Genomic DNA, 227435 nt, shown 5'->3' with positions numbered 1-227435 from the left:
TGTTTGCAGGCAGCCACCCACTTCTGGGGGGTAACGAGGTTTAACGGAGTGAATGCAGACCTTTCCATTCCAGTTGGTTTCAGTGCAGAGAAAGATCCTACATTTGATTTTTTAGTACAACTGTAGGCTACAATACCATGCACGGAGCAGGGTAGAAAAGGTTACAGGGTTTGGAAATATCTCTGATGTAACTTGCTCATAGTGTGAAACAGCATCATCCTTCAAATCTCTTCGATAAGCAGAGCTGTGGCTGCTTCCTTCAGCTCTAGCTCTGCTTACAAAATGGCCCACTGGCAAACTCAAGAAAATAAACTACAACAGGCATGAAACTCACTCTTTTGGAAGGTACTGCGGAGAAACAGCAGTACATTTCTAAATCTAGGTCGCTGGAGTGGCAAAAAAAATGTGGTGGGGAGGAGAGACGACTGCTCAAAAAGAAACGAAAATGAGGAGTGAGGGCAGGTCATACAGGACGAGGTTGATGACTCTAACCATGCTTCAAGGGTCTCATGCCAATTTACATTGCCCTGCTGATGCTATGCAAAAAGCCTAACTGTAGTTGCAAGTCAGGTTACAAACTTTCAGCGCCATTCATCTTTTGCATCAGAAGTACTTGGAGCACAACAGCAGTAAATTAGTGCCAGCTCTCCTGCTGAGATAATTCAAAGTATCTTTCCCTACCCAGCAGGGCCTGATTTTTCATGTCGATTACATATTGTGATTAATATGGAGGCATTTGCTCATTTAACAGGGGAAAAAACCCCAAAACCCTAAAATCCACACCAAATAGGGCTTTTTGGGGGACAACTTGCCTTGTTTATTCTTCTCCACTCAGCAAACCATTAATTTCAATGAAGAACTGCAGCCGGTGATGGGCAACGATACAAAGAGATTGATAGATCAACCCTATTTCACCCTCACATACCTATTGGGGTACATGTACATTTTGAGATGAGGCTTCTTGATCACCTCGGTGCTTGATATTGTCCCTACCTCCCACACCACTGATTAGTGTCACTCACTGAATGAGCAGAGAGGGCGCGGAGGCAGATTCTGCCAGCAGTAAGAAACTTACTTCAAATAAAACCTGTGAAATACAGCCTAAGATTCATGTCATGTAGGTGGAGGGGGGAGGAGAGGAAAACATCTTTCCCTTGAAGGACTCATGGCTGCTTTTATGTCTTGTAAAAAAGAAATGGTCTAGTTTACTAGAGGGGAAGAGAGAAGGTAGGTTGATTTTAGGAGCACTATGTGATGTCTTGGCAACGAAATGGTTCAGGGTCAGGGAGGGGGGAATATACTTGGAAATTATGCTACTTGCGAGGTCTCTGTGAAGGCAGGTGTTCAATACCCATCTGCCAGAGATGGCTAGATTGTCTTTATGGGATTAGCTCCACATGGCAGGAGCCCAAGAGACTCTGCGGTATGATACAGAGGTATGGGAAGGAAGGGGAGGGAGGTGGGAGACTGGTTTTCATGTCTGCACATTGACAGCCAACATCTCAGAAGCTCAATGCAGAAGGCTTTTGCTAAAGGTTGGTCTAAGGAGACGTGACATGCAGTAGGTAGAAATGGTGCTGAGCTGCAAAGATCTGAACTGGAATCTCTCCAAAGCCTGAGCATGCCTGGGAACTGGAGCTGTTGTCACCATCCTGTGAAAGGGTTCATTTGGATGTTATGGAGTTGGGAGGGGAGCTGAGAGGGTCCCAAATGACATCTGGTTGAAGATGAAGAACAAGAACTTATGCCTCAGACTGGGGTATGGCAGAAATATCTGTGTTGCTTAGTGGTTATTCAGTGCACCTGCAGTCAGGACTTTTGGAGCAAGAGGAGGGAAAGTCCTGTCAGCGATGGGACAGAGACTCAACTGTATGGTATCAGTTCCACCTTCTGCAAAACTAGGCTATATAATATTGCTGAGATAGACACTGTGAAGCTTAAGAATGCTTGCAAAAGGGTACAGGGAAGCTCAAATACCCATCCCAAGAGATACCTGGAAGTCAAACAACAATGCATATGCCTAGTGCTGAGCACCCACCACTTCCACTGGTGGCAGTGAGATCACAGTGGAGGAAGGGGATGGGGGAGACTTGCAATCTTGCTGGATAGGGCTTTTAAATGAGACATATCATCAGAGTCTCACAAGCTTTGACATCTACTGGATGAGGAACCTGGACAGGTCAATTTTACTGTGGGAAGGGAAGAGTTAAGGAGAGAGGATGTAAAAGGAGGTGGAGGGCTGGCAGAGAGCTCTTAAGGATTGGGGTAGATGCTCCTGCAGTCTTTGGGGGGGGAGGACACCAAAGTACTGGGGGCAGTAGCTGCTCTTCCTTGCATTAGTCATCACACCACCCCCCCACCCCCCCCCCAAAGGCTGTCAGGAGCCCCAGCCAGCCTCAAGGGTCCTGGTGGAGGTGAGGTCAGCTGCAGGAAGAGGGCTGCCTTATGTCTATCCAGTAGACTGCTGGTCAAGGCAGCTGCCTGTCCTGCCTATAGAGAGATCCACCTCACCTTGCCTTTCCTGTAAGGCCTGTAAAAAGCAACAGATGCCATGCTATACGAGCCCTTTGCAGCACCTAGCACATGGGAACCCACCCCCTCCTTGGGGCTCTAACTACAACCCACAAAGCCATTGCTACCATTAAAAGGCCATTATCAGATTACATACAATTAGGGATTATAACACAGCTTGGTTCTGCACCCTCTGAAACGGCTGACAAAGCCCAGCTAGGGCAGGAGTCCTTTTTAAGGCAGTGAGATGGGGTTCTCCACGTGACATTCACACTTTGACGAACTGATCATTTCACTGTCAAACAAAAACCATATGGCTGGATTCCATACACAAATGACTCCATCCAGAAATAGATGTCCAATTAAGGGAAAATATTTTTCCAAAAATCATTTTGTTTCCTATAGTTTATAAGCTTTTTTTTTTTTTAAATTAACTTTTCATGTCAGTCAGTTTGGGATTGGTTTATTTTTAAGAGTTAGTAAACTCCTATACACCAAACCCCCTATGTAGAAAGAACAGTCTCTGCTATTTGTTTTTGGTTTTTTTAATAGCAGAACAGCTATCACATTTTCCACTCCATCTTTTGCCCCAAAGCCTTTTATGCCATTGTAATTCAATGGATCTAAGATCTGTTTTTAAGGGAAGCTGCAGAGGCTCAGAAGACCTCAAAAACAGGCCCTGCAAGCTTTCCAGGGCTGTTAAGCATGACAAAGAGAGGTGAAAAGTTTTAAGATGAGAAGAGATTAGTGCAATGATCTAATTTACACCCCTAAGAAAGTATATCCAACAGTCCTGGCATCAAAAAAATGACCTCTAATGAGGAAAAAAGGCTGAGAGTTCACAGAGCAGATCCTTCTTCCCAGCAGAGATCCCTGCACCCCTCACACATAATCATTCCTTGGAGGTACTGAAGATAACAGGGCACATGGAGAGATGAAGGCAAAGCTGCTTGGAGCGGGTGCATGCTGGGCAGGTCTGGTTGCTTGGGGTGTTTGGGCACCGCATCTTTCTTCTGGGCTTGTCTATCTTCAGTGGCTCAGGATTACCGTTCTTCAGTGAGTGCTGGAGTCGGGTGGAGGTGAGGGTCCCCGTCCTTCCCAGGCCTCTGGCGAAAACTGAAAATCCTGCCAGAGAAGTGTGCTTTGCAGGAGTGCCGGGCTGGAGAGAGCAGTGCTGGACTAGCGTTGTCCAGCTGTTTTGGCACCAGGTTTCACCAGGATTTCAACCCTCTTATGCTTCTTTGTTCTTCATCCCCCAACGCATGGGCCTTTGGTACAGGGCAATCACAAACACAGGGGAGGCCAGCGGCGCACGCGGAGGTACCTGCAAGGACCAGAGGATGGGAAGGAGGAGAGGGGAGATTCAGTTCACCTTCACCGCGCTTAGTACGGATTTGAGCCGCTCTGGATATCAGTGTGCAATCGGGGGCCTGCCAGCCCTCACTGTGGGTGCTCTCCCGCGGCCGTCCAGGGGACCACCTTGCGACTGCTGCGAGAGAGGTAAGGGAAAAGCACTTTTCCAGTAACTGCAGAAATATTTAGGAGTCTGCAAACTGGTGGGAAACCATTACCCTGAAGTCAACCAGCCTCCTAAAATCCTTGCTGGGCTCCTGTTTCGCCAGAGCTGCTCCGCGGGGGTTGCATGCAGGAGAGGGGCTCCAGCGGCGCGCCGCGGCTGCGGGGAAGCGCGGGCAGCGGAGGGACGGGGCAGCGCTCTTCCCGGCCGGGGCCCGCCCCGAGGGCTCCTCTCGCACACCTCCTGCTGGCAGCTGGGATCGCACCACAGCTCCCTCACCCAGAGTCCGCTGCATAGCTCCCCAGGCTGACTCTGGGGAGGGGGGGGGGCGTGGGGGGAGAGAGGCTTAAAAAAGAAAGAGGAGGACAAAAACCCCACAAAACACTGCAGCAGCAGCCGCGCCTCGTACCCGCGGCCGCCATGGCGTCTCGCCGGGGCGGTTGGGGTGGGGGCACGAGGCGCCAGGGCGCCACCGTGTGGCACCTGCCCCGCCAGTGACAGTCCACCGAGGCGGGGGACCGGCCGCCGCCCTCCCGGCCCCCAGGCGGGGCCCGCGCACTCCTTCCCCCGCTCCCCGGCCGGTGGCCGTGCACCTCGGTGCGAGGCGGGCGGGTGGGGCCAGGCTCCAACGCCGTCCTCCCCCCAGGGTGCAACCAAAACGCAAATGTCTGCACTGAGGGACTGGATTATTTGTGGGGGGAGTTGAAAGGCTTAGTGAAGGACTTTTCCTCTTTTTAGCAACGGCAAAAAAGTTGTCGTGACCCCGGTGACGCTGGGTTGAAAGTGGTCCCCTGTAATAAAGCACCTCAAGACCGCACGTAACTCGGGGCGCGGAGGTGCCTTCCTCCCATCCGCCCCGAGCCCGGGGAGCACAGCTGTGCAAACGCGGCGGCTCCTGGGGTGGCCCCACCGCTGGCTCTGCTCCCCAGGACCGCGTTTCTCCCCGCCGAGGCCAAGCACGACGTGCAGCTCCCAGTGGCCTGGCTTTCCCAGTGGACCAGGGAGGAATTTTCTGACAAAAATGGTTCAAATGAGCAAATGTCGGTTTGTTAAACCTCATGCTTTTCAAGGAAAGCCGCTTTAACCGCTGCGAAGCCTGGTGGTGTGCTGGTAGCTGAAAGCCTGAGTAGCTGCTCCTTTGCCATGTGTGCCAGGCGGGCAAATTCTCTACTGGGAAATTAGATCGGGGTGAGGTCTGCGTCTACGGGCAGCTTGCCTTGGCAGCATTGCAGGAAGGTTCCCATGGCCCAGCATGGAAATTCTGGTCAAAGCAAGAGGGAAGGCAAAATAAAAGTCCCGGAGAGCAGCGGTCAGGCAGATATTGTCCTCTGTGCTCAACTCAGAGTGCTCAGACAACATTCAGAGAAACAGTGAGGATCCCAAAGTTCAGGAAGAGAAGATGATGAAAATGAGTTCTCAAGCTTTATTCTAAGCAAAGTCCCTAAGTGCAGCAGCAGAACTGAAGAAAAGTTCTAGTACCCTCATCGCTGAATGAATTGTTCTTAACCTTCTTAGTCATTAGATTCAATGCAATGAGTCAAGGCTGAGAGATTAAGGCCACCTGCATTTGAAAATTTCTCTTCCTAGCGAGTGGTTTAATGCTGTTTGGCTTGACTGCAAATTTGGCAATCCAACCCATCATATCTACTGAGTGGAGGGAAGTCTGTTGTGACAGCATTGACCACAACATTGTACATATAACTCAGCACCCATCACAAGGCACTCGTGTTTGCCCTGGCATCTTTGGTGTACCTTATGAATGCCGTTATCTTCTTTGAATTTTTTTCCTGGTTCTTTTCTTCAAAGGTGATAATGTATTCAAGCCAGATTTGGCAAAGGAATTTCTTGTGTACTCTGAAATAAACATGAGAGAGGTAAAGACCTATGGAAAATAAACTCTTCCATACACTTTTCTTTCATCTGATCTCCTTAGAAGTTTGTTTCAAATTCTTTAGGGAAGGCAAGTTTCCTCCTGCCAATAGGTTTCGCAGGTGGTGCTACTGTTTCTGCCAAAGAAAAGGCTGCCATATGACATGGCATCGGTTGTGGTATCCACTAGAGAAAGCATCTGTCCTTCTTTTGCCTCTCTTTCCCCATCACAAATTCACATAAAAAATTTTCCTTAAAATCTGAAAGAATGAAGGGAATTGCAGCATTTACTCCAGAATTCCCCAGAGAGGAAGCCTTTGAACTTTCTATTTATTTCTGTTCTTTATGACATCAGTGCAAATGTGCCCTTCACAAGTCCTGGTAAGATCCTTTATAGGAACTCTTGTGCTCTGTGTGCTGCATAGTGATACACAAACACACATATACACTCTGGCAAAGTGCTTTGTGTGTTGCGTAGTGATACGCAGACATGCATACACACTGTGGCATAGCTAGATATGAACTTCATGTTTTGGAATATCACATCTCTTTGTTTCTTTTCCTGTACCTTGAAATTGTCACATCCCGTAGTCACGCACATGTTTTGAAAACATAAGGAGCTGTTCCATGCCTCCTGCTTTGTCTGCATCCAGTGCTCTGTCCTCTTTGGGTTAACTCAAACAACAGTCACCGGAAGTGCTATAGTGGCTCTTCTGATCTTAAATTAGAAAAATAGGTTTGCTTTTTTCTTTAGAAAGTAGTAGAGATCTTCTGTAACATCTGAGGTCATCTTGTCTGTCCTTCAGTACAGCACGGCTAAATAATTTCCCTCCATAAACTTTGAGTTGAGCTCATAATTGAGCTAATGTTCAGTGTGTCATACTTTTTTTATCAGCAACTGAATTCAGTTTTGTTGCAATCTATCTTCATCTCCCTTCCTTGGCTGCTCTGTAACCAAGCCAAGCTGCATCTTATCCTGACACTTTCTACTTGCTTGAATCACTCTTTGAAGTCCTTTGTGTCGTGGTCCCTATCCCTACAGATACAGTGCATTGTCTTTCATGACCATTCAAAGGAGTTGTGGGGAGAGCAGGTAGATCCATTTGAGTGTATTTTGTGTCTGACTGGTGTTGCTTCTGTACAGTTTAAAGATGTGTTGAGTGTATGAGGTCATGTAATGAAATAATGACACATTACCTTATGCAACAGGACGTAGCATTTGGAAGCAAATGAGCCAAAGTCTGTCTTTTGTTGAAGTGAATGGCCTTTTGTGGAGCAGGTTACACCTAGAAGAGAAACAGCAGGATTCAACAACTGCATTTCAGGCAGGCTACGCTTACACGCAGCTTTTCTTGAGGAACATTAGAAGTTGCTCTACAAAACTGCACATGGTCTTCTGTAACAGTTAGGTCAGTGCAAAGGTGAACCTCCAGCAGAGAGTGGGCAGATGGCTTGAGGAATCACAGTCCAGCTCATCTCATTTTTTTCACATTTGTGTGGAGTGAAGCCCCTGTAACATTACTAGCAGATTGCTTTTACCTTATCGGGAAATGGTCATGGTGCAACCCTCACTGGCAAGAGCAAGCCTGCTCAGCAAGGTTGTCTAGGTCTCTGTGGAACAGGGACTATTCATCTTCGGTGTCTTGTGCTTTGTCCAAACACACTGTCAACCTTCCACCAATTATAATAAAGGTAATTCCTCAAACAGATCGAAACCCCTTCGTTGAGAAAGGATGTTTTTTTCTTTCCTGTTCAGACAATTGATGTCTTGTGGAAGGCTAGGAAAGATGCTGTATAATGAAATTATGAAGCCAGTCATCTGAATGTGGAACTGACATAGTTCATTGCTATGTCTGTGGTCAAGAAGAAGGTTGAACCTGAAGATGCAAATGTCCGTCCCCTCAACCCATTTCTCATTCCAGTGTCTAACCAGATGTCCAACATCTGGCTAGATGTTGCTGTGTGAGCAGCTGTCTCACACCTGGGACATTGGGCAGTAACAGTTATCTGAGTGGGAGAAGGAGTCTGAACCAGGAGTCCCAGCTTAATAGCTGTCTTGGTTTGAAAAGAACTTTAGGATTTACTGGGGGATTGGGAGGAAGAAGTCCCTTGTACTTGGGTTAAACAGTATCTCCTCCAGTAATGTGGGTGACAACATCCCAAGGAAATAAAGAGGAGAAAGATGAACTAGAACTAGTCACTGCTAGTTAAAGCCCTTTATTTATTTATTTATTTATTTATTTATTTTTATTATTTTTATTTTTTCTTGCTCAGTTCCCCAGAGGACTGCTGCCTGAGTCAGCTGTGCTGTGGCACCAGGTATGACTCAAACTGCCACTAGACTAATGTTTAGTACATCATTCGTAATCTTTCTCTGCAGCCTGGGTGGGCAAATATGTTTCCCATTCCTGTCTCTGCCACAGGCCAAATCCCAATTATTCAGGCCAAATCCCAATTATTCAGACATACTTCAGGAAAAACAAACAAACAAACAAGTGAAATCATGACAACTAGTTTAGGCTGTACTGGGGGTTTGCATTAATTACTCCATAAAAAGGAATTTTCTTAAGATACAACTGTCTGCAACTCAAGGAGTGGAGCAAAACTTAGTATCATGTGATCTCAGCCTTCCCCTCTGAGCCCCTCATGATGTTCACCATTCGTTTGTGACTGCATGATCCCCTCTACCACTACCACTAACTAGCTAGGCATGATAGGTACCATGGCTGTAAGGGAAAAACTGTCTTGAGTAGTGTAGGTGGCTCTTTAGTCAGGTTATGTCATACTGACAGGAGCTCATGTCTCCTGAATTAGCCTCACAAAGCTTGGTAAAATGCAGAAGAAGTCCTTTTGGACTAGCAAAACCCAGATACAGAATCTACTCTGAGAGAAAAAGTAGTTAATATTTTTCCTGTAGGCCACACCTCTTCCAAACAAAAAACCCCCTGCTATTGTTTTGCATAAAGTAGGAGCTTAAAAACTTGAGTCTCAGCCCCTTTTTTTTTTTCTTTTTTAAATGTAAAGTGCATTCATGAGGTGAATGTGCCTTTTGGGAACTTCTTCTGAGCAAGCATAAATTTTATTTGTTCTTATAACTGCCATGTCAGTATATGGCCTACAGGAATAAGACTGCAGCCATGATGCTACAGTACTTTATAGTACTGTGTATGGTACTTAAATACTTTATTTCTTATTTCCTGTTTGAGGGTGAGATCATTTCATTCATTCAGGCACTGATGAGATGCACAGAGTGGAAAAGCAGAATGACAAGCCAGTAGGGAGAGGAGGCATAGAATCATAGAATGGTTTGGATTGGAAGGGACCTTTAAAGATCCAACCCCCTTGACATGTGCAGGGACATCTTCCACTAGATCAGGTTGTTCAAAACCCTGTCCAACCTGATCTTGAACACTTCCAATGATGGGGCATCCACAACTTCTCTGGGAAACCTGTTCCAGTGTCTCACTACCCTCATAGTAAAGAATTTCCTCCTTATACCTAATCTCAATCTGCCCTCTTTCGGTTTAAAACCACCGCTTCTTGTCCTGTCACTACAAGCCTGGCAAAAAGTCCCATCTTTTTTATAAGATCCATTTATATACTGAAAGGCCACAATAAGGTCTTGCTGGAGCCTTCTTTTCTCCAAGCTAAACAACCCCAACTCGCTCCGCCTTTCTTCACAGGAGAATTGTTCCAGCCCTCTGATTGTTTTCGTGGCCCTCCTCTGGACTCTAACAAGTCCATGTCTTTCTTTTATTGGGGACCCCAGAGCTGGATGCACTACTACAGGTGGGGTCTCACCTCCTTTGACCTGCTGGTCATTTTTCTTTTGATGCAGCCCAGGCTTTCTGGGCTGCAAGCGGACATTGCTGACTTATATAAAATTTTTCGTCCACCAGAATCCCCAAGCCCTTCTCTGCAGTGCAGCTCTCAATCAGTTCATCATCCAGTCTGTACTGATATTGGGGATTGCCCTGACCCAGGTACTGGATCTTGCACTTGGCCTTGTTGAACTTTGTGAGGTTCACATGGGCCCACTTCTTAAGCCTTCAAGGTCCCTCTGGATGTTACGCCTTCCCACTAGTGTAACAACTGTACCACTCAGCTTGGTGTCATCCACAAACTTGCTGAGGGTGCACTCAAACCCACTATCTATGCCATTAATATTAAATAGTATTAAATAGTATTGGTCCCAGTATGGACCCTTGAGGGACACCACTTGTTGCATGGTCAAGACACATCACAAGGACACCACTCTGCCTCCACAGAGTGCTTACCTAGTGCCACTTTTGCTCTTTTCTCCATTTGCTCCAGTCTCACCCCAATGAGAACAACCTAACAGGGAAAATCTCTGATGAATATGAGCCTTGGTTTACATAGGAATTTGTAGCCAGACTTTTACTATCCAGAATTCTTAATAGCCCTCCATGGTACCTCACCAGGTTATTGTCCAAGCAGAGAAACCCTGTACTTGGCCAGCTCCGACACCACTCAATCTAGTGCAGAGGATGAGTGTTAAATAACATTGTTGGTAATGAAAAAAAACTGGAAACATCTCAGCAGTTTCTCCTAAGAAAGGATCTGGCTGAGCCCCTCTGGTTTCCTCCAACACTTACCCACCCATGCAGCTTTAAAGTTCATGTTTACAGATCACCTGCTGATTTGAGAATGAGTTTGCTGCTGTTAACTTAGGACTGAGGCTGGCAGTCATGACACATGGATTTAGCCATGACATTTTTGAGGATGCAGAGCTAGGCCACGAGAACAGCGATGTCTCCTCCTCCTTGAATGCCCTCTAAGGGGGAGAAATGAAAGAAAGTAAATATGAAGCAGGGAATATAAATTGCAGCACGACTTCCCCAGGAAACCTAGCCTCCTTCCAAATCCCAAACTATTAAAGAAGGAACCAAAGCCCATCTTCACATGGCAGGAGTTGGGTAACTGTTGCTGACTGGCATGGAGCCCAGCCTTTGAGCAGCAACATGACAATTCATTTTGACTCACTTCCATGGATATCTGCTACTACTACATTTGCTGCAGTGAATTGCAGTTTGAAGGCTTAGCACTTTAAATAACTATTGCCACAAAAGGCACTAATAAAAGGGACTCATTCGGCAGCTGATGAATGGGTGCAGAGCTGGTTTCCAAGTTTCTACTGCATCATGAGCAGAATGAAATGAGTAGTCCCAAGCCTGTGGCAAAAAATTTGCTGTATGAATCCAGCTCTTCGAAAGGCCTCACACCCACTGAAATCAATGAGTGTTGAGAGGCTGTGTACCTTTGGAGCTCCAGAACAAAACATTTAGTTCTGTGTACTAACTATAGGCTTTGTGTTGTACATACATACACACACACCCTCCCACACACTCTATCATCACAGACTTAATTGTTAGCTAAGCACTCCCAACAGGACTGAAATTAAATGCCCAAAGAAGGGTTATTCCTTAAATTTATTTCTGAGATGCTCTGCCCTCAAGATACAAGAGATGCAGCTTCTCTCTCTCTCTCTCTCAATATATACTCTCAAGTATGCATTATCTCTTATCTCACCAACACCAGTCCTTGAAAGGATGATGTACTCTGCAGCACTTACTTAGTCTGTTTTGGTCTATTTCTAATGTTGAGAGGTTCTAACACACTTTTCTTCACAGATTCAATTAACTCCCTTACTTGTGAGGTTGAGAGACAGGAGATTTGTTCATCTCCAACCTGACTGTAGGTGGAAAAGAAAAAGCATTGCTTCCATTTCCATCTTTTTTTCCCCACTTTATGTTGCCAGAAGGATTGTGTATTGGGTTTGCAAGGCAAGCTTTATGTAGCAGGGGGAGCTACAAGGATGGCTTCTGTGAAAAGCTGCTAGAAGCTTTCCCTATGTCCAATAGAGCCAATGCCAGCCAGCTCCAAGGGACCCAGAGCTGGCCAAGGCCAAGCCAATCAGCAACGGTGGTAGCGTCTCTGGGATAACATATTTAAGAAAGGGGAAAACCAACTGCGCAACGGCAGCCAGAGAAGAGAGGAGTGAGAATATGCAGATATCCACCTGCAGCCCATGGAGGACCCCACGCGGAGCAGGTGGATGCCTGAAAGAGGCTGTGACCCCATGGGAAGCCCGTGCTGGAGCAGGCTCCTGGCAGGACCTGTGGACCTGTGGAAAGAGAAGCCTACGCTGGATGGGTTTGCTGTCAGGACTTGTGACCCCCCAGGAGACCCACGCTGGAGCAGTCTGTTCCTGAAGGACTGCACCCTGTGGAAGGGACCCACGCTGGAGCAGTTCGTGAAGAACTGCAGCCCGCGGGAAGGACCCACATTGGAGAAGTTCGTGGAGAACTGTCTCCCGTGGGAGGGACCCCACGCTGGAGCAGGGGAAGAGTGTGAGGAGGAAGGAGCGTCAGAAACAACGTGTGATGAACTGACTGCAACGCCCATTCCCCGTCGCCCTGTGCCACTCGGGAGGAGGAGGTAGAGAAAATCGGGAGTGAAGTTGAGCCCAGGAACAAGGGAGGGGTGAGGGGAAGGTGTTTTTAAGATTTGGTTTTATTTCTCATTATCTTACTCTGATTTTGTTTGATTGGCAATAAATTCAACTAATTTCCCCAAGTCGAGTCGGTTTTGCCCGTGACGGTAATGGTGAGGCATCTCCCTGTCCTTATCTCGACCCACAAGCCTTTCATTATATTTTCTCTCCCCTGTCCAGCTGAGGAAAGGAAGTGACAGAGAGGCTTTGGTGGGCACCTGGCATCCAGCCAGGGTCAACCCACCACAGATTGGTACTGACGACTTCTCAGTTATGAGCTACTATGTGTATGAACACAGACGTGATGAAGTTAGGAGACGAAATGTTTCTCAACCATCATACATGAGATCTGTAAATTCCTTCCAGTCAGGCACAGCTGCAAGCTATCCTCAAAACAGAGCAATAAGGAAAGAAAACCCTCTTTCTCCTGTTGCACTAACTCTCTTCCATAGAGAATTGTGAGTGCGGGTAGATCCAGATGTTACTGTCAATGAGTTCAGAGGGGAAGTTGCAAGCATAGCTCACACGAAAAAAAAATCCAAACTCTCTGAACACCATATAGCAGGCTCTCACATAGCCTGTTGTTCCCTAACAGATCCTTTGTGCTTTGCAGTATGTTAGTTAATGCTAGGCACTGAAATCTTTTCTCCCTCCTCTCTCCATTTTACTTTTCAAAGAGACTCTCTTTGGGAAGGAGTGGTCCCGATCAAGACAGTAACAGCCTCAAAGGTGTGTGAAGGCTTTTAGACAGCCCTGGTTGCTGGAGTAGAATATGAAGGCTGAGCTACTTGCCTAGGACTCCAGCACACCGCTAGAGGATTTGGTGGTTCAAAAAATTTTCAGACAGCCATGTCTTGAGTGGGGAGGGCTATCTAAGTACAGACAGTATGAAACCCAGCTCTGCTTTTTATCTTCTTTTAAAGCCTACTCCTTTAGAGCCTAGGCACCCAAGTCAGGCAGGGATTAGGCACCCAAGTCAGGCAGGGATTTATCACCCAAACCTGGTCTTCTGAAGGCAAGTCCTTTCCAAACTGGACTGCAAGGCACAGCTCATTTTTAAAAGACCAGAGGAGTATGAGCTGAGTGATCTACATGATAACAGGCATGCACATGAACCTTGTTCAGTAACCACACTGTTGGATCAAAGCGGCTGGAACTGCATTTTTTGGAGGTCAGATGTAGACAAAGTATGACTGGTTTCTGCCAGATTAGGCAGAGGAAGGTCACTTCTGAGGATTATGAATTAATTTCGGCAGATGAACACTGGTTGGCTTAGACCCACCCAAGCTGGTGGAAGATCAGGGCATAGCAGAGGCAGAATGTTAGAAATCAAGGAGGGGGGTTACAGATGAAAATGTAAGCATATAAAGTATTACGCAGGAGGATTTGAGGTTCATACACTTGGATTTAGGGACCTCACTTCCGCCAGTAACCTGTTTTAGATGTTTACATCCTTTATTATCTCAGTCTAGCATCTTTTTCTTTGGAAGTGAGAAAAGTGATACCATAGTTCATTAATCTCTAGAGCACTTCATTCCAAGTACAGCCCGAATGTCTTTACGCTGCTTTGCTTTGTATGCAGCATCTGTAGTCTATCTGAGTATTTACACCACACCACTGTTTCAACTGAACATCTACATACAGGGTGTCCTTTGACAGCTGCTGAAATGCAACCACATCAAAGCAAGAACTGCTTACTGGCAAATGGCACAACTTCACATGTCTTCCTACACAAGAAGCTCACAATTATCCTCTGTCATGCAATCTGCAGCCTGGCCTAGTGGACAGCTGAATGACTGAAACTTGAAACAATGGATGTGCTGGTGCCTGGCTCTGCCTCAGTTTACCCTCTGTAAAATGGGGCGAATTGCACAGCACTGCAGATGGAAAGCACAGATGGGTCTCTTAACTAAGGTCTAGGGTAAAAACAGTATAGAAAATAAATCAGGCATATTGTAGGAAGGATGCTGTTTCAGATAGTGCATTTTATAGACTGAGAGTTTTAAAATGGATGAAACAGAGTTCTTAATTACCATGGAACATCAGAAGAGAGCTTGTCCCAGATGACACTCACAGTCAACAAGTTTCTGATCTAAAACAGACAAGGAAGCTACAGCACAGCTGAACTAGAAAAACCATAGTAGGAAATATGTTAAACATTATTTTCTGATCATTCTTGTTGTTATGAGTTAGCAATTTGTGACTGTTACAAAGAACTCCATTTCAGGACAGAAGATTTTGACTGGAAAAAAAAAATTGATGACTTTATGCACTGAGGGATCATTTCAGCTGTAGAAGGAACACAGCAAAAGACATAGGAACAGCAGCTTAAATGTGGCATGCTGAAATTAGCTGGGGGATTAGCTGGTTTAACAATATGTGCTATTACCAAGGCAAAACAAAACGCACAAAGAGTTTCTTTCTCATGATTTATGAGCCAGCTTTGTGAAAGCAACATATCCATAGTGCTAGCACCATGAGAAAACTCCAAGTCCATGCACCATGAGAAAACTCCAAGTCCATCTTTCTTTCCATACAAAGGCACACAGATTACCAGCTTGTGTTAGGAAACTCCCTCCATCGCGTTACAGCAGAGTGATTGTCAGAATGATGCTGTTGCTCTTCAGAAGGCACTGATAGCAGTAAATAGCCTTTGCGGGGAGGCAGTTGTGCCTCCATTTCCCACCTGCATTTCGTTTTTCATTCTTCCTTACCAACCCCACAGATCCATCTGCCCTCAGAGCGGGGTAACTGCAAGTGTGGCACATGGCAGGCCCTGCCTGCTTTTCCTCCATCTCTGTACAGCTTGTCTGAGCATATCTGGTACAAACCCTTTGCTCAGCACTGCCTCTCACACAGACTCTGCAGGGACACAGTATGGCTGGTTTAGGCAAAGCTCTGTTGTTTTTTTTCTCCTTTCTCCCCAACCAACTCACAGTTAATCCATGACATACTACATACCTCAAAGGGCACCAGACTATTCATCCAGCTGAGAGGTGAGTGAAAAAATACAGACCCACTTTGACACCGTATCAGCTAACTCTCCAGATAACCCAAAAGCTCACCAAGAGCCAAGAGGACAAGCCTGCTGTCATGCAAGCCCTGGGCAGAGCAATCCCAGGTCTTAGTGAGTGTATAAGCACCAGGAATTTTCCACCCCTTTGAGAGTTTGGATGCTGGAATTTAACTTGAAGAAGGAAACAGATAGACATGTTGGGGGAGGACAGAAGATGATAGAAAAACTTCAGTGAATAAAAGCACCATTACTTATATACACTAGGACACAACAGGAGAGCCACAAGTTAAGCATGGAGACATAGAGAATTAAGTGCTAATAACCACAAGGTCTTCCACTCAATGCTATTATGTCACTGGAACATTTGAACCTGCTTTAAGGGCAACCTAAAATAAGATCAGGCACCCAGCAGCTGCATTCATACCAAGCTTTCCTTGCAGAGGAGAAATGGGCATAATTTTCTTCAAGCTCTAATCCAGACTTAAGGCTGCAGCCGAGATATACATGCCAGTGTTAGCTTTAAAGTAGCCGTCTTGGATAATAGCTACAGCCCCCTTCTCAGCTCTACAACCTGGGTAAATTCACAAATTCCTACACAAAGGTATCATCTGTGTTGCACTCATTTTTAATACCTGAGGTAGTTAACTGGAAAACTGTTTTGGGATCATGTCTACTGCTGGATTGCAGGGTAGCCATACCAGCAGCAGCCTCCTTTCACCAGCTCTGGGCAAATCCAGTAAACCAGCCCTACAGCCCCATGACATGTATATGAGCCAGTGCCTTAAATAAAGTGGAATAGCCTCACATCTAGGCTGTCCCCACTGACCTTGCAATATTTGCATTTGCATGGGCATAACCCATTCGGCCAGCTGAACTGCTGTTTCTCTCAGTATGAGGTACTTTTCTTGGGACATGGTGGGAGGGACCAAGACTCCAATACCCGCTTCCTCCCGGATACACATTGCCTTGTCCATTGAGCTGCTAGCCACACTGGCATGCCCTGTGCCAGGCCGTGCCTTGCCCAACAGAGCCCGAGAGCTGCCTCTGCCATAGCTTAACACAAGTGGCTTCTAAAGGGCTGGGGTGTAAGATGGAGGCAGCCTATTCTGTTTGTACATTTACAAGGGATGAAAGCCAAACTGGGAAAGGACTTCGGTACAGCGCAGCCAAGTGACTATAAAGTACTGCTTTAAAAAGCCACAAGGTCACCTTTACTGACATTTGGATAAGGATTTTATAGAAGTCACAGGACTTGGGGATGGGCTTGTTGTGCCTACAATCACTGGGGAGGGAGGGATTTATGTGCTCGTCAGGAAGGCTGCATTGTTGTGACTCTTTCATGTTCATAAATGCTCATGTATTAGCCTGTTGGATAAAAGAAGCTGATTGGGATTTCTCTTCTCATTTAATGTAGTTCCAGGTGGCTTCCTTGATTCTGCCAGCACACTTTCATGAAATTTAACACTCCACTACTTACCAGTACTCTCCAGGTGCCATGTCCTTGCACAGTCTGTCTTCTCGCTTGGTTAGACCTCAGCAAAACTTGGTTTCATGGCCACACTTCATTTAAGCACAATGTGAGAACTAATACATATCATCCTCTCAAATGAAGAACCAGCACACAAGCACACAGGAATCTGAAGGATTAGGACAGAGGGGCTTTGCTGATGTGGTGTGTTGGGGAACGTGGTGCTTGTGTATAGATTTCCATACGTGCTTGCATGCTTAGTCTGAGAAGCAGCGCAGATGGTGATTGTTAAGCCCTGTGCAGCCTGAACAAGCAATGATGCAGCCTTGAGCAAATCTGAGAGGAATAAGCCCAGTAAAGTGGAGAACATGCTCTGATGACATGCAACTTTTAGAAAAAAACTTATGGGCAAGCAAGTCTACATCAAAGAAAAACATGGCTCCACCACTGGTTTCTTTTCCTCAGTGGCATAACATACAGGACAGGTTTTGGCCAGCTGGCAGAAAACACAGGGATCATGACAAAAATAATCCTCGTCTGGAAACGTGGTATAGGTGAGCATTTGAGTCTCCTTATTAAACTACAGTGCCATATAAATACTACATTCTTTAGGCACTGTCTGTGCTTCAATACCCAGAAAGCAGACTTATCTGTTCAGTGACTATGATGTGGATTGGAAATGTCCCAGCCCTTTCCTCACATTAGCCCTGTAGGGAGATGCAAACATGAACAATGCGACAAACTTCATGCTAATATGTACTAAATACTTAACGTAATTAGTCACTGGAGCCCCATCCCTTTCTCCCATGGAGGTGACCAAGAGACAGATCACAGGATTAATAGTATGGTCCCGAGGACTTGCTCCTTGATGCCACTTGACGTTGGCAGGTGTATTGGAGCCGAGCAGGGTCAGCAGGCAGAAGTAAAGACAAGGGGGACAGGCAGTGCAGCCTGCAGTATTGTTGCACCCTGGATGGGGCTGACTGGCTCATTTGCACAGTGCCTGGGAAGCAAGGCCCTTCTCCCTGCATCTGAGATCCTGATGAGTCTCCAGTTTCTGACACCGAAGCCCAAGAGAATGCAGACAGGTCACTGGCTCGGTGCCATGGGGAGCTCTGCCATGCAATGGAAACGGCAGCACTGGGAAAAGAATAGTATGTCAAGTGCAAAGCAGCAAGGATGTTTTTCAACCTAAGGGCAGATGCAGGTGTATAACCCATTTGCATAAAAGAAATTGCAGAAGTGCATAGAAAGCATAGGACAGTCATAAGTCTGACCTGTCTGTAGTCAGTGTGTATGTGCTGGAGCAAGGAGGCTGGCAACAACACTATCCACATCCCCAGTGACCAGGAACATGTATGTGACACCAAATGGTGCTAACGGGGAGGGGGGCTGGGCACAAGACCCTGGGACCCATCTTCCTTATGTAAAGCTATTCCTGGAAAAGAGGCAGGAACATTTCTGGGATTACGCTGATATGGTTTATCTCCACTTAGGGACTTCATCCCATACATGAACCAGAAAAGCTACATGTGCTAGTAGCACAGTGGAAAGGGTGGTTACAACACAGATACTGAATCAGTATAGCATGGAGCTGAAAAACCCTTTCTCCATCATCCCCTTTCCTCTAGGAAACTTCCCTTGTCCCTAAAGCAGGGGCTGTTGCAGGAGCTTTATAGACCCACTGTGTGGGAATTGTGTATATTGCTACACTATGTCAGGACTGCAGCCAAGGGCATACTCAGTACCCAGAGTAGCAAAGATGCAGACATGTGGATTTCACCACAAGCATCCCAACCCACTGAACCTGCTGGAGATAGCTCCACTGTTATTGGTATCTGAACTTGCTCGTTCATCTCAGCTTGCATATCTTCACTGGGCCGTAGGCACAACCAGAAAACCTACATCAGGCCCCACATCTGACCAGCACAGGTTTAAGTGTGGTCCCTACTGCACTGACACAGGAGGGTAAGGCAGGCAGAGTGAAGGGTCAGTGCTCCCAGTGGACCAACATTTATTCCAGGTAACTAATAACCAGTAGCTAGGCACAACATATATACAAACCCTCCCTCCTCCACCACATTGCTCTGCATAAAAATATCTAGAGACGACTCCAGTCTCACTCAGACTGACAGAGGCAGCTGCCATAGCAGAGCTCTTAATCCTAAAGCAGAGCCTGTTGTCACTGGCAGGAAATCTTATTGTGTTGGACAGGCAATCCTAGACCTTAATTAAATAGGTTGCCCTCCCCGCAAAAGCCAGCCAGACTAGACTGGAGTCAGATGAAGCAAGTTGCTTAAGCCAGGGACCACCTTGCTGTAACTTCATCTGGGTGACAGCATATGCTTTTGTGACCCTCTCTGAAAGGCTGAAACCCCAAGCAAGCTCCCAGAGGTTAAGTCAGGATTTGTAAAGAGCAAGAAATCAGAGATGGTCTGCTCTGGGAAGGAATTCATTCCTTCTCCTTTCAGAGACTGAAACGTTGTGGCCTTTGCCCTGACCAAAGACACAGCAGATCACACTGGTTCAGGACTGATTTTTAAGGGAGCTGGTGGCTTCTCCTCTGTCTCCATTGCATACAGTGTAGCAGGGGGTGCTTTGAACCAGACCTTGCTGGTAGCTCCTAATACTGAGCACCTCATTTTTCTTTCTCAAGCTTGCCTTCACACTATCTGTGAGATAAGGCGCATTCCTTTCTCCGTACCAGAAAAGAGCAGCCATGTTGACTCCACACATTTCCCTTAGCCAGGACCCAGCTGCTTGCCTCTGTGCCAAGATGTGACCCTGCCATGAATGCTCTCGACCCTGTGCAAATATACAGAAAGACAGCACGCTGCTCATCCACCTTGCTTTCTGCATGGAGACAGCTTGAGTGCATATGCCAGACAAGACTGCAGCACCCTACTGCTGAGGCCCTGAGCTGGGTGATGGGGATGGAGGAAGAGGAGGGAATGAGAACCCCCATGCTCACTGTGGGATACAACTGCCCCTCTGACTAGGTTCAGCCAGAGAAACCGCACAATTCCCAAAGAGTCAGCTAGTCTGCTGTGAACCTGGGTGTCAGGTCAAAGCTTTGCACTCAAAACCACTTTTCAGGCTCCAACCGTTTCTGACTAGCCCTTGGGCAGCCTTAGGCACAATGTGGCCCTCAGCCTCTCCCCCACTTCAGTAAAATCAGGTCACTCGTACCTCACCGTAGTACCAGGATAGGGAGAGGGCAATGGGCAGAGGTAGGCACCTTGCTGCTCCGTGTCTGTCTCGTAAGCCTCACTCTGGGACATCCATTTATGTTTGTATACACAGTGCAGTATGCACCGCAGAGACACCCCAACAAAACTGCAAAATGGTATGGAGACCGCAGCTTGGGTCTTAACAGCATACGCTGCCGTTGCAACCTTCCTCCTGGGCTAAGCAGCCCTGCTTTCCATTGCCTGGAGGGAGCAACACACTGTGCTGCTGCTGGGACCTGAGGCTGCTTGCATGTGCGACCTCCCCATAAAAAAGCAAAAGGCCTTCCCTCACCATGTCCCCCCATGTGCAGCAGTGGCCATGGCCTTTAGTCAGGGAGCATTTCTCTCAGCTCCAGCTGAGTCTAGGCTGCCGTTTTGTGTTGTCAAGTCCAGTAACCAGGTCATGACTTCATGGTGACATCTGAGTGCCCTGAGTCCCCCGGCTCAGACAGATGCCATATGCTGCTCAAGTCACAGACTGGCACCACAGGTTGCGGTGCAGCTGGATATGTATTCAAAACATCTTTCCACTTTCTCCCTCTCTCCCACTTCTCAGTGGAGTGCCTGTAAAGCCAGAAGCAAACACATGACACTGGTGCAGGAATTTTTATTTTCTGAGAAACACATACTTTACTTCTCAGTGCAACAGAACTTAGTTTTGCTAACATGAGTTTAGCAACTAATGCAAGTTTCCAAGCTGGCAGACCCTAGAGACTGACTGGCTGCATTCACCCCCACAAAGCAAGGTAATACTGTGCTGGAAGCTGTCCACAGCAACCTGCTAACAGTCTCACCTGTGGGAGGAATGGGACTCTGTGCCTCTGCTTCCCATCCTGACATCCCTTTCATACCATTTGAGTCATCCCTTCACCTTCTCATTCACCACACTCTTCAACACTCCCCTTGTTCTTCCACATCCTTTCATCTCTGGCCATGCCCCTCGGATGAGACTGGGTTTTGGGGAGGGGGAAAGAAGAAGAGGATAGGGATAGGCAGAAGCTCACAGGTAACCGCTTACATTATTTTTCCTACGAAAGCACATTATTTCTCTTGTATACATGAAGCCAGGAAACAACGGTTTATCACGGATATCACTCTGAGTGCCTCTACGCTGCCTGGAGTGACTCTTGGCCTCTCATCAAAGCTTTCCCACACATCTTGGATGGCTAATTGTGAGATGTCCAAAACAGTGCTGGGGAAGCTAGTCTAAGATGCATGGCCAGGCCTCCATTGTGGTGTCCCTCTGTGCGTATGTGCTAACCCTGGAAACCGAACTCCTTGTACTTGCTGGCCATATCATTTCGGAACAGCTCCAGGGCCTTCTTCATTGCAGCCTGGGAATCAGCCCCAAAGTCTGCAGAGTGTTTTGCGGCAATGACCTTGATGATGGATTCAGAAATGAACTGTGAGGAAGGAAAGAGAGAGAGAGAAAGAAAAACAGAGGGAACAGTCAAGGTTTATTTTCAGAAAAGCCAGTCTAAGAAATAGGTTGCAGAGCCTGGAAATATCTCCAAGCTAATTCAGTAGCCCTTCCTACAGTCTCCAGAGAGAGAGTGAGGTTTGGCTTGCAAGGAGCCTGGGCTGGCAGAAGAACTGGGCTCTATTCCTAGCTCTGACGCTGATCTGGTTCATGAACTTGAGTAGATCATGGCCCTTCCCACTCTCTGTCTGCCTTGTCCATTAAGGTTCAAAATTCATGCCCTGTGTTTGTACAACACTTAGTTTTATGGGTCTTGGTCTCCAATGGATCCTCCAGAGCTTATTCTAAAATTGTACGTCCCTTGTGTCCACCCACTGACAGTTCTTATGTAATGTAGTTTCCCAGGCATGCAGAGGCTGCATGGGCTGGTTTATTATTGTCAAGGGTTGCTCAGACTGCATGTAGTGTTTGGAATGGGAAGTCTAAACTTGGATATTCACATACCATTCGCATACCATGAGCCCTTTCTGTGTCTCCTCCTGCCTGTACACAGAGACCTCAGGCTTGAGGGAGAGCTCACTGAAGTCCAACTGGCCATCAGTAAATAAAAGCACAACTCTCATGTAGCTGTCTTGTACCGATTCACTACACATCAGACGCCAAGATTCCCTGCCCTTTTCCATACCTCCAGATATTTGACAGGGATTTTGTGCTTGGTCGCATGGGTTTGAGCCAGGGGCTTCAACTCTGACTCATGATTACCCTTCTGCTTCAGAATTTTGCCCAGTTGGGTAAGGACGGTACACCCATGTTTCTTCAGATCTTCAGAGCCCTTCATCTGATCAGGGGTCTTCAGGCCTTTGAACTTTTCAAAGCGATCCAGTGTCTCAGGGTGGTCCTGAAAGAGTCTGTGGACAAAAGTAGAGGGACTTGTGAGACTTGAGAAAGCTGTCATCCAGACCAGAGCTGAGGTCCAGCTGCTCCAGGTATTTCAGAGTATATAGACAGGCAAAGGTGTGATAACCTGCTTCCTTCCCTGAAGAAAGCTCTTAGCTAGTCCCTGCTAGTAGAGGCTACTTTAACCTGGGAACTCTGACACCTTAGATCCTTTCCAAATTACCACCATTCACAATCACTCCTTTTAGCATGTATATAAGCCAGGGAAGCCTCTGACCCTACTCTGAATCTGGTTTAAGTGGTTTTCATTGTTCCTCTGGTAGGTTGTTCCACAACCTGATGGTGCTCTGTGTGCAGAAGTTTCTTTTCTATTTATTTTGTACAGACTGTTTTTTATCATTAACAAATTATAAAAAGCCTCTTGTCTTTGGAGAGCAAAAGCTCCTGACATACCTTCCTTTGAGTATTGTAACTACGTTAATCCTATCCTCTTACACATGTCCTAACATGATCACCACTGTCTTTTTCCATTCCCTCTGGTTGTGACAGAGACACTGCCCTAAAAATGTCCAACTAGAGCGACAGAGCAAGTGTCCATATTTTTTTTATATAGCTCTGCTGACTCTTTGGCACCAGTCCCCTGGGTTATGTCAACTGTATTAAAATAAATACAAGAGCCATGGTACTGAGAGGTAAGTTCTTGCATTCATCTGAAGGAAAAACAAAACCAAACAAAACCACCTGTCTTCATTGACTTATTCTTGCTGAGGAGCCAACCTGTAGACCCCTGGCTCTCACCAGGACCCTCTTCCCAGCCCATCTCTGCATTGACCAGGAAAGGAGAGTTCTAGAGGCTTCTCATACACAAAAAAGGGAGCAGCCCCCAGCTTCAGGTCCCTCACATCTGGGTCTCAGGAGTTCTTGAACATCAGCTGGATGGGAGAGCTTACTGTGCCCACACCCCACCCCCCCCCCATGATTGCAGACACAGAGGAATTTGGTTCCTGCCCTTTTTTCCCACCCCCCAGCTCAGCCCAGCTGCCAGCAGTGTGGTTCCTCCATTGGGAACCGCAGCACCTCAGACAATCCTTGGGAGCAAGTGGGTAACAAGAGTGCGAGGCCTTCAGGCATGCTGGTGCCATGCCATGCAGTGCTATACATAAACACTCTGATCCCGAAATGGAAATGAAATCAAGACGGTGGAAGGGTGGCTAAAAGCCAGGCTAGCGTTGTCCCCCCTGCTTCCTGCCTGCTGCATTTCCTAGGAGATAGGATGCAGACACAACTGGCAACCAAACTATTAGGAAATGTCACTGTTTTCCATACCAGAGTCCTAGAGTCGGGGTGAAAAGGGGACGCTGCCTGTCTTGGTTATTAGGAGCAGTCTAATAATTAGGTGTTGAGAGACATCAGCTCCCTTGCATAAGCTTATTTTCAGGTATTATACCCTCTGACAGGCATAATCCAAGTAGTTGAAGCACCAGCAAAAGCAATGGCTGTGTGTACAGCCAAGGCCCTACGGCTCACATCCATGAAGCGGCTCACCCAAGTTACCTGCAGCAGTGTCTGGCACTCCAGCCCAGGACCTCAGCCACAAAACCAGCCTCCCTCCCACAGTACAGTGGTTGCACTCTTGCTCTGCCCTCAGAAGGGTGCTGGTGCTGGGACTACTTGGGGCTTGCATCCCATCTAGAACTGGACATTCCTCTTAAGTATGTTGCCATGAGAGCCAGACTGTCTGCTGTATGATGTAAGTGTAGGTTAAACTACACTAACAAATACCTCAAGCACATGGAAAATACAAGCTGTTCTGCACCAAAAAGATTCTGTAAATGAGTGACCAGTCTTTGCTGGCATTTCATTTCAAAGGTCTCCAAAGGATTTCTGTACTGTACCAGGTGCTGAGTACACCACCATTGGCCTGTCCTTTTTTCCTGTATCTTTCCATGACACAGGTAGTGTCTCACCCAGAGAGGTGAAAAAACCTTGCACCTTAAAATGGGATGGAGTTATTTCTAAAAATTTCCCTCCATCGTGTCTGGCTATGGCTGAATCATGTCTGCCAAAGACGATATACCACCAAGAGTCTTGAAAATTCTTCTGAGGACTATTTTTTTGTTTCCTTTGGAAAACATACAGTTGAATCAGTATTTTGTAAGTGTATTCCCAGGATATGACATCTACCTAAGAAGTCTTTAACAATGCACATGCGGACACATTTCTAAACTAAGAGCTGCTGGGCTTCCCCTGCCTCTCTTCTCCCTCAGAAACACCTTGAAGGAACAAGAAATGACCTGGGTTGGCTGGGGAGGACAAAGTCACAGGGGAAAGGGGTGTCATCTGTTTATTTAATGCCATGCTTTGCCCTGCGATATCTGTAAGAAAAATGGTATTACTTTTTCAGTTGGAAACTGCTTTCAGTGTCTTGCAGCACTTCCAGAGCCAAAGTAGCCATCTCACACAGATGGACTGGTGGGGAGGGCTTGGGTTCCTGCTACCCTTCCAGCATGCCTGCTCTGGACCGCATGAGGGCAAAGCCATCTCATTGCCACCCGGCTGCACCCATCCCTCCCTCCCCTTCAAACAGGAGCTGAATTAGGCCATGATGAAGAAGGCAAATAAAACAGTTCCCTGCTTTGGCTCATCTTTGAAAAAGCTTTGAATGGACAGTGGATTTGCCCAGTGGTGTGGGCTCCTTCCTTTAGGCATGTTTAAGTTAGGAACCCCTCCTGGAGTGAGTGCCCCATCCCCACTGCTCTCCTCAGCATCCATACTCTTCCAGCACATTGTACAGAGCACAGGCTGAGGGGGAGATCTGGAGAGTCTCCTCCAAGTCTCCAGCCCTTCTGGTCTTTAAGGACAGGCTGGAATCCAATGCCCACCTGATGTCGTTTCCCACTCTGCAGCCCTGAGATCCATTCCAGACTGCATTTCTGTGACTTATTGCCGGTGTTCAGGGTGTTCCCCACTTGGGGGGCCGGGACCACAAGGACAGCATGGGGGCAGGGGTCCTCTCAGATGGAGACCTAGCAAGCACTCCCACTCTGACACCAGAATCGTGGAGGAGGGAAGCAGGGGGAAGGATGTGCCTAATTTCACACCCAGACCTCAAATCCATCATCAGGAAGTGGACAAGTGTTAACCACCCAGACTTCTGGCCAAAAAGCAGGAAGGGCAGGGCCCTGCCAGGTGAGACTAATGTGGGGAGAGGGAAACACTCAGGTACTTCACAGGTAATTTTACTGAAATCATAGATTCCGAGAAAATTGTCACAGAGGTGATTTTCCTCTCCTCTCCTTCCCTGCCTCCCCACATCTTTGCTGCAGAGCATCTGAAGGCCCAGGACACACAATTCACTCCAGCATTTCTCACCGCGGTGCTTGGGCAATCAGGATCCGAAGCAGAGCTTTGCCAGCAGAGGCAGACGGAGTGACAAAGTCCCACCATCTTTTGAAAGCAGCACTGGCCTGCTCCTGCACCCATAGATAGATGGAGAGACAGAAGCACAGCCACTTTACACAGCAAGTAATTTTTAACCCAGAAACTATAGCAATGGAAAAACCACCACCCTACAACAAAGAAATGAAGTAAACACTGCCAAACAAGAGCCCCCATACTAAACATACACCTTCCTTGGTCTCTCATCAAAAGCTCTCAGCTCTACTCTCAGCAAGATGCTTCTTGCCTACCTCATTAAAACTTCATGCCCGTGGCCAGTGAGGTCAGACTCCACCTTTCCCCAGATGGTCAGGACCTGCTGCCATTCCTGATCACTGAGCCCCATGGTTCACTGAAGGCAGGTCCCGAGTGCTCCCCGCAGCCGTTTGCCTTTCCCCAAAGGGTGGCTGGAGAGCTCACCCGTGGGATTTATAGCCCCTGCTCACAGACCTACACCTGTCAATCGTCAGCTGGACGTCTTGCTCTCTTTCAGGCTTGTCTAACCTAATCAGCCTCCCTATTTTTTCTAGGAAGCTATTTTGAGTCAGGTGCTATTGTGGGTGCCACTGATGGCACCACTTCTACTTTTCCTATTGGACTGGCATGTGTCCCACACTAGGCAGAAAGGGCACCGCCGAAACACCGTGCCAGGAGCCTGTCCCGGGTTCCCAAGGACCCAGAGACAGTGTCAAGCTGTACGGCAGGAGATTTCTGAAGAGCACTGTCATCTGCAAGGCCACCCTGCCTCCCTTGCCCCTGGTCTGCCAAGGGCAGGCAGGAGATGAGGCAGGGATTGCTGGTAGCATCGGCTCCATCTCTCCAAAGGCCTTTTCTTTCCCATGCTGACCTTACTTTCCTTTTCTCCTGGGGTAATGCACACCATTTACTAATAGAGAAGAGCACAGTGTTAGAAGACACATGTCCTTAACAGCTAACCATATCCAAAGTGGCCTGGGCATCTCCCCAGTCTCTGCAGGAGGGAGAAAAGGGATAAAAGCTATATGGCAGCCAGTTACGCCACACCTGCCTGCCAGCATCCTTCTGCCTGCCTCTTTGGGGAACGCTTAGGATTATCTGCTGGCTGAACCTGGATATCGGAGCCAATAGACGTATAGCAGAGCCAGAAGGGTAATTTGCAGCAGGCCAGAAACACAAGGACACAGCAAGGCTTCATTCAACACACGGCCAGCCGGGAGTTAAGGTCTCTGGCTACTTCTGTCAAGCCAAATATCAATGTCAGGAGGAAAAGTCACCAGGTTGACAAACAACATGGGTATGCTTTGGGACACCTCCCAGCCTTTGTCCTCCAGCCTCCATCAGGACTGATAACAGCCTGGCACACCAACGGGGTGATTAATCCCTTCCAGGGAGTGAGTGCAGTCAGAGCATAGTCTGACAACAAAGCCTAGCTAGCGCTGCTGTCCAGAAGCATGCACCTACCTCTGGACGTTTCCTAAGGAGCACACACTACAGGCCTTGGCAGGCACAAAATGTCAGCTGAGGGCTGAAGACACCTGCCTTGGGGCTCAGGAGAACCGCATGCAACCCCACGATCCCCACCACAGGGCTGCAAGACCTGAGGTGCATCGCTGCCTCTGCACCTGTCCGCCCTCTGCAACACAGGAACAGCCTCCCTGCTCCAGCCTTGTGGGGGTAGAGAAGTGTCCACATACAAGGGTTAGCGTGCAGCAAGGAGTACCTAGGCACAGAGCCTCACACCCCTAGAAACACACAGGTTTAAAGGGAATAGCTTGGGTAAGAAGGATGGCAAAAGCCAAATGGAGGTGTTGGCCGATGTCCAAGCCTAGAGGTGATGGAATTTTGGCCGTTACATGTTGCAAGCCTCTGTCAGCCAAGTCAATCTGTGACCCTGCAATCCTCCCCTTCTCTCTCCTCTATGTACCAGTTCGCTTCACATCTAAAAATCCACATCCTAAGCACTTGAAGGCCAAGATTTCATCCTGATTTACCTGCGTAAACACTAGGCTACTACCAATTACCCAAACTAAGCTAAACTGATGGAAGAGAGCTTAGGACGCCTCCAGCTCATTCCTCGCGTTGCTCTCCACAGTGCAGGGCTGAGACGAGAGAGATCCCATACCTGCAGCCTCACTCCCCAAGTACTTATAGCAGTAAACAAGCATTTGCACCATCCCAGGCTCAGCCTCGGGTAGGATCCTGAATACTGACCTTACATGCGTTTCAGACACGACAGAAATGTGCTCCTGGTACACGAGAAGCTGCTGCTTATGCACTGAGCTCTGTCATATTCCCCAAGCTGAAGTTACTCAGTTGCCATAATAAGTTAATTTGAAGTTGGTTGACTTTCTGCTCTCTGTAGCTTTCCCCAGGGCTGTGAAGCCAGCAGTCTCAGTATGGACATTAGTGTTAAATGGTCAGAAGGCTTAAAAAGAGTATGGGATTCCATATTGCTTGTTTTTACAAGTGAAGTAGTAATAAAATGAAATCACAAGCTCTTCTCCCTAGAGCTTAAATAAATAGTCTACAGAAATACTAAAAGCTTTATAGTGCATCAGACCACACCTCAACCCTGCAACTGCGAAACGGACATAACATTTTTGTATCTACAGGCCTCTCCTCGCCCCCTTGGGGCAAAATCTATCACTTGCATAATCCTCCTGATAAACACAAAGTACAGAGAGCCAACATATCGGCCGCCCCCTTTAAAAAGCGCCGGGTGATTGAATAACCTGTTCCAAACAGCGCGGCCACACCATAGCCGAGCTGACACGCGTGGCTGCACGCCTGTCCACGCATAAGGCGCTCTCGCTAAACGAGCATAAACCGCATCCTTAATATTTTTGGCCGCATTTTGGGGTGCATCGCTGGCGTGACGCGAGTGCTGTTGCAAAGCCCCCCGGGGCGGACCGCGACCGCCCGGGGCGGGTACTCGCCCGGGCCCCCCCCCGGCGCGGGCAGGAGGCGCCGCAGCAGCCCGGATCCGTCGGCCGGGGCTTGCTACCATCTAGTGGTCACGGGCGACAGAGCCACGGGGACTGGAGGCCGCGTCCGAGCCCCCACCCGAGATTTGGAGGCTGGGGGAGGTGGCCGACACGTAGCCCTCAAACTTCGGAGGCAGGGGAGTGACCCCAGGACACGCAGGACTGCGGCGTCCCGGTGCCGGGAGCACCGCAGGGCTCTGGCTGCGGTTGGGTGGCAGACAGCAGAACTTTTGTAAAAGGGGCTTGTTTCCAGCACAGGACATAGGGACAGTCTGTTTTCTTCAGAAAGGGCACGTGTTGGGGCAGCAGGGCCCTGGCATGGCCGGGTGGCTTTGCTCCCAGCCTCGCAGCAGGTCGCTGGCACGGGGAGGATGCTGCTCCTTCCCCCCAGCCTTGACCACTGGAGATGGACAGGGTGGTGGGATTGCAGCAGAGGAAGATCCCATGGGACAGCAGCAGAGCCACAGACAAGCCTCAGGGTACTGCTGAAGAGGAAGGCTGTCCTAGGGGCTGCATGGGGCTGGTTTCTACCAAAAAATGTCACCAAAAGGTGCTTAGGAAAGGTCCCCCCCATCTAACAGGCACAGCAGGCAGGGGAAGAGCTGTTTCTGCTGAAACAGTGGATGCAATCTCACTTCTGCATGGCTCCTCCCTCAACGGGTGGCAAACCTTTCTACAGGCATTAACGAATTTAGACCATGCTGCAATCCAGTGAATGGAAAAGCCACTTGTTTTCCCCATTTATGAAGGAACAAAGAAGTTCTACAACTTGAGCCCACAGACAGCACCAGTGAAAGAGCAAGGATTGGATCTTGGGTATGGTTTTAGAAACACCAGCTGTTTGATGGTTATTAATAAGGAGCGCAGACACCTGGGCAGAGCTGGGAGGCATGGTAAGAATCGCACACCAGCCCCAGGGAGGAACCAGCTCCAAGTCTGTTTGGCCACATTAATTTTCTTTTGTTAGAGTATCATCGCTGTTGTGAAGAGAGAAATTCAGCCCTGGCCTGTAAAATGAACATCAGAGAGCCCAGCAGTCCCCCACACTGCCTTGGCAGTTAATATAACAAATTGCCAATGATTTCCAGCCCCATCTTCTCTGCAGCCAGACCTGCTGAAAGTAGGGAAATGTGTACCCAAGAGAGAGGTGCTAGCAGAAATCATAGACATTATTTTCTTTTGAAGTAAGTTTGTGAAATAAACCTTGCAGCAAGGAGGAGAGAGGGACTCTCCCAAACCCAGTCCGTTTTCCTCAAAACGCAACCCAAAACATCTTGTGTTCTTACACAGCAAACAGATTTTTTGACTGAATACTTTTTTCTTTTCAATGAGCCTTTTCCCCCACAATACAATTTAAAAAAACCCTGAGAGCAGCCGAGGGTCCTGTGGCTGGGAGCAGTGGCGGCCCCAGCTCTGCCATGACCCTGGGTTGTATAAAGCATGACATGACGTAAGCGTGGTACACACTGCTCTGCCAGGGGAGCGGTCGGGGGAGGCTGGCGCTCCGAAAAAGCCAGGAATATTATATAACTCCAACTTACATAATTACCTATTGCATAATGTCAGGGAAAAGGCCCTCCATAACACAGATGTGGTTTCTATGGCATTTTGCTGATATGCGGCTGCCTGTAAGAGGTTCATTTGCAGTTTGTTTTAGGAGCCTGCAGCTCAGTCCGTGCAGAGACAGGTGAGACCCCGGGCTCCCAGCAGCATTAGCCAGAGACGTAAGGGCAATAGTAGCGGGATCTTAGAGCCATATCAAGACAAGAGCATTGGGTTTTCTGCAGCTGTGCTGTTGACTTCAGCATTCAGAGGATCAGAAGACTGTCAGATAAGAGCATCATATGAAGCTGCACACATTGCAGAGCCTCCGCTGCTTGTAGGAGACAAGGTAGAGTCTAACTGGTGGTGGCAGTGGCCAAATCCCTTCCAGGCTCACTCCTCTCCTCCCCTCACTCTTAAACACTATTCTTAGCAATGCCCCCAGGCAGGGCTCCTGCACACTGACAGATTTCAGCAGCTGAGAGATGACCTGAGCCGCTTGCCTAAAAGGAAGAAGAAGGATTAGGAGGAGATTTCAGCATCAGGACAAGATTTGGGCTGCGGGTTTGCAGAGCTGTGCTATGTCCTTATCAGTATCTCAGCATGGATTCTTTCAGGGGTTGGACCCTATACCATAGAGTCAGAGGTAGCTTTACCTTCGCTTCAGTGTTCACAGGATCCAGCCTTTGGTGACTATCAGACAGGCAACTGTATGACTCAGTCATTTTCTTTCTCCAGAAGGTGCATAGGATAACGGAGGCATGACCCACAACTCCCATGCAATCATCTAGGCATACATGACACTGCACAGCAGTTGGACAAAACATTTATCTGGGTAAGCAGGACACTTACTGCAGGCCAGTACTAGGATTCAGTGGGAAGACAAGCAGGAAAGCAGCAGGGAAGTCCAGGACCAGAGTATTTAGACTCCAATATAGAAGCTGAGGCTGTCTCCAAGGCTGCATGAGCTCTCTCTGGAGATGCAAACCTCCTCTGAAGGACCGGGAAACGAGAGCACAAAAGGACTGGGGATTTCTGTGGGAAACTGTGAGTGCAGTTAAAGGAAGGAGAAGTGTGATTAGAAAACAACAGGCAGATTTTAAATCCTTGCCTATCCCAGGAGCAAAGGGAGGAAATTATTTTTTGGAGGTAAGAACACAGATTATACCAGTGAGACCCTGGAGATCTCTAGGGGTCAGTGGGAAGACATGAAGAAACTATGGCATACAGCAGTCCCTTCAGGTGGATTAAACTTCATAACACCATAATGGCACACAGGGATTTGTGTACTACTTACTGAAATAATAAAGCAAGAGGGGAATTCCATCCTCATCCCTCACCACCAACAAAATACTGTAGCTAGAGCCCGCCAAGAGACAACAGGCAAAGGCGAGGGCCACAAAAACACACATGGGCAAAAAAAAGTCAAGCAATCAGCATGCATACAGTATTGTATGTCTGCCTGACACCCTGAACTCTGTAGCTCAGAGCTGTGCATAGGAAGCTGTAACAGAGATGCTTGCAGCATGGCGAAGGCTGGGATTTCATGATCAGGTTAGACTGAAATCCAGGCAGCTGGAGGGGGTGTCTGTTCCCACACCATGCCTTATGCCAGACGGGGTCCCCATACCCCTCCTCACGGAGCCTTGGGAATATGGGTGCCAGGGGCACCTTGCAAGGTGCCTTGCCCTGCAAGAGTGCAGGATGCGCTTTAGGTATGGCTGAGTGCTGCTGGAGAGGGGTTCATGCACCTGCAAAGGCAGCAGCAATTGCAGCATGGCCAAGAACAGAGAGAGCGCAGCATTGGAGGTGATAAAGCTGAGCCACTGCGCAAACAAGCACCCTTTCTGCAGCCCACCCTTCCTTGGGACACCTGTACACACGTGCCCAGAGTCTGCAGGGAGGTAGCAGTGCCTGGCTGCTGGTTAAACTCTCTCAACAATGAAAACTTCTTCACATCTGAGCCGCTCCTTGAGGAAGAGGGATTAACCAAGCCACAATGCACAGCGCACAGCTCAGCTGTGGGCTCTCAGACTCCCAAAAAGGGGTGGAAGAGCCCATCACTGCATGGTAAAATTGGGTGATACAGCTGCAAATTGCCTTGCCCAGCCCCAGTAGGCAGACAAGTAGCCCTCAAGGTACCAGCACTTAGTATGAGGCTGTGCATGTTTTTAAGTTGGATTTGGAGACGGTGCCAGCAGAGCCTCCCCCACCCCATGATGCTTCCACAGCTCTTTATGAGGGCTTGAAATGAACTGGATCAAGGAACTGGTCTGGGTTTAAAGTAACCACATTTATCTTTTGGCAAGTTTATTTCAAAGCCAGATCAGTTCTGTGGTCTGGTTTGTCGCATAGCCGGACTGGTACATGATGGCAGGGGGCAAGGGGGAGACAGCTACTTACATAGGCATCGCTTGTTAAAGAAAGACCCATCAAGCCATCCTCCAAACCCCCAGGCAGCACTGTCTAGCCAGTGGCACAGCACACGCAAATTAGGGTTTCCCTCTGCCTGAGTTTCGTGGGGTGAAAGGCAAGGAAACAGACACACTTTTTTATTCCCTTTGCCTGCAAAACGGCCTCTCATCCACAAAGCATGGAGCTTCTGCAAGATAAGAGCCCGTAGGGAAGCCAAGATCTACCCTTTGTTTGTATTGATGTTTACACTTGCCTTTTAATAAGCTCCAACAGGTTCTTGCTTCCAGCTGCAGTTGGCCCTTTTCAAAGTTCACAGTCTCATTTTGCATTATCGTTCCAATGCCAAGCGCTCCCTTAGGGATGAGAGGGACAACCAGGACTTTTTCTCTTTTGAGAAGCAGCACCAATTTAAGCAGTCTCTAATCCAGTAGTGCTTTCTGTGCTCTGCCAGCCTTATGGGGAATACCTGCAGGGAAACTGATCCCTCTGCAAAAAATACTTGGCAAAAAATAAATGTTTTCTTCAAGCAGATCAACACCGGGTGGCAGTGAGCACGCTAAACATAGCGCTGGTGGCCTGGCTGCCCGAGCAGAGCATTTACCACTGAATTTGGGATGGGGTCTCTGTTCTGCATCTCTTCTCCGTTATTGTCATTCTTGCAATTTAATCTCATTTTCATTGCTGTGCTTGCAATCAGATCTTTTGACTTTTCCACTTTAGGGTTCTGCTGGCAAGACAACCACAGTGGTGGGGCTCAATACTGGCTGCAAGATACTGGCCCAAAAAAACAAGTACTGGAAGATCTCACCTACAATGAGAATCCTTGTCCTGCAATTGCTTAGGCAGTGGCACAAGTATAACACAGCATCCCTGCCAAATGCTCAGCCTGGCTAGCCCTCTTGACTCTTTGGGGTCTAGGGTTGCATATACAGATGTCCCAGGCCAGGCACCTTTGGAAAGCTCACCTGTAAGCATCTTATATACACAGGATCTGTGGACAGCTAGAAGCTCATCTAGCCTCTTCCCCCAACAGCATCCAGAGGCAGATGCTCAGGAAAAGTGTAAGAGGCAGGAACAGTCCTACTCCATCACAGCAACTTGAGGCTAAAGGACTTCCCAAGGTTATATTTGCATGCTTGTGTTTAACAGCCTTAGGCAGAATTCTGCATGAGTTTATAATCTTTTAATCCTCTTACACATGCTCCCCAAAATGTATTTCAGACATGGCTGCAGCCTTACTAGGTCAAACTGTTAAAAACAACCTGCTGACTTGGTGACTCTGCAACAGATTAACCAATGCACAAAGACAAAAATATGCTAATCACTTTCTAATCATTCACAAACAGCTTCAAGGCATGCCCATTCAAAAAAAAAAACCTCCAAAAAAGAAGCTCCATTACCCTAGAAGATCTCTGTACTGCGCAGGGCTCCCACCTCTGGCGCCTTTTTAATTGCAAGTTCCCCAGACACCATGTTTTTATTTTTGATCTTCCTCCTTCTGCTAAGCGCCCCAGTGCTGGTGGCTCAGCTGGTCGGGTCCAGCTTGTCTGTGGCAGCATCTGCCTGGACATTGCTTATCTTAGCCTGCGGTCCTTTTATTTCCTTCCCCGTCAGCCGCAGCAGAAATCTCGCCACACATGGTGGCTCTCTGCTCTAAGCGAATCCATGCTCCTTCTCTGGGTTTCGGCATTAATTTTCTATCTGTGACTTTACAGCAAGGGCCAAATTACACTGGATTTATTAACCTCCTGAGAAAAAGGCCAGTGTTTATCTGCTGCTTTTGCAGACCTGCAGCTTATAGAGCTGAGTGAGGTGTGTTGGCCCCTGCAGCAGGACAGACCTGGCCTCATCTGTTTATTGGGGCAGAGTCCAAATCATAAAGAATCAGGCAAGGGACAATGCTGGGACCACAGATCAGACAGTCAGGAGGAGAAATGGGACTGCAGATAGACCAGAAAAAGCAGGTAGACCTTTTGCGGGAAAAAATAGGTATTTCAAAAGTCTCACCCACTGAGCATAACTTGGGCTAAAAGGGAATCTTTGGAGTCAGGGAAGAGTTCAGATGGAAAGTCAGGTGGAAACATGGGCAAATTATTTTGGTGTTTTGTTTTTTTTTTTTTAAAAAAAAAAAAAGACTGACCTGAGCAATGTGAGAGGAGAGCAGGAAAGTTAAGTCCTGGCCAGTCTGACCCACAAGGAGTGAGCATGGGAAGTCATTGATTCAATATCTGCTCCCTTTTCAGGTCTATGGGTCCTGCTTTCGGGTGTTTCACTTTATGGACAGAGATGTGCCTCTTGTCTGCTGAGCGATGAGCCCGATGCCAGGGCACTCCAGCTGCCGGCTCTGCAGATCAGCCTGCTCTCTTGGCCTAATTCACAGGGATATTTAATACTGGAGTTATTATGAACCGTCACATCCAACCACCTCATTACAGCTTACGATAAAACCATCAGAGGTTCAAGGCTGCTAGCAGCACTGGCAGCTGCCAGACACTACACAAAATATAGGGGAATGTCCACAAGAGGGAGAGTTGGTGCCAGCCTCGACGGGGATTTTGTGCAAACAGCACTTCGCTGCCTGGCAATTGGAAGAGAGCAGTTCCCCTTGCTTCACTTCCCCCAGCAGAAATGTTTCCTTCTCCTGGCGATTCCCCTTTCCATGTTATTTTCCTCCTTCTCCAGCCGAATGGTATTTCATCTTATTTGTGTGGGGTATACTGAAAGGCCACACCGTACAGGCACTAGACATGGTGCCATCAGAAAGGCACTGTGATCAAGACGGTTTCTCTGCTCTCGCTACTGCTCTGCTCCCCTTTCCTCCCACTTTTGTTGTGCCGTGCTGGAAGGGCACCCCCCACCAGCCCCAGCACAGGCATCCCCTCCTCTCGCCCAACCCATCCCTCAGAGGTAGCACCCCACATCGGCTCCTCTGGGGAGCCCTGTTAGCCTCCATGGGCACACATACAAAATACCAGTCATTCCTGCTGAGCTCTGTGCTCAGCCTTGACACCCCAGGCCTAAACCAGACCCCACTGGGATAAGGGACTTTCAATCCATTTTCCAAAAATAGTTGATGGCTACCAGTGCAGAGACCGTGGAGGTCTCTGAGCTTCTACAGGACAAAGCTTACTGTGAGGAAGCACCTGAAGACACTGGTGATGTGGAAATGACACAGGATGGGATGGACCGGGAGAGGTAAAGCCGAGAGACCCAATGGCCATAAGAAGTTCCTGCATACACACCGATTTTTCTTCATGGGTCAAGGCCTGTGTATGCAATCACATGCGAAGAGGGTGGGAGCAAGCCCCCAGATCATGAGATGACTAGTGTGAAGTTTCTTGCACCACAGATGATTTTCCAGAAAAAAAAAGAAAACTGGCAGTAAGCTGATGTAGGAAATCAGGTGTCCTGGAAGCTACCTGTATGGTTTAGGGCTGGTGGAGTTTTTGTCGGGTTCATATGTGGTCCATAAACAATTGAGAGATCAGCATCAGCTATATCTAAAGGAAAGCAAAGCAGCAAGTGATCTCCTTCCATAGCTGTCCCTCCCCAGCTGGAGCAGTATTTCCTGCAACCTTCTCTCCATCAGATTTTTTTCCAAATGTTATCCTGGTCAAATATCCACATTTAGGAACATTTTGGGGTCTCAGTTCTTGCAGAATTAGTAGGACAGGTAACTTTCTGTCTTCCCTCATAGTTCTCTACATTTGTTTTTCTCCTATTTTCCTTGCCTTGCCATTTTTTCTCTCGATCTCTCTGGTAATGTCTGGAGCTCTGAGTAAATTAGAGTCAGAGAACAAGGTGAAGCACCAACCCCTCAACCCAATGACCTTCCTCCAGCCCATCCCACCCCAGAGAGATGATCACCAGCCTTGGCTTAGTTTCCACAAGTCAGTTGCGGGTTTGGGGCACCATAAGCTGCTCTGGCAGCAGCTGATCTCTTCCCTACCTCCTTCCAGCCATCCTCACATCCACACAGGGAGGAGGCACGGACCAGTGGTCAACTGTGTGTAATAGGGGTGAGCACCTGCCAGCTGCAGGTCCATGTGCCTCTCCCTTGCCACTGTCCATACACTCTGCACTATACAGCCTTTCCCGGGGTGAATCCTCTACCCTGAACAGTCAGGGCCCCACACCAACCTCAGATGATCTCGCTCTTCCCTTTTCTTCCCTGCTCTCCCCCACCGGGGTTTTGGTGAGACCTTATCCACTCTGCAGCCTCTGCTGTTGGAGGTGCTCCTTGGTGCTGGTGCAGCATGAGCATGATCCCCCATGGGATTTTCCCTCTGGGATCACCCCACCAGCTCCGCAAACAGTATCCTGAACCACCAGGTCCAAAAGCTTTCAAGGTACATTTTGATGAGTTTAGCTAGTGATTTAGTAGAAACTGTAACGAAGCTCATAGCATTCCTCGGGTAGTTTCCTAACCTGAAAGCTTAGAGAAAGGTATCCAGAGGAGATCCATACGAACCGCATTGCCAGGATCACCACAAAAACCCCAAGCCTGGCTCGCAGCACCTTGGCCACCCTCCGGCCACCATTAGCCTCCAACTGCCAGAGCAAGCCTTGCTTGTGCCCAGCTGGCTGCAGCATGGTGGCAGCAGCAGCCAGTGGTGTTTCTGCAAGCACGTAGGAGAACATCAGCGCTCCAGGGGAAAGGAACAAAGCAGGGGAGCTGCTGGCAGAGAGGCGATGCCAAACTGGGCTGCTGGCTCCCTCTGGGGAGAGGGATTTCCAGCCTGAGGAACAAAGCTATGGACGCTTCCTCTGAAGCACATTGCGCCTGCTGGTATTAACATTTCAGGCATTGCATACAAAACTGCCCTGGAAAGAAGCATTGACACACAAGCATATGAGCTCCTAAGTCTGACCACTGGCCAAACAGCTCACCACAGCGGTGAGCGTGGTCTGTAGCCCAGCTGGGGGCATTGGGCAAGCCGGGCAAGGAGAGCTCCACTGTGTCCAAAGCAAAATGATTTGTCAGCACACCCATAGAACCTGCCTTGCAGGACATCCACATCGTTGTGAAAGATGCTGCACGTTGAGAGGGAGGGGGGGAAATGCAAATCTATAGGAAACACTGAGGGAGGAGAGAGAGATGCCAGCTTTATTGTAAGCCAAAGCCTTAATCATTCTGCTCCAAATTATAACTCTAGGACTGGGCGAGCTCATGCACCCAATTAGCCTTTTAGAGAAGCTTATCACCATCCAGTGGGTGCAGAAACCCACTGTGAAGAACCAGCACCTAATCCCAGCTCCTGCAGTTGGTCAGAGCATCTCGTTCAGCATTACCTGCTCATATAGGGTAACCTGAGCAGATATACAATAAGTCAACAGTGTAAGCAGCGGCTTAGCAAATACAACTAACTCCTGTAGGCAGCATATTTTAACTTGGCTTTAGGCATGCTGACAGGAACTAGCATAACCAAAAGCCATCAGAAGTGAGAAGGTGAAGAAGAAAGAGAAGGGCCAGCCCTTGGCAGGGGTGAGGCAGCGAGGTTGTTTACAAAACAGCCAGTGGATATATGTCTTATTTATACAGGAAAAGAAAAATAAAAGCCTCTACTGCTAGTATGAAGTTATCTTATGTTGAGTGGGATCTTTTAATAATATACAATTACTTCATACACATTAAGATAGAAGTAATTAAAAGAAATGTTGTGCTCTGAGACAGTTCCCCTGGCACTGAGTCCAGGTCCACGGGGAAGCTCTCACTTGTAGACACTCCCAAAATCAAATCCCCAAACGTCAGACAATTTTTTTCTAGCAGCTTAACTTCCTGTTGTGTCCTTAGAAGTAATATTTTAGGTTTAAATTTAAACCTTCATCCTCCTTTCTTACCTTTAATTTCTCTCTAGTTTATTATCCACACAGCCATGAGTTTCATCATTCCCTGCCCTTGTTAACATGCAAACAACCGCCAATCTGTGTTATACTGTTCTTCACTGGGCAGGTTTTGAAATCCAGAGGCAACTCCCCGTGCGCATCACCGAGAGCCCAGGTTCACCGGGGCAGGTTCCCCCGCTCCCGATAGGCAGGGCAAGGGAGCCCCTGCTTCTGCAGCGTCAGGCGGGGGGGAGGCAGCCGCGACTCTGGCTGGTGGCTTGCTCCCTGCCCTGGTGCAGGACCTGAAGGTTTGCATTCAGGATTATATTAAGGGTTAGAAGGAGACCTGTCTTGGGACTGGACCTGAGAACAAGATCTCTTATGAAACTGTTTCATCTAAAAGCAAAATTAAACCGCATAGACCCCCGATGCAATACACTGCCAGGATCTCAAGAGGCTTTTGGCTTGCCAGGAACCTAAAAGAAATATTTTCTGCCTGAGTGAAGTTGACATCAACATTTTCTTTTTTTTTTTCCCCCCTATGAACTCACAGGTGAACCAAAAGCTGTGGGTTTGGCCATCTCGGGAGCAAAATTACAATAGCAGCAAATCCTTTTCAAGTGCCTCAGTGAAGTATGAAACTCGCTCCTTCCTTTCTGTTTTTCCCCACGTGTGCATGCATGATCAGCTTCCCTTCATCTCTGCAAGGGCATGACTTTAAGTATTCTTGCAGCAGGAAAACATTAAACCATATTTGGCCCAGACATCCATCATTTTTCATACTTGTGCTGCAGAGATGCCTCCAGTACTGCCACAGCACATGGTGCTGCATTGCACCCACATCAGAGGCGACCCAGACAGCATCTTTGGGCTGGGACATTGATGGCTCTACAAGGACAAGAGCCTTGTAGACAGCGTGAGGAGGTGAGACAGCGCTGAGGAACCCAGCCAGGTGCTGAGAGGTTGGGCTGAAGACCTTTCCCTCACCTCCACGCACAAAGTTGCAGTATCCCCAGCATGTCATGGCTTAGAAACTAATAGAGCAGATTTTCTCAGTGATGAACCCAGGGGAAAAAAGAAAAAGAGGGATATTTTGTGAAGACTAAACACCCACACCAGCTTTGAAGAAACATTTTGCTCTCTAGCTGCATATTCCCATCACACTTAGGCAGCCTAATACTGACTTCCCATTCACACATTTTTTTTAAAAAAAGCATTTGAAACAAAACAATCTAATTACAGAATAAATATTTAGCTTGAAATGAGCAGAGAGGCATTCAAAACCGTTTTCTGACATGACAGATGATCTGAAAGGAGCTGCGCTGTGGGCATTGTATGCCGTTCAAACGCAATTTAAAAAGACATGGCGTAGTAGCAAAAATAGACGTGACCCTAAGCACAAACATGGACATGCAGACAAACGTCTCCTGTAAAATGCCATCTGTGATTTGCATGGCAGCCAAACCGGGCGGCAGTGGAATAGTGTCTCCCACCTCCATGGGCGCTGCCATGATAAACCCGTGTGAACACCATTGCAGCAACACACACATGTTCCCACAGCAGGGCATGCCTGGCTGCTCCAGTTTTGGGACCCCAAACTGGGTCCCAGCCTTTCCTGAAAACCTAAGGGAAATTCCTATCCCATAATGCACATGTCCTGACCTCCAATTCTCGGCATGCTGAGAGACACCCAAAATTACTCTTGCTACCTTTGCCACTTCTAAATTATTGTGACATCCAAATGACAGGTGAGAGCCAGGTAACATGGGAAAAATAACCTTTTCACCTTTAAACACTGAGGAGCTCACGCCCAAGCATTCACACCCTGGAGATGCTGGTGAGCAGGGAGATGCAGGAGCAACAGCAGTCCTTCAGCAGCTCCGGCTCCAGGTCCACATGGCACACCTGGAGATGGGCCCACTCCAAAAATCACTGGCTCAAAGCTCAGTGCTCCTGAAGCAGCCCTGAGCTTGCAGCAGAAGAGTTTGGAGGCATGAACCCAATGTTGGTGAGAGGGGTTGGGAAACAGGAGCTCAAGTGCCACATACCACTCGTGCAGGGGAAAACCTCCTCTGAATGGGCAGACGGACCTATGATGGGTCCCTGCAGGAGCAGAGGGGTACGATCAGACGTGTGTATGGTTCCACATGGGAAACATAGCTACAGGCATGACTTGGTGCTGTCTAGAGAGGAGACGAATGAGAGACCTCTACAGACCCACCTTGCTACCCACACCCCACACATGGGAGAGCAGAAGGGCATTCATGGAGTTAGAGACAGAAGGAAAATCCTAAAGGCAGTAGCTCTGGGATGGGAATACATGAGTGAGCAAACCACACAGGACCACTGAGTTGTTATGTCCACATCCTGGGAAAGATCAGCTGAGCATCACAGCGTCTCCATGAGGTCATCCTGACATCTAATGACCTACACGTTTTGATATCAGAAATATGTAAAATCGCAGCGATGGCAATGAAAACATGAACATTAATGGCTCCTTGCAGAAATGTTCTCTAGAGCATAAATATTAATGAAGCCAACTTCAAGCATGAGGTGCTAGCCCCATTTTTCAGATGGAAGTGATGAGCAGGAGGCACCAAGCGGGCATGTGGGCAGGAGAAGGCGATGCCCCCACCCAGAGGAAGAGGACACAGCCTACGCCCCATCAGTCCTTCCACCCCAGCCTCCAGCCTCCTCCCCTCAGCTGTCACCGAGGCTAACGGCGCCATCCCTGCTCTCCTGTGCCGCAGGTTTGGGATGAAACTTCGCAGAGCTCCTTCCTCCTGATCCCTCCTGGAGGTCCCAGTGCGAGGATACCTCCTCAAGGCTACCCTGCCATGCTCACCAGGCTACGTGGCCCCTGCATCCTTCACTCCTTTGAGAGTCATCCCTTTGACTCTATTTTTAGCATTAGGACCATGCTGGTGTTCTTTGGTCCTCCAGTTTTCCCACCTGGGTGCTTGTTCTGTCTGTATGAAGCAGCTGTAACCAGGCCACCAGCAGGCCAGGTCTGAGCCTGGGTCCTGGGTTTGCTGCTCCTCACTGGTTGGTGACTCTTGCAAGGCCAGAGAAGAGGAGAAGCCAGTCCTGTTCCTGGTGTGACCTCAGAGATGCAGCACAGCTCTAGCTCTGGAAATGGTGCTCCTGCACATGGAGAGCCAGGAGATCCCTGGGATATCAAAGACCCAGGCGCTTTACCATGGTTTTGGGAGGTCTGATAACTCCAAGATCTGGGGCCTCTCCAGACTGTTTGCAGAAACACTAGCCATAGAAAAGAGATGTGAAGAAACCCCAAACCAAACCAAACCAAAAACAAAACCACAAAACCCATACATAGAAGGGGAATAATAACTGTTCTGGGTAGAGAAAACCCAGAAATATCAACGCTGTGACTGTCCTGGCGGGTAAGACACAGCTCCAGGTGTTCAGGGCACGGCTGAGTCCTGCAGACATGTCCAGACAACCCACACACAGAGCAAGTTGAGAAGGGATGGTCTGTGTCCTAGAAGGCAGGCTAGACCTGGCTTTGTTGGTCCTGGGTTCTCCTTTTATCTACATGAACAGACTATTAAAATACTACTCAAAAATCTCCTGCCTTTCTGCTTTTGCTGCCTTGGTCTTCCTGTCTGCTCAAGCCCTGTCACTGCCATGGGTCATTCCTCCAGGCACACTCATGGCGCGCGGTTTCTCTGACTTAGATGATGAAATGGCACTCTTCAAAAGCGCTCCTGTTTTCCCCAAAGCCTGGAGTGAAATTGAGGCCAGAAACATTTCTGGGCACGAAGCGTGGCTCTGGGCATGTTAGGACTTTGTCCCATGGGGATAGTTTGGCTGCTGGAGGGCAGACGTGGAGGGTTTGGAAAGGATAACTCCTGCTCTGCAGCACTCCCCGAGCAGCCACCTACCAAAGAGCCAAGCAGTCGGGCCAGCGTAGCAGAGTTCAAAGCTCAGCACCTGATCATTTGCAGTGCAGAAGAGAGGAGATTCACCCATCACCTCTTCTCTCCCCCTGGCAAGTCGCATTGTATTTTGGGTACAGATGCTCAGACTTGGTGCTGGTAACTGACCTAGAAACATCTGGCCCCAGGAGACCTATGTAGCTGCAGTTGTGGGGAGGGAATGAGGTAGATTATGTGGTGAGCAAAATCTCCAGGGTTGGCTTCAGGGAGGTACCATACCAGGATCCAGCTGTTTTTCAAGATGTGCTTTCTGCACACCTAGACTTGGCCAGGATCTTAGCCTTGGCAGTGCCCATAAGGATGCTCTTCTGTGTCTTGGGGACCTCTCAGTTGTGAGGGTCCCCAGAAAGGGGACATGAAGCCACACAAGGGCACCAGAGAATAAAGTATGTCATGTCTTCCCAAGGAGACGTGAGTATAAACCCACCGTGCATCTGCCCAGCTCCAAGCAGGGCCAGGCGCTGCTGCCTTGCAGGGACAACCTGGCTCTTGGCTCTGCACCACGGCTGCTCAGGACTTGCCCCCAGTGCCATCAGCCGCCGGCAGGGAGAGGGATGCTCAGCCAAGGTGTTTCTCACAGGCCCCCATCATTTTTGTCCAGGTGTTGCGTATCTAGTGGAGAGGCTGGGCGAAAAACAGCCACCAGAGACTTGCAAGCAGGACGTGGGGACATGTGCATCCTGCTCCCCAGGGATAAGCAAGGCTCCAGAGCACCCATTTATTTTTCTACAGGTGAGTTTATCACCCACCTGGTGGGGAAGAGGGTCAGTTGCCTTTTTCCAATAAGAGAAACTGGGGGAGGCTTGCTGCTTACCCCCAGCCACAACTCAAATGCTCCAAATGCTTTTTCTCCCCCCAAGACAATCAACATTTAAATGGATGGGCAAAGAACGAAAAATGGTGAACAAAGCTCTCTGCTTACCGAGTGGTGATTCACCACTGCTGAGAGAAAATCTCCCCAGTTCCCTGCCATGGCGCTGGGTCATACCTGGCCTGCAAGTCATGATGAGTTTTCTGCAGGTGCTGGTATGTCCCACCTGAGGCATCTCTCAGGGGGGCTGGTGGGGCCCTGAGCATGCCAGGGCATTGCTGGGAGCCATCAGACGCTCACCGGTCCCACGACCTGAGCAGCTCCAGCCAGGCGCAAACTCATACATCCCCTCAAGTGAAATTTGGCCTCAGCCTCCTCTCGTTTTTTGTTTTGAGGGCACCGTTCCTCAGTGAAACACAATGTGCCTGAGAGCTTGAAGGCTCCAGGCTTGGCTGGACCAAAATCAGGAGGTGTGGCTTCCCATCCCCAGGGTTATTTATGGTCCCCCTGGGTGCTAGGGCTGCCTTACAGTCACCTCCCACATGCTGCTCCCCAGGGGGATGACCAGAGCAAGCTCCCTTAGCTCAACACGCAGGGGTTTTGCCCAGCTTTGGTGTGAGGATGCTGGCTGACGGTGAATTTCACTGTGCCCCACAGCCTGCGGATAATGGCAGGGACCAGTGACTCACCGGCATTCATGCTGCTCAGCAGAAAGGCCCCTGGTACTTACTTGTGCTGGTAATGGCAGGTCCCGACTCCATATTGCAAGAGGTATTTAATATCACTAACAAGCCTGTGGGAATGGCACGTTTCATGCAACCCTGTGGTTACACCAGGTATTTTTGCTCCTTTCAAGTCAAAGCTATTTGAGAGCCCAGGGCTGAATAGATATTTTGCACAGCCACCCAGTGACCCAAATTGCCGAGCTGGGCTCTGCCTGGCGTCCCCACCAGAGCTAACAACCCTCTCAAACACAGCAGGACCTGGACCTTAACCAGGGATGAGTCAGCTTCACCAGTAGCTGTCCCCTCTGTTGCTTCAGGGGTGAGTCTCACCCAGTTTGACCCTGAGGAGTATGTTAAACTCATCTCTCTGGACCTCTGGCTGCACCAGCTCCTGGCTCAGTGCCAGTCATGCCACGGGCATTAATGGCAAGTGAGGGTAGGTCAGATCCCCTCCTGCACCACGTGCCCCATCGCTGGTCCGCAGAAGAGGAATAAGAGTGTTACTCCCGGGCCACAGCCCTGCAGCCAGCCCAGCCCTCACCCTTCAAGGCAAGCCTGCAAGCTCAGCAGCCACCAGCTTTTCCCCAACCCTGAACTTTTCGTTTTCCCCGAACTTTTCATTCAGTCCCCCATGACGCAGGCGTGGAGCTTCCTACCACCTCTGCAAAGCTTTGCATGGGATGGTGCCGGTTTTCCCTCTTCCTTTCTCACTCCCCAAGCCCCGCGGCTGTGTGGGACTGGTGGAGCAGGCAGCTCACCCTGGTGCCTGCCCACATTCACACCGGGGCGAGCAGAAAGCCCTCCCCAGCCTCATCTCCTGCGCTCAGGGCACCAGCATCTGCAGCCGCCCTTCGCTGCGGGGAGACCTGCCTCCGTGCTCAGCGGGAGCTCCGGGACAGCCAGCGGGTCTCACCCACGCGAGCTGCGCTCAGCCAAAAGCAGGAGCTGTTTCTGGAGATCAGCTTCTCCTGGAGCAGCAGCGGCAGAACCAGGGTGCACTGACCGAAAAAAAGAAAAGCCCTCTTGTTTCGAATGCAAAGCGAGGTTTCCCAGCCTCCTGCTGGGGAGGACGGGCAACATCCTTGCAAGAATGAGAGGACTGCAGCGCTCTGCGGCAACGAGGGCTCCAGATGAGCGCAAAGGCTATTTCAATAAAACTGTAAACACGCCAGATCTGCTGTTGTTGCAGAGCTCCGTGAAATCGGTGATTTCTGAGCGGAGTTCAGCTGGAGAGCGCTGGTGCTATAAAAAGCAAAGTGACTTTGGGCTTTGATGCTTCCTCCTGACACACAAAAAGGTGATTTGTGATTCAAAAGATGAGGAATGTATCATCAAAAGGAGCTGGGACAGAGCTCAGTGTTTACACATGGAAGAACAAGACAGGCACGGAGAGCAGATATATTTATACCCATCCATTACTAAAAGAAGCCAAGTCAACCATACCTTTGTGCTAAAGTTAGAGCACAGCATTCAGCATGTCCTTAAAAAGGCAAGAAAGTTTCCGCAAACTGGGACAGCTGCTCCCGGTGCTGGCTCTGCACATCCCCTCCCCAGTGCGCGCAGGGGCTCCCGGCATCCGCACACTGCACCAGGAAAGGAGCCAAACATGGCGAGGCTTCTCCAAGCGAGAAGGCTGACTCCTAGAATCTGGTCACAGGCTGGTGGCCATGGCACCTCAGGAGCCAAACGGTTCCTGTTCCACCTTCGGAGACCTGCAGAAGTAGCCTGCCTCTTCACAGGAACAAAAATCCTCTGGTTTTGACTTCAGTACCCTCTTTGCTTCCCTGGTCATAGGGCTCACACAGGCCAGGAGCCTTCACCTCTGCTGCAGGAGAAGAGATGAGGGCATGTTGGTCACATCACGCTCTGGCTGACCCCCAATAATGAGGACTTGGTTTGTGGGGCTGTCTCCATCAGCCCGCAGAGGGAAGAGGAGCAGCACCCAAGGGTTACAGGTTTGGGCTGTCACTGATGGGTTGGTGCAGATGGGGAACAGAGAGCACACAGGACAGTAGACTGTTCACCGCCAATGAGGTTAGCAGTAGGGCTGGCCAGGGTGAGTCACTGGAAGCTTCTGGATTAGGATTTGATGTTTAGAAATGCTTCAGAAATAACTAATTGCAACAAGTCCCTTAACCCACAGGTAAGGCTGGACTTGTCTGGCTTTACCTCCCAAGTGCTGGGATGTGTTACAGTGCTGCCAGGTAGAAAAGCCCTAGAAAAGTCAGATCTTTGTTCTTTGCAAGGTGCTTCTAGAAAAGCAATTAATTGTCCTTCTTCTTGACAAATAAACAGGTGAGCTCTTGCAGTTTCCCCTCTCCCCCCCCGACAGCTTCAGCCCTTGAACCACGCTGGAAGCTCTTCACTGAACCGCTCCCGACTGAGCTGGAGACGCAAGAGCCAGCGCTGGACATGCTATGCCAGAAATGATCGTGCTTCAGGCAAACTGAGAGCAACCACAAAAAATACATCTTGTCCGAATCAAACTTAAGTGCATTGTGGTTTTTCTTCTCCACACCCCAGTGAAACAGCCACAAGTGGCAACCAACCCCAGCCTGTGCAGGGAAGGGAACAGGGCTGTGGGCAAGCACAGGAGGCCACAGGCCACCTCTCGCCTCCCAGGACATAATCAAGTTGTTGGCACTCCAGAATGCATTTCACCTCCAAGCTCGTGCTGAAGATGCTACAGTTACATGAACCTGACTGACCTTTGAACAAGTTATGGGACTAGATCACCTCCACACATCTCTTCCAACCCAAATTATTCTGTGACTAAGTTTTGTATAAAGACAGAAAGGAAGCATGCAAATAACCCTCCCTCCCACACCAGCTGCTAAGCTCTCCTATCAGAGGGATGCTCAGGCTACCATCCCTTAAACAGTACAGTCAATAGCAGGCCAGCAACAAAACCCCAAGAACAGGTCAACCCCACCGCAGGCACAGGGATCAGGGCTTCTTCCTGGGCTTTTGGGCTCAAATCTCCTGATGCAGCTTGTCAGTGTCAGACTAAGACACAGCCTTAGCAGTCACACCAGCCTCACCCTTGAGTTCTTCTGCAAATTCAATTTGAAGTCATAAATTATTTCAACATTGATCTAAACAATGCTTTCCAGCAAACATTATCATTTATTGACCGAATCCCCACCACGCAGCTGCCAAACACAGCCGCGTGGCACAGGGATTCGTGCTCAGCGACTGTGTTGGTGGACCTTGGGCTGGCACCAAGCCCCACGGCCCATAGCCCATGTCCAGGTTGTTACCAAACCCCTCTTCCAAGCTACTTCCTGACGTGACGGTGGTACCTGCACTCAGTGGATGCTACCTACACATGCTGAAACGTGCAGTGGCTTGCGATCAGCGATGACTGACTCACGTGATTTGTCTATTATTTATTATAATTACTTACAGCTTATAGAAGGGAACTGTATTAAATCAGCAGCATTCGTTTCCTTAACCAACTTGCAGTCCATTCAAAGAACGATCATCCGTTTCCTTTGATGAGCTCTACTTTTGATAGTCCCCTGTTGAGCAATGCAATAATATTACAATACTTTTAATGACTTATTAGTGAATTCCAGGATCAGCCATTTTATGGCTTTGCCTTGAAATGAAGGTAGGCTGGAAGACCAAGACGGCCTTTGCTTCACTTTTGAAGCATGCCTCTGCACTACCTTTCTCCCAGTGCAGTGGAGCTTTTTTTCAAGACCTCTCCCAGTCTCACCAATCCAGAGTCCTTTAACCAGCTCTTCCACAACCATTATTTAGCCCTAATTTCCAGGCATCTAATTTTAGCAGCTACTGTTGAACATCCTCTCGAGTTATTGTTAGAATGAAATGAGTATCATCTGACAGGAACACATTGCAGCTCCTCAGTAAATACTGGGGAGGAATGCTTAAGGAGCTCACGCGCCTTCCCGCATCACGATCAACAATTCTACCACCCGGGGACACACCTTATCCCATCCCTTTTGTTCCTGGTACCTTGCATTTCCAAAAGCAGTAAAATCCTGTGCCAGCCTCAACCGTACTAGGCATATTTCGCTGTATCGTTTTGCTCAGTTATCAAGTTTCCATAATTACTTGCAAATTGGCCACAGGGATTTATTATTTATTTTTAGGATCATTTCAGCGGAAAAGGCATCTGATTATATGGATATATATTTGCATGACATCTTTCACTTCAGGATCTCTAAGCACTTTGGTGGAATATGAATGAATTTCTGCTTGTCTGCAGTGATACTCCTTTTATAGGCAGGACAACAGGAACAATGATTAAAAGACATGTCCGAACTCCCAGAGGAAATTTATGCTGTGCATAGAAACACCGGCTTCCAGTTGTGTAACTATTAAACCTGTGCTAACACAGACAGCGGGAGGTTGGCTACACAGGCATTAAAGAAAACGCTGATACCGTAATTTGAAATGGTTGTCTCTCCTTCCACACTAACAGGTTCAAACACAGATTAGGCTCGGAGAGAAGGGGAAAAAAAAAAAAAGGCTCCCTATCAAATACCAAACAAATGGCCCTTTTCTGCTAATAAGCAGCAACAGGAAAGGATGGCAGGGAAAGGCGTGGGGTTACAGAGAGCTTGGTGTATGAACAGACAAGGCTGGGATTTTGCTAGCATGACGTGCCAAGGCTTCGCCCTTTATCGCTGTTAAGAAGATCCTATCTCCCAGCTCATTCTTCAAACCAGCCTCCCTTCTTTGCATTTTACCTGCCAGGGAGATGCACCAATGAAATTCTTCCAGATGCACTGAAAAACAGATAATACACAGGAGCCAGCAGACTGGTGTTTCTCTCTTTTATTTAAAAACAGTGCTTCATTACCATTTGCAAAGGGTTAGGAAGGGTTTCCCCCCTTGCTTAGAGTTTATAAAAGCCAGCAACATGATCAATAATTTATACACATGGATAGTAATACAAAAAAAAGGAATAAAAGCTAAAGATCTAACTACTCCGACCTTCACAATTCCAGCTACTTGATAATAATAGGAATAACCCAATGAATACTGTATGGTCTGAAAGCTACTATACAATATGATACTTAACGAGGGAGGGCGGGAAGTTAAGAGGCTGTCACAAAGCCCTGGGATGCAGATACTGCTTCTCCAGAGTCAGCAGGGAAATGGGACCCTGGGCAAGCGGCTCGGGCGTCCTAGGAAACGATCCGGGGGAAAGGAACGCATCCCACTCGGGACGCGTCCTGTTCCCCGGCGGTACCTGGCAATGGGAGGTGCTGGGGAGACCGCGTGAAGGGGCAAGTCCGTCGCTGCCATTGGAGGTGCTGTGGCATCTCAGCCTCGCACTGAAAATCTCCAAGTCTCAAGTAGATCAGCCTGTGAGGTCAGTAAAATACTCCACCAGCTCCATATCGCTCTACAGCCCTGGTTCTCATTTGCTATCAGCCCCAGGTTTTAGCTCCAGCTATTTACAAGCAGGATTTATTGTATAAAAAAAAAAAAAAAACAAACCCAAAACCAAATCATATCCCCTGGGGTAAAAGAGGATTATTTCGTCACTTGATAATGCAGCCAAATCAAGCTGCCAAAACTACAACACGCGCGCACACACAAAATACTGTGAACAGAAAAAATAGAAAAACATGACCAAAACTGAGACTACTTATATAGGAGGCCTGATTTCTGTAAGGAATTCACTCCTCGGGGAAGCAACAAGCCCCTCCACCAGCAGAGAACTGTGAATCTGGCAAGAGATTTATTGACCCACTTCAGAACAACAAAACAAAACAAAACAAAAAAAAAAAAAAAGAAAAACCATTCCTAAGATTAACCGTCATTTTGATGACTGCCAGCCAAATGAGTATTCGGGTGGACGGCTTTAGATGCCAGCAATCTCCTGGCGAAGTCAGGCAAGATTTTTGGCTGATGCGCTCTTGTTCTACCACGAGTCGAGAGGCAGCGTGGGAAGCTTGTCTCCTGCACAAGCCTGGACCGGCTGCAGCCTGCCACCTGGAGAGGACAACCGCTGGCAGTGCTTTCAACCACCAGCACGAAGTTGCCTTCCAGGGTTAGCTGTGGCAACGGAGATGGGACTTGGACATCCCAAGTCCCATTTAGGCTGCTATCGCTGCACGTGCTGCAGAGGGACGGGGGCTATCCTGCCAACTCCTGGCTAGAGCAAAGCGTACTGGGGAGAAACCCCAGAGCCTACTTGAAAAGGGCCCCATTTCACGCTCTGGCAATCAGACTCCTGCTTGCCTTGTTGACTGGAGTTTTCATTGTAGAAGAGAAGTTTACCGGGGTTGGAGGGTGGAGAGGGCAATCAGTAAGGTAGGGGTGGAAGGAAGGGGCTTTTCAGACATTAACATCACCAAAAATAGTGTTTTATGCAACAAAGAATCAAGTCTTACTGGTGTATACTACAAAATGTTTGACATTTTCCAATAGCATGACAAAATAAAAACACAAAGAAGTTTACATTGGATATTCATCTTGTTCACTAGGTTGGATTCCCCCCCCCCATTTTAAAACAGTGCAAACAGGTAACACACTTTAAAAATCACCCCTCTGCACCAAGGAGAGCACTGCCCTGACCCTGCCAGGCTGGAGGGTCACAGGCAGCAGGCCATCTTGCCACACTGCCTGCATGCTTTCCTTTTGGAGCTAGACTCAGCAAAAGCACTCCCCAGAGCTCTTGTTTGGGTTTCCCTTTATTGAATTCCTAAGTGCTCCCCAAACCTCTTCTCTACTTGCCTCCTTCTTCGGGGCCGGGATGGGAAGATACAGAAAGGGATGGGTTGGGGAAAAACGTGGGTAAGAACTGGGAGGCTCTGCTTTGTATTCCCCGATGCTGAAGGTCTGGGTGCTGGAATTGAAACCCTAGCAGCCAGCGTCTCTTTTCGGGCAAGGAAATGGTTTCATTAACCATTTCGCAAGTAGCACTCAAGCCAGCTATGCAGATAACCCTCCTCAGCTCTTGCTGTGCACTTCACATCCACAGATCTCAAAATGGGTGAGAACAGGGGATAAACTTTCACTTCACTTTAGGGATAGAGAAGCAAAGTCTAGAGTAGTGACACAACTGCTCCATGGTGACCCTTGAGGATCACTGACAGAGCCCTGCTCAAAACACAGGTCTCTTGACTCCTGAGCTAGCGCTCTTTCTCGCTGGGCAAGACTGCTCTCTCTCGGGCACTGGAACAGCCAAGCCACCGCTATTTTAAAACATGGCTTTGTCTGTCTGAACTCATGACACAGGATCCACGTAACTGCTTAATCTGGGAAAAGCTGGCTATAGCAGGCTCATACTGAGCTCTCTGTTGTCTCCAGGTCCCGTCATGGCTTTTCTTAGAAAAGCTAACCCACCTACAACAGTGCAGCCTCCCTAGCACGGGGACAGGGACAACAGTTTATTAACGTGCTGAGCATCAATATAACTTATTCCAAGTAGAGAATATGCTATACCAGTAAAAGTCATCTTTGTACCAGCACAACTGTACCCACAAGGAAAGATAGACCAGCACATTAAATAAATCAACTCTTCAATCCAAAATTTTATCAGTATATCATCATGTGCTGGCCAGACCTATTGCAAGACAGTACAAACAGCAACACGTAAAGAAACATATTTTCCTCTGCATCAAGAGGAATCCTGGATGCCACCAGACTAGGTGGTGACAAAGAGCAAGCTATTTGCCAGGCTGCCTGTGCCGTTTCCCTCAGAAAGCCAAGTCCTGCTCTGCGAGGGACCTGTGACTGCAGATCCATCTCGGGAATAGGCACTAGCTGCCATCGGTCAAATAAGCCAGGGCTCAGTTTAGTTAATTAAGTGTAATTCATTTTGCATAGGGAGATATAGGCTTTGTCCTCACTTCTTCAGAAGATGGATATAGCCATGGCTTGGCTACTCTGAATGCATCTCAAGCCAGTTCATAACACATCTGAGTGAAAACAGAGCTGTTGTTTGCCAAGAAGGAAGAAAGGCTGAAGAGCTCTCCCGCCATGGCACAACACTCACTCAGGAAACATTACTGCAAAATTCCAGCTGGCGTGCAAGTTTCTGGGAGGTCTGGTGCTCTGGAGACCTGGAACCAGCAAGCTGCCTCCAGCCCCCAGCCATGCAAGCATCCCAGTATCCCCTCTGCAGCTCACTGCTGAAAGCAGGAAGCTGGGCTATTAGCAAGCTGCCTCAGTGGGCATCTTGCAGTATTAACTACAGAGTCAAGGAGACACAGGCTGGTTAATGCACCGGAGGAGCCTGGCAGGGAGCAATCTGAGCAGGCCGGGCTTGGATACAGGAGGAATCAGGCTGGATAGTCCAGAGCAGGTATTACGCGAAGAATATAGACCACGGGACCATGGCCCCACAAAGGTTGGGCGCTTCTGCACTAAACCCCTCACGCTCCCAATATACTCAGGTGGGCTGAAGCTGCCATGCATAGACTCTGCTCAGAGGCAGAAATGGGGCTGGTCTTCCTACTCCCAGAGAGGCCAAGTGGCAGGGGGGGATTGCAGGCGGCTCTGCCAGGGCAGGGGAGGACACTTGAGGAGGGAGAAGGCAGGTTTTCAGAAGCTGCAGTCAGAACCAGCTGAACTGACACATAGGAAAGGGGCAGAGGTGCAAGCCGCTGCCCCTTGCTGGGCTCCGCAAGCTGCGCTCCTCTTGCTCACAGCCTGCAGACCTGCTGCGTGAGGAACTGCCTGCGGGAAAGGGAAGGGATGGCCTCCCTCAGCCCCTCCACCCACAGGTGGGTAGAACAAGTCCAGTAGAGGCTTTTGCTGCATCTCAGCTCCAGAAGTCCCCTGGCTGCCCTGCGGTGGAAATGGCTCCCCTTTAATATGACTATTTCTACCGCAAGTCCTCCCTCCCCTACCCCAACTCAGACAGTAAAAGCCCCCAAATGCCCCGAGTCCCCCTCATTTCCTAGATTTTGTGAAAGCCCCAACACCCTGTTCCCCCCTCCCCATTTTCAAGCTAACTAAAATATTGATATACAAACAACAAAAAAATTGTCATAACAGCAACAAACCAAACTTTGGCTTGGAAAAAAAAGTTAAAAACCAACAATAAAACCAGAAAAAAAATAAAAGGTGGCCAACAGGCTGGCAGTTTGGTGTCCCCTTTATCTAGCTATTCCTCCAGAGAATCAATAGCTTCAGGGTCTCTAGCTTAACTAATGGCTGCCCCATTCTTCCCATTTGAGGTGCCTCCTCTCTGCTGCGCACAGAGAGGCTACATGTATCACTGGGGAAGAGCAAGAAAATGCGTGGTTGTGCATAGCTGGGCCAGGACACCTCCCCGGGGCTCTGCTTGTTGACATCGCTTAGTGTTAAACGCAGCTTTCCTATTCTGGTATCAGCAGTGGATGGAGAAGCAGGTGTACGGCAGGAATTGGAGAGGCTCCATCAACAAACCCCCACTCCAAGCAGCCCTTCTGGGAGCGGTGGGCTCACCCCAGTACCAGTCAAGGGAGTCGAGGCAGCCTAATAAAACTGCGCTTCTGCATTTCTCTAGCACATGGTTAGAGTCCCTGCCTCTGATCACTGGGAGCACTCCAGGAGCCAGCGGCTGAGTGGGGAGGTCTGGAGAGCAGCAACTCCCCATCACAGCACAGCTCATGCAGTCAGCTAAAAATGCTGACTTTGAAACACAGCGAAATCACTGTACAAAGGGAGATGGTTTTGGGAGTCATGGAGCCCTCCCCTAAATAGTCTCCCTGCTTCCAAATCTTCTAATAAGTAGTGTCTACGTGGACTCAGCAGGCCAGGTGCACAACTTTCTATAAGAGGCTGGGCAAAAAAGACCCAGGGGCTCCAACGCAACTATGTAAGGGCCTGAAATAGCTTGTGGTGGGAAGTTCCTATGAATTCAGACCTTGCATAAACTGCTTCTGCCTCCCCTTAAACTCCTGACCAAAACAAAACTAATTCAGGATCACTTTTAGATACAAAAGTCCCTCTTCCCTCACACAAACCCACATGCTTGCCCCTTGCCTCAAGCAGCTTATATGTGACTTGTTTTTCCTCACTCATGTTATTTGGAACAGATTACTTGCAGAAGCGCCTAAGCAGCTCAGGATGAACAGAAGGAGAGACCTTGCACACTGGACCTCGGAGCGCCCAAGCACAGCACTGATGCACAGTTCTTCAGCTAGCTTTCTTCCTCTTCACCTCTGCAAGTTTAACTGCTTGCTGTCTGCAACGGAGGTACTTTGTGTGATGCTGCATTGCATCTGCCACTCCTCCAGGAAAGAAGAGGAGGAAAGGAACAGCAAGGGAGAAAGATCTTGAAAAGGAGGAAGGAAAACTAAGATAATTACAGCCACCAGCAATGGACAACAATCTGCTAGAATAATTGGGGGGGGGGGGGGGGGGGGGGGGAGGGGAGGGGTGAGATCATCCTCATCAAAAAACTCCTTTCAAAGTCTTGTCCCCAATACAGCAGATAACAGCCAAAGTCTTTGAGCAGGTTGAGGAAATCTTCTTTTGTCAAGCCTAAAATCCTGACACTGCTGAAACTGTCCCAAACCTGTGCAAGTCAGATGGTAATAAAAATGAGGAAAGTCTCTGCATTTCCTCCATTTCCAAATGTAAATGACTATTTCCCACCAGCATTTAGGTCCCAGCCACAGCCAAAGAGCGCTTCCTTCTGCAGACCAGAAACACAGCAGGTGGAGATTTCTCCATCACATCCTCTTGCCTCACAGGCACCAAGCACCAGACCCAGGGAAGTAACTCTGCCTGCGTGTTCCTGATTAATTGCATGATATTGGTTTCTAACAGCTTTCCTTATCACTAATCGCCTTCTCCGTGATTGGTAGGATAAGCTATGCACCAACATACAGACACGGAAATGCATTATTTTTACCACAGTTAAAAAAACCCAAAAAACGAAAACAAAAAAAAAAACACCAAAAAAATGCACAATCTTTGGAACAAAAGAATTAAAGGCAGAAATTTAAAGGAAAAAAAATACATATTCAAAGAACATAGTGAGGTATAAAAAAGTATTTTCTCTTTTGTTTTTTGTTTTTCCTCCTCGTCTTGCTATAGAGTTCCTCTACTAGTAAATATTGCAATAGCCAGGCCTCATGAACTGGGGGGGCTGTCCCACTTGCAGGGGGCTCACGTCACTTCAGTAGGGGGCAAATCGGCTGTAGCCACCTCGGTATAAACTCGCCTGTAGAAATTAAATGAGAGAAAAAGGTTGTTAGGAGGTGAACTGTGAAGAAAGACTCTGGACAGCACCCAAATGCTCTCAGAAGGACTAACTGTCCTGGCACTGACCCGCCACCATTAGCACCTCTAAGAAGCAAGAGAGGGGAACCTTGCCTGCAAAACCAAAGACATGGCTCAGGAGGACATGCTCATGACTAGCCAGCTGGAGGTGAAGTTTGGAAAGTCTTAGTTGAAGGGAGTTCTGTACCAGAGATGGGACTCATGAGTCGTAATCTCTGAGCCAGTTGTCTAGGCTGTCTTTATAGATAGCAGAGACCAGGACTTCCAGGATGCTTTTCACCTCACATTAAGATAAAGGTCTAAAATAGACATGATGACCTGGTATCCTAGAAGTACCTGCTTTTCCTTCATCGACCCTAAAGAATATCCACATGATGAGCTGCGGATCAAACGGAGGTGCTACACTGCAGATGTCTATATTTAGGTATCTTTTTCTCTAAACACATCTGTATTCCAGCCTTTGCAACACCACAGATACTGCACTGGCTAGAAGCAGATGGGCAAGCATGTGTTTTTAGCAAGCTACTCCACTCCCCTCTGATGCCAGCATACCTCGCTCCTGCCCTTGCATAACTACTGCTGGCAGGCAGGACACTGCATCCTTCCACTAGTGGAAGAGGGAACCAAGTGGAGCAGCTTTGCTGCAAGATGTCATGAGAACAATTTACTCCCTTGCTTCCTAGAACTGATTTCTCAACATGCAACACGAGCCTTTAAAGTTAATGAAAATGGCAAGAAAGGGTGTCTTGCATCTCTAACTATTGCTGGTTTTTGCTCTATATATCAACTTGATACACTTCTACTGATTTACCAACAACGTTCTGGCTCCTGACATTTCTGGCCATTCTTTTACCATCTCCTTTGTACTAGCTGATGCGCAAGACCAAGTGATAACTGGTCTCCTAGAACCTGGCTCCGTTCCTAGTGCCCACTCAAACATATGAATGCAGAACAACTGGGAACCCAGCGCTGCAGCTAAGGACCTCCTCAACAAAAAAGTATTTCTAGGTGAAGTTTCATTACCTGATATGCAGTGAACAGCTGTTCCCCATGCTGGAAATGAGAAACAGCACAAGAAAGAAAATACCACTTACCACAGCACCAACTCCGTAGCTAGCGGCAGGGGCAAGGGCATGGTAAGGATCTGCTGTGTACACCCTGCCATAACTGAAGAGAGGGAGAAAACATATTAAAAAAAAAAAAGAGAAAAAGAGTCACTTTGGAGGGGCAGAGAAACAGCTGTCTGACCACAGGCAATGGACGAAGCAGCATGCCCTTCTACACACATGTATGCATACATGCACACACATGCATGCAGGCAGCTCCTCTTCGAAGAGATCCTATGGGCATGCTGCCATGCATCATATGAGATGGGCGAGGGAATGGCCTGCAAGGAGGAATGTGGCAGAAGCCATGAGTTTGACCTGTAGCAAAGAGGTCAGCAGCTTTGAAATGACAGCTAGTGCATCCCTTACCTCGCGTGATGCAATTTGGGAGGAGAGTGACTGCTGGTGCTAGCACAGTGGCACAGTAACAGCTATTAAATGGAAAGCAGTGAGGAATTCTCCAGAATGAGAAGGGAGTATAAACTTTAATGGTCTCGCATGCACTAGGATTAAAACACGGCCTCACTGCACAGAATATGAAAAATATTAAGGCAAGCACTCTGATGATGATAATCTTTTGAATCTATACAGAGCTGCACGTTAAAGCAATTAGAGCACTGTACGAGCTGAGCAATTTTTACTTTATGGATGGGGAGAGAAACGCACCCAGTGATTAAACAACCTGCCCAGAGTCACAGAGCAAGGAGCTGGCAAAGCAAGCCAGGTCTTTTGACTCTGAGGCAGTAACCACACTGCCTCCTTTGTGCAGAGAATCACAAGGACAGGGAAGAGGCCAGGATTTGTGCCAGCTCACATACACCGGAGGGCAATACTGCCCAGGAGCAGAGAGACAAACCGTGCATTCAAGTCTTTCATGTTGGGTTGTGCATGCATGCGTGCATGTGCGAGTGCCAGTAAGACAAAGAAACAGGGGAATAAGTAGAGTACTGTAATGGATCAGTGCTCCTTGAATCCCTGAGCACAGCAAGCTAGCCCCCACGGACACCTCCCCCTTACATACCCATCGCTGTAAGCTGCTGCAGCGGCTGCAGCGGCCGTGGCTGCTGTTGCAGTAGCAGGCTGTGCATATCTGTAGGCTGCATATCCACCCTGCAGGAGAGAAGAGAACTGACTTTACAGATACCTGTCCACCCATGCAGAGCATAAAAAATAAAAATAAAAAAAAGTCACACACATCACAAGGAGAGGAACTGTTTCAAACTGCATCAGCTCCCATGTCATGTCTATCACAAGCATCACCCATTAACTCACGCATATGCCTTTCCTCAGAAGGACCAGGGATACTCTTCCATTACCCCATTTAGCAGAAGAATAAACTAAAGCAAGCCTGAGCATGGTTATATCCCTGCAGGAAATTAAATTTGGCATGGAGGAACTGAAAACCAAAGGAGAGCTGAAATCTTGCATGCAATGTAATTTTTATGTCCCCTTCCTCTTACACTGGGGAAATCAGAGGTAGGCACTTTCTGTGCAGTGTGTATTTTAGAAAGGGGACCATTCAGAGAAATTCCTGCTTTTTTTCCCCTCTATCTCTTTTTCAAGCCTGGGAAACCTAAAAGGCTAGAATTTCATTTGGCCCAGATGTGTAAAAGTACCAATAGCCAGAGAAGCGAAAAAGCAATCAGGAAAAGATGGTCAGAGAGAAGACAGTCCCTGGTGGTCTCGGGGCTGGCAACAAGAAAACTGTCATTGATACCAGCCAGACCGTTCTCCCCTCCCTCCATATAAGAAGGAAACAGGTCAGGGGAAATTATGCCAGAGCAGTCTATATTGCTGCTGCATTTCTGCCCATGCTACACACTTGTAGTAAAGGTCTTTAAAATGCTTACACTGGTAAGAGGTAGTTACTAAAAATGTACTTATGGCTGGGTTGGCAAAATGTGAATCCTGACCCAGAGGAAGACCTGCGAGTCTCCTCCCGTAACTCCCACAAGGAGCTCTTGGGGCAGAGGAAGACCTGGCTCAGACAGGCGGCTCTGCACACCCTGCAGTAATGAAGGACGGATGCCAGCCACCTTTCAGACCAGGGGCAAAGGCTGCATGGCAGGCAGCAAAGAGGGCTCTGAAGCCCAGGTTAGATCTTTCTTTATTGTACACTTCTGAACACATTTTTGTTAACTTGGGGAGGGCAACGGTAAATGAACCATGGCTTTGATTTGCTAGAAACACTATGAGCCATAAATAACATCAGAAAATTCCAGATTGCTTCTGGTGTGGTTTTTTTTTCCCCCTCCAGTTGACATTTCAAGGTCTGAAGGACCAGAAGGCAGACTTAATGCTCTTCACCTCCAGAATCAGCTCAACATACCTCTACCACTTCTCCCCTACACATTGTTTGCATATATGTAACTATGAGTACAAGATCAGCTCTACTACAGGACTGTGTGTTTGCTCAGCAGTGCTCAGTTTTGGGCTGGGTAGGCTTTAAATTAGAAGTAATGATTTTAAATTACTTTTCGTTGCTTTTGTGGGGCCTGCATTAGCCCCACGAAGGCTAACACGCTATCCAAAACACGCCTGGGGACTCTTTCCTACGCCAGAGGAGAGGGACTTACAGCCTCTTCAATCTTCTAGTTAACAGAGGAAAGAGCAACACAAATCTACACCTCTGAAACATCACCACGTTGCCTGAAAGAGATGTTACAATTTTGCCCTTTTAATCTCATCTAGCTGTTTCAATCCCTGCATTTTGGATTGATGGTTTGGGGAGGTTTAACTTGGTTTTGGCATGCAATCATTGCACCACCATTACTCCCACCTCCAAAACGTGACAGAGATGAGAGGAATAAGGTGTAACCTTAGTCCAAATCAAACCTTCATCAACCTCACTAAATTAAGACAAACTTCATACCAATGTCATTGTGGTATTCCCTTAAGTTTATGAGCTTCCTGAACTCTCGATGGGGTCTGTCACTTAGGCATGGCGTATGAGGCATTTTCGTCTGTCACAACTCTCCTCAGAGCAGCCGACTTTAGCATGCACCCAGATTCCCACTCCGCCTCACACTTGCCAGCCACATTTCGGATCAGGAGCCATTTCAAATGTGCCTGGCACATACTCTGAACATGACAGCGAGATGCAGTTTGAAACCAAAAAGGGTTATCATGTAATTCTCTTTTAACTCATGTCTCTCGTAAAGGAAAATGAAACTAAACCAAAACAAAACAAAAAAAAGAAGAAAAGAAAAGAAGGGTTGGAATCAGGTGTGGGAGGGGGAATGGCGTAACATTTATTAATCAAAATTAAAAACTAAGCATGCTGACATCTGGAGCTAGAACAACCAGCAAAGTCACCACGTTCAGACTCATATTGGCTAGTTCTATCCATCCCAGCATTCTCTTGGGACAGCAGTTCGCCCTAGGCTCTACCACAAGCTCAGTGAAGTACACAGCCTCAAGTACTAGAGCGTGCAGCCACAACAACCTGCTATTACGGAAACAGTCAGTCACCACTGGAGTTAACATTCCAACCTTAACGACTCCCGCAGCCTCCCACCCTCACCCCCCGAAATGGCTCCCACCCTAGCCCTGTCCCACACCACAATGTTAATAATTATAACAAGCAATAACCCATCTGTTATATCAGAGAAGGGAACAGAGACTCCACTGAGAGATTTAGAGCGGGATGTTAACATTTCTTCAGTCAACTGCACAACAAACAAAAAAAAAAAACAGGAGAAATAATTCATTGGAGAAATGAAGTTAAGAAATAGCTGACATGTGTATTGCTTTTTAACCATGCACTGATGCAAAATTGAAGCTACTGTTAATTTAAAAAAAAAGAAAAAGTCACAGGATAGAGGTACACACACGCGGGCAGACCCGCTCAGCTCAAAGCAGTCAGCAAATTCTACTGGTGTGTACTTCAAATAAAACCAAAAATGGGGATTATAATGGCCATGGTACGTTCCTGTCATAGGAGCAATGAGTGTGGACAGCTGGGGGATTTCTGACACAGGGATGTATTTAGCATAACCAGCAGGTCCAAATACACAAAAACAGGGTGAAGGAAAGAGGAGGGAAGTTGCGACTATTACTCGGTATTTCGTAAATGCTTTCACCAAGCTCTGGGACCAGTACAGATCAAAGGAGACACTGTGCAAGTTGCCTTACCCAGCTTATGCTCTTGTTCTCCATAACCCAGGACCCACCTATAACTCCATCAATGCATCTAAAGGCCTGCTCGGCTTGTCCAATGCACCAGTTATTTTCTCCTGCTATTCCTGTTCACACACAACTTTACGGATGAGCTCTGCGTACCAGTTAACCTCAGCTATACGGTCCTACCACTCCTAGTGATTTCTGATGCCACTCACTTTGGGTACTCTAGTAAATATAAACCCTAACAGAGTATAGCGTTTTTAACAAACATGAACAATCGTGTTTTCCAATAAAAGAAATAATAACTAAAAAAAAAAAAAAAAGCCCTTGCTAGGTGCACCACACTTCTCCAGTGCCACAGCCAAACTGCAACAGAATTCACCATTGAATGGCATAGTCCCTGAAACCCAGGACAGCCACGTAAACTCCCACTCCATCTATTTAAGTGAAGTGATTCCACAGGGACAGGTTTACCCATGGAGGTTCAGCTTTTAAAATCATTAGCCTCGTCTCAAAAGAAATGAGTGTGACTGAGCTTCTTGTGAAGATATTAAGTCTGAGACTTTTCTGTCAAATGGACAGTTAAACACTGCCTCAACAAGGAAATGGGAACTAAGGAAAAGGCTTATGTGTTTTTACTGGGCAGTAAGTTAACAACCAAAAGTACCGTCTAAATCAAGATTGGTCCTTTCTGGTACAGTCTTTTGGATTGTCTGGAAAGCATGTGAGAGAGATGAACACAACCCTACATGTTGCATATGTTAATTCAAGTTCTCCTTCTCCAGATATCCTGCCAGTGTTGCTGGGGCTGTGCTAAACCCCTTTCCCCATGCGAATGTGTAGCGCTTGAGCCTATAGATCTCAACTGTCAAACAACCGTATTTGCTCAGGTATTCACAAAAGCCCAAATCTAAAATTACTCTTCCGTGATGCTATTGTCCTTGGTTCATCAATGAAGCAAGAATAAATTTTTTTTAAGTTCTTTCTTTAACATTAGATGACAGCTTTTTCAATATTGACATATGTTCTCCAAAATAACACAAACGTGGCAAAAGAACATATACAGGAAGCTGCAATGCCAACTAAAGCAGCGTTCCAATTACTGAGCATGTTAATGTAGATAAATGAGCACTTTAAGACTATACAGTTCAGCTCAAAATAAGTCCACCTTCTCTTCCACTCTTCAGGTCTGTATTAGGTGACCAATCCAATGAGAACATGAGGAGATCCAAAACTACAGCTTACTATGTCAGTGGATCCTATGGTATAAACCTCCCTTTTCTTTTTCCCTTGCTGCCTTAGATGGGCACACAAAGTGCGTTACTGTCCTTCTTTACTCCAAAAAGCCTTTATGCCACTAAGACACGAGCGTTCCCATACCCCTGCAGAAATGTGTAACTCATGGTACCAGTTAGATACATTTGACCACCTGCCAGGTTTAGGCACTGAGCACAATTTCAGAATCTTTTATTTGTTGTATCTCAAATGTGTCTTTCTCCACCCCCAAACTGCCCTACAACAGAAGTTAAGAAGCAGAAAGGGCTAGAACCGTTTCCAGTATTTCTGTATTAGAAGGGTGGCATATGTGCACCAGGAATGAGCATGAATGAATTAAAAGAGGTGACAGGACAACGGTGTCCATTGCAGCAGGTGCTTCTACATGGTAATGGGACAAGCATGACCTTGTTAACCCTTCCACTGAATTTATATTTTTTTTATGTTTTTTCCGAATGAAATGCCACTCGGTGTGAAATCTGGACACACGCCGCCCTGCCATAGCGGGGGCTTGGATCACACATGAGTCTGCGCTGCCCTAAAAAAGCCTCTGTTCCCATCTCTAATGTGGTGCTGGAATGGTTAGTATAATTCAGTTTTTTCCACTGCAATCCACAATCTGATTGGTTGGCAGGTCACACTGGCACTCCTACCTGAGGTATTTTAGCGCTAATGATTGGTTCCTGTAAGACTATTCTATAACAGAACACAGGAAGAGCAGTTCAAAAAAACACAGCTGTGGAAAGAAACAATCATACAAACAGCCCACGGCGGGGCTCACCAGCCTTTTCTTTCCAGTGGATGCAAGCACGCTTTTCACAGGCAGGAGCAGTCTTCGCATGGGTGGGTTTGTTTGGGTTCCCCCCCACCGCCCAGATTGACCCCATTGTAGAAGAAAGATAACCTTTCTTATGATCCGAAATGAAGCCCTCTGCATCCTGGGGCAGGTTGTTTTATGAATTCAGGTGTCTTGCCAGAGTGGGACGCATCCAATAAGAGATGGAATGCCTTCTTCACAGAAGAAATGGCTAGCAGGATGGTTGCCCCAGGAAAGAAAAAAAGGAGTGAGGAAGAGGAGGAGGAGGAAAATGAGAAATTGGTGCATAACATGTATGCAGAAAAAGCAGTCCAAATTCGGGACAGTTCCCCTTCATCTTGCCTACCACTAACCACTACCTGCCAGCTCAGCTCCTTTCCACCGTTCCTTGACACAACCCTACAGACTCAGAAGATCTAAGGGAACCTCAATTTAACTTTCCCCCCAGTCCTAACTGAAGTATCCTCTGCCATCCCTCCCACAATCTGGACAAGCCTTTCACAGCAACCAGAGGGATGTAAGCAGTGCAGTGAAAAGCACAACAAATCAGTGGGACACAGGGACACTAATCATTCCACCTGTGCCAAGCAAATCGTTTGGAAGGGTTACTTCATGTTTGAATTATGGTCACTTTTTCCTGAGATCCACGGGAGGGTTCTGGGCAGCAGTAACATAGGAAAAAGCACCACCATCTACCCTTGATGAGTCCTCTCTTCTATCATCCTGCCTTCTGACAGTGAGACAAAGGCCACCAACAGCAAAATCGTCAGAAGTTCACCTAGCTGTTCTAACCTGACTTGGGGGCTTGGTTTTATGTTACATGATCCTACTGCAACTGCAGCACTGCGTGGTTACCGGGATTCTTCATTACTGAAGTCTCTGTCCTTAGAACATGTTAAGCCTCTCCTCCCCACCTGCAATGGAAGCTCTGAAGGAGCTTTCTCAAAAGAAGTAGGGAGTAACCCTGGCTGGTCTTCCTTTTCAACATGACAGCCTCTTATATGTCATACTCTGAGGGAAGAGGCACTAAGCATTGCTCACTTGCTTGCTTGCTTGCTGTAGCAAAGTCAGTGGTCTGGAAAGCTGGTGTTTTAGGAGTGAGGCGGGAAAACCCAGAACCCTCTGTAGTCCTTGACAGTTTTATAAAGGAACACTTGACTAGGTAGATCAATTTTTAAAGGACTGCGCACACGACAGTATATGTAAGAATGAAGAAATGTACCCAGTATCTCTGTGCTCAGACTGCATGCCTTCCAACGGCTCTAACTGTGTTGGGAAAACTGCCTTTACACGACTTGACCCTCCATGTAAGCCAACAAAATCCAAAAGCTAATTCCATCCTTATCCTGAGTCTAACACCAGGGTCCTCTTTATAAATGTCAGAAGTAGCACCTTCAAAGGAGCAGGGATGTGAAAACCATGCAGACAACCGTGCCGTTACCCAACACGAAACTTCCCCAGCTCCAAAGAGCTATTATCTACACTACCACGAAAGGGATCTCTGCTAGAGCTAGGCAGGCCACAAGTTGCGATGGCAGTAATGGACCTGAACATTTTGGCTTTGAAAGGCATATTCCTACCATAGCTGCTCCACAACAGCTCTCTAAGGGAGAGGAAACCGCTTTTCTCACTGTCCAGTCAGAATCCCTCCATCTATGACTCACCTAAGTATACACAGATGCCCTGGAGATCTGCAATACAGACTGGCTGGGTAGGACAAGAACAATGACAGGACAGTCTCCTGTGGTATCAGAGCTAATTCACAGACAGGAGGCTGCTGCTGACTCTTCTAACCGAACATCTCCACATATTTGTACTTTACAATTCCCCAAAGAGGCGAGAGAATCTAGCCTATTTAGGTACCATTTCTACCAGTAAAATGAGATGTCAGTTTTTACTCTAGCATCTTGGTCTCCATTTTTAATCAGTCCCAGTGTCCCCCCAAAGGGATAATCTCCACATCCCAGTGGCACATGAACATTTTTAAACATACAGCTCACTCAGAGTAGTGTGGGCTGCACAGATTAAACCTGAAAGGGCCCCAAGAGGGGAGAGAAAGGGGAGGGCGGAAGGGGAGAAGGAAAGGGAAGGTCTGAGGCTAAACCAGTCCTGTTATTTTTATTTCCAAATTATGTAAACGAGAGAAGTGTTGAGAGAAATTTTAATTCGCTAATCATCTCTCATGTTGATTAGTAGCAGTGTGCATGTGGGGGACAGGACACCCAGTAAACTGACCCTGGCAATGATCAGGAAACCCAAAGGCTTAGGACTTGCACCCAGGGGCAAGCGCAGTGACAGAGAAGCATGCTTGCATTCCTAAATATATAAATATATATATCCACAAGGAGAAGAAAATTAAAGTAAATGATATTTAAAAAAACCAAACCAAACAAACAAACCAAAAGAAAAAAAAAGAAAAAAAAAAAAGGCTGGCTTGTCAGGGGTTGGGGACAAGAAGGCTCCGGTGTGTGTACTTACATAGAGGTCAGCACCGTAAAATCCGTCCTGGTAAACCACACTGCAGAAAATCCACACAAAAACAAAAAACAAAAAACAAAAAACAAAAGAACAGAAAACACATTCCGGTTATTGAGGACGGCAGCATGCACATGCGTTTTACACAGGCAGGTGATGTATGAATCCACAACCTGGGCTTTTGGCAGGAGCAAATCAGCAAGAGAATGTGGGTGCGCACGCACGCTAGACGGCTCCAAGTCATCTTCCATAGCATGCAAAAGGGGAAGGGGTGGGCAGAGGGGGAGACAGTATGCAAAGGAGAGAGGGAGGGGAATCACCATCTTGTACAATAAAAATAGGCTCAAAAAGATCTCATGTCCTGAAGAAGAGAAACAAGGGTTTAGAAACCTCCACTCTGGTTATTCTCCTGGAATGATTTTAGTTACCCCCTAAACACATGGAAACATTGGCTTCATGAAGTGCGCTTCTGAAATCGAGGAGCCCCCTCAGAAGGCATCCCACATGGGCTGGAGTCCCTTATGTCAGAAGCATGTTTCAGAGAGTTGTGTATGATTACACATTTCGAGCTTCACAGGGCTGCATGACTTTGTTTCTGACATCCATACATCACCTGCTTTTATCCTGCACATTAGACATGCGATAAGATTTGGCTGATCACACAAGCATGCAAAGTATTATTATTGAGCATCTTAAAGAACCAATGCAACACCTCAGGAAAACAAGTCAATCAATTCTGATCAAAGTAAACACAGAGAAATGTAATTAAAAAGAAAAAACCAAAAATACCCACAATGCATTGCTTTCACAAGCAGAGATAATGAGCTAAAAAGGTTAGGTGACTGGTCCAAGGTCCGAGAATTGAAAGGTGCAGTGGGAGTCCCTGGTAGTAACGACCTATTGCGTAGCAGAGAGAAGCAACTGGAAGGGTTTCCATGGGATGGTGCTTTTTCTGCTTTAAGCCATAGTTTTCTTCTCTCAGAACTTCAAGCAGGAAAACTGTTAAACCAGAGCCTGGGGTTCCCAAAGAGCCACTCTTACCCGGAGCATTTGCTAGCGTAAGACTACACAGCTCACTTTGGGGACAGGGGTCAGGGAAGGATGAGGAAGGAAGAGAGGGGATGCCCCCCACCCATTTTAGTTCAGCTGTGTGCTTCATAATGAGGAATTTCCTCCTACTTTGTCCTCTGAATAGCTCCGCACAAACTCGCTCAAGGCTTTAAAAAGCGTTAGCTCCACCATCTGTGATGTTCGTGGATCTGATATGCATGACTTACCAGTAGCATTAAGGAAAAAGAAGGTATGGAACACTAGCTTTTCTTTTGATTATCATTTTTTACTCATCAGATGGAATGTGAAATGCTGCCAAGAGCCTGCCACCCTCAGACACCCACCTATTGTAAGGCGCGCACACACAAAAAAAGCCCCGCAGACCTTGCCAAAATTCTGCATGCTATTACTAAAAAACAAAGTAAAATTTTAAAAAAATCTGTTGCAGTGTTAGCTACTGCTTTAATAATTTAGTCTTGCTGTCTTCCCCAGGAAAAGTAGACTCCATTCCCAATGGACAGGGTTACTACGGTGTCCGAGAGCATTGGGAGCAGATATGAAGATAGAGACCCTTGTTAGAGCAAGAAGGGAGCCACTTCAGCAGGGAGAAGCAGGCCATAAGATGATTTCTGTTGAAGCTAAATTTTTACAACCACATAACAAAGAATTTGGCTCCTGGGGCAGTGACTTACATTGCTGGGTTCTCTATCTAGGACCAGGAGTGTTTTAGCAGTGAAACTCCACCTGCTCCTGCAGGAAAGGCAAACGCATGACAGAGGAAGTGACTGTTGGTTTATGAACAGGTTAGCAGTTTTAACAGTTATTCCAAACACAATCAGTTGGATGAATACAAGCATTACCACATTGGATCAGGCCACTATTCCTGTAACTTAGAATCATGTCAGCAAGAGATGCTAGCATCAGCTCTCCAGAGAAAACTGCAAGGAACACTAATAACAGGTAGGAGTAAGACTTCCTGAGTCCAAACAACAAAGCACACGTCTACCCTCCGTCTCTCCTTCAGTTATGACTTGACTGACACCAACTGCCAGGGCTAAAATTTAGCAAGGTTTATTTATATGCTAGAATATCCGTATCTGTGATTCTTAATGCTAGCAAAAACTGAGAGAATTCCTTCATTTGAGAACCACAGAGACCATTCTGGTTATGTAGACTGACCAGAAGCATAAAGCAGCCCAGCAGCCCATCAAATCTCAGTGGCATCTGCAAAAAGCCCATTAGCTGAGCTAAAACACATCCACGAGAAAAAGAAATATGCTGGTTTTGTATCATATCATTTAGGTGTACCAACAATTGACTTTGTTGTAAAAGGAACCAAAAAACCACTCCAAACCCTCAAAGCTCCCTACTGCCTTATACCTAGTCTGACTTCCATCTACTTTTGGCTTCGAGTCAGTGAATCCTCTATATATTTACACTCCTAGACTAAACTATTCTTTACTATGGCAAGCCTACTCTTCATATAGATACTTAATGACCATGAACCGGTCAATGCCTAACCTATAGTTTGAGAAATAAAATTGATCAAGCTTATTTAGTTTTCAGAGTCTTACAGTAGGCAAGTTTTTTTTCAGACTGACTTAATTCCTACAGTTTTTGGTCTGACGTGTAATTTGTCAGCATTCTTGTTTAGAAAGCATGGCCACTACAAATCAGGGCAATATTCCAGTACAGGTTTTACTCATGCTATATATCAGAGGTTATAATGTCTCCTTACTTCTATTGAATACCACCTCAGTTATAAATTGAATGTTGCATTTGTATCCTGAGGTCAGGCTCAGGTGACTATCTAACATCCTCTCCAATGGTCTGAGCAATTGCTTTCTAAGGTGTGAACAGCCTTCCCTGGATAAAGGTCCACATCCATACGTAAGTATGTACATTTCACATATGCATTAGTAAATCTTAGTCTGAGTTCCTGAAATAAATGTTAAAGCTATTAAGAACAATATGATTTCTTGCACCTTCCTCTGGAGTATCTAGCACTAGACGCTGTCAAAACTTACTCTAACCTGAACAGCCCTCAGGTCTGATCCAGCATGGCAATTCCAACGAGCTTTTATTAATCTACATTCTGTATTTTCTGAATTCTGCTAAGCTCTCAAATGCAGTGATACCATTAAGTTTTGTAACTTAAACACCACTGAGGTTTGTGAAAACCAATTCCTTCTACCAGGTTTGAGTTAACCTGCCGCTTACTTTACTGTCTTCTTCTGCATTACTCACTACATCTTGATCACTCATGTGTTGTTGACTGATCTTACGGTGTCATCTTTCCACTGGCAAGGAAGAAAGCAACTGATGCAGGGTAAGGTGTCAGGAATGTGCGCCTGCCGCCGACTCCATGAAGGTCAACAGTGCCCACATGGAGCAGTGGCTGTCCTACAGGTTACTGCAACATGGAACTGAATAGCAGATTTTGTATTATTCCACGAGGAATCAAATTCCCTCTACAAAGTATCTTTTAGAGAGTCAGACTATATTGACAATAAACACCAGAATTAATTAATTACATCCCAGCACTTGGGACTAGGGACAGTTCTGGGCCATTTGTGAACCTGCCTTGTTTACTGCTGCCCTGCAAGCGTTTACTGGATAGTAGGCTGCCCAAGAAGACATAAGATCAGCCAGCAGCATCAGAAAAACTCAACGTAACATAAGTAAACACAGTCACAAGACAGTGTTTGGAAGGGATAATCATTGGAGCCTGGCCCATATTCCAAATGGAAATAAAACCTTTTATACGGGACTCAGGCTGGATTTATATCAAACACAAGCCTAGAGTCCCTCCCAGTGCGCCACTCGTGACAGCCTCTTGCTAGGAATGCTCCAGACGTTACTCCCAGGGATGAAGGGCACATCCCCCCTCCACAGTGCAAGTATTTCACATTCTGCTAGACAGCAGCACTTGTCTTAGCTTTGCTTCTCTGTTTCACCGTGGAGCATTTTCTAATAAAACCAGACTGGGTAATTTTTAGAGCAACAGACAGATGCGTTGCAGGTCAGAGGCTATGGTTAGAGGATACAGAATATGAACCAGGAGTGGTGGCAAAAAGAGGTGGATCTGAAAACCCAGAAGAAACACTGCTCGTAAGGCCAATGTGTTCAGACAAGAGGTTTCATTTAAAGTCTTCTGGTGAATTAAATACAAACATTGACAGATTTGCCGGAGAGCAAAGCTAGACAGATACATGACCACTGCACCTTGCTTCCTTAAGCTCCACTTTAAATATCAAACTGGACTCTAAAAAGAAAGGGCCACAGTAGCTCTCACCACTTAATCTCCTACAGAAGATATTGCAAGCTTATCCAGCATATATCAGGCCAGCTCCTTGCACTGATGTGTGTGGCTTCCACCTCCCTTTTTAATAAAAGATTTACAATTTATTATCTTCCCTTTTGGGGCTAGTCTAAAGGAAAAAAGGGTCAGTCCACTTCTCTGCATTGGAGGATTCATTCCTACTCCTACTCTTTCTGAGAATGTTGCCTGGAAAGTATGGCAAGTAAAATTCCAGAGACAGGCAATATGCATAAAGTATCCTCAAAATCAGAAACGAAAAAGACAGTTTGGAAGGGATTTGCTGATTTATCTGTCATTCCATCACACTTAAACAAAAACCCAAACAAAACTCACATACAAATCTAGTTCCCTGTATTTTTAAACAGCAGAATACTCTTTTGTTACAGCATCTATTCCACTGCATTACTAGTGAAAAGTCAGAGGGCAAAGAATGCTAAGGCCACGCATTCACCATTACTTCACACAACAGTTAGAAGAACGCTGCACTTTCGTTCTCCCTATATCCCAAACGCTCCCGACTTTAAATTAATGGACTTGATTAATCTCTGTTTTAAACCTTTTTAAACCGTCTCCAACAAAGAAAGCAAATCCATTGTGGGTAAGTGGCTCTTCTGTGTCCTACTGCCAGATGGTGAGGCATGAAGGTAATGGATAATATTCCTGGATATGAAAACACAAATGGAGTGCAAAGAGCAGAACCTTTTCAGAAATTTTAGACCTTCTCTCTTTGCATCGTTCTCAGCAGCGCTATAACGTATTGGGTCAATGGATGACGAATACCACGTAGACAAATTGAGAAATTGTAAGAAGGAATCCATCAGGGCTTTAAGCTGCTGCAAGTACTGAAAATATGTTTCAGTCAAGAACTTAAGGTGGAAGAATTTAGATTTGCCCCCACTGGACGCCATAGTGTGCAGAATGCTCCAGCACTAGCAATATCCTGACCCTCACCATCCAGACAATTTTAGTTATTTTTTGGTTAACCAATCAGCTATTTGACACGGTTGTGCAGAGCACTCTGCTCTCGTGACCAGTGCTTACCCTGGGTAGGCAGGGATGGCTGTGGGAGGTACCGCCCGGACTGCCCCATATACTGTCCTTCCTCGGCCCCTCAGATGGGCTCCCCGAAATGCGGCTGCTGTGGTGGCTGCAGTTGGATAGGGGAAGCCTGGAACTGTAAAGACAGACAAGGTGGAGGGTGAAAAGAATCCGAGCTCCTGCCCAGAGAACAACCGTCTGCTTCAAACAAAGTGACACAATAGCTCCACAGCGGTGGGACGTTTTGCATCAATCCTGCAGAGGGGCATGCTTATAACCCAGCAAGCATCCGATACATACTTCCTGCTATACCATGGCCTTTGGGGGAAGAGGGGTTGCAGAGAGGTTTGGCATGCAAGAGGTTAATGCTTTGGCATGCCTCACCCACCACAAACAGGGTACAAATCCCCCCGCCTTTTGACACCGCCATGCAGTCTGGTTAGAGTCCGAGAAGCGCAGAGTTACTATCAATATAGCAGGCGGCTCTTCCAAAACTGCAGAGGCTCTTTAAAATAGTTTGTCAAGAGGCCCTTAAAGTCAACCAACTTACATCAGTCTCTTCCCTCCTTTCCCCTCCCACTCTTTGCCACCCAATCCTCTGTATGTTCATTTTAAAGCCTGAAAGACAAGATAGCCCATATAACAGCAGCAGAAATTTCCCACAAAGTGCCAGTTTACTGAAAGCCCACCTTCATATAAACAAACGTGACCAATAACTGGCTCCATGTATAGTGGGGCCTGCTTTATTATGCTTTACACTGGAGTAAACTGGCTCATGATGAAATAATGTAAAATCTCAGAGGCATCTGCAAACATGTAATAAACAGATACCAAGAGGGAAGGAGTCCCAGGGTGCAAACCCAACCCAACGTGCGTCCAGGTGCATGCCGCTGGGGGCCCTGCAGACTCGCAGTTTAGCAGCTTGTATAATATGTACTTTAGGAATTTGTCTGTTTGGTTTCTTTGATTTCAAAAGGGGGAGGGGGGCAAGGGAACGGCCTATTCCTCACACACACCCTCCCCTTGTTCTGCAGCCTCCTCATTGCTCAGAAAGACCCATTCACCAGTACAGAAACACACTGCAGATGAACAAGTTACAGCCACTGCACAGTATACTTTGGCTCAAGGTAAACTCATTCCCAGCAAGACCCATCCTTTCAAGTATATATTATACAGACTGGAGAGAAGAAGGGTAACAGGTCATCATTAACTCAAGCACAGTAACAACACAGGGGCCAACGGGGGCTACTTACTGATTAAAGGAATGTAAGTGTTAATACCCCCCCTTCCTGACAGGGGCACTGCGGCGTCATTGCCCAGCGAGACATCTGCTTGAAAGCTGGACGCTAATTTCATTTTAAAAAGAATAAAAAAAACAAAAAAACAAACAAACGTAAAAAGGTTATAAAGAAACAGCAGATTGAGAACATAAACAAACACCACTGCAGTTAAATGGCAGAAGTGGAAGTGTCTACTTAAGCTCTACCTGCATATAACTCAGGGCCGTACACCGCTCCAACCACAGGACTCAACTTCCAACCTGAAACAACAAAGACTGCAGTGAATGCCAAAATCTACACCAAGAGAAGGAGTGGGCAGCATGGATAGGGGGAACAGTCTCTTGCATGTGCCCCAGCTTCACATGCACAACTCTTTCCAATTTCTGCTTCGCTTCAATCCCCCTTGGTGTAGATGGAGGCCAACTGCCTTTTTCTAACGTCAAATTCTAGGTACAGGTTGCTGTATCGGAGGGAACAGCAAAACATCAGCTGATCTGCAGCACAGCAGAGGCGCTGCTGAGGGAACGCCAACTACCTTACATGCATATTCGCCACGAGCACAATGCGAACGACCCTGCATTCTCTCCATGAACCTTGCTGCCAGGTCCTCCCTGCTTTCACCAGGAACGCTGTGGATCCAAAACCTCTATAAAGCCACTGGCCCAGACTGTCATCCCAGGCAAGTCAATTTATAGCCTTAAATTCTCAAAATACCCTTCTGTCTTATTTGCTAGAGATCTGCTAAAAAGCAACAGCGTCTGAATTTCATCACTAACTGAATTACACAACTATGGTGCAGAAAAGCAATTCAGTCTATTCAGCTCGCATTCTCTCCTCTCTGTGTTATTTTAGTATTTCCTGTCTTCTTTATGCTGCTTTTCAGGTGAAAGCCTTCCCAAAGAATTGATTTTAATATCATCTGGATAACTGGCAAGAACTGCAAATCATCAACATAAAACCTAGGAGAGAATAGTGCTTAAAGAAGTCATCACTGGGGTATGAGGAGGAACACATTTCCCAGTCAGATCTAGAAACATCTCTGTCATCCCCCTCTACCTCTCTGTCTAGGGGGAGAAGCAAGGGGTGTAAAGCTAACATCATGATCTGGGCTGGCTTCCACAAAGTATTCCTTTCAGGAAAGATCTCAGCTGTTCAGCTAGCAATCACACAGGTATTTTTATTTAAATAAATCCATACCCTCCCTCTGCCTTGGAGTCCTGACGCACTTACTGCACTTTAACACCTCTAACCAGCCTAGAAACCATATGAACAACTTTGTGAACTGCAGCCCATCAACATCACCCCTTCACCTTCTGGCAGAGTATCAACAAGATGTAATGCACACTCCATCTGCAAGACTGGGCACGCTGCCGCTGTGCTGCCCACCTTGATGGCAAAATACTCAAGTGAGTGGTGGCAATGAAAGGACTGGGATCAACCCTCAAATTTAGTAACAGTCATATGACCACCCGTCAGTATGCCTTAAGCCTCGCCTAATCTTGGCGTAGCTTTAAAGATGGCTTTAAATTGCTGGCTGCGAAAGCAAAATATTTCTGCCTGTTATCAGGGCTTCACAAGTAAGCCAGGTTTCGTTACCAAATAGTCACATGCATTTTCTGCCCTTGTTTTCAGGACAACATAACATGGCTGCGTTGCCTTTTACTGCAAAATCTCCTAGTTCCTTGCAGACACTGAGACTCAGAATCCCAGCCTTTCTGCCTGCCCCTGTTTCCCCAGTTCTGTAACCAAAAAAAGATTTATTTGCCAAGAGCCACGCAACAAGTCAGTAGCAGAGCCACAAATAAAATTTCTATCTTCTGACTTCTCAGTCTTACATTGTAATCAAAACACATTCTCGCGCTACCAACTACCTATATGTAGCTTCCTGCCTTGTTGAAGCTGTTTCGGAACATTTTCAGACCAAAAAGAATTTTTCTGCCTGTTTCAGGACAAAGACTCAGATTCAAAAATCTGTATCAAAGCAGCATTCAGTCTGTTGAGAGAAGAACAACTTTTTATGCTATATATGCCTATGCAATAAAATTACTGCACAGACAGAACCACCAAGATATCCTGATGAAACAGGACTCTTCATTACCCAAACAACTTGGTCTTTCTCTATTCAGGTTCACTGGAAAATGACTGAACACAGGTGCAGCCTGTAAGAAAAAGTGAGCAAACAAGCAGCGCAATGCCTCTGTTTTCCCGGCTGCTTAGGGACAGCTGTATTTACAGTTAGAACCTAAACTGAGATACATCCAATTACGTATCCTAAGTTACATTTCTGCATTCGTATTTAGGTGTATCCGTGATGGCAATGAGACTCAGGAATACTGCACATGCCACTGTACAGCATCTGCTTGCAGTAGTGGCAGGAAACCCATCAGTCGTTGGCTTCTTTTCCTAGCTTGGCCACGTTGGGCATGTCACTACTCCTCTGTCCCCACTTCTCCGTCTGTAACATGGTATTCCTCCATAAACACTTAGGAATTATACTGAAGAATTAACGCTGTAAATTAGTGTTTGTGGGGTTTTTGTTGGTTTCTTCTGATTTTTTTTTTTTTTGTTCTGAGGAGAGGCCATGACTTTTCCCTCACCAGGAAGCTTTTGTCTTCCTTTAAACCTTTCAGCTCATCATTAGCACAGTCTCTCTTACCATTTGCGTAAGGTGTGACCATCTTCTTATTGGTCATCACTCGCGCTGTGGCGTTGTTAACCTAAAAGTATGAAAGGGGAGGGGGAGGAGAGGGAAGGAAGCACAGGACATTAGGGAAAACGATGGAAAACTCTCAGATACCACACACACACTATACTTCTCTGAGCAAAAAAAATTAAATAACTAATTTTACATGAATGCAATCTTTAAATTATTTTTAACAGTTGCCATTTAATTATAAAAGTTACAGCTAAACGTGGCACTTCAAAATTATGCATTAAACAAAAGGCCAACGAGAGTAAAGTGCAGATTCTCCGGTGCCCTGCCTCCCCTTGGCGCGTGCTTATTTTCAGCTCATTGATCAAAAGGGCAGAACTTTGGAGGTTTTGTCCAGGTTCTGTTTGAGAGGCAGTGATAATTTCTGCAGCCCAAGGCAGGGAACTGAACCAGGCGATGCACAAGCTGATTTGTTTCTCAAGCTCACCGTTGGGATTGGGGCCCAGCAGGTTGTTGGCAGGCATACTTTTTAGATAGAAAAAGGCAGCCCGGAGTCCATCAGCTTTAGGTTTGTACTCCCAAGGCTTGATTTCTGGAATGCCACCAAGTGTTTGGACAGTCTACGTTCACTGATTTCCTCCCCATCATTTTCAAATCTTTTTCCAGATTATTTTTCGCTTGTCACAAATCTCATGGAGCAAAAAGAAGAAATACATAGCAGTAGATGTGGGCCTTTTTTTTTTTGTTTTGTTGTGCCCTCCACCCTCTTTACAGAGCTCTGCATAGATCCAAGCAGTTTTGATTGCTCAAGCAAGTAGGTTGTTACCACAGAGATGGTGCTGATAAAGAAAAGATGGACCAGTTTGGAAGCCAAGTTACTGCAGCCCCGTGTCAGACAGCCTCAAAGTTCTTGCAAAGAGGATGAAGTATTTGTACAACATCAATAATTTATCAAAACCCATGCCAAATGGGAACTGAGGCCAGGGGGAAGAAGAAAAAAAATTGATATAAAAATAAAAGCTGCCTCGGGCCCTTGAGACTTATGGATGCTGAGCTTACGCAGGGTGGGGAGTCTGTAGCTACATTTACTCTCATTTCAGCCCCAAAACAATAGAAACATTACACATTTAAAAAGAAAGAATGGAAAACAACAATGATGAGACTGAGAGCATGCAGTTAAACACACACAGATAAAAGAAAAAAAAAAACCACCACAATTGATTCAGAGGATGGGGAGGGGAGGAGGGAGGAGATAGGGTCTCACAGACAATCATTAAGATGGAGCGAGTGCCTGAAATCAGCTGCTACAGCAAAGTGCAACACAAGCACTTAAAGGAAAAATTGCCAGAACCAATCAGAAACCACCAGTCAGCAAAGAGACCAACAGCTGCATTTAACAGAGTAAAGAAATAAACCGGGGAGGGGGAGAGAGAGAGAAAGAAAAAGAAAGAAAACAAACAGTAACAGCTACAAACAGGTCTCAGAAAGAGAGAGAGCAGCAGAAAGAAGGGGCAGGAAAGAGAGAAGAGGAAATGGGTGCATTAATAAAAACCAGCCAAACTGGAGTTCAGTAACTCTGAGTAAGATGTGCAAGGGGAAATCATCATGAAGTCAGTAATCAAACAGCTCAGACTGCTACAAAACAATATGTACATCCAAAGTCCAGGCGGCATTACTCAACAGCATTGAAAATAAAAGGGGGAGAAGGGGGAAGGAGGTGGGTGGGGACAACAAGTCAAATCACATTTCGTAGTGTTAATGTGAGATGGCAGATGGATTTTTTCTTTCTTATTTAATTTCTTTTTTTTGTAATTTTAAGAAAAATTAAAAAAAAAAAGCTTCTTCTCTAGTGCTTTTGTTTCACTTACCGCCAACTCGTACCATCGCCAGCATTGTGTATAGTTACCATGGAAAGAGTGAGTCAAGTGAAGGGCCCTAAACGCTAAACCATTGAAAAGGGAAATAAAAAAACAAAACAAAAAAAAAGCAAAATATGCAGACATCTTACTCAAAAACGGCGGCTTTTTTGTTTTAATATTTGTACTTTTTGGTTTTTCTTTTTTTGTTTTTTTTAAAGAAAGAGGGAGAGAGGGAAGACGCCAGTTAGCCTTCACCACAGTGGAACACCAAACTGGTCAACACCAGGCATGCCTGATACATGGCCATGTTGTCAAGCCAACATTAACTCTTCACTCCCCTGTGATGAGAGCTAGAAACTTTAAGGATTAGCTTTCACCAAGCTGACTCTTGACCGTGGGCAGGTCAAGAAACCAGCGGTGTGTATAGCACAGCCCATTCAGGGCTTCTGCCCCATGTCTCCCCTCCCCTCCCACCACAGGCATCATCTCACACTTGCGTGGAGGAGAACTGGCCTCGGAGGAAAGAGAGGATACTGGCTGGCCCCCTGCTTTCTTTTTTGGACACAGAGTTAGAAGTCGGACAGTACTCTTTCAGTTAGTTTTGTTCAGGCCTGGTAACAGGAAATCGGAGCCTCGCAAACTGAAGCAAAGGAAAAATCAAGACAGCAGAAGGGCAAAAATTTGGAGTGGGTGGGGAAAAAAACTTAATAAAAGAAGAAAAGAAAAGAAAAAATACCCAAAACAACAATAAAAATATTCCGTAAGGGGTGTAAAATTTTATACATTTCAGTGCAGGGAGGTGAAGGACACAAACACAAACACACACGCACACACACACACGCGAGACTGGGATCCAAATGTGAAATAAGTGAGGCAAGACACAAAAAGAAATCAAAAGAATAAATATAAAGAAGAAATTGAATTACTGAAGACATGCACCTCGATTTTACGGCCCTCTACCACGGTGCCGTGTAATTTCTCCCTGGCCCTGTCTGCATCAGCACTATTCTCGAAAGTTACGAACCCGAATCCCTGCATGCAGCGGGAGAAGGGGGGAAAACATGCACATCGTTATATATTGAAATACTGATCTCTAGGTAAATAGAGAAAAAATATCACAGTATGAAATCGACATCAGCACAACTCAGCAATAACCTCCTAGAGTCACATTGTTGGTTCATGCATGTTTCATAAACAAAAGAAATTAAATTCAACAAAATAAAGGAACTGTAATCATAATAAGAGTAATTAAAAAGAAAACATAAAAGCAATTGAGGCCAGACCAAAAAAGAAGTACAAAGTTACTCGAGGCAATTTTTGTTTTGTTTTGCTTGTTTAAAAACACTGAACCCTGCTCCGACATAGGTGAGTTGGTCAAGCCCAAGCAGGGCTTCTCTCCCCTCTGCTATTCATCTCGCATGCTTTGCAGAATGCCCCCCCGCCCCAGACACAGCACAGGACATTGACACTGAGCAGCACTTCATTCTCTTGAGAAACTGCTACGAGAGCGAGCAGCGATCTGAGTTCACGCCTGGCACCAGGAATTCTGCGAAGCTTTGGGCAAATCAAACACTGAACCTTGCTTTTCCCACCTGTAAAATGGAGACAATAATAATTACCTACCTTAGAAAACTGTTGAGAGGAAGAGCTGTTTGTAAAGCATCCCTTGTAAGCTCTTCAGGGCACAGCTGATGTCTACTCCTATGTCTGTAACTTCCCTAATAACTCATGGGGCCCTGAAAGTAAGCAGGGCTTCTAGGTGGCACCATCAAATAAACCTTACTTAACCTGAAGACTTAAGAGTATCACATATTCTAGTTTCAGAATTTTCCTATCTCTGAGTACTGTGTTGGACTTGAGTGTAAACCTAAACAACTAAATACCTATTCATTGGTAAAGGCAGGTTTTGTCTGACACTGCTGACCTACACTACCTCCCTCCCACCCTGCTACCCTTCTTACTTGGCTTTGTTCTGACATGGCAACCTCTGCGCCGTGGACAGTAACAAATCTCTGCCTGGTTAGACCGTGACGTTTAAGAAAAATTGATGTGCCCTGCTTGGAGCAACCATAAAGGCTCAAGGACTACTAAAATGTCTCTTTAGTTAGATGAATTTAGGTTTACCGCATCCATGAAGGCACATGCAACACGCCTGTCCTACATGCTCATGCTGCTGCCAACTCATGCAGTCGCATAACAGGGCAGGGTGAGAGATCATGCTTCCTTCCACAGAGATGAGTGCACTGACATTAAAACAGAGCCAACATGACTAAATGAATCAGGATTTTAACTAGTAATAAATGGTATCTTACTACAGGCAACTGTGATGAGATACTCTTCATGCCATTACAGAGAGCGAGGCCAAACAAAAAAAACTTCGTTGCATTCTGCTTTTAGGGTATCTTAAGAACAGGAGTAACTGGCTCCTGTGGCTTGGTATAAAGCAAATACCGGTTTACTGTAAAGAGAGTAATCTCGGCTGGCTCCAATACCCTCAGGAGCAGGAAGAACAAAGCTTGCATTTGATGCAGTGGAAACTCCTGATATGAACTGGAGAGCGAGGTGATTGGAGTGATCTACAGCTATGCCTTGTCAGGGAAATGGCATGCTAGCCTCCTGGCCCCCTCCGTGCAGCTTGGGGTTGATATCTATGGACTGGATCCAAAAAAACCCAACCCACCAGCATCTTGATTTCTAAGCATTGTTAGCAACAAGACACAAGCAAGCCATCATTCTTCAAGTGCTTTTTAAAGGTCCTTCCAATACTAATCTTAAAAAGTCCAAGCTGTTTGCACATGCTGGTCTTTACCATCCACAGCTAGGTTTCCAGCACAGAACTGTTACACATTTGTAAAATGCAGAGGTTTTTTTGTTTGGTTGGTTTTTTTTTTCCTCCTGAACAGCAATAATAAAAGAACTTAGCCAAGTACTGCAATGTTGAGATCAACGAGAGCACTCCTTTGGGCTCCAACCCAGTACTCTAAAGCTTCAGATAATTTCAGTTCTCCAGCTATAAATAAAAAGCTATACAAATAACAAACTGATGCCTTTTTCAGAACAGCATAAAAGTTCTCTGTTTAAATGAATTAAAATTAGAGCTACAAGAGTTCAGGGCTAATAGAACAGCCCAACCGCATATAACTCTCGAATATGTTTCAGGGAACCAGCGGGGGTGTAATAGCAAAGCTGATTATGAGGGGACAGGGTATCGTGTCTGCTTCAAAGAATCCCTACAGAGAAAGGCAAGACTGAGAAACACAGCAACACCTTTCCCTCTGGTTCTATATAATGGGAAAAAAGCATCTTTAAAAGGTTGGAGGAGGAGGGGAGGTAAAGACTGCAACAGGAATCTCTATTTCCCTCTTCTCTTTTTACATTAAAATTTCTGTTTGTTCTAGACAAGCCTGTGGAGACCAAATGAAATTTATGTCTTCGGTGATGATGTGAACTGAAAGCTGGAGAGTAGAGGGAAGGTAATTTTTTAGACATTAATCTGCACAGGCTAGAACCAAACTAAGACTATTGTAATTCACATTTGTTTGCAGTTAGTGAAGTCTGTAAAGGATTTTATAAACCACATTATGATTAAATATCTTTAAACTGATTAGGAGTTTTCACTGTTTTTAATAAGTTAACTCAAGGTAGGGTACAAATCCACGTGCAGACTACATGAAAATAATTAACAATCTGATTTAAAACAGAATTAATCTGATTCTGAACAACATAACTGATTAACCACAATTTTTGTTTTATTGACAGATCAGTCCTTAGCTTGTGCAACTCTCTTTGTTGAGAACCATTTAACATCAATGCTGAATTAATGCTTTACGTAGTTGACTATGGCAGAGTCAGTATTTGTGCTCCCTTGGTTTGTCTTCTTAATGCATCTCTTAGACATTCAAATTTTCATCAGGAAAAATAGGTGAGCCACGCTTGACATTTTTGTTATTTCTAAGTTTAAAAACTAGCAATTATATATACGTATTTTTGATGTTGGAGAGAAAAAAAGCACATACATATAATTTTAATTCCTTCTCACAGATGACCTGTAAAGAATAGGGATTAATTTGTACCTAAACACATATACAACAAACAATTCTCAGTTTTCCCTCCCAAGGTTGTCTTGCCCTTGGAAAAAAAAAAAAAAAAAAAGAAAAAAAATAAGAGGTGGCAGATGTCCAATATTTACTAGCTTAGCTTTATAGCAGGTACTGCTTTCCTCCACAGTAGTAGGTATGGAGCCAAAGGAAGGGAAGATACAATCCTGGGTAAAAAAAAGACTTCTAAAATTTAGATGATACAAATAGCTTGGGTTTAATACAGCTGTTATGACAACAAGGCTGAAATCTGCAAAAATTTCTCTCCACCAGCAACTGTCAGGAACTTTTCCCAAGCAGAAAATAAGTTTAAGCCTCAGTGTACCCAGGGAACACTAAATAACCCCAGCAAACTTTTTTAGGACTGGTGAGTAATTTGCAGTGCCAGACTAACCCCTTTTTACCCAAAGGTTTATTCAAAGGGCCTGAAGAGACCGAGTAACTGCCACCCTTTTAGTCTGGCCTCAGACTCTGCAATAAATAACAAGCAACATGATGAGCAGTGGAGAAAAAAAAAATAAATGTATATATATAGTATTTGAACGTTTCCATCTCTGAAGAATGAGAAAGTAAATTTACCATGTAACCGTAAAGGGAGAAATCAAAAGCAGACGGTTCTCCTGGGTGTGGCCAGAACACAGAAATTAAATAAAAAAAAACACAACAAAAAAGTAAAATAATAATAAAAAAGAAAATAAAACCAAAGGAAACTAAACAGAGCCCCTTGAAATCCATGCATTGTTAACCTTTCATTTGTCATGGAGTTTAGACCAGTCACCTCAGCAGCAGCGTCTTTGCCTTGTACCACTGGAGCATGCAGCCAGCAACCGGCCTTGCCGTCATCTGCTGCTGTGCTCTTTTTTAACCAAATTTTTTTTCCTCACCCCCCCCCACCTTATTTCCATAATAAACAAACTTTTAGGAGCCTGAAAAAATGGCCAAGGAGACAGCAGTTTAGGCTACCTGTTTTCAAGGCATTTGGAGAGAGTAGGAGGGTTTCAGCTATAATCCACCTGAGATGAGCAGGACTGAATGCACTGACAGAAACATATCGCGAAATTCAGAAACACATTATTGAAGTCACACACACAAATGCACACTTTAAATTGGTGAGGGAATCAGTGTAAACCAAGCTGCCACCACTTCAGCAGCTCTTCCAGCTCCTTCCTGCCCCCGTGCCACACTTTGAGTGTGTTAAGGCACATATGCATAAAGCACCTGCCCATGTACCTGTGTAATCTGGCGAACCAGATGCAGGAATTAATCTGGCTAAAAAACCATAAATGTACCTTCAAAAAAACCTGCAGGGCTATTTTTAAGCTGGATTATTTCCCCAGTCCAGCTTGTTGCGTTGCTCTACTGCCAATCCCTCCTGCAAAACCGAGGAGGGGGCAGAGGCTGGGAGCGACTGGCAGAAGCCCAGCCAGCACTGCTGCTCAGCGAGAGCTTGGGGCTTCAGAGGAGCTCCAGCCAAGTCAGGTCAGGGGCTTCACGGCCCCGCATTGTCCCTGGTTGTGTGCTCCTCCTCCTCCTCCCCTCGATCGATCCTGGATCTTACTGTCTGGTCTGTCAGTTCAACTAGCTAAACTGGCAGAGGACAAGCTCATTGCTCTCTCTCTCCATGCTGCATCAGGTTTTTTTGCTAATTTAGCACCCTGGATTCAACTCCCTACACATTGAAATAAGCACTACTGGGAAGGTGCTCCCACAGGAGCAGTAAATCAGCTTACACTGTCAAGCCACCAACTTCAGCCTTAAAAAAACAGTTCAGGTTGTGGACTAATTTAAGTAATTAGTTTAGTAATACAGGGTTGAAGGCATAAAACTGTACTTCACGGAACTAGGATAAAGGGACACAGGTCATGTCTCCTTCATGCCACTGGCATTATAAAGGGATTTGGTGACCTGAGAAAGCGCCGCTGGTAGCTGGTACTTAATTTGTTATTAAGCTTCTTTGTGTTAATAACACTATTTGTATTTCTGGCTCAACTAATGACATCTGAACAAAAAGTATAAAAATAGAATTAAAATGAAAACAAGACCTCTAATTTATTTTATGTATCTAGTTCACTGAGAGGAAACTGGGTCCAGAATAAGAGTGGCTCAACTCAAAGCACCTAATCCATTCAAAGAAGAAATAAATGCACATGCAAACGTAAAGTCTTTTAGGCACAGTTATCAAAACCTAAATTCATATTCTTATCTTAACCCACAGTTCACTGCAAACATTAAAAACCCCTAAGTGTTTCTACACAGCTTTCCACACAAGTTTTTAGTTAGCACAGGTTTACTTACAAAACTCCACTCACCAATAGATGCGATTTCTTTGTGAAGACAAAATGTAAGCTACTATACAGCCATTTTTTTACTTAAATATGAAGCGCTTCTAGACACTTCAGTCCTATACAAGAACTTGGAGATCTGGGTCTCCCAAGTGGAAGGCAGTGAGGGACATAAACTTACACTATCCTGAAACCACGAGCTTGCAATCTGCACTAATACGAACTCCTACCATTTAAAAATCTAAAAAAACCCCAAACCTCCCTCTTCAGCCAAGATTTTGCTGTGTGCTTACACTCTCTTTGGTCTCTGAATGTCATTGAGGGCACATCTTGGAATGCCACACGGTATACAGCTGATGAGCAAAGAGCTTGGATTCCCTTCCCCTGCAGCTTTATGAATACCACAGGGTACTCATTACGCAGGCAGACTGCATTAATTCTGCAAATATGTCCACTTGTTCGGTTCAGCACAACAGTGCCAAAATAATGCATCTAGAGGATGCATCTCCACTAACAAAAGGAGCAGGAATCCTCTCACTCTCGACTTCCTCTGGAGGTGTTTTATTTGTGGTTCAGTGAAGTGCATGGTGAACTGCAGCCATGAGCAGAATGGTATTTAAAGGACTTACACGGGTCAGAACTAGAAATGTAAGGGCAAACAGAACAAATGAAACAAACAGCTAGTTTCCTGGAAGCAAGCAGAAACCCCAAACATATCAAGGGACACCAATGTCATTCTATTAAAGAAGAATAAAACAAAATTAAATTCAAGGGCTGTTTAAAGCTTGTATCTTAGTTCTCATACGTAGCAAAGCAGTTATCAGTGTGAAATCTACCAGGGCCCGTGTAATCCTACTAAACAGTTTGAATCTGGGCAGAAATCGAGTTAGGAAACAAGAATTCACATTGCTTTGAGAGGAGAATCAGCAAAACTAAATATTAACTGCCTCCTACTCTGCTGTGATAGAGAAAGTCAAGAAATAACATTTTCTAAGCCAAATGCAAGAACCTGAGGTGCGAGGTGTTTGTGACAGACACACGCTGCTCTCTCTTTGGTCACAAACTTCCTAAATACACAAAGATCCTGAAGATGCAGCCAGTTTGACATAGTTCCCCCCCAGGCTGTCGAAGAAAACTGCCTGGTCATCTCAGGTGGATTCGAAAGGAAGAATGCAACCCACACGCTTCCTCCAGTCCCTCCTACCAACCAGCACTACAGCGATCCCAGCAGAGATCTCCTGCCACAGCTTGGCTGGGACAAAGCGCTGCTCAACCCCATCATACACTGGGTGGGGGCGAACCCAGGGCAGTTTGGGATTTACCACTGTACCTTTTAAATATTTACAAAGCATATACACAAAACTCTACAACCCTTAGGAACCCGGGGAAGGGAAGGGAGCATTGAGAACACAGCACAAGGCAGGCAGCAGGAGCATCTGCTTTCGGATTCCCAAGAGAGAGGAAGAGGAGAAGAAGAGAGAGAGGTTTCATATCATTAGATTAGAATGGAAACCACAGGGCAGGAAAATGCATTCAGATTTTTTTTTTTCCCCTAAGGTGGAGGAAGAACCCAAGAGTGAGTGAGTGGCCTCCAGAAAGATCCATTTCCTTTGCTTCACCATCAGATCACCAAACTGTTGTTTTTCCATTATTATGTGAATACCAGGTGCTTCGTGCAGCTACACCCCACTCAAACGCTGGGGCCTCCCATTTTCATACTAAGCAGGAATAATCTTGCATTGTTTTTAAAACAGGAATTATTTTGGGTAGAGAAGGATGCAAAGATACCAAAAAATTACTCTTTGGGTGTTTTCTCATTCTGTTCAGATTCTGCCCCATCCCTCATACAGGCTCTCAGTTTTGCAGCTGCTTTTTGCTGTAAGATAACAAAAAAGCAGTAGAAAACTGCATGGTCAAGGACTGGAAGAACATCTCTTTGGATTGCTTTCTTTTTTCATGTATTTATTAAGGGTTCAGGTTAAAATTCATCAAGGAACTCTTCAGCAATGATTTTTGTTTTAACTGAAAACCAGAAGCCTTGGGCTTTAACAAGTGCACAAGAAGGTACTTTTCATAGTCATAAATCAAGTCTTCACAGAAAGCCTCCAATGTTAGTGTTGCCTAGAAGGGAAAGGGCAGCCGTGGGCATTTAATACAGGGCTGTATGGATGGGAGAAAGAGACTGAAGTTCATGTGTGGAAAGGAAAACACCATTCTGGAAAGCACAGGCAGTGGGGGATGAAGGATAGAGCTCACCACTTTGCCAGGCCAGTTATTTTTGTTCTTTTGCAATTACATCCAAACAAGTAGGGATTTGATAGAGGCCAGAGACACTCCCAAAGCCAAAGAGAAATTACTAAAATCAAGACTAATTCACGGATAGCTCTGGCCTATAAATATCAGAAGAACAGCAGAGAGCAGAATAACTATTTACAAACTCAGCATAGCTGATTGTTTTGGTAAAGCATATAGATTTTTATTCACAAAGGGAAGTAAAACTCTCAAACTAAGCCATATAGACATTTACTTGTTCAGACTGTCTTATTAAAAAAAACCAAAAACATGGTATTAAGCACAAACAAAGGATGGGGAAAGGGCTAACACTCATTTCTTTTGTATACAGATCAACTGCTTTCTGGTTTCCAGCTAATACAGAGAATGAAGAATTTCAGAATGCATCTTGGGCAACACAGGTGGAAATTTGCAGAGGGCTCTGAACATGAACAAACCCTGGAATATATGTTGAAGCAAAGAGGTCACCTTAAGACTGTGAACCTCAAATCCAAGCAAAAGGCATAGACTCTAAACCGAAATTGCTTAGCTGAATTGCAACTTCAGAACCTCTTGTGTGCATGCACACATGTGTGCACACGTGTGTGTGGGGAGGAGGGAAATTTGGTTTTAATTGAAAATGGGAATCTTAGCATTGATTAAGTCAAGCAGAGTATAGACATGCACTGTGCAAGCTTCCCCCACAGAGCTTTGGCAATGCACCTCGCTCCTGACCTGCAAAACTCCCTGCTATTCCAGTGCTGAACCTCCTGGGCAGAGAGAGAATCACATCCATTTGTCATTGTGGTGATACTGGTTACGTGATGAGAACCAATTGCCAGTTAGGACAAAGATCACTGAATCTCTCTGCAGCTGACCTGAGCAACATTTTAAATCTCATCTCCAGAGAAATAAATTACCATTAACCCTCAACAAAACTTCCCTCTTATCTGTAAGATGAAAATAGGTGTGTGAATGCAAATTCAGTGGGGAGAGGTCCACATGGGGCAGGGGCAAGGGGAATGAGGGTGCTTATATTAAGCATCAAGTATCTCAAAACATGAAAGGGCGGTATCTCAGAAGTGCCGAGTAAGTCTGCAAAATAGAGTAAATAAAATCCTTTCACATATGAGATATGACAGGTTTTTTATAGAATTATTTTAATGCAACGAAAAAGTGGGGGGTGGGGTGGTTAGGCTTTGTTCTTGCAGTGTCCCATCACACAAAGCTGTTTTACCTTATTCTGCCTTCCCCACAGGGCACCCATTGCTAGTGCAATGGAAACAGGTTGGTATGAAGGCTCAAGTAAGTGACTGACTCCCTGTTTGTTCAAAAGGCTGGCAAACCTGATCCCACATTACAGACAGAAGTGTCTAGCAGCATTTGTACATGCTGCCCAGAAATGACCATGCTGCGAGTCTGGAGTCAGAGGGAACAGGAGACAGCCCCCAAAATAGTTTTTCGCTTCCCCTATCACACTAATTCCTGCTGATCTCTACAGTGTATATTCTCTAGGCAATGAACTGCCTTTTACTTTGCAATCAAAACAAGAGAAACGGGTACAGAAACAGGACTTACCTTGGAGCCACGCTCATTAAAGATTATCTCTACATCAAGGATTTTGCCGAATTGCTGCAGAAAGACAAGGGAAAAAAAAAGATTTATTTTCGGCAATCCATTTTTCCTACATTTTGGGGGCTGGCTTAGTGCAAGAAGAGAAGTGAGAATGTTTCCATTTCCAGCATACAGGCAAAGGCATAAAATGCCAGTAACGTGACCCAGTTCTCTTGGGTTACGACAGACAGATCCTCTTGGTCACAGACCCCAGGTTTTCTCACAAAAGTCTAAAGGAAGAAAAACAATCTCCAGAAGAGTTTTAGGGATTTGAGGTTGCTTTTCTTTCCCCCCTTTTAATCTAAACAATTCTTTCTTCCCTCATTCTACTATTTCATCCAAGACATGGTTATATGATTTCATCTCGGACATCTAACAACATTTCTCAAATGTAATTCAGCATTTCATCTTCCTCCTGAAGTGGCTATCACAAAGAGAAACTTACCAGTGACGTCGTTTCTCTGGAGGAGATAGTCACATAAAACTCCCAACCTCAGGGATTCCAAACCCTAAATTTCATTTCCTCCCCCTACCTTTACTCCAAGCTTTCAAAAGAATTGATGACAGATTCAGAAACCATGAAAATGGCAAACCCCCAACAGTTTGTTTTTCAGAAAAATATCATTTGACTTCAACCTGTGACGTAGAGCAGGCTGTCGATAACCCATGCAAGTTTATCATGTACAATACAATTCTGACCTCTGCCTCTGCCTCAGCCTGGAGACATGGAGGACAGCAGGGCCCCACTACTCTGCAATGTTTCAACAACTGGTTCCAAAGAGCTAAGTAGTAGCACAGAGCAGAAATGGGAAACGAGAGCTACAAGCTAGAAAGGAGATTTACTACACTATGTGGAACCATATATGGACCATGTCCTTCACCTTGGAACATATTAAAATATTTTTATTGAACTGGCCAGATTCAAACCAGTAGCCTATAGGTAAAAGCATTACCAATTCAACAGAGCCACGGAACGCTCTGTCCTCTAGAAGTGTCAGCGTTGTATTTCCAAACTGGAGGTCTGCTCTCCAGATAGACAGGTCTAAGATCTCATTTTCAGGAGCATATATACAGACCAGTCTTCATTCTAGAGACACATATTGCATTCAGACAAATGCTGTATCTGAACATTTTTCCTACCCCATTATTTACCAAAGTTTCTGTCAACACAGGTTTGATCTTCCTGCTTGCAGAAGATTTAATGGTGGTAGCAAATGAAGGAAGGGTCAACAAGAAGAGAAAGGATGGTTTCACAGTTAGGAAAGATGGCGAATACAGCCTCCGGGCACTGGGACACTCTCCAATTTGCCATGGTGTTCTTAATATAATATTTGCTGCTTTTTTAAAATTAACATTTCCATTCAGAGTCAAATGGGTATAATGCTTATTTTGCGGGTGCCCTGCTTGAAAGACTTGCAGCCAGATTTGCAAATATGGAACATTTACAACAGTGAGCCATGATGACAGAGGAGAAGCTCTGAATAGGTAAACCAATAAAAAGCTATTAAGTCCCTTGTTCAAGTATTCTACAACTGTTTTTACGCAAACAAAATGCTGCCAACAATTTTAGCTATAGTTTCTGTCTGCTTCCATTCTCCATTCTTAAAAAGGAGACAGTTGTATTCTTTTACAAATGTTGGTTCACAGATGTTGTTTTTACTGTTCTATTGTTTAAGGACAATACTTGATCTTCTATTCATCCCAAGAACAATTGAATTCACAATATCCCATGTTAGACAAAGTTTGAATAATGCTAATGTAAACATGCATCTTCCTTGAAACCTCAACATCTCAAAAGCTTAGGATTGATCCATGCTGGATCCTTTTTTGACCACTGCTGTGCCAATCACAGCTAAAATACATTTTCAATTTCTATCCCACGCTTGGTGTGGTCTTGTCTATAAAGCAGATTAGCCGTTGATTGCTTTTTGTTGTCTGTGTTGCATATGGCTTGGGCCCTGCCATGAAAGAAATCAGTCATGATTGCTTTCTTGGTAGACTATTTCAGTGTCGTTACACGACAGGGGCTGAACCAATTTAACAGCTCACGATTGATAAAGGGCTGTCCCTGCTTCCTTGTCCTTCCTTGTCTGGTCTCACCAGCTTCCTAAACCTGGCCCCAGTTTTCATTCTAACCTGTAGATAAACTGATACAGCTCACCAATCCCGCAAAAAACTAGCCCAACAAAAGGAATAAATATGAAGTTTTTGATGATTTACTGATGTGAAGTGCCCTAAAGGTTCAGGTGAGCATTAGGGCTCTGAGAAGCAAAAGGGAGTGGAAAGCAGCACACCCTACCCGAGAGCAGTATCTGTCCCTGCCAGATCAGATCAGCTGCCTAGCCTTGCCACACATGCTGAAACAGCCAGGCTCTTGATAAATGCAAATGCCAAAATTATTTTCAGAATCTTCAAAGCCATCAAAAATCACCATTTTCTACCTCATTAGAATCATCTTGAAAGAGAACAAACGGTGCAGCTTCTGGTACGCAATTATGCCGTGCCATCTTCCCCTTTCTCCACACCCAGCTGGGTCTGGATCCTCGGGTATTACTGCCAGCACTGCCTGCCAGTACCGTTCAGCTGAGCTCACTGTGCAGGGTCTCCACACCAACAGGAAATCCTGTCTTGTGCGCTTAATTTCTTGTGGCTGACAAAAAGCTGGCGTAAAGCTGAATGCAAGTGGTCTGACCTAGCTCCATGAAAGGTGGCAGGGCTGCTTCCTTGCCCTGTAGATGATAGAGGTATGTTGTTTCCTAAATGACAGAATTAATATCACCAAATCCTGTGGCTGCAGTGAGTGCAGGCTTGACATCTACTGCAATGGGCTACATCCACCCATGCCAACTGCCCCCATCTCTTTTATACCTAGGAGTTGTGGGTGTTTCAAGAGGCAGGAGGGAAGGACTCGCTTGGGAGAGAAGGAGCAGGGACAACAGGGGCTAACTGCTGAACTGAGGTTTGCTGCGGAGGGCTTTCCTGCTCCATGAAATTCCCTGAAGAAAGCAGCATGGCCGCAAGGCAGGAGGACGTGTGCTGGGTTCTTCAAGAGCCTGTTGCAGCCATTGCCACAGCTGCTCTGACAGCTCCTAACACCACGGCTCTTGTCCTCACTGCTGCAACGGTTACAGCAGGTCCAGCACTGGAGGCACTTTTTTTTTTGGTAGCATGCCAGAATCTTCCTGAAGAATGAAAGCAGGAAAAAAGAACTAGTTCATTTTAACAGTTTATATCTCCTTCAAAGCTGAATCTAATTTAGTGGAACATAAAAAGGCACTTTGTTCTCTGATGGTGCTTCCCCTACCAAATGTCAACAGCCTACTGCAAACAATGGAAGTTTTAAGAGCTCCTTAGTGAAAGGTCACAATTTTTGTATGGAAAATGCTAGGCCATCTAAATACAAGGGTCAACACCAAATGCCCCCATAGTAATTTTTTAAAATCATGTATACAGGCATGTTTGTATTTTCCAGCAGACAGAGGGTCTGGCCAAATAAAACAAGACCCATGCTTAGGTCATCCATGAGGAGTAACCCTCTAATCTCTAACCTTGAAGACATGAATCACTGCACTCACAGACCTGATTTGTTCACTCAATGATTACCAAGAACTTCTACTTAAAACCCTGCACAGCAGTCAGGGGAAAAAATCCTCAGCAGAGTTCACAGCCTCTGAAGAAGGCATTGCAGGACTACGCATCTCAAATGCTCCCCACCATGACTTAAAAAGTTTACTATGTGACCAAGAAGCCAGCATCCCCATCACATGTCAGGTCGTGCAAGAAGCCTCCTACATGAACTGCTCACGCACACGCCGTATGATGGGTAGATATACACACACACACTTCCAGTCATGCCATGGCATAGGAGCTATATCATATCATCTTGTTTTATCTTAGTGCTCTATTCCCTGGAGTGACCTTCTACCAGCTTTTAGTTATTTTTCTGTAAAGCAGGTAAATGAGAATCATCTCCTCTACAATGGTAGCAGGGACTGTTGGAAATAACAGTTTTAAGAGGCATAAAGATATTAACAGACATCAGCCATGACCAGAATCCGATTTTCTTGCTTGAACATGATGTACCTTATCATAGATGCAAGGGCATTGTGCAAGGGAAGGTACATGCATGCTGTGTGTTTCTCTCCACCCGGATGACATGAAAGCAGCAGATTTTTCTTCCAGCAGAGGTTATAACTATGTTACATATAATAAATCTGAGAGATTTGGCACCAAAGGGCTTTTGCCTTCCAAGGCACTGGCAGTTTGGTAGGGGCCCTCCTATACGCTCTGTTCCAGCTGGCCCTGCCTCCTCTCCCTGTCTAGAGCTTTCAAAATCAGCTCCAAAACGTGCCAGACAAATAACTTAACCCTAAAGATGCAAACCACAGGGAGTACAAGGCAAATTCTCTAGAAATCACGGAACAACAAAAGCTAATGTGAGACACCATGCGACAACCTTACATCCCTACAAGAGAACTCTGTATGCCCAAATAGCTTTGCAGTGGCCCTATAAAATTCACTTAAGAGATGAGTGCAGTGAACTATCTAAACCTCGAAGGTGCCAAACAGTCCATTCTCGAAGATGGTCAAAATTTAAAATAGCCAGGAAACCAACCTCCTGTGCAGGAAACCATTTCAGGTCCTCAGGCTTGAGGTGCGTGAGCAAGAGCATTTCATATGCAGGATGGGATTCCATATGCTGCAGAACTTGCCCTTACCCTAGCTCCCAGCTCCATGGGATATACTTTCAGCTGACAACAGCTGGCTCCATCGTAGCATGTATTAGTCAGTGCTTAGCATGGGGTCTGCCAGAGCTATTGTGCTATCAGTACATGAACTTCGTCACCTAAAGCTGGGTCACATCTCTTCAAAATAGTGGGCCAACCCTGCTACAGCCAACCCTGTTCAGCCAAGCTACACCAGTATGCTTTGCTGACAGGAAGATGGAAGCATCAAGGATTTATAAACCAAAGCACTACCACAGTTCACTAACTGAACAGACAGTAAACAAGCACCAACAAGCCCTTACTAGGGTTGACCTGCTGCCCAACAAAACACATGTTTTCTAAGAAACCAGACTTCAAAAGGAAGCCACACAAAGAGCACAGATTTCTAACAGGATTTACAGACTGCATCCATCCCAACAAACAAAGTGACGAGGAACATAGTTTCTTAGTAATTTATTATCATGACTCACAAATAAAAGATTTTCACACAAAACAGTGAGTTGGGAGTCAACAGTACCGCAGGGTACCGTTCCAGAGATCTTAACACCAGGCCAGCTGACAGGTCTACACTTCCAGCTCCGTGGTCCTGCCTTGCACCATCCCCAGAGGTGTGACTGCACTGTAACCTGGTACTGCTGCCACGGAAAAGGTACTTGGACCCATGCCCACAAAAGCAGCATACACTCAAAACTCAGTTTGAGAGGACTCAGACATGTAGAATGAATCCATATAAAACAGGGTTATAAAAGACAACTCCATGTAATTTTACCCAGGCCTTTTATGCAAGTAAATCCAGCTACAGCACAGCCCTGCTTCCTAAATAACATTCAGCCCAGTCTCACTGCAGACTCTTCTAGTAACTCATATGAAAACCTAAACAGATCTTAGATAAACATATGATCCAGTCATCGCAGCCTTCCACCAGACAGTCACTATGGAAGTTTCTGTGTCCTGTGGCGTCAGCACATAGCTTTTGCAGAGCAAGATAGACAGTTCAGTAGCTGCTGAGTGCTGCAGTGGCACAAGCACCCCTGCACAGAAGTACCATAGTCCCCAGTGTAGCAATGCAGGTAAAGCAGGATGCTCAAGAAGCACTGAGCACACAAGTCCTTTGCAAAAGGTGATTCCAGAAATTGCCCTGGTGAAACACATCAGTATAAACAGCAGCACCTCTTCTAACTCTAACCAACATCAGCAGGAACAAAGTCCTGCCCTGTGACAGGGCTGGAGCGCTCTCTCATCACAGGAAGAGCTCGGAAACAAGAATCGTCACAAAGAGGCCACTTCGTGTCAGAATGTTTGTTCTCCAATACTGGCACACAGGACTTGTTACATGTGATCGGTGGCCAGTACTATTCCGAGATGAAAAAACTAAAATACATCTTGATATGCAGAAGGCAGGATTTCCTCCTTCAGATGTCCAGTCCACTCAGAAAGCAGAGTCCCTTTCAGCAACTTTCCTATTGTTGTACTTCAGGCCTCATTGCATCAACACTTGCAGGTCAGAGCTTCTTGATCTATCGTATTATTTACCTACTTACCTTAACGCCTAATGAGTAGTTTTCTGCCATTGCCAATACTTGTGTATCATGAATTACTTGTGTATTTAAATTTATTTACTGGCAAATACAGACTTAAAATTCTACCAAATTCTTGGTAAGAAAGAGCTGTAGTCTAGCTTGTTATTGCTTTAGCCTGAAACTATAGGCTCATGGAGGTGTTTTGCACTCTTGACACCAGAACGAGGTTGGACGAGAAGTTATATCCACTGAGATATTTTAGGCAGTGCAAAGTGTCAAAATGTTTCCCCAGAGGCCGAGATCTGAAGGCTACAAGAGCTTCCAAAAATATCTGCGCTCCCAGAGCTATGTTGCTTGGGTCATACAAAGCAGTAGTCTACCACAAACATACACCATAAAGAACCTCACAGTAGAGATATGAATTATGCTTAGAGAAGGAAAAGGATAACAACATCACCTGCCTTAAAATCCCATGTTAAAAGTAGCTACCATTCTGTCACCTTTAATAAATTAAGCTATTAATAACTTCATTAACTGAAAGTTATTAAATCTGATCGAATGGTCACCTTTATATATACAGCTATGCGTTATCACTGCTCTAGCTGATAACGCACTAAAACCCTTTATTAACTGGGCTGATGATGTTCCCCACCAGAAGCAGTTAACAACCTACAAGTAGTAGCCATGGAGTGAGCATGTTTTAAAAAAAGGCAACATCTCCATCTGAAGCCAGAGCCTGAGAGAATTCACACCCTGTACTGTGCAATCTCACCTTTATCTGCAATCATCATCAACGTAGTCCTTGTTTTTACCTTACACTATCTCCTTTTTTAAAAATAGTTGAAGATTCCTGAGCAAAGAGCATGTCACCACAGTAAATTCTGAGAAACATCAATTCTGACTCCTCATACTGCTGCTCTCACAACAGGTAAGAAGGATTTAGTGCACAGACATCCGTATGAACTACGAAAACAATCCACTTTGCTTGGTTTAGTGGAGGCAATTCATGATTCAGCTTGAGAACAGATGGATTCTTCCTCTTGCAGGCAATCCAACCCAGCCTCCATCTTCCCCAGGAGACTCTGAAGTCCACCTGTCTCTGAAGTCCAGAACTGACCAGAGTATCCCAGCCAATTCTGTACTGGGAGGAAAACCGCCTCTTGAAGCCCGAAGGGGAAGAACCGAAGCTATCAGCCATGAAGTACAGGCACAGACACTATCATAGCAGAAAGCTGAAAGGACTGGAGACATGATGCGGGAAACATGAGCTTTTCTTAAGCATACATAGTCCAGTAAGTAAGGGGACAGCCCACCAGCAGTTAAGAAGACAACTACTACGATCATGTCAGAGTCCTTACACACAGTAGCCAAAGAGTGTCCCTCAGAAACTAGTAAGATTTTGAAGAGAGCTGCTAACTTGTTTTTAACACTGACGGCAACTCTTCTACTCCCTGGTAAGTTGTTTCATTGTTTAAAATTAGCCTAAATCACTAAGAATTTTTCTCTTATTTCAGAGTTAATTGTGTTAAATTCTCAGCTTCCAACTGGAAAATCTTATTATGACTGTAAACAAGACCTAAACCCCCTATCATCCATGCATAAGCACCTGTACAGAAGTCTTACCTTGTACCTGTCTTGTCATCTCCTAACCTTTTTTTAATAAGCTGAGTAAATCATGTACCCAACACCTTATGCAGTTAAAAAGCCACTCATCTTCCAAGCCCTAGATTATTTTTTTGGTCCTAAACTGATCTTAGAACTGAACGAAATTATGCAGTCACAATCTTTTCAACTTTGAACACAAGTAAGATCACATCCCTCCTTCAGCCTGATACCGCCCTTTGCATTGTTGAAGCAACTATCTTCAACGATCGCTAGTACTCTCCCAAATCAGTGTTTGCCAAAGAAAGCTTTCCATCTTACAAGCACAGCCTGGTTCCCACATGCTCAGTACTCCACACTCAGCTGCATCAAACACATTTTTGTCGGATTTATCGTCAGTTAACCAGGCATTTCAAGTCATTCTCTAACAGTCACCTTATCTTTCTCTTTCCTCCTCCTCAAATAGTTTTTTGACCGCAAACCTTACTGGCAAGGTACTGTCTCCATGGGCTGATACAGATACTGAACAGGACTGCAGCTGAAACAGATCCCTGGGGAAACTGACACTAGAAACAGTCTTGATCACTGATGTCTCCCTAATAACTACTACTTTTTATTATCCATCATTAAAGAGGTTTTTAATCCCTCTAATGTGTGTTCTGTTTATTTAAGTATTCTTTTTCTTAAAAATCAACATTGGTCACTTCGACGAATTCAGTTGGTTGAGCAATGTCCAACTATATCAGTATTGCTTTGTACAATCTTGTCAAAATAGGCAAGACAGTATTTGTCTGCAGAGATGTATATTACCTTATGCAAAGTCATGTTGAATAGATACTAAACCATTTCTTCAGATTCTAATTTTATAAAACTTTCCAAAATTATTTTTATCTTGGATCAACATATGGATAGATAGTTCATAGCTCTTTGGGTCATCCCTTTCAATTTTTTCAATAGTGAATCCTGGTGGGCAGCGCTCCAGCCTTCTACAACTCCCCTAGCTTACAAGAATTGGCTAAAAATTAACATTAATGAATAAAAGAGCTCCTTGCTTTGTCTGTTATCTTTGGACGTACCTTATCTAGATCTGCTGGTTTTTAAATATCAGTGAGCACTGTCTCATCCTCCTTTGTTATAAATTATATACAAAACCAGATACGGTACAAATACCTCCTCTTAAACCATAAACACCACAAGTTGGGTTTTTTTGTTGGTTTTCCTGTTTGGTTTTTGTTTGTTTGGGTTTTTTTGTTATTTGTGGGGTTTTTTTCCAAAAAATGCACAACTTTTTCCTAATTTTCTATTGTACCTACACCTAGATCTTTTCTCTTTGCACATAAAAAAGTAATGCCTTCTCCTCTGAACCTACATCACCAATATCTCCATGATTAGCACACTTCCTTTCTCACCTGCTTTTTTGTTTAAGTTTGCAATTATATTCACTGCCATTTACTTCCTCCTCCTCTCCATCCTCCTTGCCTTACGTGCAGAATGCTTTGTGTTTTATTAACACCGTTTCAGTGACTGTGGAATCATGCCTTTTTGCCCATCAGTATGATTTTGTTGAATACTTCATAGCTTCCATTAACACTTCCCTTTTAAAGGTACTTTCCCAGGCAGTTATCCTGCCAGTTGTTTAAACTCGAAGAAACAGACTCTTCTCAAGCTCCTTACATTACTGCCTGATGCCATATTCTGTTTGCACAAAGTAAATAGAGACAAATAACAATCACTGGTACCTAGGCAACCATGGGATTTCAGGTCAGCTATTAACTCTTCTTTATCTGCTAGAACAAGGTCAACTATTGATTTATTCCACAGTGGGTGCAGAACTGTGTGCATTAAAAAATGACCTATTCCTTCTAGAAGCTTTCTGGAAGTCTTTTTATTGGCACCATGAAATGTCAAGGAAATATTACCTGTTTTAAGCAGCCTATTTTATTTGCCTCCCTGTAAGAAGCATATACATAAGGAAATGTTTGTTCCATTCCTGAGGATATCGCAGGGACCTGTTAGAAACATGTAATAGGTGAGAGATAGTTTGAAACCTGAATAACTTGAATTTGTCAGGAAATCCTTATGTGGAGGTTTAGAAAATGTTATGTAATTTCCATTTAATCACACATGGGACAACACGTCTGGAGTCCACCTCTACTCAAGTCTGGACGAAAGCATTAGCTAATGTTCTGTGCCCCAGGACTGGGCTGACCTCTCGCATGCTGTTCCATCCTCAGGCGACTTCTTTACTCCCTCCCTCCCTACCATCACATTTATTTCTTCCTCCACGGCTTTGCTGTCTACCCAATTCCTCTCTTTGTACAGTAGCTTGGGAAAATCACTCCAGGCAAGGATTTTGAGTCTCTCAGATATGACGTTGAGGAGATGTGACCTGACACACAGAAAGGAGAGGGAGAAGATGGGGGTTACAGGCTAGCCACAGCTGAAGACTCAGACAACCATGACTCCCCTGTAGAAGAAAGGGTTGGTTTCAGTGAGTCACCCCAGGGAAAGCATCCTGATCCTGAAAAAGAAATAGGAGCAAGGAGGATTCAGAGAGAAATACTCTCGTGCTTGAGGCTCTGAGCATGCTGTGAGAAGCAGCACTGAAAGAAAAAGGGACATGTGCAAGAATCATTGATTATTTCCTTGGCAAAATAGCGAAGTTCTCTATTACAGGAAAATGGCACATGTTTTTTTGTGCCCCAAAAGATGAATGCTCTTCTGGTAGCATACCTCTCAGCAAACACAGGGCCAGGTGAACTAGCAAAAGGTTTTATAGGGAATACACCATTTACCCCAATTAAAATCACATCACTGTGGTGGAACTTGAGATGATGTTTAGAGAAAAAACAAACAAACAACAAATAACCTGAGGAACACCAGAAACCAACTCAGATAGCATATTTCCCCACCCCTTCTATGTGCAACAAGTGGCACCATATGGGCCCAAAAAAGGATAGGAAACTTTAATGCAAGAAGTTAGGCTGCATTTTCTACAAGTCACTTCTCAGGACAGCAGTTGATTCAAATCGCCTGGGTCTTCCAATTGCAAAGCAGAGAGGTAAGAGTCACCAGGACAGGGATGATCTTGTCATTGGCATCTCATCCACGTCCCTCACACCAGGAGCACAGGGAGGAACAGCATCAAGGTGAACGAGTGTGAAAGGGGCCAGTTGTCAAGCCAAGCACTGGTCCCAAGGGAAGGAGCAGCAACAACGTGGAACAATTTATGTAAACGATGCAGCTCCCAGGAGAGGGGAGCGGCAGTAGCACAGAGCAGGGTGTGCTAAATACAGATTGTAGCAGGTGGTCCAAGAACTGGCTGTGACTTCAGCAACCGGTTTATCCAAACCGGATGGAACTGCCTACCGCACAGCCCTGCAACAGGAAAAAGCAAGCTAAAAAACACAAAAGCAGAACAGGCAACTTAGAAGACTCAGCAATCACAGATTGCCAGGAGATGAGTTTCATGCTGAAAGCATGCCCACAGATGTCAAGAGTGTGACAATCTAATGTATGAACAACACGGAAGCAAAACCAGGCCCCTTGCAAGAGAATCACAGAATCATAATTTTGGCTGGGACCTACCTCCAGAGGTCATTTAATGCAAGCCCTGCACTAAATTTATTTAATCAACCTCACAGTAAAAAAAAAAAAAAAAAAAAAAAAAATTTCCTGGTATCTAATTGAAATTTCTGATGTTCCAACTTGTGTTTGTTGTCTCTCATCTCATCATTACACACAACCACAAAGAATCTGGCTACATCTTTTCTGTATCCTCTGATCAGATAGTTGCAGACAATAAAAATATCCCCCCTCTGCCTTCTCTTCTCAAAGCTGAACAGGCCCAGGTCTCAGACTCTGCTCACATGCCATGTTCTCCAGCCCCCTGACCATCTTAGTAGTGCCCCCTCGGCTTACTCCAGTATTTCACTTAGATGAAGTGCACTTCTTGCACTGGGGAACCCAAACTGGACACAGTATTCCAGATGCAGTCCAACAAGGGAAAAGATCACTTCCCTGGGCCTGCTGGCTACTCACTAACACAGCCCAGGGTGCAGTCGGCCACCTTTGCCACAAGGGCACACTGCTGCTTATGTTCGATTTGTTATCCATCAGGACCCTCAAATCTTTTACTGCAGAGCATCTTCCTAGACAACTGGACCCCAGCTTGTAGTGCTGCAAGGGTTATTCCCTCCCAGATGGAAGACTTGAAACTCACTCTTGTTGAGTATCTTAGGATTCCTGTCAGCCCATTTCTCCAGCCTGGCCGGGTCCCTCTGAATAGCAGACTTGCCCTCCTGCATTTTGACCACTCCTATCCATTTGGTCTCATCCACAAAATAGCTTCTTATGGACACAAAAAGCTTCAACAATAAGGAGGCAAAGATCTCTCACAATATATAGCAATATTGGACTCTTGCTTAAGACCATCAGTGAAAATTCTAACATTTTGTTCACTTTGTACTGTCCAAGCTATGAACAAATAAACCCAATTCTTCTCTCATTTATAGCAGTCTAAGCTTAAAGTCCATGAATTTGACACATTTTCAATGCTGTAACACTACTCTCCATGTGAGAGTGTGTGTGTATGTGCATGCATACACACCCACATGGATGGCTCAAGAGATGCAACAGCTGGAACAGGAATACTGCAGAATTTGGAGGAACAGCTGGCTATGCAGTTAGGACCAAGTTATACACTTAAAGCCTAAGGCGGCAAGCGGAACCTTAGCTTTGGTCTTTCCTGACTTGAGCCCTCTACACTGCATCTTAAACAGGCAGCAACTGTTGACTTTAATAAGAATATTTCTGAAGACTATAAAACATGCCATCAACCAAGGATACTACCATCATATCAACAAGTCTAATATTCATGATGATGATGATGATGATAATATATAGATAACTTCACCTGAAGTTTAGGTCATGAAGCATCTAGCTCATTTATCTCTGTGTTCACATGGAATGAGTCATCACCTGTACTCACGTGAACAAGGTCTTCCTCAAAGAGCTTATAAATTGAGAATGATGAATAGCATACAAAGATTAGGGAAGACAAACTATTTGGTCAAAAGAAACAGAATGTGTATCACACACAATGTAAATAACCATCTGACTTGCACTAGCTTTTCCACATGCAATTACTAGTTGGCCAATTCCTTGCAGCAATTTTTCATCACAGAAGTGGATCATGAGGAAAGACATAAATATTTCAACAAGTTTCTAAGCAACTGAAAAACAGTGCTTTGCAAGGGATATATTAAGTCAATGTTTAATCCTAGTCTTTACTGGGAAATAAGGTGAAATTTCATTTTGTTTTTTCCAAACCAATTGTTAGGTTACGCTGAACATCTTGATATGAACAACACAGTTACAGTTTTCATATGTATTTACCAGCTGAGGTAAACACTACCAATTGTCATAGTCCTGCAAATATTTTACAGTGTGCCAACTAAATCGAGGGGGAAGGGCTTTTCATTCACATGAATACACCAGCACCACATGTCCCACCTGTGGGGAAGATGAATCTGCCATGCCTTAAAAGGCACTGGTAACTTACCCCAAACATCTGCCGAAGGTCAGGATCTCGAAAGCGGAAAGGAATGTTAGACACATGAAGTCGTTTTGGAGTGGATTTGCTCTCGGTATTCTCACTGTTCTGCGTCTGTGATTGCTGTCCATCTGTCTGTGCCCCTCCTTCTGTCTGCTGAAATGAGAAAGACAGAAGCATGTGCATGAATAGAAATCAGACAAATTCCTTTCACGTGCTTTGTCTATCTCTTTTTAGGTATTAGTACCACACTTGCAATTGCATTATATCTAACACTTGACAATTATTTTGATAAAGCCAGTAACGCTTAACAATCGATCTGTTGTTCTTCCACTCCCTTTCCAGAGTAAACAATAATGAGATCTCAGCCTCCCTCCCCTCATATCACCTTTTAGCTTAGTAGATTTGCCTTTGGTTTTCTTAAATTGCTTCTCTCTTTTCGCCTGTTCTTCCTCACTTCAGCTGCCACCACATGAAAGCTCTAATGAAGAGGCGGATCTTTCATATCCTGAAGCTGGGAGGTAGTACCGCCACTCTAATCTCATGTGGCAGGATGCTCATGCAATCATCAAAATCCCACAGCTGAAGTGGCAGCTCTTCACTGGGCCAATACCAGAAATGCATCCCCAGGCAAAACGGCATCTGCTCTGTCAAGCTCCCTTCAAAGAAACATTACCCCAAAAGAAGATCTATAATTAAATGGTAAAATCCATACATGAACAGCTTACGGATGTCTTTGATTAACTTTTCTCGTACATCTAAAAGTCAGCCCAGGGACAGGAAACAGTCATTACCGTTGGAGGATTTATAAAAACTCCAAGTGCTACTTTCTGCTACTAATTCCACAGCTAAAACAAGGGAATTTGTTCCAGCATTCCCAAGCACTAACTGGTACAGCGAAGCCAGGTCAAGGGGTGGGCCAGGGGTACTTGTGCACAGAAAAAGTACAGGAAGAAGGCAGAGGAATAGGGATACCAGTGTGTCAGAGGAAAGCCCTAATGCCCCCGCAGAGATGACTGGCAGGGGAGAAGAAAGGAAGAGAACCACAGCCCCTTGTCTTGGGCTTCAACTAAGAAGTGGTAAAATTTGAGCGCAGCACTAAATATAAAGGCAAGGCGCCTTTGCAAAATAGCTAGATGAGAAAATGGTATTTTTTGCACTTTAGTCAGAAAAATGACCTCAAAAACTCAGAGCTACAGAACAAAGTAGATTACAGTTTTGTCGGTTTTATTGCTCTGTCCCTTTCCAAAAGCATGCGTTGACAGGCCAAGGTATTCAAACAGCACCCACCCACTCTATCTCCTGCTGCTTGCCTCAGCCTCCTAGGAGTCATGCTTTGACCATTTGTGTGATGCATTTTGAAGTGTCATTTCATTTCTTTAGATGCCAACCTGACTTCTTCCTTAACCCATCAAATGAAAAGAAGTTCTGCAAGAAGGCAAGGACCATGTAATTGCTAGAGTTAGCCTTTTTTAGGCACCTTCAAGAACACACACAGGCCTTAAAAATAAAGATTTAAGATTAGGGGGTTTTTTGCTGGTTTGGGGCCTTTTTTTTTTTGCCTGTTTTAAATACATAATTTTTGTACCAAAGAGGAAAGAAATCTCAGGGGAGTTGCCCACACTGACTCCCCAACCACTGGCTGGACTTGTTAGACTATTCTGCACATGATTCAATATACAGCACTTCATGAATATTTGGAAAGAAACATCTCTCCACAGATGAACTAAACTGGCAACATTAAGAGAGCTGCTTCTGGCCAGAAATGTCTCTTACTGACATGACCTTGAACTTGTATATTGGTTATAAAGCAGTGACAAGAGCAAGTGAACAGTAAGCACTGGGGTCTTGTCGCACTGAGCAAAGCAGTGACAGCTTTCCATTTTATTTTAGTAGGGCTGCATAGGCAGCACAAAACATGTTTGATCTGGTTAACATAAATTAAGCTGTGATAGGAAGAATGAAGATACCGCCCTGTGAGTATCTCCACTTCCCAGAACCGTGCAAGTCTTACGAGAAGCCTAGGAGGATCAAGCGTTTTTATTTGGCTAAGACTCATCCATCCCCCAAAACATCAAATTCTTGAGAACAACCTCAGAAACTTCCATTTGATCGTATCTAAAAAGCTGCCTCCACCTCTCCGAGTTCCCCCTCTTCTCCCACTCTCACCCCTATGACAAAATGCATCTCCAAAGATACAGAAGGGTGCACCCTAGGGGAAGAATCGATGCAGCTGGCGTGTGATTAAATCACACCATGCTATCGGGTGCTTTTATTTTTATGCCTCCATCAGAGTCCTTTGCTCCTCAGGGCAAATCTGTCCAAGAAGGACCAAACACAAGAGTAGCCTATTCATCACCACTGTACACAACACCTGCAAGTGAGTGCTCCAAAATAACTCCCCAAAATCATCAACACTCCTGCTAAAAGGGATCTCTACAATCCATTTTGGAGCACTGCTAGTGCAATTTGCCAAATCTCATGTTTTCTATGGCTTTGCGTGGAACTCGCAAGTGGGCAAACACCCATGCACACAGGTGCATCTTCAAAACACACACACACTAGTGCATCTTCTGCAGTGTGAATGAGGAAACGCACAGATTCTGAACTGTGACAACAAGAATGTTTCAGTCTTTAAATTTAAATATGGGTTGCACAGGACTGGACCTGCTGCTTCCACAGGGGAGGAAGCCAGGAGGTTGTTTGCACTCCTCTCCCATCCGTCTGTTCGCAGGCAGAGGGCAGAACTCCTTTCTTACCAAGGGTGCGATGTATCATGTACAGCGGCCTGCTCAAATATACTCACAGATGTTCCAGCATATGGCAGAGTGCTGCTGCCACACAGGAGTCGTCTTGCTGAATGTGAGATGTACAGTAAGACAAAGGCTTCAAAGAGGAGAAACAATAGAACTAACAGGGGATCTCTGTCCACTCTTACCTTTTTGACTACACTAAGAGTCCTCAAATGCTTTTCAGGCTTTCACATACCCTGATTTTGCAGCAGCAGTTTAACATTAAATACCTTCTCTCTCTGGATGTGGTAGCTCCCTCATTTCTATTGTCCATGGCCCTAAGGTAAGATTTGAACTTTCAGCCACTGTAACATTTGTAGCTCAATACATTTGTCTACTGCCACACATTCAGCTACAGCATAAATGAAAGAAATAATCTCCTCAGATCTTGCTTTTTTTTTTCCTTTTATAGTTGTTCCTTGTCTTAATTCATTAGGAAGGAGATGAAAGGAAGGGCCTGGAGCCTGTTCTCAGGCAGCACATAATGGAGACTGGCAACAGCGCTACCCTGACCAAGCCAGTTGATAAAAGCCCGCATTTCACCGAGTGCCCACTCCCCACCCTGACTCCTTCCCCACACCGAGTTTTGGCTCCTTCCTTCTGGCCTCACATCAACACTTCACAGCAAAGAACTATCCCTCTCCCTTTGCTACAGACAGCGATTCAGCTTGGAAGGGATCTAATACGTGTTCCCTAGGTGACAATGCCTGTCATCAGGCAACACAGAGACATGCTGCGGCAAAGATCCTGCATTTATAGAATCATAGAATCGCTTAGGTTGGAAAGGACCTTTAAGATCATCAAGTCCACGTATTAACCTAACCCTGCTAAGTTCACCACTAAACCATGTCCCTAAGCACCTCACCCACACATCTTTCAAATACCTCCAGGGATGGTGAAGTTTTTCCTGATATCCAGTCTAAACCTCCACTGGTGCAACTTGAGGCCATTTCCTCTTGTCCTATTACTTGTCACTTGGGAGAAGAGACCAGCACCCACCATTCCACAACCTCCTTTCAGGTAGTTGTAGAGAGCGATAAGGTCTCCCCTGAGCCTCCTCTTCTCCAGGCTAAACAACCCCAGTTCTCTCAACCGCTCCTCGTAAGACTTGTGCTCCAGACCCTTCACCAGCATCGCTGCCCTTCTTTGGACACACTCCAGCACCAGCAGGCAATCTTCCCACTGCAAAGGACAGTGCAGACAACGTGGGAAGATCTCTGCAACTTCTAGTGAAGAACACGCATCAAAACAACCAGTCACCCACCAATGAACTGATACTCACTGAGCAGGTTTGGTGGAAAAATGAGTGAAGAATTAGGCACTACACACAAAACCCCTCTCCTGCCCCCCACACTCTGCCAGAGTAGGACTGAGGTCCTACAGATCCGAGAGCAAAGGGCACGGGAAATTCTGCTGCTTAAACAACATTTGTTTAGCAGACAGAAGACCACAGGGCTAATAATCACCTTTCAATAGCAGTAAATATAATGTACTTGATTTTTGAGAGATGCCAGCAGTGTTACATTAAAAAAAAAAGGCACAATTAACGATGTGTCCAAGCGCTTTGTATGCCAAAAACCAGACAAAAAAAATTTGCTAAGGATGTACCAAATAACTTCTGCTAGGCTTTAAACTATTTTCAGTATAGTCAGATTAATACAGGGCATATATTTTTTTATTGTTATTTACCTGTTTTCAGACATACTGAAGCTTAAGTCATTTTATTCACTTTCCTCATTAAATAGAGATATAACCCACCTGAAGTCAGAACACAAACCTAACATAGGAAAGCACACCGGAAGCTTTGCTACCTATCCTGCACAATGAAGACCTCTCTGATATGTCAGATAACATTTCCCATGTAGTGATATTTAAAATTACTTTGTTTTTCTGAGCCATATTTTTTTAATAGGGTTCTTGTCCACTATCTTCTTTCTGACAGAGGCCAAATCCGTGGCACCTGTGGAAGAACCTTAAGAACACAGCAAACGTTTGGTGATTTTTCTCCAGCACAGCCTCCAGCAAACTGAGGCAGTTGATGTCTCAACTTCCAAAGCATCCTATGGACAAGAGTTCCAATGCTAAATTCATTATATGGAAAAAACAAGAAACAAAAACCTGGTTTTTTCATACGTGGCACCCAATTATTTCCTGCGTGCATCCTAGTAAGTGAAAATGGGAAAGTTCCCTATTTTATTTCCCATACCATTCAATATTCTACGTACTAGTCATATGCCTTCATTCCTGCCAGCTCTTTTTGTAAGTGAAGATTTCGTTTCTTCTTATAAAGAACCTGCTACATTCCTTTCATCAACACCATTATCCTTCCCTGTACTACTTCTAGATCTGCTGTAACCTTTGAGAGATATGCAGAAGTACCACAGCTGTATACTCTAACGTTATGGTATTTGCTGATTTATTTCCTACTTCTCTTTCAAAATAATTTTTAAATCTGCCTCACTAGACACAAGTCTGCAAGTCCTGACAATAATCTGCCTCATACTCAAAATAATAAAATAATCTGCCTCATACTCAAAGCAAATTCCTGATGTTAAATATCAAAGTTTGCTACCTCAAGACAGCAATTTGTAAGCTGAGGTGGCCAAACAATCAGCAGCTAGCTACTTACTTGAAGTTAGTTATTCCTCTTGTCTACCTGCTCAGCAGTATCAAAAAATAAGTGAGGATATTCATTAAACGTATTCTTCACCTGAAATACCTCACATGAGCAATTGCTTTAATTACTGAAGTGATGAAAAATAATTACAGAGAAAAATTCTGCAGTCTCAGACTAGGCAAGAAATACCCAAGGGAAAGTCATCATTATAACATCACCCGTGTGTTACAGAAGTCAGCTGAGGAACCCTTGTTGCCATTGGCTCCCTTCTTACCAAACCCTTGCTAGATGTACGGGGCACAGCCGGATGACTGAGCGGCTTCCCCATCTTGCTTCTGAACATGATATATAGGGGTCCCCCCACCACAGATGTGTCTCCTTTAAGAAATCAGAAAGTCACTATCCCCTTACGGTACAGCAAATGAGTTAAATATGTTTCAGTATGGCACATCAAGAAGCCGAGACACACGATGCTCTGTAATTAAATAATGCTTTATATTGGTTCACGACAACGTAACACCAAGACGACAGCACCTGACATTTTCATGCAAAGTAATTTACATAAACTTATTCCTCTACTTCTATACCTCCAGCTGCATTCCGTAATTTATACAGACACACAAATTCTTCCCTCTGACATTAACAAGAGAAACGAGTTGAATAACCAGCTCACAGTATTAAATGCATTGCATTTACTATCAAGCAAGCTTTTTTAATTCAGCAGATGATTAATCTTCCCTCTGCGGGTAGACCAGGAGATGCAGAGAGCTGACAATTGCTCTCAGCTTCTGGCCACACACTTCATACGCTTACCTTGCGACAACAGCATTTTCTGGATTCCTCCAAGAGCTGCTCTAATTCATTAACCCAGCAAAAGAATTGGACAGCTTTCTGCCAGGTCAGTGAATTAAAGTGGCTCACATAAGGAATTGCCAGAGCCAGTAAATAGGAGTGGGAGTTTGTGCTTGGAGCCAGATCTCTCCTTTCTGACAGCAGTGAATCTTTAGATCAGCTCAGCTGCCAGAAGTACTGCAGCCTAATTAGCATCTCCACTTACAGCTATCTGTGTTGGATGTCTCCATTAGGGATAAGCGCACTAATGTAAACCAAGAAGGGGGAAGAAACCAGGCAACCCAGCACCATAAGAAGTGAAATGCAGAGCATCAACGGTTTAAGAGACAGGCTGCAACAGGCAGACTAAGTAGGCCAAATATGGTCTGGTACCGCAGTCTATTTTTAATCCAGACCTTTCAGCTGTGCTTTGGGACGGTATCAACAGAAAGGACAGATGCTTGAAGATGAAGACCGGGAGACCCACATGCCAGGCAAGAAACAAAGCCCCACAGATGAGGCTCGATCCTAAAATAAAACAAGATTCCAAAATATTAAGCTGTTTGTATTACACCACCTATTGTGCCAATTTCTTTTCCATGCCCCTGCTCCGAGACCTTTGAATGCTTTCCACTACACTCAAACCTCCAGAACCAAGTTCATCCTTAGCTGATGACACCAACCAGTCATTCCCCTTTGCTTAGGGCTTTTAGATTGCGTAGGAAGGCATGGACTTTGGCTCTCAAAGTTCATTTTACTTAAGTTTACTGCTGATGTTTGACCTCAGGCTTCCAGACCACTGTCTATTAACTCAGACACCATCGCTAATCTCAAATCATTCAATCTGACTTGCCCGCCAGAATCTGCCAGGTTTCTATGAAAAGGTGCTCCCACGCAGTGTGTTTGTTAGGGACCCCATTATAGACCCCATTACATTGCTGCATAACATCTTACCAACCAGATGAAACTCCCCTTTCCATGAGGGACCTTTAAGCCACCCCATATTCTCTGTTACTTTTGCAATTATCCTGAAAGCTACCAGCCTGAAAAGCATGAAAGCCCCACCATCCGAGCACACCTTTCACTATCTCGTGCTGTCCTGCTAACTGGACCAAGCAGAGGCATTGTTCTTAAAAGCAAGGAGAGATCTTATCTGTCTGGCTGGAGGAATTTCTGAATCATCCCATGGGAGCACAGGCTTCAAGTCAGCAGCTAAAAAATCCACCGGCTGTTCAGCATGGGGTATCGCCTTCACAAACGACAGCAGCTGCACTTGTCAGTCGCAATAATGGGAGGGAAGGATCATACATCACCCACAATGACTTTTTGCTCTATTAAAGTTAGCACTGTTGTTTGAGCAAGACAACAAAATGATGAAAGAAAAAGATGCCTTAAAGCATAGCAGTCTAGTCCACATGGACTAAACACGTATGTCAAACAAGTAATAACCAGCATATGTGATGGGCAAGATGCTTGACATTAGCTGTAGATGTTCAAGGTGAAATAACCAACCCGTTCTGCTGTATTTTAATAGCATGCTTTAGGTTGAGTAACTACTGAGCCTTCTTCCTTCCCCTAGTTCCTACATCATTAATCGGCATACTGACAAGGAGAAAAGTTACAAGCAATTACATCCCAAGGCAGCCCACAGAATCAAAATAACTTCATACAGAAGGAGTCCTAGACAGAAAGATAAAGGGACTCAGAAGATCCAGAACCCCATGCATGTGAAAGTCTGGCATGTGAAAGGCCCTTAGCTGAGGCGCCTTCCCCCTCCCCCTGGATTTCTTCATGTGCCACCATCTGGGATCCTCTGGGTTTGATCAGTCCCAGCCATAGCAGCAGCAGCAGCAGCGCGCTTGTCTGCACCCTTACCTTTTCCCGGTTAGCTACAGTCTGCAAGCCCAATTCTGCATGCTCAGCTCGCACATCTTTAACCACATCAAATGGTCAGACCAGACGGGCCCACCTGTTTCCAACAGCCAGTACAAGCGTTACGTGTTATTCAGCCTGTTTCTTGGATAACCCCTGCCAGTCAGGCTCCCTCTGCAGCCTCCTGGCAACACCACTGCCTCCCAGCAGTCTCCCAGCAACGCGCCCTCCCACACAGATGGGCTCCCAGTCCCTCCTTGCAGGCTAGCCAGCCTCCCCGTGCGGTGTGGGCTCCTCAGAGCTGGCATTAGTTGATGGAACACAGAGCTCGGCCCTGCAGCACCACGAAGATGGCTCCTAATATGGAAGAGGAGCAGGAGGGCTGGCAAGAGCTTACATCCAAGGTCAAGGCTCGCATCATTTCCATTAAAAAGAAACTCTCTTAAGCTCTGGGCAGGGATGGGAACAGCAAAAATACATGGGGAAAGCCACTGCCCTGTTTTATTCCCCGTTTCCAGCTTTCCCATCCAACTGGCAGTGCTCAAAATAGCTGTCTCCTGGAGACGGGCAGCCCAGATCTTACGGGTTGGAACGACATTGGACAATCTGGTACTAAAATGATGACTTGCATTTCTGCACACTGCATCAGCTCTAAGTTTTAATTCCAGCCTGATCTCTTCTCATCTACGTTTGTGTTTGCTGAGTAAGGCACCTAAAGTTCCTTTTAAGCACTACCAATGTGCTTTACAGGGCTTGTACTCTTTTTCTTCTTCAAGACTCTGAAGTTGCGGCATTCCCAGGATGAACTCAAAGATATCTTATCAAAGTCATAACCAGCAGCGTCAACTGTGCAGCCACTGCCCAGCACAGAAGGAGCAGAGGTGCATGCCGGGAACCATGCACACTCAAGCTGGCACTATCAGTTCTTCCAATCGTTGGCACTGAATTCACTCAGTACTTACAGGGGGAAAAATAATCTCTACGAGCCAAACACCCAACTACAAGTAAAACTGAAAGCATTAACAGATTAAATCCACCCCTGAGCACTGAAGGCTCTCACCATAAGGCTCTTTATTAGGAAGTTAAGTCTTAACAAGTGGCTTAAGGGGTGAATAAAGCTTTTCCTGGGATAATCTGTCAGCATGTTGCCCAGTGCCAGTTCCAGGCCATGGGAAGAAGAAAGCAAAAAAATATAAGAAGGTGAAAATCTTTGTTTGGCAAATGGATGCCCAGTAGCTGAGAGGTCCTGTCCTACCTTTGCCCTTGAAGCTCCCTGCCATTTTCAGAAAGTAAAAAAAAAGTATTTTTCTACTCTGCTAGCTTCCTGAAAAGAAAACCACATTGGGATTACACCTATAATGCATGTGTTCACCCTAATCCTTTGTACCGTCAACCCTCCAGAATTTGCCTCCATCACATTCATTTGAAGCATTCGTCAATTAACACAAAGTAATTAAGACCTTTGTAAAGGACTGTCATTGGACAATGCCACCATGGTAGAAACACCATGATCCGAAGTACTACTGGTCTTTGCAGACACCTACTTAAGAGGGGAACATGCACAAGAGGAAAGACAGAAACCTAGTAATGGAAGGTCAGAAGCTATGTTTTGTTTATAAATCTCTCCTTTTCCAGCCTACTGCTGATTTGCTGTATACTTAAGAAACAGTCAACAATCTAATCAACAGCTACTTTTTCCCAAAGCACTGTGCTGTTCTCCTAGCTCTGCACCCTTCTGCACTTACTGCAAGAGATCCGTTCTGCGTGCTGGCTGTGTTCGTGCTCTGCTCTCCATGCGGCTGCGTGCTTCCGTAGAGCGTCAGATTGTGCTCGCTGGTCTGGCCTGCATAGTCCTGAGTGTGTGGCACCCCGTACTCTGTAGGAATCCCATTCTGTGGGGGTGGCGGAAATGGGATTGTGGTGAATGGCTGCACCATTGCATCAGGAGTTGCTGCTGGCTCCTGGTTACCCTGAAGAAAGGGAAAAGGAGAAAACAGCTGTATACTACAGAAGATGAATCAAAACATCAGCCTGAGAAACGATATACACACACATGCATGCAGACCATGAATATCCCACCCACCGCCACCAGTCTTCTATTATCTTCTCTATCAGAAAGAGCACGCCTTGCTCCTGTGAGCCATGACACTGTTTTCTTAATCTTTTTTGGGCAACTTTCTCGCCACCGAGTGGCACATGGAGAACAAATTATGGGGCTTGCAAATTGCCCTGTAATATCACAGAAGGCTTTACACACAGTAAAGCATTATTTTGGAAGGGGTAAGAGGCACTGAAACATTGGAATGGAGAAGGAAACACAGACAGAAGAACAGGGTTCTTTAATACGCCTACAAGTACCATATCTAGGTCCATCACCTCCAGCCTGATCCTCACGGGTCTGCTCACAAGCAAGCATATCGTGTGGTTCAGAGCACACTTTTCTCTGTGGTGTTACAGTGAGAGGAAAAAAAGTACTAGTTTTAAAACTGATCTGTGCAACAGCCCCCTCCTTTGCTCTGGCAGCACTGAGTACAGAGCATGGGTGCTCAGGTATCAGTCACTGGAATATCCCACTTGCTCTGTACTGACTGTGCAGAAAACACCGAAGAGCTGTGGGACCTGAATTGAGAACACAAGCCTGGAGCATGCTCACTCTTTCCCCGGTCCTGAGCATCACTATCATCACACAAGGCACTGATTACCCACTCCTCTCTCAGCTTAGGGTATCCCACAGAGACCTCTACACTAGGACAGTGGACTTCTTAGCAGCTTTTAGCACTGCCTCAGATGTAGTTGACACCAACCAGATGACTCAAACAGACAGATGACCATGCAAAAGATATCCCCAAAAGACAGTAAAAAACCTACCTCACCATGCCTGAAAACCACCCAAAGCAAACATGAAAACATGCAGCCCTGCAGCTGCTGCAGGGATCTCACTGAGGGGGGAGCAGGGAGCTGCATGCAGCCACCTGGGGCAAAGGAGAACAGCCTTGACATTGAAACCCAACGCTGGGAAGCTCAGGCTGCTGCACCACTCCTACTGCTTCCACTAGCACAGCAGAAAAAAATCCACGGGAAAGATTTATGATAGGAGGGCTGTTTGATTTATGTGCATGTCAACAGACTAATCCTGATTTTAAATTTTGGCTGCTGTTCCAGTCCTGGGTCCTCCCCTACAAAGCCCGGAGGTGCTCGAGCCTATTCTGACATCAACATGCTTAAATCAATGGAGTGAAAGAGAAGCAGACCTTATCCTGTGGATAGGAAAGGCAGAGTGGGAATTACCAAGCAGCCTGTCAGCAGAGAGCACGCAGGGGCTGATGGACCTCCAGTGAAGCCAGACAAACCTTTCAGTCCCTTTATCAGACTACCTGCACCTTTCCCTTCCGGGCAAAGGAAACAATGATAAATGCAGCGGACCTCCAGCCAGCATCGGGTCATTCAGACACTGGCATAATCCCAAATTTGCTCTGACATTAGTCTATCTGGTCTGCCTCCCCTGGGGGCCACGCGGCCACGTGCTCCCGCAGCTGGGGAGAAGGAGACGGAAGGGCATTCAATACCGCTCAGTGGAGCTGAGCTGCAGCCTTGGCCTGTGCCAAACGATGGATGGTTTCATTAACTAAAGTCCAGCCGCTGCAAAGCCTTGCTGCCTGCAGAAACACAAAACTCCACAGCCTTATCCAAGAAAGAAAACTTCAGGCAAGCATGACAGCCATGGCCAGCACTCGGTGCCTTGCATGTGCTCCCCCAAGCCATTGCCGCCCTGTGTCGCATGCTAGCAGCTCTGTGGAGGTTTTTCACACACCACGCACATTTTGTGAAAGCAAGACAGGGTTCCCCCACCCTCCACTTCTGCTCATTGCTTTGCCATTCTCAGCTTCAAAGCAGGGAGCTTCTGACTCGACCTAAACCACCATCAAGATCCGCAGGGCAAGTTTTACAAACGGAAGGGAGGAGAGGCTGAACAATAGCTATCCCACTGCAAACAAGGTATCAGCAACCCCATCACTCACCTACTTGGAGTATTTATCCCCTGTTACGACAGCTCCACTCTGTCTGCATACTGCCTCCTTTTCAAGCTCTTTTGCTTACACGATTTCATTCTATGCAATTATCTGCATGCTTCCATACAGCCCACATTTTCTACCCATTTCTTGTGTTTAAAATAGGAGCAAAGTATGAAACTGATTTCCTTTTTTAAAAAAAATTTCAAGAATTGGTAGGGTAATCCCAGGAAAGATGCAGTAACAGAAACTATTTCCAATTTTCTTAGAACAACCTAGATTTACAAGCCGGTAGTACCCCAGATAGGAGGAAGAGAATGCTAATTAGCCACAAACAAAACCTATTCTGCTGTCCTCTCAACAGTGCAGGGCTGCTCCCCAAAGGACATACTCCAGCATTTTGTTTCATCTCACTCAGACTACTTAAAATGCCAGCCCATAAACCTTATATAGTCTTATTTTCAATGTTTGTACCCCTCAGTTAATACTGTTCCTTCCAGTTTAAACACATTTCAAGCTTTTAAATATTTTCTCCCCCTTCTTCAATTATCTACAAATGTCTGAAGGACGAAAAATGGTGTCTCTCCTATTGCTTGTGGTGTTTTGATAATACATATTTATTTTGAGTTTAATGACACCTCGCAAGCCAAAATATCCTGGTAACTTTATTTATTACTTCTCTCTGACCTTCCTAAGATTTTCAAATAAGGGAATCCTGGTGCAGAATGAAATGCTTTTAATATTATCATGTCCTCCCCCCCCATCGCACTAACACGCAAAAATCCTATCTTTTATTACAAATGTATCTTTAATTTAATGTCTCAGGTTATCTGTAGATCTATCACCATTATGCTCATCCAGGTTTCATCATCCCATGGAGTATCTGTATCTCAAATTATTTTTCTTTTGATGTGAATATGTACACGTTTTCCGTCTGAATTTTGGGGAATAATTTTAATTTCCTTCGATGCTTTAGAATTACTTTTCTTCTGTTTCCACTAGCGTCTACAGAAAAGGACTCCCGATGAGATCTCTGCAGGTTTCACTGCATACTGATATCCTCCAAACCCAGAGGAGATTCTACCAAATTTCAACATTTGCACAACACTTCATATTTTCAAGAACTAACACAGGAAAAAAAAAAAAAATCCCATTTATTTTCAAACATAGAATCTGAACTCCTTTCCCTACTTCTAACCCACCAGGGAAAATCCTGCAGGCAGAGGCACTGCTTTTCCCACTTCTCAGGAAGTACGAAGAACATGGAGAAACCCCCAAACTTCCTGATGAAGGTATGTACATAGGAGGAGAAACTCAACTCGAAGTATTTTGTCTATCTAATTTTGAGAACATGCCTCACTGCATTGCCAGCCCTGCCTGTTTTAGCTCATGAAATTCTCTTAAACATCGACTCAAACGCAACAGGTTCAACAAGGCCAAGTGCCGGGTCCTGCACTTGGGTCACAACAACCCCACGCAATGCTACAGGCTTGGGGACGAGTGGCTGGCAAGCTGACCTGCAGAAAAGGACCTGGGGGTGTTGATTGACAGCCGGCTGAAGATGAGCCAGCAGTGTGCCCAGGTGGCCAAGAAGGCCAACGGCATCCTGACTTGTATCAGAAATAGTGTGGCCAGCAGGAGTAGGGAGGTGATCGTGCCCCTGTACTCGGTGCTGGTGAGGCCGCACCTCAAATCCTGTGTTCAGTTTTGGGCCCCTCACTACAAGAAGGACATTGAGGTGCTGGAGCGTGTCCAGAGAAGGGCGACGAAGCTGGTGAGGGGTCTGGAGCACAAGTCTTATGAGGAGCGGCTGAGGGAACTGGGGTTGTTCAGTCTGGAGAAGAGGAGGCTGAGGGGAGACCTTATTGTTCTCTACAATTACCTGAATGGGGGTTGCAGAGAGGTGGGTGTTGGTCTCTTCTCCCAAGTGAAGAGTGACAGGACAAGAGGAAACAGCCTCAGCTTGCGCCAGGGGAGGTTCAGGCTGGATATTAGGAAAAATTTCTTTACTGAGAGAGTGGTCAAACATTGGAACAGGCTGCCCAGGGGAGTGGTGGAGTCACCCTCACTGGAGGTGTTCAAGGAACGTGTGGACGAGGCATTGTGGGACATGGTTTAATGGGCATGGAGGTGTTAGTTGATGGTTGGACTTGATGATCTTACAGTGATCTTAGTGATTCTGTGAACAAACCTAGATGGGTATGTCCAAGAGTAGTCACCATCCCCAAACACACGCAAGGATGCCATCACAGGACTAGGAAAGCCTGGCTGCAGCTCCCCACAAAAACTACTGCCATCTTCAACTTGTGTGATGGCATGAAATAAATCTTAACTAATGTTCAGGAGCAGACAGATGCTTCTCTCAGCCACAATGTAGGGTGGCTGGAAGTCTCTAGGAAGGGAGCTTGAGGGACATTTGGCTGTAGGAATAGTTGCGGCAGTTGCAGGTTAACCAATTGCCTTCACAAGTTTGTTCTGCCATGCAGTGACCCATGCTAGCTGTCAACCCACGCTCACCGAACTAGGAAGGGCTGTTCAGTGCAACTGGAACTCAGTGTAATTAACACACACTCCTTAAAAAAAGGAAAATACTTCAGTACAATATAGGGTAACCTATACTTCAAAGAAAACAAGCAATTCTTATGTTTTCTATTCATTTTGTGGCTCTGCTCCCACAGAAATTCATATCAGGTAGCTTATTCAAAGCAGCTCCCCTCTTGCAAAATACTGACATCTAATTCATCAGCACCCAATCCCTCAGGGCATAAGAGGGATACTGGATAACCCACCTGGGCTCCCCTTCCAGGCCCCTATTCACAGCCATACAAAGGTCTAGCCATGTCCTCGCAGCTGCCAACTTCCTTCCTTAGGTCAGGGTTTTGCCTACACAGCTCAGTACAAACTCATCCCAAATTTTGTTTAAAAACCAAATTAGCTAAACCAGTGAAAAATCCCTAATGGGGACATATTTCTATGAGTTTATGCAGCTTTAATTTGTAGCTCCAAGTTAAGTGGAGGAATGGTAAGTAACCACACATAGTGGTACCTTGCAGAAGGGTGGGAGCTGGGGACGTCATCTCAACAAGAAGCAAATGCGATGTAGGATGAATTCTTTCAGCAGACAGCAGGTGGTGATCCAAGATCACGGCACTGGAGTGCCAAGAACGAACACCAGAAATGCACACAAAGGCCTCCTATTTTCATAAAACTGCCAAAGATCAGTCTATTTTGTGAAGGGTTGGTTTTGTTTTGCTCATTATTGAAACGGGTGTAATTATAGGGATATGAAAGGAGTCTTACAGCCATGCAGCTCCAGATCCCTTCTGTATTGGTACACCATAATATGCACAGATATTAAAGCATAACCAAGCAAATAAAAATAATAATCCTAGTAAAGCTAAACTGGTACAATTTCTGTATAGACATTTCCACGCAAACTGCCATGAGATAAACGGTCTGTGCAGTCTGTGCTGTACATAACTTTACTGTGAGTCATAACCATCAGAGAAAGGCGCAGAGAAATGCTACACCATGTAAACATCAAATAATCTCTTAAATATGCCTTTCAACTCTGGTAACCCCCAAATCATTGGGATAGATGTGAGTATATGCCTATTAGTGGCATGAGGTTTCCAATAGGTATGCCTTTGCTGAACTCATTTTATGAAACCTTGAAGCTACTCACTTGCAGCTAACGGAAGGCAATTAACCTGTTTATTAAGACCAGTGCATTCCAGGCTATGACTATTTGCTCTCTGCACTAATCTAATCCCTTTCGTAAACAGCAAAATGTTTGTAGCTCGGATCTGAAGAGCCTGGCATGACCGTTCAACCTGGAGCCACTGCCCGCCCTCAGCTCTCCGCATGAAAGGGACCCTTGTGAGCGAGGGGGACATGGGGACTGTGCCGTCCCGCCTCCGACCCAGGTCACAGCCTCCTGTCAGGGAGGCAAACAGGACACATGGCTCTCACAGGAGAGGCTAAGCACTGCTCCTCAGCTGTACACAGGCCAGAGAGGAAGGGCCTACCACACAACCATGCTGCCGCAGGACCAAAAGAATAATAATAATAAAGAACATGGGCTGGGTTTTTTACACACACCCCAGCCCCCCCCGCCTTCTCACAGCTGAACACAAACCAAGGTTGCTGTAGCAGGCTCCCCTTCCCAGCCCCTGCCAACAGAGCCTCCTCTCCCAGGAGCCCCGGTGGGACTTGCGCTCCAGAGGGGCTCTGGCTGGACCTGGTGCCGTCCCACCTCCAGCTGTGCACTCCTGCCCTCTCTCCCCTGCCAGACACTGCACTTCGTCCGCCCTCCGCTGAGCCGTTTCAGCACATATCCCAGGGGGGGAAAAAAAAACCAAACCTACTCGCTTTTTATTGTCAGGTTAGTTTTGTTCCCAGTTAAGAGTGCTGAAATGGCTTGGCAAGGAGTTGGGGAAGGACCAGAGCCAGGAAGAAGAGGGGGTGGAGAAGCTGGGGAGGGAAGGGCTATGGGCACCAGCAACTGGATGAGCTCAGGCTACCGGGGAGCCACATTCTCCAGCATGCATTAACCCTCTCCCCAGGAAATCTCGCAATTTGCCCGCTGCTAACAAAAGTATCAGCAATTTCTTTGCAAACGGAATGGATACAAAGCAGTGTGAGGGATGCTCCAAGACCCACCAGGAACTGAAGCATTATCCCTTCCAGAAAACCACAGGCTGGGGCATTACACCAGAGATAAACCCCAACCTACACTGGTAGCTCTCATGGCACATGGAATCTAAGCCTTGATTTTAAAAATTGTGCTTTTACTCTTTAGGGTCATGAAGACAATCAAACACCAGCCAAAGTGAAGTATAGGATGGTGAAGCAATGGCTTTCCAACTTCCCAGTCAAGCCAAAACAGTGACTTGGCCATGTGAACCTTGCAGGTGCCCACAAACATCATACAAGCTCTTTACCCCAAAACGCATTAATAACACTTTCTCCATCACAGCCATTTCATTACAGGTTCGTTTCTGAATGGGAAGAGTAGGTAAAATGCCTACGGAAAGGAAGTTTGGAGGTGAAAAAGGATATAACCATCTTGTATTCTTCATCTTTGTACAATCCTGTTCCTGGTTTCAGAGGGGTACGTGACCCTAACCTGACACCCACAGTCCACACAACAAAGGCATTTCTGTTACTCCAGAGAGCAAGACTGGCATGTCTGTCTGTCTGCTGACCCAAACTGATAAAATTAACACTCTTTTTCTTGATGTGGGTTGATCATAAAAGCACCTTGAAGAGGATCACAGTAATAAAGGAGGTTTGTATTTCATCTGCACATCTGGACCTTGATCTTCGTCTGATCTACGACATACTGGGGTAACAGAAAAGGATACTGGATTTTGACTCTACTACCATGGGCACAAAAGCAATTCCTCCTGAATCCTCCCAAAAGCACTGCTCTACCTATAGGAGTTTGGTGGAGTTTTATGCTAGTTTTGTTAAAACAGAGGAAAGTTCATATGTATGCATTCCTTTTTTGAATTTAATCAGATGTATTAATTTTAGGAAACGCTTTTTGCATTGAGTTAACTTAAGCCTAAATAAGCTAATCTTCTACCAGAAAAAAAAAAAAAAAAGAAAAAAAAAGATGCCTGCACTCAAGCTTGCACCTAGCTAACCATTTAAAGGCATGTTTTCTTCAACTTCCTGGTGCAAGCTTGCACTAGATTATCTAATCTTGCCCTTCCCTCTCCTTGATATGTAAAGCAAAGGAAGAACAAGTTATCTTCCAATATACACTCCATCATTCCAGGCCACTAAAAACTGTTCAGTAAAATAAAACAGCTGGCCTTTTTTTTTTTTTAATGCATTTAAGAACTTTACAGAGAAGAAGTTCAAGTCCCTCTTTTGTAGGAAAGGATGAAAGAAAATTATAGTCTTATCTTACTCTTGTACACAGGAAGCACTCACTCATCCCCATGCTGTCCTTATTTCCAGTAACGGTCAACTTTTGCTCTATCCAATGCACAAACGCAGGCTCTTGGTGCTGAATGCGTACACGCTTAATTAAGAAGCCCGTGGGCAACCTGCAAAGAGGCTTCCTGTTGGATATAGCTAAAGCTTTAGAGTTATGCAACATTAATAAGGCCCAGAGCCAGATCTACTTACCAGCCTGAAACATACCTTTCAGATTTTAAAAAAGCACTGATTTTCTGCTCCTGAAATCTACATTATTCCCCCTTCCAAAAAAAAAAAAAAAATAGTTAAATGTTACTGGCACGAAGGCATCCCACCAAACGCTTTCAATCAATTCACGCTCTCTGGGGTTGATTAGAAAGAGAATTGTGCTTCAAGAGACGACACTGAGGTCTCAACATCTGTTTCCATTCCCTATTAGGAATGAAACTACCTCCGAAAATTATTGGGGAGAAGGGGGTGGGGGTGTGAAACAAAGGAAAAAGTCACCAAGATGGATACAACCTCAGCAGCAAAGCCAGGAAGTAAGAGAAAGGCTCAGGCTCAATTTTTTGTTCCAGATCAGTCCTTTAGCACCTACCTTGCCTGTGTTCTTCCCACCTCTGCCATATTCTGAGTATTTTCCACTTCACATTCATAGTCAAATGTTATTGGGGAAAAAAAGACTTCCATAAGACAACTAGCTTTCAACATATCAATATGAAAATAAAGTCTCAAAATACTACAAACCTAGTCATACGTTAATCCAGCGGGTACCCAGAGTGGCAGACACATCTCCCACACAAGTGAGATTACTGTTGGGCGAAGAGGGTTAAGTTTCTTCTTTTGGACCAGAATTCAAATGAATTGTAGCTAAGAAACAGTGTGCTGCAGATGTATCACATATGTTTAATCCAAGCTAACTGTGATTAGCTTTTCAGTGGATTAGCAAAATGATCACACTCACAGTTGCATGATTGCAGATCCTCACACAGGGAGGCAGCAGGAACTGGAGGCTGCTGGTGGGGAAGGAGTGTGGTAACTGCTCTTTCAGGAGTGGTCCATGGTTGCATTTGGGCACCTGGGCACTCATGTATGTGACTAAGATGGCACAGAGGACCTGCCTGTGTTGGTTTTCTGCCCTACTCCTGACCACTAACCAGTGGTTCCTGGTGCTGCTCAGTAAAAGAAGGGCTGCAGAACATGGAAATATAACAGGGAAGAAAATCCCACCTGGTCCTGTGGTAACTCTTGACCAGGCTATAAGGGTAGTGTCACAGCTACTGTCACCTCAGCTAATTCTGCCGTCAGATTGCTCACTTCAAATGGCTTTGTTTCAAGGAAGATGGTAGCTCTCCAGGTGACGTCATAGTTCTAAAAACCAGTATCTGCTTCTCTAACCCCAGTCAAGTACCTGAGCTGGATTGGTAAGCAATTTTTCATCCCACATCCCTGCTCTGCGAATGGACTATCGCCCTGTATCTCGCAAGCACATCACTAAATCTCAGCAAGTGCGAAGAGTTACTCCTGCAACCTCAAGAACTCAAACTGCTTTCCTGAATGTTTAAATCCTCATGAAGCTCATTCAGCCCCTTAAAAAGATTTCTATCTACTTTAGTCATAGGAATTTTTCAAAGCCCTTACTATGCAACTCAGCTATCTGTAATAGACTCTTCCAGATCTCTCTATATATCCTGTGCTCTTCTAGGAAGGATTCTGAAGATCACTCTTGGCATCAGGCTTCCCTGTCCCCCTCTCCCCTGCTGTGAGAGGAATGAGCTGAAGGCGGTACTGAGGTGTGTGGAGGTGCTGCTCGGAGATGACTTGGCTCCCAGAGGATGGACAAAGCTCAAAGCCCTGTCAGGCAGCTTCACTTACGCGGCACTTACACAGGCCCCTTCAATTCCCCGGATTTCAGTGGCCAGCAGGAAAGTCCTCCCGCCTGCCTGCACTAAGTCCAGCACCTCACAGGGAAAAGCAGCCCTGCCTCTGCTGGCAGCGCAGGAGGAGGAGGAAGAGAGAAAGCGCCAGGAAGGGGAGAGCACATCTGGAATCAATTGGAGAGCGCTGAATGCCTTGGAAGGAACTGCAGAGCTGGCAGGAACCATAGTGAGGAGCCACGCGTTCAGACGTGACAATGGAGCAAAGGTGGGGGACGAGACATATACAGCATACTTAAACACAAAACCAGAACTCCTCCTGGGGCTCTTTTTTTAATGCAAGCAGCTAGATGTCTCAGCCCTGTCACATTTTCAGTGCCACTGGCCTATCGTGGGTATGGTCAGAGTTCAATACAGAAGAGAGGGGATAAGATGCGCGCAGGACCAGCCAAGGAGAACGGGACTCATCTATGACTCGAGTGCCAGGACTCAGTAACACAGCAACAATATTATATGAAGCTGATCTCGGGGTCCGGGGCAGAGGAAATCTGTGACCGAGCACACGCTCGAGAACAGAAATTTGACGGTGTAAAAATGCAGCTTTCTTCCCACAGTTACTTTCCATTCCAGCAATATGTTCTCCTATCTCCTGCTACTCATTTGTTCCAAGAGGAGTTTTCCATTTTCAACGAAGCCTCCACTACATGTCCTGGAAAACAGAGGTTCTGGAAAGGAGCAGAGGGTCATGGAGAAGCAACTCTCCAGTGCAGCAGCCTGGTACAAAGAGTGGCTACAGTTGTTCGGCTATATTACCAACAAGTAGGGCATGGGAAGCGTTGCTACTTCGGGACATGGCCTCGGCCAGATGAAAAATAAGACACATGCTTCCACACACGAATTTTAAAAAGGGAATTAAAAAAAAATCAAAAGGGAACACGAAAAAGCGACAAAAATGACCACAAGATTGGAAAAAGCCACATGGTTGTACGCTGAAAAACTTGAAAAGCCCAATCTACTTTGCTTATAATTAAAAAAAAACCAAGTGGCAACTGATTATTTTGTGAAAGTATATTAATGGTGAGGAAAAAAAAAAAAATAGTAGGCACTAATAACATTTAATCTAATGAACAAAGGCATCAAGTAAACCAATAGCCAGAAGCTGAGTCTGATAAATTCAGCTCTGGTAAAAGACACCATTTTATTTTGTTTACTGATTTCTAAATGACAGTCATTAAGTCAGCTGGTGAGAAGGACTCAGTCCTTTCCACCTCTTCATACCTTTGTGCTGAAAACATTATGTCATTCAAAACAGAGGTACCTGAGTGAGACGTAATGGCCTACAATGCACATACAGCCAGAAGAGACTATCTGAAGCCAGATCTATAGGACAATATTCTGGAAAACTAAGAAGAGCTGGTGGGAGTTGATGCACATAAATTAAGGCAGATTAAACTAAGCAGCAGACACATGTATAAGTAAAATGACTTCACCTTATGGAGAGGAACAAGCCATTGAGAAGCATAGGTGCAGTTTCATGTACCACCTAATATGATAAACTACCGACTGGCCTCAGAAGCAGTGGCTCTGCTTCCCTCCCTGGGTGTTGTGAGATCTAGTCATGCCACAGCCATAGCCAGAAAATTAATCCGAACAATAGTCATCTGTTTGGCCATAAACTGAACTGTCTCGCTTTATATCTGCCTAAGCATGATGCCCAAAGCGGTGAGGAGGCTGAACATATGGCCAGGGCAGAGAGACGAGGGGGACTATTCTTCTCACAGCAGCCCATAGTTACGCTACATTAAGCGCAACTTGAAAATGCACCTGAAAGCCACTTCATCCCAGAACAAGAGGTTACATGGACATTTAGCATATGTTATTGCCACTACCTGCTTTGCTTATGCTTAACTTTTATTAGAGTGTCCCCATGTAAGCCAGCATAAAGGTAGTTTATACATAGCGAATTTGTCAAGTATCTCAGGAAAGATCTCCCCTGTTATAAAATCCTTTTAAAGCCTCTTTCCCCCAGGCCTTCCAGCTAATGTATGTTTACCAAATTCCTGCTGTAACCACAAACCAGGATAGACTTCTCCCCTACACAGGCCACCTGCATGGTTCAAAGGTGAAGCTCGAGGTCAGCAGCACATTTGACCACCTTTCAGATGGCTCCTCCTGGGCTGGGTGTCGTTAATACAGCTCCTGCAGCCCCCGTGCTCAGCAGCATCTTTGGAAGCATGCTGGTCTCCCTTGTCACCGCTGCATCAACGCCTTGGTCACATAAAACATGCATGGGTTTAACAACAGCAATATACCGAATAGTCACATTAAACTACTGCATATTACCGGTAGTCCCACTTTTAAACTGCTCTATTTTACTGAAGCTAAATCGATAAACCTTAAAAGCTAAATTGATATAAAAGCATCTCATTTCAGTGGCACGCCTGTCAGCATCTGCAGCTCCATTAATACATTACTGCATGAGCTCCTGTGAAATTTACCCCTCCATAATTCCCAGCAGACCTCCACCTTCCACAACCAAGTACATTAAAGGTCCTTTTTCCCCCCTCCGTGCTCTGTTTGTCTGCTCACACCTACAGAAAGACAAGAGAACAGGCTACACAAAACTTAAGCCCTTTCAGCCAGTCAGTCTCCCCTTCTGTACATCCCCTTTCACACACACAGTGTCAGGCTAAACAAAGCCACTCGCTCCAGGATGCAGGCCTGGAAAAAAAAACATTAGCATCTGGCAACCAAGAACAGCACCCCGGCATACAAGCCTGAGAGCAAACACAAGTCTCGGGCACGAAGAGGAAACACCGAGACATACGCCTGACTGCTCCTGTCAATCTTGCAGTGGGGGAATGCCCGATTATTTTTTTTTTAAATATATTTTTATCATATTACTAAAAGGAAATGCCGGGGACTGCTGCAGCCCCTGTCCCTTGAGGCTCTGATGCTGCCATCAGGCTGCACTGCCTTTGCAGCGATGAATATTTAAACAGGACAATAAATATTTCAGAGCACATTCATCCTGATGAGAAGTCTAACCAGAATAAGAGAGACGAGACAACGACGCAGGGCCAGGGCTGCTCCCTGTTCTGCCCCTCTGGCTCCTGCACCGCCTGCCCTCCCTGGGCCCTCCTTCCCTCCAGCCCTCATGAGGCACCCGAGAGCCTCAAATATTCATGAGCACAGCTCCAGTTACTTTCCAAACAAGCAAAAACACTGTGAAAAAGTAAAAAGGTGCTCTGCTTTCTGGAGAGGTGCAGAACACAGCTATCACAATGCTTTGCTTTCACCTCTTCTGGGGCCTCTGGCTCTGGGGTGTAGTGCTGACACTCCAGGATAAAATAATTCACTTTAAGACCCCACAGGGTCTTAAACCTTTTAATATTGCAACTTGGAAGAGCAGAAAACCAAGACCACCAAACCCAAAAGCTTGACGAGAAAGCATGAAAGCCTCCTTTCCCCACAACTCCCTTCCTTCATTTCAGCAGTGCATTTACTCAGGCATTTCTTGGTTGCTAGCAGCTCCACTGGGCTCTCTGTGGGATGCTAACACATGTACACAACTTGGCCATCACTGACACAAATAAAATCCGCTAGAAAACAGGTTTAGGACATAACAGAAAATGCATTCATTTACTCAGCTGTCATCTGCATGTTGTTCATGTACTGAGGGCTATTTTGACTTTCATAGTGCTAAGAGCTTGGGTTTTTAACTAGGACCTTAGCTATGCTCTCACCTATAAAGAAACTTTTTTTTTTTGAAAGACAATTTTAGGGGGTAACTATAATTTTGCAGTAAGTTTTGAAGGAAATCAAAATCACATACAAGACACTTGTTCAGGATCAAATTTATAGGGCCATAAAACCCATGGCCATGCTCAAAAATGAACTTTCATACCAGCTTCCACTGCATATCTCACTAGATTCAAAAGACATGAGATATTTGCTAGTTACACAACATATGGAGAAGACTTCAGAAAACAGTTAAGCCTACTCTGAGTGAAGGGAAGTCAAAAAGACGCCCTCACAAAGAGCAGCCAGCAGCCAAAGGGTTATCCTAAGTGACAGGCACAAGCTAGCCTGCCCTAACTGAGCTGCACCAGGGCATCTCCCTTCCAGATAAAGGCTGTAATTAATAGTATATAAAAAGAGAGGCATCTCTGTCTTTCCTGGTGCCCACATTTTAAAAGACGATGGTAAATGAACTGCAATATCAGTGTGTCACATGCTCTCAAAGATGCCTCTCAGACTGCGCAAGGAGAAGACACTCCTCGTACCCGGATCCTGGCGCAGCTTAAGGTACAAGCTGGGCACCAAATGGTTCAGCCCTGTCACAGCCTGGGCACAGCAGGGCGCATGCAAGGGTATGCAACAACTCAGCAAGGTCTGCAGATGCACAATTTTGGATTAAACTGCTAAATTCCCCTGCAGTCTCATTTCAGCTTCTTTGAGACCCTTGAAAGGGAACAGACAGGTCTTTCCTATGTACAGAAAGGGCCCTGCAGCACATCAAGAGTGAGCTTCCTACCGCAAGCCAGAGCTCCTGCTATTTCATCCATGGTCCTCATGGTCAAGGGAAGAGATCAAGGCAGCATCCAAGTGCTGCACAGCCTGCTCGGGATGGCCAGTTTCCTATTAACGAAGTTCTCTCTGATCCCCCTGCTGTATGGCACGAATTGGCTCCAAAGTGAAGTACTGAGCTGTCAAACAGCAAAACCTCTCTCCAGATAGCATTTTGAGGAAGAGCAGCTGCCTGCTGAATAGGTGGATCAAACACCTGTCACCACCCTCTGTCCCTTCTGACCAAAGGCTCCTGGAAGAGCAGCAGCAGTCCTCCCCCAAGACTGGCTATCAGCCGCGTCACCAAAAAGATGCTATTTATATTAAAAATATAAAATAGCAATCATGGCAGTTTAGTTCAGAGAGTGACAACAATCCCACTGCTTTGTCAGTGGTGAGTCCTTTGCCAGTGGGAATTTACATGTCTGCTCCTAACCACCATCTCAACTGTCCTTCATATATCACTAAAACTAAATGATCCAGTCAGAAGTCAGACTCAACCCAGCCCAAAAACACCTTGTACCTTCCTATCCTATTAACAGGCCTCATACACAGAGGAAGAAAAATATCCTGGAAGACGAGCAATTACTTCCCCAAGTAATTTAGAGCAGGAACCACCATTTTGCAGCAGACATCAGAATAATCAGTGCTCCTCTGCTGACTGTGCAGCTCCATGTTATTCCCATGATGGGCCGCATACCCAGCAGTACTATAACATGGAAAAAACCAGCATCTGATCCCAGGCAAGAACAAAAAGATACTGTTTGCTATAATACAAAAGGTGTTAGGAAGGAAAACAACATTTAATCCTGTGGCACCTGAGGACCTCTCACGACTCACAAAATAAATGCAAACAGATGAAAAAGTTAATTTGGATCATATCAGCCCCACTGGCACGCAAAGGGCAGAGCAGGCACCCTGGGGAGAGGGAGGGAAAGATTTGCCATAGATCAGGTTACTACCACTGACAAATGACCTAAAACACCATAAGATTTCAGCAGTCTGCCAGTTCTTATTTTTCAAAGGTGCAACTGTCTCCTTTAAAAGATGAGATGTGCAAAACGCATAAACACTGTAACTGAGGACAGGAAGAAAGGAGATCCTGCAGCATGGGCGTATAAGCAGCCAAGATGATAATATCCTCACTGCTTTAGAAGGAGCACAATCAACTGAAAACAAGATGACAGCATAAGTGAATTGTTCCTTTGAAGATGTAAAAGTTTCAGTCTGAAGCAATGAGGACATAAGGAACCGGAATCGTTTCTTACCAGTCTGAAGCTGCTGTGTGGAACAGACAGACAGACAGTTGCTCTGTCCTACAAACATGTTCCTTCGAAACAGATGTCCCGCTGCGACTCAACACACTCTCAACTTGGGAAGCCAGAGAGCCAGCTTGCTGAATGGAGTCCACGCAATCGTCCCCCAGATGGGCCAGCACAGCCCACAGACATACTTCATCACTGTCAGACCGGAGATGTTCTTCAGCACAAGCCCTTAGCACTTGGTTTTAACTTCATCTTGTTTGAGTATCTGAGCTGCCCTGCTCTGCTGGAGGCGAAGGATAGGCAACACTGAGAACTTACAGGACTAGCCAGGCGCCAAATGCAAGAACAAATCAGTGCTCTGTAACTTGTTTTTCTGCTCTGGGTGATCCTTTTCAGCTTCACACATCCAGGCTGATAAAGCTCATGGCAAACTAAGCATTGCTTGTGTCCCATTAAATTTTACGAACAGTTAATGTTCAAAAGTGGCCAATGACAGCATGAGTAGTAGCCCACAGCAGCCAACAAAATTATTGTTACCTGAAGTCCCTTTGCTTTCTTACGCCTTCAAATTGCACTAGAAGATTCATAGGAAGACTGATACCTGTGAAAAACTTCCTTTAAATCATTTAAGATGAAAATTATGACAACTGAATCTATTGCTCTTAGAGCTTCCCCTAGCATGTCCAGGACAGAAAGCCTTTCCAGAATCCCAGAACACAGGGTACAAGGACTACCTGCATTTTATTGCTGTGGTCGATCTTCGTTAATCACAGAGGGAATGGTTTGAGCAACTGCCTTTAACTTTGTGCTCTGCTTCTGCTGGGTACTACCAACATCACACCTAATTAACAGACTCATCTCCATGCACTGCAGCAACAGCAGGACTAACACACCTGACCTCACACGGGTGCAGAGGAGCAGTTCACACAGGCACAGTAACTCCCAGCAGAAAGGTGGGACAGACACAGCTGAGGACAATTCCCAAACCACTTCACAGCTGGATTGGCTGCAGGAGGTCTGGCCCCACTCTAGCAGTCTTCTGCTAGGATTGCCAGAATAGTAACCAGGAGGTTCATCACAGCTCTGCGTTTAAACTGTGTTAATCAAATATGGTTCTTTCCTGCCACCAGCTTCTTTTCTCCTAGATTTAGGCCAGATAGTATCTCAGAATAAGTGTATGGCAACACACAGAGCCTCACAGCTAACCTAGGGGCCTACTACCCTTTCAAAAGCCACTACAGCCCTCTATAAACCCCCTGGAAGAATGACATTTATGCTCCTCCAAAATACTAAGAAATTCCTATTACTCAGCTTGTCTTCTCTGTGTTACACATAACATAGCTCAGAGTTTCCTACCCGCCCACTAAAAAAAGCCACTTTGGCTTTCTGGATATTTCTGCTTTAAGCTAGCAGACGGTACTTGGCCATGTGGCTAAGCTGCCAGTCAGGACCCCAGCCACCCATCAGGCAGGGAGGCTTGAGGCTGGCAGGCAGGGCAGGCACGGATCTGAACAGAGAAGCTCAAGCCTGCAGCCTCTGGTGCAGCTTTCTCCTGACTTCTGCGCCACACGAGTAACTCCTGCAGCTCACCGTCAAAACCAGTTAAGAGTATCCCTAACAACAACAAAAAACGTCCTGAGAAATCACATTTGAGCTGAAAAGGACAGTAACGTCACCGCCATTCTTACCTCCTCACAGCGGGCCTTGATTCAGGAGGACCTTCATTCTGTCTACAGCCAAAGTTGCCATCAGGCTGCCCAAAGCTACAGTTTCAGACTTGATGGAAAACATGGCTCAGGGATCTTTAATCTGATTTAACCCAACTTAGTTAGATTCATCTCACTGAGTGAGACAAGACATTTAGAAGTCTTGCTTTCTGACGGAGCACCAAGATCTCAGCAGTATTTTTTTTTCACCTTTCTGAAGGCCGTGTTACCAGATAAATTCATTCTCACACCCCTTACAGCATTTTGACCAAAAGGAGCTTTGGAGACTTAGAGTACCTTGGAAAATTTCTCTTAGGATGAAGGTTTGCAACTGGCTTTGGATGACCTAAATTGTTTCTGCCACCAAAAGGGTCAGTCCCTCCTTGACCACACCTCTTCGTCAGTCACACTTAGCGTATGCTCATTAACAGTCTGTCACCCATGTCCCTGTGAAGGACACCTGGAGCAGGGAACTGTCCCAAGTTCTTACCACAGCCTCTGATCACCACCTTCCTCATTCCTGTTTCTCACCACACTACACTCTTTCCCACAGACCGGCTCCGTCACACGGTCTTAAGTGACCCCGAAAAACCACCAACCCCCATCCCCCCCCCCAACAAACCCAAACTTATCTAAGAGGGACTCCTAGAAGTACTTTTCCTCCCCTTCCCACTGCTTTGAGACAGAAGACAGCTTCATCCTGGAACTGGGTGGAGGCAGACCAGAGAATGGTTTTGCGAAGCAGATATAACAACATTAAACAGTTTCATCATGCACACAAAGAAAAGCAAGGGGAAAAGTTAAAGCAAACTAATGTGCATTAAGTATTTGAACACTAAGCAAAGCTAACATACCACAATACCTTATAGTCCAATGAAGAGTCAACAAATGGACTAATTCACTAATTTCACCAAATTACCACACTCTTCCTCCTCTACCTCCCGATGCAGGCTGGAAGGATCCTTTGTAAGATAACATAGATCTAAACCTCTGCCTGTTGAAACTCTGAAATCCTTTCCCCCACTACACTATTTATCTCAACTACATTTTACAAAGCAGGAGGGACACAAGCTGGAAAACAAAAGCCTTTCTTACTCCAGCTCCCTAACATTCCTAAGTACTTTGCATAATTGTTCACTTCTGACACCCTCCTTTCATATGCTACAATAACAAAAATAAGAAAAGCCACAAAGAACAACAAATCAAATTAAGAGTTTCACTCTTCACAGAGGGTACGTGAGACAAAGGAGGACTAGTACTATCCAAGAAATCCGAACTCCTCTCCAAGGCATTTTAAAATCAGTCTTTTAAAGTAATTTAAAGCAGGTTTTGCTATTAGGACTGGAGGGAAAGCACAGGCTTCAGATAAGGAGCCTCAGTGAGACTGGATAGGTGAATAATGGCCTACACACTGCATAGGTCAAACTCTGATTATCTAAATCTTGGTTAATCAAAAGCAATTATCTGAAAGTCAAATATGCCCTCCAAGTCAGATAGCTCAGCAAGACCAGGACTTACAAAGCACACAGAAATCCTAAACTCCACAGAACCACAACTGCAGAGACTATGAATTTTAAGCAGGATAACCATGAGGACAGTTCAGAGGGTTTTAACCATACTCAAGACTCACAGCCCGGGGGCAGACTTCAGAAGCAGCTAGAAGATTACCCTTGCAATTACTTGGACATTTTTGGTGTCTCCATGCACCCTCAGATTAGAGGCTACTTGGAGTGCAATTCCAGTTAGGTATTCAGAAACTCTTCAGGGTGAAAGTCTCCGTTCCAGGCAGGGCTGGTAGAACTAGGCTGGCTCATATTTCCCATTGTAAGCCCCTGTTTTCAGTTGTTTATAATTCTGAGAAACCATTCAAACTGAATTTTTTTTTTCCATGCTATCTGCATTTGATTTTGGGGTTGGTAATTTTTTTTTTGTTACTTTCAGCTGTAACAATCCAACCCAAGAAAGAAGTAGGGGGAATATTTTGTCTTGTTTATGATTGGGGGGGGGGGGAGGAAACACCCCACACACTTTGAAAAGCCTACAAGGACTTCACATTTAACAGAATAATTTGTATTTCAGGGATCTATACTTAGCAACCGTACTAAAAAGCCACCAAAACCTGACCAACACTATAACAAAACTACAGAAAACTACAGTGCTTGCCTTATGGTTTATCAACTACATTTGCTAGCAAAGCCTTGTATGATGGTCCAAAAAGGCTAAAAACAAGAAAAAAAAAATCCAGCATGCAAAACCTGCTCAAAAGGGAAGAACCAATTCGTTCTTCATATTTATCATGGAAAGAACAAATGGTGGCAACAAGCTTTACATTAAATATTAGGAAAGATTTAGCAATGCTCAGAAAGGAAAGGACTTGAATTGTCAAGGCAGGCAGTGGCATCGTTTAAGGCAGGTTACTTGCCGCCAGGAACCCTTCGGACATAGTTGATTCTAGCAGAAAATAAGAGACACTCTTGAGAAAGGCTAATGGTGACACTCCCACCCTGTTTTCTGTAATTTCATGCTCTCTTTCAGCACTCATCCACAACTTCACAGGAGATATAGACCATGTCAGATCCAGGTCTGGAGATCAATGACAGCAGGGAGGTGACCCATCTGCGGTACTTTGCACCATCCCCTTTGTAGGGATCAAGTAACATGGAGCAGCAGTTACCCACTTCAAATCCAAAAAACCCCAAGAAACAGATCTGAAAGTGTAGCGTAAAGAAAGTAAATGGGGACGAGAAGCCTGAGTGCCAACAGGACAGACTTCGTGATGGGGGGATAAAGCAGACAAGTTTACCTTTTCTGCTCCTATTGCAGTCAAACTAAATGAAGAATGCAAGGAGTGGGTGGAGAAGTTAAAAAAGCATATGGCAAGGAGACTGTAGTGAGGCGCAGGAGGAGGAGAAGGAAAGAAAGAATAAGCAGGCCTAAAAATCAGCTGAGAAAGAAAGAACTGCAATGATCAAGGTAAAGGAGGAGTGTGCTGAAACAGGATGACACGTAACTGGAGAGCAATGGAGACAGGGACAGCATGGACATGAACTTGCATGGGAGAAGTTACTGTCTAGGGATCATGAGGAGAGAGTGAGAGGAAGAAGACCCATCCATCCATCCATGATGGAAGGCAGAGGTGAGACAGAAGAGGTCATGCAGGGATTGAAGAGAGGGGAAAATAGGCCTAATAGCGTACACTCCCAAAGTCTAAACCAGAGCCTAATATTGTGAATAGTCACCATTCCTCTGCTGTCAGCAAATATAAAAAACCAACTGGCAAACACAGATCAAGCTGGCCTGCACAGAAAATGTCAGCTAATTACACATTCAGTGTAAGTGGCAGAGGTCTGTGGGATGCATCTGGGACAGCCAACCCTGCTACTGATACTTGCAGAGGTCATCATGGTGCCACATATACTGGAGCTGATGGGGATGGGTGGAGGGTTGTCTGTTTTTTCCTTTCCTTTCTTGTGGAAAAAAATAGCATGTAATCATGTGATTAAAGACTATCATAAACAGACACAGAAATAAAGAGAACAAATGAAGGTTTCTTTCCCAACTTAAAATATGGAAATACCCCAGAACTGAAGTGCCTTCCCATTACCATCTTGATAACTCTCAATTCAGTTTGTGAATAATATTGCTCAACGAACAGTTTTGCAAAGAAAAACAAAAGAAAAACCCTCAGATTTTTTAAACAAATCACACTGTTGAACAGACCCAGAATTTGTCCTATTTTCTTTCATATGGGCAAAGTGCACTATTATTTAAAAAAGCTTTCAGTTGAGCATTAATTGCTCTAGCTTCTGCAAACCCTACAAAACCACCCTATATATCTCCAGCCGTCACTGGTCATAGCACAACCTCCAGCAGCCCACCAAAAAAACATCCCGCACAGCACAGGATCATAAACAACTCTACAGGAGCAAACCAAAATACTTTTGGTAGGAAAGTTAACACTTCTCTACTCTGATTCCAGGGAACATGTCAGGAAGAATACCTGACTACATCCTTTTAAATAATATTTGAAAGCAGACCGAAGCAAATTAATCACCTTCTCCCTGGTACTTAGACCTCCAAGTGATGCCCATTAGTGAATTCTGTGACTTTGCAGCTGAGAGACAAACAGGTTAAGGAACTCATTGCAAAGGAGCAGCTAACTGCATACATCATCTGTTGAAAATGTACTTAAAACAGGAACATCGAGCGTTTTACCTGAAGCAGTTACTAAGATCAGAATCCAGATCTAAAAAACATCAGCCTCCCCACTGCAGCCCCCTTTTGCACTGGCATTAGAATTTTATAGTATAAGGCAGGTCAATACTAATTAAATGCAATGGAGCCATCATGAATTAATAACCTGCAGGGAAAGATGTTGCTGGTTTTAAGGGCTTCCCTCCTTCTCAATGTTCAACTTTTAGGTTTTTTGGTAGCTCACTACAACCTTTTCACTAATCCAGATACTTCACAAATTAATAGTTCTTAAAATAACAATAAAACAGTTATGTTAAATTCACACAGCCTTGTCATCCAAATATCACAGTGTGTACTGTGGCAAACTCAGGTATCCTCATTTCTCAGTTCCCAGGTACCCGGGGATTAGTTACCTAGTCACCTGCAGAAGAAATGCATTAGGGAGCAGTGAGGTTATTTCTAGGACAGAGACTTAAGGAAATGGCACTGCTGTATCAAGTTCCCTTTTACATTGCCATCCTGCCTAGGCAATGTTGAATGTAGCTTCTGCCATCCAAGGCTGCTCTGCAAGCGCCTAGAGCGGTTCGCTTCTACTCCAGTGCATCTGAAAGTGCTCAGGAAAGGTGATAAAGAGAAAAGGACTTTAAAAACCACTCACAGGGTTCTGACAGGCCCCACTGATTTTTAAGCCCTTAAGAATACGCCCTTCTCAAACAGCAGTTAAATCCCTTAAGTATCACAAGAGTTACAGACGCAACCCATAGGCCCACCTCAAGCAACCATGTCTTTACATCAGGGAAAGTGAGCCACGGATCCATCTTTCAGTTCCCGGGGGAGAGTCTCCTGGAAAAGTGACTGGCCAGGATTCCCCGCACACAAACCTCTGCTGCTGACATGGTATCTGCAGCGCTAAAACGAAGTCCTACGATAAACAGTAGAAGGGAAGCAAAAACTAGGGGATACATGTAGGCACAGTCAGGTACCATGCAAACGAGCACTGCTTTTCAAACAGCAAAGAAAGGGGAAGAGCACAAGGCTGCGGACAGAGAAGAGAGCAATCCCCTTCAGACAGCTCATGCAAGTTTGCAAGAGTAACGCCGAACCAAGGAGCAAACAGTAAGGACGCTTGGCCCGAAAGAAAAGGGAGATGCAATCCTCAAAGCAAGGAAAGGGGATAGGGGAATAGAGGTAGCTCCTGCGAGAAGTCAGAGAGAAAAAAAAGGGAGCCTTCCACTATGCACAGAAGCAGCTTTTTTTTTTTTTTTTTTAAATTATTTCTTTTAGGGGAGCAGGGGAGCACTGCAGCATCCAACTTGCCTGGAGGGGAACAAGATCCTAAAGCAGACACAAGAGGACGGGAGGGGGGGAGGCTGTTCTGGGACTCTTGTCTCCCTTGCAGACAGCTCAAACAAAGGAGGACGGTCTCCTATAATGGGATGCAGTGTACATTTTTAGCTAGCACAAGGTGGCTGTCGTGACAGAACTCCCCATCTCCTGTCTTCCCCCCCTCCAAATACGCAGCCCCTGCATGATTCCAACATGCAGCACAGACAAAGATCCGTTTTATCACACCATTACTGTAATGGGAGGTAGAGAAAGATAGGGAAAGGGAATGAAGCAGAGGAATGAAAAGGAGACAGAGAGGCCTTTAATGAGTCAGCCGCTGCTCTGATTTAAATAAGATCTCCATTTAAGGAGCTCTACATTTTTTTTTTTTTAATTAAAAAAATCACTGACTGAGCAAGCAACTTTTGGCTGCACAAGGTTGCCTCACAACTACACACGGGGTCTGGGAGGGAAAGGGTTATGCAAGGGGGAAGGGAAAGGGAAGAAAACCTCTGGAAAAAATGAGGCTGCTTGCTGGTTCATTTTAACAAGGACATAAATTAGTCTCAAAGCCACAAACGCCATCACCTCCCTGAGCCATGGGCAGAGCGTAGCAAGTCAAACACGTGCCAAGATAAACGGTGCTGGCTGGAGCCTCTGAGGGGTGCTGGGGGGACAAGAGGGGGCATGTTGGCAGGCAGGGCAGCAAAGACGCTTCAGATGGTGCCACAAAATGGAGACTGCTGCACAAAAGGGGTCCCTTCAGATGTTCCTGCCTACACCCACATCAAAAGATGGGAACTCAAGACAGAAAGAAGGAAAACGGGGTGCTGCACTTGGAAAAAAGCAGCTCTCCCCGGTCTGGCTCTAATTACCGTGAGCAACCCTTCCTCCTCCTCCTCTTCCTATCTTGGAAGGAGCCCCGTCGGCAGGCAGCAACCCAGGTGAAAGGCTCCATCGCAGGCAGCAGGGAGGGGAGCAGACAATGGCGGGGTGATTCATTACAAAGGCATACATACATACACACACGAACACACACATGCTCTCTCTGGCACTGCCGGCTGCCACATGGGCTGGCGGGACTCCTTAAGGAGGCAGCAGCTCCCTTCCCACTCTCTGAGATGCTTGACACCTTCCCCCTCTCCCAGCCCTGATGGGAAACAGATTTGGAGGAAAACGCCAGCAAGGCACTAGGCTGTCCAAGAAAGGGAGGGCTTTGTGCTCCACGCAAGCCAGCAACCTCACCATGCACCGCACAGAGAAAAAGCCTTTTAGCATATAATTCCCATCCACCCAAGACTCTCTCTTTTATCTGCAATTAGCACATGATGTACTGGGCCTCATTTAACACTCATTTTCACTGATTTAGGATTGAGAGGGATAAGACCAGGGTACTTTCTGTTAATGAATCTCAGCTCTTGCTCTCATTAGCAATTTCGGTTTCCTCTTTTTCAAGCACGTTTCTACCTTCCAGCATCTCCCATTTCTTCCCATCACTGTTTCTAGTCTTCCCACCCCACACACTCCTGTTTATTTTGTTTTACCAGCCCCTCATGCCTATACAGAAGCTTATCTCCCAGATTTCCACAGAAGATGGGAGAGCTCCCTCCCTAAAACACAACAGAACACAGATCAGGCAGGTAATGTTATCTGGAGACTGAACAAAACGGAGCAAGAGACTGTAGCAATGCCGAATTCATTCAGTGGCAATTACCAGCTTAACATACCACCAGCGTTTACTTTTAATAATGAAATATGTTCACAGGTTGTGAGTAAGGCCACTCCACTGCTTTAAACAGCACTGCAGAATGAGAATAATGTGGCTGGGGATATTGTCCTGGATGTGCCACACTCCTTCAGCCCCGCACTTGGCCAAAGCTGCAGTGAAATTCTGCTAAGGACCAGCCTAGCAACCCAAATGCTCCCCCTGCAAGAAGCAGCACTATGCTACAGCTGAAGTCAACCTTTGCTGTCTTCCTCAATTCAGCATAAAAGGGCTATCCGTCGTTCATTCGGAGACCCCAACTGAGACACAGTCCGAGCTCTCCTCCCCTACTGGTTATTTTAATATGCATCATCTTCAGCATCAGCATGTAAATATGCAGCGCAAATCCTGAAAACCTATCCTAGATAGTACATACTCTTAAAACAGTTACAATTCAAGGTCAACCAATACTAATAATGCACAGTCTTGATGCCTCCTTTCCCACATCAGTAAATTAACAATTTCTGTGGAAGGCAGATTTCCCTGAAGTCTAATTAGGATATCCCAAACCTTTAAAGGAGTTTATACCCTCCCCTGTTTCAGCCAACGCTCCAGCAGAATCCCATCCTTCCCAGCTCTGCACGTCTCCAAACCAACCTGCTTGTGCTTCAGGGTGCTCAGTCCTAGGCATGCACAAACTACATGCACTTGTGCACCGGTGACCCAGGCAGTTTTCTGCACTGCACAGACAGAGGCTATGTGTGGAGTGGTTGTGGCTGAGAGCACACTGCAATACAAGGCTGTACAGAACAACTCTCTGAAATGTGCACACGCCAATCTGCAGCTTAGGGGCATACACCTCCATCTAACCGGGCACGCTCTGAGCACACAGCAATACACAAATGGACCCCAACTGCAGAGACACAGCTTTTCAGCATCATTCACTAAACTGAATATAGGTACAGAAAGCCTCAGGAAATTTCTGCAGAGCTCTTCTATCTTAAAATAGAAAGCCTTAGTCCAGATAAAAAGAAATTGGTAATGGAAGGGACTAAATAGCAGAAGCAGAAGGTGGGGCTTGGGAGCCTGGGAAGATACCTTAAGAGTGAACAGAGACCTATTTTTCAGCCACTGACAATCAACGCAAGATGAGAGACGGGAAGGGTCAAAGCGGGTGTCACTACTTGCAGCAGATTCATCCTGAGCCAGGCACCCGCAAAAGCAGCTGCCCCTTGCAGTGGGACACGCAGGATCTCAGTAGCAGCTAACGAACGGGGATTCAGCCAAGGCTAAGGAAAGCCAAGAAGACAGTATGCATCTAGTCTAAAAACCTGCAAAGCTCCACAAAAAAACAGCACTTGCGAAACCCAGATTTGAAGAAAAGTTCCCTCAGAGTCCTTCCCTCCATCCCCTCTGGGAATATCCCCGAAAGGTTTCCAGCTCCGCAAGGCACTGCGGGACATTATATAATGCCTAACTCCAAAGGATTCCAGCTCCCTATGCCGCTCTCCTCCTCCTCCCTTTGCCCCCTCCCTCCGGTGGCGACTTGCTGATGCCATAAAAAAAAAAAAAGTAAAAATCCAAAAACATGTAGTAGCCTTAAAAGGCGAGCACCGTCCGATAAAATTCCCTTCCGAGGCGGGGGAAACGCGATGGCCCTGGCAGCTGGGTGCGCTCCCCAGGAAACGTCAGCCGCTTTCCCCCCGGGAAGACACGGGCAGCCCCACGCCTACAGCTGCCTACACGGGCTTCCCAGCCCTCACGGTGACCGTCGTAGCTGGATGGAGAAACGGCTGGGAAGACGTTTACCTTCGTGCTCGACCGGCACCGGTCGTTCGAAGGCGGGTTTAGGCTAATTCGGGAGCAGACGCACCCGTGCCCCTCACGCACCTCTCCTCCCTAGAGGGCACTGCGAGGCTGCACCGGGCAGGGGGACTGCAGGAACCCCTTCCCCAAAGCGCCCACCCCGGGTGCCCGGTGCGGCGGGGCTCCCTCCCGCACCAGCGCCGGGCAGGGGCGGCGCGGAGCCGCCGCGGAGCCGCGGCCGCCCCACGGGGAGGCAGCGGGGCAGCCCCGCTGCCGGCCGCTCCGCACGGCGCCGGGCCCCCTGCTCCCCGCCCAGACAAAGCCGGGCGGGCAGCCGCCGCGGCGCGGCACCGGCAGCCCGGCCCGCCCGCCAGCCTTACCTGAGTTACCATTTTCTTTTTCTCCATAAACCAAAATGGGGGAGCCCGGCCGCAGGGGGGGAGGGGGGGGAAAAAAAAAGAAGATGAAAAAATTAAATAAAAAAAAGCAGCAGCCCCGTGGAGGCGGGCGGCGGGTGCCTGCGCTGCGGTGCCTCGCCGGCGCGGTGCCCCCCGAGCCCTTTTTCCTCCCTTTCTTCTCCCGTGTTCCTCCCTTTCTTCCCCCTTCCTCCCTCCCTCCCTCCCCGGCCGCCGCTCCCCCCGCCCCCCCGACTCAGCCAGATGGCTGCGGCAAGCACCGCCCCGAATGCCGAAGGTAATTATGCGAGTCGGGACCGCCCCTGCCGCGCCGCGCCCCGCCCCGCCCCGCCTCGGCACGGCTCGGCTCGGCCACCCCCCGCGGCAGCGCCGAGGCCGCCGCCGCGCCCTTAACCCCGGCGAGGCGCTCCCCCGCCTGCCCGCCGGGACCCCCACCGCCCCCTCTCCCGGCAGCCAAGGGACTCGGCGGAGGCCCAGTCGCGAGCTGGAAACAAAAGCGAAGGTCACCCCGGCAGCGCGGCTCCCGGCCCGGCAGGACCCCGTGGCCTGCCCCGCTCCTCCGCACCTACCCTTCCCAGCGGCTCGGGTCTAGCGGCCAGGCCTCCCCTGCCTGGAGCTCACCAGGCGGGAGAGAGCATCTCCCAGCAGGAGGATGCTCGGGAGACAGCTGTCAGTTTGGCACAGCCCTCCCTCCTGCCACAAAGGGGAGAACTCGTGGGTTACACGGTGTGTCGGATGAACCGGAAGCAGTATCCGTGCCAGGATCTAAATTTCTTTCATCATAAAAAGTGGGGAGCGCTGGACTCCTTCCCAGCTTGCTTCTTTCCCCTCCCATTTATCTTCAGTAAGCATCTGGCCCTTAACACCTGAGCACTCCACCGCTGGCAGCATTTGTTCTCCTAGCGACCCCGTAAAACAGACCAATATACTGCTACCCCAATTTGGCAGACGGGATCTGAGATGCACCCATTGATTTTTCCCAGCATTGCACCCACGGAAACCCACAGACAGGGCTGAGCGCAGGTCTGCCAATCCCTCGGTTAGACAAGAGGACCGTACTGATGCTCCAGGGCTCATGACAGAGATGAAACCAGCTCAGGCAAGTTGCCCCTCTGATGTCTCTCTTCTTGACACCTGGTACTCAAGAGACTCCACAGGCTTTTGCAGCAGAAAGGCCAAATTACAGTGCAGTAACACCTTGACATCCCCAAGTGCTCTCCTTTGCATGAATATGCCCAGTTATAACTTACACTCAAAAAAAAACCCCAAAGACACCACCTACTGGTTTTTCACCACGGGCTTCTGCTACTGCACTGCTCCTCAGGCAGCCTGTGCTGACCCATGCCACTCTTCAGTTTCCCCATTTCACCACTGCAAACTGACCTCTGGCTCCCTCCCTCCCTCCCCCTTTCTCTCCTAATGCAGTAGAAGGCCAGCAGGAGCACGCATCCCAGCTCGTCCAGCATGAAAAGCCTGAGGTCAAGGCATCGGCAAGCCCTTACATCCCACCAGAGCACGGAGGCAGAGAGTCATGGGCCAGCCACCCCGCGCAACCAAACAATCAACCGCGGTGTAGGAAGGAGCCAGACTCCATGACTGCGGCCTGCAGGGCTCCCAGTCAGAGTCTGTGTTTTTCTGAGTTATCTCATCCTCTCTGCTAACTTGTATCTTAACGATACTACAGGTTTACAGGCAATATTGTAAAACCAGGGAAAGTATTTGATTTTTTTTTTTTTCCTTCTTTTTCTTCTTTCTCCCGTTACAAACCTGAGATTCTGGAGCATGATTCTGGGTCAAGTGTAAATTCCATTTCAAAGCAGCAGAAAACACAGTGACCTCTTTATACCTTTGCCATGACAAAGCACCTGGTTTCAGCAACGTGCATCTCATTCACCAAACCTCTGCAAATCACTCAGGATAATCCTCTTATTCTCTCCACTTAACTGTTGCGTTGACCTGGTCTCCTCTGTGCCATAGAGTGGCAACTTCTTGTCCCAGATCTAGGTCACAGACCTTCAGGACAAAGAAACAACATACTACCATCATCCCACTGCTGTTCACTGGGATAGTATCATTTCTAATCCATTTTGGTCTTCACCTTAGGAACGAACGTCTAGAAGTATTTGCCATCAAGAATCCTCCTCTGAGGAAGACGAGGTGCCCAACCGCGGACTGAACCCTCACTTGCACTACCTCCCACCACCCAATTGGTACAACTGCTTTGCGCATGTGCCAGCAGAGTGGGAATTCCCATCAGTGTGATCTACTGCTGGTCTCCCTCTTTCATCTCCATTGTAAGCCAGAAAGCATCGCCTCCCCCATGCTTGGAATGTATCCACCTTTGCTCCTGTTTAGTGAAAGAAAAGCCCCAATTTCCAATGGATGTGCTCGGGCAACAAGAAATGCAGGTCTGCAGGAGTCCTAATTGCCGTGAAAACATCTGAAATGAACATCTGATACAGAGTTTCAAAAGCTTCAAGAATACCATGGAAAACGTGATCAGACTTGGTAACACTTGAGGTCTTTGTTGTCTTGGGCTCTACAGGAGCCCACAAAGCAACACCTGATAATGAACAAGACTGATGAAATTGGTGAATCGGGGCAACTCACCTTTCCTCACTGAGGGCTGGGGGTTCAGATGTCTCATAGCTGAGGGAAAAAAGTTTGGTGAGCCTGCACTTAGGACCTCCCTACGTGCAAATCATGGAACCACTGCCCAACTTACCATCACCATTTGCTAGCCTCTACTGAAGAAAATCAAAGACTCAAACTGCAGAACATGCTGCTGAAAACAACAGAGTAGAGCTGAAGGCTGGAAGCCTGAAGAACATACAGCTCAGAGCCATGAGATCATCCCTTCCTACTTACTGCATTTATTAAAGAAAAAACATATTCAGAACGGCTCTAGATGCCAATACTTATGAGTTCTCATGATTTCTCGTGCATCACAGGCACATACGCATTGAAACTTCATTACCATGTTGTAGAAGTAGCATTCTGAAATAACTATGGGCAAATTTAACAAGTCTGCCTCTGCAGTGCCAGGGCACAGCTTGTCATCCTTACCAGGGCAGGCAAAGTTCATTGCTCCCACCTGAGCACGTCTGCACCACTTTTATATTCTCTTCTGTGTTCACTCGGATGTACATGATGGTTTTTGGTTAGCTCCTGCCATTCAAATCCTAATGGAAAATAAGCTGGAGAAGGATGTTTAAGGAGCAAGGGGCAAGGCCAATGAAATCACACTGGTGAGAGCACAGATGGAGAACTAACCTCTAAGTGGTCTACACATACACTTTCAAACGCTTGTGTTAGTTTAACACTCATAGAACTGGTAGAAATGGAGAGAGGAGAAAGCCACAAGTACTCTGCTTTCAGCAAGTTTCAGGGTTTGTCTTCCTTTTTCTTTTGCTATGCCTGTAATTCCCCTTTGCTGCTAAGGTGGAAAGAAAGCACAGCCTTCGATTTTAACATCCCATTACCTGCATTTCTGTGCTGGCTCAAGTTTAGATGGAGCAAACCTGCCAGCTGGATCAAGGCCAGAGGGAAGGAAAAAAAAAGTTTCAAGTGCAAAGAACCAATTTATCAGGAACAAATCTTAACAACCAAAAGACACACTTCTGCTGGTTGATTCTATTCAAGAGAGTAATAAAAACCCTGGTACAAGGTAACCTAACAAAATACTCTTTAGTGGCTATCTGAAGTATCTCAGGGTAGATAATCTTCAACCGCCAGTCTACATTTCACGTTTTCTGGATAAATTTGGTGCCTGCGAGGACAAGGAATGCTGACACTGAATAGCCAAGGACTGTGCAGAGAACATCATCTTTCACTTGGCTCCGAAAGTATTTGAGCCTGACCCATGGCCTCTGGCTTCTCCAAGACTCCCCATACCGGGCCAGCAAATCTCACGTGTGCTCCAAATATAGCCCCCTCCCTCAGCAGAGGCTGCAATACAGGCTTTGCCCTGACCCGAGCGCTGCTCTCAAACCCACCCATTCCTATCATCCTACACATCCTTGCTGGACCTCCAAAAGCGAAAAGGTGATGAACGAGACTTTGTCAGAGTTTTTGTGGGTGGTTTCGTAGGAGTGAGGAGGAAAATAGGTGAGGAGCCGCTCCCGGTGGCTCGCCATCTCTGCGGGACGGACTGCAGTCACACGTACAAGTCACACACACCCAGACAATGTACTAAGGCATGCAACAACAAACTAGTTTGCAGAGCATGGCATTGCTGTCAGCTTAACCCCCCTTAAAAAAATTAAGCAAAAAGCCAAAAATGCAAAACAAAACACACAAGTCTGGAACAACACAGACCTTAGAGTTCAAGTGTCAAACGGTACCGCTCGCGTGCAGGAGCCTCAAAGCCCTTCACAGAGCCTCTGGGCTGTCGAGGCCGGGGATGCACCAAGCCAAGAAGCCCAGCATGGAAGCAGTGTCCTTCTACAAAACCAGCACCTGAGTTCCATTTTTGCCCAAAGAACATATAAAGCAAACACCAAGACTCTATAAAGTCGCCACTGTCCTTTTGCTTACCTGGACGACTGGGTATTGGTAATCCATACAATACACACCATACATAGCCAAAGATCCTCCAGCTAAAGGCCAAATGGACACAGGAGTGGAAGCTTCAAACCCGGGTCTCCGTCTTTCAGCCTTGTGGGAAGGACTCTGGCAGCCCTGCGCAGTGCTTGGCTCCAGCCTCTGGGGCCACTCAGGTTGACACTAGCTCAGCTGAAAATAAAAAGGAGCTGCCTGGCTCGGCTCAGCTCAGCCCCTCTCTTCTGGGATTCAGCAAGGCACCGTTCAACCATAGGCGGCAGAGGCTCCTAAAATTAGAAATCCCCTACTGAAAACAACCTTGCAAGCCTCGACTGAGGAGCGTCCTGTGACTCCCGGGCAGCAAACAGAGTGATTGCTGGGAAGAAGGGGACACAGGGTCTTCACAGCCACCACCGCGAGGGATGGGATGAAGCAAACAGCATTTAGGATCTGAAAAGAGCATATGTTCTGGGCTCTAGGTGCGTCAGAGGGAACACTCCCAATCCAGGACAGGGAAAAACATATGGGACTGTTCCTCCCCCACCCCCATACCCTTCTTTCTGTCCTCGGCAGGGACAGGTGCTGGGATTAGCATAGTAAAACCCTTTGGTGTTGTGGAGGGAGGGAGAGGGGAGAAGCCACATTGATATCTCGCACTGAAGGGATCTCTTTCACAAGGGTGTATGCACCCGTATCGTTTAACGTCTCTCCCTCCCTCTGCACTTGAAGAGAGCAGGGACAGCTGCCGGAACCGGGGCTGGTGGGGGGAGCCAGGCCCAGGGATGGCCCCCATCACCCCAGCCTTGGGCTGGCAGGTTGACCCCCTCAGCTGTTCCAGCCAAACTGGGGGTGGGGGGGATTAACTCTGCTACAGGGGCAGCGAGCAGTGGGGAGAAGGGGGCAAGGCTGGACAGGGCCAGTTGTTGTGCCCGTTTTAGGAAGCCTGTCCTCCCCGTTCCCAGGGAGGAATTCACTCCCTGACCGACGGGGACAGATGAGGAACAGCCCGGACAGAGGCCAGCAGGCTCACCCCGTCGGCCCTGCATGCCGGATGCGTTACCAGACACCCAAGAGCCTGCTACTGATTCTTAGAAGACACACCGTGGCCGGGGGGACCGGGGGGACCCAACCTCCCATAGCTAATTGCATGAGGTTTCACCCATCGCTACACCAAACTGCACCAGGTCGACGCCGGCCCAAACGCACACTCCCAAACAGTTAACAGCCCAAACCCACCAACTATTCCCGCTGTTCTCCAAAGGGCAGCAGTGTTAAAACCCCTCCCTCCAAAGTTTCAAAAACGAGGATCTTACAGTGGTCAAACCCAAGAAGGGCTATCCAAATTTACCCTGCCTCCACTTTAAATGCATATGGTGAGTTTTTTTGCATTTCTAATCTTTAGTTTTTCTGTAGTGCTGCTGCGCACCACTAAACAGCTACCTCAGCCTAGCTCTGGGGTAGCTGCCTTTCCGCCGTTACTGATAATTTCCTCCCCCTCAGAAAGAGTTAAACTTAAGATTTTTTTTTTCCCAAGATGTTAAATACGTGGATCATTATCTAGCACAATTTGCATACACAGCACTTTGTAATTTAGGTAAGGGGTACCTAATCTGCAGCTCTCTGACCCACCCAGCCCAGCAGGACAGCTCTTGGCTTGTCCTCTGCTCCCACTGCCCTTTCCTTCTGAGATGCCTCGGAAAAGGACAGCTACGAGCTGGCTGAGTGGTTACGGCAGCTGCCACCCACTCTTATCATCTTTCCTAGGGCAACGGAGCTGCTTCTTCCTTACGAAAGGAGCATGGCCGATTTGGGGAGTATAAAGCATGACATTTTCTACTTCTAAAAAAAAAAATAAAAACTTTCTATAGCCATTGTTTCTGTGTGAAGATTTGCACAGAGAAAGAAATTAATTGCCCATAAATGGGAAAGCAGCTATGCTTCTAGAGCTCTTCACTGGGGAAAAATGATGAGGCTCCCACAATGAACTTCCATCTCGTTTGGCCTTTGACTAGTTTATTTTGCCCCAGACCCTGACCAGCTTTCTGGAGCTCATGCCTCCTCCTCCTCACCTTCAGAGGGCTGTTCGGCTGCCTCTCAGCACTCTTCCTGCAAGCCCCACTTTGGGGCACAGATAGTATCTGGTTTCCTCTGACAGCCAATACTTTTTTTTTTCCCTTCTCCTTTCTGTAACTACATGTTCAATAGGTGCCTGCCCTTCATTCTTTCGCGTAGCTCGTTACTATGCACTCAGGCAATTTAGTATCTCCAATAACATCTTTTTATGAAAAGGCATTAATTTATAAAAAAACCAAAATCTTTTCCACAGCCTGTTTGTGCTACTCCATATTACTGCCTCAGGTTTTAAAACCAAATCCCTAAGTTAAAAAAACCTTACATTTATTTCACAGTCCAATTCTTATTTCCAACCAGGCCTCAGGGGAATAAAAAGTTTCCAAATCCTAGTGCAGATATCTTACTAGCTATAAATAACCATCAAATAAATGGGCAAAACAAAACAAGGAGGAGGAGCAGGGAGCATCACCCAAGCTCCTCTGTTGTTTTAACTACAGATCCAGATAGAACTGCCATACTTTAAAGTTTTTCATGCAGATTTAAGTACTCTGCCTTAACCAGCATTAAGATACTTGGGTGACACTTCGGTAACAAAGCATCATGCCTCCTCTGTCCCACAGAAAATTAAATGACAAAAACTAGTTTTAAACTTGTATGTGCCAAGATGGATAGAGCAGGACTTTATTGACCAGTAATCAACTACTGAATTTTACGCAAGGCTGTCCATAATGGCTGGTTTACTACTACTGCACATTGACTTGCAACAAATATTAATCAAATATAAGATGGCGCTGCACTCCATAATTTTATTTTGAGACAAAGGCCCAACTACCTTACCATATAACCTGCTATGCATGTGCATTTCCAGTAACACAAGTTAGGTAACTTATAAAATCGTAGCCTTGTTCCTGCAAATGCTTACGCATATGAATAGTTTTAAAATTACGTAAATATTAATACTGGAAAAGCCCTCCTGACAGACAGAATGAGATCAATTGCTATCATACAACGTCATCTAATCTTTTCATAAAATTCATCAAGCTACATCATAGAACTGGGTTTTGCAGCTATACTACCCCAGCCAAAAGGCTGCTCTAGAACATCACTCCCCAGCAGCTGGGATCTGTGTTCATCTCCAGCTTAATGTTATTCCTGAGCAATTTCTGTTTGTTCTTTGTTCATATGCCAGTACCGTCCTCTGGCTTAACCGTATTTTCTCTTTCCCTTACAATTAACCTCCCTGATGTATCCCCTCTCTACCCATCTAACCAAGCAGCTGTTCCAGCCTTCTCACATGACAGGCTTGCTATTCCCCAACCTCTAGAAGCCCCTTCTTGCATCTGATCTAGCCTGTGCTCATATTTATTTTTTTTAAGACATTACCCAGAGCAACATGGTTAGCTCCTAATCCATTTCAGAATTCCAGCACTAAACTGCATCTTCGCTAGCCTCATTAGTACCTTCCTCTGTAGCACCACATCAGATGCTGTAAGACCCATCTACAGTAAGACACATCATCCCATTAAGAAAAATGCATATCAAGTTAAGAAAATTGGCTATCTTGAAGATAGATAGGCTGATATGGCACAATCCTATTCTGATGGATTTGTGTTGCCTTTTATCTCATTTTTCATTGGTGTCCAAGCCTTTAATTACTATTTTTGTCTCAGACTTTGCATACAGCCGAGGTTGGACCAACAGGTCTGTATTTATTCAGATCATCCCCCACCGTCAATAGGGCTATTACGCTTCATGTTCTCCAAATATCTGACAGCACTCCTGATTTGATAGATTAAAACTTGTATCAGATCTGCAACTTCATGAACCGGTTCTTTCATTTTCAGGAACAGGTATGACTGTTCCTGAGGCAACCCCACTTCCCACCCCAGCCTGCATTCCCTAGGGTCTTTGAAAAGTCCCATGTGGTGGCTTCTACAGTAGGTTCATGCCCATTATCCATCCTGCCTTTGCTCCCACAATCAACTCTACCTCCAACAAGAACAAAAGGTTTGCTCGATTTTGTGATCACAACAAGAGTATCCTCATTAACTACGCTATCCTCAACACTAATCGGCCCCACATCTTCCCTTCTCCTGATTGTATTTTGAGAAATTGTCACCCATTTTCTTAGTAACATTTGCAAGGTTGGCAGTTCTCACTTTATCCCTATAGTTTCTGACTTTAAAGGCACAGCAGTCTCTGCTGGTAAGTCCTTTTTCCATCCCTTGTAAAGTCTCTTTTTGTACATAATAGCCTTTATAAGGTGACTATACCTCCAGTTAGGGTGAAGTTTCTTCTTATGAGCTTTTACTCCTTTACTTGTATCATCAAGAATTTGTATCCAAAGTACGTCTAACAAAAAAAAAACCAAACCCAAACCACACACCTCTACATTCAAGTCTGAGTTTTCAATCCAGTTCACTGACTTCATTAAATATTTTGCTTCATGTATCAAAGCTTGTATCATGATCACCCCATCCAAAAGTGGGGACATGAAGGCTTCTAAACAGCTTTTTTTCCTGTAATAGTCATAGCACCAATAATTCACTCACTGTCTCAACAACAGGTGATGATGCTACAGTGACAAAATCTTTTGACCCTATTATTGTTAGCAGAATTTGTTCTCCAAGCTGTATCTGAGAAATTACGTTTCTCATACTAATATTTATCTCTCTAGTAGTAGTGGGAATGATATCATTTCAGAGCCTCAAGTTTGTATCCGAATCCAGTCCTATGAGGGATTACAGCAGACCCACAATACTCCCTCTGGGACCTCTTTTACCAATCTTGCCCACAGCAATTTTGACCAGAAACAGATCCCGCATTATCAGTATTACTCTTCTTTCTTCTTTACAGTCTACTGCATACAGTACAGCCTATCACCTTTTACATCTACCCTATCTGAACCACACATAATCTTGAATGCATGTTAAAGCCATGATTACTATTCCTGCAGATTGATATTATCCCTATAATATCCAGTATCACGTTCTGCACCAGTAGCTCTGGTTCCTCTACTTGTTATTTCTAATGCCAGGAGCATGAAAAAAACCCTGATGTTTGTGCATTTACCAATCACACAGCTCCCAGCTCCCTCAAATAAGAGTATCACCCCTCTAGTTACTGCTGAATTTTATTATTCTTTTTTATAACATTGAATTTTATTGTTTTCCATCTCCTATTTACCCATCGCTTTGCCTAGAGATACTGTTTTACATGCTACTGTAGCAGCATTTGCCTGATTTTCCTCTTTCTGAGTACTAAGCAAGGCATGGAGATTACACAAGTTTTTCCCAACATTCTCAAAACCCAGTATTTTGCTTCACATGCACTGCTCTCTTCGATACCTGCAGACTGAGGAGCATCTTTGCAAAAATGCAAGACCACAGCCCTTGGCTTTGCTTTGCCTGCTTTCTTCAGACTGCTTATAGCAAGCATGCTAAGTCACAATTACAGGTATAGCTATAAGAACATAAACTAGCCATAGTCTCCCTATGCTTGAAGTGCATCCATGGTAGTTCCAGACATTTTCCATGTACATTTTTAAAAAAAAAATGCTAAAAACTGTTGTACTGTGGGGACACAACTATACAGCATGGAGTCTGAAATACTTCCATGCTCAAACAGTCATTACACCACATTGATCTTTACTAAGGAAATTACACCAACAGTTTCATTTTATAAACTGAATTTATAAAATCTTTAGTACAATTCTCTGTTCTCCAGACAAATTAATCCAAGCCTTATCTAGTTACTCCCACTAAAGAGCTCTTACCTCCGCTGATTCTAACTCTTCATCGCTAGAAGCCTGGCTGATGCTCTTCCTCTCACCCACCAAAAATGGCATCTTTAACAATTAGCCAATCACTACATCTGCTAAACTGGGTCATCAGGGATCTGATGAGCAGCTTACAATATGTCTCTGCTTTTTAAAGACTGATGTAAATGTAGGAAACATGCCAGCAAGCAAGGATGCATTTTCTGGCTGGGTATGTACTGATTTCCATAGCAGCTAAATAGATCAAGTGGCTCAGCCAGCTCGTACCAGTGTTAGACAAACAGCACACGGTACAAAGATTACAGCTTTAGAGCTGCAAGAGATTCTCATTTTGCACCAAAGCAAGTCCCATGTCCTGAGCATGAGGGTGGCTTTCACTCACTCCAGGTGAGAATTTGTACTGGAAAGTCATCATTCCTCTATAGGGCTACATTTTCTGGGCTGTATTGCTTGTTTGGTTTCAATAGGTATAACATCTTTCAAAAAGCTGCATGATTTTTTTTCTTCCCAGTTTTGATATAACCAACAACTAGAAAAATTGGTCTAGTTGTTATTTTGACCCTGCAATCATTAGAGATTCAAGTGGGGAGGACATAAATGCAGGCAGAGCATGCACAAGAAAGCTCAATGTTCTGAAATGGCAAGCAGAAGCAAAGCTGATGACAAATTGGTGACTGCATAAACTGTTTTTCCTCACATTTCAGAAACGTGGCAGTTTTACATAGGTGTCCTGATATTAACAGCAAGAAGATCTGGTGGTGGGTCAGCTATGCAGGAGAGCAAATAATTCAGTACGAAGCCAGCGTGTTCTTTGTGAGTGAAACATGTTAAGCATGCAAATGCTGAAGATCAGGAACGAGATGCATTAAGCAGAAATGGAACCAGCAGTTCTGGGGGATGTGGAGTAGCAGCAGAAGCAAACGAAAGCATGTTGGATTAGCGTAATAAGCACATCACAGGAAAGAATTTGAATGCATTGGTAAAGCCATAGGAACCACTGCTTGCCTGAACCCGGTCTGATTAGTTAGCGCTACTGATTCCTTGTGTTCATTAGGATTAATGTTCCTAAAACACATTAGCACAAATGAAATTACCAAAAATACACTTGGAATCCAGGGAAACTAAAATCCCTTTGGCAAAAGGCCTAAGAAGCCCAAAGCTAGAGAAAGCAGCAAATAGCAGGTTACAGGTAGCAGAGAAGATAGCCCCATCACACTCACTGCTTCTGCCAAGGAAATACCTCAGGTAGACAGTGGAACTTCAGTCACTACACACTGCAGTTTGCATGGATAAAAGTAATGATTTCAAGAAAATTTAAGAGAGAAAAATACCAAAGACAATATTTAATAAAATGGAAGCTCTGAACTAGCTCCTGGTCATGTCCTTTCCCCTCAAAGTGCTGGAGATCTCCCTTTTCAACCTTCTGTGACATATTCTCCATTTGCAAGGCAATTTACTTAAGAGTGATGGAGTTTGTTTGCATTTGCTTCTACCGCTTTAAACACTCCCCAACCAAGCTCTATAGTCCTGAAACTGATTTAAAGTGGCTTTACAGCCAGGCACCATGCACAATCTAAACTATGGACATAAGATACTTGCATCCTGTTACCACCCTCAGCTCTTCCCTGCATCATCTACGCATAGCTATTAAATATTAATGGTTTGTCTAGACTGGAAAACGAGCACAGTTTTAAAACACAATTACAAATACAGACCATAAAAGGACAGGTCAGAATTAATTATTTCTTAAGTACCACTTATTTTCAAAGCCTCAACAAAATCTGCTTTAGGGAAGGATATGGAAAATGGAGGCAGAGCAAGGATACCACATCAGTCTGCTAAAGCAGCATATTGCAAGACCTTTGTTTGCTGGACAACTGGCTTTTTTTTGTTTTGTTGAGCTTTCTTACAGCCATCCAGTAGAACAGTAGCATTAGCAAACTCCAGAAACCTACAGACCAAAACAGGACTCATGAAATCACAAACCTGGATCTTTCTCAACCAGAAACCAGGCTCTCTGAGTACTCTGATCTACACAGTCACGGCTGTCAAGAGAGACAAAGGCTCTTGGTGAAATTGCAGGAGAGTAAAGACTCTTGATCCTGAAGTTAGATCTGTGTAGGCAGAGTTTTCTTGAAGTTGGAAGTACGGATGCTGCCCACACAACTTCAGCTGCTAGACACGGACTCGGAGTCAATTCAGGCAAAACTCAGTTTGCCCAAAGTCTGTCTCTGAAATTATTACAAAGGAAAAGTGTAAGGCAGTGACGAACACTCATCTAAAGTTTGACAAATCCTCTGTCAAAAGACTGTGCTCCCGGAACCAAAGTTTTATGCACGACGCTAGCTAACAAGCTGGCTCCCAGGAAGGCAGCTTTAACAGAAAGATAACTCACAAAAATACATTAGTGATTAAGTTGCAAAATAAAGCTGGCAGCAGCCTGGATATATCAGCAGCATATAGAAGACACGACTTCAACTTTCATTTCTACCCCAACCCATCACTTTACACGCATTACAAAACAGGTTTTCTATCTTGAGAAAACTCCAGCACACCTGAGTATAACACGCGACAAGTCCAAAAGGAGCTTCTAAAACCAGACAGGCTCCATCGCTTTAGTTATTACCAGTATAAAGGGGGAAAAGAAAGTATACACAGATGTTCCAGAAAAAAATATCAATGTGCTGGGCCTGGGCCTCCTTTCAAGGAGAACTCTAAGTGCTTGGCACCGCTTCAGGAAGAAAATAAGTGTACTTTTGGGCTAAGCCATTTGGCAAAGAAGGTGACTGTAGCACAACTTTCTTTTGGGATCACTTGTATATGCGCTGGTAATGCTACATGTCCATCAAAATGCTTTTTGCCTGTTACATGAGAAACAAAAAGGTGTCCAGATGCAGAATTTCAACATCAAAGAAGAGAAGGAGTTTTCTCTTGATAGTTTAGACGTTACACGACAGCCACACTGCCTTTCTATATTCCTTTGGGGGCAGTGGATGAAGGGGAAACAAAAAGAATAGAGTGGAGGCAGTTTTCCTTCGCTACAGAGGCTGCTAGATCTATCAGCTAGCTCCAGAACGTCAGTCAGAGAAAAGCTTTGCCCGTTTTGTCTCTCATACTCCCACCTGGTTTTTCACTTAACGAGCAGCAACAGTTCAATTAGCTGATCCTTAAGGGGACAACGGGGAGATCCAAAAAAGAAAGACTTGACACTTCCACAAAATACAGCAGCTTAAGCCTGAGCATTTCTCCAGATCTATGCTAAGCCTACAAAAATTAAGGTTAATTCCTTAATTAAAGAACTATCTTCCTAAGAATAAATATTATTAAAAGTCACCAGATGGGAGTATCGGAGATACTCTCACCAAGTATTTTTAATCGAATGAATCACAAGCTGGGGCTGACCGCACAGGCGATTTCCCCTATAGTGTAAGTACAGTTACGCTGTTATCTCAGCCCCACCAGCGAGTCGTCGCATGGCAGCCGTGGGGCCATTGGTGACGCCACGCGCATTCCCAGTCCCTGGGAAACGGTCGCAGGATAAACCACTTTCGCTGAGGGTTTGAGCTAACATGTTTTACCTCGGCTTTGCCTGGGGTGAAGGGAGCACATGATCAACTATCACACAGCATTTCAGTACGTGGATGTCTTACTCATCTAGCTGAGCACTCTTGCTCCCTAATGGAGATGGTTTTGGTGTGGATTTTCCTCTCCACCTCGCCTCCTGGCTTATCAAATTGCTTCCACATGACAAACTAAAATAGAAAAAGGTACTTGTTCCAAGTTAAAGAATGTCCACACAATAAATTATGCTAGTATCAACTTAAATTTATCCCTACATTAGAGCGGTATAGCTTCCCAGCTACACAAACAAAAGCAGAATTTGGGGGAAAGGTTTTCTCGGGCAGCGTTTTGTTCTTTTGACACAGGCACAAAGGCATTCCCTGCCCAACTTTGTTCAACCAGAATAGCAGAGCAGCTGCCCACACACTGTAACTGTGCAAGCAAGAGACAAAACATGTCAAAAATATTAAACTATACTCTTAATTGAATGGAAGTAAAAGAGAAACAAACAGGCAGCACAGTCTATGTGAGATAGCTGGGTCTGAGACTGCATTACTGGCAGGAACTGAGGAACTGGAGAACATGCAGGCAGGACCTTTAACTGCCGCAACAGCAGGTCACCAAATAAATCTCAGGAAATAATTTGGAAACAGTTCCAGTGTGGCAGCATACAGAATACGACACCTTCATCATAAATCTGCAAAGACAATTTTATTATAGAAGAATTACATCTGTCCATTAGTTTCTGTAGGCCCCAGTTCAAAATTTTGCTCGACTGCTAAACTTCAGCTGATGAATCCCACTTTTCCCCCATTCCCATTTAAAAAAAAGAAATCCCAGACTCAGGCAGCTCGAAAGAGATTCAAGAGCAAAATACCAGAGTGCTGTAGTTAAGAGTTCAGTGCATTTGCTGAGTGCACAGAAAGGATCCAGAAATAGCACGCAAAGCTGAGGTTTGGCAAGAACGACGCAGTTTACCCTGGAAGAGGAAAGTCAGACACGCTAAATGAATGGTGACAGCAGCAAGTCATGCTTTAATGTAGGGAGTGACACCAGGGACTACTTTTATGGGGGCACAGGTGCTACTTATTGCTGTGTCCCTCCTCCGGTGGTTTTAGTGGAGAAGGAGAAGACTGTGGTGGAGAACAGAAGAGGTACGTTGAGGCTATGCCAGCTCTTAGGCAAGAAGTAGTCTTCACATCGCTTTCTGCCTCAGACTAAGACAAAAACAGTAAAAGGCAGCAAACACCTAGATGTTGTTTGGTTGTTTTTTCTTTGAAACCTATCTATTTCTGAGAAAGCAAGAGAGATCAGAATTCTGGAAATCTTTTTGTTCTCACAAAGTCCCAAGATGTGGGCACAGAGGTCTGCTACGGGCACATAAGCTAACTGTTACCCACACTTCTCCCCAAGAGCCAAGAGGACAGAATAAAGCCTGACATGGCTCAGTCCAAAAGCCTTTCCTGTGGGCTAGCTTCAACTCCTAGCAAGTTCTAAAACAAGCCACAGCAGCTGAAATACTTGGACAACAACCACCGACGGCTTTCTCCAGTTGCACCATCTGCACAGTCAAGATACCTGCTCTTTTCAGCAGCTTTCTGTGACCTCTACAAAAAAATTCACACACGTTCATTCACCCCAATTTGCCACTATCCGCATCCTCTGTCCCAAAACCAGCAAGCCATAAGATGGTTTCCTGGCTCCTATGAAAACTCTTATCTCTGTTTTCTGCCACTATCAAGAAATCTCCACCAAAGACATGGCTCATGTTCTCTGCACACTTCTCCAGTTACTCTGCAGTGGGGCTACTCTCACTTCGAGGTAACAGGACTACCAACACAAAAATTAACTGCAACCCCTCTGCATTATCAGCTTGGATATTGGCAGCACTCGGACTTCAGCCTCTACGGCTTTACAGGTGTGTTAGCATGAATTTAAAAGAACCACTTATCTCAGGCTAGAGATTTATGTGTAGGCCAGAGTTAAAGTAGGGCGACACTTAAGCTGCATCTCAAGCTCGCATTATAATGAAGCAAAAGCTGCAACTTCAAGCTCTGAAGGGACACAGCAGGCAAACCTCCTGCAACTGCTCTGAATTAGACAGCTTCTGAGAAACTTGTATGAATCTTGAAAATCTAATATGGCTCGACAGCCTGCAACTGAACTGCTTTAGCAGGCAAGTCAAGCTGCAGCATCCTCTTTCATATACACTACCAGGTCCTCAGTACGGTGCTGGGAATGAGACCCTTTTCTACAGCAGAGGAACATGGTAGATGCACAAACCCTGCAGGAAGCAAACTTCAGAATGGCAGATTGCCGAAGGCATCTCTGGGCAAAATGAAGAAAAACCATCACTGCTGCCCAACTGCCCCAGATCGTTTGCCACAGAACAGGAAAACACATAAATGCCATCAAGATGAGAACAAATAAAATGACAGCCACATTAAAAAAAAAAAAAAAAACAAACACATTTTCTGCACATTCTGTTCCTGACTTACCTTCTTCACAATTATGGGACAGATCTAATAACAGCCCCTAGAAATCCAGCTGTCACATTTTGATAGTTCACTGATTGCCCACAGAGATCTAATTACCTCAGCCAGTCCACATGCCTAAATCCTCACGTGGGCACAGCCATTCCTCAGCCTCGCCCTGCCAGAGGTCTGGAGAGTGGAAGCAAGAGCAACGCTAGGATGATCAGATGGTTTTTGGAGCCACCAAGGTCAAAGTATAGGGACAAGAAGAAGGGAAGCAGCTGCTCTACAGCTAGATACGACAGAATGCTTAAAAACCTAGAAAAATAATTAAACGAACTAATGAGCCATAGTTGGCAAAGGAACCACAGGTCAAGGAAGATACAATTCCTCAGTGGTGGGAGAGGTGAAGAAGAGGAGAAGCTCTCCCATGTCAGGGCAGAGAGGGACCAAGTTAGCAGCTCCATAGCAGAGCTGTGACAGGGAGGGTAGAGAGAAAGGGACATAGCAAGAGAAGAGGCAATTTATTCTGGAGTTTCAGGGCTGGAATAAGCAATAGAGGATGAACAAAAGGGAATGTCTGTGGTGGAGCCGAACAGGATCTCCCAGTAGCGGGATGGCAATGCCATGCCACAGGGTTTGTTTTCTTATTGGGTTTGTTTGTTTTAGAAGGAAGTTAATAGAAAAACACCAGCAGCTTAAAATGCTCCAAGCATACAGCCTGCCACTCCTCCTGGTTATGACAAAAATTCCCGCCCTGTAATAAGAAGGGCTTCTTGGGATCCAGCAGCCCTCCGACTCTTCACCCCCCATTGGGGGGCAGAGGGGGTTCCCATATCAGCGGCTCAGCAGCATGGAGCTCCCTGTGCTGGCACCGGCCGCCTGCCCAATTCAGACCTGTAATCTCCCTCGACTTTGATTTAATGCAGCAATTACTGGTAATGTGGTTTGAAGGAGATAAATGCCCAGTACAGGGCTGGCTGGCACTGACGCTCATTCCGCTCATGATGCGAGAACAGTTTTAATTAAAATCCCCTTTATGATAAAGGAGCTGCTTGACTGGATGTTTCTGTGCAGCCCTGATACGGAGCCTCCTCCAAAGCGGATTAGAAATCAAAGTTTCCCCCTTCTTGCTACTGGCAACACACAAAAATAGGGAACACAGTCACCATGTCACCCCTCTGCAATTTCCTTAACCCTAGAACTGCTGGGAAAATACCCATGTATGCTTAAAAGCAATTGCCACCTCTTGTCGTGGCTCTAAGTGTTTTCCAAAAACTAAGTACCAGGGCTGCTTTAATTAGAATAAACACATCAAGAGAGCTCATCCTCTATGATTCAAAAATGGTTTCCCCTCTATCTAGTTTAAAAGGGAATCAGCTTGGCTACTTCTATGGCAGACATTCCTACTGCCTGTGTTCTGGCAAGGAGGGAAATCAGACCTGCAGTGCTCTGGCAAGATGGTAGCAAGTTGGGATCTGGCTGAAAGGCTGGAAAAGCAGAAGCCTCTGCTGGGTGAGGCAGAGCAGCATGGACAGGGAAGAAGAAAGGAGCAGCACTGCAAGATAAAGGCATAAAATTTGGCAGAGCAGTCAGGATCCCAGCACAGACATGTTCCAGAAATAATCTGTCAGCTCTTGATTGAGTTACAGCAAACGTAGGTACAATTTTGGGTTGGTTTTCTTCTTTACAGTATAGGAAATACCACAGATGAATACATTAAGCACAGCTAGTTTCTATTATTGCAAGTGCCAGGAGCAGATTGTCACAGTGAGAAATTGGACTTGTGCATTACACAGAAAAGGCAGCACTCGGTCTGGAGGCCTGCAAACAGTGCAATGTGAAGATAAAGAGCCTCAAGTCTGAATGCACATTATTCCTCTCCTTAAGCCACCAAACACACGTAAACATAAAAAGGCTGATTTAAGCAGCTGAATTTCTCCATGACCTTCAGAATATATCTGTGGACCATGGGACTGTCCAAGCCTTCTCCTGGGACACCCCACCCCACACCCCACCCCCCCTTTTCAGAGTCTTTGCCTCATCAGCCTAGGAGTACTCCATATTCCCCCAAATTGTCTTCTCCCCTAAAGCCCTCAATGCCAGTCAATGGGATTCTGCTCTGAAAAAACTTTTATTTCAAATTTCTTTCTTATTTTAAAGTGGCTCTCATGTTCCACAATTCCCCACCCCCTTTAGACAGCATAATATCAAACAACAGATTAAAAAAAAATAAAAAAAAAATCCTGAACAGAAGCAGGAGGGATTTGGCACAACAAATCGCTGACTCCACGGGAGTCTGAAGCAGCAGACACCAGACCACCAAAGGCTGATGTGGCACCACTGTAATGGTAAGACCAGCCTTCAGGAGCACCTTGCTCCTCAACAGGATGAACAAAGGCTAAAAACACCAGGTCAGAGCCGGCAATATGAAGATTTAATGCAGTTTTGCTGGTCCACAAGGGAAAAAAAACAAAACCAAAAAAGGCCTGGTATAATTAACAAGATTAAAGGGGGATTTAGGATCAGGACAGAAAAGCAACGGGCCAGATTGATCCTTACAGGATTAAAGCTGGAATCCTACTAAGAGTCCAGTGGTTGAGAGATCAACGCAATGTAATGGGATTAAATCAACATCAGCTTTTGTTTTTACACAACTGAACCCCCAAGCGCTTGTGCTTTTACCGCTTTGGATAAGCGTCAGGAAAGTTGACTGGTACCTACAGACAACTGGTGTGCAGGTTGGCCAGGCACTTCTCCCTTCAGCCCTCTCACGGCAGAAGAGCAGTAGATACTGCTGCTTTCAGAAACAAAGGACAAAAAAAAAAGTGGTTTATAACAAATTGTCCAAAGAGCCAAGAAAGTTAAGGATTTATCGAAGTCTGTTCTGGTCAGCTCCAAATTAACTGGTATCAAGTGTATTGGGATCACCTCAGGACTGACGTATGGGAAAGCCAGAAGGACAGTCCCAGCTGCATTCAGACATGCTGCTGACAGGCAATTGGATTTTGATATTGTCTCTTGCCAGCAAGGAACAAAGGACGCAGTATACTCTGCAGAACATATCAGCAAACACATTTAAGACAAATTGTCGCATGTCCCCATTGCACAACAACATTCAAGAATTACAAAAGTGAGAAAAGCCTCTTTCAGCATATATCATTTGCATTACAGCTGGTGCAACACATGCAGGCCAGCTGCACCTCTATTCCCCTGCCCAAGTTTCCAATGCTTGCCGGTAATTTGAGTTGGTAGCTGGGGGGAGGGAAAGAGGGAAACAGGACAAGGCACTCGGTTCTTTCTAGATATGTATACTATTTTTAAAGTTTTTATTCTTGTAGGAGAGAAAAACATGCATGTTTAAATGAGAGAGTATCCATCACCACCCTGCTCGGCTGAAGAGGGAAGGGGTGTTTATTGCACACCTGTTCGCAACAGCTAAACAGCTGCGTTGGAGAGCAACACTCCCCATGCAAGGAAAAAGCATTAAAGCATCTTGTATTTCTACAGCACTCTGAGTCCTAAAAGTGTTTAAAAACAGCAGTTACACATACACACCAGCAAAGCTTTTGCTGCAGAAGAAAAATTTCCCCAACGCTAAAATTTTAAAATGCAGATACCACCCATTTCTTAAAAGATGCCACAATCAATAGCCTCACCTATGCTGAATGTGCTTCTCCTTTTCAGCTGGTTGGACCAAAAAAAGTAATCGGTACTCACTACTCCTCCTCACTCAAGCAGCAGCCAAAAATCTCAGTCTAATAAATTGGGGGGGGGGAAGGAGAGAATATCAGAAGCTACTGCTGGATCCAACGGGCCTGTGAGCAAAGCTGCTCTGCAGCATTACTAAGAGAGTCCTGATGGAGCTATGTACTCCACTTATGCTGCCAAACAGGCTTTGCCACCTTCCCAAGAGATGCTTCGTCTTTACTCAGATGCTTCGTCTTTACTCAGAAGGGTTCTCCATCAAAAAGGTAGGGCATGGATGCAAGCAGACATCACTGTAGTGATTGAGGGTGGGATGAAAAAAGAGGCCATTACAGCAGAAACGGAAAGTTGAAAAATAGCAACAGGCAGATAGCACTGCACATTTTCTATTTTCTAGCCACATATACATATTTGAATTTCAGCACTTTTCTGCATTTAAACTTTGTTTCAACACTAGATGGTTTATAAATTACAAAAAAGTACAGAGGAGTGTTCCAGGATCATCCTATGCCAGCTACTTAAAGCACAATGAATAATAATCCCTAAGAATATCTAAAAAAATTGTCATCTCGTCAAAATATTTTCATTTCATCCTTGCCTTAATGTCCAAGATTCAATTACAGCATTGTGTGGGGGACAGCATTTTTCATTCGAGGCAGGAGAAAAACTAACTGCCTTTGCCCTGGATTCAGCTACAGACCCAAGAACCATCTGGTAAAAAATCAGCCAGAGCATTGCGCAGGCAGTATATTAGTCATGAGACGTAGGACTCCGAGAACAATGAAACCTAAATTTAAGGGACAGATGAGGGAAACTTAATTACTTGTTTAAGCTTCTTCACAGCTTTGAGGAATGTTTAACACTTTCAGCAAAAGAATTTAGCACCAGAGGGCACAAAGCACATCCTCGATTGATTTCTTAATTCTCTGCAAGCCCGTTTTCATTTCCAGCATGGAACTATCTGCACTGGTCCATCAGCACAGCCTGCCTCTCTGATGCATGGCCACAGGATGCGTCGTATCACCTTTGGTATGGAGTACCATCCAGAGCTGCAATACTGCAGATACAGATCGCAGCTCCTCCTCCAAACTGACAATTCCCTGAAGAAAACATTTTGTCTGACCCCACAACCTGACTCAAACTCGTGCAGTACCCAGTAGCCCTCGCTGAAGGACAAAGGGTTCTCTTCCAGCTAATCGCACAAGCCATCCAATTATACTTTTGGTGAAGTATGCACACATTTGCAGCTGATACCCTAGTGACTGCTTAGAGCTGTGGCAAAAAAGCCGTCCAAATTCAGATCCACTTAAAGACCTTTCCTATACTATTGCTGTACCCTTGGGAGTTAGGACAAGGGTAGAGTTCTGGCACTGCTGGAATTAAGATTTGCAAATAAGCACCATGGGAAGTGGAGGAAACACAGATGTTCAATCTCAAATCGCTATTATCTGCACTCTTCCTCAAGCTTTCAGCTGGAAACCAGGAAGGCTGAGGTTTATTCTCTTCTTATTCTCTTACAGTTTATTCTCTTCCTCCCAAGATAAACAGGCTGTTTAGTGAAAAACTAACTTAAACAGGACCCGGTCCCTGTCAGTCTCCCAAGACTTGGACAGGCTTACAGCAAACAGAGTCCCCTGTGCTCATCGCTGTTTGGACAGATGGGAATAGAGCAGACAGGCAGAAGAGCCGCTGGAGAAATTCACACCGACTCAGCTAGCCTACATCCCTCCAATTCTTTTGTTTAGCCTCATCAGGGAAGGAAATTCCTGAACGTGATGGCAATGTGCTGGGCACTGATTTTACCTGGTTTTATATTAATCAAATGTAACCTACAGTATAGATCATCCTGATCCCAAATTTCCCTTCTCTGAAGCCAGTACCTTAATTTGAAATGCCTTCTCTTTTTGAACTGCACTGGGCTTTCTTGGCTCAGTAGTGACCTCGGCATCTTCCAGGATCACAGGCTTGCAGGAACACAGAACTGGAAAAGATCACCTGGATTATCAGCTCTAGTCCTCTAATAACACAGGTGGTCACATTATATAATCTCTTTCATAAACTCTTCTTTCTCCTTTTCCCAAATCTCCAAAGCCTGTATAAAACCCTAGATGCAAATAGATCAAGTCGCTTTGTCACGCTAACCCCCAGGGGAACAAATGCAGACATCCCCAAAACAGCTGTGCATGGAGCAGCTCAGGTGTGGAAGCAGTATAATCACACTCATGAGGTGCTGCACCAAAACTAATAAAACTTATCGAGCAGCAGAACTCATCTCAGTTGCAGTGCTGGACAAACGCAACCATATTACTTCTGGATTCAAGCCCTACATATGCATGCCGCACTATGGCACCACAGGGACTTGCAGGCTGGGGAATCAGCGTACAGGTTACTAGCTCGGGGATCTTTGCATGAGCTCCATTTTATGATTTTCCAGGGCTTTCCTGCTCCGCAGCAAGAATCCAAAAATCGGTGTTTATATTAACATGAAGTGCCTTTTACCATATTCACAGAAATTCACCCAGACGTGACCTCTAACATGCATTCAGGAAAACCTTCCTGCACCCTCACAGCCACAGCCTTCCAGAGGCTACCACATCTTAACCTCTCTCTCTTAGTGTTGACCACACCGTGCGTGCACCTTTTGCACACAGCAACTGCACGCTCTCCATCCCATCAGCACTTCGGTTGATGGCTGATGTGCTTATTTGCCATTCCTACCAAACAGGTTCCAGCCAAAGATCTACAGGCACAGCCAGACCTCCCCAGCAATAGCTGCCCCAGGCTTGGCACCAGAACAAAGCAGGGCGTCCATTCTCCCTGGATAGCCACTTGCTTTGCTGCTATCAAACACATGCTTTGAAAACCATGCCATAATGACCATACTTTTCACTGACAGTAGCTACCTCTCGTGAAAACAAACAAAAAAGCCTAACCCACCAAACAAATAATAGAAACACGTGGCATGAGGAAGAGCACTGTTGCTAAGACCCAAGTTTGGTAGCAGAGTTGAGTTTCCAATTCCTTGGTGGTAAAGCTGATGAACTCAGAGCCTAGAGGGAAAAATTATTCCAGTGAATGCAAAGAGACTTTTAAGTGACAAAAAGGCAAGTAAAAGGCAGGTCAGGAAGAAAACCAACAAAAAACATTTCAAAATGAGCTTGGCAAGCTTACTAGAAATATTCTTGCTTGTATGGTATATAATTAGTAGGTCTAGGTAAGATCTTCACTTTCACAGGGCTCTAGAGAAAGAAATCATTTCTAGTTGCAGTAGGCAGCCAGCCCTCTCACAAACACTCAGCATGTACTCTGTACATGGCTGCGAGAAATGAGGAAATTATCTGTACCCACTATTATCTGAGATCAGAGTGATGAATCCAGTGCTTTCCTACCAGAAGCCTAGCAACAGCATGGACCTCTCCTACCTTGGTCCCTTCTGCCTTTGATAGTTTCAGCTGCCTTTGAGCACCGGAGAAGGTTGGTTGATAAATTGCTTGCTAGGGCTGCTGCCCCTTCCTTTCAACCTTTCTTGTAACAACAGACCTCCAACAAGGCAACATTCATACGTGCAACTCTCAGAACACATCATGCTCTTTAGAAAATACTTGGAATGAAATGACTCTAGATTTTATCTTATGACTCACAGTACACAAAGATTCATCTGCTCATAAATGAAAAAATAGGGTTTTCTTATCCAGAAAAGGGTTGAACACTTTTCCCACACTCAAACCACTCTGCTCCTGGCTGTCGACAGCAGAACGCCTGCCCCCATGTTGTCAGTACACACGTGCCTCCGAGCAGAGACCCTCTGGCCTTCGTAGCCCAAATTACCCCATATTCCATCCAGAGAACTGATGACTAGGAGCCCTCTTGAGCAATTCAGGAGCCCAGACAGCTGCAAGCAAATGAGGATGAGTGAGAGAAGAGACAAAGGTAAATTTAGATGGTCCCCTATGAACAAAATACTCTTGTCTGCAAAAATAGAACTCCTATATGCACCTCCTATACATAAGGCAAAGTACCCACCTTGAGTTTCAACACTGATGATCAGATGTATGCACTCGAACGGTTTGCAACATCAGAAAAACTACCATACCGTCTCTGCTTCAGAAAGACTTTATACAACTGCATCCTACACAATAAAAATGTTAAGATAAATAGCCCTTCTTGATATTTAATGGCACAGCTAGTCTGCCGCCTTCACATCTCTCATCATGCCAAGCATTAGGTCACCACGACAGGTATTTTAAGTTTCCCAACCCCCAGCTCCCCACAGCCCACAATCCCCTGCAGTCTACAAGGCCCTCATTTAAGAGTATCCTGCAACAAGTTTCACCCGGGGGAATACAGTTCAGCAAGCAGGAATGTCAGTCTGAACCAAGGCTACACCACCACTTCATTTCAGAGACAGCATTATAACCAGGGACTGTGATGTTGCAGGTAGCCTGTACTTTTGGGTTCAGTATCCACACCACATTACAGCTGCAGAGGAAAGCGCGTTCTCCTTTTTATATTTTATTATTTGTCAAATGTGACAGCATCCAATATTGCACAATCTCTTCAAGGAAGATAATTCTGTAACACGCACCACTGAGGGGGGGAAGAAACATTATGGTTGCTGTGGGAACCTTAATTCTGGATTTCAGGACTTGCATATTTAAAACCTCAAATTTAACATTGCATTAAAGTAGCTTCATGCATTAAATTAAGGAATGACTCAGTACAAATCTCCATGCATCTACTGAAGTCCTGACGTTCCAAGGACAAGAGGCATGGAAAGGAAAAAAAACAGTATGGGGTGCAAGGAGGGAACGGGGGAGAACCTGTGAGCAGGGAAGCAAGGAGCCAGCACAGCCAAGGCACAGCAAACTCCACAACAAACCAGATCTGTCACTCAGGGCTCCTTGTTCTCACTGCTAAAGGTTATGTAGCCCGTCAGGATAAAAAGAGCTTAACGCAGAAACACAAATGGGCACGGAGGAAAAGGTTCCTGAAAGGACCAAGGAGGGGAAGATTCCCCGAAAGTAATGGGGTAACCTGCACTGAGAAGGGAAAGATCATATCCAGATAGCAGAAATTCACTAATTTTTTTTAATTATCATGGCACAATGCCCAGATGATGCCCTTAAAAGCCCTTCAGCTATTCAAGCATTTAACACGTATCTTCCCCACTCCTCTGAAGTTTAACTGCAATGCAAGCGCAGCAACAGTGCTACACAAAGTTCAGGGCGCAGGCAGAAGCAGCAGCCCACAGAGGGGTATTGGTCTTCGTCCATCAGCAAGCATCTCAAAACTCAACCCTCTCTTAAGAATCCAGGGCATCGCTTCACCTTTTAGTCCACAGCCGGTCTTTACGCAGGCTAACACCTCCGCTTTGTACGACAGTGCTTGTGCACCCCTCAGCAGAGGGAGGAGGCGAGACAGCAGGGCAACTCTCCTCGGCTCCCATACTTGCTGGCATCCTCCGCGTTTCAGCGGGGTAAGGAACATCTGCGTTGTTGACTGCTTATCTAAAATCAGCAGCAGCGTGGCTGAATTACTTCTCCTCTTACCCCACCCACCAAACGAAGCACAAGTCTTAGCTGAGCCATGGGGCCTGCCAGCCTTTCTCGCTACAAACCAGCACCCCAATGCGGGGTCCCGCACACCAGGCTGCAGGCGGGGGGAAGAGTGGAGACGGTGGACGTGCCTGCCAGCAGGGCCTGCTGGACGAAAGCAGGCAAGTGTGCATACCCCAGCACGGAATCAAGTTACCCTACAACAAAGATAGTGTGTGTATGTGCAAAGGAGGGAAGTCAAATCCTTCTGCCCGGGTTCCAAGGCTCGCTTTGTTGCTAAAATAAACCAGTGTTTGTTCCTGGGAGTGATGGGGAGCCAGACTCTAAAAGCAGCAGCAGTGAAGGTGGGGGCTCTCGGAGTTACTAACAGATTTAAAAAAAAAAAAAAAAACAAAAAACCAAACACACACTTGGGAACTGATTACTCTTATTGTATCTAGGTAAGGAACCCAAGGGCAAACTGCTGATCTCAAGGGTGCCCAGGAGCAGACAAAACTACACGTAGATGACTGAGCAGCCTAACAGCTGACTGCTCCAGAAGAAATTCCAGTCCTTGCTCAAAGGCTGAAAATATATATGCTTTTATATATGCTTTTACTTTGCTTGCTGGATCTATATAACACTTTAAACATGTTTTTCCTGACATTATTTTCCATACTCCACCAGAAACTCAAGTTAACCGTGCCACTTCTGGAAAAGCAACCTTGCATCCAACTTTTGTTGAAACAGCTTCTCCCGCTACCCCCAAAGCCCCAAATTCCAAAACTATCTATTCGCTCCCTGCTCCTCTCTTAACCTTCAGTGACTACAGATCCCTTTCAGTAGCACTCTTCCACTACCTGGGATGTCTTTCAGTAACACCGAAATCCCAAAAAGCAGAGGCACATGGGAACAATCTTATGCAAGAAAAAAAAAATATATCTACAGGTCTCACAGATAGCAGACAGTGAGCAGCATTATACCAAAAATTTTGTCTCCGAGGCACCTGCTCAAAACTGTTCTCTCTGGAGGAACATACAACCACAGGAAAAGCCTGCTCAATACGCAGTTAACAGTACTCGCTCTAAATACTATTTTTTACAAGGGGAAACTACAGCCCACTGTGTGTAGAGGCTGCAGAGAGCTAAGTCCAACAGCGAAGGCCGCTCACGTTAGTGCAGAGTCCTTCAGCTTTCCATTCCTTATATGTGCAAAGTGTGCAAGCCCTCACACACGCTTCTCTACTCACCCAGAGGTACATCATGTTAGCCTGGGTCCTTCAAACCCAGCAGTGAGATGATCCGGCAATGCACGAGGCACTTCAGTAAGATTGTCGAGACCGAGGTTGGTTGAGAGTTTGTTGGGTTTTTTTTTTTTCCTTTTTTTTTTTTTTAAAGAAAAAAAAATCCAAACGGCTGTGAGGCTTAGAAAGCGTCTCGCCTCCTCCACCCCCCTCCTCCAGCTCTGGCTGCTCTGCGCTCTTCTCTCGCACTTAATCTCTCCCTGGGAGTTCCCAGCCCCGTGTGTCTGTACTGGCGTGCACAGCACACACTCTGCATTTGCCTCCAGGGAATTTCTCTCTGTCATTCTGCTTCTAAAAACACAATCTCGGCCTCACAAGATTCTTGCAAGAGGCAGGGATGGGTGGGGTTAGTAATAAATGCAGCCCGGCTCCCAGCACCAGAGTGAAATTACTTCAGAAGAGGGATCTTTAGACGTGAATGCGGCAGAGCGTTGTCCTCCAAGGTCACTGAGGGTGAGGACCCATTCCCACCCACCCCCCTAATTGCTCCTCCAGGAATCATCTGCAGATGCAGGAGCCATGCATGGTGCCATAGGCAGGTTCTGCACGTCTTCATCTACCCCATTACTCAACACCCAAAATTCGGTCACAATTCAGTAGCTGTATTTAATCATTAACCACTGACGGGCACCAAGAGCACAACTACGGGGATCCTGAAACGAAGGAGAAAATCTGTGGTGTGCCAGCCATCCTGGAGCTCCCGCCGGAGAAACAACCACCATCAGCGCGAGCTGGGGATACGAAGCCACTCACAGATAAAGGGGTTAATCTCCTTTCGCAGGTGGCTCTGCATGAGTATTTTACAGAATTGCATATTGCTAAAGGGAAAGCAGCAGCTGGCTCTGGTTACTCAGAGTGTATCGTGTTTCCACTTGCCTGGAGGCAGCTTCCCCCCAAGTTTGACTGGGGCAAGTGCCCTCTGGCAGCCAGCCCACTCTCCAATTTCAGGTTTGCAGAGCGCTGACAGTGGGGTGGCAGCCCCAGCAAAGGCTTGCTGAGCAAAAGACACTCTCATCCCAGCTACCTCAACAAGCTCCAGCAAGCCCTTCCTGCACAAGTGAATCCTCGTCCCATCCCCCATGCCCAATGCCACAGGACAAGTGTCACCTCTCATCTCATTAATCAGTTAAACGGCTCTTCCAAACTAGGAAAACGGGTTTCTCGCCCCTTCCCACCTCAAAACAAAGAATTGACTTCCCTTTGCTGGGCTCCAAATGCTAAGTTAAAACTGGCCTCTTCTCAAACGGGGGTGGGGAAGTCATGTTTTCATTGAGGCACCGGTCTCCTTGGAAATGAGTTTTGAAGAAATATTTTTATCTCAGCTAAAGATATAGAAATGGTGCTTTTTCATGTATCACCTCTACTCCCTTTACTTATAGATTAATAAATGCAATGCAGCAGGCCCAGAGCAAAGCAAGCAGCAGCCATGCAGCCTGCCGTGCTCCACCCACAAGTCAAGCCCTATCTATGTGGGGCAAGAAACTGATGTGCCTCCCGTCACAGCGAATGCAGACATCCCAGGCACACTCCGTGCTCCCCAGGCTCCCCTCGCCTTCAGCAAGCCACAAAAGCACCCCAGGCCAGGCTTGTCCCAGGTGCAGGTGCAAACACATGGGATGCTGACGGGCTCTAAGGAAATGACTGTTGTTGCAGTCCCGCATAAAAACCTGGAGCAAAGGCTCATCATCATGACCAGGTCATAGCAGCCACGGGGATGCGCCCGTTAGAGACAGGCGGGACACCGCTCAGCTTTCCGGCCAGGAAAACCCAAGCCCTGCTGCTCAGGAGAAGGAGCAGGAGGCCTGATTCAGGAAGCTCCGATGTCACGGGGTTGTTCAACTGCAGCATCTCGCAGGTCTGCCATCTGCTCTCACCTTTCAGCACGACCAGTCAGGTCAACAGGGTAAAAAGCAATGTTCCTAAAAATCACTGCACCAAAGCCTATGTACCACAGTCTCCAATGAGCAAAGCATGTGATCCATAAACCTGTTCTCAAACGCTCCAAGAGGAGCGAAACAGCAGCAGTGCTAACTAACATTCACATCACAGTTAGACACTCCAGTTAACATTTCAGCACCAGGGTTGGACCAGTGGTAGCTGCTAGTTCAGCCAGCCTGCAGACTCAGCCCGACACTTCTGCATCAGATAACCTTGATGGCATTTTCAAGGTTTTCTTCTGATCCAGAATCCTAATCCAAAAATGATCTTACCATCATTTTAATGAAAGCTGAGATTCCTTGTATGCAGAGAGGAAAGTGAGAAGGCAATGTGGACTAGGCAAGCGAACACAAATAAATCCTACTTCATATGTATTTCCATAAAAGACTTGAAAAAGACGAGTGCTTAAGACTAAGCTGAAGGGTGACCAACAAGCTCCCAAATTTAAAAAAAAAAAAAAACCACCACCAAAAAATTTTCCCCCCTCTTCCCCAGGCTCTGTCACCCTTCAGGCCACTCTTCCACAGGAGAGAAGAAAAACTTTCAGAATAAGGCTGTTCTTCAATTTCAACCACTGGGACTTGTTACAAATCATCCCAGCAACTCCACAGCTGGACAGGTTACATTCAGCCTCCAAAGCAGAACAAGACCTATGAACCCTCCTCAAATCATCCAAATACTGGCTCGAAATTCATCTGCCACTTCTGCTCTCCATGGAAGGTATATGGGAAGATTACTGAGAGCAGCAGACTTCTGGTGACGAAATACCCTCGTCCTGGAGCACTTTTTGATGAACTGCAAGAGCAGGTTTCTCAACACTCAATATTCTCAAGCAGCAAGACATGTACCTGACCAGTCAGGAAATTATGCTGTGGGATGCCTCCAGAGGCACCGCCGCCCTGATTCAGAGCTGCTGCTGCCCAGATGTTCAAACCAACACTAAGAATATGAAGTGCACGCCCAAGACTATCCACGCTTGTAGACAGTACTGGTGGCAGTGGGGTAACCATGTTAGCCTCAGATTATAAACAAGAAAAAGATATACTTGGCCGATATAATTATGTGGGGAGAGAAAGAACCAGATGAGATATCAGGCCTTCTTTAAGCTTTTATTCAGATTACATAAATTTTCAACTACATTAGCTGGTATGTAAAAGATATCAACAGAAGATGTTATTTTTGCTGGAAAATTTATCCTAAGAAAACACAAAATATTCTGTAAGTAGAAAGAGGACAACAGTATGTTAATGAGTCTAATCCCAGAAAAACAAAAGACAGACATGACTAAAACAGGCTTCTGAAACAGGCAGCTAGGATCCTCTGCAAATGCTTTGTCTTAATCCTAACAACGGTGCTTTACAGGATATAAGTCAAGAAACTTGGAAGACTGCTATGTGTGGAGATACACATGATCTCTTAGGGATCTTTCCTGTCTCAAAAAGGATTAAAAGCAGAAATAAAAACATTTTTAAATTAATATATATCAGGCTAAGAGAAAAATGTTCAGAGAGCTGTAGCCTAGTGAAACATTGATTCCTCTTCTCTGATGGGAGGCTGTTGTGTAAATCAAAGTGAAAGGCGAAGAAAGCAGTCTGCAAAGATATTGTTAGAGAGGTAAGGAAAGTGTTAGCAAGTAACTAAAGGGAAAAGAGAAAAAAGGGAGCAAGTAACCACCTATTTAATATTATATCAAGGTATTTGGCAAAACAAGAGGCACTGGTAAAACAGAAAAAAAAAAACCTACCTGCTTCTGTACCAGTATCAAAAGCCTTAATTACATATAAGAAGAATTGTGGCTGCTATGCTGTTATATGCATAAATTCAACCCAAAAATACTGCTGGTATGTAATTTTCAAATAAGCCAAACGCTTAAAAAATAATTTACAAAAGTTCTAACCTATTTAGGGAAGATCTGAATGGGCAAATGGGGAGTAGGTATGGCACAGTTTCAGACTGACATTATCTGTTTCTAGCTGATTGTGTCTCAGAGGCATACAATTTCAAATGCTCATGGATTAACATTCTAGCAGATAAAGCTCAAGACAGGGTACGAGCTGGTGTGTCTGCTACACACTACTGAAATCACATTAGATAGCATGCAGGATGAGTGGCTAGCTAAGCACCTCTTCACAACGGAGGAAAAAAAAACCATCTGATCACCAGGAATTTCAAATGGAGCAACACTTGCAGGAGGCGTCGGGGGGCTAATGCCAAAGAACACCCTTGAAATTTCTAAATTACAGAAAACAATTTCTTAGTTCAAGAACTGTTACACTGAAAACAAGCAATTCTATATTAGATTCCACCTTGACAGGGAAGAGCAACCAGTCGTAAAAATAAAAATTAGCAGTAGCTTAGGTAAAAATGATTGGGGCAATCACATTCGGATATATGGAAGGAGAATAGAGACCAAACCAGTGTATCTACATACATACTCAGCACTTGAGTGGGACCAGAGGGACATTGGCATATTTTTCCTGGACAGACAGACTGCTTATTGGGCTTCCCTGTCACGTCCCCTCGCTTGAACACATGTATATATTCTAGCAAGTGAATAAAAGAAAAGCTGAGAGAAGGAAATAGAAAGAAAATTAGGAAGGGGAAAAATAAAATTTACCAGGGAATCCTAACGACAGGAGGCAAAATCCACAGCCGGAAGATGATAACGAGTTTTTCAAAGCTTCTCAAGAATAGGAACCCCAGCAATTGCGTTGACCTGCTACTACAGGGAAAAGGTAGAAACATCTCCAATACTGAAGAAAGAGCCAAAGCTTCCAATACATGTTTCTGTTCTATATTTGGAGAAAAAGTCAGCTGTTACAGTCTGTGATAATGAAATGCTTTCCATTCCAGCAGTAACTAAGGAAGATGTTCCAACAGCTACCCAACAAACAGCACTGTCATCCCCTTATCTAGCTTGAGCTTACAAACAGAAGGGATGTAACCAGATAACAAGTGGGTTTTAACCAAACTAGAGCTGTGAACACATTCAAGTGTGGACACTCAGGAAGGCCTGCAGTCTGCATCGAACTGCATGACCTGCATTTGCAGCTCTAATAAGCCCTAACTACAGTACTAACATTAAACCTGCTCTAAGGCCAAAAGTACAACTGTGATGCAATGACATCCCCAAACGCAGGTGTTTGTTGGAGTCCGTATTACTAAAGCCCTGCTGCTGTTAGCTAAGCTCAGCCAAAAGATTATACCTCTGTCAACACCAGAGGACTGCATCAGGAAAGCAGTGCTACCAGTGAAGCCACCAATACCAATTTTCACAGCATCTGAATTTTTGCAGAAGCCTCCAGGTTGGAACTCTTCCACTAATGAGAGCGAAAATAACATCCCAATGCTGAGCAATGCAAAAAATGAAGTGGGGTCTGATAACGGGAGGTTTGCAAAGCAAAGATGCAGGTGGAAGGCCTCAGGGTAGGGGAGCGCAAATTAATTTGTGCACCTGAATACATCTGGGAGAGCATTCGGATACATGAATGAAAAATACTGATCATAAAAATATCTACTCCTGATGTTTAATAAGGCTTCCTGGCAACCTCTCCTGTAAAACAAAACCATAGAATAGTTTTTAAAATCAGCCTGAACTCCAAAGTAAGATTAAATTTTATGCAGAAGCTGGATTCAGACTGAGGATGAAGACTCAATCATTGTCCCACCATGATAAACACTTCAAGAACCATCTACAAAAGGTCTGACTGAAGATGGGAAGGGAGCCATGCTCTGCAGCGCTCAGAAGGAAATTTGAGTCAATGGCTGCTTTCCATGGCTTATCTGACTCTGGCAGACCATCCCAGCCAGAGAACAAGGGAATCAGACTCCCACTAGTTGTGGAGTTTGGGTACGCCTTGTGTCTTGGTTCTTTATTTGGTTTGGTTGGTTGGGTTTTGGTTTGTTTGTTGTTTTGGGGTTGTTTTTTTTTTTTATAAAGAAGATTAGAGATGGGACTGGGAGCTATCTCGGAAGAGGCACAGAAGGCAGCCCTGGGCACACATGCAGTTCCTATGGAGATAAGAGGATCTCCTTTGAGGTTGGTTTACTCCTTTGGGTGCCGCTGGAGACTACCCTGGTGGCAGAATACTGCTCATTTGCAAAGACTCCCTCCACTCAGGATCCTGGCATTATCTCCAATTATCAGAATTTCTGAACCACAAGGTAGATTTCCTCTCAACATCCAAAAGGACTCCAGGAAGCCTCTTTCTGCATTATCCTGTTTGTGAAAAGAAGCAAGAAGAATACAAAATGCATACAATAAAGCACCCAGAAAAATACCACAGTCCCTTTTAGATGTTTTGCCAAGCAAATAAGCCAAAACATTGGCATATTACAAGAAAAAAAGCCATTTTGTTACAGAGCAACCCATTTCATTACTGGAAAACTGGATTCCCTATTCTCTCTCCTGCAGGTATGGTTCAGCTATGCATAAAGAGGCTTCTGAAAAGAGATTAATTTCTTATAAGCAAACTATCAAGGGCTAGTTTATCTTCCACAAAAAGCAGAAAGCCTCAAACAGTAAAACACCTTGACATGCAAACAAAGCCAACAATTTTCAGGGACTGTCCTGCTACTGACTTCACATAATAATTAAATTTAAGTCTTTAAATAAACTTCAGGTCTCAATTCACAGGCTTAATGTTCAACTACATGGCGGGGGGGGGGGGGGGGGGGGGGGAGGTGGGCGGCAGAAACAAGTATCAAGAAAAGCTTTTTAGACTTTGTTTGGGATTTTCCTGTCCTCACAAGTATGCTCAAGAGCACTATTCTGGAAGGCACTGTCAATCCTTCAAGACAACCACAATAAGCTCAGTAACTAGAAAAGGTGCATTGCTGAAGATGTGTTCCCAGACAAAAATACACTTTTAAATTAAAACCAAGAACACCCACATCAACAAAACTAAACTGTGAAGCCAGAGAATTCAAAGTTAAACATTCAAGAGCATGCAAACATTTAGATGTAAGGAATTCTTACAGCTGTGGTATACTGGTTTGGGCATTCATCTGCAGAAATTAAATGATGATGTAACTACTCCCAGGATATAGCAAACATGAGTTTGGGCAGCCAAGTGGGAATTCCCATGAATTACACCTGTCAACCTTACTATGGCAGAACAGGAGTGAAGTTTGCAATCCTCCAACACCTGAGGAGAAGCTATGAAGCTTAAGGAAGAAAAAGCAGAAGAAAAAGCATCTCTGCAGCTGTGTTGCCACCCCAGGCTTGCTTTTCAAGTTGTATCTTCTCCATTCTGTCATACCTGGATCTAGTCTGAAGTCCATAGTGAATTGGCATATAGCAAATATATTTAGATACTTTTAAGAGGGGATCAGAATAAGCTCTAATGCTGGTATTTAAATCTTTATTTTTTTAAAGTTTAGTTAACTGATAGCTGCCTTAATATCTTCACTAGTAATGTCCAGAGAACAAAATTCTTTCCTTTCAATTCCCTTCAATTTTTCCAAGAAGTAGCATGAAGTATTACACAGCTAACTCCAGCAAAAGTCTATTTTTAGTGTCAAATCAGGAGTACAATATCCAATTGAACTGATAAAGGGCAGAAAGACTCTCTATGCCCTAGATTTATTTGTCAGTGCTAAAGAGGATATTTATTTGGTTGTGGATTTTGAAGAGGAAGGCATAAATAGAAAAATGCAACTCAGCTACTACCTCAGTAACTCATCTCTTTATAGTCCACAAGGGAAGCTATACCAAAGGATGAACTGATGGTGTCCAAGTGTTACCCTATTCAAGGTGCGAGACTTCAGGTTGCAAGAGAGAAACTGCTTCAAATACCTCATCAGTGGAGCTACAGCATCATTACACCATTTTTTGTCTCCATGCTTGCCACGTCAAGTGGCTGTACTGCATCAGCGATTCATCAGCACAGCAACAACCCAGCAAATTAAGAAAGGATATGAAGATGAGAATATTGCAACAGTGGGGAAAGAAGAAGACAGGGCATAGCTCTATTCCCTGGACCACACAGGGATTTATTAATATGCTGAAACTTTGGCTTAGGCCTGCTGCTGACAAAGGGGAACACAGACATCCTGCAGAAGGGGACTCCTTCTGGCTTGTTTGTGCAAAGGAAGGTTAACAATGTTAGCGAGTTATTCAGGATGTAATGGATACCCTCTTGCCCTAAGCAAATTCCTTTTCAGTAACAGTAGTAATTTCCTAGGCAATACAACTATATCAAGGTATAATGGCTACTATATTTGTCTACGTAGGCCCTGTACTGCTGGGATCTAATTTACTATGGCACAGAAAGCAGTTTACAAGTCCTGGGATAGTAATGTTGCTAGAGACAGGAATAAAATTTTATCCTGTATCACCTCAAGACTGGGGTTTAACATCCCTTTTTAAGAGTATAAAAATGCATTCTCTCCAACTTAGACTCAAAGACTAATAAACCCCAGAAGCAGACTGCAAATACACCTATGAGAGGGAAGAAATCAGCTTACAAATACTACATTGTGCACATTTTTTTAACCTTATTGTCACAGCTACTTTATTTCTTTTTTTATTCAGATAACATTCTTTCATTTGACCCTCTGAGAAGAAAAATAATGCACAACATTACCTAGAAACCTCACGTACCTAATGAAGACAAAATAGCTTAAGTCTGTGATTTTTTAGTTAGCTGAATGCCTGAAATACGGCCTTAGTATGAGAAATGGCACAGGTATATAATCAGTGAAGAAGAAAGGAATGACTCCAGCTAATGAAAAGGTAACACCAATAAACACTGAAAGACATCTCCCAAGAAACAGCAAAACTAAATTGCTAAAAGACTTTGGTGGAACATAGCATCAACCTGTGATAAGTAAGGGTGGGTGGAAAGAGACCAAACACACGTCAGGGGACTGCAGATACTTCCATTACATAACAGCACTAAGAAAATCCAGGCGAAATTGCCGTTAACAGCACTAAAAGCAAAATAGTTCAACAGGGGTATTGGCAGTTGTCAAACCACATAAAGGAACAGCAGACTGTTCAAATGTAAAAGGCATTAATAAAGCATAAGACAAGAGGCATAAATAGATATAAAATATAGAGGAAGATTTCTAGAGGACAGAAATGCTACTGGAAAAATTTACTTATAAAATACAATATCCTCAACTTCAATTCACAATGATCAGCAAAGGTCAGTTGTCAGAAAAGCAATTCTGCTTCTGCTCTCATTCTGAGCAAAGCAGTTCTTAACCGTACCTGTGCCACCACCATCTAGCTGGATTATTCTCATGGCTGCAGCAAACAGCTCCCTCCATCTGACTGGTTCCTCAGGGAATTATGAGCATTAAGACAATTTAGAAAAGCTTGTGTTTGTAAAAGACTAACCATACTACTTGTTTCCTGCTTTTTAAGCAAAAGATAGTCCATTCTTCAAAGTCTTTTTAGTGTATATATATAATATAGGACTTCCAAGAAGGCATGCAGTTAGATACCCACCTATATCTTTTAAGAGGGCATTTTGCCATTCTGCAGACCCTACATGCAGTAAGTACTGGAAACACCCAGAATTTGTAACATGGGATGTTCCAACAAATTCAGATGTATTTCTTGCCACTTGAGTCAACTGATGTACTTGAATCAGGAAGATTTTGTCTCTCATAGGAGCAGACCAGCTATAGATCGGTCTTCAGCATCACTGCAGTGGGTACAAACATACTGCAACCCTCAAACACCTTCAGCTGACCTCGTATTAAGGCTGTTCCACCTTCCCTTCTTTCCCCCACACCCTGTCATGACAAAAAAAAAAATACGGTACTGTAAATTCCATTCTGATGCCTTTTCTGATCAAATCCTGGCAAAATTATACTCTTCCATTAGAGATTGACTGCAACTTCCTTACTCTACTGATCCCTTTCTAAGACAGACAAATTGAACGAGTAGCAGCTCCCTCACATTCAGTTTAGATGAGATGAACACTATGAAATAACTATGGCCAGTTAACATGTGCAGTTACTGTGCCCTAGGTCCTACGCAATACATTCTCATCTTATCTTAATCCAAATTTAAGCTTTGGAAGTGTAGCCATACTATACTGTCTGACAACTACTGTACCTGCTAGAGAAGCTACTCAGTTTGATAACAAAGCAACCAGCAACAACCAATATATGAAATTCCTCCCCATTCCTCAATTCCGAGAAAGCAACAGTGACCAGAACAATCTTTTTTCATCCTTGTGTGACCTGAAGAATGCATGTTTCCTTTCAGATAAAGGCCTTGCTATGGTTATCTAATGCTAATGTCACTACAAACTGGATTAGAGATGCCCAGAAACCTCAAAATATGTACATAGATAGTCAGCTGTATCCTAATTCTAAGTCTGAAGGAAATCAAATGCTCCAAATTGTGCCTAATGTAGTTAGGTTTTCCCTTTAGGTAGGATAGACCAGTAAGAACATATTACACAGTGATTAGATTAATTCTTGAGTGAAATTCGGAGGGCTGGCTCTATCTGTCTATTGTGCCAGTGTATTTCAAATTATTTCAGAGACTAGCACTCTTCCCTTGCGCTGTTCCACAGCAGCAGCTGCTCAAGAAGTACAGCAGTTCTCTGTCTGGGGTGATGTTGGCAGCAACTGGGGCAATGCTGCTGTCAGAGTTCAGCTCCCAGTTCTGAAACACCATTCTACTGGAAATACCAAAGAGACTAAATCTGGCTACATATACCGCAGGATATAAAGTATCTCTATCTCAGCTTTCAACAGAAAGCTCCGGAGTCTCATGACATTTACTCCTTTGGCCCTTGTCAGTCTTCCTCCAGACCCTGCAAAGGATTGGAGCTAGCTGCCAGAAGTGGTTGGAAAACAAGATGTTCTCCAAGCGCTTGGAATTCAGGAGCACCGTTTTAGCTTAGGGAGACCATAGCAAGGAGCCAGGGTGACAGGTGCCCCAAAAATAGAGATGATGATCAAACTGTTGCCAATGTTAGCCACTGCTGTCCTCTTGACCTATAAGAAAGGGTAGCCCATGCTCTCCAGGTGTATCGGAAACAATGGTCCAGAAAAGACGAGGAGGATGTGTTTGCTGGCAGTACCTGAAGCCTCTCCTCAATAAAATCCAACCATGAAGGAATTTCAACAGGTCTCATCAGATACAATCCTACTGGTAAACTTTTATTAGGCCTGGCAGCAAGCACAGCTCAGTGCTGCCATGACATCAGAGCGCAGCTCATCGCAATCCACAGGCACCAAAAGAGTTAAAAACGCAGATTCTTGCTAAAACTGCCAAGAGCTACAAACCTTCTCCTGTGTGGGTGGCAGCAGCAACTAAATCCACTCCGCAACAATTGGCTGGCCTGCAGAAAGAGAGGCGGGAAGATACAGGTCATGGGGGACGGACCCCCCAAGTAAAATAGTAGCACAGCATCTGCTCGGGTTTTCAGCTAAAATCAGTGAGCCAGTTCTCTTCATTTTATCACCAGCCTCTGGAGACAGCAGCCTCCGACCTTTATCAGGAAGCGCACCCTTGTCCTCTAATCACAGACTTCCTGGAAAACGCAATCTAGCCAGCAATTAATACAGAATGGAGAAAAAAAAAAAGCGCTTCATAACATCAAATTACCACTGCAAGATTTTTAAATACATCCCCCACCAAAATGGCAGAAGAATTCAAGCGTGTTCTCACAAGCCATCTCGCTCCACTACCATTATTTAACATTACTTATTAAAAGAATTTTCTCTCATCTCTCCCCCCCCACCAAAAAAACCTGCTCCCCCCAAAGTCTTGTTTTGCAGATGTTGCCTGCAGCAGCATAGCTTCTTGCTATGAAAGTTTCAACACAGGTGTGCAGAGCATGACCTGGGCAGAATTACATGTGCCATTTCCACTGGGAAATCGAAGAGACTTATTAAGCCAGGACAGTGCCGATTAATCTACTAATGGAATGAATCAAAAGTGTGTTCCTGGCCCTTTCCCTTTCACATCCTAAAGCCTCGGGGGAGCTGAACCCATCTGGCAAACGCCTGCTCCAAGCAACATTATGCTACTGCTGGAAATACCTCTCCCTTAATACTGAAAAGAATGAAACTATCTTCTATCCACCAGCTATTCTTAGGAGCATCTGCGTAGCTTGCTGAGGTAGTCCGCTTGCACGCAGCATCCTTCCCCAGCCAATGCAGAGCTGCTCACTCACCATGCAGAAGTCAGCAGAACAGAAAACGATCCCATTCATTTACTCAGGGTCCTGCTGAAGCGGCCGGCCTGAGCAGGGTGGTGAAGCAGTTACTGTACTCAGCGTAACACATGCAGGCTGCCCCCCCCACAGCAGATCCCAACTGCAGGCAGGCAAACAGGAGCACACTCCCCTGCCCAGACTGAGGAAATGCTCCTGCTGAATTCTCTCAGTCCTTTCTTCATGCAAGGGGAGCTGCAGGTAGGGTAACAAGGAGGTATTTGTTTACGTTAATTTAAAAAAAAGAAAAAAAGAAAATCTCTCCTCTAAGCACACTCGAAATAGAGATCTGGCCAGAGAGTTTAAAGGGAAATCAAGATATCAAACAGCTCCAAGGTTCGTACATGATACATGTTATTATTGTGAGACAGAGGGAAGGACTGACTCAGAGATGCTGAACACCCAGCACCCTTTGAGTAATAAGCAAGCTCAGGAAGAAACAGAGCTATGAGGCAGCTGTCACAAAGAAAGGATCTCTGGCACTTTTAAGATCATGCAGGAGCAGAGAGGCCTCCTATCTTACAATTTAGACACACAAAAAAAGAGAGAAAGGCCCAAGACAACAGCAGTCATACAGCTGTGGAATTATGTATATAGTAACAACTGGCTTTTGACTCTCACAGAACAACAAAAGTACAGGGCAGGAGAGACAAGAGGTCCTCCATGCTCAGAGGCAGCACAGAGCATGTTTAGACAAACATCCATCAGGAATTGCCTAACTTGTTGTTACAGAATCCTAGAAACAGGAACTCCAGTGCCCTAAATTAGCGTTCCAGTGCTTCACTACATTGAATCAGAAAGTGTTGGTTTACCCCATAATATCCAACTTAAGCCTTCCTTGATGCAAATTAACCTGCCTTTAATGGACATAGTAAATAATCAATCCCCATCCTCCATACTTCTCTACTTTTCCTTCTTTTAAAGAAGGAACAAGCTCAGTATTTTCATCCTATGTCAAGCTCTCTGAGCCTCCTTTTCTTGTTCTTCCCTGGACTTTTTCCAGATTCTGTCTGTATCTTTCCTGAAGTGCCTAAAACTAGGTACAGTGCTCCACTCACTGTGCTAAACTCTGAAAAATAAGTACCTTCTGCAGTTACTCAACATACCTGAAAATGCATTCCAGGTTTTCAAGACCACAAAAACCAGTACCACATACTCAGTTTGTTATCTCTTATTACCCTAGATCTTTTCTTTGATACTACTGCTTAGCCAGCTATTCTCCATTTTATATTGCGTATACAGTTTGTTAACACAGCTTTTGTTAACACAGCTTGGCTTTGTTTAGTTTCACACTGTTGTATTTCAGGCCACTTCTGCAATTTACTGTGATCTTTCTGACATCTAATCCTACCTTCCAAAGGCTGCCAGCCCCTCCACATACATATATTCAGCCACTATTTCATCACCCTGATGTTTGATGAACAGTACAGAAGAGCAGAGCAGCCAGGGCAGACCATGTTAAGACTCCAGATCACACACACACACAAAAAAGCATGACATAATTACTCCAAATACGGTTTTCCAATGAGTGCTCGGCCCCTTCTTAATTTCACCTTTCATTTGCCTAGTTTATGTAAAGGTCATGTGGGACTAGGTCCAAAGCCAGTAGCTTTCTCCATCTGCCAGGCCTGCTGCCATGCCAGAGGAAAAAAAAAAATTGATCTGACATGATTGGCCCTTAGAAATTAGCAATTATGTCTGTTGTTGCTTATGTCTGTTGTTGCCTGAATTTCCTTTAGTAAAGGATCTGACCATAAGCATCTGATCTTTTTCAGCATCTTTCCAGGTTCTGTAACTAATTTCTTGGGATCTCTAGCTTCCTTTTAAAAAATAAAAAAATTAGGATGAAAGAATAGTATTTGTTCACTCACACACACTTCATTCACTTGAAAGCTGTGAGATTTCATGATATGCAGAATACACACTGGAGGCAACCAGTCAGTCAAGCAGAACCTCTACGAGCCTGAAGGAAGACATCCCTGAACCCTCACCATAAGCGTGCGTCCATCTTGCACTGCCCTCTAAGCAGAGGCAGTGCTGTGCTGCACACGTGCCTTTTGATAAAAGGAGCTCAGGCCAGGAGCCTGCGCAAGCCAGGGAAGTGCTAGAGATTGCCTGCGCAGGGTCTCCTCTAAAAGCAACTCTCTATTACCAACACTCCCCCATCAAACATCCCTCCCATAAACTCCCCTCTGCTTACCCCTGAGGCATTTTGGAACCGAGCAAAGACTTGGATTATGAAAACCTTTTCCTCCGTTGCCTCTTTGAAGAATGAAATACCTATCCAGGCCCCATGGAGGGCTGGCAGGGCCTGTCTCGGCCCTCCCTGGATGCTCCCCGTGCTAGGTTCAGCCAGTGACACATCCTCTCCCCAGCCCTCTAAACAAAACTTCCCTTGGCGAGGACGGCCGTCCCGGAAACTTAAGTCACCCCCAAATGCTTGCGGGGCGCAAGAGGCCGAACCCTCTTCCCTCTCTCTCCCTACGGCTTTAGCCCTTCCCGTCCTACGGCGACGGCAGAGGCTTATGCCAGGGGACAACCTAAGAGGCACGCTGCGGGGAGGAAGGAGAAGCGGCCGCCCCGCACCGCGCCCCGGGCCGGCCCCGGCGCCAGCGCCGGCGGGGCGGGGCGGCGAGCGCTGGCCGTGCGCCGGCTGCCCTCTCCTGGCAGCCCGCCGCCAGAGCGGCCCCGGCCCCGCTGGGCGGGCGGCCCCGGCCCCGGCCCCTGCCCCAGCAGGGCTGCCCGACGCAGCCACACTTCCCCCCGGCACCCTCCTCCTCCTCCCCGGGCTCTCCCGTTACACCCCAGGGCAGGGCACGAAGGCCAAAACCGAACAGCTGAGCCCCCTGCCGCGCTACAGCAGCGCATTTCAAAAGCCCGGGGTGCCCGTCAGCAACACACACGTGCACTTACGGCTATCTAGAAGTAACTTCTGCAAAGGTATTATAATCCCTCAGAAAAAAAAAGATACTAACTGCACACAAACTATTTACATTTTCTTCGGTTTTTTTTAGTTGGTTTGGTTTTGCTGTTTTTTTTCCCAGTTAAGATAAAAATCCTCACCCGTGCAATGACAGTGCAGCTGTGCAAGCAGAGCACCCCAAGCCCCCCTCACCTGAGAGCTTTAAAACCACTTTGGTTTCAAGTTACATGTGCACAGAACTTTTATCCCCATAAAACACAGCTAAAGCGGGGGACTCATTGCCACAGGATGTTGCAGATGCCAAAGATTTAAACGGGCTCAGAAACCATTTAGACAAATTCAATAAAGAAAAATACAACACAGGTGACTTAAAAAAAAAAATCTATGGCCAGGAAATCCCAAAGCCACAGGATTGCTTCAAGAGTACGGAAGAGGGGAAGCATCACCAAATCTTGGCACTGCTCCCTCTGCTTTAAGTACTTGCTATTAGACACTGTCAAAGCCAGAACACTGGAAGGCAGAGACCTTCTGTCTGACCCAGAATAGCCGCTTTCATGTCCTTCAATAGGATATAATATCCATCAACAGGGTGTTTTCTCTACACTGTTTAGTTTTGGTCCTCCAACCGATCATTTTACAGACTACTTCTAACACACATGCCACACTCCTATAATCATTCAGAAGAGGAAATCTAAACAAGATGCCATCCCCCTTGCCAAAATAACCGAGGGAATTGGGAGCCTCCCAGACTCTTGCAGTCTCAGGATAACGCTTCAACGGTCAAGAAGTACAACATAGGAGAAAAAGTGGTCTCCTGGTCCTCTCCCAAGAAGGATGACTCACATCTCCTCTCTTTAACCCCAAGCAGAGATGAGAAATTGCTCAAATCAGAGGACTCAAACATGAAAGGAATTTGTATTACATCATCCAGCCCATTTCCTGCCAACGCCTCACAACCCCAGAGCTTTGGCCGGACTATTCATCAGCAAGGTAATCGTTACTTCCCTTGAGAAGCTCTTTACAGGACTGAAGGAACTTATTGTCAGGAAGTCTTCCCACGTATCTGAATTTGATGCACTCTTCCTCAACTACTTCTTCTCACACAACTTTTCTCCATGTGGTTATTTTTTCTCTCTTGTTATTGAGTAACAGCAAGGCACGCATTGGTGTGGAGCTTGCTGGAGGTGTTTATGAAATGTATTCAAGGTTCTGTAAGGAAAGGATTCCCTGCCCTGTATTCAGAAAGTCTGGAAAGGCCACAGACATGAGGGAAGAGGGAAATAAATATACAGCCAGAGTGATCTGTTTGCAGGACTTGTGTCAACTGCAAGACACCATGCTTCCTGTATTATTTAAGGGTTTTGATAGTAGGAAATTAGCTAAACAGAAAGGAAAGGGGAGATTTGGGGGAATGTGGCCAATATAAGCACAGCAACTTGGTTCAGAGTGAAATTTCAGAAAGCAGGTTTATAACAAGCTCAGATAGTTAGTGGTATCTGCATTACAGTTTTTTCTAATCCCAATTCCTGAATCTTTCCTGCACTTTCTTAGGGGTGTAGTTGGGGCTTGAGAAAATAAGGAACCACTTCTCAGTGCTTCAGACAGTTTTAGATTTGGGGGAGAAGCATTACTAGATTAGTCTTGGTGGATCTCATCTTTCCACTTCAACTCATCCATGATTGTGGATGTGCTTGAACATCAATCTGTAACCAACTCCTCCTTCAATTTTTAGCTAAATAGTCTGCTCTCTTCTTTCCTTCCCAGATATTCTGACTTACACTGCTTTTAACCTAACTCTCTCCACTCTGTCAACACTGTTTTACTTTCTGAATGTGCTGAAAGTTATAAAGAGTTGGATGCACTCCAGTAAAGGGTGTCTCAGGAACTCCTCCCCTCCTGCAGTGTTAAATTCCTTTCCACAGCACACCTTAACTGTGCCACATCCTTTACAGCTTAGGTGCTAATGGTAACCCCCCAGCAGTTATTCCACTACACACCCTTGAACCCCTCTGCATGCAACTGCACAGATGCTTCCCATCTCCTGAATATGTTGGACATTTTTGGCCAGACCATACTCTCTGAAGTGAAGCTCGTTATTTTCGATGGGATGTTGCAGTTAGGTCAGTAAGAAAATGTGCCTTCAGTCATGTCTAGTACACAGTGGAAATATTTCACTGCTTGCCTGAAGAGAGGCTGTGGAAGCCAGGAAGCAGAAGACTGGCAGTCTTAACCCTAATTCACCTCATTTTAAACATAAAGGAAGATGTTTAGAACAGTTTCCCCTCATTAGCTTGGTCCTATCCCAAATTTTGTGTTGTTTGCTTTCAAGTGAAGAGGCACTCCTCAGAAGCACCAGGAACACCAAGCCTGGTCTTCTCCATTTTATATAGAGGACCTCAGGTGCTTCCTGATCTTTGTCCTGGCTATTCACTCAAGGAGTGAGGTGTTAAAACTTTATTTAAGGCCTTTCTAGAACCTCCCTCTTGTCCCTCAGGTTAACCATTTGTATTAAATACACTCTACTCAAACCAAAAGTGTAAGCAACAAACAAACCAAAAACCCACAAACAACCCTCCTTTCCAGCTCCTGAATAACTTAAGACTTCTACTGCCACAATCTCACCGGTTACTGAGCCAGTTAACATACACACTAGAGGATGTATTTTCATGGTCAGTTACAAGCAGGAAAACGAATTAAAAACCAACATGCTTTTCAGGAACACTACTTACAGATTTAAACTCTTGAGATGGGGAGTCTTTGTTCCAAGACCAACACAGTAGGGCACTGGAGAGACTGTGGCTGGTACTATCATGGTACAAATAAAAACAAGCAAGTGGCCAAACCATTTTCCTCCAGAAGGTCACTCTTTATTTGTTCTATGACAAAAGCATCTCAGTCTGTTAATACTAAACCAAGATATTTTTGTGGATATTCTAATCCAGACTGAACCACTCAGCTGCTAATCAAGTTGTGGCAATATCCCCAAATTCATGCTTCACCCACATGATAGAGAAGAGGAAGATAGGTGAAGGAGCCTCAGACCACACAGACGAGAGGAAAGAGGCTTCCCCCTCTGAAATCTCTGCAGAGATCCCCGTTCCTTGCTGCAGGACCACCAATGGGAGCAGCTGCCAATGGGAGCAGTGGTGCCTCTGTGTAGCCAGCTCCAACAGGAAGCCAAATGACCTGCTGTCCTGCCTCCCCAGGGGAGCTCACGCCCACCCTTTACATCTCAGGATGAAGGCCTTTTCCTTGCTGAACTCCCCACATCAGGAGGGACTGGGCAAAGAAAACAAACAGGGGAAAAAAAGCAACAGGAGAGGCTTCCTGTTCTCACAGACTGCCACCACCACCATTCACCCACACCAGTTTGTGGCCCTGGGGAAGGGAGTGCACACAGCCTCCTGCTGCCTATGATGCCTCAACAGACACTCCAAAACAGCAAGTGAGTAAAGACCCAGGGAGACAGGCTGACAATTGGAGAGGATTTAACAGCGTTTCACCTTAAGCTTGAACTCAAACCGAGGGGATAGGGATAAAGCTGTTCCCAGCAGTTGCCATGGGCACCCACGCTACCTTGGGCTGCAGTCTCACCTACATAGACGAGAACAACAGGTCAGGTCTGGCGAGTGCTCAGATGGAAAACCAGCCACCAAAATTAAGCTGTTGAAGGAATTGTCACTTGTGATAGGTAACGATGTTTCCATCACATTAGTACAAGCCAATGGCCTAGTTTGATTTAAGAGTTGTACTCATGGAAGTACAAGCTTTTAAAAGAGGCTTCAAACCAACATCTCCACTCATTGTGATAGCTGAGGATCACTTTCCATAACAGAAGAGGCGTAATAGCTCCTGACCCAGTTCTGGTGTGTGCAATTACCTCCCACTTCCATAAACTCTCTCTCCTCCTCTCTTTCCTTCAGTGGCAGCTAAACAAGGTGTTCTTGCTCATTTTGCTTCCTGTTGGGGAACAAAATTACTCTGTGCAGCTGCCAAATTCTGCCACAGAAGTGCCAGTATTCAGCACTCAAACAAATTTTAGGTATCATGTCTAATACATTTCAACATGAAAATCACTAGAGCAACATAACACAGGCCTTGGCTATATATAAAACAAGCTGGCACAGTTAGCATGGAATAGCTTTCTGGAAGCAGGGTATTTATCCTTGATGAGTTTGTCTATATGTAGAAATTCTATCGGTATAGCTGTACCAGTCATTTTCCATGTTGAGACCAACTCATAGTACCTCAGAGCTGTTTGTCACAGCTTGGGAAATGAAGCAAGGAAGTCTCGGTTCACTGCATTTTAGGCAAGCACTCATGTTACAAAAAAAGAAACACCATTTTGTTGGCAGGACCAACAGAGGGATAAAGAACTGAATAGTCCACAGGGAATAAGCTCTCCTCACCAAAAGCTTTGGTTCTCATCTCGGTTAACAATGTTACACTAACGCTTCCCATATTTTCCCTTTACTGAGGGCTTTGTTCCTGTCATCAACATAGCTTTGGGGAAAAAGGCGGCCACGCTGCCATTCCTGTATGTGCATTAGACACCCACAGAGCAAACCTTGAATTCTTGAGAACAGTCCCAGAGAGCTCTCCAGCTCCTCACACCTTTGTAAGGTAGTGCCAGTAGTGCAACACTTCAGCAACAGAAAGCCACCTCTTTTTAGGCAAACTTACACTGTAATGGTTTAGTATGCATGCTCCCCAGGCCCTATCACCACAAAAAGTCCAGTAAGCCAACACTCTGGCAGGGCAGGTGAGGAACAGGGAGGCTGCGCAGCAACCCAAAGCTCTGGGTTATCATAAAGCAATCACACAACACCAGAATTAAGAGGAACACAGCCTCGATGTGAACCCATCTCATTTGCCTCAGTGCTGCTGCCTACGCATGATGACGACTGAATGCTTAAATATTCGGGAAAGGATACAAAATAAACATCATCCTGTAGACCTAAGCATTCCCAAATGGCCAAGTGAGGACTCAGACCAATCATATATTTTGACTGGCAGAAAGAAAAACTACAATAATCTGGAACATCTGGGTATGATTTAACCACTAGAGGGTGTAAAAACAGCATAGTGAAAGGTTTGCAGCCAGCAATTAATGGCATTTAGAGCTTGAAGGAGCAAAAAGGACATACAAACAAGTGAAGCAATAGGATGCTATGTAAGGTGAAAGAAAGGGCAAGTTATAGCCGCAGAATTTCTAGCAGGACTACTGTAGTCACATGATGAAATGCCCTGAAAATAAAGCTCTACTTTGCTACTTCTGCTAAGGAAATCACTGTGGTGAAAAGCACAGTACGAGTATTTACAATAAAGAACTGCAATGGGAAAGAGCAAGATACAGAGACTTATGCTCACCAGCTCAAATCCAGCTCCTAATCTGACGAAATCTGACACAATTGCTCATGAATCTCGTAATTACTTTGTTACAGGGTCAGGACTGCTACACATATTCCCACACCAGTTCCTTCCTCCTTCCCCAGTGCAGAAAGGCAGGTGATCAGCCATTGCTGACTCTCCCACACCAGCCCCAGTCTGTGGCAACAGAGGACTTCTTTCTCTGCTGCTATCATTTTAGAAGCTTCCAATCAGATTAGCTAAAAGCCTTGAAACCTCATTAGTGAAAACCAGACCTGAACTTAAGCTGCTTCATGACCAAAAGCAAGACAAAAGGACAAACACTTGCCACAGATCAAAATGTTACTGGCAGCAGGAAAAAAAACCCAGCCAAAAGAAGATTTTTACAAGTATTTGCCAAAATGAAAACACCCGAGTTAAACTGAAGCTGTTTGTCCACTAAGAAATTTCAATAAACCTGTTTGGTATCTGAAATACATATGCACAGTGGCTAATATACATTACTTCCTGTGCTAACCCATAGAAAGCCCTCCAGGGAAAAAGAAAAAGAGAAAGAGGAAACCTGTGAAGCAAGACATACTGGTAGTCACCAAAATGAAACACCAAGATGACCCGAAAACACTCCTAAATGGTTACAGTGAACCGCAAAATAGGGTGCCACCAGAATGGAAAAGCCAAAAGCAGATATGAACCGCTTTAAGGATCTGAGACTGGCTCTGCCTCTCAACCTAGCATACCTTACTTAGAGTAGGAACACAACTCCCACAACATCCCAGCGCATAATATTTATTTGTGCTGGTTAACAGTTTAATATATCCCAGTAGACATTCTCAATAATTTCCTCCTATATGGAAATTTATACACACATTACAAGCACCAAAGAACTGAGCGATTCAATTGCTGAGGCCGCACTATGCTGCACTTCCTTCATAAAAACACCTCCCGTTAAGCTGCTGCTGCATATACCCAGGCCTCATCAAGATAAGATGAAAATCACTTTCTTTATATAGCAGTACCTGAGAGGATTAAAGAATTTTATTTTGGTTTTGTTATTTGCTCATTACTGAAATGTGCTGCATTACTGATTTTCTGTGCATATTAATTTCCCGTTACATTGGTTCATACTCAGCTTTGCTGTAGCACTGCAGAACACCGAAAAAAACTTCATTCTAAGAAGGGAGATTTAATGTGTGACGGTTGTATCTTACAACCCATTAAATTCTATTTGTTCCAAGGCATCTCCTCCTTCCGTTGCGCAAATTCACCACCTGGGATTTCTCTGTCTTCTGCTAGGAGGCAGAAGAGGAGGCTTACAGATGCAATCCACTGAACAGTTTAATTTTTACTGCTGTAGATATAGAACATCCTGAATAAGAGCAAGGGGCAGGGGCCCTGCAGGACTTAAAAGGAAGGTAAGACAAGTTCACAGATACTAGAAATAACCCAGCGGGACATGTCATTCCCTACTCTACCAGCTAAGATGCTCACAAAAACTCAGTGTTGTTTTGCTCCCCAGATACTAGAATTACAGCAATAAGTATAAAATAGGGCCAAGCATGCACTGGCACTGAACATCTACATTCATTAACGCTGAGGAGATATAGCGGCAGCTTCAGACAGGGATTTTAAGTTACAACATTTTTAAGAATAAATAATTTCCTGAGCCACTGGTAACGTAGATCATGTTTAACCCCTTGCCAGGCATGTTGCCACATACTGCTGGAGGCCATAAAAAACATTTGATTTATCTCATATATCTCCACAAGCATTCCACAATAGAACAAACCAATTTCCACTCCATAACAAGACAGCCAGGAAGCTGTCGGATAAAACATCCGTAAGTGTACAGATATGCGCGCGCATACATTTACTGCAATCAGACTCTTACTTGATTGTCTCTTGCTGGGTATCCATGATAACCTGAAGTCAGAGGCTCGTTCTGCAAGACAAGAAAACAAAGAGTGAATTTAGTGTTTACAAGGAATAGAAACCAAGGAATTATACATCTGTCAACTCAGCCAAAACTAAGAACTTGCATGAAATGGGGGAGGAGCTAAGATTAAAGTATTCTTCTAACGTCTTATGTTCCATGCAAGCCAATACACCTAAAATTAATTTTCAACTGCATATGCCAAATTCTGCAGAAAGAAAAGAAAAAAAGAAGTCAAAGCCATAACATAAGCATAAACTAATCCTACCTTACCCTCTAATTTCAGTTGTGTATAATTTTTGTAATTTTCCAAAGAATTTTTATAAGCAAACTTCATTTACCATCATGAAAACTGAACAAAACAAAAGATTACAGAAGCTTCTGCCTACCTTGCTCAGTCTTGAAGAAATGTTTCCCTAACCATTAACCATAAAAGTGTCAATTTTCTCCTTTCCAAAACTAAACTAATAGTTTAACATGAACTTAAAAAGCAGACAGTGTAACTTCAAACACCCCGGTAAGCCTGACCAATACCTCACACACTCCCAACGGGACATCAATCCTCTAGACTTTCTTCCTTCACCCCAGAAGGGTCTCTGAGCCTACACGTTTTGTGTTATTGGCAGCCCCATCACTCTGCTCTGCGGGAATATATGAGCCTCCAACACTTCTGGAATTTCTCCATGAAATTCCCAGACTTGTCTCTATTTTAGCAGTGCAGCAGGGATTAAGGTAACGTACTTCACAATACTTCCTAAATGTTTATTTCTATTTCTTTTCTGTTACTCTCCCTCCAACATCTCCTATTCAAAATGGGGAGAGGGCACTCACATGCACCCTACGTGTGCATCTTTCTCTCTGGGTGGAGGATAAACTAAACCAGACAAAGCCAGTATCAATTCCACGCTGGTACCCCTGCACATTCACGAGCAGCTCCCAGCAGAATGCTAGGAGGAGGAAAGGAGGCAGCTGCCCTCCACAATCAGTTTAAGTCTGTTCCTATCTCTTGTTATGACTTGTGAGGAGGAACTCCTAAGCCAGCCCTTCACTTTCTCCAGAAGCTCTTGGGTAAGGGAGGGGGAAAGAGAGGCCCAAGGGGAAGACCCTGACAAAACACAGCAAAACAATCCCAAATCATCAAAAGCAAAGATATTCTGGGCATGAAGCTGACTGAGATGTACGATTGCTGTCAGGAAGAGCTTTTGTTGAGATGTTTTGGGGTTTGTGCTGGGATATTTGAGTCAAACAGGCCAGCTCCTACCAGACAGAGGTCTTCTGCCCTACACAGGGCATGTAGCTGCTGGCACAATTTCAGTTTACACAGGAACACTTTAACACAACTTCTGCTGAAAAGCGAGGTGCTAATAATACAATACAGGGACTAGCAATGCTATTTTAAGTTCATATTCATCCTCCCTCTCTTCCTCTTTACCTCAAACCTGCCCAGGGGATCCTCCATGGAAACTTGCCAGGAAACATCCAGCCTCTCCTCAGGCTCTCATGCTAAAGCTACAAGAACGCGCACAGTATGAGCGCTTCAAGGACAAGAAAACTTCTGGCAGCCAGTTTTGGGGATTAACAGTAATTAATTAGGTTGACCACCCTGTGAGTACATTCTTCTCAAGTACTAATAGCCAGCAAGCAGGTAAAGCACAGAACTCCACAAACAATACAGAAACAGAAGGAACAACACAGAAGTTGAAAGAAGCAAGTGGAGACTGACAGCTACAGTACCACAGTCTCACCAAGCTTTTGGGTTTTAACTGTGAACTTAATTAAAACCCGAGCAACATCATGATGAAAACGCATGGCTAGCACTTTTCTCCGCCAACGTAAGTACATACTATAAGAAAGTACTTTGACTGCTGTCTCTCTCACACATTACAGTTTACTAACTTGGGTAAGTGCAATAAATGTCAACCTTGTATCAGGAGATATGGTCTTCTCCTGACAGACCATTCCAGGTACACTTTTAACAGTACTTGTACACACACCTGTGAGGTCAGTACCTCAAGCATGCTTGTGTGCCAGCCTCTCTCAACACCTTGGAAACCAGGAAGATTTCCACACAGAGAATAAGGAATGAACGGAAAAGTTACCACTGCAGATACTAAAGATACGGGCAATGAACACAATCAGAAAGTTATAATGAAGAAAGGAAAAAGAAATTGTTATCTTGAGGATGATGTTCTTCACATCAGGGACTAACAAGAGGGACTGTCACAACGAGGCTGTGGCAGAAGAGACAAAAAGAACTTTGTGGCATTTCTTGAAGCCAAACGGCCTGGATGCCCAGAAACCACCTCTAGAAACAGAACGGTTTCATAAGTAGAAGCAAATCACGAGAGTGGGAAAAGGAAAAGACAGACGATTCCCGAGATTGGAGGGCAGTACATAAGAGGTCAGAAAGAAACAAGAAAAATTGAGTGGAGGAAAAAAAACCACCACAGCCAGCAGTCTCCACTTTGTTTTCTGGAAGACAAACCCCACAAATCACAGACTAAAAATGTTTGAGGGATATGGTTGCATCAGAAAGTAAAAGAGGTGAAAGGAGGTTACATTAGGAAAGCAAGTGTTTGGAGAATGCAGAGGTTAGAAAGAGGGTAGCAGCTGGACCATTAAGGTCACAAAAAGGCCAAAGATATCTCTGCCTTTCATACAGCAACGCTACCACCAAGTACTGAACTCTTTGCAAAATCCCTGCTGTGCGTATCATTGCTCTAATTGAACTTAACTCTCCAAGAGAAGGCAGGAAGCGCCTAGGGAAACCGTCTCCTGCCAATAATCTCCAGCGCTGCCAATTTTACAGGTCACTAATGGTGAATCCGGGGCCTGCTGCATGATTATTCCATACGGAGTTTGCTTTTCTTGAAAACTAAACAGAGCAAGAAGTGAAAGCATTAAACTCTTGAGACTGGAACAGGACAGTCCAGAAACATCCAGACAGAAAATCCCTGTTATTTAGCAGGCGATCTAAGGCAGCAGAGGCTGGGGATACAACTCAATCTCCTCCTCTGCCTGAACACACACAAAATTAATCTCACAAAATGGAAGCAAAAAGAGAGAGAGGGAAGATTTAACACAGATTAAACACCCTGCACACAAACACGGAGAGACCCTGCCTTCTGGCAGCAGCCTGGCGGGAGAGGAAACCCCCAGATAACTTCATCTCTCTTGCCGCTCCCTCCTGCCAACTACATTTCTCTTTTAATACCAACATGCAACCACACATTCGTAAAGAAATTGAGTTAGGCAGCGCTAGCCTGCAAAGTCAAATCAAACTGCCACTGGGATGTTTCATTACTTTGTTTACCACTGAAAGGCATTTCTCAGGTACTTACAATTTGCTTTAAAGCGGGAAGAAAAAAAACCGAGAAGCTAATACAGTACATCAGCTTTCTGCAACACACATTGTGATTTTATTCAAACCATATCAACGATCTCACATATGGGCTTCCACACTTCTGTAGAACACGTGAGCATTGTGGCTGTACCCCAATAATACTCTCTGTGCCAGCCAACTGGATTCAACAGTATGAAAGTCACAACTCGGTCAAATCCACTAAGCCTTTACGCCTCCCTCTTTACTTCAAATCTCCCCCCTTCTTTGATTTCCCCAGCCTTGCTACCACAAGTTCTTTTCCACCAACATTGGCAATATTAAGGTCTGCCGCAAACTGCAAGCCACGGGTACCATTGCGGGTCACAAGGTAAACACAGCACAGCCATTTGCAGATGACTGAAGAGCAAAGGAGACACTCCTGCACTAGCAGGACAGCCAGGCTTTGGGGTCATTGGGTTTTTGACACCTCTCAACTTGCTAAATTTTAACAGGAGGAGTTGTCCATAAACTGGACACCAGTAAGAAGTGATCAGCTCTGCAGGTGCTATTAACTTATGAAAGGCCATAGAGAGCTGGAGTAGAGTCAGTCCTCTGGAGGAAATGTCACAGCTGTAACACATAATGGAAGGTCTGAAATTCCTCTCATCCTTTTCTTAAGAATAAAACTCAATTTTAGCTTAAAGAGGCAATAATTCTCTTTGACCTAACTTAACCCCAGAACAAATTAATTTTACATCATAGACTCGCCACTTTGCCAGACGCAACAATGAGTGAGGCCTAAGAATTGTTTCTTGACAGCCAAACTAAACCTAAAGCCTGCAGATTAAAACTCTGCTGGTAGGAACTATTAGCTTAGTGAGTTCATCCATATTTCCCCAGCCAGAGAATCAATTCCTGCTGAATTCAAGCTTCAATGTGAAGTGTTGAGTCCTTTTGCTTGCAAAGATAACCTCAGGAACACAACCAAGCAACCTCTCTTCCCTAGGTGTGAGGCATGCCTGCTTTCCTGGCTGGGAGAAGGCGAGTGAAGTTAATGCAATTCTTTCTAATTTCACAACCGCCTCCTGGGTTCTGAGCAACAGCAGCAAAGCCAACACGAGAACAGCTCATTTGCCTTTGCTCCAGCTGCCCCCAAGAATTACCACCGGTGCAGCAGCCTAGTGGCTTGGACAGAAGTGACGAGGGAGAGCCCCAGCTCCAGAGAGCCAGAAACCCTTAGACTACACAGAGCAATGAAATAAAGGCAACAAGAAATTACTCGTTCCTCCCAAAAGCAAAATGGGTTTTTGAAGTGGTGAGATAGCACAAGCTACACATTTATCAGAGACTTGTGCTAGACAAACAGAAGCCACATTCTAGAACACAGAGAATAAGATGTTTACCAAAACAAGGCTGAAAACACTGGCAATGAAGCTATTAATCTGAAAGTGACAGTTGCGAAAAAGTAAAGCTCACCAGCCAGACAGAAATCCCAGCACTGTTCACCACAGCCCAGTGGTTTCACCATCTTTTATACTTTGCTTCTTGCATAGCAGGAAAGACACAAACCCTGTGCTGGGGGGGGTGCGTGTGTGTCTTGAAAAAGGCTTTCTAGTACTTTAACTGTGGCAGAACACTAGTAAAACTGTAAATGCTTTGACCTTATTATCAGGTACCCGAAAATAGGTAATTGTTCATTAGACCCCTACTTGCACAAATTATTGTGTATAAGCAAAAAGGAAATACCTGTTTCTTTGTCCAAGTGTATCTGATGCGTTCAGTCTGCCTTCTCAATTGTGTGTGCCATCTCCCTACCCCAAATTGTCTGTGGATAAAATTAATGGGACAAGCAGCATCTAAGGCTGAACTACCGATTATTAATGAAAAACTGAACTAAAGTAGTTTTTTAATGGATCTTAATGTCACCCTTCTCCCTTGATACTTACCCTAATTTGATATATAGCTCTCACTAATCACTCCACAATTCCAATAACTGACTCTATAGTGTGGGACACTTCCCTTCAGCTGTCTTCACTTTCAATTAAACTTGCTTCTCGGCTTTGGCTGGTTTCCAGACACACAGACATCATCTAGCAAAGGACTTCCATTTATTTGCTTCCTTGTTAGTGTCCTGACATCAACAACCTGTATGATTTTCTGGACACAAGTAACAGGACTTACATTTTACTCCTTACTCATCTTTTTTTTTTTTTTTTTAATGCATTTGTGGACTATAAGACCAAGGTTTTGATAAAAGGCGCCACACCAAGTACACTGTGCGCCGCTGCCCTTGATGGCTGGGAAGACGCACTGGCTGGCAGGGCCCCAGCTCCCCATGCCTGCCCAAATTACTGAGGCCACTTCTTGAGGGATGGAAAACCAGAGGTGCCGCTGCCAGCGCAATGCTCCGGCTGCAGGGTGCGTGGTGCAGGCAGCTGCCCCCACGGGAGCAGGGAATCGCCCACGGGCTCCCCGCTCCAGGCCCTGGAGGCCAGGGCCTGGTGGAGATCGGGATGAATCTGGCCCGTCTTCCTTCCTGGAATTCTGGCTTTGTTGTCGCAGCAACGGTGGCCTCCGGCCTGGCCCGCCCGCCCCAGGTTTCCCCTTCTCTTACAAGTATCATGTTTTTAGCAGGAGCTGGCACAATATCAGACGTGTGGGATGGGAGAGCTCCTGCGCCAGCCGGACTGCCTCCTCGCAGGGCCCTGGATCCCTGGGGGGCAGCCACTGGGGTTCCCCACCTCTGGCCTCTCATCCACTCCAGCCCCCCAGCACAAGGGGGTCCCCATCCCAGGCGCCCGCGCTGGCCCCAAGGCTTTGCCAGCCCACGGCTCTCCAAAGCTGGACACCCGCCCCTGTAGCGGGGATGCTGCACCCCGCAGGCCCAGGCAGCCCGTGACCCATCGTGGGGCCTGCAGGCCCTCCTCAGCCATCATTAATGGGCAGGAGCCCAGGCAGGGCCCAGCCAGAGGGAGGCCAGGCTTGCCAGAGGCTCCTGGGGCGGGAAGCCCGGTGACACAGTGAAGACGAGAAAAGAAGGTGATGTCAGATTCATAAAAATAGCCTTCTGCCCTGACCACAGTTTGAATACTTTGGAGCAATTAACTAGGCAAGCCCACGAGGTGGCCAGCAAGACAGAACAAGGCAAATTTGGGGGAGGCTGCATCCCTGTCTAACAGAGCCCTGGTGAAGCCACGCAAACATGTCGGTGCAATTTTCTGTACTTAAAATACAAATTTTCTTAACTCTAACCTGCTGGCACTTCTGTTCTGAGAAACCCTATATATCCACAACGGGAACAATAACTGGTTGGTATAATAGAAGCTGCAGAACAGAATACACACAAATATACGGCTGACCAAACCACAAAGAAGGATGGTATTTAAACTTCCAGGTCTGTTGAAAACTTCAGTATGCAACAAGTTTACAAATACACACTCAGGTTTTAAGCTGACAGCGTCCATATGAAGTTATGATACAGATGTCTAATTTCGCAGAGAGAAGAGAGACTTTCATACACAGAAAGCACTTCCACAGCTAAAATGGAAGAGCTAAAATTGAAGGATTTTACAGAGATTCTTTATAACAACACAGATTCTTCTCTCTTTTTTTTTTTTTTTTTTTTTTTTTTTTTTTTTTTTAAGATAATGGAATTAGCTTTCTGGAGGTCAGAAGCAGCTTTCCAGATCAGCCAAGGGGTGTTTTCAGCTTCTCAAAGAAAGATATGAGATTTCATTAATTTAATGTAATTTAAATGTGCAAAACATACACTTTTTTTGGACTACATATGGCAGCATCCTCATACTGCTCTGGGCATAAAGGTAATGCAGCCTGCGTCTGCTGGTCCATGATCTACGTTGGCAACAATAGATCCAGTGCGAGTCAAAGCCCCTGGGAATACTGGGCACAGTGTGATGTCTATGATCCAGCAAATACAAGGACGCTCTGCATGCACAGAAGTCAATAGCACAGAGTATTGATTTCCCTCCTCTTTTAGTAGGCAGAAGCATTTTAAAATGGCAGCTCATCTTCACTTCCACTCTTACTCAACAGGAACAGGACAGTGCTCATTACAAGGCTTTAAAATCCAGCACTGGGGCACCTTTGGATGCCGTAATTGTTACATGGGGCTGAGGGCGCATTTCACATGTAATTCATGCTAAGCCACGCACTACAGGGCAACGTGCTCATGGCATGAAAATGCGGCTTGCTCAAACACAATAGCTACAAGGTTTCACAACGTGAAGAGGACTACAGAGCTTTGCCTTAGTAGATGGCTTCATTGCATCTCTTTCTCAAAAAAAGTAGATAGAGAATATGGGAGAGAACAGGACGAGGGAGAGGATAGATCTCAGATCCAGAAGGGAAGTCAGTTGATCACAAGCTTCTTGACTGATTTTGCAGATACTCAGAGGCTGTTGCTAAAAGGAAAGAAGAGTACTCCTACTTTCCAGAATGAAATTATAGTTGTTATATTACCTGCAGAAGAGAAGGCTGAAAATAATTGGTTGGTTGGGTGTGAAGAGGCTGTGATATAAAATTAAACCTGTCTTGCTTTTAGGGAAATTGGCACGAAAAAGAGATAGAGGCACAACAGCACATGATTCAGATGGCATCATGCTGTATACCAAGTGCTGCAGGCAAATAGGTGCAAGAGGAATTTTCTGTGCCCTGGACATATTGGCCTGATTGCATAAGCCGCCCTAGATAGTCACAAAAATCATTTTCCCAGGTTCACATTACAAACCAGCTTCGCTTTCCCCAAAGACATAATTTCTTCAAGCAGCCTAGCCAAATGCAGTTTCACCTCCAGGGCACTGCAAGTGCCCACAGCCAGCCTGAGAAAGGAGAGAAGCAAGGCAGGCAGGCTGAAGGGCCAGAGCTGTAATGGCAAGGGGTTAAAAAGCCCGGAGGAGTGAGGAAGCACAGGGCTTGGGGCGTAGGGTGAAGAAAAGGCAGGCTTCAGGAGCGTCTCGGCGGCCAGGGCTGGTTCTGATTAAGCCCGAAGGATTGTGGAGCCGCACAGGAAGCGCTGGGGGTCTCAGCCGTCGCCATCCCAGACACACTAGAAATCTTTGTGTTCCAGCAGCACCATCTGGAAACAGTTAGAGAGAAACAACTCCCAGGCCTTCCCTCCCAAAATAAAAAAAAAATAAATCCACTCTTAAGACCATTAAGCCTGGCCTCTTCGTCCCCCTCCTGGAAAGCTTCTCTCCCTGCAACCGTGAGGAACAAAAGGGCATCTATACAAGGGATTGGAGTGCTGCGAGGGCCGCTTGCACAGCACAGCAGGCCCCTCTGCTCACGAGGGGCATCCCAAAGTGGCATCACAAGGGACAGAGAAAGACTGAACCCTCCGCCTCCTGGGCGGCACACTGCTTCAGAAGCAGTGCTGGTGAAAGAGCACCCACGACACTATTCGTCCCTAGTAAAACTAACACGGGGAAAACATGGACAGTGAGTCCAACTGCAGCTAGAATATCCCCAAATGGGAGATGTGCCTGTTGAAGGCTCACTCTGAATTTTGGCCCCTTGGAAGCTCTCATTTCTGTGCCAAAATTCAGCACACAGATGCAAGAGAATCCACTCCAGCAGAGACAAATATTCCAGACGCACGCCAGAGATTTAATTCTGTTCTTAAGAGGACAGAAAGACCATGATGCGAGGTGCATCATCATGGTGATGCTCTCCTGCTGACTCAAGAGGTACCAAGAATTAGAAGGGCGTCGGAGACTGATCCAGCCACTTCCAAGCCCCGAAGGGCTCCTTCTGATAAGGACTGGGACAGCCTGTTAGTGCCTCAGCAGATGTTCTGGAGACAAAGAGGGTGTCTGTCTGCAAAATGCCCTTCGCTTGTATTTTAAAAAGGAAAAGGAGAGGTCACAACAATTGAATTTTACCAGAATAAATCACCATGTAACAGTTCATTAGAGAGTAACTCCCCTTGCAAGGGTTGCTATCTCCACAGGGAAGTAAAGCCTGCAGGGCTTTTACCCTTCCCTCCTTGCCTTTACCTTTATTCACCTCTCCCACACACATCAGTATTTTTCAGGCTTTTTCTTCTAATTAGACACCCAAGTGCTATACACTTGCTTACAAAAATGTAGAAACATATCAAAACAAAATCAAAGCTAACCTTTCAACATCCCAATTAAGCAATTACATACGAAAAGTAACATGACTGATTCCTGCTGTAACACAATACCATTCCACTACAGAAAACACACCTTTGCTTTTCTTCCTACATCCACCCTGCAACTGAGTGCCATCTCTTTATGGGACACAGACAGTCTGGATGGGATATGGCCACATGCCAAGGCCCTCTATAACTGGAGTGCAATTCATAAAAATAAGAAGAAAATAACAGGTTTTCCCAACCATTAACCAAAGACTCCTTGGAATCCAGTTCTGTTATACAAACCTCTTTGTTGTTCCTGCGAAGCTAACTATTGGTAAACACGATTGCCCCGAGATGCCAGCATGGTAGCTGTGGTCACACCTCTCTACTGAGTATATGAAAAGAAAGAAATCCTGCCTAAGCTACCAGAAATACCCACCCTAGACAAACTGTCCAGCATGGCAGGCTATAGCTGATGCCCCAACCTAGCTAAATAACTTAAGCTGCAAGAATGAAGCATCCCCGTGCAGGCAATGGTCATAGCTAGAAAGGGGTTAAAACAGAGAGGAAGGGAGCACTAATCAAAGAATCTCCTTCCCTCCCAAAGGAGGAACACCTCCTCTCTGGAATAGTTTTGAGAGGAGTTTCAGTACGTGCTTTGTTTCGAAATTTTGAGAGAAAGGAAGAAAGACCTGCCCTTCACTTGGAAGGCTGCATCCAAAATGTCAGGAGAGTGCTCTGCAAAGAGAGCAAAATTCAAAACAAAACACCACCCAATCCACCTATGGGGACAAAACGAGGCATTTACAGTACGTTACTGTTTCCATTTCATTGCACACAGAAGCAAGGCAAGCCACTCTGAAGGCATTTCTAAGAAAGATCGTGTTACTGTGGAGAGCAAAATTATCCAGCGAGGTATCTGTAAGTGGTCAGAATTCTTCAGTTTGGCCCAGATGGGAGTGCTAGCCCTGCTTATAAGGGAAAAGCTGCTCCTGCTGCCGCCTGTATTCCACCCGCAAGGGCCAAGAACTTTATGTATTAACAGAAAAATGAAGTGAGAGACTGCCAGCAGTCTCAGGCATTGGACATTCTTATACTATTGTACAACCCGTGTTTAAACACAGCTGTCAACCACAAAAATAAGATTGCAATTAAACAGCAAGAGTTCATAGGAACAAATCGGGCCTGTGAAAGGTCGAAACAGGTGCCAGAGATCTTCGTGGTGACTGCAGCATTAAAATACCAGGCTGTTGCACGCCAGGCACCTAGGAGGCTGCGAGACCTGGGTCTGCGGAACAGGCAGGAGATAGACACAGTTCTTGCCTGCAGCATCCCGCAAGCCTGCAATGCATTTCTCTCATTTTACCAGCTTTAGGTTTAGTTAAAGACCAGGAAGTCCTCAGAAACAGCAGACAACCTCCTTACAGAGCCTCAGTTCCACCCTATTGTCTTTACAGATAGTCTGAAGCCACTGGAAAAAGACCCACACACCTCCCCAGGAGGTCTCAAAACCCCCGGATTGCACATTCCTGCCAGCACCACACAAAAGCAAAGCCCCCTCCCTTCCCTGCCTGCAAGGCAATGTAATAAACAAGCTGCTCTACCAGCGGTGGAACTAACCAAAACTAGTTCCTCGCAGATTTGTACCCCCTGCCCCCCGGCTGCTTCCCGCCCCAGCCTCCCGCAGCTATAACCACAGCCCCCCTTCGCCATGTCCCCTGCCATGGTCCGGCCAGGCAGAAGGGAGCACACGCCACGGCCAGACCAATCCATCTGCCTGCTCCATGTGGAGTGTGTAATCCACGAGTCCTGACCGCCTTGCCCTCCGTGGAGCACTTCTCTGCATCTCTCCCCCTGCCTCACCCCATCATCATTTTTCATGAAGCTTTTAGGAAGGCAATAGCATTACAATTTTACCAACTTTTAAATGCAATCAAAATTACCACTTGGTTTTTAAGTATGCACGCGTGGGAAGGGATTGTCACAGCATATTCACATAAAACTTGTTTCCTTCACAACTTAGTCTAAAAACCTCTTCTGTGTGCAATCCCTGGAGACTTCTTTGCATTAAGAAGTTACACTTCTCTCCCTGAGCCCACAGATGAAGCGCGAAACACTCCACTCCTGAAATTACAGCATCGTTTATCTTCCTATGCGGCACATTCAGATGAAGGAAACAAAGAAGGGAGCCACCCTCCCACTGAACACACAAACAGCTTAAATTAGGTATAGAGAAACTGGCAGTATAGCTAACGCCTGAACTGGAACAGACCAAAGGCAGTGTGGCAAACAGCAGACGAGAGGGCCAGTCAAAGCTTCAAACCATGCCAAAGCACCACTGCCTTTTTTGTTTTATTTCTCAAGGTTTCTTTGTATATATAGGCAACATTTTTATTCAAAGCTCTAGACAGTTGCAGCCCTATACAATTCAGTTCTACTTGCTCCTTCCTTCTGCACACTTGGTAACAACTGCTTGGCCCAAGTATAGAGAGATTAGAACTCAACTCCCGTCAGCTACACAGTGATACGAAACACCTTCTAAGAGCACGGCTTTTACAGTCAGACTAAGCCAACCTCAAAAATCACACTACCAACAAAGGGAATCGCCCTCTTTTTTCCCCTCCTGCTCCCAAGTGTGCATCCCTATCTCATCTCTTGCATTTGCAGTAAGGATCACAGAAGAACATGGCAAGGCAGATCAGCTTGCTGATCCTCCTGGAAACTAAAACCTCAAAAAGGAGAAGGATTAGTTTCATGAACAAAGGTGGTGACTACAGGCCACGTAATCTCTAACACCTGTACAAGGGAGGGTGTAAGACCACATGGTTAGTCAGGGAGAAGGCAGGGCTCCTTTTCCAATGAAAGCATAGTCTTAGATCAGCTTAAACCAATGATGAAACTGCAACAATGTGAGCTTTGCTGACAAGCCTCCTTCTTAGAAACTACCAATCCTTGACCTCCATGCATTTCAGAGCCTTTTACATGGGCATTTTTAACACTGCTTTAAGATTCAGAGTTTTTATTCCCTTCAAGAATTGATACAAAAACCATCAAGCAGTCATCTGAGGCAGCAGAATAAAGTCTTATTTCTCATCACATTTCATGGCTTCCCTTCCTCATGCCAAAATACCTCCAATACTGTATGGCCTAACCAGATACAGGTGATGTTTGCCCACACTCTTCTCCTTTCTTCATCAGAAGGGAGCAACTCAGGTCTGCTGCTGCTCTACTAAAGAGTGGAGGTGCTTAAGCAAGCTTTCATGAGCAAAGGGATGCTCTATAGATAGTAGCCATGGGTATCCAAAACCAATCCATCACGTTTGTTCTGTTAATTATTTACAGAGTTGTGAGAATCCATGAGGAAAAAGGCATTTTTATCAATTAAATCTATCCACACTCAGCAGTTAGTTTTCAGAACAGTAATTGGGGAGGACCCATAAAAACAGATGCTAATATTTTTTTCCCCCACTGGATTTGCAAAAACACACACAGACCCCTTCTGTTTTCAGTGCTTTGGATTTGTGACCTCCATATCTTTCTGATAAAACGCACCACTCTTAGCTACAGGCCCATACACAACTGTCACAAAGAGATGCCAAGGATTTGACAAGACCAACTGCAGAAGTTTTGGCTGGCACCAATTCTAGGGACAATGTTGATGGTAGGATGAAGCACACACAAGACTTCACTACTAAGCATCCTAAAAGTATGCATCCTCAGTCATCAGAGCTATCCATATTTTAGAGATGTTCCTGCTTCTCTGCCTGATGCTACAGGCTCCAATAACAAGATCTGCACATTGCCAAGAGCTGACTCTACCTCAGCTTGGAGTATGACCTGACTTCAATGACTAATGCTTTCATTACCTCTTAGTTGGACTACAGCATGGTGACACAGTGACAGCACAAGACTTCAGCTTTTAGAAAATTCTAAATCACACAGAAACCGAAGCTGACAATTTCATGCCTTGAAACACTGCAGTTCTCCATACAGATGGCTAAGCAGATCTCAGGGTGAACATTTAACACAGGTCATACTGCAAAACATGCTACTTGAAGACAAGAAGCATTGCGAACTTCATAACTTTCTAGGAGTGGTAGGCACATGCTCACTTCAAATCATCTAACAAAAACATGTAGCAAAACCTTTCATTTACATTAAAAAAGTGAACAGAAATCTACAAAATAACAATCTTGAAGGAGCATATAATGCTTTTTCTAAAGAGGATAGGAAAGCACAAATATATTCTCATTATACTAGTCCCATTTCTTAATGCATTACAAGAAAGCACTTAAACTATGACTGCAGAAGAGAATGCGTGTATGTAAAACATACATTTGTGCACATTACACGTATCTGAACACATATATGAACCTGACCAAAACTGAAACGTAACTGATCCCTAAACTTTGTAGGCAATGACCAACACCAGTGGGGGTTTTGGAGCACTGAAACCATCACAGAAAGGAAGAAAGGCCTAGAAAAGCTGCTGGATTTACAGTGCATCTTCCTAGTGCCAAAAATCAAGTATTGAGGCACCAACACTATCACCTGCAGTGTATATACGTTTCTGTCAAAATGAAGCTTGTAATTCTCCCCAGTGAAACGTCGAACCTCCCAAATCCCATCCCGTATGAAGGCAGCATTGCATCAGTCAGAGTCTCTTGAAAGATAGCGCTGGTGCCTGAAGGATTACTTGCAGTTTTAAAGCAGCAGCAGAAAAAGAAAAAAAAATTAAAGATGCTGGGATTTCACACAGATGCTGCTGCTGCATGGGAAAGCTGTTATCAGCTGCACAGAAAGGCACTGTACAGATTCAGGACAGAAGGGCTGAACACGTGCAAATCACAGATTGAATGAGATTGCTTCTCTCCCCCACTGCTCTTCAATCGGATCAGGAGTATGAGGGAAGGAGCCGGAAATCTTCTCCCTTCTATAAACAGCCAAAAATCTCCTGGGGGAAGAAAAAAGAGGGAAGGAAGAAGAACAAGTTTTCCCTTCCTCCTGCTACCATTACTAAAGCCAAAATGCGTATAAATGAGAAGCTCCAAAACTTAAAATATCTACTACACAAAGATAATAGAAAAGCATATGGCCCCAAATTCTGGAAATAGCAATTCTAGCTCTCTCCTGCATCCTAGAAGCCATGTATTACAGTAAAGCTTAGCTTCTCAACTGACTACATGTAGGCCTCGCCAATCACGAGTCCCAGTGCACCAGCTTTTGTATTTACTTCTGGAGGGGCTGAATGCTTTTGCCCACAGCAAAAACACATTTGCAAGTCCTGTGTGCGAATGGGGAAGTGCAGCCCCAGACCTTGTCCTGGTTGCTTCATGAACACCGTTGCAGGCTTCACACCTTTGCTATTTCTTGTCTCCCTTCCACTCATCCAACTTTAAGAGCATTAGGAGGAAGGAAGCTTGTTTCAGACATTTCCCTCTCCTCTGTTGACAGGGTATACTATACTTCTCTCTATTCTGCCTGTATGAAGGACAAAACAGGTGACTTCACCCTCTGTTCCCTTCCTTCTACTCTTTTTGATTCAATAACTGGTCAATACTCATGGACACATGCAATGATCTAGGCTTTCCTGGTGTTTGTTTTGCTTCTCTCTCCATTGAATCACTTCAAGTCCCCTCTGCTGCTTGCTGTAGAGAAGCCACAGCAAGTGATATTGTAGACATCACTTCAGAGATAACGGCATATTCCACTGCTCCAGGCATAAGAGTCAAAGTGGGGAAGAGAAAGACAGCACATCCTTCCCCCTGGGTTCCCCACCACAGCCCCACACTGCAAACTGAGGCCAGGGAGATGAGCAGCAACTCTGAAAGACTTCGCCTTTGGCTGAGGGGCCAACGTTCATCAGGAAAAGCTTCCCACTGGCCAGCAGAAAGGTGCACCCCTCCAGTATCCAGCATTTGCTCTGGTGTGAAAGGACTGGGTTTCTCTCTGGAAGGGAGCTCCATTTTCTCCAGCATTTGTCAGACCCTAGGGACCCCAAAGCACTTTATCAAACAGTAAAATCCCAGAGGGGTGTAACAGCACAGGATTTAAAAAAAAAAAAAAAAAGCACCAGGCTCTGCCTCTTTGTACCCAATCATTTACATATCACCTCTATTATTGGTCACAATTCTGATTATTACCCCTACTTCGCTCATCAGATACACTAGTTTTTAAATATCAACATAACTACTAAACAGAAATTCAATCTAATGTCAAGGCTGATTTATTCATCAAAATCACCAGAAGGAGATTCTGGACAAAGAGAATGAGACAAAGAAAGGGCTGATTTACATGATCCAATTAGAGGTGAAAAAAGCACTCCTCTGTGCAGCCAGGAGGAGGACCTGAAACTCTATCCGACCCCATCAACTAGGACCAGAGAGCACTCTGGTCAAAAGGAAGCTTCCCCAGGGACCAGCCACCTGCTGTAATTGCTTTAAAAAGAAAACATAGAGGAACAAAGCAGAGCTAGGATCAACACAATGAAGATGGTACCAAACACATCCAGAAATTCTTACAAAGAGAAGTGATAATCTCCTCCAAAAGTATAAAACATGTCTTTGGTAGCTTTTATGAGTTGTGATAACATGAACAGTAGAGATCTTTTAAACATTTAACAAAAAAATTATTCAGATTAGTAAGACTAACATCACAGGCAAATGGGAAATGGTTTCCATTATTAGGACAATAAAAGAAACATTTCCTCTCAGAAAATGTGAAATGTTGATTGCTTTTTAGCACAACCACCCCGGAAATTTGTGTGTAAAAAATAAGGACGTGGTTTGCAGAGAAATCCACACATGAAGGCAAAATACAGATAGGATACCAGCTACCGCATATGGAGAGATGGTAGAAAAAGTTTAGGACCTGGGAGCCTGGGCAGACTTCAGCACAGCTGCAAAGCAGAGAGAGATATAAACACACACAAACCTGCCAACAACCCTTCAAGCAGTGAAAGGCCTAGCGCACACCTACACCATGGACGGAAAGACCATGGAGCAACCCAGTCTCACTGACCCACGGCTACAAAACTCCAGAGCGAGCCTGGCTCCGGCGGCCAATGCCTCTACCCCACTACCCTGAACTCACACAGCACAGGGTGCCCCCAGGGCAGGCACAGCAATGAATTCATCACCGGGTGCTGGCAGGGTGCCCCGACACGGGGAATTCGATAGGAACAGCAGGCGGAGGACGAGTGAATAATTCAGGCACTCCGCTCACTTACACGGCACCGCATTGAGGAAAGACGAAGCCAGCTTGCATCACCTTCAGCCACCCCACGTGCTTACGTTCAGGGTCAAAACGGGAAGCCAGGGCATGAGCATCACACAGGTGGGCAAGCCCCACGCTGCCCGGGAAAGCCACCGGCTTGCTGAACCACGCCACGCTGGCAGGAGCCAGGGAGCCCTGCCTGCCCTTGCCACCAGCAGGAGAGGAACGCCAACACGCTACACAGCACTGCTTGTTCCTCTCACACACAGCTCCCTGTGTCCCGCCAGGAAGGAAAAGCCACTGGGAGGGTCATGTGCTCTCCATCAACCCGGCTCCCAAAGCTTAAAGCAGAAGAGGACAGAGGCTAATCTCCTCTCGCAGCCACTGCTCTGCTTTAGGAAAGGCTAGCGTTAGATTAGTCTATCAAAACTAGGAAAAGCTGGGGGTAAAAAAGGGATAAGGGAAGACAATAAAAGTGTGTTGGGGATATGAAAAATGCTAACCTTCAAAGCAACAGGGTTACTGACTCAACATTGCATCATGCAGCAGAGGAAACAGCTTTTGGAAAAAAATCCTCTGTGCCGGTCAGTAATGTCTACTGATGACCAGGAGCACACAGAAACACTGGGGAAAGTGTCTGTCTCCTCCACCCAGACTGAGAAGAGACACTGACTACAACTCAACATGCTCCAGAAACACAATTTCTTCTTGCTACCACTAGGAAGGGGAAAACCTCAAGAAGGGCAGAAAGTATCTCTGGACTTCTTTCTCCCCCTTTCCACAAAAACATATGTAATGCTGAAACTGTTCTGCCAGACCTCAAGTCTTGAGGCCAGAAGAGACCTGGCAGATCAACCTGATGTTCTGGGTGCTCACATTTTTAAGGCATGCCTCCCCCAGCACATGCCGCAACATGGCAAAAATGCCTCCAGCACATAATGAGAGTGCTCCCTCCTCCCCCAGCCAGGCAGCCAGCTTTGCCCGAGACCAGGTACCCCACCGGCCGCAACAAAAGCACGCCGAATCGGCCAGGGCATGAACAAACAGCAGCCGACGGCAAGACACAGAGCCTCACCACATACCGGGCAGCTGATAACAGCACTGACTCAGTCTTCACCATGAGGAGTTCTCCCCATCGTTTCTGCTCTCAAGGACTTTCCAACCAACTGATTGGGGGCCAACCACTTCACACGGTGACAGTGCCAGCACTGTCCCAGCTAGCTGTACTTCCCGGGCATCGCTCTACGGCTCAGGGACACGCTTAAGCGAATAGCGCATGCAATGGCACTGTACAAGGCTAAGCAGACAGAGGCAGATTGGGTCCACTATGCTCAGTAGGAGCCTCCGGGGGAGGGGGGGCACCAAACATCTCATTTGCTACCTACTCCTTTTCCCGCACAGGCAGAGGGACAGGGCAAGGCATCTTAAGCACAGATGTCTGTCCCATTACAGATCTCCCTGGGGCCTGCAAGGGCTTAGACTGTAGCTCAGCAGACAAAGAATCCCAAAACGAACATGAAGCCCTACGTAAACCCTCGCAAGCCTGGCATCCCGCAGCAGCTTCTTTATCTTCACTGCATTTCTTATGTTTTTTAATTTTTTTGGCACTCTGCTGTCACAAAGGTAATGTTTGGAATGTATAAATCTGCACCAAAACCTGTGCAGACAGAAAACCTTAACAACTATATTTTAGCTGAATACAAACTTAGTATACGGCATATTTAGATCAAGCCTTTTCACACTTCAGATCATACTGTACAAACACCTGCAAACCAGCAGGTCTTGCTTTGTAAACAGAGGTGGGATGAGAGAGAGGGGGGAGAAGAGTATGAAGCCCCTCTCAGTATCTCTCATTCCTTTTAACAAACAGGAATTACTGCATCATTAGATTTAGTGGCAGTACTTAAATCAGATTTGGCAAGAGGAAAATAAAGCTATTGACTCCTAACATTTGCAACTTTTGAGTATATTAGACCAGCTCCTCCATTTATATTTAGTACACCAGTAAAGAAAGCAGCAGTCTCTAATTAAACAGATGCAGCCTAATCTTTACTGAGGGATCAAACGCACCAGAAACCTTCCCCTTCCTGGTGCCACGGCTCCCTGGGAAGCCGGGCTCTCACACACTGTGGAAACCACCCCCGCTGAGTGAGTCACCACCGCCATCCCAATGGGGCACAATCTGGAGGGCAGTTGGAAACAGCTGCTGGGAGATCAACCGAAACAGGGAGAGAAATTCAGACAAGGTCCCAATTTTGCCTGCTCCAAGAGGATTGTTTTATTCTTCTCACTTTGTCTGGACCACAAGCCTCCCCTCCTGGGACTGTCTCCCCATCGAAGGGGACCACAACCATCATTTTAGCTTCACTGACACCATGATGGACTCCAGAAGCCAGAAGAAACTTATGTGACATGCCTCTTGCTGGTCAGGGAGGGCCTCCTGGAAGAGCTCGTGTGCAGCGAGGTCTCAGGCCATTTCCTAGCTCAAGGAAAAAGGAAAGCAGCACGACTTGGAGGGGACAGAGGGTTGTGATTTGGAGGTACAGGGCTTTGTCAAACACTGCCAGAACAGTTTTTGATATCCCTGGGTTTTTATAGAAGCTGCAGACTTACAGCTCTCACCTACTTCCCCAACTCAAATCGTTCAAGGAACTTACTGATTTCCTACAAGCCTCTCACTATAAAACCTTCCCTGTTCTTCTCATGTTTGCATTGGGCACAAACACTGCTGGCACTGCTTGGGTACACGCTGCTCAAATTCAGTGAAAAAAGATGAAGGATGTAATTTCCCTTTAGCTTTAAATTCGCTACGAAAAGCATGAAAACACTGCATCTGCCATGTGACCACAGGACACTTGCAGATACACAGAGGTCCACACATAGATCCATAATCAAAACGTTTTGGCCTTCTACTGGCACAGCAGCGCACAAGAACCAGCGAAGCATCCTGAAACATAACTGACCTCAGTTTTCATAACTGATCCTCCTCACTCCAAGAAAATTGGGAGTTATTTTATATCATGACCTTCAACCTACAGGAAACGGCAAAGTAAGAGCCGAGGAGGAATATTTACAGAGAGGAAACAGCTGGAAAGGGGCCAGATGAGTTTCTTCAATGTGTATAAAGTTTTCTGACCCCCCTTTTCAGTTTCTGGGCCAGCTGAGAGTCACCGAGCAACACCACGCTGTGCCCAGCTGCAAACGTGAATCTCAACCCTGAGAGTCCCCTTGACAATCAAAGGAAGGGTGGGAATCTCTCAATGAGCCTGCCCAGGAGGTGGAAATACAGCATATTCGGCCAAACCTCATTACAGGGCATCTCCGGCCTTTCTCTCCTCTGCTGCTTGCTCACTGTGACAGCCGATCTATCAGTCACACAGCTCATCAGCACGCAGTTGCCTGTCCCCCTCTGCCCACACCCTCCCCATACACTCCCCAGCACACAGCAGTAATTGCCTTTCCTATTAGCCCACAGCGACAACAGCTGCCATGGCAACTAGCAATGATTTTAATAAGTTTGGTCTGTTTTCAAGGGCAGCACACACGTGCTGGCACATGAGCGTGTTGCAGACGCACACCAAGGGGAAGGAGGGCCTGCCATCAGCTACAAAGGCAGAGCTGAAAACACAGTTAACCAGAGAGACCGCGTATGACCAAAGTTTATCCCCCTCCTCTGCAAGTGGAGAGGACAACCACTCACTCCTAAAGCCGTGCTGGTGTGAGAGAGGTCGACAGCGGCGTGGCAGTGCTAAACATGCAAAGTGCCTTCCTTGGGAGAGCTACAGATGCTGCCCAGGTGACAGAAGTGACATGCAGCTGCACTGTGGGTACAGAGCGCCATGTGAACATATGCACTGATGCTCTTGGCACCAGAGAGATGGGCACAGCAAGCACTTGACACCACCTTGCCTCCTGAAGGGACAGCAGAGGCAACCCAGCTTCTTCAGCAGGTTTTCTTTCTATAGCACTACCAGAGTCTCCTCTCAGGAGAGGAGATACTCTCTGAGTATCCCAGGCTACAGGAAGTCAACATGCAGTTACTGGTTTTTAAAAAAAAAAAAAAAAAAAGATCAGTATTAAGGAGAAAAGTTTTGCCATCGTTGCTGTGCACACACAGAGAAAAAAACCATGCTGACTTACTGCTTTACTTCAGCCCCTCAACATCTGGGGTTACCTGTCACGGTCTCAACTACAAACATCTCCCCTCCTCCAGACTGCACCCACAGGCAGGACCCTCCTGGCACCTGCACCCTTCCAGCATGCCACAGCCCCCCAGGACACCCTGACTCCCCAGGCAGCTGCTGGTGCCCTGTGTCCCTTGCTCCCAGCACCACGGCACAGAGGTCAGGCCTGCGGTATCTCAGGCTAATCTGCAGACCAGTTTAAACTACCGTGGAAAATGCAGTTGCTGCACACCAAGAACGAAGTTGTGCATTACGGATAAACTACTCCAACAACTGGTGGGATCCAAAAGGCGTGGTCCCACACCCTTCCCCAAACAAACCGTGGGTTCACAAGCCATCCCCTCGTTTTAAACATGACCTAGCAGGCAGACAGCCACATCATCCACCACAGTGAAGTCAACTGGATTTAGTAATAAACTCCTCCTCTTTGGCATTCCTCATTTTCTATGAGATCAAGAAAAAGAACCTTGGAGCCAAATGGAGAACAGAGGGAGAGAATCACTTCTTTCAGCAGCTGTTTACCATCAGATCAGCTTAGCCTCGAGGTAAGGTTTCACACCATGCACCCCACGCAGGGAGTCACTACACAGGGGCTGTGCCTCCTGTAGATACCCCACGGACACAAGCCTTTGGTGGCCCAGAGCAAAGGGGTGTTATCAGTCAGACCAACCTACACCAGGAGGCCTAACACTGCTTAACCCAGTAGTACTGATACAACATCTACAAAGCATAAATTTAATACTACTGGGTTTTTTTCAAAAGCCTTTTGAAGGTTTGGCTTAATCAGCTGTTTGTCATCCACTCAACAGCTGCTACAAAGGGACACTTTCTGCTACACAAACTGAACCAATATCCATAAACTCCACATAAAAAACTTGAAGCAAACAGACAAGAAAAGCAATCATGGCATGGTGAAGCCCAGATTTCCAAATCAGCTGCAAGGCTAAACACAGAGTATCATCCCAGTCTCACAAGCTACACAGACTCATGGGAGACGGCATTAAAAAAGGAGAAGAGAAATCTGTACAACCTTTTCCACCATACCACTTATTCTGCACAAGCCTGAAGAAAATATGAAACATCTCTAACAACAGAATGCAAATCCATATACGTGTTTAATTTTAAGTGAATTTTGGTGCTAGGGAAAGATGCTGTAGTTAAAATGCTGCAGAGCATACCTTCCGTTAACACAGCAAGCTGATGCAGCACAAGATGGTAGCAGTGTGCAGCTCACCATGTGTTCCCAACACACTCCAAGGACCATCCTTAGATGGAGTGGGCACCAATTAAGCAAGGAGGCCACCTCATTCAAACTAGGGGAGGAAGGATGGCTCACTGAACCCAGCGTTCTGAGATTTCTGCTCCTCCACAGGTGAGCTGGTGAAGTTGTTTCATTCCTCTGTGCATCACCTCGCACCACGCTTTCCTTCCTAACGTGACTGTTACGCAATTACATGCATTAGGAAGGGCTCAAATCCATGATAACGGAGGCTAGGCTAAAGAATACAGGGATATTCAACTGCTAAAAACAAAGGCTTAAATCTATGAACAGGAACGAAGAGATCTGTTTTGATTCCTGTAATGCTATCTGCCTTGAACAAACCCTGTGGACACATTAGTCTCTGGCTAGCCCATGCATGACAAAAAAAAACTCATGCTACCTAACTCACTCAAGTGACTGAGCCACACTGGAAGTGGTGGAGGAAAAGGACTTCTGGGAACCTTCTCTACTTCCTTCATCTGACATCTGAGCTGTGACTATGACCCTCTCCCCCAAGCAATAACACTACCTCATTTTGCTGTACACCCTCCCTTTCCAAGCAGCATGTGAAAATGATGCTCCATCCTTGCCAGATTCGTTGCTGCCCAGGGGGTTAAATAAAGCAGCAATGAATTGACCGGTCTTGTTAATTTAATTCAGCTACATGGGAAATTTGTAAACAGAAGCAGAAGCCATGACAATACTATCAAAGGGCTCTGAACACAGCATCGTATAATTTGCTTTTGGTTATCACTGCTAACCATGCAAGGAAGATGAAATTTTCCTACCGAACATTTTACATTTTTACTGTTTCAGCTCTTCCAGGTAAGAAGAAAGTTTCCTATAGGCACATCATTTTTGCTACCCTGCCAATTAGCTTCACACATAACATGCTGAATTAGGATTTGACAAGATGCACTACCAGCAACTCCAACCCAGAGCTAATTTAACAGTAGACAGAGGTGAAAGTCTCCCTTGAGTCAACGGGGAAGGCAGCACCACCTGCCCTGGCCCCACTGGAATGGAGCAGCCTTCGGGAGATGAGTGGTACCACATCCCATCCTCCCTTCCCACTGCAATCTTATTTCCACAGTGCATCTGTTTGAACGCAGCGTGTACAAAATTCATCGTAATTTTTTCTAGCAACTTCATGGAGATAGTTGCCTCCATGACAAGCACTACGCAGTAACCATCTGTAGATAAGCAGATCATCCAGAGAGTGAAGCCAACCATCCAACAGCCTCTGCACTCCAGGAAAAATCCATACAAGGCAGAAAAATACTTACCTAGGAATCAAAGTTGAGAAGTGACCTATTAAGAAGTTCTCCACTATTTAGTGTGACCCTATTCATCACCAAAATCCTGCCCAGGAAGTCAGAGGCAGAGAAAGCCTTACAATGGTAGGAATTCACCCATGGAAGGGGAACAATGCCACATGTTTACTCCTGCCCAAAGGGCCCAGAGATTTAGGGATTGTCTTTAAAATCCTATTCTGGAATCAAAAGTAAAAATTGCTAATCCCAGAACCAATCAGACAGATCTGCAAACTTCTGAATCTTACTTGCAAACTCCCAAGAATTCAAGCATCAGGAAATTGGTGACCTAGAGTGAAAAACTGCTCAGGAGAATGAACATAAAAATTGTATTTCAGACTAACCCTGAGGATCAAGTAAACCACACAAGCCAGACAAAACCTTTGCTACTACTGTGCCATCAAGGATGGTCAGTTTGTCCACGGTACTACACCTTTTCCAGAGTATTTGCATCACCTCTTTATCAAGCACCAAATCCAAGAGAAGCAACCCCACATAATACCTTACAATAGATACAGGAGCCCAAGCATAGAGAATTTATGCTTATTTAGAGACAGACTACAGAGTTCATAGAGGAGCTTGCTAATGCCTTGTCAGCAACAGTGACAAAATAGCTGAGACCAGGCATCCTGGAAAATTTCAGTGCACGCAGGAATCGAAAACACTCATCTGCTACACCTCCCAAGGATGGTCAGGGCAGACTCATCACATTCATGTCATAGCCAGAGGGTTCCTCATTCTGAGGGGACAGAACCACTCTCCCCAATTTGACTACAGCCCCCACACCAACAAATACTAAAACCTGACACAAGCCAGAACATTTTTATCATAGGATGAACCAGACCTAGTGAAGCACTATCCATTCCCCATCTACATGTTAAAATATGCAGACTGGCTAGTCTTTTCCCCATACATAGAGATGCCTCAGATTTTCAGATGCCAGAATGATAAGGAAGGAGAACCAAATCACCAAGGTGAAAAATAGCAGCTGGTACAGAAAGGATGGAACAGATACAGAAAGGATGAACAAATGCTGTATCGAACGCTGCACTGCGAAACAAGCCAATCTCCCTATCAAACTCCAACAGAGGTGCCAAACCCTGCCCCATGAAGCTACCAAGACTGTAAGCTACTTCTATGGTAAATGCCTACAGTAATCATGAGTTCCAAAAACAAAACAAATGCCAAGCTCAAAAAAAACCCCACACACACAACACAAAAACTATCTTCCTGTTTTCACTGGAAAGGTCATGCCTATTTAAGGAAACCTTCCCAAGCAACATGGACATGCTCCATCCACATCCATCAACTAACAGCCCAGAGTTAAGTGTAATCACTCATCAAAAAATTCCTAGTCCTTAAAGGAGTCACGGTCCAAGCTGCAAATCCAATCCATGCTCCTCCTGGGATGCAAAGCAGTCACAAATACCTGATACCACTCAAGAGGAAAACATCAACTCATTGACCAGCAGAGGAGGAATCCTTACTCACCCCTTTAAGCACTGAATAACAGGAGGAAAACACACATAAAAAAGAAGTCTCACAGCACCTCCATCTATTCTATTCAACACCTTCCCCATGGGAAACACCCATCCCCAGGAGAACCTATACATGGAGCAGAGTCTGGCTGAAAGATACACGCTTAGCTATGTTCTCAACCCCATAGACAGAGAGGTTTCAGGACAAAACATGAAGCAGCAAGAATTCTTAGTGGTGCTAATTTGTGATTTATCACCAGAAAAAAAGTTATTTTTCTGAATCTGCAGTATCTGGCACTGACCACAAGTTGTTCCTGTTGAAAGAAGACAGAAGAGATCAGGCAAGATGGTGAAATGTAGCAAGTCTTTTCTGGAAGGATGCAATCAGTGGACAGAGACACATGCAAAAAACCAGACCTAACTACAAGTATCTTTTCAATTTCCTGGCATAGCCACACACAGACATATGTATATAGACACATATATCAGATAATTGGTCAGACAACATATACTCAAATGCCAATCTCAGTCTCATTCACCACATCCGAGTCCACCACAATAGTCCAGTTCTTAGAAAAGACTAACTCACAGGTCAGAAGCGGGCACTGGAAGAAGGGATGGACAGATGGAAACACTACAAAGAGTTAAGTCCAACTGTAATCCTCTTTATTGGAAAAATCAAAATCCACAGCTGGTCCATTTCCTTTTTTCTTCCCCTTTTCTCTTCCCTGAAGCTTTCTCTAGCCCATGGTTGATGTTTAACCATCACAGAGACAGCACTGTTCACAAATGCTGCTATCACCTCCTGCTGAATCCATCCCACCCTGGCAAACGATGGCCTTGCCTCCACTGTTTGTGACTGTGACCTCTCAGTCCAGCTCTCACAACATGATGCTCTTGGCATTCAAACCACCACTTTTAGGGAAATCTAACTAGCCCAGGAAGTCACAAGTTTCCAAGAAGTGCTTAGGTATAAAGGTCATACAGAGAAAAAGCTGTTAGATCCAGCTGGTGACATTAGCAGGTGCCAGGTCTCCACTGGATTTGTGTGAGCACTGGAGAGGCCTCCAGCCTCACCTCCTCCCCTCACTTGAAGAAAACAAGAGTTCCTAGAACACACACCGAGGCACAAAGAAGGCATTGCCAGGTTGGTCTTTATCTCCTCTGGGAAAAAGCAGTGGGATGGGGTGTTTTTTCCTCCCAGCTTTATACTACTTCCAGTGTTGAAGTCTGACAATCCTGGCAACAAGATAGGGCATCCAGTCCAAAATCCTGGTCTTGTTCTCCAGGGCGCTCTGCAGATGAGAGCGCTCCAGTCATACAGCACATTTCTGGTCCCCCCTTTTCTTAGTGCTGCACTTAGTTAAGAGGAAAACAGAACCAAACACCCATGCAGAAACAATAAAAAGCAGCCAGTGATGGGATGCATCAGGGACTTTCAACAAGCAAAAGGAAGGAGATACCAAGTCCATGATCACCCAAGTGCTTTTCACCCAAGGCACATGAATCCCAAGAAGCAGGATTGTTTTGAAGCTCAAATGTGTCACAAAGCCTCCCCAGCAAAACATGCCTTAGCTTGCCTCCCTCTCCTCCCCGCTAACCCCACAAGTGCCCACGCTGAGACCTGTGTCCCCAGAAAGGGGGAGAGTTGCCAGTCCCCCATGCAGCCAGTGCAGGGAGTGGGTCAGGAGCTGGTTCCTGCCCTTCCTGTCTGCACAGCAGCTTTCTGCTTGCTAACAGACCAAAACATGCTTTTAACTTAACAGGCAAGGTAGCTCCATTCTCTCCTAAAATAGCATTTCAATTGCAAAAGTCAAGGGCTGCGGATTAAAAAACACCAGTGACATCTACCCATGCGCCTTCCACTCTGCTTCCTCACGTGCGGTGATGTTACAACAAATCGGGCTTATGAGCTATTTTTTTCCTGACTCCCACTTCATTCAAGCCTAGGAAGTGCTGTGTTCCGAGCAGGAAAAACAGCTGCAGAAACCAAAAGGTATGTGGTTTTGTAGTTAAAGACAAACAACATCCTTTCTACTTAAAAAGTTAGATTTCAGACCTCATCTTCCAAGTAAAGTTTCACTGAGATGATGACCAAGTTACTTCATTCAAGCTTTTCCGCTGTTTTTTAAGATGAAGACAGTATCACTTTACATTTGCCCAACATGACACACTTAAGGATCTGCCTGTGGAAGTGGTAGGTATTCACATATACAGTGGAAGTTGTAGAGAGCTCTAGAACAAGGATTTAAACATTACCAAAACCCCACTAGCTACAATAAAAAATACAAATAAAAAATACATCAGGTTGCAGGTGTCAATGGCATTTTTGCAAAACTGGTCTTATTACCAGTACCTCAATGCCCCATTTCTACAATGAGAGATAATACACCTTTTCTACCTCTCAGGAAAACTGCAAAAATAAGATCATTAGTATCTGTGAAGCACCCACACTACAGTGATGAATACTGTAGAAGAGATCAGTAAAAATTAATAGTTCTATATTCAATGCAAGGCTTAGATTATCTGCAGTAAATTTGGTTTGGGGTCACACATGACATGAAAAGGAAGAAATGAAATATTGAATAGCTCTCAGTCCAAAGCCTGACCTCACACCCATTTTAACTGATAACAAAACTCCCACAAGATTTAATAGCGCCTCAGTGAGTGTTAGCCATTTGATGCACTTAGGGAGATGAAGTCATCTCTAAAAACATAAAATGTATAACCATATAATTAAGACCTCACATGGCACCTTCTCATCACAATTTCCTGCTGGGCACTTGCCAGGTACAAGCTCCTGTCCCTACCATGCTGGATGCACCATGTATTAAATCTCCTCCGGTCACAGCCCACTGCAGCACTGGTTGTCACTCTGGCACGTTCTCTGTCTCCTCACCCCTTTGCATTGAGGAGACAGCGCCCAGCAGCTTCTGACCACCCCAGACAAACACCAACTCCCACAGCACTGCCGTAGCATAATACACCTCTTCCTAAAACTGGAGCACTGAGAGCATTCAGTGTTTTCACACACTTCAACTTCCACTCCTGGACAGAACAAGTAACAGCACAGGCAGGCGCTTCAGAAGGCAACCGATTTCTCCTGCAGGCTGTCCAAGAGACTTCAGATCTTGGCAAACCAGCAGAAGTGATGTGTACGCTTTACTTCTCTCCAGGACCGGACAATACGAAGGGTAACGGAGAAAGCTCATTAGTGCATGTGCTTCCCCTCATTTCTTCTTCCCACAAAAAGGGAGCAGAGCCACAGAACAGAATAAAAACAAGAAGCTGGGCAGAGATAGCTCAGAAGCACCATCTCACAGCAGCTGCTCCGTGAGTCACACCTGGCTACACTGCCTGCAGAACTGGGGCCCCAGGGAGAAGGTGCCCAGCTCTGCAGCAGGGCAGAGCCCAGCCTTCCCCTCGCCTTGCATACCTGAGGGGGGCAAGCAGGCTGGAGGAAAGGCGACCTTCCCACCCCTCGCCAGGTAAGGGAACGGCAACCGCAAGCAGCAAATTATATGCCTAGGATCCCAGCTACAGCCTCTCCTCAGCCCACGCAGCACTAAATCAAGGCTTTTAAGTAACGCCTTGGTGGGATTTTCTTCCCGGACATCGCCCCCAACGATGACAACCACCCCAAGCGTCTGCAAGAATCTCCTACAGAAATAGCAGGGGAAAAGCTGTGCAGAAAGCCTCAGCTAAAAGAGCACACTCCGGTCCCTTGAAGAAACCTGAGCTGGATTCAGGTCCCAGGGCCACAAAAGCCTCTGGGGAAAATATTTTGGTATGTGCAACACACAGAAATGCCACATAAGGTTGCTTCTTTAGCCTCTCTATTAAAGGAAATTTAGCTACCTAGAGCCAGAGGGTAAAAAGTGCTGACACACTGGGGGGTTCCCCCCCCCCCTTAAATGGTCCAGGTTCTTCCCCCTCTATGCCAATGCTTGCATTATTGCTGAGGCAATTATGAGCAAATAAAACCCAAGAAAGTTGCACAGAAAAAGCAACAATTGCTTCTAGCCCACACTCTTTGAAGCTAGCATCCAATCTTCCCATACAACGAACTCTCCTAGACGAACACAAACACAAGCAACAGCCCCAGGAAGGCACAGCCACTTCAGAAACATGCCAGACCGAATCCCACTGTCCTACCCAAGAGATGCAAGTTAAACGATCTCATGACCTCTTTTCTAATTGGTATGAATCACAAGTACACTTTGCCCACACTCCAAAGGTTAGGAGGTGGCAATGGTATAGCTGATTGAACACCAATGTTGCACCAACTGAGCTGGAAGAAACTGCCAAAAGTTTCCTGCTCTGCCCAAACAGATGCTGGATCCAGCTCAAGTTCAGCTGTTGCCCCTCATTTAACAAGAGGGCTTTTGTATACAACCTTTCCTACTTTGCGACTATTAAATACATCATATCATTGCTAAGGAATTAACGTCCCATTTCCTTCAGTCCAGCAAGAGAGCTGCTAGGGGTAGTTTCAACAGATGGTGTACGTACGTCTGACAAGCCAAATGAGAGAAAGACAAGAACGGTTCACAAGCCTCTTCACAAACACCCTGGAAATCCTCTGGAACCAAGAACACAGGTTAGAAATTTCAACCTATGACGGGCCCTTCCCAGCGAAGCCCCGCAGACAGCAAAGCTTTCCCGCAGGAGAGGTGCCCTGGCATGGCTCAGTGGGACAGCTCTGCAGAGCCCTGACAAGGAGTGCTGCTGGTCATGACAGCGGCATGGTCCAAGACTGGTGAGGACTTGTTTCGTACAGCCCCTGCCACCATTGGGCTTGACTCCTACAAACAGCTCAGATTCAATCTGGAAAAAAGGAGGTGCACTCAGGGAGGTGAACCAGACGGAGGGGGAAGCATTCTGGGGAAAATACACATTTTTCAAAGTAGCATTTTCCTGAATTTACAAAAGATGGCTGGCAAAATTAAATTTACTGGAGAGCAAAGGGAGTTAAGGCCCAAAATGCAGTCAAGCAGCTCAAATCCCTAAACATCGGGATTATCTTATGACAGCTACACTCCAGCGTCCACTCAATACCACTGTAAAATGTAGATCAACAGAATGCTTCACTGAACTGGAACTCGTTACCTCTAATTGCTCCTCTCACTTTGCTGCTGGATGTTCCTCTGATCCCTCAGCCACCGCATTTCAAAAGCGCATGCATACACACACACAGAAGGTCAAGTAATAACAGAGATGGGCAAATTAAATAAGAGGTTTCCAGCCAACCAAAACACCTGCCCTCCTCTTTTGCTTCATATGAAATCTAAGGTTTGCCCCACACCACGAGACAAGTCAGCAGTGTAGAGTGATAGGTTTTAAAACATCTTCAACGGGTGTGACCCCTAACATTTTGCGAAGGGGCAGGGGTTCCTGTGCAGCAAACCAAAGGCTGCTAGCGACAGGCTTTATTTTTCCAAACTAACAGGGGTATGTCCTTCAGCAGCAGTCTCCAGGGGGCCGCAGACCACACACAGAATCCAGTTCAGGTCTGTATCGACTTCAGTTTGGCTTCCCTACCACTAGTGCAAATGAAGCAGTTAATTTTTTTATTTTATTTTACTGCTCCCTCCTTTGCATCTCCTCTGTTCTGGTATTCCTGCTGCCACCAGCCTCACTGCAGCAGAGCCACTGAAAGCCCTCAGTGCAGCCACGATAAAGCACGAAGCTAGCACAGCAACACAGCTGCTAAACCTTCAGTGACCAGCACTTCTTTGAGACAGTCTTGAAAACAGAGGCGTGAACCCCCGATGCAAAGGGCAAGGTGGGAGCCCTGCTTGCTAGGTCATTGGGAGGAAAAGCCAACAGACGTGCCTGGGAGAAAGGCGTGCTGCTCCGAACTCAGCTAGGTGGGCAACCTTTTCAAAACGCAAGGAAGAGCCCAGGCTTTCTGCAAAATGCCAGCACACTCATGTTTCTAAATGGGAATTCTGAAAAGGGAAAATAAAAAGCATATGTTTACAGTTGGTACACATACACAGAAGGAAACTATCTCCAGTAGACCCAGACCTCTGTTCGGCTTCCAACCTCAGAACCACGGCCATCACCTTTAAACACAAACCTCTGAAATCCAAAGAGAAATACCGACAGAGCCTGGAGGGTACTAAAGCATCCAGAATACTTTACTTGGTCTTTCCATCTTCCTGAATATGGCAAGAAAAGAGCCAACATTAAAGTGCTCTCAACATCTCTAAGATTCCAACTTTCAGTCTGTTTGCCAAACATTTTCTTTGACCTGGAGATTTTCTAAATCTTCCCAGACTGTGCCAGGTCTAACTCACAACACTCATATATTTAAAAAAAAACCCAAAGGACAAAAGCAAACAGAGAAATAACAACAAACTTAAAGGTGATTCATTATGTCTCATCACATCAGCAATAGTCTGGCCAAAAAGCATTCCAGGAAACCTCATCCTGGATCCAAGGCAGGGGTGGGTCAGCTTCTAGAAAGTGGAACTTCCACTTCTTTTCTAGAATATCTTGTATCCCCTGTACTGCTCTGCATGTCTTTACGAAGATGGCCATGCCATGAATAATAAGGGGGAGGAAAAAGCTAACCTGATTACACAGCTTTTCCATGATTTACTGGAACTAGATGTTCTCTTCTGTACGATTTAAAAATACAGATTTCCATAGGGCCCCCCACAGCACAAAAGCTGTTATTCTCTGGCCCCTTCTCGATTACAGTCCCATTCAGCCCTCTTACTTGTAAAACCCAAACCTGAATTTGGAAATTATCAGCAGATTGATTTCTTGACCTCCTCTGGAGCACCACAAATGGGCCACAGTTTGAATGAGGACACTGGTTGTCATGAAGCACCAGCAATGTCCCCATTCTCCCCTTTCTGTGGCATGCTGCCATTCAAGGTTTCCAGTCTTCATACTGGAAGGAGTCAAGCTGGTAAAGGGTGTTACAGATCATCATCCGGCTCATGGCAGGAAGAAAAACCGTGGACTTTCTTGCACAGCAAAGACTTATTGTCTATTATGTCATTATTTAGTCACAGGGGACTGATCTCAACACCACTAGTCATCTTTATGAACCCTATGCAGACATGCCCGAATGACAACACAAAGTCACTACTCATCGCTGCCACTAGAAGTTTACGTGAACTGGATAAGGCATAGACCACAGCTGCATTAACTGTCTTCCCTGACCAGTTGGCCATGCTCACAGTTGCAGAAGAGTAATTCCCCCAAATACTCAGGGATACTGAGCACACAAGTCATTCATGAAAGAGGAACAAGGATCAGCTCTGTTCACACCTTGCACTTAATTCCAACCACGTATTACCCCCAGATATAATTTTAATTCACTAACCAGCCTAGACCCCATAAAAAAGTTAAATCAAAATTCAGCTTGGGAACCGAATGAAGAGTTGATTAACTCATTCAACCCCATGCAAAGCAACCAGAAGACATTTTAATAACTTTCTTCAGCAGTGTATGCTGGTTGGTACACCTCAAGCACCTCAATGAGGAAGACAAACACAGTACCGTGGAATTGAACCCTTGTCTGCAGCTCCAAAGAGAAAGAAGCGACACTTCCCAGCTAGCCACAACATTTCTTGTCTTTCATCATGCGAGGAACGGAGGAGGAGAGAGATTATTGCAAAGGTACTTTCTCTTCCATCTGTGCAGCAGTCAACCTCTTTTGACAAGCAGCAAATACAGCTGCATCAACAACCGCATTTCGGTGCAGTTTCACAAGTGACTTAAGCCAATATAACTTTCTTTTTTTTTTTTTCTCCCCTCTATTAGGGACTATTTTTACCCAGATCAGCAAGCTGATCCAAATGATTCAACTCATCCAAGCCAGCAAACAAAGAGCAAGCTAGTTCCTAGCTAATATTTATAAAGTTAAAAAGCACCAGTACCTTTGGGGCCCTTCAATTCCAAAGCTTACAAACATATCCAAATACTTCCAGGAGACATTCCTGGCCAGTGGCGTTTGATTTTTGCCACTTATGGACCAGAGAGAGCTAAAAAGCAGAAGTTTGTGCTGGACTTTTTCCTCCCACGCCACGATTAACTGAAGTATGTCCCAGAAGCAGATAGCAGCCGTGATCCGATTTGTCCCAATCCCAACTCAAGCAGCTTTACACCACCCTCCTAACAAGATCAGCACTGGCCAAACACCATTTATCCGGCCTGATCAGAGATGGATTAGATAATGAAACCCTAGCTGCATAAGCTGTCTGAGCATGCTGACTTGAGACAGCAGAAAACAAGAAGCCCAGTAAATTTAAGGGCTACTTTAAGCTTTAAGGCACACTTTGCCTTAAAGTGTGAACAACAAGATAAGTTGTTCTTATCTTCCTATAGGCTAGGTTTTTATATTTCATGTTAGTAGACCCAAAAAAAAGCTATTAGTTTTATAGCTACATTAGTAATTTCTATAGCTAAATTATTTATTTCAGCATTACAAGCTGTGTTCATACCCTGAACCATCAGTAGGTAGAGGTTATGCAAAGAAGAAAATGTGGCAAGCGTGGCACCCCGGGATTCCTCGCTATCAGCCCAGAGACAACGAGGTCACCAAGTTTACACAGCAACAGCCTGTGGCTCTGGAACAGGAAGTAGAAAATTGACAGGATCTGCAGGAAAAACAAGGTACAACAGTTGCTGGTGTTATTTCCATCTTCCAGAAAGCCTCTAGTACATGGGGGGGGGGGGGGCGGGGAATCAAAGAATAGGCTCTTTATTCCTCTTGTAAGCATTACGTACCGTTAAACATAGAGAATTTACTAAAAAGAACCTGTTATTGTAAAATAAGGTACTTCAAGAGAACACACTTTCTGAACAGAAATCCTCATGAAAGGCAGTCTTGTTTTGGCTTTTAGGTAAAAAGATACTGAATTTCCCAAACATTAAAGAACATGTTTTTCCTAGCTCTGACATTATTTGTAAATTTGGCTTCAGATTTGGTATTTCTTGCTTACAATCATGAGAAGATTCTCCAAATAAATAAACCACACTCTCTTAACAGTAAAAAAAAAGTCAAGGGAAACTTCTGGACATAATGGTATGTATGTGTGCATATATACATACATATATATGTTTATTTTCATCTTTTATATCGAAAAGATTGAAAAATCTTTTCCATATATATACACACACACACACATACGGCAAGATTAAAATTATGCTAAGCATACCAAGTAACTACAATATGGGGGTCCCAGTCTGAAGAACAGTTACATAGATGATAAACACACTTAACTTTAAAATTGGACCCTGCTACTTGCACTGCTCCACTTAATTTCTCCACTGTTTGCCAGCATTTGATACGGAAACAAAACCCAACTTTCCGCTAAGATCCACAATTAATCCCTACTACCATTACCACCAGTATTACACATTGCTGTGCATGCACACTGTCATAGCCCCATGGCTGAATGCTGAAATCTTAGTATCTTGTACTATTCATTGAACAAGTAACAAAACACTTTCCTCAATGTAAACATAGAGGGAAGCCTTTTATGTATACAGAAATGGTACTCGTTTGCAATAAAAAAAAAAATTAATTAGGACTGTATTGTTAAACTAGTTCAAGTCCCTTCCTGGGCAATTTTCAGTTGATTTACCACTGGTTTACATCAAAACCAACCAGTTTAACCACTAACTGCAGGTAAACTGGTGCACCTCCTGTAGCTACGCAGGACCTGTGCCTCAGTTCTACTCTGAAGAGCTGGAAGAATTTCATGTCACCATGTTCACGCACTCATTCATAATTCCTAGCAAGACACAATGTATAAGCACTCCTTCAACGCTCAATATCTTTCTCCTTGCAATTATACACATTGTCTGAGTCATACTTGACACCTACGTGTGGGAGAAGATACTACTTCAAGGAATAAAAGAGCACGGCACAGTTTTCGCTAGCCCTTACGGAAGCACGAGTGGCAGCACTAGGGTGTGAAGCTCCAGCCTACGTTCAGCCCACACCATCACACTGGGGAAAAAGGGATGTTGTGAGGTGGAGAGACCACCACGAAAGGCTGAACGTGAAACAGAACCACAAACAAACCCCTCCTGCTGAAAGCTATTTAAAAAAAAAAAAAATCTTGAGCATGCAAACTGGGGACAGCCTGAGAAATAAAAAGGGAAGATCGTTGGCCAGCATTTGGCATCTAGATGAGAAGCACATTGGAGAGGACAGGATGCTCCCCTTGGAAACTATCAGCAGCGCTTACCAACCCAAAAAAAGGTGAGAAGAGAAACAAGTTCAGATGAATAAATCACGCTGCTTCCAAAGAGCTCCGATATACTCGTCACAAGAAACAGAAGCAAAAAAGGCCAGCGTGATTGCCGTAATAAAACAACCCTGTACAACACCCAGACAAAGGAAAGCAGAAATACCTTGGCGGCATCGCCCCACAAACACAAAAGCGAACGCACCTGGAAAGAGCAATGTTTTGGGGACGATCAAAACGTGCTGGCAGAAGACAACAGGACCGTAAGATCCTGTTGGCAGCCCCTGTGCCAAGCTGGAAGACGCCCACCCTACGACCCACGACCCCTTTTCCCAGGCAGCACCTGGGATTTCTCCCTACGGCTTACGAGACCCAAGACGGCACGGGTAAACCACCGCCGGCCCCCAAAGCCCTGCCAGTGCCCCCTGCCCAGCCCCGCCATCCGCGGCCTCCCAAGGCGCGCCGGCGGGGCGGCGGGCGGAGAACGGCGGTGCCCGAAGCGGCGGACCCAGCGGCGGCTCCCCGAGGGCCGCGGCCCCGCGCCGCCGCCCCACGTGCTGGGCTGCGCCCCGGGAGCCGCCCGCCTTGGGCCGGGGAGCCCTGGGGCGGAGACCCGCTCCCCACCGCTGCTCCCGGCCGCTGCCGGCGGGGGAAAGGGCCGCGCGCCCGTCAGCAGCGAGCTGAATCCCGCAAACCGAAATTAAACGCGGTCCGGTCCGGCCCGGCCCGGCCGCCCCCCTGCCGCCGAGCCCCGCTGCGGGAAAGCTGGCGAGGGCCCGCCCGGCCCGGCCCTGCCCGTTACCTGCATGCCGCCGCCGTCGGCCTCCGCCTCTGTCCGCAGCCGCTTGCTGTGGCCGCCCTCGGCGCCGTCCCCACCGGGCATGGGCTGCTCCAGCTCCGGCTCCCGCTTCACGCCGCGGGCGGCCCCCCCGCCGCCGCCGCCGCCGGCCAGGAGCTGCGGCTGTGGCTGCTGCTGCTGCTGCTGCGGGGGCTGGCCGCCCTCCGCCATCCGCGCCGCCGGAGCCCCGGCCGCCCCCCGCCGCGATCGCCCCGCTCTGTCACTGCGACGCCCGGCGCTGCTGGAGGAGGAGGAGGAGGAGGAGGAGGAGGAAGAGGAGGAGGAGGAGGAGAAGGAGGAGGAGGAGGGCGCGTCCCGCGCCGCGACCAGAGCAGCGGGCGCTGCGGGCTCCGACCCACGGGAGCGCCTCGGTCACAGGCTCGGCGACGGCTGGGGAGGGGCCGAAGCCCCTCGGCAATCTCCGGAAACGCCGGCCGGGCCGCCGGAGCCGCGCGACCCCCGCTCGGCAACCTTCGGAGGCGGCGGCGGCGGCGGGCGGGGCGGGGCTCGGCGCGGAGCGGGGCGGGGCCGGCGCGGGGCACAGGGCGCCCGCGGCCGCCGCCGCTGCCGAGCCGCACGGGGCGGCGGGAAATGGCTGCCCGCCCGCCCGCCCGGCCCTCCCGCTGCACCCGGAGCTCGCCTCCGGCGGCGTCCGCCCAGCCCCGCACCCGGGCTTTCTCGTCCCCCGCCGCCTGGGCTGGGCCGAGAGCGCAGCTCTGCGAGCGGCTGCGGGGGAGAGATGGCTGCGAGGTTAAGGCGCGAAGGCGGCCTAGTCCCTGCCTGCTGCTGGCGGCGCATTGCTGCAACGGGGCCAAAGGCTTTGTGGTTTGGGCCGGTGCGTCTTTTTAATGGGCCGCGGTGGCTGCAGCACCTCCCCGGGCAGGGCTGGGGCAGTCACGCTGGCCGCAGGGATGCAGAACGCCCCTCCCTCGGGCACAGCCGTGTCCCCGAGCCCCTGCCACAGGCACAGCCACGTTCCTGGCCCCGCTTGTGCCGAGCTGCCTTTCGGGGGGAGGTGTAAGGAGCGGTACTGAACTGAGGCGAATCTGGGGTGAGAGGTACTGACTTGATCCGGTGCTTCAGGAGCACCCAGCTTGCGGGGATGTGCTGCCCAACTCGGTACCTGATGCGGCTCCCGCTCAACGCAAGCTCCCATTGCGCATGGCACGTGTCTTTTCTGGCCTTTTCCAGGCTTTCTCTATGCTGTTCTGGGCAGCTCAACCCAGGGCTCATCTCACAGCCCCAGCCTGCATCTGATTTCTTGAGATAGGAGCTGATCTGCTTTCCCATTCCGAATAGCCCCCATGGCTTTCCCCTGCATTTTTATATAAAACTCCTCATCCATTCTGGTGCAGGTGACTTCCAACCAGATGGAGACGCGAGTCTTCAAAAACCTGAAGCCTGTTCATTAGCCCTTTTGCATGTCTCCACATTTTTGATCTTGAGAATCAAATTTGGGATCCTCAACAGAAACATGAAGTTGATTTTACTACGTGGCTGCTGTCTGGTAGCACCAAGGACAATGTCTGCTCTAGAATGAGGAATGCACAGGCAGCCTGTACTGTCCTGAAAGTAGTCTGGCAGCCGTGGCAACTTGATGGAGAACTAATCTGCAGATCATAATACAAATCTGCGGTTGGCTTTATTACAGGATAGGAATGGCACTCTTCCTCCGCCTGCCAATGCTTTGGAGGATGAGGAGAAAACCAGGAACAGAGGTGGTCATTTTGAGTCAATGCACATAGGGGGAAGCCCTTCTTGACTTCTCAAATATCACCATACGTAACAAAGCCCGTGGACCAGTTAGGTTATCTTGGTGTGTCTTTACACGTCTGCTGATCTTCATGAAATGGTAGAGCCTTTGGTTGTGAGCAACAGTTACAATATATGATTCCAGTCTTCCCTTACACCACATTTTTCCTGATCCAAAAATAGTTTTCAAGGCCACATTAAAAGCTATTTTAAGTGGTATGTTTTGTGCTGAGGTGCCAGCTTGTCTCCTCCAGTGATGGGAAAAATCTCTTTTTTCAAAATGATTACAAATCCCCGCAGAGTGGCAGGCACCCAGAGGACAATTACATGCAGCTTTTGTCTGCTCACCCACCAAGGGTAAACACGTGTCTCATTCATCTTGACTGGGTTTGATAAAATGAGCCAGGCTGTCAAACAACATTGAAGGAACGTGTTCAAGTCCACTCTTGGCTTGAAAAGAAGCTGAGATTCTCATGACTGGGATGCTACACATTCAGAGAAAAGTAGCATTTCTGTATTTGTCTTCCTCCTAATTTTAATGAGGGGTTCTAGATGAAGGCTACAGGTTAAGATACTGCCCGTGAGGCACTGTAGAAGGCTTTAACCTGAAGACAAGTTAGGAGTAAACAGTTTGGAGACAAGTCTGTGTGTGCACTTGGGACCGCTCCTCTCACCGTGATCTAGGCGTCTGTCTGACACTCCCCTTGAGGGATACCGAAAGAAGGAGTTGCTTTACAGTGCCCAGCCTCCATTTTTCTCTTCATCTTCCCCTAGCCCCATTTCCACCATCTCCTGCCATGCAGGTGCCAAAGCTGCTGCCGGTTCCCCCTCGCATCCTGTGTTCGCATGGTCTGCGCCGCAGAGCGGTGCCTGGGAGAGTCAGTGCCGTAGGCAGGTCCCTTGGCGAGGCGTTTTCACCTGGCCGTGGTCTGCAGCCTGCTGGCAGAGCAGCCGGGACCACCGCAGAGTATAGAGCCCCTGAGTTATGGTGCAGGTGAAAAGAGCTGAGGCAGCGTACTGCACCCTCCCTACCAAACTGACCTGCAGTTGCCTCTGCCATGCTCTATGCTATCGTTTGCTTTCTGTCATTACTGCCGTGATATTTCATATTATTATTTCTCTAGATCTTTCCATTTCCTCTTAAAAAAGATGAAAGAGTTAATCTTCACAGTATGCTTATGGGATAGGTATTATCTCCATTTAACAGATGGGATATGAGGCATTCCTAAAGTCACAAAAAAGCTTTTGAGCTGGGACTACAATCTTAATCCGTTGATTTCCTTTCACACAACCCAGCTGCCTTTTAGGTGTTTGTATGTGATGTCTGAGACATACTAAACAGACAGCTGACTGCTCTCTTAACCCACTGCTGCACAGCGCTCCTGCCAAAGGCTGCTATGTGCCATGATTTTATGGACAAGTTTGCAGAGCACTCACCAGTGCTTTGCCTTTGACAGACCAACAAGAGGCAACTGTAAGATACATTATCCTTCCAGAGAGCTCTCAGAAGCTGGTATGAAGAATATATCTTTCTGAACAGATTCATGTAATTTTAGAGTAAAGTTGTGGGGATTTTCCCCCTGCAGAAAGACACCCTCTGAAGGGATTCCTTGAAGGAACATGTGCTGGTGCTCCCACTGGGCTGGAGATCAGGTGGCAACAGGATGCCGGGTGTGAAACCTCTATGGAAGTACAAAGAGGTGTCCCACTGCGCTCGGATGGAGCAGAGGTAATGACTCACACAAGGTTCTAAGGCACAGGCATGAAGTGAGGCACAAACTCGGCTATTAGGCTTTGACACGAAGGCATAGAAATCATAGAATCATAGAGCAAATCTTTCCTCTCCACCACCACAACTGAGAACGGTTTCTTGCTGCTTCCATCATCTACACATGTTGTCTCATCCTGCTGACCAGCTCCCTCTTGCCCTCGCAGCCTCCTGCAGCTTTGTCCCTCTCCTTCCCGGTGGTTTCGGTCTCTCTGCTAAGAGGGTCAGGGGAGGTTTAGTGGCTTGCCCAACCCTGCTCATTCCTGCTGTTTCTATCCTGCCAGCCAAGCTCCTGGAGCCAAACGCTCTTCCTCCTGATAGCAGTACTCCCACAGGTAATGAAGTGCCGCCAAAGTAAAGTTTCAGCCTGCACTTTGGTCCTGGTTTCGCAGGAAGTGGTGATGGATCTTTCCGTAGCAACGAGCATAGGTAAATATTTCTCCTTGCTTATCTCGGGCCAGCTCTTTGCTACAAAATTTTATTAACAGAAGCTGCCTTTTCTTGTCACCAGTTAGCACACAGCCAAAAATACATAACCTAAGTCAACAAAATCCAAAGACCTTGTCACCTGCCTTAAACTGTCTGCCGGAAGGATGCCAGTCCCCAAGCAGTGGCAGGGGACCAATATCGATATGTCACTCTTGACGCAAGGGTGTTGGCAGCTGTCAGTCAGTGGGTCAACACCCACAACACACCTGGTCTTTTCCCAGTGCCGCCTCTTGCAGTGAGGACACCTGGCTTCAGCAAATGCCACTGAGCACCTCAGCACTCTGGCAAAGCAGCAATGTCAACAGCCGGGAATCAACCAGAGAGCTCAGAGCAAAACTTTCCTGTCTCATTTTCCTGTTGGCTTCAAACATCACTGCAGCGCATTCATCGTTGCTAATTGCTGCTTGGTCTGTGGTTCTGTGGGGTATCATCTTGTGCCGTTTCAGGTATACTGATGCTGGTAAAGCAGTACGACACCTGCAGTGCAGATGCAGTTATCTGCATATATGCAGTTAGCATAAAAATGCTGTCTGCCTGCACTGCATATGCCTGGAAGGATGGGGAATAAAGTAGGTCCTTCAGCACTTCTAATATGAAGGGGCCTCCCACCATATCCCCAAAACGTATAATAATAGGAAACTGTGTGAAGAGCGTGTCTGGGAAGCGAAAGTTCTTTTGCTTTCCTGTTGAGACAGCAGGGCTGACTGGCTCAAGATAAATGGCGTGAGCCACGGAGGTACCACAGGGAGTGCCTGGGGATGCAGACCAGAAGAAAAAAAAAAATTGGCTCTCCCCCACCCTCTGGGTGCCAGAGATCAAGAAGCGGGGAAATACCTGGCATTTATTCCACTCGGCTGCCTGTCATGAGTGAACCAGAGGTTGTTGGAGGCTGGAGTCTATGTCAGCAGGCCAGCAGCGATGGCTGTTGATACAGCCTTCCGGTAGCCTTGCTGGAGCCACAGCACCTGCATAAATACGTCCCTGGCCGTGTCTCCGAAGTACCTCAGGGCTGTGCCACCCTCTCCGCTCTCAGATACAAGTCTGTAGCAGCTGAGTGGCCATGACATTATTATTCAGCCTACATGGGCACACAGACAAGCAGACAGCACGAATCATTATTTGCAACTGCTCGTTTCCAAATAGGCTGGAGGCTGCGCAGCTCGAGAAGGGCAAACGCCCCACTGGAGGCAGCGTTCATTCCCGGTGTAACAGGCAGATGTAGCATAGGACAAAGCAAAACAGCCGGTGGTGGCTGG

At 45.8% G+C, this 227435-nt stretch overlaps 2 protein-coding genes and 1 long non-coding RNA gene across 8 annotated transcripts; all 3 read right to left on the bottom strand.

Moving 5' to 3' along the window:
- Positions 1 to 3001: 3001 nt before the first annotated feature.
- On the bottom strand, positions 3002 to 15241 carry LOC132316925 (uncharacterized). 3 transcript variants are annotated; one of them, XR_009483961.1, is made up of 4 exons: positions 14965 to 15241; positions 7094 to 7182; positions 5780 to 5881; positions 3002 to 3835 (listed from the first exon to the last, which is right to left on the bottom strand). It is a non-coding gene; the product is annotated as an uncharacterized LOC132316925 (long non-coding RNA). The 3 variants fall into 3 exon arrangements; XR_009483959.1 differs by lacking the exon at positions 5780 to 5881; XR_009483960.1 differs by lacking the exon at positions 3002 to 3835 and having other exon boundaries at positions 5347 to 5881.
- A 5474-nt stretch (positions 15242 to 20715) lies between these two features.
- MB (myoglobin) lies at positions 20716 to 26285 on the bottom strand. The gene is made up of 3 exons (XM_009808353.2): positions 26131 to 26285; positions 22230 to 22452; positions 20716 to 21527 (listed from the first exon to the last, which is right to left on the bottom strand). Exons 1-3 carry the CDS (start codon positions 26223 to 26225, stop codon positions 21381 to 21383), a joined length of 465 nt encoding a protein of 154 aa, XP_009806655.1. The 5' UTR covers positions 26226 to 26285; the 3' UTR covers positions 20716 to 21380.
- Positions 26286 to 54923: 28638 nt separating this feature from the next.
- Positions 54924 to 222341, bottom strand: RBFOX2 (RNA binding fox-1 homolog 2). Of its 4 annotated transcripts, XM_059817036.1 has the most exons (14): positions 222135 to 222341; positions 186183 to 186233; positions 109844 to 110068; positions 99996 to 100142; positions 86548 to 86601; positions 77259 to 77351; positions 74464 to 74524; positions 72014 to 72067; positions 71781 to 71873; positions 70531 to 70663; positions 65121 to 65160; positions 57450 to 57538; positions 56417 to 56489; positions 54924 to 55263 (listed from the first exon to the last, which is right to left on the bottom strand). In XM_059817036.1, exons 1-14 carry the CDS (start codon positions 222339 to 222341, stop codon positions 55219 to 55221), a joined length of 1365 nt encoding a protein of 454 aa, XP_059673019.1. In that variant the 3' UTR covers positions 54924 to 55218. The 4 variants fall into 4 exon arrangements, with proteins under 4 accessions (XP_059673019.1, XP_059673020.1, XP_059673021.1 ...); XM_059817037.1 differs by lacking the exon at positions 65121 to 65160; XM_059817038.1 differs by lacking the exons at positions 65121 to 65160; positions 186183 to 186233; positions 222135 to 222341 and adding exons at positions 62479 to 62521; positions 163823 to 163850.
- Between the last annotated feature and the right edge of the window lie 5094 nt (positions 222342 to 227435).

This window comes from Gavia stellata, chromosome 4, assembly GCF_030936135.1.
Source record: "Gavia stellata isolate bGavSte3 chromosome 4, bGavSte3.hap2, whole genome shotgun sequence".
In the NCBI taxonomy this organism is placed as follows: domain Eukaryota; kingdom Metazoa; phylum Chordata; class Aves; order Gaviiformes; family Gaviidae; genus Gavia; species Gavia stellata.
Note: the sequence above shows the minus strand (reverse complement) of the source record. Positions and strands in the feature narration are given on the sequence as shown.

Coding starts and splice junctions, on each gene's coding strand:
- MB (XM_009808353.2), bottom strand. CDS start 26,225: ATGGGGCTCAGTGATCAGGAATGGCAGCAGGTCCTGACCATCTGGGGA. Junction 22,453..26,130: donor GGGCATGAAGTTTTAATGAG/GTAGGCAAGAAG, acceptor TTTTGTCCACAG/ACTCTTTCAGGACCACCCTG. Junction 21,528..22,229: donor TCCCTGTCAAATATCTGGAG/GTATGGAAAAGG, acceptor CCTTCCTCACAG/TTCATTTCTGAATCCATCAT.
- RBFOX2 (XM_059817036.1), bottom strand. CDS start 222,341: ATGGCGGAGGGCGGCCAGCCCCCGCAGCAGCAGCAGCAGCAGCCACAG. Junction 186,234..222,134: donor CCGACGGCGGCGGCATGCAG/GTAACGGGCAGG, acceptor CTTGTCTTGCAG/AACGAGCCTCTGACTTCAGG. Junction 77,352..86,547: donor TTAATGAGCGTGGCTCCAAG/GTAAGTCCTGTT, acceptor CGCTGCATGCAG/GGATTCGGGTTCGTAACTTT.